General features: G+C 52.0%; 12 protein-coding genes across 16 annotated transcripts; 7 read left to right on the plus strand and 5 right to left on the minus strand.

Annotated features, from left to right (window-relative positions):
• Window positions 1-756: 756 nt before the first annotated feature.
• Window positions 757-78,832, plus strand: LOC122380102 (nuclear receptor corepressor 2-like). The gene is made up of 17 exons (XM_043362920.1): window positions 757-917; window positions 49,889-50,129; window positions 58,081-58,248; window positions 58,961-58,965; window positions 61,003-61,315; window positions 64,401-64,568; window positions 65,079-65,186; window positions 65,898-65,945; window positions 66,322-66,579; window positions 66,782-66,943; window positions 67,208-67,881; window positions 69,275-69,378; window positions 72,500-72,677; window positions 73,169-73,290; window positions 73,825-74,090; window positions 74,420-74,848; window positions 75,074-78,832. Exons 1-17 carry the CDS (start codon window positions 757-759, stop codon window positions 78,257-78,259), a joined length of 6,591 nt encoding a protein of 2,196 aa, XP_043218855.1. The 3' UTR covers window positions 78,260-78,832.
• An 11,240-nt stretch (window positions 78,833-90,072) lies between these two features.
• On the plus strand, window positions 90,073-117,175 carry LOC122380109. Of its 2 annotated transcripts, none has more exons than XM_043362928.1 (7): window positions 90,073-90,201; window positions 108,298-108,400; window positions 109,040-111,539; window positions 111,817-111,888; window positions 112,176-112,334; window positions 112,616-114,357; window positions 116,763-117,175. In XM_043362928.1, the coding sequence occupies exons 1-6, from the start codon at window positions 90,189-90,191 to the stop codon at window positions 113,798-113,800; spliced, it is 4,032 nt and encodes a 1,343-aa protein (XP_043218863.1). In that variant the 5' UTR covers window positions 90,073-90,188; the 3' UTR covers window positions 113,801-114,357; window positions 116,763-117,175. The 2 variants fall into 2 exon arrangements, with proteins under 2 accessions (XP_043218863.1, XP_043218864.1); XM_043362929.1 differs by having other exon boundaries at window positions 111,823-111,888.
• Window positions 117,176-117,564: 389 nt separating this feature from the next.
• LOC122380110 (programmed cell death protein 4-like) lies at window positions 117,565-128,147 on the minus strand. 3 transcript variants are annotated; one of them, XM_043362931.1, is made up of 9 exons: window positions 127,983-128,147; window positions 127,065-127,330; window positions 126,338-126,489; window positions 125,877-125,987; window positions 121,868-121,985; window positions 121,180-121,339; window positions 119,888-120,058; window positions 119,284-119,586; window positions 117,565-118,900 (listed from the first exon to the last, which is right to left on the minus strand). In XM_043362931.1, the coding sequence occupies exons 2-9, from the start codon at window positions 127,297-127,299 to the stop codon at window positions 118,822-118,824; spliced, it is 1,329 nt and encodes a 442-aa protein (XP_043218866.1). In that variant the 5' UTR covers window positions 127,300-127,330; window positions 127,983-128,147; the 3' UTR covers window positions 117,565-118,821. The 3 variants fall into 3 exon arrangements, with proteins under 3 accessions (XP_043218866.1, XP_043218865.1, XP_043218867.1); XM_043362930.1 differs by having other exon boundaries at window positions 127,659-128,098; XM_043362932.1 differs by lacking the exon at window positions 127,983-128,147 and adding an exon at window positions 127,936-127,975.
• Window positions 128,148-128,447: 300 nt separating this feature from the next.
• Window positions 128,448-149,298, plus strand: LOC122380103 (cytoplasmic aconitate hydratase-like). Its single transcript, XM_043362921.1, has 16 exons — window positions 128,448-128,856; window positions 129,162-129,260; window positions 136,000-136,166; window positions 137,663-137,808; window positions 138,541-139,086; window positions 139,960-140,029; window positions 140,249-140,572; window positions 140,778-140,949; window positions 145,063-145,280; window positions 146,104-146,263; window positions 146,519-146,739; window positions 147,041-147,197; window positions 147,707-147,835; window positions 148,093-148,199; window positions 148,486-148,622; window positions 148,884-149,298. Exons 1-16 carry the CDS (start codon window positions 128,844-128,846, stop codon window positions 149,296-149,298), a joined length of 3,081 nt encoding a protein of 1,026 aa, XP_043218856.1. The 5' UTR covers window positions 128,448-128,843.
• A 107-nt stretch (window positions 149,299-149,405) lies between these two features.
• Window positions 149,406-149,745, minus strand: LOC122380105 (putative uncharacterized protein DDB_G0271982; the record flags this gene model as incomplete). The annotated part of the gene is made up of 2 exons (XM_043362922.1): window positions 149,406-149,465; window positions 149,686-149,745. Coding segments are annotated over 2 exons (120 nt in total), but the record flags the coding sequence as incomplete, so codon positions are not given.
• Window positions 149,746-149,974: 229 nt separating this feature from the next.
• Window positions 149,975-151,846, plus strand: LOC122380112 (aconitate hydratase, cytoplasmic-like). Its single transcript, XM_043362935.1, has 2 exons — window positions 149,975-150,156; window positions 150,370-151,846. The coding sequence occupies exons 1-2, from the start codon at window positions 150,031-150,033 to the stop codon at window positions 150,478-150,480; spliced, it is 237 nt and encodes a 78-aa protein (XP_043218870.1). The 5' UTR covers window positions 149,975-150,030; the 3' UTR covers window positions 150,481-151,846.
• Window positions 151,847-152,372: 526 nt separating this feature from the next.
• Window positions 152,373-162,640, minus strand: LOC122380111 (protein piccolo-like). Its single transcript, XM_043362933.1, has 3 exons — window positions 162,252-162,640; window positions 161,524-161,789; window positions 152,373-161,120 (listed from the first exon to the last, which is right to left on the minus strand). Exons 1-3 carry the CDS (start codon window positions 162,372-162,374, stop codon window positions 152,801-152,803), a joined length of 8,709 nt encoding a protein of 2,902 aa, XP_043218868.1. The 5' UTR covers window positions 162,375-162,640; the 3' UTR covers window positions 152,373-152,800.
• A 26,543-nt stretch (window positions 162,641-189,183) lies between these two features.
• LOC122380116 (A disintegrin and metalloproteinase with thrombospondin motifs 4-like) lies at window positions 189,184-190,999 on the plus strand. The gene has a single exon (XM_043362940.1). The coding sequence runs from the start codon at window positions 189,218-189,220 to the stop codon at window positions 190,589-190,591; it is 1,374 nt and encodes a 457-aa protein (XP_043218875.1). The 5' UTR covers window positions 189,184-189,217; the 3' UTR covers window positions 190,592-190,999.
• Window positions 191,000-206,826: 15,827 nt separating this feature from the next.
• LOC122380114 (A disintegrin and metalloproteinase with thrombospondin motifs 18-like) lies at window positions 206,827-229,762 on the minus strand. Of its 2 annotated transcripts, XM_043362938.1 has the most exons (2): window positions 229,643-229,762; window positions 206,827-209,069 (listed from the first exon to the last, which is right to left on the minus strand). In XM_043362938.1, exons 1-2 carry the CDS (start codon window positions 229,697-229,699, stop codon window positions 207,366-207,368), a joined length of 1,761 nt encoding a protein of 586 aa, XP_043218873.1. In that variant the 5' UTR covers window positions 229,700-229,762; the 3' UTR covers window positions 206,827-207,365. The 2 variants fall into 2 exon arrangements, with proteins under 2 accessions (XP_043218873.1, XP_043218872.1); XM_043362937.1 differs by lacking the exon at window positions 206,827-209,069 and having other exon boundaries at window positions 227,376-229,762.
• A 6,554-nt stretch (window positions 229,763-236,316) lies between these two features.
• LOC122380115 (A disintegrin and metalloproteinase with thrombospondin motifs 18-like) lies at window positions 236,317-238,542 on the minus strand. Its single transcript, XM_043362939.1, has one exon. It carries the CDS (start codon window positions 238,404-238,406, stop codon window positions 236,643-236,645), a length of 1,764 nt encoding a protein of 587 aa, XP_043218874.1. The 5' UTR covers window positions 238,407-238,542; the 3' UTR covers window positions 236,317-236,642.
• Window positions 238,543-266,266: 27,724 nt separating this feature from the next.
• LOC122380117 lies at window positions 266,267-267,823 on the plus strand. The gene is made up of 3 exons (XM_043362941.1): window positions 266,267-266,502; window positions 267,251-267,464; window positions 267,687-267,823. Exons 1-3 carry the CDS (start codon window positions 266,409-266,411, stop codon window positions 267,742-267,744), a joined length of 366 nt encoding a protein of 121 aa, XP_043218876.1. The 5' UTR covers window positions 266,267-266,408; the 3' UTR covers window positions 267,745-267,823.
• Window positions 267,693-271,790, plus strand: LOC122380113 (A disintegrin and metalloproteinase with thrombospondin motifs 18-like). Its single transcript, XM_043362936.1, has 2 exons — window positions 267,693-267,866; window positions 267,999-271,790. The coding sequence occupies exon 2, from the start codon at window positions 269,611-269,613 to the stop codon at window positions 271,372-271,374; it is 1,764 nt and encodes a 587-aa protein (XP_043218871.1). The 5' UTR covers window positions 267,693-267,866; window positions 267,999-269,610; the 3' UTR covers window positions 271,375-271,790.
• Window positions 271,791-283,927: the final 12,137 nt, after the last annotated feature.

Raw genomic sequence — 283,927 nt, forward strand, 5'->3', positions numbered from 1 at the left:
GGATGCAACGCAATTTCGACTCCGGATAGATAAGCCTGCCCAATGAAATTCGTCCCTCGGCAATCCAGATTTAGGACACATCCTATGATTCATGTTCATTCATGCCTCACCCCTCGTTCCGTTTGTTTGCCCACATCCTATCGTATCAGTATGAACTGCGCCCGTCATTTTTGCCTCCTGCTGCGCACATTGGAGACAAAACTATCACAGATTTCAACGACCCTGCTTACACCAGACTTGTTTACACTACCAGACAACTCCCGCGGACGACATCAGTCCTGTCATCGGAGACCCCGAGCACCCCCTCTCGCCCCCTTCCCCGGGGGCTGGTGAGACCACGTGTGCGTTGCCGGAGGAACGGCGGCGGGCGGCGCCACCGACCGGCCGGCCGGGCCGCCGACTGGCGCGGTGGCGGCGCCCAGCCGAGGCCGCCGAGCTCAGCACGTGATCGACAGCGGCCGCAGCGACACGGTACGCGGCTGCACGGCGCGCAACGCGCTACCTCCACCCATCACCCGGCCGGCCTGCCCGAGACACCGGCGGACGGCCGCGCAGACCGGTGGTGTCCTGCAGCGCCGCAGACTTTGGTGACGTTCGGCGGTGGTAAGTGACATTTAGTGACGCCTGGAAGTGGTGTGACTCATGTGATTGGTGAAAGCCGGCGCGGTGCCGCTCCTGACACTTGTGACGGTAATTTGGTGGTTTCTGTGAAGCCGTTGGGTTTGGTGACTGGGTGGTGCCGCTGGTGACGGCGCGATGGTGCGTCGCGGTGACGCGGCGCGCGGGTACAGCGCCGCCTCGCCGAGCCTGTGGCAGCAGCAGCAGCAGGAGGTGGCTGCCGCTGCGCACCTGGCGCAGCCCACCTACCTGCCCATGGAGTACTCCATGGTGCGACCGGCGCTCTACGCCTCTCACAGGTGAGCAGGCAGCAGCACGGCCCGCGACACGGGGACATGACCCGCGACACGGGATACACGGCCCGCGACACGGGGAGCAGGCGGGTTAGAAGCGTCCTGGCCCATTGCTGCCGAGTCTGTCACCTGTCGGAACCTGTTTGGGACCGTCCAGGACCGTCCGGAACCGCCCGGAAGGACCTGAGATGGCCGGGCTCGGTCCCGTGTCCCGGGCGACTCGGTCGGGCGTCTCGGGCAACTCGGCCGCACCCGGACCTGGGATCAGGTTCGCGGCTCACCCAAACGGAAACCCTATCGCGGTAACGGGACCCGAACCCGATTCCGGGCGAGTGTTGTGGTGATTCTTCCGCCCCGCCCCCTCCCCCCCCCCCCCCGAGGGGCGCCATGCCCGTCAGGCCAGACGACGGGGTGGGGACTGGGGGCCGGGGTTTCTGGTAGCGGATGGAATTTCACACGCTCCGGCGTCTGGGAAAAATATTCTTCCATCAGGTTTCCCAGACATACCATCCTATCCCATCTTCATACCTACTAGTAAAAATATGTGACGCTTCCCTTTATGACATTTATTTAAAAATGGACATTGGCAAGGAAGTGGCTTTCTGGCTAAAGAGAGGCTGGATCAATATTAGGTATACAAGGCTCAAGGTAATACAAATAATCGAACAGGTTAAATGCCATTTCGGTGGTTTTGCTTCTCTGTATTGGAGAAGGCGCACGATATGCACAAAATTGCACAGGCATCACCGATTGTGCTTGTATGCCATTTGGTGCCATTTTGTGCCATTTTGCTATATAAATTCAGAACGGTGTTAACACTTCGCATTCAGTCGTATCGATAATCGTGCTTCAAAGTTCATTCCTTTTACCTACGCAAGAAACGTCTCTGCAATGCGGCGTATACTTTACTTCTGGGTATAATCCAATATATTCCCCGAAGCAGCAGATTTATATTTTTTACATTAACGGCAGTACCTATATTACTTAACATGAACAAGTTATAGTTATCGTATTACTTTTCCTTTAAATGATGACGTAGTCAAAAGCGTAAGAATGAAATACTTTTTAAGTTAAGCCGATTGCAACTGATTGAAATGTATTCCAACGTTTCCAAAACAGTAGCACTTTCTTCAGCTCATGTAAAGCATGAAGGCTATCAAACGCTCGGCGAAAGTCATCTTTTTAACCCATCTTATAGCGTGCTTATGTGCATACATATAGGGAAGCCGCTAAAAGACAATATGTAGGTATGCACATTGTATATTTTTAAATTATCCGCATATGTAGCGTGATATCATCAGAAGCCTTCAGTATGGAATAGTTTTTGGCGGTTCTGTCGTTTCTGACTGAAGAGATCAATAATAGTTATATTGTTGATTTACATATTTTGATGAGCCTGTTTGCCTATGCGGTCTCATCAGAAGTCACAGGCGTGGCTGGTACGGTACAGGTGATCTAATTAACTACAGCATGGTTAACCAGTTTTGTGGCTGGCTTCGTCCAGTTGCCACCGGACTGGTTACTGGTGATGATTACATCTGACCGACGCGGTCCCGAGTGATAAGTTCTAAACAATAAGCAGTGATCGTCGAACCAATTTCACACTGTTTTCATCTGCTATAGCATTGGCAAACGTCGTGCATGCACGCTCAGCCAGGTCTGTCGGTCTGTGACCCATGAATATTGCTGCTGCTGCTGCCGCTGCCGTCCATGGAGCAGTGCGGCTGAGGTTCAGGCGGTGGCCAGCCAGCCGGCCGGACTCCGAGATCGCCGTGTCTCGGGGTGCAGGCGAGGGCGGCTGTGAGGCGGGACAGCGGCCCATGGTATCAGACAACAGTCCGTCCAGACCATCACAGTGCCGGCGCGCCAGATAGTCACGGCTCCTGCAGCCAGCCTTGGCGCCATTTCCATGTGCCAAGGTCAAAAGTACGCGCCATCCAGCCCGCTGTTGTTGTGTGACCGCCTGCTCTGAGGCCGTTATCAGTCACCTTATGCTGTGTCCTCACACAACAGGATCTCCTCTGAATAACTTGGCGCTGATGCACACACTGACCCGAACGGTCTGTTCCTTAGTCGGCTGCCTTATCGCTCCAGTTGTCGGAACGCCATTTGTCCCATTGTATTTATTCATGTATAGCTTTCGTGCAGGAAGGTCACGGAAGCCATTTATAAACATGACTCATTTGTGGTCGGACAGTTTCGCATTCGCTCCCGAGTGAATAGCACACGGACGAAGGCCACAACCGCTCGACCTTCAAAGTTCCAGTGACGATGACTGGACAATTTTACCGTCTCAACCCGCGGACACAAGCTTTCAGATTCATTATGAGAGCGCCTATTCTCGACTCATTAGCGGTAAAAAGTCGCACATCTTGCTCATTGCCGTGCGCAGTGCCCATTATTTCCCGGCCAGCAGTTTGTTTTGATCAGCAGCACTTCCGTCGTTCGTCCGCTGATCTCCCACTCCTGTGCCGCCGTCTCCAGAAGTGGCCGTATCTCCGACACTGACACATCGGTCCCAGGATTACACTGGTATACAGCCGCGCCAGCCACGGGCAATTGCTAGCAACAGACTCGCGTCTCGGCGGGCGGAGGAAGCGCCCAATCGAACACGGCACGGCCTTGGCGCTGATCAAATCAATGTCGGCGCGGTGATGCAACGGATTCAATTACAGCCAGCAGAAGTGACATTTCCGTCCGGGACTTCTGGGTACGGCCGAGCTCGGTCAGACTTGCAGGGCACGTCGCTCGGATGGCGCGGTGTTATTAACTTGTCAACGGATTGCGCAATAACAGTAGCCGTGTCTGAAAGTTGTGCAAGATAACAAAGCTGTGTTGTCGTGCAAAATGAAAATAATCGGCGCTGACGTTGATTCCGAGAATGGCAATATAATGTTTGCTGGCATGTTGAGTCTACACAGAACTTTGGACCATTCAAAGATAAGAGCGGCACACGAATGGCGTCTGTGGCACCCATTTACCCTTTCCTGCACTGCGCTCACTCAAGGGAGCACCACATTCATTTCGTCGGATATTGTCCTGCCTAAAATTATGACTCTTCTACGACAGTCACAACATTGGAGCTAGTCCAAATGAGTTGCAGATGATGTGATTAAGGCTGGATGTTATGCCGAGAGGCTAGAAATACTAGGACCTAAATTGCATGTCACTGGCATCCTTTAGAGCCAACCCAACTCTGGGCCTTGTGAAGGTACGATTTATTTTCGCCGCTGTCAGCCTGTGACGCATCTCTGTCAGCTTTGAGGTCGGGGCTGTTTTATTTGCGTCTCCGACAACCCCCATAAATTTGCGAGGGTCCTGTTAGATGACGTCAGACTGATAATCAGTGTTCGCCACGGGCCGAAAAATCCTAGTCCAGCCCAGCCCAGGCCCATGGGTTAACAGCCCGGCCCAGCCGGAGCCCATTCATGGTAAAAGCGTCAAAGCCCAGCCCGGCCCAGCCCGTCAAAAATGAATGGGTTAAAAATTATTGACACCACACAGCTACCCAAAGGTAGCAAAGGAACAATATTGTGCGAGCCGCATGCACAATGCACATTGCATGCGTGCTTTATGGACTTGTTTTTGAGTCTTGCACGGTAGTAAGTTATGTAGTTATAGTTTTTGTCTCAGTTGCGAACCCCTGACTCCACTTAACAGTTCCTTGCCCAGCCCATCCACAGCCCATCAATCCTTCATATTTGAGGGCCCAGCCCAGCCCGTAGCCCAGCCCAGCCCATGGCCCATTGGGCTGGCCCAGCCCATGGCGAACACTGCTGATAATGCGGGGTCGATGCTGGTCCTCGTGAGATTTATGTGGCTCGCGCGAGCTGGGACGACTCGGTGCGCGGCGCGGCTCGGCGCTACAGCGGTCGATGTAATGGCGAAATTGCTCGTGACACGGTGTAATTGAGACAATTAGGTATGAAGCGGACCGACGTGATATGTTTTGAAGTTGGTGCCTGGTGAAAGCTGTCATAAACTATTCTAGCACAGTCGTCTTGCCAATAGACCGAACATATCTAGCACATTAGTTGTTAAATACCTAGATAATGGGTAAACTAAACGACACAGGCATGAGGCGAATGAAGTACAAACAGGTATTCAGCAATAACTACATAACGAAAGTCTGCCTGCTCGAAATGATTTGCCAATTACTGCTGGAGCATTTCTCACAGGGAAAAATGGTAGCATGTTCGTTGAAGAGACATACTGGACATACTGGACTTTTTAACACTATGGAGAGGTCAGGCTAACGCTCTTAACCCGGCCGGGCCCGGGGGGTAATCCCAACCACCGCAGCCCGGGGGGGGGCGTTTTTCGCCCCCCCCCCCTGTCTAACTCCGTAAATAAGGGAGCTACGGAAACAAAAGCGATACCAAACGAAAGGTCCTTACGAGACGATTCTAAAGCACCTAAAATTTTTGACCTCAGGTCAATTTTCAAGGTCAGAGGTCAAGGTCAAAGGCAAAAACCGGCACATGTGTAGTGATCTCAAAGTAAGCCTTCTAGAGGACGGCAGGCTGTGTCAAACCGGCAAAATTGGGTGTCAAACGAAAGAAGAGAATCTGAGGATTCCGAAAATGTGCTTAAAATTAAAGGTCAAGGTCAAGGTCACGCTCAAAATTGACCTCAAACTTGGCACTTTTTCGCACATCTTGCGTGCTAGCTTCCAAGATGTTTTGAAATGTTTTGAGGCTTATCAGTTCCCTATTTGTGGTTCATCCTACGATACAAGGCTGCTCAAAGGTCAAGGTCACAGAAGAGTATCCCTGCTAGAGGCTATTTCACTGATTCAAGTTAGTAATAATAGATAAGACAATTTTGCCGTCCAGAAGCTCTAAATGAAGGCTTAGAGGAAAATAGATGCCAGATTCGTGATCAGCGGGTAAACATCCATCATAAATGACCTCTCATGTGTCAAGGTCAACCAGAGGTCATTCGAGGTCACATGAGGTCAACATAAAACTTGACCTTTTCCGAACAAAATATACATCATTCGACGCGGCTTGACAAGGCGAATGCGATGGTACCATTGCCGTAGCTCTAGGACCGTTTTTGTCGAAGTTATTTGCGAAAAACTAAAACCACATTTCGGGGTCGTTGACCTGACCTCTGACCTCAGGTCACCAAAACTATTTTTCTATTTTTCTCTAGGTTAAACGCTACACAACCGTGCTCGTAATTTGTCTTTATCTCTAAAACTCTATTTTTAGCAGCTATTTGAAGTTTGCGTCTGTGACGCCGAAATTTGCCGTGCAGGGGTCTAGAAAAATTGACCTTGTGACGTCATCAATGGGGCTAGGTCCAAATTTGTTACTTCAGAAGATGTCAAATTGATGGGAGAAAAGGTACTGAAAGTTTCGCTTTCCTATCCCTAAGCGTTCGGGAGCTATCGCAAATATTCGCCAGGGGGGGGGGGCGAAAAACGCCCCCCCCCCCCGGGCCCGCGAGGCGTGAGTTGGTATATTTTGAATTTTGATGCTAGAATATATTGAAGCATAAAAAGGACACCCGGCTGACCCACCGGCTGGCAGTGGCGGATCCTGGGGGGGGTCCACGGGGTCATGACCCCCCCCAAAAGGTCTGAGAGGGTCATTTGACCCCCCCCAAAAGCCGAAGACTTAAATGCGGTATAGACGCCGTCTTGCATGCTCAAAATCACCTGCCAAACACTTCTGAGTCAAACACCTTTGTTTTTCTGGATCGTGTTGCGTGAAAAGGCGTATTGAAGGCCAGAATCTTACTCGTTTTTGTCTCAACCGTGCGAGCACCAGGGGATGATCCAGGAAAACTCCAAGGGGATGGTCATGAATTTAATTCGTGGTGCCCCTACCTATACGCAAAATTAAAAACTCAACGGATTTCGGCCACTTAATTTTGGTGATGTCCTATTTCCTTTTTTTTGTTTGTTTTATTTTTAGTGCCCCTGGGCCCTGGCAGGTCAAAATCACGTCGGAGGCGAAAGAAATTCACGGGAATCCCAAAAATCACGTCAGGGCATTCAGGGCCAGCTCTGACCAGCCTGACAGCTAGGGCCCTTCTTACTTCCTGGGGCCTCCTGTGAATAACCGCTAGTGTCTGTGTCTGACCGCTAGGGCCCCTCTGACTCCTCAGTAGGTAGGAGGCCCTCTGTAGAAAGGAGGCCCTCAGTAGAGAGGAGACCCCCCTGTAGAGAGGAGGCCCCTTTAGAGAGGAGGCCCTCTGTAGAAAGGAGACCATCTGTAGAGAGGAGGCCCTGTGTAGGGAGGAGGCCCTCTGTGGAAAGGAGACCGCCTGAATGCAGAAGGCCCTCTGAAGAGAGGAGACCCGCTGTAGAGAGGAGGCCCTCTGAAGAAAGGAGGCCCTCTGTAGAGAAGGGGCCCTCTGAAGAGAGGAGGCCCTTTGCAGAGATGAGGTCCTCTGGCTCTTTGAAGAGAGAGGCCCTCTGTACCTAAAGGAGGCATTCTGTAGTTAAGAGGCCCTGTGAAAAGAGGAGGCCCGCAGTAGAGATCGGTGGTCCTCTGTAGAGAGGAGGCCCCATCTGTGTTTTGACAAATGTTTTTGCAAATTTTTCGCGGCGCTTCGCGCCGCCGATTCATGTACATACGTACAGGTCAATACGAAATCGTGACTGTAATTACATAAACCAACCGTGTCAAATTGAATCAGAATTCATATGTGTACTGTGAAGGAACTCCGGCTTGTACTGTTATGCTAAAAGAGTGGTAAAATTTGTGTTTTGGAGCTGTGTTTTGACACATTCTTTTGCAAATTTTCTCGGCGCTTCGCGCCGCCGATTCATACACCAACCAATAAGAGAGATCGTGACATAACACTGACCGTGTCAAATTGAATCGGAATTCATATGTGTACTGTGAAGTAACTCCGGCTTGTACTAGCATGCTAAAAGGGTTGTAATATTTGTGTTTTAGAGCTGTGTTTTGACAACTTTTTTGTATTTTTTTTGCGGCGCTTCGCGCCGCCGATTCATACACAGGTCAATAAGAGAGATCGTGACTGTATGCTACTAATGCATTAGGCTAAAAGTGAGGTAACTATATCTACTTCTGGGTTTTTAAGTCGGTCGATCCGACCCCCCCCCCCCCCAGTAAAAAATATGTGGCGACGCTCCTGTATAGGTGGGTTTCACTAACTAAAACTACTGAGCCGAGTGACTTACGATAAAACTTCATCTTAGAAACGACGAAGATCAAATGTCATTTGATCTCGACATACTCGCTCCCTACCCCCCCCCCCCGGTCGTCAGAATTCATTCATCAGACCTGGCATGTCGGCCGACTGGTGACCCCCCCCAAAACGAACCCCTAGATCCGCCCTTGCCGGCTGGCGGCTGCGCGAGATTCCATGATGCGTGACTATTTACACACTATTTATAGCCTCTCAAATGTTCTGCGACCTTAATAATGCACCGCCATTTATTGGCATTTTGCAGCTTGCTGTTGATAACCATATTCAGCCTGTAAATCTCTTCATAGCACCGCTTATCCGGCAGTTTTCTCCTTGAATCAGCAGCTGGCTCCCCTATTGGCCTATAACGCTCGGATCTCCATTGTTTGATGGGAAGGGGAAGGCAGACGACGGACAATTTTGACCGCTATAGGAGCTGGTCGCTTATCTGCGATGCCCTTTGCTAGCGACGGGGAGGACGACTCACACGGGTGCGAGTGATCCGGATGGCCTGGGACGCTGTCCTAGAACAGGCGTATCCGTGCTGCTCAGTGCTTGCGGCCGCTGAGCGGCGTCGGCCGAGACAATTCACAATAGCGCATCTGTCTGCCAGCTGTTATCAAACCTGGGATGTAAGTAACGAGCAAAAGTCAAAGATGAGCTGTTACCGTATTCCTACTCAACGTAAAAAGTCACCCCGCCTGCGTTATTACTTTCTGCAGGGACATCTACTTTTGCAAAATACATGTCTACTTTTCTGCACTGGATTAACGTCCCTAGTTCTTATCTGTAAAGCGAAGTCTTATCATATCAGTAAGAATTGACACCATTTCATTCAGCATCGCATAGGCATTCATGGCCGAGTTTTTATGCAATCAGATACCAGCGTTAGTTCTTATCACGGGTGTTGTGTTTTTATCAGCGGCGACGACCTACCGTAACGGTGGCACTCGTTACGGTATCGGGTGTGCGGCCTGCGCAGACCGAGGGACGGGCTCAGTCGTGTGTCCCGCTCGTCTCGTCATCCGCCGCGCATATTTCCGTGAATAGCCGAGCCAGTCTGAGCTTCCGTCGCCCGCGCCGGCTCTGCTGAGTCACTATTTTTCAACCGCGCCGGCCGCAGTAAACAATCCCCGGAACGCATTTACTGTCTGCAGTTCTGGGAATTGCCACTCAGACAGATCAGCACTGCTGGCATTGAAACTAGAAAAGAAAAACAACCCTCGTTTCACCATCGATCAAAATCTCCAGATCGGTCTTAGCGAGGCACTGGCCGGAGGCGCAGTTCCCTCCGAGGCCGGGGTCGGTCGGCGCTGTGACCTGTTGTGTTTGGCCCGACCCCGCGGCCGGCTGTCCGCAGGCGGCGACCCGCCGCGGGGCCGGGTCCCGTGGTCGGCCGCGCCGGTCGTATTTCGCGCTGATGGCCGGTGCGCGTCTCCTCCGGCAGAAATAGCCTCGTCGGACGACAAACACGCGCGCCTTCCGGGTGCCGCGGGGGCCGACCGCGCTCCCCCGGGGGACGGGGGGGGGGGGGCGGCTGGCGACCGGTGATAAGTCCGCCACGACGCCTCTGCCCAGCGGCCGTGGCCCCCATTTCAATTTGGCGCAGTGGGCCGGCCTCGAATCGGGCACCTGCCAGCCCCTCCGCGACCACCCCATCCGTCCCCTCCCCGGCCCGGCGCGGCGGTCGGTGCCCTCTGGGTGACGTCACAGCGCAGAGGGGCGCCGCCTGCCCGTCAGCGGGGGCGGCGGGCGGTGTTTGCGCCCGCGGCCCCGCGGTAGCACAGACGGAGACAGGCGGCGCCCGGGGGCGGTCGTCCCAGCGAGTAGAAGGAATCGGGGGACCATCAAAGCGTCCAAAACCGCAGCATCCAAGGTACGCAACATCCAAAACCGCAGCGTCCAAAGTACGCAACGTCCAAAATACGTCCAAAATCGGGTATATAGGGAGCATTCACAACGTCCAAAACCGAAACATCCAAAACCGCAACATCCAAAACGTATCATCCAAAAACGCAACATCCAAGGACGCATCATCCAAAGTACGCAACATCCAAAGTACGCAACATCCAAAGTACGCAACATCCAAAACCGTTAGGTTAGGATAGGTTAGGCTAGGTTAGGTTAGGTTAGGTTTTCTTATCCCCGGTAGGCATAAATCAGTAGGTTAGGTTAGGTTAGGTTAGGTTAGGTTAGGTTAGGTTGGGTTTCCTTATCCCCGGTAGGCAAAAATCAGTAGGTTAGGTTAGGTTAGGTTAGGTTGGGTTAGGGATAGGCAAAAATCAGTAGGTTAGGTTAGGTTAGGTTAGGTTAGGTTAGGTTAGGTTGGTTTTGGATGTTGCGTGCCTTGGATGTCGTGGTCTTGGACGTTGTGGTTTTGGAGATTACGTACTTTGGATGTTGCGTTTTTGGATGTTTCGGTTTTGGACTTTGTGAATGCCCCCTATAAACCCGATTTTGGACGTATTTTGGACGTTGCGTACTTTGGACGCTGCGGTTTTGGATGTTGCGTACTTTGGATGCTGCGGTTCTGGACGCTTTGATACGGACCCAAGGAATCTTGGTCCCAGCCCCGGTACAGGGAGTTTGAGTTCCGAGAGCGCAGAGCCGCTCGCCATTCCGTGCCGTGGCCCGTTTTGCGGTCGGGTGCGGTTGTCTGGGTCAAGTAGTGGCTATTTTCAGTAGGCGCGCCCATCTGTCTCTCTTATGACCGTGTCGGCGATAACGCTCTCTCGCTCTCTCCCTCGTCCCCTCTGCCGCGGCGAATCGATGCCGTGATGGGCCGGCGGTCCCCGCGGGCGGCGGCGCCATGACCGGTCTGAACGGAATGCCGGAGCGGCTCTGGGCCGCGCGCATATTTCTCCGAACGGCCGACCTTGAGAGGAGGGCGGGCCGGAGAGGGGACGGGCCCGGATTACTCCCCAGGGAACGGGGTAGCGAGGATCACAGGGGAGCGGTCCGTAACCCGACACCGAACCCAGCTGGTGCAGGAATGTCGCCGAAAACAGGCCGTCCGTCATACGAGAAGGATGGGGCACAGCGGCCTCTTTGGCAATACTTGACGCTGAAATTCCGAGTAATTCAGCAAATTATTACATTTGCTGATTTATTCTATAAATTTTATAATTGTGCGATGCTTCTTTTGCCTTACGTTGTGTTCTGAGTAAAAGAACTCGATCATATTATATTTAATATTTATTTCAAATTGTCAAAGATTGATCGACGGTCATTCATCGGACACTGGGAAGTAGGTAATTGCGCAAAGCTGCTCTGTCAACTAATATTTTACAATACTGTACTGTTTCGTGTTTAACGATTGCCTATTTACAACTGCACTGCATATTTTAGCTTCTCTCATCCGGTGAATAAATTCGTCTGTATTGTCATGTATTGTTTCCTTGATCTAAACATAAATGGTGCACATTGAACCAGTGTCGTTTTTTATTCCGTTGTCATTCATTGACCTTGTAAAATATTCCACGTAGGATATGTCATTCTGCCGCGTTTTGCTGGAACATTTTTATTATGTCGACATCGTTCATGATATTGCCTTGCTAAACATTCAGTGTATCCCTATAGGCTGTTTCCAACGACGGTTTGCGCAGTTGAAGCGTCGCCGCAGGCTTCGAGAATCCATTTGAGCGGCAGCTCTGTGAGTGTTCAGGGCGGACCGTTTTGGCGAAAGTGGGTCCGCGCGGCGCCCCGGTGCCGGCTGAGTCAGCGTCGGCCATCTGTGGGCCACCTGTGGCCGCGCGCCGTCCCCGCTCCTCACTCCACCGCGCCTCCACCGAGCGGCGGCGCAGCGGCGGGTTCACGGCCGAGCCGCCAGCCGGAACCGGCCGCCGGCCGCACCTCCTCACTGCCGCCGGGGCCAAGGCCAGGCCAGGCCGCCCCGAACCACGCCGGGCCTGCAGCCGAGCACCGCCCGGCCCGGCCACTACACAAATAAACCCGCCCGGCCGCGGCCATGTTTTTGCTGTGGCGACTGGGCAGAGGCCACGAGGCTGAGGGAAGAGCGAGGAGCTGGAACGTGACTGCTCGGCGCGTGTAGCGCTTCTTATCCGTCCGCCTCCGCTGCGTGTGTTGTGCTTTTCCTAGTTCCGAGAACGTAACAGCGCGCTCATTTGTTCCCTCGTTACTACGGATGTTTCTAAATATATCTAACTCCTTGTTCAGCAGAAAAGGTGGAACAAAGCAAGCGAGCGTCAGCGCCCACTGTTCGTTTGCGTCAGTAACTTGCGTAGTGTTCCTGAATCCTGCATAATCCATATGCTTGCACTCGCATTTCATATGCCGACATGAACGGAAACATAAGGCGAATATTGAGTTTGGAGAAGGTAATGTGCTATGTTATAATTGCTATACCAATTGCTCGATCGCCCAAACTGGCGGTGGTCCGATATGTGGTGGGAGCTAGTCATGGGTCATGTCATGGGTCCTCTTTAACTCCTGCCTCCGCCCAGAGGGAGAGTCGTTTCACCCAAGGGAGGTCAGCCTCTATCCCCGAGATGCAGCAGCTCCTACCAGAGGACAGCGGTACATACGTTACGACGCCCCAGATAAGGCATGCGTCTCCGCCCCGTTTGACGCATCGCTGCCGCCATTGGCGTCTCCCAGCAGAGCCGTTTTCTATAGGATGCAGGCGTTGGTTGCCGCTTCCCTGCACGTCTCCGAGCTGCCGCGGCACAGGACGGTGTTCGCATGGCGCCGCCAGCTCTCACCAGACATAGGTACAGAGCTGCTGGTAGCTCCCGATACTTATATATGTACCCGCTGCTAGCTCATCAATACTTGCTGTTAGCTCCCCACCACACCCACTGACACTATTAGTTTCCCTGGCGGAAGGCGGGACACCCAATCCTTCTGTAAGGAGAGAGTGTAAATGAGGTAGGGAGGGACTATCGCTCTCCCTTGCTGTGAAGGGATAAGGGAGCGTTTCAATTGTGAAGGGAGGAAGGGGCACCCTGTTTCTCTGGAGATGGTGTGAGCAGGGCCCGTGGGAGCCGGGAGGAACACTAGCGGGCAGTGGGAGTGGGTAGACCGGAGGGAGGGAGAGAGTGGGAGGGAGAGAGGGAGGAGGCCGTCGGCCGCCGTGGGAGGAGCCTGCGGGCGCGCTCCGGGCTCCGCCGAGACGTCGTATTGATTGGACGCCGGCAGCAGCGGCGGCGGCAGCCCGTGCGCCGCCGAGGCCGAACGGCACGGCTGCCGGCGCCAGATGAAAAACTGGCGGAAACGTGCCACTCGATATGGGCAGCTCAGCAATTATAGCAACGCGATTAGAGTACGCTACCTGTATTGTATTTCTTAGAGGTAACTATTTGAGCCGAGCTGCTAGTCCAAAGGTCATTGTGCGCAGTAAAAAAGCTCTAAAAAAACTGCACCCGGGCACATAATGCCCGAGTTTGTTTGCGCCACATGCGGTGTTACTCCGTGCTGGGCTAGGACTGGGATTGATCGAGAGGACGCCTATATATAGGCACTTGTGTGGCCGGAACCGATACCTGCAGCTGATGTTTATAACGTCGGCTGACCTTTACATTTTGCAGCCAATAATGTTTACATATCCAATAAGACGCATTTTATACCTCAGCTGCCAATTTTGATCATAAAATAACAGTTCTACAGCACCACACTTTGCATAGAAGACTGTCGTCCGCTGCCTACCATCTAATACAATTGCTTTTTATGAACTCTGCCACAGGAACTTTGTATCATCTGATCAGTGACCATGCACTCCGCTGGGCTGGGGGCGGCGGCCGACTGCGCCGGGACAATGTCCCTTTCCAGCTGAGCTCGTTTGACGCTGCAGCCACGCCCAGTGGTCAGTCGAAGCCCGGCTCTGTCGGCGCCCATTCCGGGCCGGTCCGACCAGCCATTTTGAGCGACTGGTCGCCGCCGCGCGCTGGTCGCGCAGCAGCAGCCATCTTCGCCCGTCGGCCGGTCGCACTGTCGGCGGTCGGAGCTATAGAGTGGTTCACTGTCCAACTGGAGACCCGACACTGTCCACGCACTGTCTACGCACTGTGCAACAGAGCCGACACTGTCCACGTACTGTCCAGATATATAGTTAGACCCGACGCTGTCCACTGTCGGTAGAGTCTCTGGCTGGGTTTGCTGGGCCCAGATAGATACGCTGGCCAAAGTATATACAACTGGTTAGCTGCTGGTTTAAACGGTAGACCCAGCTGGTTCTAAAGCTGAAAGTTGGCCGTTGGTCCGTCTGCCACGCGGTCATATTGCAGGACGAGAGGAGGGCCGCCATCTTTTTGTGGACGATCGACGACCGACGATCGATGGGAGTCCAGCTGGCAGCTGAACATGATGACTGATATCTGATGTCACAAAACTGCAGCGGGACGACGAGACGGGGTATCTGCGCTATATGTAAACGCAGTTCTTTTGATGTCACCGGACCTCTTTGTCCCCCGCACCTGCATCATTCCGATCCAGATTAGAACACATACCTACATGCGCAAAATTTGAATGATTTTACGACATAACGATGTGTAAGCTTCAAAACAACAGCCTCGAGCCGCGAGTGTTTGTGTCTCACGTCGAGTGCGAAGCCACCATAACGGCACTTCAGTAGGTAATAGGCATCCCTATCAGCGTTCTCTGCGCAGAGCGATGTCAGCATGGGTGGGTATAGGACGGTGTGCCTCTTCAGAGCGATTTCGAAACCGTCTGCCCTGTCAGCCCCGCTATCGGTGAATGCCACCCCTCGCACCGGGGGAGGGGCATCTTCTTGGATTACTAGGACGATTACGGGATATAGATAGTACCTACAGGAGATAGAGGCATCATTGGGGGTCTTGAGTAATGATCTAGGAATGATGAAATCCAAGTTCATCTGTTCCTGCGATTTGCAAGCATCGCAGTATAGGCTCTAGTCGGACAAATAAGTCAAGCTGCAGCGATTGTAATGATGTAACATTTTTTGAGCATGATGATTACCAATAAAAAATGTTAGAATTTATCTTTTCTTTATCAGAGAAAATAATCGAAATGTCCAAAAGAAGTTTTTGAGCCTGATTCTTCTTCGGTGGAATCAAGATCAAATTTCGATTAGTTTTTCCGATATTATGACCAGACCATACGGTCAATGCTCATCTTTAAAGATGCAACGATCTCTATGAGGATACATGGATGCATGGGAGAACTTGTTACGGAAGTGGATAGAAAGTTCTTTTCACTGAAATGCACTGGAAATAGGCATACCTATGTGTTTGTCTTTCCCGCTAAACGTTAAAAATACAAATTTTCACCATAAAGGTATGCAGTAAAGTTTGCGATAGATGCGATTATCTCACTGCGTAGAGTAAACGTCGGCTTTAAACGCGCGTAACGCTTTAAACGTCGAGATTATCAGCTATATTTGCAAGCTAAATACTATCAAGAAAATAGGTAATTGTTCTCATGTCTATGGCCTGGCAATTATATTCAATATCGTCTATCGGGTGAGTTCAATATTGAATGATATGCAAATGAAATTCAAGTACACATTTTCCAAGTTCTACTTTATATTCTGAATCATCCGCAGTTTCCCGTTCTCGTCACACTCATTTAATTAACACTTGTGGGTCAAGAGTCTCGTCCCAGTAAAACTTGCTGTTGCCTTTAGTTTTGAGCAGTTCTCTGAAGGGTGACATGACCTCAGACTGGGCAAACGCGTAGGAGACTTGGTTAACCAGCCCGAACCAGCTTCTGACTCCTGTGAGGTTGGATGGCGTCGGAAAGTTACGGATGGCGTCGAGAAGCCGTCCCGCTGGTTTGTACCCGTCAGCAGTGACTGTGAAACCAGCGAAGTCAACGGTGTCCGCCCCGAAAGAGAATTTAGAAGGGTTGAACACGACGCCGTGTTCCCCACAGAGCGTGATGTAGTGCACGGTGTGCCAAAAGGCCTCCTCCAGTGATCCGTCCCAGAGCAAAGAGTCGTCGACACACCTTCTAAGACGCTCCGTCCCTGCAGTGATGTCATCCATGCGGCGTGTATAGCCGTCACCGGAGGCGTGAAATCCCTGAGGTGCGCGCTTGTAGCGATACCTTCCCCACTCAGTTATGAAGGTTGTCGCTTCTCTCGCGTTCTCGGCCAGTGATAGGCTATGGTAGCCATTCCATGCGTCCAGGGTAGTCTTCTTTGTCCCGGGTGGCACGCTAGCGACGAGATTGAAGGGACTGGGCGTATGGTGAGTCTCTCGGAGGGTGGCCTCGTTCACCCGCTGGAGGTCTACTGTCCGACGAGGAGAGCCATCCTTTTTCGCTGCGACCACCATCCTCGAACACCACTCAGCGTGTCGGGGTTCCCTGTGGCACCGGCTCAATTATGCCAAGACGTACGTCTTGGTCCAGACCGGCCTTTACCTGTCTTTTCCAGTGGTGGGGGACTGGAATGGGCGTATGAACAGCCGTCGGTGTTGCATCGGCCTTGAACTGGATATCTAGTGGTGTGCCCGTCATCTCCTGGAGTGGCTGGTGCTCGCAGGTATTGAATGCGCTGCTGGCAAAATGGTCTCTGATCCAGTGCTCTAACTTCTCCCTGTTTTCCTCGACGGCTGGAAGCGGCATCTTCTCCGGGATCGCGGGCACTGGTGACCTCTTCAGACACCCACAGGGCGCTGTGTGGGTCTGTGCTTTGTTGACCTCATCTGGGTCTGTGCGCTGGGACGTAACCTTAGATCCGTCCGGTCCGTTTTCGGGCAAAGGGAAGTGTTCCGGCACGACTCCCAGGTCTCTGAGGGCCCTTTCAGATAAATAGAGGCCGTGCGTGTTGCGCGAGATGTACACTACTTGTCTAGTGACTCGTCCTTTGGCCTCAATCCTCAGCAGAAGTGAGCCTATCACCTCCAATCGTGTGCCCGTTACGCCAATGATGCGGTGTGAGGTCTTCAGGAGAAGGTGTTCCGGACAGCGCAGGAGTTTCAAAATCTCCATCCCCCCAGAGCAGGTCATGGCTCCAGTGTCAGCGCACGCTGTGGCGCGCACGCCGTGGTCGACTTTACTGCGCTCGATCCCTGTGAGACGCTTCCCGAATCTGGAATGGGCTTCCTGCATGATGGTGAGCGTGACTGGAAGTTCTGGATGGCGTTTTGGCTGGCAAGTCGTGAACTGACCATCTTTCCACTCCATGTGAGACACTGATTGTGCACTGCTTTGGGAGACTGTAGATCTGGCAGTAGTGCTAGACGGCAGGGCGCTGGCTGACTGAGCCGGTCCGGAGACGTTAGCGTGCGCTGATATCTCATCCATACCGTCTCCGAACGCGTCCAGGGACGACTCAGCGCTTGCACTCACTGGCTGGGCAGCCCGACATGCACGAGCGAAGTGATTTCGCTTCTGACAATTTGTGCAAGTCTTACCACGTGCTGGGCAGGATGAGTGCTGGTACTTGTTGCCGGACGTCCTGTGCCGCCCTCCGCACCAGCGACACGGACTGAGCTCCTCCTGGCTGTCAGCATTGGGCGGCTTGTCAGGTTTGTGTCGCTGCTGTTGATATGCAGAGCGATGAGCCGCCGCAATATCTGGTGCTGCCTGTCTGCTGGTCGGCAACACGCCCGTCTGAAGCTGCTTCTCGCTATCGTCGGCAGCCTGCATCGTGAGAAGGGCCTGGAATTTCTGTGCGAATGTCGGATACCGATCGGCTGCCGACAGAATTTGGCTTTGATGCTCTGGGTTGTAAAGACCGACAACCATCTGCGTCTGTAGCACGTCCTCCTCGTAACTGATCGGGCCGGGCTCGGTGCTTTCTGCGTGAGGTCTATGCGCAGTTACTGAGAAGTCGCAGAGAGCGGCTTTGGAACGTAGCCGCGCTACGAAATGCGTGATATCCTCACCTTGGGCCTGTCGAAGTGCGTGGAACTGGCTCCGATGAACCGCAGTATGCAGGCCACGAACTGCCACCGCCTTTATCTGAGAGAGAAGATCGGCCTCATTCGACTGACTTAGAGTGGTTCCTCGCAAGTGGAACAACTGTCTTTCCAACTCCGGGCTGCATGCCGATAGGAGCTCGTGTCTGATGGCTTCCTCTCTAACAAGTCCAGCGACTGTCTTGTATCTTTCCCATTGAAAGAGAAACAATCTCCAGTCTTCGTCACTGGCATCCAAGGCTACCGTCGGGCGGCATGCCCGTGGTGTTGCTGTCGAGTTTTCTCTCGTCAGGAGAGCACGAAACTGCAGTTCGGTGAGAGTAATTAGAACAGGATTCTGTGTGTTTTGTGGTGGGTTCATTTCATTTTCTTCCACCGACCGCGCCATGAATGATATGCAAATGAAATTCAAGTACACATTTTCCAAGTTCTACTTTATATTCTGAATCATCCGCAGTTTCCCGTTCTCGTCACACTCATTTAATTAACACTTGTGCACACGCGATTTTGTTATGCATGTTCTCCCGACATGCTGATTGTTAATAACAACCACGAGAGAGTTGGTGAGGATCCTTCAAATATTAAGTTACCATGAGTTCTCGTCTCCTTCGTGGCAATGCTGTCACATCGCTCAACCGGCATTCGGTTCCAACAACATGTCATGGACGCTTCTGATTCCGCTCAGAGTCTGCTCTAGTAGTCCAAGTGCATTGATTATGCGCCTCCAGCCATTGCTATCCACGAGGTCAAAACAGATTATCAACACAATTACTATATAGGCTGAGTGCTCAGTGTCCGCCGAACATCGCTGTCTTCCACAGCATAATCGCGACCTTTGTCAGTTAAGTTGCCTGGCAACTTTTCTTTGTTGGTCGTGCTCTGTGTTCACCGTACGTGATTACGGACAAATTATTTAAAGAAATAATTTAAAGTTCTTCCAAGGGCGTGCGAAATTGGACAATCGACCGCAGCCTTGAGGCCCAAGTGGCCACTCTGTTGGGGTGAGGGCGGTACTGGGGCTTCTGTGGCGGATCATGACCGGCCTCTCTGACCTTGCCGTGGTCGGGTCACACTCCCGTTACCCGCCGCCCCGCCCTCACCCGCCGGGGGCCGCCGGCCGGCCGACGACCAACTCGCTAACAGCACACGTGTCCGCTGGCAGCGGTCCAATTTCTCCGAGGGCGCCGCGGGCGGGAGGCGTGGCCACCGCGGACGCCCCGCCCCGCCCCGTCCCGCGGGCAGAACCAAGCCGCTCAGAACGGTTTCACTTGGGATCTGGGGCCGATTCGAGATGGCGCACTAGGAAGCTAGTAGGACTAGGCGACCAAGTGACACTTGAATGTAGTGACACTAAGCGGTATTTTACACCAATCGGCTAGTGGCTCAGCGCGAACCGAAATCGCATAGTGACGCTTGAAATCAAGTGTCACTAGGGCCTTAGTGCGCCAACGCGAATCGGTCCCTGACGAGCCATCCGCGCGGGCCCCGCTCAGACCAGGCCGCTCTGAAACGTGCTATCTGCCGCAAAAGCCGCGTTTCGGGGCTCCGACTGCCATGAGTTGGCTCCTGCGGCGCTCGGTACGATTGTCATATGTCGCGTAAGACTTCTCGGAATGTCGGATCGTTCATGTGACATATGATGGCCCTCCATGCTGCGTGGTCGTCACTTCAAAGTGCATATGGGTGGTGGAGGCCGCCCTTGACATTTAATAGAAGCGATATTATTGGATGACTCTCGCATATAAGACGTCCCGACACGTTGCCAGACTGGCACGGAGAGCTAAGAGCAGCTGCAGCAAGTCGAGTTAGACAGCCAATCTATAGTAAGCATCAATGTGAAAATGAATGAATGTGTTGATGGGGACCTAGGTATCTTGGGAAGAAAGAACATTTGCGCCATGCGTTTTTTTATTTTAAATCGCTGATCGTTTGAGCTCTATGTAATAAAATTTGTTCTAAATATGTTAATTAATTGCTTTTTTGTATTAAAATTAAAGATAAGAGTAAATTAATAAGTTGCGAAATAAAAGCAATTGACTTTTGCTTTAAGGATTCAGCATTTTTTATTTTTTGAAAATTTTGGATTGGTCGTCACTTTGTTAGGCATTGCCGTTTTTCATATAGATCGCGTCAATAATGCTCGATTTGTTGTTTACCTTACCAAAAGTACATATGTCAATGTAGGTTGCTAGGAAATTGAAACGTGTCTAGTGCCCACTGATAACGACTACAGTTGATTTTTTTGTTATATCAAAGTCCTTTACGACGTTCGATATTTATAGAAGGCTCACAAGTTCGCGTGAGGACATGAGGATGGACACCTCTTGAACCTCTTTAACCATCTGTTTTGTCGTCGCTTGTACAGTGGCGCGGGCACCGGGGGGGGGGGGGCTAGCGGGGGCTGAGTCCCTCCAGCTTTTCGGCTGGGGGGGGGGGAGGCTCGTAATGTATTTGAGCCCCCCCCAGCTGGGGGGGGCTCGATCCCCCCCCAGCTGGAGGAATCGAAATCGGAATCAGCTGAGACGGAATACCTCACTTTTTTTGCCTATATTTTCGTTTTTTTTTTTCGTTGAAAAGGCCAAGGTCTGAAAAATAAGTGGCCTAAAACCGCGGTGAGAAAACTAGATTTGGGGGTACCCTAGGTTGATCTCTATTATGGCTCAGCCCCTGCCACCCCCCCCCCCCCCAAGTCTGGAAGAAATTCCCGCGCCACTGCGTTTGTATCGCAACACACGATACTTATGGATATTCTGGGTTGAATTCTTTCACTGCACCTGACAGTGCAGGAATAGCCATAAATACACCTGCACCGAACGATGCGAGCTGGAAAACCTACGAGTCCGCAAGATCGGAGCTGGTTTTCAGCATGTCCAATGTCCATCGCACTAGCTGCCACGCCACAGAGGCCGCCGCATATTTATGGTCGGTTGCGTGCGCTCTGTTGTGCATGGGACTGGGCCAGTTTCGCCGTAATGCCGTGAGTGGTGCATTCCTGCAGCTCGGGGCAGCGACGGAGGCGCGGCGCCGGCCCGGCTATCGGGGCCATCAGTGGGCAGCTGCGGCGCCGCTGCTGTTGCCCCTCCCCCCCCCCTCCCCCTGCTCAGACGGCCGGCATCGTTAGCTATCGATTAGCCGGCTGCATGTCTGTCTGTCAGAACCTGCACCCCGGGGCCGGGCACCGAGCCATGTGCGGCGGCACTCGAACCAGGAACCGGTCTTGGCGCGCCACAAAAACCGCCTGGGCTGCGGCGCGGGGCTTTCCACCCGGGCGGCGAACAGGTGGGACCAGTTCTCGCCGGCCGCCCGCGGGCTCGGCCGCCGGCGGGGACAGCCTGGGCTGACGGCACACCGTCTTATCGACACGAGACTCATTATCAGGCCCGATCCAGGTGGTGAGACGAGACATGATGGCATTAATGTCGAAAGTAAACCTTTCCCGACATTATAGTCTGTTTTGTTGTCCAATTTGAAGGTAGGGGCTTGATCATAGGTCTAAAACCGCCAGCTGGCATGATTGAGGAAGGATGTTTAATTTAGTTCATTTAATAGTTGATAGTTTTCAACGACCAACAAGGTTAACTTAAACTGTCTACGCGGGAATTTTGTTAGCCCGTGCCCCGTTGCGGGGGCGGCAAATTTGGCGCCTCTCGTATTTCTGCAATATCTTATTGAATTAGAAAAGCTGTGCTTTCCTATTTTTGCTGCATGAAACTTTGAGTAGGTACCCTTTTATGCATCAATTGCACTTTTCTCTGAAAATTGTAACACAATCCGTTTATAAGTTGTTTTTACCTTATGCCGTTTTATTGACGTCAATTCACGCAATTTTTGGTCTAAAAACTCCAAAACATTGGAGCTTCTAAAATCTTAAGTCTTAATGGAAACAAAGCACTCCTAGCAAATAGTTTGTAAATGATATTGTACATAAGTTCATTGAATGGCTATCTCGACCTCCTGAAAATTTTGGTTTTGACCCAGCTTCTTTCAAAAACCTGGCCTTGACTGAAGCAATTAAGCATAACGTGCACTTATTTTTGCCCCCAAACATCGAAAGCATGTAAGAAACGTGAATCCTGAGCATATTCAGTCCAACTTTTTTATTGATTGTTTCGGATCTTTTGGACAAGCTGACGTTTCGATAACGTCAGGCAAACACATTTTTCAAAAATGAAAATACATATATGCAGTACGCTTAACGTAACTGCAGCAAGCGATTTTTCTATGTTTAACACTTGCCTTACTTTTGCGATTTACGTACCATCCCGTTGGTGATACTTAATGATTAGCAAAAAGGCCTAGGGAAATTATTAATTAGCGTTTCATGACGCCATGTGGCACGACTGCCAATTAATGTTGTATCGTTCGTCTCCAGAATTTTATTACATTTTTAGGTTTATGTCATCGCAAAAAAAACTATGTCTTTTAATTGTATACTTCTAAAAATAATGATTTACCTTTTTCGGTTGTATATCATCGTTCTGAATTAGGATAAGCAGTGGTAGGTAATATCCGCGAGTAGGTAGAACAAAGACGTTTAAAAGATTTTTCTACCTACGAGCGGTTTAATAATTTTTATCCCGTACCGCCGATATGTTTCGGACGCTTAAAGGTAAAAAATACATTTTATATACATAATATAACATAATTCAGACTAGACGAAATGTCTACTAGACGTTTACAGTTTGTGAATCGTCTGTTTAACAAATCAGTTAAACGACATCTGATAATTTTCTTTCTTTGCACGTGAAGCAATAGTAAACACTGTCTATAACGGTGCGGGATAATGCACTTGTAGGTACTTACCTCACTGCATTTTATCTTTTGCATACTCGCGATTTCGTCTACCATGAATCGTTTTTCTTTCCCAAATTCCACGTGGCACGTCACGTTCACTTTATCTTGCCATATACCTATACCTACATAGATTTGTGAATTAAAATCATTTAAACTGCTCACCAGACACGAACACGTCTTGTTGGTCATTGTTGCTCTGCTTAGTCTGTGCGCCTCAGAATCACAAACAATGATTGTCTTGTATAGTTATACAATTTACCATAAGCAATTTACTTTTGATTTAAACTAGTCGTTGCAAATGAAGAAAGTATAAAGAAGAAAAAGCGATGCAAAGTAAAGACCGCAGAACAAAAACAGCGGATAAGCTTCATTTTCCAGTAATTTATCAAATTAGACGGAAACCGAAGCGACGCCGCTCGTTCGACTCAGGTTCTGATGCAACCGGCTGCTGATTGGAATAGGTGGCTGCTGGGTAGTGGGTAATCTCCCGACCGGCGACTGCGGAGCTGGAAAAACTGCCGGCAGCGGCTCGGTCGTCCCGTCCCGCCGGACACCGCCTTCGACCGTCGGAGCGGCGACGGCGGCCGGCACGTGGCGCAGTTGGTCGGCTGGTCGGCGGGGCCCCGACCGCGCCGGGGCCCCGCGGCGTCCCGGGCCCCGGCAGCGCGCGGGGCCCGGCCGGCGCCGCCGCGCTGCAGCCGATCAATAGGCCGGCGCGGCGTGACGTCACTGTGCCCGCGGCGGCCGACCGCGTCTCCCGACATTCCGTGCCGCGTCCCGCCCGGCGGCGGCTGAACTTGGTACCAAAAACACGGCGCCGCCAGCGCGGTCACGCCACGCGGCGCCATGGCGGCCGCTGACGTGGCGCCGCGCGGCCGGCCCAAGAAGGCGCCCGCGCTAACGGACGCCCTCCTCGGCGCCGCGCTGCCCTGAGGACCGGCCACCTTTGGAATATCTGTGCCCAGGATCTGTCCGTCTTTGGTTGGTTCTATCCTTTGTGTATCTAGTCACGTTGCAATTTCTTTAGCCTTTCTTGTTTTCATTTGGTCAAGGATTCTGACATAAATTATGCATGTATCCGAGTAATGGATCTATGGCTATGATCTCAGTGGATCCCTAAAAGATCCCTGAAACATAACTTTGTGAGAAGTGCTCCTCGAGGATTTCGGTGTCGACAAAAAAAATGAAGTTTCGATGAGCTCACTGGATCTCTAAACAACAAATACCTAGGTTTATGATCCCAGTGGATCTTTCTACGAATAAGAAAGCTGGATACACGATCCAATGGGATCTAAGATCAAGATCCCTGGATCATATCCCAGATCCATCTTTCGGATCCATGCACACGTCTGATCAAGAGCATATTCAAAATTCAAATATTGCCGGAGTTTCATCTTCAATCATATGGTTAAACTTTAATGAATCTAAGAATATTTCATTTGAAGGAAATTGCATTCTGTAGGTGTATCACTTATTTTGAAGCTTTCTTAAATGTTTTTTTTTTGTTCAATAGGTTTGCCTGATGACAAAAAAAAAAAACGGAAGTTAATCGCGGAATATTCAACACCCTATTGCTCTTTTTGCGTCGCTAGATTTATTGTGGAGCATTTAGTTTTTATTAAAATCGAATTGTTCCTTGAGCTTAAAAACTCGAATACTCAGGCAGCTTTTGCCAAATTGTCAGGGAACTCAGATTTGTTTTTCAATAGAAAAACACAATTCTAAAGAATAGTGTTTTAACTATTGACAACAAACCTTCGGTTATGATCCGAAAGCTCGTCAAAAATTTTAGACCGCGTAAGGCAACAAGTGAAATTCTAAAGTCATCGGATGAGGCGATGCTTTCTTTCTATTTGAAAAAAAAATATCATAGCGCGGTCAACGAGAAGTATTATATTCTCCGGAAAAAAATCAGGTATAGAGCATGTCATCGTTAAATACAGACTATAGTACCTAGACGTAACTTGCTGAAGAGTTATGCCCTAGGAGACCTTATAAAAAAGATCGATAAAATAGAAGTTATTATAGTCTGGCTGTGGCAAACCTAAGAAAGAATGGATTTAAAGTACTGCGGTCATTGATGCATGTGCATTTATAGGTTGTGAGAGCATATTTTATTTTCTCTCACAACTTTTCACGCAACTTTCTCCAAGTGATACATTTCAAGTGCTTAAAATACATACAAAGTGATTCAGGTGCTTTAATTCCGTTCTTTCTTAGGTTTACCAGACTATAGTTAAGTATACGCAAATGTTTGATAAGCATTATGAGACCTTAACTAAAAGTTATAAAAATGTTCGTTTTTTTAAGTTCGACTCTCACTGTAATCGTCTCTTTGAACACAGCACGAGAATTGCTAGCTGAATTACTGATAAAACTGGCTGGGGCACACTGATTTCACAGGCGATTAATTGTACTCAATTTTTTTTCTTCCTGCCTCTTATTTTCCAGACTCTTAGCTCGCATTTGCTTTTACATACAACCCCACAGGAAAAGACGTCTTGACAGAAATTATAGCTGAACAGAGGCCTCTTGCACCAAACTACCTAGCTAGGTAAAATCGAAAAACCGGTTTCAGAATAAGCTAATCTAAAGGTGGTAAATTTGTTTGCAATAGCCCAATACATAATCCTACATGTGCTTGCTTAATTTTGCACGCAAATTGTTACATTTGAGACTTGGACTAGGTATACGATGCAAAATAATCCAAGCATTGGTGCAAGAGGATTTTGGTGCAAGAGGCCTCTGATCAATAGATCGCACGGCGTTTAACAGAACAGTATATTAGGTATATCGGTGTTAAAAACTTATTTGGAAAATATTATTCATGTCTCCAGTACAATGTGCGCTAACCAGTTTTCTAAGTAATTCAGCTAGCAATTCTCGTGCTATGTTCAAAAAGATGTTTACAGTGAGGGTCGAACTTAGAAAAAAAAAACGAACTATAGCTACTATAGACCTGAAATATAGTTTCTTTATAATAGACGAAAAATAAACGCTTTAATATGTTTATTAGTACACGGTTGATGTATTTTGTCATGCGTTGTGAACGCTGCATCCTTAAAAGAATTAGGAGTAGCTCTGTTTTAGACAAATATTTTTTTTTGCGACACTTTAATAATGCATACTGCATAGCATACAAACATTAAACACCAACAGACAAAAAAGGAAACTCAATAACACCACAACATTTTTAAGGCTGTGGCGGTACGAAATAAAGCGTCTAAATTAAACCACTCGTTGGTAAAAGATAATCTCAAAAATGTCGAATTGCTACGCAGGACAATATAAGTAGCAATGTCACAGCTACTTGCTCGCTACAATGCCATCACAGCTACAGCTACAATGCCATCGAATTGCTCAATGCTAAATACTCAATGTTTTAATATGCATGTGTTTAACGCTCTTGCCCAGGCCTACACATTGACACAGATAACTCATCCTTCATCTAGAATAAGAATAGCTGCTAACAAAAATTAAGTTATTCAAACAATTCAAAACTAAGTGTGCAAACGTGCAACCCAATCGTCACAAACCAATCGCGCTTGTTCTTGATAGTCAGTTCGTGAATCAGTGATTTAGTAGTGGTAGTGACTGAGTCGGGAGTCCATTTAACATTACCCAATGTGACAAGGACTGCTCGCTAATAAATAGCATTAGCTTAAGGTATTTTAGAATGCTGTTATCTCTTTTGAGTGATTATTTATCATAACTTCCATGAATGGTGAATAAAACCCAAATATCTACCTCAAAATCATTTGGCTTTAATAACAAGCGAAAATGCTCGTTATGGGAACACTAGGTATGTCTTAGGAACCGTAAGTTTTTTTTTTAACAATAGTAAATTTTGTTTCATTTCTTGATAATATAATCATAAATAAGCATCATCATGTATTTAGCACCCACGTTCCGTGCCCAACCGCAATTTAGCCTCACTCATCGTTTCAGAAGCCAAGGACGTTAGTTGCCAGTTGAATCATTGATTTATACAAAAAGCTTGGTTATAGTTGTCTTTGGATTTTTCATCATATTTACGGAACTCATTCACGAAAATCCAGCATTTGGCATTTCCCAAGCTTGATGGAGCCCGCCTGAACAGCGCCACGTCCCTGCGCGCCGCGCGGCCCGGCCGCCCGCGTGTTCAATACAGTGCAGTGCCTTCTGCGCCAGAGCTGAGGAACCGACCCACACTGGGTTTTGTAATGGCTGCCAGGGATATGCGGGGTCGTCGCGTGAGCCCGCAGCCGTTTCATCTGGGTTTACTTCGCAGCGGGCGGACGTGCTGGACTGAGTGGAGGGACGTTCGCTGGATTATTGTGGTGTTTTTCTGTGCAGTGAGTAAGAAGGTGAATTAGTTCGATAGATAGTGTCATTGCCTGTATGAAACATAGTCAAATTCTGTTCTGGTGGTCGGTAAGCGTCAATGGCGTCGGCCTTTTCTGATTAGTTGTGTGGTACCGTTGGAGTGGACGAAACAAACAGCCGTAAGTTCAAGTTGATAAGGATTTCAAATTTCTACATCTCGCCATGCTTTTCTGAAATCGGTGAGCCTGGTTGATCCATGATGTTTTTTTTAAATTAATATCTGATCCTTTGGTCGTATTTCTTACGGAAATTATTCTCTCGCTTTGTGATGCCAAGTATTTGATACACTTATCCAGGTCATGCTTGCTTCACAATTTTCGTAAATACTTTTTCTTTGGAGGCTTTGACGTGTTTTTTTGGGGGACCATCAAAGCGTCCAAAACCGCAGCATCCAAAGTACGCAACATCCAAAACCGCAGCGTCCAAAGTACGCAACGTCCAAAATACGTCCAAAATCGGGTATATAGGGAGCATTCACAACGTCCAAAACCAAAACATCCAAAACCGCAACATCCAAAACGTATCATCCAAGGACGCATCATCCAAAGTACGCAACATCCAAAATACGCAACATCCAAAGTACGCAACATCCAAAGTACGCAACATCCAAAACCGTTTGGTTAGGTTAGGTTAGGCTAGGTTAGGTTAGGTTAGGTTTGGTTAGGTTTCCTTATCCCCGGTAGGCATAAATCAGTAGGTTAGGTTAGGTTAGGTTAGGTTAGGTTAGGTTAGGTTAGGTTTCCTTATCCCCGGTAGGCAAAAATCAGTAGGTTAGGTTAGGTTAGGTTAGGTTAGGTTAGGTTAGGGATTGGCAAAAATCAGTAGGTTAGGTTAGGTTAGGTTAGGTTATGTTAGGTTAGGTTAGGTTGGTTTTGGATGCTGCGTGCCTTGGATGTCGTGGTCTTGGACGTTGTGGTTTTGGAGGTTACGTACTTTGGATGTTACGTCTTTGGATGTTGCGTTTTTTGGATGATACGTTTTTGGACGTTGCGGTTTTGGATGTTTCGGTTTTGGACTTTGTGAATGCCCCCTATGAACCCGATTTTGGACGTATTTTGGACGTTGCGTACTTTGGACGCTGCGGTTTTGGATGTTGCGTACTTTGGGTGCTGCGGTTTTGGACGCTTTGATACGGACCCGTTTTTTTCTTCTGAGACTCAGGCGATTCTTAGTTCACCAGCGAGACGTTCGGGAAATTTGTATTGCCTTACGGTTTGTGGCGAGCAACCAAATATGCAAGTGAGACGAACTGTAAGTGTAAAATTTTCATGGGAGTCTTTTTATATAGGCCTGGTAGTGCCCGAGCCCTACCAATAATTTTGGTATTATTACATATAGCCTACAATTATAACATAGCCTATGACAACGACGCTGTGTTGGTGTGGTAAGAATAGATTCGGTATCGCAATCCCGTAAATATTCATCGGAGCCCTTCCAATAAATTTCAGTGAAAACCAAAAAGCTTATAAACTTACCTGCTGTTCACAGTTCACACAATTTCTTAAGCAACAGTCTGTTGAGAGTTGACTTGATTCACGTTACTACTGGGAAGTGGCTGCAGATCTGATCTCAAAGCAAACTGCAAACCGCTAATGTGTGCTGAAACGCCGCTTGATAGCGATACCTATTTGATATACCTATACCAAACACGCAGCACTAGGACAAGGACAAGGAAGACGATTTTTATGCATCCCACTGTCTGTAGGTGATAGGTAGCTCCAGTTCATCAAGTGGTTCATTTTTATTAGCTTGTCTGCACTATACCAGACAATACTCGTAAATACCTACATTATAAAATGAGAATCGTACTGGAAGATGATTTTTTTTTCAAACCTCAGGCTATTTTTTGGCCTAGGGCTAATACCAAGACGCACTTATAGAGATCTTATACATACAGGGTGATTTTTTTTAACTGTTAAAAAGTAAACGTCAATGGTGGTGCCTAAATCGAAAAATCGTGTGCAAAAAAGTAATGCACGTGATAGATAAATCTGGGACATTTTGCATGGTGTCATGATTTGTCCCTTTTAACCGAAGGCCTCGGACCCAATGGAGCCTGAAAATGTCCCACCAATCGGGCACGCATGGTCCACCGCCGTTCAGTAAGGAACGACACAAAATGATGATTTTGAAGCATTGAGGCAGTTCGAAGCATACGATCATCAAGTAGATATCTCAGAAAGACGTTAAATAATGCACGAACAAGCTTATAGTCATAAATAACCTTCAAACGGTCCATCTGGCGTATGTGCAGCCTCTGAAGAATCATTCTTCAGGGAGAAACAAAAACAGCGAATCAGACACCACCAGGGCCGCCAGTACCAAAATCCTCGACCTGCACTTTCAAGACTTCTAGTTTTTGGATCCAGGTATGGCAGATATAACAAGAAAACAGTGGAAATCTCTAGCAGAACTAAAATGGGTGATAGGAGCCTTTTCAGTCCGCCTAAAGGGTCTAGGAGTCCACGTTGCTGTTCAACACGTGCTCAGGCGGGCTGATTCGTGTCGGTGAGAGAGGGGGTAGCTTCAAGCACAAGTAAAATACACGATGGACGTTCCTTCACATCGTGTCTGCATGAAATCAAAATGTCCCAGAATGCTCGTCATGCTGGTATATAATTTTGCAATATATATTTGCATTTTAACGCCACTAAACCTCATTACTTTTTAACAAGTAAAAAAATCACCCTGTATATATAAGAACCCTATGGAATGGAAGGACTGATAAATGGTCGGAACAAGGCCTCGAATACACACCTTCGACTTGAAGCCTATCTATTGCGTTTGAACCTTTTTGCTAGCCGATTCCCACCCTTGCGCTTTTAACGTAATTTTGAAGTTTTGTAGTGTCAGGTCGGTTTTCCGAAAGGTGAAATTTTCTGTGAGACACTTAATATTGCGTCAGAAAAAGCTGTTGAAAGCACTCACAAGTCACACTGTGCGGCATGTTTTGTGAAAGCTCGCTTTTTCGACTCGTGTAATTGAATATATCGTTTTTTTTTCTTCAAAGGAGGTTAGCTACAAGTTCATTATCGAAGCTTCACATGAGTTTTGGCTTCAGCGTGTAGTCAATAATTTCTTGCCGGCCCAGCGTCCTACAATTAGATTTTGGTTGGGTGTGCCGAGCAAAAAAAAAAAAAGAAGATAAGAAAAAAGGAAGTAAATGCCTGTAATATTTCAAAAGCGGGTGTAACGTCATATTTAACGCCAATTTATACTACAGGATTTTGTATCAAGATCTTGCCAGGATCTGAAGCTTTTGCACTAACTTTCAACTCATCTGTAACCTGGGCCTGGCTATCAGAATGGACGAAGCATTTTTTGAAAGATGAATTGATATCACTTCTTATTTATTCCTTTTTAATGAGAAGATTTTCCCCATCAGGTGTGATTTTTTTTCAAATTCTGAAAGATATTGCACTGCTAAACGCTCAAATATTCTGTTGTAAATTGTGCTCGGTAAGTGCATGAATATTGAATGTGCAGTAGCGGCGGAACACCTTCAATCAGGGGGGGGGGGGCACTGCCGACTTTTGGTCCTATTCTTTCCATGCAACGCCCATAGGGGTAATGTAAAAATGTCAAAATGAAAGGGGGCACGGTGCCCCGGTGCCCTCCCCGTTCCGCCGCCTATGTGAATATGGTGTCTTATATTGTGAATATTGTGACCTAAACCAGTTTTAACAGCAAGAGATCGCAGACTACGGTCGTTTTGCTGCAAGTCATCCCCGAATTTTGCCAGCCAAGCGAAAAAAAAAACGCTAATGCGAAAAAGTATTAGCCAGCCTAGCAATTATCTTTTCAAACCATCGGTCATTTTGCTTGTGGTTAAATTTTGTTTTGGAAGACTTAGAGAAATAGATACGGGCAGCCGGCATTTTTTTTTCTGTTGGTAAAACTGGCCTCTTATCTCGATGTTAAATTTTCATCTGCCCGCTGAATACGGCGTAAGGGTATTAATTAATATTGGCATATTTTTATTTTTATTTTGTCCGAACCTTATGAATTGAAGGATTTACTTACAAGGACAGAGTCCCCGCTAAGCGAAGCTTGTTGCGTTGACTGCCCTCTACCCTCTGATCCCGCAATTCTGGTTCTATGACAGAATTTGGAGTCCAAAGTTAAACGTGCGCACATCTGAGTTGGGGAAACTACGAGGCGAAGATCCAAAAATGGATCGGTCAATAAATGGACAAATAACGGCATCGGATATGCACGGACAAGGTCTACAATTTTCAACAAGGTCATTTTCAGGTCAGGTCAATGATGACGTCACAGGGGGGTCAAAAAAGTCAAAATGGCGGCGCTAGATATGGAGTTTTTCTCGAATAAGTTTCGAATTAGTCAAGATAGGAACAAATTAAGGGCATCATCGTGATCCTCTCGTCAATCCGCATCGAATGATGTATGTTGACCTCGAAAGGTCAAGGTCAAAGGTTGACCTCAGGTCACGTGACCTCGAGGTCATCATGTATATCATTCGATGCGTCTTGACGAGCTGAACACCATGAGGCCATCCGCGCGGCTGTATCTTGTTCCTGTACGGAGTTATTGGCGAAAAACCTTTGGTGACCTTTGATGACGTCACATGACCTTACAGCTGCCCAACAGCAAAACAGACCTCAAAGTAGTGAAGTTTGATCGTATATGAAGTCATGTATGTTATATGGGACCATTCCGACCCGTTTTAGTGGTAAAAACCGTTTTAGTGGTTGATTTTCCCCCATTGACTTATAACGGGGAGGTCGAGAAATTGACCTGACCTTAGGTCACCGATATCAAAATTGCGAGATATACAAATTGTAGCTACTGATGACCTTATAACATCCTGCGACTTTCAAAGGCCTCCACATCTACACTAGCTCTGGCACGGTGACAGTTGTAAAAAAGTGACTTGAGGTTGGGTCATTCAAAGTGGCCTGGTGACCTGACCTTAAAAGTTAGGAGGTTCAAACTTGCACACCATGTGTAGAATTGATGAGAGAATTGTTGTACCGAATATCCGCCCCCGTAGGTGCGCGTGTTAACCCCCTCGCCCATGTAGGGGGGGGGGTTGGTGCAACCCCCCCCCCCTGAGGTTTTTCGGAACTAGTGCAAAAACGGCGGCGCGCAGCGCCGCCAAATTTTGGGTACCTTATGGGGCAAACCTTGCGCATCTTTTGATAAAAAAATTTGACCGGGTCATGTCAGGTCACGGAGTTATGACGTCACAAAGGGAACAGCCTCCGGCCGGATTTTCACAAACTGAGTGCCAACGCCCGAGGTTTCCTGCCGGTGGTACGGACATCGGTTGATGGATCGTGATGGAACTTCCCATGCATGTTGGGGCAAGTATTGACTATCATATGTTATAAGAAACTTGACCGGGTCAGGTCAGGTCACGGAGCTATGACGTCACAAGAGGAACAGCGTCCGGTACTATTTTTGAAAAGCGCCCGAACCACTATTTTGCTAATTCTTGTCACCTCAATGGGAATATGCAGCAATATTAGCTTCTATAGGGAGCAAATGGACCTCCCAAATCCAAAAATACAATCAGATTTCAAAAATTTAAATTTTGATTTTTCGAATTTCTGCCGCCGACTGTGACCTTGCCGACTTCCGGCGCTCCCAACGCGCCATTTTTAGAGCTAGGGAAACGAAATACATACCAAACGATAGAGAATTGATCAAGGAACACGATAGTGAAGGTTTCAAGTCGATATCTCCCACCGTTTTGCCGCAATCGCCGCGGAAAGTTGAAAAAGTCTATTTTTCCGAAAATTTGACCTTTGACCGGTCAAAAGTAGGTCAAATGTTGACCTAGGACCAAAAAATATACCACCAATCGCGAGATCTCGGCGAGAGCAATCCGTTGGTCTTTTCCGCTAAGCTCTACGACGCTCCGTTTTCAAACGCCAAGGGGGGGGGGGGGGTCGCACCAACCCCCCCCCCCCTGCATGGGCGAAGGTGGCAGATCGCCGTTTACGGGCGAGGGTTAAAAGATTTAATTCCATTACAATAAATAAAGATATTTAAATTGAAAATAATTATTTAACCACAATTGGAAAAACCATGTACAAAATAATAGAAATAATGACATTTTAAAACGATGGTGCTGCTTACATTTTTTGGCGCGTCTGTTTCAGTCCGCCATATTGGCAATCACTGTTTGACCTTGTACTGTAACTCTGCGATTTAGAGCCGCCAGTGCATCTTTCACCGATTGAGTGTAGGCCTTGTGTGGTTAAAAAACACTAATTTTTTCATTTGAATGCTAGGATGCGTGGAAAAGATGAAGTTTTCTGATTTGATGACCATATATGGTCATCGCCCCGCCCACTCCAGCCGTTGATTGGCTGATCCAATTTTAGTTTGGCGCCTGGTAGTATCCCCAACTGACATAGCCGCGCACGGCCGGTCCCCTCACTGAGTTCGCCTGGCTACGGCCTGCTACCAGCCGCAACCATACCTGTCAGGCCGCGCACGGCCGGCCCCCTCACTGAGTTCGCCTGGCTACGGCCTGCTACCAGCCGCAACCATACCTGTCAGGAGGCCCATTAACGTCAAGCGCCCGTCGCGCTTCGAACCTGGGCTGTTATAACCGGGAACGTGTCATGCTCTCACTACGCGGAATCCAACGCTCTACCGACGGAGCTACGGAACCGGCATGGTGCTAATGATATTTTTCTTCTCTTTCAGGTAAACTCATGCGTTAGCGGGCCACCAAAATGAGTGGACCACCCTATTATCCTCATGTGTACCGGTAAGTCTGGATGCAATTTTGCGACGGGTGATTCATTTGTCTCATTCGCGTCAACCTGCACTTCGAAGGGGGGGGGGGCACGTCCCATTATCACGAAAACTGAGAAAGCTAGAAAGACGCGGAAAAGCCTAATATATAGCTCGCTATAAGACCTTTAAGAACCATTCAGGTCATTTGAGCTGTATCTCCACGCCGCATGTGGAAAACTATGATATTAACCCTATTACTGGTGGGCTTTCTGGACTACGTTAACTGAGGGGGCCGATTCGCCCCCCCCCCCTGATATCTCGAAAACTAAATGTCTGATCTTAATGGGACAAACGCAATTCGATCGCTCTCATCGTGAACTTTCAGATTCGCTATAAAAAGAAAAAAAAAGTTCAAAATTGGGGGTCCTGGAAGCAAATTTTTTCGAAAAAATCGCGTTTTACACCTTATCACTAAAAATGCTATAACTTCTTTATTTTTGGACCAATTTTGATGAAACTTCAGGGGACCCCTCTTCATGAACTGGTCTATCATATATATTCCTGCATTTTTGATATTTCAAAAATCATAGGCGGATTCAATTCAGGTAACCTAACTTGGGATGATGTTTTGAGTTTTTGTCATGTCATGTCATGTGTCTTATGACATGATATGTCACCTAGCTATATCATGTAAAATATGCAACGTGAGCACAAAATACACGTTTTCGTTAAGCATAGGCGGACTCAGGCATGCTAAGACGGGGGGCAGTACATTGAGATTACGCCCCCCCCCTTTCTCAGGTACGGGGACCCGCAGTTGCTACTGTACAGCGACCCTGAGTAAATTGTCCCAGCACCCTCACAGGGAACAACGATAAGCTGTCAGAGGGCAAGCACAGAAAACCTCAGCTGCTCTTGTACAGTGTGTCTAAAAAGAATGTACCGTCGCCACTACGTGGCGCTGGTGTCGCGAGCCGGTAGTTGGCTGAATCCGCACCAGACCACACATTCCCAAGCGCTAGTGACAGCTGCGCAGCGGCCGGTAGTAGCGTAAGCCCGAACCTTCGTGACACGACCCCGGAGGGGGGAGGGAGGGGAGCGGGCGGGGCAGCGCGTGTAGGGAGGGGTGCTCCAGCAAGCTGGCAGTTGTCGCGGCCAAAGGTCAAGGGGTCACACACCAAGCGAACGGACGCTGATGTGGGTTCGTCGGGATCATGAACTTGTGTGTGGTAGGTGCGTCTTGCGATGCACGGGTGATACGCCAGGTCTAAGCCAAAGGATTCAGGGGAGAGCTGAAGAAAAACACCTGGTCAACTACGGCGAATAATAGTGCTGAAAAATGGAAAGTATGGGTCAATGCAAGCCTTCATGACTATAAACAACTTTCTGAGGACGCAAAGGCCAGCATTGAATAACGATATCCGGATCGAAATTAGCAATGATTTATAATTAAATGCCGAACTTATAGCGCTGCAAAACCCTCCTAGTAAATTGTCAAGTCGGATTATACCCACTTGAATTAAACTATCCTAAATAAAATTGTTAATTAACTTTCTAACACTGACGTTCTTTATCATACGATAAGTATGGGGTTAACCAAGATTCAGCATCTTCCGCGTTCAAACAATCACCTGTAAGGCTAGAACATGAATGGCCAGCTAAAAACATGGTCGGGATTTGATTAACCGGATTATAAGTCGATTTTTTTTTTTAGTCGGGATTTGATAAGTCGGATTTTTTTACGCCAACCGCATTTTTAAGTCAAGTCAGGTCACTGATCTATGACGTCATAAATGAGCAGTCCTAAAATGACCTGTGTGAAACTGTCCTAAACTGTCCTCAACATTTTAGGACTGTGTGCACAGTCCTAAAATGTTCCAACTTCGCAACACCCTCAGTGCAGAGCTTTCATAGGGAGATGAAACTTACAGGATCTTATAGTATGATCGAGAGGTCTCACAACTTGTATAAATGTATATCTCGGATTTTCTGAAGGGTCGCCTGAGATCAGGTCAGTCTCTTACCATTAAAAGTCAGGGGAATATGGAAATTGCTAGTTTGGTCCGGAAATGATATACAACTATCTCAAATTCTCAAGCACACGGAATCGTGATTTCATGCGCTCCTTGCAAGGTCTGATGCTTCAATTTTGCTTTGTTGATCTTGCGTGACGTCATTTATCACGTAACTAAGGCTATCAGTTTTTCGTCAATAACTCCCGATCAACTAAAGCTACCGAGTCGATAAAGCCACCAATGGACATGAAAAGACCTGCCGAATCGATTGATATGCAATATGACCTCCTTTGACCAGCTTCGTGACCTGACGGGCTGTGACCTGACCTTGACCCGAGGTTAACACCTTAACTCTCGCCGGTATTGGTGTTTTTCCAGCCGCAAACGTATAAGGGGGGGGGGGTCCGTTGGACCCCCCCCCTTGCCGTTTCGCCCCTGATCGAGCTAGAGCTTCGCGGAAAAAACGAGCGTGTTGGCCGTGACGAAAGGAAGTCGATGATACCCCATTTTAATTTCCTAGGTCATCGGTTGACTTTCCAGGTCAGGTCAATGACCCAAAAGTCGGGAAAATCGGGACCTGTTAGAAAGTCGTAAAGCGTGGCTGATATGGGGTTTTCGGGATGCTGATCACGAATATCATGTTAGTTTTGATCACAGATGATATCTTCATGCATTTAGGCCAGGTCGGGTCAGGTCAGGTCAGGTCAACCAGTAAGGGTATTTGTAGTAGGTGGCAAGTGGCAACCGCCTCTGACAGCTTCGCAACATGTTACGAGGGCACCAAAACTACTTCGTAAATGTTCATATGGCTGCTAAATTCGAATTCAGCTCCTAAAACTGGCCTAGAAACATGTAAAACTCGAAAAAGTGAACCGAGGTCATCAAAGGTCAATGACCTGACCTGACTTTCCGATGACCTTGACACCCACCCTAATGCATGGAAGCAACATCATATCCCATGTTTGAACGATTAAAACCACGAAAAGACTGCAAACGCGCCGCTAATGCGAGCCGACATACGCCGAATCGCGATTCCGGCCAAACATGGTCTCGAAAAGTAGGTCGCAGGTCAAAGATCATTAAGGTCAGGGTCATGACAATTTCAGGGTGGGTGTAAAATTGATTAACGTTTCGTCGCGATCGGCCGCTTTTTACGCGAGTTATTCGCGAAAAACAGAGGGAGGGGGTCCGTTCGACCCCCCCTCCTCTATACGGGTGAGGGTTAAGTTGATCTCACCCGAAGAAAAAGTATACCATTCGACACGCCTGAGCTAGACAAACACGATGCTGCTAAAATCGCGGATCTGCGATCATTTTTAGCGAAGTTATTTACCAAAAACCGAACCTGTGCCTTGGGCCACTTGACCTGACCTCCGAAGTCATCGGCTGACCCTGGTCCTTAAATCGGAGACCAATCGCTGCATTTCGTAACGACGCACACAATCGTTTTTTCGTGAGGCTCTAGCTCAATTAGGGGCGAATCGGCGAAGGGGGTTGTTTCCTCACTTCCGACCCCCAACGTCCCCTCGGTATTCAGAAAACCTGAAGGTCCGGTAAGGGTTAAAACGTTTCTCCTGAACGAGGAAGAAATGTAAAAGTCAAAGCTCTATAGACGTCCTGTGAAAGTGGCCATAATAATAAATTCGTTAGAAATAAGATGCTTTTTAAACGACTTCCTAATATAAAATCGGGTGCTGGGACCAATCTTATAAACGCTTTAGAATGGACAGGGCGTCACTGGCTAAAGTTTGGGTGCAGAAAACGGCTATTACCTAAATGCAAAATGGTTTTCATGCATTTCAGTCAATTGTATATTGTCGGTCCCAGTGGCCGAGCTAAAAAAAATCGGTAGTGTTTTGCATCTTTTACGCCCTAAGAAACTACACCATCTATCGAAGTGGGCGGGCTTATTTGAATGGGAGGGCGCATTATGCACGAATCGTGTGCTTTCGTTTATTTTGGACTGTATTTTACCACATCCACTGCTGGTATCACTATTAATATTATCTAATGCCGTGAATACGACAGCATTCCATTTATAAGATTGGGCCAATGGAGTCGCGCCCCGCGAGCTCGGTTTTCCGCTGGGCCGCTACAGGCCAGGAAGTCGGTCTTCGCCTGAGGGCAGGACAAAGGTCAGCGAGGGAGCGCGGGGTCAGCCAGGTATCGCCCAGTGCCGAGCGGATGCCGCTCCCTCCCCTCTCTTCCCCTCTTCTCCCCTCCCCACCTCGGAATAGATGGGGAGGGACCGAACTGCCAAACATGCGAGCGGTCAAGGCCGCTCGCGTGGCAGCGACCCTGGCGGCCGGGTGCCGCAACTGGGATTCAGCCAAGTTACGGATTCGCCTCCTGTGGGAGAGCCAAACCAGGGGACATACTTTTTAGATATACTGTACAGGGACCGGCAGTCGATATCAATGTTCGCGACTGTTACTGGACAGGACAGACGGCTAGAGTTGAGGTTCGTGTACAGTAGCAACTGCGGGTCCCCGTACCAGGGTCCGCCTATTGCAATATTTTCATTGTAGAATGACGTCACATAGTCTTTAGGTGCATACATATGACGGGGGTGCCACTGATCACCATTGCAAACCAAGTCGCTGCTTAGCGGCAAATGTCGGAACAGTCAAAGCTGGGCCAGAACTACCCCCGAGAAACTCGTCCTGGAGACGCCTCTGCGCAAGCTAGAAACTAAACAAATTGACAATGTGCCCAATGAATGGCAAAGAAAAGTCACCAAATTTCAAGCCCGTAGCTAGATTGGTTTTCCGTCGAAAGCAAAAAAACTACAGGTGGGGGCCGATTCGCCCCCCACCAGTAATAGGGTTAATGCATGCCTCCACTTAAATGCATACCTACACACATACATTTTTCGATCAGATCATTGCTGAGGTCACTGGATGTCACCAAGGGCAAAATTACCGCGTGAATGACAGCACGGTGTCACCCCCGGCCCTGGCTGCGCCAGGCTCACCGGTTATAACTTGCGAAATTAGGCATGACTTTTCCCCATCAATTTTACACATTGTGTGCAAGTTTGAACTTCCTACCTTTCAGGGTCAAGTCACCTCACCAGGTCACTTCGAATGATCCGACCTCAAATCACTTTTTTGCAACTTTGTCACCGTGTCAGAACTACAGTTGATGACGTCTTATGAAAGTTGCAGGATGTAATGAGGTCATTTGTAGCTACAATTTGTTTATCTCGGAATTTTGATATCGATGACCCAAGGTCAGGTCAATTTCTCCCCACTATATGTCAACGGAGAAAAATCAACTGCCTGATTTTTTTTTCACTGAAACGCGTCGGAAGGACCTAATATACCATGAATCACTTCATTTACGATCAACCTTGGGGCCTGTTTTTGCTCTTGGGCAACTGTAAGGTCACGTGACATTATTAACCCGCGCCGGGCCGGGGGAGGGTGTTTGAACACCCCCCCCCCCCACCCCTGCGGTTTTTCGCAGATCCGCGCCGCCGTTTTTGGCACACCTGTTCGGGCATCTTTTCCGCACATGTGCAAATTTCAGACCCAGGTCGTCTTAGGTCAGGTCACCAGGTCACGCCAAGTGACCTCACCTCAGAAAAAATAAGAATGCTCGTCATAGCTACACCGATTGATCGATTGTTTTGAAACTTTCAGCGATTGATTAGAGCAACATTATCTATAAAATTTATATCTCGCAATTTTAATATCGGTGACCTAAGGTCAGGTCAATTTTGCGACCTCTCCATTATAAGTCAATGGGAGAAAATCGAAAAGCGTCTGTGTTGCACGAACGCTATTCTAGACACTCTCAAACATCGAGATGTAGGTAAAATTGACACACTGAACCGGAAAATGGCAACTGTGACCCCTGGTTATGTCAGGTCACGTTACCCGATTGGTTACCCGAGGTCATCTCAGGTCACGAACATAATCTAACAGTTTTTCGCTAATAACTTCTGAAAGAGGCGTGCTAGAGCGCTGAAAATGCCTTAGATGTGTTCGGCTCGACGTTGCGGATCGACTGATATGCAACATGACCTTTTCCGGTCAGGTCATGACCTTGGCCTGAGGTCAAATTTTCAAGTTGACCCTTCAAGGTCAAATTATAGTTCATTCGACGCGTCTCGACGAGAGGAACACGATGCTGTCAAAAGTAATGTCATGGCTCTTTTGAGTCAAAAGTTATTGGCGAAAAAACGCTTTTCGTAAAAACGGCTATTTTTGGAGTTTTTGCCCTCTGGAGGCTAAACCGTTGACCTGAGGTCAAATCTGAGACCATTATTCAGAAAGGTCTGTAAAAGGGCTATCGAATGCGCTGTTCCGCCACGCTGTAGCTCTATCGGCTCCCGAGATAGCCGTTGGCAGTTTCCAAAATGTTGAAATAGTCAACATTTTACCTTTGGTGACCTCTGGTGACCTGACCTTTGACCTGACCAAAAAATGACTGAAGTGTTTTCGTCCTTATTTTGGACGTTCTTTCGATTGCCGCTTACCGCGTGTCGCTACGTGGCCCAGGAGCCGAGTTAGAAGGGGGGGGTATTCAGACACCCCCCCCCCCCGGCCCGGCGCGGAATCTCAGAGCACCGTGCGGGTTAAAGGTCACCCAAGGTTTTTTTTTGCTAATAACTCCTTACAGGAATGAGATACAGCAGCGCGGATGGTCTCATTGTATTCAGCTCATCAAGGTGCATCGAATGATTTACATAATGACCTTGAGGTCACGTGACCTGAGGTCAACCTTCGACCTTGACCGTTCGAGGTCAACATATTTATGTTTCGATGCGGATCGACGAGAGGATCACGATGGTACTATTAGTTTGTTCCTAGCTTGGCTAATTCGAAAGTTATTCGAGAAAAACTTCATAATACCTTGAAAATCAGCGAATGTTTTTCGATGAAATTTGGTAGATAGGGTAGGGTAGGGTAATTTGAACATATGTTTACGTCTTCTCCATCGTACCAAATTCCAGCTCAACCCCGGATGAAGGAAAACTGTTTCATTAGCGCAAATGTCACCTTGTTTCACCATACAAGCCTCATTTTTGGACGAGCCGAGCACACCTTGAATAGCATAGCCTTACTTCTCCACCAAGTCACGGTGTGTTCAAATTGCCCCACCGTGGGGTAATTTTGTTCAAATTGCCCCAACGTGGGGTAATTTGAACATACTGCCTTTGTGTGCCATACAAATGATAATGTCGCTAGCACAAATGCTGTTTGATCCATAAACAATAAACATTTAGGCAGAACAATTCTAAACATGCCTTCATTTGAAAAATCAACACAACAACAAGCATAGCAGTTGCAGAGTATCAAGATCTGCACGCCGCACACCGGTTAGCTGACAGAAGTCGCCTCTCTACAGTTCACAGAACGTCTATCATTTCCGTTTAATAAACTCTCCCAACCTTACTTAATCTGTTATGCCAAATCGAAACCTGGACATTCGGAGTTCCGATTTTGCCCAATGTCCAATTCGGAATTGGTTGGACAAAGGTGGCAGACTGGACAACATTGGACGATGGCTTACTACACTTCAGCATTTTTATGAAGTAATCGTGCATAGCATTGATTGCCGAATGGAAAGCTTATTTATGCTCTCAAGATAATGAACACTTTTCGGCTGGTAAAATTACAATATAAGCAACAATGCTTTCGTTTTTTTGTGTGTGGTTATATGAGCCAATGTTTGTTTGTTTTTCTGTTGATTAAGTTCATGATGAATTGGCTGGCTCTGACTGCCGCTCCTTGCCGCTGGACTGGGCCGTCGGCGCGGCGGTGCGCCGGCAGCCTGGCCGCTGGCCGGGGGGGTCTGACGGCTCTGTGGCCGGTCGGTTGGGCGGGGTCCCAGGCCGCCGACACGTCACGGCCCGCCGGACTGATGACGCCGTAACGCAGCGTGACCAGTCACGCCGCATTGTCCGCCCGTGTGTGTGTCTGTGTGCGGGCGTGGAATGCGGACGGGAAGGAATCGGTGTGGCTGGGCGAGGTGGACGGTCGAGGGTGCGATGGGCTTCATTGTATTCGTATGATGAAAAATATCCAGCTCTGTCTGAGTGGCATTTTAGCCAGGCACCGTCTTCGGACTTGGACCTCCTGCCTGGCGCACTTTGATGCTGATTGCACGCTCGTGCTAGGCCGCGACCGTATGCGGCCCTCGACTCCCTGTACGGCGCAGCGCGCGCCTGCGGCGGCGCCCTGCCTCTCCACCCAGCCAGCCATACCCCGATGTAGCGTGACGCAAGGATGAATGTGAGCCGTATAAGTGTGAGTCAGCTTCAGCGTCGAGCTGTGAACCGGTGACCCAGCGTTGGTCATAGCCGCCGGCATCTGATGCCGGCAGGGCCGAGTTACACCCTGCAAGTAGCTGGGCCGGGCATGACGTATGGGAGCATGATTGGCTGGTTATGATGTGAGATATATGACGTATGACAGCGCGATTGGTTGGTGATGATGTGAGATGTGTGTCTGCGAGCTGTGGATGTGCCAGGAGGGGGATTGTGAGTTTAGTTGGCTGGAAGGTGTAGAGGAGAGCAGAATAGATCTTCTTCTTGTGCTGGACGGTGACTTTTAAGTCAGTACGACAAGCTATTTCGGCCTTCTCGACTAAGTGTTGTGATTATGTCTGACGTAGAAGAGGGCAGTGGTGCACCGGTAGCTGGTACCAATACCATGGAACCAGAGTTTCCTGCGCCTGCATTCGATCTGCGGGCAATACCGGAGTTCGACGGCAGCGGTGACGTCGTCAGATGGCTGGAGCAGGCGACACAGCTGTGTGCCCTGCGTCGTGTGTCACTGGCCGCTGTCATACCCACACGCCTGAGGGACCAGGCGTACGAGGTGTGGGCCACCCTCTCCTCCACCGAGCAGCGGGATGCTGCAATCGTCCGCCAAAAACTGCATCGTGCATTTGCATTGGGACCCGACGCGGCTATGTATGAGCTGTATCACCGACGTCTACAACCGGGCGAGTCTGTGGATGCCTACCTGGGATCAGTCAAGCGGCTGATATCCCTCATAGGTTCAGTGTCCAACGAAGTGATGACGACGCACTTCCTGCAAGGTCTGCCGCCGGAGGTGCGGCTAACAGTACGTAACAGTGCTGGAGATGAAACTCTCTCCTTGGAGCGAGCCGTCGCCGTCGCTAGGTCAACGTTGGCGATGGCGGCCAGGGAGAGAGCGACTGCATCGGTGGCTGTCGTCCAGCCGCCGCCATCATATGTACAGCAGCAGCGGGGAGCCAGAGGGACGGGTCGCCGTCCACCACTGCGGTGTTGGACCTGTAACCAGGTAGGCCACATCGCCCGGCTCTGCCCAAACGGGCACGGCGACGGCGCTACATCAGCGCCACGGGCTCCGCCGTCGCCAGCTGCCGCAGTGACCCAAGAGCCCCCATCATCGACATCAATGTAAATGGGCGCAAGTGCCGAGCACTCGTCGACACAGGGTGCAGCGAGACAGTGGTGTGGAAGGGCATGGTGTCCTGCTGGGAGCGGAGTGACGCCAGCTTGGTCGCTGTCAACGACAGCCCGGTGCTGTGCTGTGGGCGGGCTGTGGTCAGCCTTGGAGTGCGCGGGGCGACAGTGAGTGTGCGGGCGGTCGTCGTACCGGCCCGGTTGCTGGGCGTAGACGTGTTGCTGGGCATGACCGGCATTGACGCCCTGCAGGGCGTGAGTGTAAGTGGAGGATCCGTTCGCTTCGGGAGCGACAACCCAGTTGCGAGCGTCGACACGGCTGCTGTGGTGCAGCGTGAGGCCCCGCCGGAGCGGGAGGTGTGTCGAGCGGTCGACACGGCTGCTGTGGTGCAGCGTGAGGCCCCGCCGGAGCGGGAGGTGTGTCGAGCGGTTGACACGGCTGCTGTGGTGCAGCGTGAGGTCCCGCCGGAGCGGGAGGTGTGTCGAGCGGTCGACACGGCTACTGTGGTGCAGCGTGAGGCCCCGCCGGAGCGGGAGGTGTGTCGTGCGGTCGACACGGCTGCTGTGGTGCAGCGTGAGGTCCCGCCGGAGCGGGAGGTGTGTCGAGCGGTCGACACGGAGCCGGAGCTAAGGATTGACGAGACTGACTTCACGGCTGTGTTCGATGATGTGTGGACAGTCCGTTGGAAATGGGCCGGTGGCGTGGCTCCGCCCCCGCTTGGAAACTCGATAGCTCAGTACGGTGTGCCGAGTTGTGCGCGTGAAAAATTCGATGCAGAGCTGGCGCTGTGGATTAGTGAGGGCTGGCTGCGCGAATACGATGAGACGATGTACGGTCCCGCACAGGGATTGATCCCGTTGATGGTGGTTACTCAGGCAGCGAAGGACAAGGTGCGGCCGGTGTTAGATTATCGGGAACTCAATCAACACCTGACACGTCACACAGCCGACGCTGACGTCTGCGTGGAAGAGCTGCGAAGGTGGCGACGTCACGGACGCCGGGTCGCTGTCCTGGATCTGAAGAAAGCTTTTCTTCAGCTTCGTGTGGACCCGGCCCTGTGGCCGTACCAGACAGTCATCGTGCAAGGGCGGCGGTACTGCCTGACCAGGGTCGGCTTTGGGCTCAGTATCGCGCCTCTGATCATGAAGGCTGTGGTCAGGAAGGTGCTCGCACAGAGCCCCGGGTTGGCAGAGGCAGTGCTGCCTTACGCCGATGATCTGCTGGTCAACGAAGCGGTGGTCTCGGCTGATGAGGTTGCCGAGCACTTCGCTCGATTCGGGCTCACATGCAAGCCGCCGGAGCGGGTCGCGACCGGTGCACGTATGCTGGGCCTTCGTGTCGCCGAGAGCGACGGGCCGGCACTCCAGTGGAGTAGGGACGGGAAGTCACCAACGCAGGCTCCACCCGTGCTAACGCGGCGATCTGTCTTCGCGTGGGCCGGCCAGCTGACATCTCATGTGCCGGTCGCAGGCTGGCTGCGGCCGGCCGCTGCATGGATGAAGCGGACTGCCAACCGCCTCAGCCCGGACTGGGACACTCCGATCGTCAGCGAGGAACTACAACGTGAGGTGGATGAGGTGTCACGGCGGTTTCGAGCATGTGACCCGGCACGCGGCCAGTGGTGTGTGACAGGGACGAGCGTCGTGGTGTGGACCGACGCCAGCTCCATCGCCCGCGGTGTCGTGCTCACTGACCCTGACACGGGCGCCATCATCGAGGACGCGTCCTGGCTGCGTGCCGAATCGGAGAGGGACGTGCACATCAATATCTCAGAACTGGATGCCGCTCTCAACGGTGTCAACCTGGCGGTAGCATGGGGCTTCCGTCGCCTGACGCTCCGGACAGACTCGGTGACGGTGCACCGCTGGCTGAGTGACGCGCTGTCGGGTAAGGCAAGGCTGCGAACCAAGGCGCAGTCCGAAATGCTTATCCGACGGCGCGTGGCTGTTTTCCGTCAGCTCGTCATCGAGTACGAACTGGAGGTCACTATCGAGCTGGTCGCGTCAGCGGTCAACCGTGCTGATGAGGTGACGCGGGTGCCCAACGCCTGGCTGCAGACTGCCGACCAGCCAACCACTGATTCGTCCAAAGCACAACCGGTGGCTGTCGCTGCCATCACAAGTGCCTCAGCGAGTGACATCCGCACCATCCACGAAAACATCGGTCACCAAGGAGTGAGGAGAACGTTGTGGTACGCCCGACGTGAGCTGGGGGTGAGGCGGGTGTCAAAACCAGCTGTGCGAGACGTGGTCAGACGATGCCAGACGTGTGCCTCGATTGACCCGGCGCCGGAGCGCTGGCCCGGTGGGTCACTCGGAACAGAACGCACGTGGGATCGCCTGGCCATGGATGTCACCCACGTGCACGGCCACCCATACCTGACGCTGGTGGACTGCGGGCCGTCGAGGTACGCCATATGGCGACGGCTTCGCCGGGCAGGAGCTCTGGAGATTGTGAGTGAGCTGGAGAACGTGTTTCTAGAGCGTGGAGCCCCGGCGGAAATACTCACGGACAATGCGACAGAGTTCCGTGGCCGGGTCATGTTAGCGTTCGCGGCTCGCTGGGACGTATCCATCCGGTTCCGCGCTGCCTACGAGCCCGGCGGGAACGGCATCGTCGAGCGCCATCATCGTACCATCAAAGTGATGGTGGCCCGGCAGTCCTGCTCCGTTGCTGAAGCAGTCCATCGATACAACGTGACACCGAAGGATGGCAGTGACCCGGCCACAGCTCCAATCAACGGGGTGCTTCGACACCCTGGCCGAGACGTTGACGTGACGCCCCGCAGAACCTCAGACGAGCCTAGTGACGCCCTGCCGCTGAAGAAACCCGGTGTATACCAGGTAGGGGACAAGGTGTGGGTTCGGCGGCGGGGCGACCGATGTTTTGTAAAGTCAGACGAGGGTATTGTGACAGGCGTCGTTTCGGCCCAGACAATCGAAGTCGATAATGTCCCACGACATGTGCGAAACCTCCGACATCGGTTGACCGTCCCTGAATGTCCGAGGCCAGGGGCTCTGCGAGCGCCAACGGTGGAGTGGTCTGATGACAGCGAGTGTGATGGCGTGTGTGTGTCGCCAGCTCCGAGTGATGTGACGGAGTCGGACACGCGGCCGCCCAGCGTCGCTCAGTCCCCGGACCCCGATCCACCGACCGGGTCCGATGTGTCCGCAGACGAGAGTGAAACGTTCGTGCCTGCGACGCTGCGGCGTGGTACGCGTGTTCGAAGAGAGCCGGAAAGATATGGCGATGGTGTGCCAGAGGATGTAGTTGATGCGTTGATTGAATGACATGTAACATGTAGAGTAATGTGGTTCTTCAGAACCAGGGGGTGATGTAGCGTGACGCAAGGATGAATGTGAGCCGTATAAGTGTGAGTCAGCTTCAGCGTCGAGCTGTGAACCGGTGACCCAGCGTTGGTCATAGCCGCCGGCATCTGATGCCGGCAGGGCCGAGTTACACCCTGCAAGTAGCTGGGCCGGGCATGACGTATGGGAGCATGATTGGCTGGTTATGATGTGAGATATATGACGTATGACAGCGCGATTGGTTGGTGATGATGTGAGATGTGTGTCTGCGAGCTGTGGATGTGCCAGGAGGGGGATTGTGAGTTTAGTTGGCTGGAAGGTGTAGAGGAGAGCAGAATAGATCTTCTTCTTGTGCTGGACGGTGACTTTTAAGTCAGTACGACACCCGACCCTAGTTTTCTGGCTCATTGCTCAGCCACTCCCGGTATGGAGAGACAATAACTTGTAGTGTAGTGTGCTATCAATCGCTGCGCACATGTTTATTGCCGTCCTGCTCTGGTGCAATGCACCTACTGGGTGATTGATTAGGTGGCATAGGCCCTTCTCAGTGGCAGTTCCGACTGGTAGACACTGGCGTTTGGGATGCACCTCCAACGTTAACGTTGTTGACTCAATTTCAAAACCTCGGGTGTGCTTGCTTAGAATATTGAACTCGATGAAATTCGGCGTTTCGGATTAATATCAACTGCGCCTTATATCAGTTAGGTGCCTGGCAATCATTTTTTAGGCCTGGCAGTGCTGCTGACGAACTCGTACTGGGCTGATGGGGAGCTGGGCTTCTTTTGAAATTTATCTGCATTTGCAGTCAAAAATTGGAACTAAGAGTATCACGATTTTCCTCTGAACGTTTTTGATTTAATTAAACTGTTCACATTACTTGACGCTGTAGTCTGAGTACCCCGGGGTTTTCAGGAAGCTTCGCTCACCGCTGCTTGTCTGCTGGCAGGGGCGTAGGCAGGGGGGGGGCCACTGGGCCATGGCCCCCCCCTTGGGCGCCGAAGGCGCCCTTTGCGATTGGAGGGCGCCGAAGGCGCCCTCCAATCGCAAATGCAATTGTGATATAATCGAATCGAAAAACAATCGCGACTGGAGGGCGCCCTCCAATTGCGAATGTGTTTACAGGGAAAATACGGATGGAGGGCGCCCTCGGAGGACGCCCATTCCAAATACGCCCTCCAAATACGGTTGGAGGGCTCCCTCGGGCGCCCTCCAACCACATTTGTAGGCTGTAGCTCTCTAAGCGTAACGGTGGTCGCCTATGTAAGCCGCTGTCCTGTAAATAAGCGCCCTCTCACCCGAAGGCGCCCTCCTGTAGGTCGCCACCCTGCTACACATTGCCGCCCTTCTGCTGATCGGCGTCCTCATAATTATTGGCGCTCTCCTACCTATTGAGCCCTCATGTGAAATTTTGAAGGCCGCCTTTCTCCCTTTTGGCACCCTCTTGTTCAGTGCCGCCCTCCTACCTATTGGTTCCCTAGTCCTTCCTGTTGAATGTTAATCGGGGCCCTTCTCCTATTGGCGCCCTCGTGTAGATCGCCGCCCTCCTAACCACTGGCACCAACCTGTTGATCACCGCCCTCCTATCCACTGGCACCTTCCTGTTGACCAGCGCCCTCCGCACAGACGCCCTCCTGTTCGTGTCATCCTCTTGAGCAAAGGCGCCCTCCTCACCATTGCCACCCCCATTTTAATCGTCACCCTTCCGCTCATTGGCGACTTCCAGTTGATGACCGCCCTCCCACCTATTGGCGACCTCTTGTTGATCGCCACCCTCCTATTGGTGCTCTCCTGTTCCTCGCCACCCTCTTACCTGGTGGCGCCCTCCTGTTGATTGTTGATCGGCGCCCTCCTACCTATTGGTGCCCTCCTGTTGATCGCTGCCCTTCTATCCATTGGCGCCCTCCTGCTGCTCGCCAACTTCCTACCTATCGGTGCCCTACTGTCGAAACTCGGGATGTTGATCGGGGCTCTTCTACCTATTAGTGCCCTCCTGTGGATCGCAGCCCTTCTACCTATTGGCAACATCCGTTGATCGCTGCCCTCCTATCATTTATTTACTCCTTTGGCATGTTTTTCAACTTAGTCGTTCTATTGCACATAGTTGATGTCTGGCCTGTGAAAACTGCCACAAATGAACGTGCATTCAGCACAATGAATGAAGTATCTATACCTACCAAAACTATCTACGCTCTACGATGCATAAAACACGTCTTTGGTCTTAACGGATTGATCCTACTTTACGTGCATCATGGCATCTATATGGATTACGATTAAGTATTGTCAACAGGTTCGGGCGCAACAGCAGGCATCTGAAGTTTCGGTGATTGAAACTGGTTATGTGGGTACACTGCATGCATCTGTGAGAAGGCTATGAAGGCTGGTCTGAGGTAATTTGGATGATGTTTACGCATCTCGCGCTCCGGTATCAATCCGATACGGTGATCTGGTGCGTAGATATGCCACCGCCAATAAACTTTTATACATCGACACCCATGAGCCAAGCTTTCTGTACAGTTTGTGTGGCAGCGGCCCGACCAAACCTTAGGTATTTTTTACACCTTCAAATTTGGTAAAAGAGCGAGAGGAGCTTTGAACAGTGATCGTATAAAAGGCGTGCCTAAAAAGCGGAGGAAAAGGTTGTTTTCAAAAATTTCGCGCGCCTTCGGCGCAGCATTTCAAGAACACTTGACCTTTTGTGACCTGGAGTATAATGAATACACACGATGCAAAATCAATGCAGCACGACCTATACGAGGTTACGCAAAAAAAAAACTGGTGGCATGGTAAAAAACGCCTCCCAACCCCCCAACCCCCACTGAGCGATTTTTTATCTCGCGACCGTATGGCGCCCTCCTTGGGTGAGGTGGCGCCCTCCAAACCCTTGGCCCCCCCCTTCGCGATTTTCTAAATACGCCGCTGTCTGCTGGTCACTCTGATGATTCTGTCCTGTCTGTTAGCGCGTCCGTGCCGGTGGTCTGACAGACTCTGGCAGCGACTCAGTGCCCTGCTGGCAGCCGTCACGTTCGTATATTTGTAGCTGACCGTCTGAGGGCTTTGTCTGCACGCCACATCTGACCGTGTTTGCGTATCTCACCGACTGTCACTCTCCGTGCCTGTATGTCTGACCACCTCGCTGTCCGTGTCCGTATATCGGACCGGTCCCGATCCGTCTCTGCGTCCGACCGTCCCCGATCCGTGTTTCTGTATCTGACCGTCCCTGATCCGTGTTTCTGTATCTGACCGTCCCCAATCCGTGTTTCTGTATCTGACCGTCCCCGATCCGTGTCTGTCCTTCTGACGGGTGTCTGTGTATCTGACGTGGTGTGTGTGTGTGCGCGGCAGGCCGGCCGGTCACGAGGCGTCTCCGTACCAGCCGGCGGCCAGCGCGGCCATCTCGCCGCCCATGTCGCAGGGCCGGCTGCCCTACTCGAGCGGCGCCAGCGGCGTCTACCACCCAGCCGGCGTGGTGGTGACCGCGCCCGGGCCGGCGCCCTCGCACCACGACGTGCGCTGGCAGCAGGCCGTGGCGGCCGCGGCCGCCGCCGCAGCAGCGCCGTCACCCTACTCGGTACGCAACACACCGGTGAGTGGGCGAATTGGCAGATCAGCAGTTCTTTGTTTTTAGCAAGTTTTGCAGGCCGATACAATCTGTGTGGTTGCGAATGTGTTATAATGCTACTGAACAGCGGTCGGGACCGGGATGTCTTTCGTGCGGTTTGGTATATTTGTTGCCCGTGTATAAATACGGCGCCGGTACTCAGTTACTATGTGGCGCGGCCATCGGTGCTGACGCATCACTCCATTGTTATCGCGGCATGTTATTAAATGTCGCCCGTGTAATGCAGCCCCAATCTGCGGGGACGCTTCCGCTGGGCGGGCCGGTGGCGCGGCTGATATAACTCGTGTGCCGCTGCAGCCGTGTCGGGTGACGTCAGCCCGTCCGCCGGCCCGTATGGGCCGTTTGTCTGTATCAGAGCGGCGGTCACTGGCCAGGGCCGGCCTGCCGCCGAGCGGCGCCCGCAGAACTCCGCCATTGACCTTCGGGATCGGAGGCGACCGTTTGACCCGTCCACAAACCGCCGTCCGCTGTATTCATGCAGATCCCCTGTTTGGTGCCCGTGTTTATGGCCGGCTCTTGTATTGTATTGTATTGTATTGTATTGACGATCAAGAGCAATCCACAATCGGCGTGGCGATTACACTCCGAGTCCGAGCTGGTTGAAGATAACACAAGAAATACCTATACAAGAAAACGCACACACTTACGGATACGAAAATGCACAACGCGAACGCCGAACACGCACATACTTGGTGTAACCCGCACGAAGCCGCGTTCATAACTATACACACATACATACTCGTTTGCCTTCCATAGTCCAAGAGTCATGAGGCTAGCTACTATGGCTACTCTGGCTAGGCTTAAGCTCCTTTTTAACAGCACGGGCAAATCTGGCTGGAGGCAACTGCGTTAGCTCGAGGGGGAGAGTATTTAGGAGCGCCGCGGCACGGTAGGCGAATCTACGTTTTCCGGTCTCTAGTCGGGGTCGCGGTAAGTGGTAGAGGTGGTCTTGGCGAGTAGACCTTGCTCGTGTATGGGAATTTTTGGAAAATAGGGTCGCAATCTCCTCGGGTTCACCTCTCTGAATGGCCTTGTGCGCCGTGATAAGGGTATGGTATTCAGCCATTGTTTTAGGTGCCATCCAGCCGAGTTGGTCCCGGAGATGGGAGACATGATCAAATTTACGGCGACCGAAAATGACTCTAGCGGCAAAGTTAAGAATTTTCTGAATGCGATCGAAGTTCTTTTGGCTACCATTACCGAATACGGAGAGACAGTACTGGATCCGTGACATGACGAGAGCCACCACTAGTGTCTTGGTGACACCGTCGGGGAGATAGTGGCGGACATGGGAGAGGCCAATTAGGAGACCCGTGCACCGGCGACTGAGCTCGGACACATGCGCGTCCCAGGACAGGGTGCCGTCGAAGATAACGCCCAGGTTGCCCACCTGCTTGCATGGCACTAGTTTGGTGTCGCGAAAAGAAACGGTGAAAGCAGGTATGCTTCTCAAATTTTGCCGACTGCCGAAAGCCATGTCGGGAGTGTCGTCTTTGTGTTTGTCGGGAGTGACGTCACCGCTGGCCCGCACTGAGCGGCTTTGTTGAGTCGTTCCGACAACTGACGAGTCTGCGTTCCCTGGCGCTGGATCCGGCATGTCCGTCATCTTACAGGGCGGTCCCATGGACCTCTGGATCGACTCCGCTCCAGACAGGGCATGGCTGCACTGGCAGCTTTTGCTATTGGGGTTCGTTTTCGAACGCCACGAATCGGAATAGGACGGACAAAAAAAAAGAATAGGACGGAAAATATCACTACTAACGGTCGGTGAAGAGAGAAATTCGCTCGGGGCAATTTGGCTCAATATGTAACTATTCGGATTCTCCGAATGGAAACGAATCAGCATATCAGTGCTGCCAATTAGCCGGGAAACGAAATTATCTGAGCCAATCGCGGGAGCAAATTGCATTTCCCGTGTTCGTTACTCGACTGTTGACTCGGCACACAGTAATATACAAGTGCCGTCTTCCTCCAGAGGTCACAGTTGTGCAGAATATCATATATCTGAGCAGCATCGACCCAAATAATGATTCTGTCCGTCTGCCGCCGCGACTGTGCAGCCGAGTCACGGCCGGCCGTCAGCGTTACCGTGACGTGACGTGTCGGTGCCCCATCGCGGGCGCCCGTTACGGTCGGCGGCGAGCCGCGCTTCCCGCACGCTGGGAGCCGCCGCGGCACCGTTCCGACCGACGCGTTTCCGTTCTCCGCCGGCCTGGGAGCGGGACGTCCGCGGGCACCCGGCTCACGGGCGGTTTCGAAACGCCGCCGCCGGCCAGCCGCCGCCGCCGGTCATGGAAGGGAGCCGTGGACGCAGCACGCCGCCGCCGTCCCTGCGTCGGACGGTCACGGTACCACCGGGGTCGGCCCGTGTGTGTGTGTGTGAGCCGGCGGAGCGCGGCGCTGTCCAGTTGCGGGACCTTCCCGCGGCGGTCGGTACAAAGCGGGACCACCACTGTGTGCGCCGCACGACGGCCGGTGACAATGGCGCCGGCCGCGACAGGTGGCCGCTCGTGCAGCCACTCTGCCCGCCGGGTCGGCGCCGCCAGCGACGGCCTGTCCCCGCCGCGCTGCCCCGCTCGCGGCTCCGCGTGGGAGCAGAGTGCGCTCGGCCGGCGCACAGTGGGCCGATATGCCATTCTAGCGCGACAGGGCCTGAATCTTCGAACGGAACGCTTGGTTTTTCGCGAGTAATTCGCGTAAAAAACGGCCGATCGCAACGAAACTTTCAGTACCCTCGCGATAACTACTTTTACAGCTAACCTGAAAATTTCAATTCCCTGACCTTAATGATCTTTGACCTGTGACCTTCTTTCGAGACCATGTTTGGCCGGAATCGCGATTCAGCGTATGTCGGCTCGCATTAGCCGCGGTTTTGCAGTCTTTTCTTGGTTTAAAGCTTTCAAACATGGGATATTATGTTGCTCCCATGCATTAGGGTGGGTGTTAAGATCACCAGAAGGTCAGGTAAGGTCATTGACCTTTGATGACCTTGGTTCACTTTTTCGAGTTTTACATGTTTCTAGGCTAGTTTTTTTAGCTGAATTCGAATCTAGCAACCATTTGAACATTTACTATGCAGCTTTGGTGCCTTCGTAACATGTTACAAAGCTGTCAGAGGTGGTTGCCACCTACTGCAAATACCCGGTAAAACTCTTACTAGTTGACCTGACCTGACCTGACCCGACCTGGCCTAAATGTATGAAGACATCATCTATGATCGTAAATAATATTATATTCGTGATCAGCACCCAAAAAAACTCATAGCAGCCACCCTTTACGACGTTCTAACAGGTCCCGATTTTCCCGACTTTTGGGTCATTGACCTGACCTGGAAGGTCAACCGATGACCTAGGACCTTACAATTGGGTATCATCAGCTTCCTCTTGTCACGGGCAACACGCTCGTCTTTTCCGCGAAGCTCTAGCTTGATCAGGAGCGAAACGGCGGGGGGTCCAACGGACCCCTTCTATACGTTCGCGGCTGGAAAAACACCACTAGGAGCGAGGGTTAAGCCAAATCTGAGGGCTTATTTCAGAAAGACCGCTAAAAGAGCAATTGAATGCACTTTTCCGCGACGATGTAGCTCTATTGGTCCCCGAGGTAAGAGCCGGTTTTCGATAATTGTCGATAAATGCAACATTTTACCTTTGATGACCTCTGGTGACGTGACCTTTGACCTGACCTAGAAATGACTAATTACTCCATCTGGAATTTCGGGCGCTCTTTCGAATGCCACTTACTACGTGTTGCTATGTGGCCCAAGAGACGAGTTAGAAGGGGAGTGTTCAATCAACACCTCCCGGCCCGGCGCGTTTGACGCCGAGCACCGGTCCGGCGCGGGTTGATGTTTGGCTGCTACATCCAAAGTCGCAAAAAGTCGCAAAAAATGACTGTTGGATCTTGTAGTGCAATGAATCATTGACATGTAGCGAGATTTTCGAAGCGGTACTCTGCGGTACTTTTTTTGAAAGTCTATTTGTGTGTGACATCAATTATGTGAAATTATATTTTCGTCTTTAAATCTTTGCGGTGCCAATACATCATAACCAAGTAAGAGTTCGCCATTTTGATGTGGTTATGTGTGTTCTGCAGACCCGGAGCTATCGTTTGATGTATATAAATGTGGAATTCCTCCTCAAATTGTGATTGTTTTCGTGGATCAAAGATACGTTGTCGAAGAGTGCGGGGGACGAGTTCGGTCCAAACGATTCCGAAGTTCGTGTTTAAGCTGAGTTTTCGCCATGAAATAGCAATTGTGTTGTAAAACAAAGACCACAGCAGTGTAGTATGATCATTTTTGAACAAATTGGTATAGGTTTCATTGTACATCCACAAAGTTCGATTTTTTGCCCATGTCGTGCTAGACCTGGCGGTCGGCCCTGTGTGCGGCGGCCCATCCATCCGTCCTCTGGCTTCGCACCGCTCTGGCGGTATCATTTGGTACCGCAGCCTTGGGTCGAGGCAAGGTCACCGGCTCGGTCCGGCTGGGCTCCTGACCGGGCGTGGCGCGGCGTGACTGTGACCTGCCCCGCTGCCGCGCCCCGCTGCACGCTCGTCCGCCCGTCCACTAACCAAAACAGCCCGTCCGGCCGGCCGGCCAGCGCCGCCAGTGTGGAACGGATGGCCGAGAGGGATGAGTGGGTTGTTTTGCATCAGGCGCTGTCTGTGCAAGAATGACTGGCAAAGACTTTGTTATTCACGACCGAGGGGCGTGCCAGTCGCGGACATAAAGCGCTGCCAACGGCCGGCGGAGCGTGGTTACTTGGAACGGAGATGATGGAGCATATGGCGCTGGAAAGTCGGCCGACTGCAGCGCCGGCCATGAATGCAGGGTGTGTGGGCGGCGACCGTGATCAGATATCGACATGGGAGGAAACCGTTCGCCGGCTGTGCGGCGGCTGGTGCGCAGACACATTCAGATTCGATGGGGCCGTCTGGTATTTTCCAACGCGGGAGCTTTCGTCGTGGGCGAAAGGTGGCTGAAAATCCATAGTAAATTCTGTCTTTGTGTTCCTATTTTCATCCACCGTCTTAGATGGGCGACAACCTCGAGGGAGTAATTTTCCGTTCTTTACTTTGATGTTTATCATTTTTGCCTTCGAAAGCAGAGTGAATACAGTAACCAGGAAAATAGATGTCTGACAAATATATCCTCCAACCAGTTATTTGCCCCGTTTTGCGGAGAAAACATCTCAATTATTTTAAGTGATGTACTCATATTTTTTTCCTTCCACAGGGTAGCTTTCATTTTAATATAATGGCTTTCAAGAAAGAGGTAAATTTCGGCATTTTTTCTCCATGTTGTTTTTGTATCCTGTATCGGCTCTGCTGCGTGGTTTCTATGACGATACGGGCTGTGTGTGAGTGGGTTGGAGCTGGCAGGCGGCCGTCGGCAGCTCGCGTCTGGGACAGGCCGGGTGCTGACGGAGAGACCGGAATAGGGGCCGAGTGGGGTCGGCTGGCCGACACCCGGCTGGCACCGTGCCCGCTGGCACTCGCTGCCGCCGGGCGGCTATTTCCGTGCCCCGGCCGGGGCGGGGGCGGGGGCGGCCCGGCCGGCCGGCGGCTGTTTTTATCGATCGCGCGGCTCGGCTCCGACCGCCCCGAGCGGGGCACGGGCCGCCGTTCGTCCGTCCGTCCGACCGACCGACCGACCGACCGACCGGACGGCCTAGGTCCCCTCCGGAGACAGACTTGGACGGCGCCGTCGGTCATCATACTTTTTAGGGGTGGGGAGCAGTTCTCTACGCGATGGATTACCAACCTGTTGGATCTGCCAAAATATCATGCTGAGGAAGCTATCGCATCGTTAGTGCGATCATATGTTATGTTAAACGCAAGGATTGGGCACTTGACACATTGTGGAAAGGGATAATATCTCCTCTTGACTTTGCGCATTAGACGAATTGTGCGTCGCTTTGCTTTTTCGCATGGAGCGTTTTTACCATTAGTGTATGTGGAAGGTTTTGCTACTTTAATCGTTTTTACATCGGTGAGCGTGCACCGACTCTGGTGAATTTTGGCTCCATGATACGGAAGTCTTAAGGCAATTGTTGGACCCGGCAAGTTAAACCATGCTTCATGGATCACGATATCTGTAGTTGATCAGCAATAGAATGGCCTTGAGCTTTGTGCGTGTTTATTTTCCTGAGTCAGCGGCCGGTTTTCGGACTGATCGAGCGCCGGCTGACTGCCGACCGTATCAGCAGCGCTCCGGTATGCCGGACCACGGCTCGTATTTTGGCATGCAAGGCCTCAAGGCCAGCGACGAGCCATTGTTCAGCCGGGACACGAGTGGCTGATGTGTCGCGCTGATAAAGGTTCACTGCTCGCGCCTAAAAATATGGCCGTCCTAAGCGGGGAAGTTTTTGTTGGCCCGTCTCCGACGGAGCGGTCCATATACGTGTCCGGCAGTGGCGGAGTGGAGGGCTGCTGGGCGGCAGCGGCAGAGGGGTGGGGTGCCGGCCGTTAGGGCGGCGGCGGCCACATTACGCCACTGTCTGGCGGAGACCCAGCCCGCCGGGTCGCCGCCGTCATCACTGATGGCCGTCTGACGTGGTGCGGGGTGCCGTGGCCGGCCGCCAGCCCGCCGCCGGGCGCGTGTGGGCACCACGCAGCAGCCGGTCCCTACCTCTCGCCGGGCGGTCCGGTCGGCCCGGGCTGCGGCGGCCTCGGGACCGCGTCCCACGCTGGCCGCCGGCACCGCCACTCATCCAAGGGCACCGCCACTAGCCGAGCGTTGACCGAGATCGGGCCCGCTTTGGGACGGCGCTAAACCGGCCGGCAACAGCTGTGTGAAGCCGTAAAATAATATATTCCCGGAGCATCTGCGTTCCATGATCGTAAAAGAGCTGAGCGGGGCCAGAGTTCAAGGCTCGAATCGACTCGTAAGCCGATGATGACGATAGCTGGAAGTGTGTGGGGGTGCGACAGGGGAGGGGAAGAGCGCCATTCCCCGCCATCCGGCCGCCTTCCGTCCCCTCCCCACCCGCTGACTCACGCTGTTCTGATTGCGGGACAAATCGTGAGAGTCCGTGAGAACCTGCGGTGTGTCATTACCTGCCTGTCACCTGCTCGCCGGTGGCGGCGGTGAAAACGGGCCGCAGCTCAGCGACCGCCGGCCGACCGGAACGCCGGCGCCTCACGCGTCATATCGCCGCCCGGGAGCGTTCCGGAACGAGTCCGCATGGCGAGTTCGCGCAACCTCATGGTGCCGCCCGAGCGCCGGTCACGTGGCGCGGGAGTGCGCGCGCGCGCGCGCTCGCGGCCCGGGTGGCGACAGCGAGCTCGGTATCTGGGTGACGTCAGACGGTGTCCGACGTGCTTTATGCAGCCCGATTATGCATGCTGAGAGTGTTTGAGCTGGGTTCGAACAAGCCGCGATCGGTGTCACCGAGAGCGGCTGAATAATGCCGCCGGCGGGGCTCGGCGACGGCGCCGAATCTCCGCGTGCTCTCTGCCTGCGCTCTGTTGTATTCGCTGTAGCTTCGAATAATACGATTGGAAAAGGATCTTTTTCTTTTGTTCCAAGGTGAAAAAGTGGCAACTATACGTGTAGGCACTAGGCAGCTGGAGGACATTTGCTTACGATGCCACCTGGAACTGCTTGTTTGTCCTTGGCGAGCTCTTGAGGCTCTGATAATCCCCATGTCTTTCGTTCAGTCATCGATCCTTCTTTTCTCACCTTCGCTGAGTCATTTATCCTGCTACTCTCACCCGTCACCTTATGCATTCTGCATCTGCATACCGTCCACCCACTGAGCAGTGAGCAGAGCAACTGTCTGCCGAGCTCTTCTCTGGGTCCCATGAGACGCCGGTTTACCCTGCCCTCTCTGTCCCAGTGTCACCCTGCCCGCTCCGCTCCCGTGCCGTGTCCCCTTGTAACCACGCCCTGTCTCCGTGCCGTGACTGCTAGGTTTGTCTGACCGTCTCGGCGCCCCTGCTCGGTCCGCAGATGCAGCTGGCGAGGCTGGACGGCGAGCGTGACCGGGTCGACCGGCTGGCCGTGCCCCGAATGCACCTGCACGACCCGCATGCCGCCGCTGCCGCCGAAATATACGAGCGCCAGCGGTACAAACACCTGGTGAGTGCCGCCGCCGAGCCGAGCTGTTCCCGGAACTGACAACACGCCCCGGGATACGGACACAGTGTGGAACCGCGCGCGGAGGGGGGGGGGGGCTCGGCCGACTCACCGGCGGGCCAGGACTGGGGCGATGTTTATAGGACGGCCAGCGCGGCGCGGAGCGGTGTTTGGGTTTGCCTCAAAGCGGAGCGGCGGCCGGAGAGCGACCGCCGGCGCCGCGGCTAGATAGCGGTGCAAACTGCAAGGCCAAGGGTCGGCACCGGGGAGGGGTGAGGTGAGTAGGGGTCAGTCGGTACTCGACAGTTCGGCATGGCCCACTGGCGAGCGGCTGCTTTATTTACCGCGGCCGTGGACTCTGCACTCAAACAGCGGCAGCGGCTGTCCGCTGTGACCCAGCGCGGCCGGTCGGGCCGTGAGATCGTACCACTGTGGCGCCACCGCCACGTCGACGCCGCCACGCGTCACGTCACGTGACTCGTGATGTCAGCGCTCGCCGCGCGGAGCCGGGGCGGCGTGGTGACCCGGGGTCGGCCGGCCGGCCGGTGGGGTTGTGGGCCGGGGTGCGGGGTGGCGCCGGGGCAGCGCGATTGATTTCCGATGCCGGGCCGCGGCGTGCGTGGCGGCGTCAGGTCGCGCTGGCCGTCGCCTGGACAGGTCGGTCGACGGCGACGCTCGATAACAGGTGACACGCCCCGCGCCCGGCCCTCCTCAGGAGGGGTGAGCAGCCCAACTGGCCATTATACGGAGAGCGGCGCACCGCCGCTGTGTCGCGATGGCAGCCGGGCGCCGGCCAAACACGGTCGGGTCGCCGCCCACCGCAATTTATTCATTGGTTTTCGGAAGATGGTGAGCGACGGGTTTGGGATGTCATACAGTTTGGAAAAATATCCCAACTAAGCAGGGATCTATTATTGCAGACACCAACAAGGCTATTTATATGTAGGTAACTTACGCAATGGTTCTTCGATGAAAAGCACAAATTGTTGGATATATTTGTAGTGGATATTTAGAAGTTCACGAAGACTGGCGCGGGTTTGCGATTTGGTACTCCGACATCTGGGCCCAAAAATCAGCCCCAGCCTGCGTATCGGCTCTGACCAGGGACTGGGACTTTGGGGCTAACTCAGGCGTGTTTCTCATGGATAACGTTAGCGTCTTATTGATGTCAACGTCTACTGTGGGAAGTTTTTTTTTTTGCTATCGACTTTTTCATTATAGCACTTCTTGATTTTTTTCGATTAGTGCAAGCAAACTGAAAAGCTGTAGAGCGCTAACGTTTCTGAACGTTCCATCCATTTGGCCAGTACATTTTCGGTGCACATCGTGTGCCGTATTATCTAGGCGTCTGGGGTGATGTGCTTGTTCAAGACATAGTGCTGCCTCCGTCGAGTGGCCGATGCCGTTGCCGTTCGGGTATAGGTGCGCCGCCGGGGGTCGACCGGTCCGGCCGGGGAGGGGAGGGGCGCTGCTGTTTATCGGAGAGTACGTGCCGTGTTGTGTACTTTGGAGCGCGGCTGGTCGTGCCGGCGGCGCCGCCGGCCGCCACGTCTGGCGTTACTCTAGCCGCGCCGCGCGGCACACGTGGCCCGGCACGGGTGGGACGTGGTCGGCCGCCGCGCCGTGGCAAAGTTGGTCCATGCGGCCGTTACCGTCTGCCGAAGTTGGTCGGTGATTGGGCGGGCCGCCGCGCCCGGTCTGATTGCCGCTGAGACGTGCCGCCCGCCGACCGCCTGCCGAGACTGATTGGTACGCCGCCGGCCGGCCGGCCTGTGGGCAGCGCTCAATGGCGCGCGGCCCTCGGGTCCAATGTACCGTATGGAGCTCACGCGCGCTCCCTGATGGCCCTCTGTCTGCCGGCCGCTGGCGTGGGTGCTGTTGTGACCGGGACCACGTTGGTGGTGTCTAAGACGCGTCACGCACGCTCCGTGGCGCTGCAACGCATGTAAAACAACGATAGAGGAGCCGTGCTCGTGTACCTTGACCATTAGCCAGTGATCGAAGTTTAATGCCCGTTATTTTTCGTCCACAGCAACAGCAGCAGCAGCAACAACAGCAAAAGCAACAGCAGCAGCAGCTCCAGGCACAGCAGCAGCAGCTGCAGGCGGCGGCGGCGGCGGCTCAGCAGCAGCAGGCGCAGCAGCTGCACCAGCAGGCACAGGCTCAGGCGCAGGCGCAGCGGCGCCGCGAGGAGGAGGAGGCGGCTGCGGCGGCGGCGGCGGCGCGGCGGCCGTCGGCGGGCGCGCCCCACCGGCGGCCCACGCTGCTGCCGCCGCCGGCCGCGCACGGCCACGGCCTCGAGTACCCGAAGCCGGCGCACCTGTCCGCCGCCAACCTGAGCAGCCAGCCGGCGGCGCTGCGGGCCGGGCCGGCCGACGACCGGCCGCCGCCGCCGCTCCGACACCCCGCCTTCAGGCACGTATGGCTGACAAAGCCCGATAGGGCAGCACACACGGCCGTGACTGAAGCCGGGCTGAATTGAATGGACAATGAGCAACGTCATCATCGATTTTGTGTTTCATGCTGCCTAGCTATTCGTCAGTAGAGTTAAACCCAGTTCTGTGGACGTAGTTTTCCACGGTTCGATAATGTTGTCCGTTGCGTTACACGTTTGCTGTGCTAGTTTCGCTTACATTCTTGTTGGATGTAATCTATTCGACCAGCGTGAGGTTTAGCTGCTGGCTATGATCATTCATGTTCATGCCTAGGTCTGTGTTCGCCGCCTCAGCCGCTGACGTGCTCCTCCTGTCTCCACAGGGGCTACGGGGAGCGGGACGTTGTGCCGCACCTGGCCGGCCTGCCGGGCGCGCCCTCCTCAGCGGCGGCAGCTGCTGCTGCGGCCGCGGCCGCCCACCACCCTCACCACCACCCGGCGGCGGCTGCCAAGCTGCGCCTGCTCGACCGCGACCGGGAGACGAAGCCGCCGCCGCAGCCGCCGCCTCCGCCCGAGGTGCGCGGCGGTGGCGGCGGCGGTCTGACGGTGTCGTCCGCCTCAGACGTCCGGCTGCCGCTGCACATCGTCACCAGCGGCGAGGCCGGCGCGCCGCACAGCATGGTCACCGCCCAGCGGGTCAGTGTCCCGAGCACCCCTCCCACTCACACACACACACAGACACACACACCCCTCACAGGGAGACAGACGACAGGCGGCGGGCGGGCGCAGCCGGGGAGGGATGCTGGAGTGGCTCGGCCGGCGTGCCACGTCATGCCGGTCACGCTCGGCCGGCCACGACCGGTTTCTCCGGGCGTCACGCGCCGCGCGCCGCGTCACGGTCTCGGGCCGCGGGTGTGGCCGTGCCCGTCATCCCTGGAGAGGCGTCTGTCATGGCTGAGGGGCGGCCGGCCCAGCCGCGGTACCGCACCAGCCCGTCCCGCTCCCCGGCGGGACGCGCCGCGGCGGGCTGGTTGTGCGCCGACTCGGCCGGTGCGGCGGCGTGGGCGGGGTGGGGTCGATAGCCGGCCGGATCGCGTATTGATGCTGTCCTGTCGCTGGCAGGTGGGGAATGATTCATGGCTCTGCGCAATGGATTACTGTGACGCACAATCCAGGAACAAAGCGACTGAGCGCTGCGATCCGTACTGATGGTATCGGCTCGGCGGCGCTCGCCTGCCGGTAATGACACTGAGTCGGCCGATCTGGTGTGCGCGGGCGATTCCGCAGAGCTTTGCGGCTATCGTGGTATGCCTGAAAATCCACAGATCAATGTGTTCCAGGGAGGGAGTGAAGGGCAGGGGTAACCGCAAACACGCACCGACTATTACGGGACATCTCGTCCGCTCACTGCAAGGGTCGTCGCGTCACTGCTGGGATTACCATAATGCAGCAGCGTATGCGGGACAGGACGGGGGCGGAGTGGTCACTGAGGTCAGTGAGCAGAGGCCCCCGGTGCGTCATGCGGCGTGTCAGAGGCGTGACGCGCAGGTGCCGCCGTGCCGCGGTATTACACTCCGGATGGGGACGGTGTCCGGTGGGTACCGGTGCACCGGAAGCCATCAGACGAGTGCCGGCCGGGGGCCCAGAGCCGGCCCCGGGTCTGAGCTGGAACCGCCGCTTTGACGGTGGCTCTGTTGTCAATCAGTGTGAGAGCCCCGGCCGGCGCGGCGCTGCAGAGGGGGCTCAGCGCTACCGCCCGGCGCCCCGGGCCGCGGGCTGTGACGGGCGGGGCGCAGTTGCCGGCTGCCGGGGTCACAACAGTCGGCCAATAGCGGCGATCAGCTCGGACAATGTCCGCTGCGCTGCCTGACTGCAAAGTGGCTCGGTCGCCCCCCCCCCCCTTCCTCCGCCGCCGCTGCTACGGACGACGCAACACCCCTCCCCCTCGGTCACCAGGCCTGCTTGTCCGCTCACACCGGCCATCTTCGGCGAATGTGACGCAACGGCGGGTTGTGCGCCGCGGAGTGTTGGATCTGCGTTCGCCTGCGGTCGGAGGCGGCTGCAGCGATGGTGACGTGGCACTGTTTTCCTCGCCGCGGCCGCCCCACTCGGCAGTCGGCAATCCATCCTGCCGCCGCGCCCGGCGCCGGACGCCGCCCGTCTGACCGGTGTACGGCGCGCCGCCTCCCGGGCAGAGTGGCCGCTGGAATGTCCTCCGCGGCCGAGCCGCTCTCCCTCTCCCTCTCTGTGTGCTGACGACTGGTAATCGGAGGCGGCCCCCGCGGCTGCTGACCGGGCCGGTTCTCAGGCCGGTGTTTGCAGCTGAGTCACCCGGCGCGGCTGCAGAGGCGGTTCGGTGAACCGGCCGTGGGGCAGGGCGCCGGCTGGGTCAGCACGCGCCGGGTCAGGGGTGGCGCCGGCGCGCCGCTGACGCCGACCCAGAGGCCACACCCGCCCGGCGACGGCTGACACGAGATCGGCCGGCTCGGATGTCCGCCGACACCAGCAGCTCGGCTCCGCAGTGTCGCCGTCCCAAGCCGGCCTTGGCGACCGGGCGCTGACGCGGTGTCACCGGACCGAGTCTCGGCCGCTCCGCTGTGGAGGGGGTGCCCCGCCCGGGGCCGTTACCTCCGTCTGCCGTATTGTTGCTGAGCGCGTCCGTCCGTTCGGCCGGCACGTGGGGCCGTTAGCACCTGGGGGCGGGCCACTCACAAACACCGGCACCAGACGGCCGTCAGACAGCTGGACCGGCAAAAACGCGCAAAAACCACAACCGGCTCTCCCGTGGCACTGGCGCTAAAAACCGCCCCGACAAAAAGCTGTTTATTCTGCCAATGTCAGCGTGGTCTCGGCGTGGGTAGCGCGCTGGCCCACTGACAAAGCAGGGGCGGGGCGCCGCCGGTCGCCCGGGACGGGTTTGTGGTCGACGCGGCGCGTCCATCGCCGGCCGGCCGACTGGCGGCGGGTGTACCGCCCTCCATTACACCACAGCGCCGCGGGCTAGCCGAGCAGCGCGGCAGCACGCGTGACTGGCACATGCTATATTGGGAGCGCCGCGGGTGAACTCAGAGGAAATGGAACGGGGCTGCCCATACTGCACGCGTCGATGACTGTACTCTCACCGATTCATTGATCTACCGATGTGCATCGGTTTACTCACAAATTGGCGAGTTTGAACGGCAGAATAAACAGTCTACCTAAACGTTAACGCTACTTTGAGCATTGTTGATCTGACCAGAAATGCGACTTTAGAAACGGAACCGGGCCCAGGAAGTTCTAACCTCATGCTGTAGCTCACACAACATATGACTAAAATATTTTCCGGGTAGTCTTGTACAATTATAGCAACAACGCAATACGTGTTGCCAGGTGTGTACATATGTGGCTGACACAGGGCTGTCCGGGGACGTGTCCTCCTTGGTCCGTCCTGCCGGTTACCAACGGATGAGCTCAGCGCCCGCCGAGACGACACCGACGGTGCTGACGGCCGGCTGCTGACGGCGGCTGATTCACCATCCGGTGCTCGGTCATCAGCGCCGGCCGATGCTGACCGCTCCGCGCCGCTCCCGTCAGCTCCTCGGGCAGACGCGGCGACTCGCGCCTCTCAGGTTTAGGGCATCACATACCTCTAGTGGCACATATCCCCCTGGCAACGAATCTCCAAATGCGGCTGTAGCAACTCGTCCGGCCAGCTCAGCAGACACGGTCGCTGGGCGGCTACACGTGTGACCGGTGACCGGCGGCCCCTCTGACCTGGCCTCCCGTCCCGTCCCGTCCACAGGAGTCGTACAACCCGCAGACGGAGGCTATCTCGCCGACGCTGCCGGCCGATGGGCTGGACGAGTCGCCGCTCCGCTCCACCAAGGACGAGCTACTCGGTCAGATCAGCACTATCGACAGGGAGATCATGAAGGCAGAGTCGCAGATCGCCAAACTCAAACGGAAACAGGTGAGAGCCGAAACGGTCTGCCCGTCCGGTCAGTAAGGTGGATGAGCCCGCACGGAGAGCAAGTGCGAGGAGTACAAGAAGTGTGTGTTTGTTTGAGGGGGGGGGGGGGCTACGAGCCATTGGGTATTTGTGTTGGATGTTTCTGCATGCTAGTAAGAAGTTTGTAAGCTTGTGGAGCTATATTTTCGTAAATTTGCGTACCTACTGGTAGTATAACGACCCTGAAGTTACACGGTATACCTAGGTTTGTTTTCAAAGTTGTGCTAAGTTCCTCTTTCTGGTAGTAGCAACTTTCAGCCACGATCTCGGGCTTATGTAATCTTTTATTAGTTTCTATTAATAGTTAATTGCGTGGTATAACGCGCCTACGATGCTGCTGGCAATGGGCCTGTGTGTTCCGACTGTTCTCAGCTTTTGCTTTGTTTTAATCCACCCACGATCCGTCCTCCTTGCCTTCACACGTGTACGAAGCTCGCGCTCACCGCCGCCCGTTTGTGTGTCTGTGTGCAGAGCGAGCTGGAGGACCAGGCGAGCAAACCGGACGGCCCCGCCGAGGACGAGGACGAGAAGGAGAACAAGAACCGCAGTCTGGCGCAGATCATCTACGCCGAGAACCGGGTCAGTCAGCACGGTGGCGGTGTACAGGCGGTAGACGCCGGGCGTTTCATCACTTTGCTGATCACGGCAGTAATGATCGTGGGTTGATGGCTTCTGCAGACTCCAGGCTGCATTGATTACCTTAGTCATATCATGGAACGCCCCAGCGAACCCGTCGGTGCCTGGCGCGGCGTTTATGATAAACATTCAAAGTCGACGTAAACTGGGCCATCGTTTGAGCTGACGAGAACATTCTTTGGGTTTCACGTGGTATTGGAATGCTGTTGCAATAAAATCTCGGCCACCGTGTTGGCGTGGAGCTCCAAAGGCCTGCAGCCGTCATCGCAGCTGCGCTATTGTGATATTGCATACCAGCTGTGCTTCTCTTGGAGCGTTAGCTGACGGAAACATATTGTAGTGAATGCCTTAAGTTTTAGCGTCAATACGGAGAAGTCCAGCTGGAATGATGCCATTGCTATAACTCATTCAGCAAAGGTCATCGGGTCAGTTTGTCCCGTCCGAGGCTGTGTTTTATCATGACCTCTGGGAGCGCGGCCCGGCTTGTTTTTGTTGGCCAGCGGGCTCATGGTCCATCGTGTTTCCCTTGGGCCGTGTTTGTGTTGCTATGAATAGTTTCTATCTTTGAGCAGATGCCGGCCATGCCCGTGTCCGTGTCCCCGCCCGGCCGCAATCGCGCCGCTCTGTTTTAACTGGCTCTGTGGTCCGTTACAGAAGAAGGCGCGGCTTGCCAAGGCGGACCTGGAGAAGCTTGGACCGCCGGTGAGTGCTCGCTCGGCTGCCGCCGTCGCGGCTGTTGACGCGGCTGCAGGTGGACGGGTTATGCAACCCGCCGCCGCTGCCAGATGGCTGCCAGATCTCGTCATTGGCTGGTTCCCGGCCAGCGTTACGGCCCCCGTTAATCTGGAGATCATCAGCAACTCATTGTTACAACAGTCACTGAAGCGTTCTTCTATCTCCATTGTAGGATGAATTTTTCCTTATAATGCTAAACAATGCTGATGAGAACTAGCCCATTGCTTCCACGTAAGAATAATGTGTTTGCGCCAGCTTCTTACCGCTGCGTCACTGCCGTTACCCCACGGTCCGCGGTGTCGCTGCCCGCCGGCTGACCGCGCTATCCTGCTGCCGTTCCCAGGCGCCGTCGGAGGAGCAGAGCTCGGACGGCGGCTCGGCGCGCCTGTTCACCTCCAGCCAGCCGCTCTACAACCAGCCGTCCGACACGGACATCTACCAGGCCAACCAGGCCGCCTTCAAGGCGCTCAAGCCGTCGCTGGTGTCGTACGTGCGCCGGCGGCGGCAGCGCCAGGAGAGTCGCGCCCGCGCCGTCGTCGACGCCTACACGGAGAAGATGACCGTCTGGATGCGGCAGATCGAGCGGTTGGAAAGCCTGCCGGTGAGCCAGGGCGTGGGAGGGGAGGAAGGGGAGGGCGTGTCGATTGAATGATGAGACTGATCCGTCTGGAAGGGACCCGCGAGGGACTCCCGTACAGTTTTCGTGTCAGAAATATTCGTACCCTGATGTGATCGTGAGCTTAGCTGGGCATTGCGGTTAGGCTCCGTGCTCTGACCGTTCCCCGTTACCCGGCGTTTCACAGAAAAATCGTCAGAAGGCGGCCAAGAACCGCGACTTCTACGAGAAGGTGTTTCCGGAGATCAAGAAGGCGCGGGAGGAGCGGGAGCGCTTCAACCGCGTCGGCCGGATGATCAAGTCGGACGCCGAGATGGAGGAGGTGATGGACGGCATTCAGGAGCAGGAGGTGAGCTGCGCGCGCCGCAGTCGTCTTCAGACCAGACGGATGGATGTTGATAGTTTGTTGTTATCGTCAACCATTGCGGAAGTTTTAAGGGACTACGAGTTGTTACGTTTGCCATTAGAAATGGCGATACCCGTGATCCATTGATCCATTTTCACGAAATCATCTGAACTCCAACGAAGTATGCCTCACGTAGTCCCCCAGTACAGTCCCGTCCAGTGGCATCGTTCCCCGTCGGCCCGGCTGACCACCTTGTCCGTGTTACAGAACGAGAAGCAGAAGATGAAGTCGCTGGCGGTGATCCCGCCGCCGCTGCTGGACGAGAGCCGGCGGAAGTACGTGTTCCACAGCACGGACGGCCTCATCCAGGACCCGATGGCCGTGCACAAGGAGGTGCCCAACTACAACGTGTGGACAGAGGCCGAGCGCGAGGCGTTCCGAGAGCGCTACATGCAGCACCCCAAGCTGTTCCACATGATCAGTGCGGCCATCGAGGGAAAGACCACCAGCGAGTGCGTCAACTACTACTACATGAGCAAGAAGCAGGAGAAATACAAGGAGCGGCTGAAGAAGGCGCGCACGCGCGGCAGGAACCGCGGCCTGCCCAAGCCGGCGGCGCCGCTGCCGCCCGTGGAGGTGATCGGTGCCAATGTGCAGGGTGTGACCACGCGCGGCTCGATGGCGGCGCTGCAGCAGCGCGAAAAGGCCGGCGGCGCGACGGCCGCGCCCGGCGCTGCCGTCAGCAGCATAGTGTCCGACTCTGTGCCAGACGAGAGTGCTCCCCCGGCGCCGGCGGCCGCGGCCGCTGCGGCGCCCTCAGAGAAGCCGACAGCCGCGGCGGCAGCGCCCACCCCGCCGCCGGTGTCCGTGCCGGCGTCGGCAGCGGCGGCGGCGGCGGCGCCACCTCCTGCGACCAACGCCACCGGCGACCAGACCACCAGGTGGGTGACGGCTGCCGTCCGTGCGCGGCGCGCGGCGCGCTGTTGTCGCGACCTTCCCGGGCCGGGGCCAAGGTCGTCGGACGGTGACCGGCCGGTCTTATCGGCCGCGTGGGAAAGCCTGTCCCGTTGCGGGCCGACTCCGTGCCGCGGCATTGAGGGGGCCGCTCGGCACCGGCCCCGGCCCGTCAGCGGTCTGACCCAGTCAGGCCGGACGTCACGGACCGGGTGTTCGTGACCGGGGCCGTCAGCCGCCGCCGACAGCCGCCGACAGCCGACAGTCCCGGGCTAATTAATGATATTAATAGCGCCACCGCCGCTACTGCTTGATGTGTCAAAGCAGCGGGATTCCCTGAATGTGCTAAAATCTGCGTGACCTTTGAAGGGAGCGAAGTGATTATCTGCCTCCTGGTCCATAAATAGCACGGCCATCATAGCGTTTCCCAGAATAATGGGGGAGGCTATTTGATTTTCTGCCTTTTTGATCGCGTTTGAGATACGAACATGAGAGCTGCTGTGCCCATATTGCTTTGCTTGAGTGTGCTTGTACCGCCACGCTACCTCAAAATGTTAATTTATGTTTTTGGGAGTAACTTGCAGGGCATCAGTCAAAGCCACTTGGCTATTACCCTTTTCATTTTCACTTGTGACTAACGACACTAAATTAGCGCCCTTTTTGGTAACGAATCTTCGTGACATGAGAAGAGAAGCCCATAGTAAAATGGTGTGCAAATAAGAATCACCAGTACCCTTTCGCTACCATAGCGCTTAACTTGCTTTTATTTATTCATATCATCATAGATAACATTAGAACTATAACTGTTCTGTTCTACTGTTTTCTGTTTTTCATTTATGGTACTCTTTCTGCTTAACATTCTCTGTCCCGAGTTTTTTTATTAACAGCTCGCTGTTATCGGAATTCACGCCCATTCAGGTTGTGGCGGCTGTGGCGGCTGTTTGCCCCACTACTCTGTGACAGCGCGCGATCTGGTCGTCGGCCGGTGTTACCGCGTCGTTTGGTGTGGCCGGCTGTGGCGCCGATACCGCTGCCGCCGTGTTGCTGGGTTAGTGACACGCCCGGCCGCCGGCGGCTGTATCCCGGCGGCCGCCCGTATCGGCCGCGAGGTCGCGTGCTGCCCGAATGGCGGCTATCTGATTACGGCTCCGATAGCCGGCGTCGGGTGGGCCGACGCCGCTGTCGGCCGGCCCGTTGAGCCCGGATCCTGTTGACTTCCTGCCCCCCCCCCCCCCTCCGGCGTGCCATGTGCCGTGATACGATCGCCGCCACTGCGGCCGCCGGCGCCGCGGCGGATGGGGGTCCGGCCGGGCGGTGTTTGGTGTGAGCGGGCGCTGTGACCGCCGGCTGCTGACAGGACCCGCTCCGTCCCTTCCACAGCAGCGCCAGCGAGACCAAGGCCGGCAAGAAGCGCGAGCGGCGAAAAGGCGAGGAAGAGAGGCGGAAGGCGGTGGTCAGCAGCGACGACGAGAACGAGAATACCGGTGAGTCGGGGTCGATATCGGCCGGGTGGAGGGGAGGGCGCAGGTGCTTGGCTCAGTTTAGTCAAGTGTTTCTACAGATAACACGATCGCATGCCATGAGATCATTTATTGAACGCTGCTCGAACCATGTGCTTCAAACACTAGGCCTTTTATACAGAATCGAGTGTTTCAGACATGATAAAACTGCATATTCTTGATCCTTCGGGTCAACACACTTTACTATTGCTCTTAGTGCGAACATCCCTAACCACGCGAGTGCTTCGATTAGATTACACTGTCCTATCGCACGTCCCTGAAACTGAGGTGCTCCGTCGCCGCGCTCGAGGTCCATCGGTCACGCTGCCGCTTGCGTCACTCGTCGCCGGCGGCGTTCTGCGTGGTAATCGGCTCGGTGTGCTGTCGTTTGCGATGTTTATGGACGAAGTAATAGCTGGGGAAGCGGGCGCCGCACGTCCTGCACGGAAAGGCGGCCGGCCCGGTGCCCGACGGCGCTCGTTTGTGCGCTCTGCTGACGCCAGTAGGGGGCTGGGAGGCGCGCACGCAGCGGAAATGCTGGTTTGGCACGCGCTGGAACCGCACTGGTCCGTCGCAGCAGGCGACGTTCAGGGGTGACGGTGGCGACGGCGGCGGGGAGGAGGTGGCCGATGGGGCCGGTCCCGGTGCCGCTGCCGCCGGTGATGACGCTGGTGATGACGGTGATTGAGGCGCCTCTGTGAGAGCTCGTGCCGTCGATCGGAGGTCGAGCGGCGCCGGTTCATTGTCGTCGGACGCTGCCGGTGCTGGCTGTGGTGCGGCGTCCTCTTCAGCCTGCCCGCGCTGTACCGACCGGCCGGCCTGGTCAGCGGCGGCCGGTCGGCGCAGCAGCTCGGTGACGATGTCTGGCCGTAGGGTCAGCGGCAGCCAGCCGGCGTGCAGGAGCAGCAGGGCGGCCGGCAGCGGGTCGCCGACGGCGCGCGGCAGCGGACGGCCGGCAGCCGCTGCTGAGAGCGCCAGGCGGTCCATGGTGCAGAGCGGCGCCGTCACTCACCGCCAAACGTCGGCACGAACTGACGGACGGCTCACCGGCGGGCCGCCGCCGGGACGTCTCCTGTCGGCCGCAAACGCTTTCAAAAGTAAACAGCCGCATCGAGCGCCGCCCTCCGGTGGTCCCCGCGGACGGCGCCGACGCTTTTTTCGATTAGAGCGCTGTCGGCCGTCCGCGCTCGTTGGGGATTCGTTTGCCTTGCGGCGGTGGCGAGTCTGTGTGTTGTTAGTGTGCTTTCTTTGATTAGTGCTGGGGCGATTATTGCCGTGGCCGGCGGCCGGCTGTGCGGCCGGAGCCGGCCGTTATTGGCGCCGCTCGCCACTGTCGGCCGCACCCGGTAAACACGGCTCTGTTTGCGCACCCACTCAATGGATGGGTGAGCGGCCGGCCGGCTGTATAGAGGATGCTGCGCTCCGCCGACACTCGGTCACACAGAGGACGTTCATACTGCCACTGTGAAGAATGGAGGGCGTGCAGGCGCGCCGCAGTCCACACTCAGTAATTGGATGGGCATTAGCTGGAAGTTCTATTGTGGCACGGTGCAATATGTATTATGTATCCAATAGAGGCATGTCCGGAATTACCAATTTCGTGGTGTATCATGCTGAGCACGGTAGTTAGGTTATCATACAGGGGCATGGTAGGTATTTTTGACACATCGACAAAGCGCAGTCAATACCGCACTTGTTCGTTCCTTGTGAGCTGTGCCGGAAATGTCCTAGGTTCTATCATCTATGGATGGGAGTGCTGAGCACTGAGCAGCTGTTCTGGGAGACGCACTACCACGGCCGGCCGTTTTTGTGGTGCGGTTTGACCGAAAGAACCACTCCTTGAAGAATCTTGGCCTCCGTGGTGATGCAGGCTGGACGCAGCTACTAGCTCTGCAGGATCTGCGCCCTGGCTCCCGCTACTCTGTGTAGTCAGTCGGCCCATCAGTGTAATTGGCTGTCCGGCGGCTGGGGCCACCCCACCTGCCGTTCATTTGTTGGGACAGGGCTCTCACCCAAGTGGAAGGATGTTTTGTTTGATGTACTTAAATATTTACAGTTTCAGTTGGGAATATGCCGTCCTGTCAACAGCCCTATTAGAAATGGCTCGCTGAGTGTTTTGTGTTTGGAGTTGTCTTTGAATCCCCAGGACAGCATTTCTCATAAATGAAGCCACTTTTTAAAAATGACTATGGGTTTTGTTCGTCATGTTGTCGAGTTTTTGTCATTAATGTGAGTGGTTGCACGAGGCCTGTGTTGTTTGCGAGTCGCCGCGGTCGTATAGGTTTCTGTCACCGTTTTGTTGCGCTGTTCCATGCTGTTGTCGCCCGATTCTGAAGTTGTAGGAACGCCTGGGCTACCTTGGCACCTAGGTCATATTTGTGTCAGCATCAGGTTCAAGTGAGGTTGTTTTTATCACCAAAATTAATCATATTTTCTTATTGTTCCTTTGATAAATTTCGATTAGACGGTTAATTCGATTTTATCATTGCACCTGTCAGCAACTCGCCAAAGCAAGCGGCCCACAGCAGCTGGCCTGTCAGAAATAGCTCGGAGCCATTGACCGGCCGGCGGGTTCATTGAGGGGCGGCGGCGTGGTGACAACCTGACTGGTCTGCGGCGCGGCGCCGGGGGCCCGCGGATCCAGCGCCTGGTGCCGGCGGGTCCGCGCCGCCGCTGCTGCCGACACCCGCGGACACGTGTGGGCCGGCGGCGGCGCCCGTTCTGCGGACTGGGGCCTGTCACCGGCTGTTGCGCAGTCCCGGCTCGGCGCGGACCCGCTGCGGGTTCACCGCGGGGGGCGGTGGCCGCCGGAGGTCATGGCCCACGCCCAGCCGCGCTCGGTTAGGTCGAACGTCGGACTCGGCTGTGCCATGGTGGCGGGGAGTGAGATCGGCCGGCGTCGGGCTCCGTACGGTGACTACCAGTGGCTGACGTGAGGTGACTACCGTACGCGCGCTGTCGTTCGGAACACAGAACGTCTTGACCTGCGTCCGCACTCCTTCCGGCCTGCCCCAGAATGTGTCCGTGCCTGACCTGGCCTGTGTTCTTGCACGCTCTGACCGTGACCCATGTCTGTCTGACCGTATCTGTGCTCTCCGCTCGGCAGGGAAGGGCGGCCCGCACCCGTGCGCCGTGTGCCAGGCGCAGCTGGAGCACTTTGGCCAGTCGCGGCCGCTGCCGGCCTCCCACGCGTCCATCTACGGCCTCTCGGAGCAGGGCGTGCCGGAACAGGCGCGCGTCTGCACCTCGTGCCGCTGCCGCTCCGTCAAACGGCGCTACTCGCAGTGAGTACACCGGCGTGACCTGTTCTGACCCCATCTGCTCAGACGGCTCTCGAACTGAACTGACGTGACCCCTCCGCTTAGAACTTAGGACAATAATGTTTGGATGATTATGATTAATTTTGTTATTTAACGTGCTTCAGTTATTTTCCAGATGTAGCTTCAACAATTTGGGTCATATTTACGGAAGGTTGTCTGTTTTGAAGTCAAATAGCTGCATTGGGTCTGGTCTGTCGCGTTGCTATAGGAACTGCCAATATGTCCGTCTATTGACCATGTTTACCCGGGGTGGCTCTGTGATTGCGTTCTCAGTATTGCTGAGACGTACGTCGTCTGCAAATGTCGTGACTTGTTTGGGTTGCTGAAGTCATGTTTACGCTGGGGATTCGCGAGGTATTGGTGTTGACATTTCGCCCGTATTTAGTCCAGTGGCATATGCGCTCCTGCTGCCCGTCTGACGGAATGCTCCCTCTCTCTCGCTCTGTTCGTTGCAGCGTCAAGTGTCCGATCCCCACGTGTCCGACGCCCAAGTTTCGCGTCAAGCGGCTGCGGCCGCTGCCGGCTCGCTGGACGGAGATCGCGCCCGAGACGAGGCAGGCCATCGCGCTCGAACTGCGTAAGTTGCGCATCCCTGGGCGATCGAGTATGGGGGTAGGGTGGGCTAGGTGAAAGGCAAGGGCTGGGTTCCGTCATGTTACTGTCTGGGTATGTGAGTTGTAAGTCGTGTCGGAGTCATTGCTGATCCATTGTGTCTGAGGTGCAATGTCTGGTGCAGTTTTGAGAAAGAGACATTCTGGGAAACACTGGACCATGTCAGCCCGATGGAAGGCTGGAAGAAATATTGTTTGTTGTTTGGATTTCCCGCTGATGTGAGTCGGTCATGTTGTTCGTTCCCTATGGTAGCTGTGTGCCGAGCCTGGTCCGTTGACAGCTGTTGTCTCAGTCTGACGTCACGTGCCTTTTTGTGGGGCGGTTTTCCGGCCGGACTGTGTGAACGGGCATCTGTGGGTTGGGCGTCTCGAGGCGGCCGTGCAGTGCGGCGCTGTGCTGTACGGTGATCCGTGTGGTACCGTGCCCTGTCCCCTCCCGCCTGCCCCCTTTGGCCGGCGACTCCGTGTCGGTACTGACCGGTGTCCCGCCGCTGCCGCAGAGATCACGCCCGAGGTGGTCAAGTGCTGTTCGGCGTGCCACAACCGGATCGCGCGCAAACTGACGCCGGGCGAGCCGGCCGAGGAGCCGTCCCAGTGGTCGGAGGCCGAGATCGAGCGGCTCCGGTCCGGCCTGCGCACACTCGGACCCGACTGGCAGCGGCTCGCCGAGACGGTCGGCGGCCGCAGCGCCAGCCAGTGCAAACGCTTCTACATCGACCACAAGCTCAAGCACAAGCTGGACGAGGTGATGGCCGAGTACAAGCGGGTGAGTGAGGCGCGGCGGGGATGGGTTGTGAAGAGGGTCCGGGTCTGGAGCGGACCTGTGGCTGACCTGTGGTGGCTGTTTGACCTTGAATGCCATAGATAGTCGTGTGCCGAATGGACGTGGGTCGGCCCGGCTGGTGTGTGGGTTCAATAATCGGCCACATTTACAAGCTAACGACGCTAAATGGGAAATTGATGGAAATGAGTCCGTGTGTCGGGCGCTGATGCGGTGTGGTTGATCGATCCGCGGGCCGTGTGGGCGGCGGCCGGCGGCGGTGGGGGCACGGCCAACTGACTGACTGACTGAGTGTGTGTCCCGCCCGCCCGCAGCTAACCGGCGACAAGGAGGGCCACGTGGTCGTCACGGACGAGGAGGAGTCGGGCAGCTCCACGTCGAGCGCCGACGACCCCGAGTCCCGGGCCGCCGCCGCCGCCGCCGCTGCCGCCGCCGGAGCGGCCACCAACTCCACGGGGGCCGTGCCGGCGCCGGCCGCCGCCGAGCCGGCCCAGCGCAAGGACAGCGAGTCGACGACGTCTGCGCCCTCGCCGTTCGCCCCGACCACCAACGGCACGCCGAACGGCGAGCTGCCGCCGGGCGGCGACGACCTGGTGCCGGCCGGCGCGTCGGCGGCCTCGCTGGCGGCGCGGCAGGCGCACCAGACGCCGAGTCCCGCCCCGCCGGCAGCCAGCGGCGCCGCCGGGAGCGTGCCGCCCACCGTGACAGTCAACAACAACGACAAGGGAGACAGCTCGGCGACGGTGAGTGACGGAACGTGGGTCCGCGATGAGGGAAGGATTGGAGGTTTGGTGCGGCTGCTTAGGTGCTTCATTTTTTCGCACTATGTCTTGATTGTAGCACTATCAATGTAACCAGTGCGAAATTACGCGCTTATTCAAATATTCATAGGTACTGCTGCATTTACGTTTCGGTCGAATGATTGACCCGTAACACGTCATTCTGACCCGGTGTCTCTCCTTCGCCAGGTATCGGCCGACGAGGCGACGAACGACGCAGACGACAAGGCCGAGCCCAAGTTCCTGGGGGCGCGCGCCGGCACGCCCGCCTCCACCATGTCTGTGTCGCCGCGGCCGACCCTGGCCAACTGCAACAAGGTGCTGATGGGCGACCTGATCGACGACACTATCAACATGTCGTTCCGCGGCCTGTGCAAGGACCGAGAGCTGGCCCAGGGACCCGGCGCCCTCTCGGCGCCCAGCCTGACCATCAAGAGCCTGCTGGGCGGCCAGGAACCGTGCGTGTCGCCGCTGGCCATGACGCGGCCGGCCGCCGTGCTCTCGCGCGCCGACAGCAACGAAGTGCAGGACCTCAGCGTGCGCAAACCGGCGGCGCCGCCGGCCTCCTCCAGCGCGCCGGTGGGTCTGAAACGGCCGCTGGAGCACCGGCCCGGCCAGTCGGGGCCGCCGCCGCCGCCGGCGCACCGGCCGGCCATGGTGCCGCGCGGCGTGCCCGACCCCCACCGGCTGGAACCTCCGCGCGACACCTACTACTCGCCGGACATGCGTATCCGCTCGCCGTCTCAGCCGCCCGTGTTCATGACGGACCCGCGCGCCGCGCTGGCGCCGCCGCCGCACGTGATGGCCGCGCCGCGACCGGCGTCACCGGCGCCGCGCGGCCTGCCGCCCAAGCCGGCCGGTCTGAAGCCGGCGCCGCCCCCGCTGACCAGCTCCCGGGCCGGCCCGCCGCCCGGGCCGCCGCCGGCGCACATGCCCGGACGGCCCGACCCGAAGACCAGCCCGATCTCGGTGCGCACCGGGTCCGGCTCCATCACCCAGGGCACGCCGCTGGCCAACATCCCGCACGTGGCGCCGTACGAGGGCCTGCTGCGCCCGATGGCGCCCCAGCAGCCGCCGCCGCACCAGACGGCCCAGAAGAAGGGCGGCAGCATCACACAGGGCACGCCGCTGCAGCCGGACCAGAAGCGCGCCGCGCCGCCCCAGCTCAAGGAGCACCCGACCACCGGCTACGACTCGCGCGGCGTGCTGGTGGTGGTGCAAGACGGCATGCGGCCCGGCGCCAGCTACGACGGCCGCGTGCCGCCCGAGCACTACAAGGCGGCGGCGCGCATGTCGCCCGGCGGCCACCCGGGCTACCCGCCGTACGCGCCGGGCGCCGTGTCGGCCGCCTACCACCACCACGCGGCGCAGCACCAGCAGGCCGCGCCGCGCCAGCCGGCGCCCTCGCCGCACGACCAGCTCTCCTCGCGGCATGTGCTGCTCAACGACTACATCACGTCACAGCAGATGATGGGCCGCCGGGACAGCCGCGGCGGGCCGCCAGAGGTCAAATCGGAGCCGCGCAGCACGCCCGGCCTGGACGGCCAGCCGCCGCCGCCGTCGCCGCAGCAGCAGTCGCTGTACTTCCCGCAGCCGCCGGCCGGCTACCCGCCCGTCTCCAGCTACATGCGGCACCAGGCGGCGGCGGCGGCGGCTGCCGCTGCGGCGCGCGACACGCCGCCGCCCCACCAGCAGCACCACCACGCGCCGCCGCCGCACCAGCCGCCGCCGCAGCGGCAGGGCGTCATCCAGCGGCCGACGGCCAGCCGGCCGCCCAGCAAGGCCGGGCCGTCCGTGCCGGCGCCGCACGACAGCTACCACAAGCCGTCGGCGGCCTCCCAGTACGGCCAGGACGTCAACTTCAGCACACTGGTGGACGTGGCCGTGGCCCAGAGCAGTCTGATGGTCCCCGGCCGCGAGGAGCAGCTGCAGCGCGAGATGGCCGCCCGCTACGGCCGGCCGCCGTCCTCCCACGAGCAGCAGCTGCGCGGCACGTACGCGCTCACCAAGGAGGCCATGGGACAGGCGCAGGCACAGGCGCTGCGCGGCGGCCGGCCGCTCGGAGAGGATAAGATCACCACCATGAGCCTGATCGACACCATTATCAACCGGTCGATTAACCAGGTGGAGAGCGGCGGCCAGCCGGTGTCCTCTGCGGCCGACCACCCTGCCGACCTGAGGGCCTCGCCGTACAAGGTGTCGCGCAGTCCCGCCGCCAAGGATGTGCTTCTGCTCGAGCAGCAGAACGACAAGCGCGCCAGCCCGCGCGGCCCGCCCATGGAGCCGCCGTCGTCGCACGAGGACTCGCGGCCGGCGCGCTCGACGCCGCTGTCGCTGGCCGTGTCCCGACCGGGCCCGCTGTACGCAGCGCCGGGCGGCCGGCCGCCGCAGCAGCCGTACCACTCGCTCGAGCCGCACGCCGCCCGCATGGCCATGCTGCAGATGCCGCGCTCCAGTGCCAGCTCGCTGAGCCCAATGGCGTACCAGGGCCGGCCGATGGCGCCGCCCGGCCACCGGCCACAGCACCTGTCGCCGGGCGGCGCCGGCGGCGGCCCGTCCGCCAGTCCTCAGATGCCATCCGCGCAGGACTACCCGTACCGCTACCGGAAGGCACTGCCGCCCCGCCAGCCGGAGCCGCCGCCGCAGTCGCCGGCCGAGGCGGAGCGGGCGCGCTACCGAGCCGAGGAGCGGCACATCATCCGAGTGGCGCAGAGCGGCTCGCCGGAGCGGGCCAACCACCGGCCGCCGGCCAGCCAGGGCTACCTGCCGCCGCCGCCGCCGCGCCGGGAGACGGTGACGCCGCCGGGGGGACCGGGCGACCGGCCCGACGGCATGGGCGACCCCTCCAAACTGTCGGCGGCGCAGCAGCAGGCGCTGTGGCTCCAACAGCAGCAGCAGCAGCAGCAGCAGCACCAGCGCCGCTCGGCCTACATGGAGCCCACCAGCCGGGCCAGCATCGCCAGCCCGCTCGACTACGTCAAGTACCGGATCGCCGAGGCTATGCGCACGCCGGACACGGCCGGCGGCGAGGGTGGCGAGCAGAAGGAGCGGCCGGCCTCGCGCGGCACCGTGCGCCCGCACAGCCCGCACACCACCTACGAGCCCGTGAAGCGCGCCCGGCTCACCCCGGACGCCGGGCCGCCCTCCGACGGCAAGCCACCGTCTGCCGAGCAGAAGGCGGCCGAACAGGCGGCGGAGCGGGCCGAGGCCGAGGCGGCCAGCGCCGAGCATCTGAAGCGGGCCATGGCAGCCGGCTACTACCCGTACCAGACGCCCAACGGCGGCCTGCCGCCCGGCTCCACGGCCGGCGACGGCGAGCGGGGTGGCCAGCACATCGGCAACTCGAGCTACCAGGACATCTCTGATGACGACTGAGAACCGACCGGACTGCGACGCGACGCTTATTACACACACACAAACACACCGACACACAGACACTCGCATACACACCCAGTCTTACAATCGGACCGTTACCGTACCGGTAGGAGTGGAGACAATACGCGGCGCCCGCGCGCCAGCCAGCTGTTGATGTATTACTGTGCGCGCGCCACCCAGCCGTTAAACTCTGGTCAGTCAGTCCCCGTCTGCTTTCATGTGATGTGATTGAGCAAACTGGCTGAGACTTGGCCACCCGTTTGTGTAGGGCTGTTGTAACGCTTTGTCGGTTGCATGTCCATGACTTTTGCTCACTGTGGCTTTCTCTTCATAGCCACGTTACCTTTTATATTAAGTCCATGTACAAAAGTGTGGCGCGTTGTATCCCCGATTATGTTATCACGTTGTTTTTCAAGTGATTCGCCGTGAATGGTGACGTTAGATTTAGAACTTGTGGCGAGGCGTGCTAGAGAGCCGTACTAAGGGTGGTAACTTAAACAACCTACTGTGGGCCGAAAGGCATCCGTGATCTCTTGTTATTACTGTTGAAATAAATTGTATGAAATGCTCGAACTTTATGCGTTTACGGTTGTGGCGAGCGCTTGGATACGGCGTAGGTTGGTCATGGGTGGCGCGGGCCTGGGTGTTATAACACACGAGTAGGGTTCGCACCGTCGTATATGAACAGTGGCAGTCACTGAAGGGGCAGGTATCACATTTCAGGAACCTGCGATCGCTCATTACCTCCGTACTGAGAATACGGGTGGGTTGTCTATCCGTATGCAGTATGCAGATCAAGTCAGCATTGACAGCAGACCAGATCGTTCACATGGCGGAGAACTTCAGCGGGGCACAATTGCCCTTAAGTAATAAGGTAGGTCATGCTCGGTGGTTGAGGCCAGGTAGCGTTTTAGGTCACGGCGACTTTCGTCTGATCGAGATCGTAGTTGATATCTGGACATGCCAATGTTTTGGAGTCACCCTCAACTATGGCTTTATGAGAAGTTGAGCTGTCCCTCCGTTCAGATGGGCTGCTCCTTCGTGAAAGTGCTCATTCCCTTTTCCCAATTGTTATTGACTCGGATTCCGATTGAGAAATACCCGGCGGAAAGGCTGATCCAGTCTATGCCCGAGGGACCAGCGATCAAGCATGCATCCTCCGAACAAACCCATCGCATCCTCCTTACTCTCCCTGTCCGGGCTGGCGGTCACCCCGCCCTGACAACGGGTGGATGAGGTTGGGTCCATACCAGGGCCGGGGCCCGTAAATCCTCCCCGGGGTGACCGTTTGGGAGGCGGGCGGACTGTGCCAGCGGGACAATCCGGTCCCACCGGGACGGTCTCGCTGTCGGTGTCCCGCACAACTCAGCCCAATGTCTACGGCTACGCCCTATCCTCCCACTCCATAGCTCTACAATGGTCTTTTCAGGCCGAAAGGGCCTCACTCCAAAGTCCCAACAAAACAAACAAGCCAGAGCGAGCATACCAAGGCTATAAAGCAAGGATAGAGACTGCAGCGACAGTGCTGAATGAGCAGTGAGCACCTCCAGAGGGCGCTGCAAACGGTAACGCTCAGTGTGTAGGGGTCTCTACTGAACAACTGAGGAGTGAGGACACTGCGCTGCTGGAAGGGTAGGTTGTTAGGTAGCGGCAGCATTGTCGAGTGCTATGGGACCTCCTCGGGTCTTGACCCATCACTCCCCAGCCGAAGGTGGAGGGGGGGGGGGGGATCACACCCCAGGCGGTTTTCTCGCGATCACTCGGAACGGGTTAACGATAAAGAGCTGAATGCTACTCACCTGACCTTTGAGGCAGCCAGATTTTGTGACACTAATCGTATTCTCAGGTCAGGTCACTAGCCTGTGACGTCACAAGTAAACTGCATTGTCCAAACATGTTGCAACTTTTCAGCCCCATCAGTGTAAGTGAATATTTCACAGGGAGATGAAGCTTACAGAATGCTGGTAGCTTCCGAGCCCTCACAATTTTAACTTGTATCCCATATTTTTTTTCGTCAGGGTCATTGCCATAGGCGGCGGAGCGGGGAGGGCACCGGGGCACCGTGCCCCCCTTTGATTTTGGCATTTTAACATTAGCCCTATGGGCGTTGCATGGAAAGAATGGGACCAAAAGTCGGCATTGCCCCCTCCCCCCTTAATTGAAGGTGTTCCGCCGCTACTGGTCATTGCATAGTGTATAAGTCATCGGATGCCTTTTGACACCGGGAACGATCGAAGACCAATTCAAGCACCATACACTTTTTGTTAGCTCTGATACTTGGATTTCGCATTGGAAACCTTACACGTCTGTGATGTTGCATGGGTCGTTTGAGGTCATCGAAGTTATTCGTTATTAACTCTCGCTCAAAATGAGCTAGCGAATCGGGAACATCAACAATGGACTCAGAACGACCTATTATGACCTCCTTTGACCTATTTCGTAGCCTGAACGGCCGTGACCTGACGCTGACCAAGGGTTTACACCGTAAGTTGACTTCTTCCTTAACGATAATTTGACCATTCAACGCGTCTGATCATGACGAACACGACGGTGCGAAAGTCGTTACTCTATGACCATTTTATCGGAGTAATTTACCAAAAACCATATATACACCCAACTTTGGGTCGTTAGCCTGATCTCACTGGTCAGTGGTTGACCTGCGACTGATAACTTAACCCTATTCCTGGCGGGGGGGGGGCCTCAGGAGCCCCCCCCTGAGGTTTTTTGGTTATTTCTCCCGAACGCTTTGAGCTAGGAAGCTCAAATTTTCTGACTTTTACTAAAAGGCTTTTACGCAACATTTCTGAAAATTTTGAGTTGATCTGATCTCAGGTCAGGTCACCAGAAGCGGTTTGGTGACCCTACCTCAGAAAAGTTTGCAATCACGCCAGAGCTAGAGTTTTTGACCGATCAATTTCTTCTCTTCAGGCTTTAGTTAGGGTACCAGTATGTGCAATTTGTATATCTCAGAATTTTCATATCTGTGACCTGAGGTCAGGCCAGACTCGTGACCTTTACATTGCAAGCCTATGGGAAAATATTGAAACGCCTCCTGCTTCGTGTAAACGAGTCAAAACCACCCAATTCTTTCAGTATTATGGAAGATTATCTCATCGGTGATGATCCTGGTGCCGCTGATTGACAGGGGCATCGGCAAAGGTCATCTGAGGTCATGTGACGTCATAAATCGTTTTTCTGTAAATAAATCACGACATGATGGTGCTAAAGACTTGTAAGTGGTACCAAACTGCTCGCCTGGTCAAGGCGCGTCGTTTGGTATGCAGCATGACCATACCCCACAACCTCATTGATGAATGACCTGACCTTGACCTCAGGTCAAATTTCAAATTGACCTGTGAAGGTCATCACATACTTATTTCGCATCGCCTCGGCGAGAGCAACAAAAAATGTATTGGTTTTATGTCTCTATGTTTCTTAGTTTAAAAGTTATATAGGTAACTAATTCCAAAACATTTTATCGTTGATGACCTCTGGTTACCTCAATATTGACCTGACCTGAAAATGTTGTATGTAAAAGTTGTAGATCTTTAAACGACCTATCGAACGCCGTTCGCCGTTTGTCGCTGCGATGTGTAGTTTTTGAGATCTGAAGGGGGGGCCGAATCGGCCCCCCCCCCGCCAGTTTCTTGTCCCGGCGGAGCCCGCCAGGAATAGAGTTAATGTTGCGTCTCGTTACGGCCAACGCACTCATTTTATTTTCCATGAAGCTGTATTTTGATTTAGGGCGAAACGACGAGAACATCCCCTCTCGGCTGGGCTTCCCTTTGAACACACAAGGGTTAGTTCTACCACGGGAGTTCAAAATGGGGCAGGTGCTGTTCTGAAGCTCACATCCCTCGTAGCATAAGACGCCTAAAGCCTAATGTCATAGTCGTTTTGTGAAGAGATGGAATGGACTGCCGGGGCCAGCTGTCGGGACATACCAGAATCAGAGGTCGTCAGCCCCGACGGAGGCAAGGTCGTCACCGGCGCGTCATCGGCTGAGCCGTCATCGAGCGTCACCACCGGGCGCCGTGTCGAGTCATCGGGAGGCGACTGGTGACCGCGCCAGATGCCGTGACGGCGCGGAACGGCATACAGTGGCGGGTCAGAGCCCCGCCACCGCCCGGGTCCGAATGGACGGCAGAGGTATGGTTTTTGACCTGAGAGTGGATCAACCACGGCGATGCTGAAGAGCCTGGCAGTGGTGGACAGGACTGGTGGATCTTGCAGCCAATTAGTTGATTTAGTTCAACACTCAACAGTGCGACTTTTATGCTCGTTTTCTGGATCCGTCTCGGCGCGTCCCTCCCCGGCTCATGCCTCTCGTCTTGCACGAGTTATTCAGCGGCGCGGTGCCGGTCACGGTCCATCGGCCGTGTGGTGGACGAGCTGCGGCTGCGGCGGCCCGCCACACAGTCAGCCACTGACGCTGCAGCGGCGTCTCGTCTGCGGCGGCACACTGTAGGCCGGCAGCCTGAAAAAGCGCTAGAAATTCCCCCAAACTGACTGTCCGCAATATGAACAAAATAGGTATCATTTAATCCCAAATTGATCGAAGAATACGATTCCGAAGCTAGTTTTGCCCTAAGGTCAAAATTGAGGTCGTCAGTTGTCACCAAACACAAGACAATTTAGACTCTCTATAGGCCACCACATTTACCGATTTTAATATGAACTTTAGGGGTAATTTATTAGTTGACCAATCGTCGTTTTGAACGAAATTTCCTGTCAGACTAGTTCAGGGCACTGTTGTTCACTGTGCCAACATCATTCTGACATATTGCATCGCTTTTCTGCAAGATAAGCTAGCTGTTTGCAAGCAGCTGCAAGACGTAATTTAAAATCATATCCAATTTTTTAATTAGACTTTTATAAGAACGTTATTTCGAGCGGCTAAAAATGAACATTTTATACTAGCCTCTAATTACTCATCTTTTGTTCCATATAGGTGCTTTGCTGCTTTTCCCTGCTACTTTTCGAGATATGTGCCAGTAAACCACATGATGTAGGGGCAATTGTCACCTCGCCGCTCTACTGAAGGCCCGGCGCTCTTTAAAACGCTGGAAGTTGTGAAAAACAAACGCTTATAATCTAAATAAAATATATATCCCTGAGCTCAGAATTGATCAACGCACACAATGCTATCAACATTTCTGGGCCAAACTCAAAAATTCAGTCATTATTAACCCCTAAACACAAGTCAGTGATAATCAACAACAACTTGTTCTTTAGTTAGACTTTTTGAGAAATGTTATTTCGAGCCGCTAAAAATGGCCATGCCATACAAACCATTAATCATCTTTCTGTCATGCCCTACTCGCAATTTTTGCTAATGCCTGCTACTCTTCGAGGTCACGTGACCTCACCATTAAAAGTGAATGGGGAAATAAGGAAACTGTTGTTTTTGCGCATGGAATGATTTCAAACTATCTCAAGCACACGGAATCGTGATTTCGTGCACTCCTTGCAAGATCCGATGCTTTACTTTTGCATTTTTGACCTTCCGTGACGTCATTTATGACGTCACACCGGTCATAGGAGTTTCTCGTCAATAACTCATGATCAAATTGAGCCAGCGACTCGGGAAAGCCACCAATGGACTCGGGAAGACCTCCCGGATCGAATGATATGCGATACGACCTCCTTCGATTAAGTTCGTGGCCTGATGGGCTCTGAACTGACCTTGACTCGAGGTCAGTACCTTAAGTTGACCTCACCCGAACAAAAAGTATACCATTCGACGCGCCTGAGCCAGGCGAACACGATGGTGCCAAAATCGCTGCTCTGCGGCCATTTTTTGCGAAATTATTTGCCAAAAACCAGACCCTACCTTGGGCTTTTTGACTTCACCTCAGAGGTTACCGGTTGACCTGGGACCTTAAAATCGGGTATCAATCGTTCCGCCTTGAAACGGCGCACACGCTTGTTTTTTCCGCGAGGCTCTAGCTCCATTAGGGGCGAAACAGCAAAAAGGGGTCGTACCAACCCTCCCCCCCTCGGCCGGCCGAGGGAATGGGGGGTCCGACAATAGGTCCGGCGAGGGTTAAGCAGCCCCACTTCGTTTTTAGCATGTTTGCTTGTCTGTCACTGAGATCAACAACTCAATCACAAATAATTTCTAGCACTTTTCCGGACCCCCGGCCCAGTGTGCGGCAGCGGCGGAGGTGTAACGGGCCCCTGCAGCGGCCGGCGCCGCCGAGCAGCTGCCGTCCGCGGCTCCTCCACGCTCCACTGACGAGCGCTTGACCTGGCCGCGCGGTGGTGGGCCGACCGCCGCCGACAGGGGCCCGCCGGCCGACCCATGCACCGCTCACGGGGACAGTCCAGGAGATGCACAAAGGGTGCAAGCAGACAACAGACGAGTTGTCACGACGAGAAGTGCAAATCGGTCCTCGACCGCCGTCACACATGTGCATACTGTCAAGTGTCAAGTCCAGTTACTCTGCATAAACATCATGTGACCTGAGTGACTAGCTCCTAACTGCAACTGCAACTGCATGATCTGAGTGCCTTTGGCCTATTCCATATTTGTTAGTAGCCATTCGTGAAAGTCCGAAATGCGAATGGCTCGTGGAGCGAGCATCATCACTGGTCACACCAGTGATTGATCGGGAAGGGCTCGGTATGTTATTTGGGGCGCCGACCGGTCGCCGTCCGCCCACGTCACCCGTCCAGGAATCGGCTGTGACACGGACTGCGTGTTAGACGAATAGGACGGCCTCGACTGGACTGGGAGGGAGACTGCGTGTTAGAGGAACAGGACGGCCTCGGCCCGGCTGATTCAGGGCGGTCCGACGGGAGCAGGTCAACAGCTGCAGCCCGGGGGCACTAGGAAAGGGAGGGCGGAAGGAGAGCATTGGAACGGACACAGAAGGTCACGGTGGGCCCCCCGGGCGGCTCCAGGTAGAAACAGAAGGCCCGCGGCCTCATTGTGCCCAGTCGGACACAGAAGGTCACGGTGAGCCCCCCGGGCGGCTCCAGGTAGAAACAGAAGGCCCGCGGCCTCATTGTGCCCAGTCGGACACAGAAGGTCACGGTGGGGCCCCCGGGCGGCTCCAGGTAGAAACAGAAGGCCCGCGGCCTCATTGTGCCCAGTCGGACACAGAAGGTCACGGTGGGGCCCCCGGGCGGCTCCAGGTAGAAACAGAAGGCCCGCGGCCTCATTGTGCCCAGTCGGACACAGAAGGTCACAGTGGGGCCCCCGGGCGGCTCCAGGTAGAAACAGAAGGCCCGCGGCCTCATTGTGCCCAGTCGGACACAGAAGGCCGCAGTGTGGCCGACCTGGCGACCCTGCACTTCCGGTCGCCAGCGCCGCCGGAACCAGTTCCGTCGGTTCGGTCAGCGCCGACCAGTCGGTCCGACCAGTCCGTCTGACCAGTCGGCCGCGCGGTCACCGACTTCAGCTGTGTATGCCGGGAGGGAGGGCTGCAACACCCACCCACGCTACCCGCCGGACCAACAGGTTCACCGCGCTTCCACACTGACGGCTCACTTCGCTCCCACACAGACGGTTCGCTTCGCTCCGGTACTGACGGTTCACTTCGCTCACACAGTGACTTGATTTAGCTCCTATAGTTTATTTCGCTCTCATTAAAGACGGTTCACTATAGGTAGGTAACTTACCTACTCTCATACATACGGCTCACGCTGCTTCCACTTCGCTCCGAAACTGACTGGTTCATTTCTCTTTGATACTGACGGCTCACTTCGCGCTCATACCGCGGGGATGACTGCATAGAATACCGTATAGGTTCGCTTCCCAACACTCCAAAAATAATTGTGCATATACGATATTTTACGTGAATGAGCGTAAATAAACGGTGTTCGCTTATTTTGCTTGGCTTTATTAACTTCTTGTCTACGAACTAACACCCAGTTTCTGACGAAGTCAATGTACAGGGTGTCCCATAATTACCCGGACATTGTTAATTAGCGTATAAAATAAGGCAAACATGATTGCGCTTTTTTCTTTTTACCGTCCTATATAGTCAACTAGGGTGGCTGTGAAATAGCACATGCAATAGATACGCTTGTTACAAGATCAGCCGACAATGATGGAAAATGCCAGCCATTGCTGGTCTCAGTTGTTTTACGGGTCTCCCGAAACTGGGTGTAGGCCTGTTTTCTTTGACCTCTTGCCGGAGGATAATACGATCATGTAAGATAAATTTGACATCAAAGTGTTCCCAGGCCATAAGGTATTATCCCCCAAAACAAAAATTTCTGCCTGCGCCACTTTTGCTGCGTTTTTTTTTTTTTACATCTGGAGTGGAGAAGCTCCATGTCTGAACATTGCGCAACCTTTGGCTTCCAACAGATTTGGTTTCCAAAACAAACCCGTTCATGGCCATTTGGTTCACGGCATCCAGTTTTCGCACTGGTAGAATATTACCGCAGTAGTACTCTGTGCTAACGGTTGTCTTTGGGCCATCATATCAAGCCCAATGAATGTACGTTGGCTCAAAATGTCTCACAATTTGATTTTCGACGGGTGCCTGGCCGTCTCTGCTGTTGGGGCGTTGTAGCCATCTGACGTTCACACAAGCCTTTTTCGGGCGGTTCAAATGACATAATACCTTCGTTAGACCACAAAGTGTGCCTCATTATACTGTTTTGTTGTATATGTTATGTTTTTGGGATGAATTGTAGTGATTTGCGCTGCTTTTCCCGTAGTTTTCGCATCTTTTTCTGGCGAAGGACCCCAAATCCCAAAATTTTGTCGAAGATAGTGGTGCAAAGTAGACTGATGTTTTGTAGATAATCCTGATCTATTGTTTATCTATAGAAAAAAAAATGTCCGGGTAATTCTGGGACACCCTGTACACAATGCTTGCGCCTCGATGCAATGTTTTTAATAATGTCTGAATAAGTTCTGACTTCTGGGCGTTCATTCTCAGTGACGCGGGTCGTAACTATGCATTGATTCACATGACCGGTAGGCGATATTAGGTACACGTCAGTCATGAGTGACTCAATGCTTGCATCCAGGTTCCCGCCTATTGCAAGTCGAACAATGAGTTTCTCGACTTGGTCGCGCTCCTGGTCTATTTACCATACGATGCTTCGCCACCTTACCAGCGAGAGTATAGGCCCCTGAAGCACGACAGGAAGGCATGTCAGAAGCGGACGACAGAACTGACGTTGAATCTATTTAGACGGTGACATGGGATGCCGAGGTGTCGCTGCTGATAAGTTGTTGGATGTTACAGATATAAAATACTGAATTCGGTCTTTGCTTAATGAAACCAATTAATGAACGTTTATCTTACCTCCGTTGCCGTCGGCGTCGGAGCAAATTACCGTCGGAGCCGTCGGCGTCGACTCGTTTTGTCACCTCTGCGTCTTCCTGTTCCTGCGGCCGTCACCTGACGTTGAACGGCGCCGATCGTGGCGCACCAGCTGGGCGGAAGCGGCGCACCATCTGTCGACGGCTGCGGCACGCCGGGATGGCCGCTCTCCGGCTCCTGGGATCGTACATCAGCGACGAAGCATGGATGTAGACGGACAGCCGGGAGGGGACCCGACCGGGCACAGCAAACATGCTCAATGTACATACATGTTTGATAGGTACAAGGACACAAATAAACAACACACACATACCTACATGTATGAATAAATGGGCTCATGCATGCCTACAAGTACCTACTGACAGTTTGAGACATTGTGACCGAGAGAAACACCGATGAAAAGGAGGCAACCAAAGCGGAAACTGGGATGAGAGTGACTTGACAATTAAACATTCGCCTTTGCTACGACAAACATTGAAGGAAAGCTCTCACAAGAACTGGGGCCAAGAACTGGGAACAAGAATTGTTAACCGGTCCCCATAGGCCATAAAAATGATGCTGCAACATTTATATAACTGTTCTTTGTCTCCGCACCAGCCAAATTACCATTATCATTCATCAATCGGTTACCGAATCGGGCGGACCGCTCTGCCCCTGTGTCTGCAGGTCCGGTAATGACCGCTGTGCACTAGGTCAGGTCAATGTCCCGGCGCCCGCCCGGTGACGTCAGCCAGCAGATCGCAGCGTCACCCACCAGTACATGTGATGTCACCAACTCACCAGTGTCGCAGACCGCAGTGACATCAGTACAAACAACTACGAAGACTTGATACCCTCTGCCGCCTCTCGGCACATGGAAAATTGAGGTCGTTCTGGGACCCGCTCCCAACCGGAGGTCCATAGGGGAAGGTGGGGTAAGACGGACCAGCTAAGGTTTGAGGCCGCATATCTTGCTACACTGCTCTCGTAATTCATATTATTTATAGTCTTCGGAATGCTCAATCCTTCCTCTGTTGATATGTGTAAAGACTAAATTTCAAATTAAAGACATCTAGGTGGTGGATGCTCTTAAAGAGGGACATGTCAAAAACTCAGACAAGAAAAAACGTGGGGTAAGACGGACCACCCAGCAGTGCCTGCTATCCGTTCATGTGTGTTACACTTCTGCTCTGTACTCTTTGTAAGAAAAAGTAACCAGAATGGTAAAATAACAAAATGAGCCTTTATTCTTTACTCATGTGTGATGGAAGTGCAGCTAAAAGCTGGGAACATGTGTGTTGATTGTCGTTTGACATGAATGCATGCTAACTGAGCACTTGCATGCATGGCTCACATGCAACAAAGACTCCTTCCTGAAAAATTAGCTTACTTAAACTTGTGTCAATGTTTTGGAAAAGAACTTTCCATATGCAGGGTACAATGGACCACCACAGAGTAAGATGGACCACAGTGGTCCGTCTTGCCCCAAATCTAAATTCTGTCATTATCATGACGTATATGTCAAATAGCCCAACATTGCAAAACCTTGCCTTTCTTAAAGTGTGACTATAACTAAGTTTATAACTTTGTTCTTCACAGTTAAGTGCAAAATAGAAACCAATCATGCAAGAAAGGCGCCGTAATTGAATCACCCGTAGACCTCTTATATTAGATCGGTTTGACGAAAAACAACATTTTTCTCAGTAACTCAAAAGCTATGCATCCTAGCAGCATGAGCTCAAGGTGGCCATTGTTACGAAGGAATACAAACATAGTGAGTGTATAAAGCAGTAGATACCAGCAGCGGTTCAGCCGGGAGGGCTGGTGGTCCGTCTTGCCCCGCTGGGCCGTCTTACCCCACCTTCCCCTACACCAAAAACATATGTACAAGGAAACTTGTAAAAGCCCTATAAGAACAGTGCAACAAATCGAAGAGACGAAAGACCTTTTTTACAGAGAGGAGACAAGTGGTCCGTTATCGAAGGGACTCCGAGGCCGTTTATGACCCCGCCCCGACTGTCCGTTTAGACCCCAGTATAGTCTGTTCAGACGTCCGTTTGTCCTTCTCGCCGTTCGTCTGCACAGTGGCGGCAGGTGACAGTCGCGATGACAGTGGAGAGGCCGCAGGTGACAGTGGGCAGGTCGCAGGTGACAGTGGACAGGCCGTGACAGTGAACAGGCTGTCGGTGACAGTGGACAGGTCGCGGGTGACAGTGAACAGGCTGTCGGTGACAGAAGGCAGGCCGCATGTGACAGTGGACAGGTCGCGGGTGACAGTGAACAGGCCGCATGTGATAGTGGACAGGCTGTCGGTGACATTGGACAGGCCGCAGGTGACAGTGGATAGGTCGCGGATGACAGTGGACAGGCCGCAGGTGACAGTGGGCAGGTCGCAGGTGACAGTGGACAGGCCGTGACACTGGACAGGCTGTCGATGACAGCATGGACAGGCCGCAGGTGACAGTGGACAGGCTGTCGGTGACACCGTTAGCGCCGCTCCGCCGGCTCCGCGCCACTCTGGTCAGCCACGCGCCAGTTGCCGCGCTACTCTCGTCAGCCTCGCGCCAGTCGCCGCCGCAGCCCGCGTCCGTGAGCACCGCGCCGCGCGCCGTGCCGGCCGCCGCCTCTCCCCTCAGCTGCCCCGAGAATACGGACCGGACATGGCTCTCACAGGTACGTCAGAGAGGCACTGCAACTGCATAGTGCACACTGTCTGCACCTAATCTAAGAATGAAGCCCAGCAAGGCACTGTTCACCGAAAGACATCACCATTCAAATTTCAAACGTGGCACGAGCTCGAGCGCAGTTATTCCCAGAGCCGTTTAACCAAATCACCGTTTTTATAGGAAGTGTCTCTTTAAACCATTAACTAGCATTTCAGTGGTTTGGTACATTACCAATGTCGGAACCAACTCATTTTTTTCATTATTTGTTGAATAGGTACTTGCAGTGCATCACATACTCGTTCAGTTCAGTTCAGTTCCATATATGTTAGTAAACACAGGAGAACACAGAAGCGGTTAAGGGGTGTGCAGACGACGAAGAATGAATCGTTCCCTCCCACCGCCGCTATTTGGTCCTGTTCGTCCTGACGTATATTATGACCTGCCCCGCTAGTTGTTTACTCTAGAGTTGAGTTCAAGCATTGCAAATTCGTCACAGCTCGGTGGCGTCCGACCGTTTAAGATGTTGGCCACCTTAAACGGTTTTTAATCATGAGAAAACCAAAAGGCGAAAGCACCCGTACGCTAACCAATTTCTTTCAATGGCTGCGGTAGGCGGTAGGCACGGGCGCCTGCATCCAATAAGAAATATCGTAAGCTGAGCTGCTCCGTGCCAATGAATCCCCGGCGGTCGTTCAATGTGTGTGAATTACGGAGGCGACTCGCCCCAAAGTCTCAATTACCATAGTTGAGTTCAGCTCATGAGCTGCAGACCTGCAGCCAGGGCAGATCTCGGCTATGGTTATTGTGCTGGGTAGTGTACGTTCTGCGGGACGTGCACTAGCCCTCCAAGCCCATATCATTGTCTGCAAATGGTTTAACACCCCCGAGTCCCGGAACGCGCGTTCCTTTCCATATCACTGCACCATCCGACTCCGAGTGAAACCCAGCCGTGGCCGTGGGCAGTAGGTCTGTTGGTTAATGTCCCACCGTTTAGCGATGATTGAGATGCACGGCGTGAGTACAAAGGATGATGAGCTGAGAGGGCGCGGATTCACAGACCGACTATTACAGTTAGAAATTGCCGAGTCTGCATGCAATAGTGATAGCCGAGAGGTGCCACGTCCCGGACGAGGTGTGCTTGAAAGCGAGATGTGGTTTAACGAGAGAGAGAACGACTTAAGCACAAAAGAATAGAGCCAGGATATCAAACCGGTAGGTGCCTCAAACATATTTCGTAGGTTGCCGCGTTTAACGCCTGTTCTGTATTTGAAATTAACATAACATTTAGATTCGATGACTTAAAAGTTAATTGACACAAGTTGCCTTCATAGATGAGAGCATTCTCATAAATGCACCCTGCCACTATCCGTTTAATCACTCTTATAGAGGCTTGGTGCGCTATACATAACTACCTACCTATCGGGCATATCAATGCGATTCTCAATCACTCTACGCATCGGTAATGGCCAGTGAACACCTACATTATTCTGCATACACTTACCTATTGGTTCCAATACTCCGTGAATATTTTACCGCTGGATGACATCGCCATCAGACACGGCCATATGCAGTTCGGCCACTAAATCCGGTGAGATAGATGTAATGACAACGTCTCAGCCGAGTGACCACCAGTCACATGACTGTGCGGCAGTGAACCACCTGAAGTTATGTGACTGCGCGGCGGGAGGCCAGGTCATTGGGTCAGCAGTGCGTGGAGCAGCATGTCGCACCTCGGCGGCCCTGTGGAGGTTTTCACTCACCGACCGGTTCGGCGGCCTTTCGCCTGGCTCAGCAGGACACAAACCGAACTGGGTCCACCGCCAGGCGGGGTCACGGCTGAGGAGGCTGATGGAGATCGTTTTGTCTGTTTCTAGCTTCGCTGACCATTCCGCGTCCCGACCATTTAACTCCGACCCTCCGGGCCGGCGGCAGGTCTCCCGTGGTGTGCTGGGCCCCATTACTCTCGGCACAATGCCCGAAATTGTGTCACCGCCCGGACGCCGGCAGCGCGAGAAATGCGCGAGACGGCGGCACCTCTCGCGAGTCACGTGTAAAACTCTGCCGGGTGTCCTCACATCGTTTATCAGGCCCGGCCTGTGCTCCAGTGCTGCTTTATGCTTACACCTCATCCAGCCCATGGCAACCGCACTGACTATCGAGTATCGACCATAGATAACAATATTTGATCGGTTGACGGTTGATCGGTTATACACACAATCTGTTTAAGGTACGCACAATACCTAATAACGTCATGACTTAAAAACGTAATTGGTAGGATGGTGTTCTACAGTTTTGCTGGTTTGAAACGTTATTTTGGGATTGCTATTTAATTATGACTTAAAGTAGGTATGAATGATGACCATGTGCTAATGCATAAAAACGGCCGAATAACAAAATCCAATATTGTTGTTGCTTTCCAAAAGCAAAACACAATTTCTAAAACAAAACGTTTTGTTTTCCGGCCATTTTTAGACGATGAGCACAAGGTTATCATTAGGTTTTCGTAATCAGAATGGCAGGTATACTTACGGTCTTATAAAACAATAAACTAACACAACGATGACAAGTCCGAAGTCGAATCATGGACCATCGGAGGCCGAATTCACCAGATAACCCGTTTCGATTCTCGACCGGACCGTAACTGCCCCGTGCCGAATTCGGAACTCCAGGGTCACCGACCCGCAGGAAATGACTGGATAATCTCGACAACAAATGCAGCAATGGCAGTATCGAAAGGAGCGCCTGGGACCGGTCACGCAACACTGAGCTCAAGAATCGTCTGACAATTGTTAAATGACGGTGCGCCTGAACTGCACGATCTTGAACATGCACATATTCACTCACCTCTGTGTAAAGTGTGAGTAAAGCTTAGCAATGTCACACACACTTGACCGTCCTTATATTGGTCCTGAGTCTTCAACCGATAAATAATTCGTAAGTCAGAGCTTTTAAAGGGACCCTCCCACCTTAACATTAGATTTGAGTTGAGATAGCCAAAATGGGGTCCCTGGCTCACAAATCACAATTGCCGGTTTCGGCACTCACAACATTGAGAAATGCCTTAAAGGGACAGTATCATCGAAAAAAAAATCAATGTATGGAGCTGATTTTTTTTTTACTAGCATTTCTTATTTTTCTGAATCAGAAAAACATAGTTTGAGGACCGAACTCGGTGAAAAATATTTTTTCATGAGCGAGTCATTTTCATGAGCGAACCACCACTACAAGCATGGCCGCCACTTTGGAAGCCTGCGAAATTACTACAGAACTATTCGAAATTACTACAGACAGCTATTCGAAGAACAGACACTTCGCCGGTACCCACTCTGGACAAAATTATCACATCTGAAAGAGAAGTTCTGCAAATTCTAAATTCCCTAGACGCAAACAAATCTACCGGCCCAGACAACATCCCTGTGAAACTTTTAAAATTAACTGCCATCTTAATTGCATCCCCTTTGTCGAAACTATTCAACAAATCACTAGCGCTAGGCATTTACCCTTCCAAATTCAAAGAGGCCAACATCAAACCAATATTTAAAAACAAAGGCTCCCCATCTGAGCCCACAAACTACCGCCCCATAAGTCTTCTTTCTTCGTTGTCCAAAGTTTTTGAAAAAATAGTCCACAAACACATATATGCACATCTTTCCCACCATAACCTCTTGACAGATAAACAGAGTGGGTATCGGCGAGGCCATAGCGCAGAACAACAATTATTATACTTGACACATAATTTATACAAAGCATTGGACTCAGAAAGCGATTTTACTGCTATTTACCTGGACATTTCAAAATACTTTGACAAAATTTGGCACGAGGGACTTTTGTACAAATGTAGACATGAATTTGGCATCACTGACTCACTTTACGACTGGCTAAAATCTTACTTGTCTGATAGACGACAGCGAGTTCAGATCGGCGATACCTTTTCAAAAACAGAAATTATCAACGCCGGATGCCCACAGGGTTCGGTTTTGGGTCCTCTTTTAGCCCTCATTTACCTCGATAACCTCTCTACTAGAACACAAAACGACATTTTATTTTTCGCAGACGACGTATCGCTTTATGCATCCCATACAAAACAAAATTTGAACACAACACAGACGTCATTACAAAATGATCTCAATGAAATACAAAAATACGGTAAAGAATGGGCGATTACTTTTAACGTAAGCAAAACAATACAACAGACATTTTCACGCAGCCCACAAAACACACCACCTGCTCTTACATTTGGGGACGACATAATACCCATTCACGAAAACCACGCTCATCTGGGAATGACATTTTCAAAGGACTTGCGGTTTCATCAGCACCTTTTTGTTGTTGTTGTTTGCAGACGACCGTCGTCTGTCTTCGTCGACGACTGTCGTCTGCCTTCGTCGGCGACCGCCGTCTGCCTCGGCGACCGTCGTCTGTCTCGTCGGCGGCCGTCGTCTGTCTCGTCGGCGATCGTCGGCCGCTTCGTCGACGACCGTCTCCTGTTACGTCGGCGGCCGTCTGCTGTCTCGTCGACGACCGTCGTCTGTCTTCGTCGACGACCGTCGTCTGTCTTCGTCGACGACCGTCGTCTGTCTTCGTCGACGACCGTCGTCTGTCTTCGTCGACGGCTGTCGTCTGTCTTCGTCGACGGCTGTCGTCTGTCTTCGTCGACGACCGTACCGTCGCCCGCTTCGTCGACAGTTGTCGCCGCTTCATCGGCGACCGTCTCCTGCGTCGACGATCGTCGGCGGCCGTCGTCTGCCTTCGTCGGCGGCCGTTGTCTACCTCGTCTGTCTTCGTCGACGACCGTCGTCTGTCTTCGTCGACGACCGTCGTCTGTCTTCGTCGACGACTGTCGTCTGTCTTCGTCGACGACCGTCGTCTGTCTACGTCGACGACCGTCGTCTGCCTTCGTCGGCGGCCGCCGTCTGCCTTCGTCGGCGACCGTCTCCTGTTACGTCGGCGGCCGTCTGTTGTCTCGTCGACGACCGTCGTCTGCCTTCGTCGACGACCGTCGTCTGTCTTCGTCGACGACCGTCGTCTGTCTTCGTCGACGGCCGTCGTCTGTCTTCGTCGACGACTGTTGTCTGCCTTCGTCGGCGACCGTCGTCTGCCTCGGCGACCGTCGTCTGTCTCGTCAGCGGCCGTCGTCTGTCTCGTCGGCGATCGTCGGCCGCTTCGTCGACGACCGTCTCCTGTTACGTCGGCGGCCGTCTGCTGTCTCGTCGACGACCGTCGTCTGTCTTCGTCGACGACCGTCGTCTGTCTTCGTCGACGACCGTCGTCTGTCTTCGTCGACGACCGTCGTCTGTCTTCGTCGACGACCGTCGTCTGTCTTCGTCGGCGACCGTGGTCTGTCTTCGTCGACGGCCGTCGTCTGTCTTCGTCGACGGCCGCCGCCTGTCTTCGTCGGCGACTGTCGTCGGGGGCCGCCGTCTGCCTCGGCGGCCGTCGTCTGCTTTCGTCGGCGACTGTCGTCTGTCTTCGTCGACGGCTGTCGTCTGTCTTCGTCGACGACCGTCGTCTGCCTTCGTCGGTGGCCGCCGTCTGCCTCGTCGACCGTCGTCTGTCTCGTCAGCGGTCGTCGTCTGTCTCGTCGGCGATCGTCGGGCGCTTCGTCGACGACCGTCTCCTGTTACGTCGGCGGCCGTCTTCTGTCTCGTCGACGATCGTCGTCTGCTTCGTCGACCGTGACCCGCCTGGCTGCATCGTCGCTGACTGCTAACCCGTCCGCTGGTCCATCGACTGCTGCCTACTAACGGGGCTGCTCTCTGACACCATGTCTTCATCGGATTCTGAGACCTCGCAACGTCCGGAGTTTGGGAGAAACTATGTTCGCCGGCTGGAGATGCAGCTGGAAGATGCAACTCGGCGGATCGGCGAGCTGACTGCGGTGATCAGAGATCGTGGTGGCTCCACTGTGACAAATTCGTCAGGCCCAACCAATCCGCCTGACGATAACGTGGCGCCGCCGCCAATAACGACCGGTTCGGAACGTGAACCGCTCCAACATCAGCCGGTAGCGACCGGAACGGCACCAGAAGCGCATCAACCGGGACCAGTTCCGGTGCTGCATCTTCTTCAACATACGCACAGTCTTCCCTCTTTTGCACTTGGAGGTGCGGTTAGCTTACATGAGTACCTACAACGGTTCGAGGAGCACTGCCAAACGGCTTATGCAGGCAGTCTCGATCATGCCTTGCCACTACTGAAAACGCTTCTGACTGGTGAAGTGGCCGACATCTTCAACGCATGCGGTGGGACGGAGACACCCTACGCCCGTCTGAAGCTGCGAATGCTCCGCTGGGTTGAAAGACAAGATGCTTCTGGACATCAGACTGCAAAGCAAAGATTCGACGGCTGCAAAAGAGTTCAGAATGAGTCTCTACCCCTCTTTGCTCTGCGACTGTCATCTCTGTTTGAAGACGCATACCCAGCCGCTGATGTGCAGACTTCGAAGCTACTTCGGGATCGTCTACTTGACAACCTGACTCCTCAAGCTGCAGATCATCTGAAGAAGCAAGAGCGTTACAACAAGGAAATCCACGGCATCACGCTCAAATGGGACAACTTCATCACGATTCTCCAATGCGAATGCTTCGAGGATGTCAACTCCTCACTTTTCTTCTCCCGGGAGACGCCCCCTGCACATCTTGGTTCTCGCGCGCGGAGCTCGAGGAGCAGGGACTCCAAGTCCACGCCATCTGCCAAGCCGGGAGCAGTTCAGCGTGGAACTCATCACACAGCGACGTGCAAGGCCTGCCACAAGGACTCACGACTGCAGGATGAGAGCGATTCTTCGGAATCTGATGGCGATCGCCTCGCTGTAGACCGACGGGTTCAGAGAGACGAAAGAAGAAGAAGAAGAACACGAAGAGACACAAGCCCAGGGGAGAGGAATCGTGACGAAGGAAGCAAAGAAGGAACATTGAAGACATGCAAGTTCTGCCACCGCCGTGGCCACGTCGCAAGCAACTGTTGGCGGAAGAACGACCTCTGCTTTTGATGTGGCCAGTCCGGACACTACATCCGCGATTGTCGCTCTGGACGTAGCCAAGAGAGGTATCCACGCCACGAACACTCGTCCTACCCGCCTGAGGTAGACTCAGGAGCTTCGGTGAAAAGAACGCGCAGCACACCGGTGTTTGAACCTTGTCTGGACAACTCAACAGATCAGATGCAGGCCCAAGACCCGGACTTCGAAGATCAGCACAGGAGTCGTTCCAGGGACGTTTGTGCTGCCCAACCATCAGCCAAACCCCGTCAGACTCAGCGTCACCTATCGGGAAACTAGGAAGTCACTCGGACGTCTCGGGGCCGCCAGTGACTGCACACAGCCCTGCATCTGAAGCAAGTCCCATGCCGGACAAAGAAGCTGGAGCAAACCTCAATGCAAGCAAAGAAGCTGAAACAGAAACAGAACCAGGCTTCAAAACTAGCGAAGAACTGCTTCCTCTAACCGCTGATCTGCTGCGTTCGAATGAGATCTTCACATCCGCCGTGTCTGCTGAGCCGATCTTCCGCTCCAGAGTTCAAGTCGGTTCGCAAGAAGCCACAGCCATCCTAGATAGTGGAGCTGATCGGTCTCTGATCGGGAGTCATCTCGTTGCGCAGAGTGACATCACGCCCTGCACCCAAGCTGTACATGCGATTGGAAGACGGGTGTTGCATCCCCTTGGGAAAGCGACAGTTCAAGTGACCATGCATGGAATCCAGATCAAGATAATCGATTGTCTCGTTCTTGATCAACATGAAACTCCCATCGACCTGATCATCGGAAGAGACTCTATGGAGAGATATGGACTAAGCCTGGACATCAAGACCAGATCTGTTTCAGGGCGTCGAAGCAATGGATCAAGCTGGAAAGTTTATCTGCCATCCAGTCTGCAAGACTCCTGCGTTCACTTCGAGACAGCCATCCCGTGCTACTCTGCCCAAGACATGCAGATCGGCTCAGGTTCAGCTGCGGAACTCCGGTGCAGTCTCGGACAGCAGTCTGCCTGTGGCATCTGCAAAGACAGTGCAAGACAGCTGGTCTTCACCGGCGGCGAAAACGAATCTTCGGCTCTGGATTTTGTCGCTGGTATACTTGATCCAGAGCACCCACGCATCCTGGTGAACAACAGAGGCCACACGACTGTATCCATTCGAAAGGGCTCAGCCGTTGGCTATGCAGACTCAGCGGCAGACAGTTTACTGGATTTTGAACAACCGAAGGTCGTGTTCGCTTCATCGATCGCGGAAGACGGCAGCGCAGTTCCGGCAGCATCCGAGATACCAGGCCTCACCGCGGATCAACAAAGCGCAGTGGAAGACCTGTTCAGACGTCATGCGGCGGTCTTCATGCGATCCGAAACGGACACACTGCACTCATCGATGACTGCTCATCGTATTGTGCTAACAGAAGATACACCGATCTTCATCCGACCCAGGAAGCTCTCCCCACCAGTGGCAGAAGAAGTGGAACGACAATGTCTCGACCTCGAACGACTTGGCATCATCGAGCGCTGCGACTCGGCATGGAGCGCGCCAGTCGTTCCAGTCCGCAAGAAGGATGGCACGCTGCGTCTGTGCGTGGACTACCGGCGACTGAATCAGAGGACCGTCACGTCACGCTTCCCCATGCCGGATGTATCGGACTCTGTGTTCGCAGCACACCGCAGCATGGTCTGGTTCAGCGGTCTCGACATCGCCAAGGCCTATTACCACCTGCCGATAGAGGAGTCTTCAAGGGACTACACAGCATTCAGCACCCCCAGAGGACACTGGAGGTTCAAGCGACTGGCATTCGGACTGAAAAACGCTCCAGCGCAGTTCCAGCGGGAGATGCAGGCCATTCTGCACGGGTTCTCCAGGCAGAACCTGATCATTTACCTCGACGATCTGCTGCTCATGGAAACATCGTTTGAACGCCACCTCCAGCTTGTTGACGACGTCCTATCGGCCCTGGAATCACAAGGGATCAAACTGAATGGCAACAAGTGCACCTGGTTCCAGCCTGAAGTGAAGTTCTTGGGTCATGTGATCAGCTCCAGCGGGTTGAGGAAGTCGCCAGAGTACCTGGAAAAGGTTTCCCAGCTCGAACGCCCGAAGACTGTACATCAATTACGTCAGTTCCTGGGTATCGTCAACTATCAACGCAAGTTTGTGCGGAACTGCTCTGTCATGGCAAAACCACTCTCGGAACTGACTGGATTGCCCCCGAAGACGGAGCTGAACTGGAACAAAGAGATGGACAACGCTTTCATGCAGCTGAAGGAAGCTTTGAAAGAGGAAATAACCCTCTCCTTCCCTGACTACAGCAAGGACGCCCGTCCGCTCTCTCTATGGGTAGATGCATCATCCGCTGGTGCTGGAGCCTGTCTCACCCAAGAGCAAAATGGGAAGACGAGGTACATCGGATTCGCGTCAACAACGTTCACAAAAGCCCAGCGCAACTACTCTGCAACTGGAAGAGAGCTCGCCGCTCTACGATGGGGTGTGAAGGTCTTCCACGCCTTCGTGGGCGCCGTGAGGTTCCGAATCTACACAGACCACCAAGCTCTCTTGTATCTACATAACATGCGTCTAGTCAACAGTCGTCTGGCACGTACCGTGGAAGAGCTGGCAGACTATGACTTCGAGATCTGCTACGTTCCTGGAAGCTTGAACTCAGCAGCGGACTTTTTCTCCAGAACGCTGCTCCAAGACGCTGAGGTCGAGTCGCCTCCGCATGGCCCTGATCTGCCCTCTGGTCTCTCTCACTGGTACAAACCGGAGGGAGGTGGCGATACCATGGTGGAGTGCCTGCAGTACTGGATTCGTGCCCATCGTCATCGTGACATCAGCAACGCCTCACTACGTCAAGAGCTACTGGATGAAGTGGTTCGGACACCCAGCAAGTACGACATCAAGTTAGACAAGCACTCCCGTCAAGACCTGAGGCTGATGCGGCTGCCGGGGCAACTGATGGCTATAGACATGCTGTCCGTGTTTGCGTCCCGGTACAACGTGCGGATCATCGTCCATTTCGGCTCACAGAATCCGTTGGTGTTCCGGAGACGTGGAAAGGAAGACGCACAAGATGATCCGGATACAGTCCACCTGCAATGCCTGGCTGGAGTACACTTCAATCTTCTGCAGGAGACGCCCGAGTTCGCAGGAGATGGTACTGTCCTCCTGGCGCAGGTTGAAGAGGACTATCGTGATGAGGTAACAAGCGAGCCACCACCACCAGAAGACATCGAGAAGGACGTACTCAATGGAAAAGAAGCACTCCCACAGTGTCAGAATCATCGAGTGACGCAGTGCACCGTCGTTGTGCGTTGCAACACCGTTCGAGTCTGTGCTCTGCTTGACACTGGTGCGGCGGTGGGCTTGATCAGCGCGGCTGCTCTTCAAAGGATCATCGCGGAGGACCCAGCACTGGAAGTTCGACGCACGAGCGTTTCCATCCAAGGCCTGTGTGGTAACACCAGCTGTGCAGAGTACGTCGACGTTGATGTCGCCATCTCACCTGGCAGAGAAGTCAGGGTTCCTCTGCTCGTCGATCGTGACGAGTCATTCGGTCACTGCATCCTGCTCGGTGCCAACTTCCTGAAAGCCGCTGGCGTTGTAATCGACTTCGGAAAGCGCCAAGTAAACTGCGGGGAGCACGTTCAGCCGATGTCCATTGCGAGCGACTGTCAGAAATGCCAAGACGTGAGGTGCGCAGCAGTGTCATCAGTCCCAACGTTGGACACTGTTCAAGAACACCAGCAGCGTCAACAGATCCTGCGTTCATTGATCCACCACGTCCAGAAAGGCACCGAGCACAAGAATCTTCCGTCAACTTTGACACGCTACCGCAAGTTTATCAGGAAGATGAAGATCACTCATGGTGTCCTGATGTACGAACATCCCAAACACGGGCCCGTGTCTGTAGTCAACAAAGACTGGCTCATCGACCTGGCTGTCGTCACTCATCTCCAGATGGCCCACATCGGACGCGACAAGCTCTGTGATCTGCTCTCAAAACAGGTGTTTTGTCCCGGAATGACTAAGGTCGTTGCCGACATCGTTTACTGCTGTAAAAGCTGTCAGCTATACAAAACAACTGCCCAAACGAAGGCACCTCCTACGCACAAGATTGAATGTGTTGAGCCATTCGAACTGGTTGCTGCCGATGTTCTTCTGTTCCCACGTACCAGCAGAGGTTTCATCGGCTGCCTGGTGGTCATAGACCACTGTTCGAAGTGGTCAATGGCGATTCCAATCCGCCGAAAGACGTCAGCTGCTGTTGCAACCGCTTTCGAACACCACGCTCTGGTGGCTCTCTTACGCAAGCCGAAGCGAGTGCTGACTGACAATGGTCCAGAGTTCTGCGGACCGGAGTTCGAGAAGGTGCTGGTCAACTGGGGGATCAATCACGTCTACTCCACTCCCCTCCGGCCTGAGGGTAACGGGGCAGTTGAGCGCTGTAACCGCTCCCTAAGTCAAGCCCTGCGTCTCCTGTCAGACTCCGCTGCCGACTGGGATGGACAGCTGGCCCGCGCCCTGGTCACCTACAATACTACTCGGCACTCTGAGCTAAAAGAATCTCCTGCCGAGTTCCTGCTCCAGCGCAAGCACGGTGGCGTCAGTGGCCCCATCGTGTCCTCGGAAATACAGAACTCCTGGAAGCCTGGTCACCCGGAATTCGCCCCATTTAGGGTCGGCGAACTTGTCAAGAAAGAAGCCCACCACCCAGGGAACATGCTCGTCAACAAGTTCCAGCGCCGCTACGATGGCCCGTTCGTTGTAACACGGGTCAACAACAACGGCGTTACTTACATCGTCAAGTCGGAAGACGGACAAGAGAAGCGAGTCCATCACTCACAGCTGCGTCCGTGGAAGAAGCCGCCGGCCTACCTGCTGCGATCGGGCCGCTGCATGCAGGATCTGATCTCCGTGGCTCCTGACCCTTCGCTGCAGGAGACGTCTGCGGTCGATTCGGCTGAGCGGTCACAGGACGCATCTCGGATGTCGCCGCCTCCGCCGCTGGAGTCACCTCGGCCGGGTGCTGGCGCGGTGGCCGAGGCGTCGCCGGTGGCGTCTACAACGCCTCCGCCGCCTTCCTCTTCTGCTGGAATACACTCGTCTCGCCTCATGACTGACGCGGCGACGGGTACCTCGCCGGTGGCGTCTGCGGCACCTCCGCCGCCTTCCTCTTCGGCTGGACCACACTCGTCCCGCCTCATGACTGATGCGGCGACGGGTACCTCGCCGGTGGCGTCTGCAGCGCCTCCGCCGCCTTCCTCTTCGGCTGGACTACACTCATCCCGCCTCATGACTGATGCGGCGACGGGTACCTCGCCGGTGGCGACTCGAGTATCCGCGCAGCAGACGTCACCCGGTCTGCGTGGAGCCCTTAAGGTGCGGTTTGATGTTCCCTCGTTGCGCCGTTCCCAGCGCGCGCGTCGTCCGCCGGTGAGATTTGCGGACTATGTGATGGATTAACGAGCCGGCATTTATTTCCTTCTAAATACTGTACTGTTGTCGTCTTTCGTGTGTGCACATTCCTATTTCTATATATTTCGCCGTGCAGTGGTGTGGAGGGGGGTGATGATACAGGTGAAGCTTCGTACACCACTGCGCGGCGTTGTGTTGTGTTGTGACGGTTACGGCGCGTCTGTGCTGTGGCGCGTGGCCCCGGTCCCGGCACCTCGCCGCGCCGCTGGCTGAGCCGGTCAGTTGCCGGCGGTCCCTGGCTCCGCCTCTGCGTGGGACTGGCTCGGCTCCGGTGACCGGGCGGCCGGCCGTTGGCGGCCATCCTCCCCGGTCCGCGGCGCTGGCCGCGCCTTTGCGCGAGCCGGACGCGCCGCCTGGGGCGCCGTTGCCGTGGCTGTGCCGGACGCGGGGTGGGCGCATTGTTGGACCGTGGAGTTGGTGAGAGCAGGTTGTGCGTGTGCATTGTCCGTGGTGGAATACAGCAAGAAGACATTCGGTGGAGTTTCGGACTGGCAGCGGCGAAACGAGAATCAAATGTTGAACGCCAACAACAGAGCGGCTCGGCTTGTGACTGGCACTTTATTTAGAACACCAACTGACAAATTGTTAAAAGACCTAGGATGGAACAAGTTAAAAACAAGAAGAGAGATGCACAAAATAACACTATATCATACACTCAATAGCCACATGCAAAAAACTCCCAACTACATCAAATCAATCATACCGGACACCCGCTCACAAAGAACAGGAAGGACCCTGCGAAATCACAGGAACCATACACTCCAACCACATCGCACCACATCCTATCAGTCATCGTTTTTCCTATCAACTGCCAAACTATGGAACCACCTCCCAGAATCATTAAGATCCTTGCCCCATACATCCTTCAAAAAAGAAATTAACCAGCGACTAGGGATGCCCAAACCCCCAAACTACTACAAAATTGGCTCAAAAACTGGAAATATTCTTCATACCCGACTAAGAACTGAAATGTCTTGTCTAAATTCTCATCGTTTTCAAATCAACAAAGCAGATTCGCCTGAATGTTCTTGCGGCCACTTCAAGGAAGATGTCCGCCACTACGTAATATTCTGTCGAAATTATGATGCCCAAAGGAAAACACTATTTGATAACGCTTCTCGTATACTGGGAGAAAATTTTGCAAATTACTCACCCGACCAAAAATTGAACATTTTTATCCACGGAGATCGCTTGAGAAGCGAGGGCAGTCGAAAAATGGCTTACGCCTTTCAAAAGTTTTTGACAAAAACAAATAGATTTTCGTAGTAACAAATAAATTCATTCAAAGTTTTTAAAATTTGCAATCCCGAGAGCTGAGCGGCTGATGGAACACCAAAATTTACCGCTCATGAGCGACTGGTCAGCGGCGGCGGCGGTTGTTTCACATGTTTTATTTTTGTTCCAGAGTGGTGCCTCGAGTTAAGCGATTGCGCTTTTGCACCACTCTGCTATCACTTTTATGTTGCTACATTGTGCCATATGTTTCATTGATCATGCTTTATTTCTCGTGTATCTTTTGTTCCTTAATAAACGTTTTGTGTGTGTGTGTGTGTGTGTGTGTGTGTGAACTGGCGCAGATAATACATTATTGACGCTACGCTTACGCGGCCGCTCTTCTGAATTCTGATTGAGTTGACGTTAGGGAAAGGCAGCATTAAGTATTGCCCAGAAGATATCACGTGACAAGCTGAAGGAATTCCTTCAAGCTGAAGGAATTCCTTTGTTGAGCCGCTAGAATCCGAAGGAAACAGCGGAAATTGCCTACGACTATTTAATGAATTTAACGGCGATGAATAAGTGCGAAAAACGTTTTGGCTTTATAAAATTTAATGAAATGACCAGGGTAAAAGTTTTATTACTGGCGGTCAATTCAAAACGGCGCAAACATTTAAACAGTGAAGACAGTGAAGCACGATTCAAAGTGTAGTACACCTTTCGTACTTTGAGCGGCGATAGCGGGATAACGGTGTGGAGCTTCGAGGATCGGTCTTCAGTTCCCGGACCAGAAAGGTGGGGCCTATGCAATGTCAAATTTCATCAAAATGGTGATAGGTACTGTCCCTTTAAATCGGAAATATTGAATTTCAAAATTGCAGCATTTTGATTCAGAGGGGCTAATGCATAGGAATACCCCTCTGAATGCGTGACGTCAGCGCAGATATCTAACGATTTTTCAATGTTTGACTAAAACGTTTTGTAGCACGCAGTGGTATATGCTGCTTTGCGCGCAACAAGTGCCGCACTTTCAGCTGCCAAACTATTGCTTCCAAATAAAGTCGCTAGGAACAGCGGAAGTAAAAGTCTAATATCTTGAAAACCGGTGAATATTTTTCGGTGAAATTTGGTAGATATTCGTTTTCGCTCTTTCTGAACCGAGCGACCTCACTTTCATGCCAATTCATAAACTTTTTTGAAGGTGGGAGGGTCCCTTTAACGCATTTCCAATAACGACAACGTTTTAGAAGCGTTGAAGAAAACTAAGTATATCTCATAATCAAGCAATGGAGGCTTTGCTATAGCCGTAGTTTTATCATCCCACATGAAAAAGTTATGCGTATATCTAACCGCGAGAAAATAGAGCAACTTGATATTTTTACGTATGAGCGGTTTATTTATGTTTCATTCTGTACCGTACCTAGTTCCTGAGCATGTAGCCGATTAACTATACTTACCTCGCCTTTTTAATAAATTATGTTTCGTTACGAGTGTAAGGCTTTGCAGTCTCAATGTCCAAATATAATTTGTGCGTCTCGCAACACCTATAAATAATGTAACTTTCAGTTGATGGAATAATTATTCATTTCTATAGGCATAGATCGAATGGGTGGAATTATTATTCATCAATACACCTTTTTGCACTCAAAATAGGCATCTTTTCATTCAATTTCGGCGAATTGCATTCAATTTTAGCGATCTCTCTATTCGAAGCAAATGAGAGATCGCTAAAATTGAATGCAATTCGCCGAAATTGAATGAAAAGATGCCTATTTTGAGTGCAAAAAGGTGTAATTGAAACCGCTTTAATGACGCCTAACACATTGCTGAACGTCTATTAGACGTTCAAACATCTTGTGCTCGTTAGGGGAGAGTGGGGTGGGTTGTATCAGTTTTTACTCCGAGACCCATAACCTCGTAACTATCCGTGATAAACTCATTATTTCCATACTATCTCCTTCCTTGATTCTTCTGCTTTTTTGTGCAAAGTAACTTTTCCGCTACCTCTACCAGTTTTTCTTCTACGGTCTGCCGAATAGAACAATGTTTTTGATACAACTTGCCCCATGGCTTGGGTGAGTTGTATCACATGGTGGCCGGTGGGGTAATTTGTATCACTAGGTATTTCACGTTTCAGGGAGTGTGCTTGCTACTGGTTTTGAACATAACAACAACATTAAATGGGGTTAATACAATGTATATGCTCAAAGGCTTCACTTTTATTAGACCAAACTTAGGTCAATGCAATCCGAACGAAACATCGAAACGAACGAAACATCAACAGACTAGATGCAAAAGTGGCCCGTTAAGAGCAAAAAAGCCAACACATTGTGCCGAAATGGAACGAGTATTGACTAGCTACCTACAAACGAGAGACAGGGCTTAGCTTTCGCGATCAAAAGCAACATACCCATACATACATACATGTTACAACATACCCCACCCGGCTCTGATACAACATGTACCTCGCCGCCATCTTGGAAAAAACATCCTCGTGCTCAAAAACAGCGGACAGCTGGAGAAATCCATTTTCACTAACGCAGCCTTAGAACCTACCCTCACCACCGCTACGGAGATCTTTCAAATTCGTGCACATCTAAATGCCCAAAACACACATTTTCTTGCAACTCATTTTTTTAGAATGACATTAAAAAAACATAAAATCGGCTCTCACCTCGAGACGCGTCCACCCAGCCACACGACAGAACAGGGAAAGATGGCGCCCGGAAAACCTCGTCGGCTGGTCGTGTCACGAGCGCTATCTATTGGATAAGTTTGGCACAATTCGCCCTGATACAACTTGGACATGATACAACTCTCCCCGCTCTCCCCTAAACATAATTCTTAAAGGGACAGTATCACCATTTTGATGAAATTTGACATTGCATAGGCCCCACCTTTCTGGTCCGGGAACTGAAGACCGATCCTCGAAGCTCCACACCGTTATCCCGCTATCGCCGCTCAAAGTACGAAAGGTGTACCACACTTTGAATCGTGCTTCACTATCTTCACTGTTTAAATGTTTGCGCCGTTTTGAATTGACCGCCAGTAATAAAACTTTTACCCTGGTCATTTCATCAAATTTTATAAAGCCAAAACGTTTTTCGCACTTATTCATCACCGTTAAATTCATTAAATAGTCGTAGGCAATTTCCGCTGTTTCCTTCGGATTCTAGCGGCTCAACAAAGGAATTCCTCCAGCTTGAATCACAATCTCCCTCCAATGTATGACGTTTATCACGTGATTGTCACGTGATATTTTCTCCCATTGTCAATTGTCACGTCCAATTGTCACTCCCTCCAATTGTCACGTTATATTTTTATAGGCAATACCTAATGCTACCTCTCCCTAAGGACAACTCAATCAGAAGAACGACCGCGTAAGCGTAGCGTCAATAATGTATTATCTGCGCCAGTTCTGTAGTAATTTTGCATGCTTCCAAACTGGTGGCCATGCTTGTATAGTGGTGGTTCGCTCATGAAAATGAATCATGAAAATGAAATGTGGTTGCAATATTTTTCACCGAGTTCGGTCCTCAAACTATGTTTTTCTGATTCAGAAAAATAAGAAATGCTAGTAAAAAAAAAATCAGCTCCATACATTGATTTTTTTTTTGATGATACTGTCCCTTTAAGCATCACTCGATACTTTTCATTTATGGCACGCAATAGTAACAAATTTTGATAGACCCTTCATATAACGTGAATAATGAACACGGCCTTTGGTTCGTGACGATTTGTCAATAATTCAGCCACATGATAGAACCAAAGAAGCAAATTGTACCTAAGTGCGGTCATCAATTGTAAGTGCGGTCATCAATGAGTTAAACCCATGATTGCAACTATGTACAAACCACGTACAAACGTCTAACTATATCGTCAAATTATATAAATATATATTATTATATAATTGATTATTATTATATAACTGCATTATATTATTATGTAAACGTCTACCTTGTGTAAAATGTCTACTGCACTTGAAACAACCTATTGCACGTCTGGAGTCGTTGAGCCAGTCCGCATGTACTCGTAGCAAAGGGAATCAAACGTTCGACCTCAATGCGTATTAAACCTGAAAAAACCTATTACACTATTCGAATAAGGGTAACACTTATTTTTGTTTTAGGTACTTGGAGGATACTGGCTAGCTATAACGGTAATATACCTAATTGCAAGACGACAGGCACATTGCGTCGGCATGGGTACACAAATTGGACCGTTTCTTTGATGGAACATTTCTTTTTATAACGCCGAACATCCCGACCGTTACAACGTTTAGATTTGCTCTAACGAACCATGATTCCTCTTTCGTGGCAAACGGCGCTATAAACAGATTTGGTTGGCATGTTGTCGCGAATGGGGCTTGTGCTGCTTCCCGTACCGCGGATTCGAGCCCGCACCTGAGCTGAATGTGTCCCGTGCTGTGTTGCAGCGTCGTCAGTGGTGCTGGCGCTGGTGCTGGCGCTGGTGCTGGTGGCTGGGTCTGAGAGCAGGACCCCCCTCCGCAGCCGACGAGTCGCGCCCCATGCCGACAGGTGAGCCCAACCCACTCCCGTGACACTTCCACTGTCCTCTCGAGAACCAGTGGGGTGCTCTACAAGCGAGGGAAAGTGTTATAAAGGTTTTAGAAAACTGACATTGCTAAAGAACAGACTACCTTCCTGGCTACCTACCTACTTTTTTGTGATCAACAATAGGTAAAACAGTTAGGTATTACAACTAACCCACAAAGGTACCTAATACAAAATATCATCCAATTGTTACTTCCGTCCCCATTCGAACATGTCACAGCCTGCTGACCTGCACACCGCCCTGTGCTGAGTACGGCCGAAATCAGTCCGATCTGGGCCACCTCCCGCCGGGATGGGACCGTTCGCGGCGTGAGGTGGCGCGCCGTTTTTGCCGCGTCATCAGCGGCTCGCACGTGCGCGCCAGCCGGCTAGTTGTCGCCGCCGCGCTGTGGGTGCGAGCAGGTGACCTGGTCGGGTGGCACGTTTTGGGGCGGTCGGTCTCAAAACGTGCTCAGCTGACTGGTCGGTTATATAAGAAAGCCGGCCTGCGGGGTAGCCTGCCGAATAGCAGTGCATACCAAACGCGTAGCCGTAACAACTATGCTAAGTTTGTAAACACCTCTGACATTTCTGTCCTCATCCGCGCGGTCTGTCTCGTTGCAGGCCGGCGGGGCGGAGCTCGGACGTGGCGGAGCCGCCGCCGCTGTTCCGCTACTACGTGCTGGACCGACGCGGGGCCGTGGAGCGGACCTTCCTCTCGCCGCAGCCGCTGTCGGGCCCGCCGCCAGCAGCCGGGCCTCTGCCCCAGATGGACAGCGTGGTGGCCACCATCGGCACTATCGTCAACGCAGAGGTGGCCTCGATGGGCGGCCGGGACCAGAGCACCGTGGCGCCGCGGGTCGTTAGCTACCAAGCGGAGGAAGTGGAAAAGGTGGCGCCACAGTCACCGGAAGACAGTGAGGAGGCGCCACAGTTGCCGACAGGCGGTGAGACGGAATATTGGCCCCAGATCGACAGTGCGGTAACCGACAGAGAGTCTATGTTCAACTCTGAACAGGAGTTAGTTGAAGTGGAAGATTTTAGTGAAAATGATCAGCAGGTGAGCAGTGACGCGGGCGATGAAAGCTATGCTGAGCCTGAATCGATCGAAACACCGTCAGTGCTGCCCCCTACCGCACAAGAGACACACCACACTCGGCCGAGTGTGCCTTACATCTCCCCGTCGGTGATGTCGTCAGTTCTGACTCCGGAGGAGATCGAGCTGCTCTCTCAGCTGAATGTGGCGCTGCTCTCAGACCCCGAGGTTGCCATGACGACCGAGGTGCCGCTGGGTGAAGTCGCCTACATGCAAACAGAACGGACCACACCGTCCAAAGTTCACTACTTCGTACCTGCGTCGCCGACCCCTCACGGCGAACAGAGCGACTCGCAGTTCGGCCCAATACCGACAGAGGCGCTAGAGGGTCGCGTGAGCAGCCAAGGAGAGCCTATCTCGGCGATTGACGAGGATCCGACCCCGCCGCGGCGCCGGCCGTCCCACAGAGCGCCGGTGCGGTCCCCGACGATGGACGGTATCACGGGCGGCGGCCTGCGTCCGTACACAGCCGAGGAGCTGGCCGCCCTGGAGGCCGCCTACCTGGAGGAGGAGGAGGCGGAGGAGCCGCTGCCGCTGCACCCGGTGGTGGACAGCGTGTTCTCGCCGTACCTCTCCCACTCGATCGCCTCCCGGTTCATCCCGGACGCCATCGGAGCCGGCCATGGCCACGGAATGGCTCACAGTGCGGGGTCCGGAGCGACTGGGGGACAGGGACAGGAAGAGAGAGTTCCTCCCGGTCACGAGACCCGGCCCCTGATCGTGAACAGAGAGACCATCAGTGCCGATCAGATCAAGGCCATGGAGAACTTGGTGGAACTTCTGTCAACTCCCGTCAAGTCGCAGGAGACGACCTCAACCATCGACACAGCTCCAGTGACAGCTCAGCAGAGCGCTTCTGAGACCGTCGACGCCAGCGGAGCCGTTCCTTCCGACATACAGTCCAGCGAGCAGACGAGTCTGGAGGAGGACGACCTGCTCATGGTGCTTGGTGAGGCAGCCAGCAAAGGAGGGAGTGTCGGGTCCAAAACGGCACCCGCAGCGACACCCTCAGCGAAACCGACAGCACCTGCAGCGTCTCCTGTGTCGGGCGGCGCTGCGGACACTGAGCTGGAGGACGGCAGCGGGTCCGGCGCCGAGCCGCCCGCCGTGCGACCCACCTTCACCCTGTCCAGTCTGTTCCGACCCGGAGCGCTGGGAGCCGGGGGATTCCTCTCCTTCTCCGGCGAGGTCGGCTCGTCAGAGGACGGCTCCGGTGAGGCTCCTGACGAGGACGAGGCGGTCTCAGAGCTTCCTCATATTCTGCTGGATACGGAGGAGGACCTCTCCTCGCGGGTGCGGCCGCTGACCGTGGGCTATGAGCAGACGCCGGAGCTGAACTTCAGCAACGAAATCCAGCATCACGAAGGTCACCATGATGAGCACTTTGAGGCCGAACATAGGCAAGATCACGACGAAGGAGATCACAAAGTGCACGATCCAAGCTACTACATCAGTGCCGAGAATAAGAAGCATCATGAGCATCACCACGAAGGCGCCGATCACGAGTCCCACTCCGGCGACCACGCGCAAGGTCACGGCGACCACGAGGGTCACCATCAGGGTCATAAAGGTCATCATGGAGATCACGGAGATCACCACGGAGACCACAAAGAACACCACGGCGATCATCACGGTAACCACGGCGCCGGAAACGGTATAGGTGGCGCCACCTTACGGTCGCCGCCAGAGGGCAGCCTGGGTCTGGAAGACACCCTTCTGGACGTGGACCAGAGCACCGACACGTTTGTGGAAAACATGAACCGACTCGGGCTGTCGCTCTACCGCCGCCTGGCGCCCGACTACCCCAAACAGAACATGGTGTTCTCGCCGCTGGGTGTGAGCAGCAGTCTGGCGCAGCTGTTCCTCGGGGCGCGCGGCGACACGGCCGACCAACTGGACCGGCTGCTGCAGCTGGACACCATGACCAGCTTCAACCCGCACGTGGGCTTCTTCAAGTTCCTTCGCTACATGAACCAGGCCGGCGAGCACGCCCAGTCGGCCGTCTGTAACGCTCTGCTTACACATACGGTGGGTAACCGAAAACGGGTCACGGGTAGAGTCCAGCTCCGCGTCCTCGTATTTTATTCGGTGCACAGCTGACATCATTTAGGTGTCCATTTTCGACATTGCTTGACTGAACCCCATAATTAGCAACGCGCATGGTGTAAAACATGTGGGTTTTATATGAGACTTTTATATGTGACTTAAAATATGTAAGTTTTATTCAATGTTACATCTAACTAAATGAACGTAGTTATTAAAATATCTAATAACCATCTTAAAATGTCGTTTTTTGTTGTCGCAGGAGCAGGGTGACATGTTCAGCGGCTACGAATTCTTGCTGTCGCGCTTCTACCAGCCAGTCATCGACAAAAATGTGAGTACCGTGAATGTGTATAGGTACTGCCTACCATCCTACCCCGGTACTTAGTTTCATGGCCGGGCAATGTTCGTCACGTGCACTGGCATGCAGTATTGCTTCATCACAAAGTATTTGCTCCACTGAACGAGGGTCGATTAGTTCACATGAGATCAGATGATTTCTGACTGATTAAAAGCAGTACCGGTAAGGTGACCGTCTCTCCTCTCTGTCTTCAAGCTATCCCGGCCATGCCGATCTGAGACTTCTCCGTTAACATGACCGTATGTGACCCCTTTAACCAGGCGGACCTGAAGTCGGCTCCGGGAACGGCCATCCAGAAAAGCATCAACAGCTGCGTCAGCAAATCGACCGGCGGCCTGGTCAGCGACTTCATCCGGCGTCCCGAGAGCCTGCCGCCCGTGGAGCCCTCTCTGGTCACCGCCTCCGGCACCTTCTTCAACGTGAGCTATGGCGGGATTACTCTTTAAGTATGTCTTCTTTGAATTAATATAAATTGGTAAAACAAAAAGTGGCAATTTAATATTAAAACCACCTATGTTGAGTAAAATGTCATTAAAAGCGAAGTGGGCATTTAAATCAATGATATTTTCACTGATAAGTGATAATTTAAACGGAGAGCGTAATAATGCTCTTATTTCACTATGCTTATCGGAAGGCTAGCATGTCACCACATAGGACCACCGAAAGTCTCCCTGAGGCGATGTGCTGTCTCCGCCTGCAGGCGACGCTGGCGCCCTCTCTGGACGTCCGGCTGGTGGACACGACGTTCCTGCGCTTCCCGTCGGCGCTGCGGCGTGTGCTGGCCACGGCCGGTGTGCGCGTGCGCGGCTCCCTGCCGGCCGGCTACAGCGCGGAGCTGGACTGCACGGTGGCCGCGCTGCCCTACTCGGACGGACAGCTGCAGCTGGTGCTGCTGCTGCCCGGCACCGCCGGACGATTCAACGCCGACGGCCTCTCGCAGCTGGAGTCGCGCCTGTCGCCGGCCGCCTGGCACCGCCTGATGCGCTCCGCCACCCCCCAGCAGCTGGAGGTCACCGTGCCCATCATATCACACCGGACCGAGGCCGAGCTGCGCCCGCTGCTCGGTCAGCTCGGGGTGCGCGCCGCGCTGACCGAGGGCAGCGCCGACTTCTCCGGTGTGAACGGGCTCAGAGATCTGCGGCTGGGCGGCGTGCTGCAGGCGACAGAGTTCCACCTCGGGGACGGCAGTGTGCTGCACGCAGGACACGCCGGACATGGAGACCATGGCGGACACGGGGACCATGGTGGGCACGGGGACCATGGCGGACATGGCGGACACGGGGACCATGGTGGACACGCCGGACATGGGGACCATGGTGGACATGGGGACCATGGTGGACACGGGGACCATGGTGGACACGGGGACCATGATGGACATGGGGACCATGGAACCCACGGGGACCACGGGGACCACGGAACTCACGGGGGCCATGGAACCCACGGGGACCACGGGGACCACGGAACTCACGGGGGCCATGGAGCCCACGGGGACCACGGAGCTCACGGGGACCATGGAGACCACGGAACTCACGGTGATCACGCGGCGCACAACGATCATGCAAACCATGCGGACCACGACGGACAAAGTCACGCGAACCGCCTGGACCACGGCGCACACGGCGCGGGCTCGGAGGACGACCTGGAGTTCCCCACGCTGCCGTCGCCGCTGTTCTCGGACCGCGCGGGCCGCTCGCGGTGGGCCGTGGGCCCCGAGCAGCTGCCCTGGGAGCAGCACGGCGCCCGGCCCGCGCAGCAGCCCCTGCCGCCCGGTACCCCTCTCGTCAGGGTCAACTTCGAGCGGGCGTTCCTGTACGCAGTACGCCACGAGGCCACGGGGGCGATCCTCCTCATGGGGCGATACTTGGACCCACACAGTTTTGCATGAAGGCATGGCCCGTGTGGTCAAGTCAGGTCAGAGGTCATGTTAGGTCAGCAGTATCTACGCGGTCTGGTCAGGTCAGAGGCTGGGTCACGTCAGGTTTCAGTCTGAATGGGTCGACACAGCATTAGTTCTGAAAGACAATGAATCCGTCCAGATGGCGGTGCAGGGTCCGATGGACCTGACATCTGATGGGCTGCAACAAAGCCAGACTCTCCCACATTAGGCGTCCGGACCAATTGCACGGTCTCACGGTCTGGGACGGTTCCGAACTCGGGACACACGAGCGGCTGCCTTTCTGCCCCTGAAACATCAAAAAATGTTTCACCGAGTTAATTCCCTGTGAATCAGAGGAAAAAGGACGACTGAGCATCGCCATCTTGCGGCCAACAGAAGCTAGAACGGCCAACGTCAAAACCCGCGCCCGGGATCGGAATGCAAGAGCACATCAACAGACTAAAAGCTGCAGCACCCTTCCACACAGCCTGTCGTACCTTCGTCATTGTTTCACTGGGATCCATTAGTTGGTTATGTGGCGTGATGATGCAATTTTCATGTGGTCGTATCCGAAGGTTGGGACTTTTCAATTAGACAATCACTATTCTTTAGAATTGTGATTTTCTATTGAAAATCCCAACCTGAGCTACCTCTCTAGGGGGGTGTTTAGCGTTTCTGCCGCGATTTTGGTCATTTTGATCCCCGCGAAAACGGCTCGATAGATTTTCTTGCCATTTTCAGCGTTTGGTCCCGTATCGGGGAGCTACCAGCTGGCATCGGTCGCTTGAAATATAATTAACCCGTTTTGGGGTAATCGGCACGTGCATTTTCCCATAGGGTTAACATGGGGAAAAATTTAAAATGCGATTTGCGCAAAAACTCCACGTTAGAAATGAATTATATTTTTAGGGTCGAATCTCGGGCCGGGACCCCACCTCATGATGGTAATTATTTAAAATATAATTAACAAAATTTTGGGTAATCGTTAAGGACAGTTACCCCATGCTGAGCCTATGGCGATTTCAAAAAATTATTTTCAAATCGATTTTGCAAAAAAATTCCACGTTAGATTTTGAAAAAGTTCCAATATGTTCTGCCCCGGGGTGTCGGCTACCACATGGTATGGGTCAGATATGGGGCGATTGAAAAGCACGTGCCACGTGCAAACGTGTTTGATGGGGTAACCTCCGGGAAAATCCGACATTGGCCAACTGGGGGTCCTATGGCTCCGAAACCACTCCACCTAGCGACACCAAATCAGTGCAGCCGGTGAGCAGATGAGTCCAGCTGGTCGCACCAGTGGTCACGTGGCGCACGTGCTATTGCACGTGCCGTGGCACGGGGTCAATTTTTGTTCTTAAATACACCAACATTGTGAAATGCAAGGAATGGGGGAAATAGCCGTCAGGCCGTCAGTTTTTATGATAGAGTCGATCTGAATACGGGTATAGACACAGAATGAACGGTGCTAGAAAACTGCTATCTCGGATTTTTTGTAAAATGAGAAATTAAAAATTCTAGGGAAATTATATATTAGAAAGGTGAAATTTCCCTAAATTTTCTCGTTTTTCGAGTTTAGCCGTCCACTGTTCATCAACGGTGACACCGGCCGGGATAATCTTTTACATGCTGATGGCTACGTCGATGGGTCATTACGTGGCGTGAACGGTGAAGCTGTCACAGGTCCGGCACGTGCCACGTGGCCACGTGTTTGAGTCGAGTACCTCCCAGATTATCGTGTATAAGCCAACTTGTGGCCTTATAGCACGAAAACAGCAGCAGTCAGGAAGCCTGAAATGGAACAATCGGTGAGGGGACAAGCCCTGCTTGCACGACCGGTGGTCACGTGGCACACGTGCAAATCTGGGCACCTCCGCTGCGGAGATATTTTATAGTGAAATATTCAAATGTACATAACTTTGTAAGTTTAAGTCCGATTGGGCTAAAATTTGGTGGGTGGATGAATTGTTAACCGACATGAACGAATGCGCCATGTTTGTTGCAGTGCGCCACGTTTGTCTCAAAGCGCCATTTTTGCCGCAAATCGCAGAATGTGCGTAACTTTGTCGAACATGGGACGATTAGGGTGCGCTTTGATTGAGGGATTGCTGCTTAAACGGCAGATATGAATGCACCACACTTGCCGCAAGGCGCCATATTTGTCTTAATGCGTCAGTGTTTGCGTTTTGCCTACGGCGGGCGTTTTTTTTGCGGCGGTGTTTGCGTTTTTTCGGTGTTTGCATTTGACGGCGGGCGGCCGTTTTTGCGTTTTTGGCGGTGTTTGCGTTTGGCGGCGGGCGGCCGTTTTTTGCGGCGTTTTGCGGTTGGCGGCGGGCGTGCGTGCGTTGCGGGCGTTTTTTGCGGCGGTGTTTGCGTTTTTTGCGGTTTTTGTGTTTGACGGCGGGCGGGCGGGCGATGCGGGTATTTTTGCTGTTTGCGTTTGGCGGCGGGCGGCCGTTTTAGCGGCGGTTTGAGGCGGGCGGCCGTTTTTTTTTGCGGCATTTTGCGGTTTGCGGCGGGCGGCCGTTTTGTGGTTTGCGGCGGGCGGCCGTTTTTTTACGGCGTTCGTTATTTGCGGTTAGCGGCGGGCGGCGGGCGGTCGTTTTTTTTTGTGGCGTTTGGCGGTTTGCGGCGGGCGGCCGTTTTTTGCGGCGTTTTGCGGTTCGCGGCGTGCGGCCGTTTTTTGCGGCGTTTCGCGGTTGGCGGCAGGCGATGCGGGCGTTTTTTTGCGGCGGCGGTGTTTGCGTTCTGCGGCGGACGCGCGTTTTTTGCGGCATTTTGTGCGTTTTTTTCTGCGGTTTTCGGCGGGCGGGCGATTTTTTTGGTTTTTTTGCGACATTTGCGTTGGCGTTTTGGGCGTGCGTTTTGCGCGTTTTGCGGTGTTTGCGTTTTGCGGCGGGCGGGCGGTTTTTCACAATTAAAGTCCCAACCTTCGGATCCGCAGTGCTGTTCGATAAGCGCTGCCCGGGCCTATTTGACGGACCTGTTCACCAGACTGCAGTTATACCCTGAGTCGAGGGGGGCTCCGGTATGACTGTCGTCCGTTCAGATGTTACATTTTTGTTATGATGGTAATGTGCGTTTGTTTATTGTTATTTGATGCTATAAAGTATGAGATATGTTAGCTACGAGAATGAACCGACGAACAAGACATACAACAACGTAAGAAGCATCGCTTCACTGGGCGAAATATGGGCATGTTGTCGATGATTTTAAGTTACAAACACTGTCAGTGAAGGCCGAAACACCGACCAGTTGGAATTAAAGTATCTGGCCTAGGAGGCATGTTTGAATTTTAATAGCTGGCACGTCAAGGTGAATTAATGTTGAAAGCGCTGTTTTGTACATTGTTGTTGCTAATCAATACACATTATTTGTAAGAATGACCTTCGATTATCGTCATCTGTCGGTAACGCATCGTCATGCTATAGGATCCGGCAACACCCGATGTAAATCTATATCAGTGCAGCGTTCAGCCACTGTTGCAGTGACCAACAGCGACACATCGATTCCGATTGATTTGTCAGAGGCAGACATCAGCCTCGGAACAGCATACCAATGCAATAGAAGCCCCAGCCCCCCCCCCCCTCCGCGATAGTGAGAGCAGCAACAGCAGCGCCCCCCGCGTTCAGTGACCGATAGACCGAGCACCGGCCTGCGCAAATTTCACGATTGACCATCCTGCAGCGGAAGTCGATAGTCCTTCGGTACCAGTTCCGGCCTAAACGGCCTCACGGTCGATCCGCCTCCCGTTCCCCTAGTGAAAGAGCGGAGGTGGCTCCATGTGTATTTGGCAATATACAGCAATATCCAAACGCGCACCGCACACACACGCACACCGGCAAACGGCCCCAAAAGGAGGACAGAGGGCGAGACAGGCACACCAGTCGATGCCGGCTGAGTAGCACTCGTTGAACTCGTTGCACCGTGATGAGAACGCTAGCCTCTTACAGACCGATATTGGTTCATTATGACTCAACTGTCAACTGTGTTGCATTTCAATGACTCGCGCAGCTTTAACACACCGTTCTTTCAGGCCTGTACAATCACATCATTCATTGCACTCAGGTGTAACTGTGAGGTAACGCCCGGAGATCGGTCCACCAGGAGCCGTTTACCCCTCATAGTGACAGACGAATATACCTTAGAAACCACCGCTAACTGAAAAAGCACTCCTCGCCAGACAATCACACCGAAGCAAGAAAAAGGCAGAAAAGGCAGCGCCGCTCTAAGAAAACCCAGCTGTGGGAAAGCAGCAGTCTTAATACTAAGCTATCAGCGCTTCGGGGCTGAACTAACGAGACAGAAGTGCGCCTCTATAACGGGCAACCACGCCAATCCCAGCCCCCAAACGCCCAACCAACTGATTCAGGGTTCCTCTTTCAAACAAGGTTTTGTACTTCCTTAGCCGAACACAAAACTGAGACCGCCCTATGCAATGGTGACGCACCGAGAGCAGCGCTCGCGACGCCCGCTCACACCCCGTACCTCCTCACCGCGCGGCACGCTCCACTTACACCTGTCCACCGCGCGGAACGCGGAACACCCCCTGCGCCGACCCGCGCCAGATAAACGCGCCCAGGAAAAGCAGACCCAAAACGCCGCGACACCCGCATCCAAGACAGCCACCAAACACGCACACACGCATCAACCATGAGCCGCGGGTGCGCGCACAACGAAACCCTCGCACCCGAACAACACTTCAAAAATATACAAAACGCACGTCTTCAGCCGCCGGCGATTTCAGCGAGTCCTCTGTTCCGCGGCGTACACGGCTGGCGGCGCGGGGCCTGAGCGCCCGTGCCACCGCCGCCGGGTCGGGTCGGGTCGGTCTGACGTCGGTCCGGGGTCGGCCAGGGTCGGGACGGGGAGCGGTCGGTCTCAGAGCCGGACCCGGGGTACCCAGGACACCCCACTGCACCCAGGGTACCCCGCTGGACCCAGGATACCCCGCTCGACCCGGGGTTCACCCTGGGTACCCAATGGTGGACCCGGGGCACCCCGTGGTACTCAGCTGCACCGGGTACTGCTCAGAGCTGCAGCGGCACCACGTCACTGCGGTCCTTGATCCGACCACCGTCACCCTCGGAGACGAACCGTTTACGTCCCCTGCGCGGGCAGACGGAGAGGAGCACAGGTCAGACGGGCCGAGAACCTCACCAGAGCCGGCAGCAGGGCGCCGGACCAAGCGGGTCAGCGACTCTGACGGCTCTAAGATTGTGGGAGTGCCGGTGTTCAAACTCGAAAAACCAAGGGACAATTCAGCGCTCACCAGTAAAAAAGTAGTTTAGCAAAGAGCTGAGAAGTACAAACTGTACTCCAATATCTACCAAACATTAAAGCTTATGATGGGCATTCAAATCGATAAAACAATAACACACTCATACCATCGTACCCAAAAGTCCCAGCAAAAACACGCCAAGCATAACACACTAGAGCTGGGCAGTGGGCAGCCTATGGATCTGTTCCCAGACCGCCGTCCGTTGACTGACCTGAGCGGCATCTTGCGGACTGTGTCTGGTGAGATGATCTCGTTCTGGGCGGCCAGCATCACCAGGCTCTCCAGCAGGGCGTAGGCGTTCGGCACGTCCAGCTGGATGTCGGCGATGTTCTCGAAGACGCGCTGGAAGCCCTCGTCCATCTGGTTGATGCTGATGACGCCAGCCTCGGAGAGGACGCGCAGCAGGCGCGACAGCTCCGAGATGGACTTGTCGTCCGAGCGCTCGATGGCCATCGTCACCGCCTCGTAGGCCAGCTCGTGGTGGAAGTGCGGCACCTCCAGCTCACGGACACACCTGAGACGACACACACACACACAGACGGCAGGGCGTTAGCCACGGGGGACGGGGGCGGCACATAGTCAGCCATGGGAACGGCACGGCGTTAGACACGGAGACAGCACGGCGATAGCCAGCAGCCACAGAGACACTATGGGGCCTCATCACCAATGCACCGTAGTTATTGATGGAACTATGCTCCTGGCTGTTTCCATTAGCTCCGATATCACAAATGTTCGACGAACGACCTGGTTTCCAAGGTCTGCAGTCAGCCTAATACCCACCACCAGCCAGGCCCCCTCTCTCGGGGTGCACCAACCTGATGGCCTCCTCGGAGTCGCCGGACGTCAGGAACTCCTTGAGCAGCATGGTCATCTGCTTGACGAGCAGTCGTACGGGCCGGCGCGGTCCGCCGACGCCCCAGACGGTGTCCAGCCGCATCATACCGCCCTTCATGTTCATCAGGTGCTCGGCGCGGTCCAGCGCCTGACTGAGAACGGGGCGGATATAGCGTCAGTCTGGGTCTCAGGGGGGGATGGGGGGATGGGGGACACACAGCGTCAGTCCAGGGTCTCAGTGGGGGGCGAAACAACATCCAATGAACAATATAGCGCCAACTTCAGAAGGAAACCAATAGTCGATACAATTAATGACATTTAAAAAAAAAACACTTAAAGAAATAGGATCAACCAGCCCAGTCTATGTTTCACCAAGCAATTATACCGTGAAACCGTGTTGCAACCGGAAACGACAGATGTTGCAGTGTAATTATGTGGATGACATGAGGCGATCACGCGGCAGATTATCCGCTGCGGATTCATGCCGGCGGGCGGCTCTATAGGTCATCAGTCGGCCAGTCCGTCAGTCAGTGCGACGCCGCAGAGTTGACCGTTACGCTGCCAGCGGCGGCACCGAGCGACCTTGGCCACTCGCACGTCAGGGGACGGACTGCGCCATGCGACACGGTATCGGCCTTCGGAACTAGTTCATACTGCGCGAGTCCCAGCCACAGCCCGGGCGCCGACAGAAGGGCGGCGTCACGAAATCCGAGCCAAACAAACTGCGTCGTGACGGGCGCTCAGGGAGGTTTGTGGAATATGATGGCATGGGTGACAGAGTAGGCAGATTGAGCTGTTTCAAGTGTGAATAAATTTGGCTGTTTGTGTTCATTCATGATATACACAAACAGAAGCTATTTTTAGCTCGTTCAAACTGCTAAGACCGCACCGAGGTGCGAAAATAAACACTCGGTGGACAGTCACTGTCAGTATCACAGGGCTACCGATCAGACCACTACCGCTCCTGTGACGCCGCCAAAACCAACTGGTCAGGTATTCACGCTGACGAAACCTGGGCCAACAGATCCAGACCGCCGCTGGCGCCCGTCTCGCGAAATCACCGACCTATTCGCCACCGGCTTCCGCCATGACACACTTCCCGCAGATGCTTTGACCAGCCAGCACCAGCACTTTAATAGGTAAGGCGCAAGCTCTCTAAAACAGTCCTCCAAGATCTCCACTTTTGACGTTCAGCACCCAGCCTCCCACATTCCCACTCCCAGACGAGCCCCGCCCCTCCCCTCCCCTCCAGCTACGCCGAGCCCCGACTCACACGGCCAGTCGGCACTCGACCTTGCCCTTGTGGCTGGTGAGGAACTTGGGCGGCAGGCAGTCGTCGGCGATAGCACGCGCCAGGAAGTTACCCAGGATGACGGGCGCCTCGGGACAGTCCAGCACCAGGTCCGGCAGGGAGGCCAGCAGCGTCTCGAAACCTGGACGGTACAGGGGAGAGGTCAGTGGGGCCGTGCAAAAAATACAGCTAGGTGACGTATATCGAATACTGTAACACTTGGGCGAGAAACAAAGTCAGGACGACTTCCAAACGACAGGCGCCGGAAGGGCACAGACGTCGGTCTCGGCCAGGCGGTGATGAACGCTGCAGTGCAGCCCTCGTCAAACTGCGTGGCCAGTGGGTATTTACTAGGTAATATATACTCGTTACCCACCTCTGGTGATGTCTGTCTGGGTCAGACACTCCTGGTACAGTACCCACCTCTGGTGATGTCTGTCTGGGTCAGACACTCCTGGTACAGTACCCACCTCTGGTGATGTCTGTCTGGGTCAGACACTCCTGGTACAGGTACAGTACCCACCTCTGGTGATGTCTGTCTGGGTCAGACACTCCTGGTACAGTACCCACCTCTGGTGATGTCTGTCTGGGTCAGACACTCCTGGTACAGTACCCACCTCTAGTGATGTCTGTCTGGGTCAGACACTCCTGGTACAGGTACAGTACCCACCTCTGGTGATGTCTGTCTGGGTCAGACACTCCTGGTACAGGTCGGAGAGCAGGATGGACGTCATCTCCCGGTGGGACGACTTGTGGTCCATGGCCACCTCGATCATCGTCACCACTACCTGAAACGGACAGGGGGCGGCTGCTAAAAAACACGCACTGGCTAACGAAACACACCAACAAACAACGAAACAGTCTATCGGCTACACTACACAACACAACACAACACAACACAACGCTACACAAACAACACAACACACCGCCACTGCAGCTATTAGCTGTGACAGACTATACATTGATAACAAACAACGCATGCAAACGTAGGTATCAATTCTAACTGAGGAATGCCTCGCTACCGGCTGTTTGGGAACAGACTTGACCATCATCAGTCCGCAGGGCGACCGGACAAACAATGAATTATCACTACTTTTGACGCGGTCTTGACAAAAAGTGGGTCGCTTCTATCAAAGTCCTCAATAAGCATGCAGTCACGACTCACAAGGCCGTCGCACGCGTCTCGTTCGGCGTAAGATCAACGTTTAAACGACACATTTTCAAGCTTGTTATGACCAAGCGGAGTACCGCCATCCGCCTATGCCGTGCAGTGTGCACTAACAAAGCCGACCTATCGTCCCATCACTCTATCTGGTCAATCGCTCGGCATAGTTGGAACCTGAAGAAGCCAAACAGGTAACTGGACTGCCGGGGAGCCGGTTGTGAGAGCACAGTGTGGTCCTACGGACGGTCTGCGGTCGGCGGCAGCGGCCATCCCTCAGCGTACGGAGGTCAATGAGCGGGTGCTGGCAGAGCATAATGTATGTCGGCCCGCTAAACATCCGTCTCAGCATACCTGTCCGGTCGGAACTCAAAGCCGGATTAGACGGTCGGACCAGGGAGCTTGCACAACTAAAGCTGTTTAGGGCGACTTTGAACCTTGAGAATGAAAATCACCATAAACATTTGTACCCCATTAATGTCAGCAACGTTCTAGCCGCAGTTCTGAGAAATATTTCCGAAATTTCGAAGACGAAAAATCCACACACAAATCTCAACTATACACCATTGAAACCATTGAAACCATTGTAAACCATTGAAACATCCGGCCCTCCTAATGCACCTGCGGCAGTGACCACCGGTAGTCTGGTGGCAGCGCGTAATGCCACCCGACAGCCGACCGGCCCCCAGCCGTGACATTTCCCGTACGTTCGCAATGCACGGCGATACCCGAGAGACACGCGGCCCGAGTGGCGCCGCCGCAACAGGCCCACTTCATAAAACAGCACACCGCATAAATGTACGCACGGTCACTGAACTCACAGTGGCGAAAACGGGACCGTGCAACCGCATCGGGAACTTTCGGGCCGCGAGCCGTGCGAAATAGCTAACTGCCTGCATTGCGACATCACGTCGCCGACCAGGCCGGCGTAGATTTCCCTCCCCAGGTTCGCTGGCGCCGCCCCGCCGGCTGGAGTGCCACCCGCCCCTCCCCCCTGCAGGCCGGCCGGCGCCGCCCGCGCGTCTGCGTCTCCCGCGGCCAGCCAAGGTCAGCCGACCTGTCCCAGTCAGCTGATACCGAGCTCACCACGGCGGCCGTTTCGGCACGCCCCCCGACATGAGGACGTCTCGGGTCGTGTCGCGGAACGAGACGCAACAACTCCCCCTCCCTCCCCTCACGCGCACGTGCAGCCGCCGCGCACTGTCTCTGGAACCGCCTGGAGCCGCTCCGCTGCGCCGCGTCAGTGCACCGCTCAGTGCACGGTCCCGCCTGGAGCGGCGGCCAACGCACGGTGGTCGGCCAAGCAACAGACGGCGGCCAACACACGCTATACCACCAAACAACAGGCGGTGGCCAACGCACTCTGGTCGGCCCAGCGACAGGCGGAGACGGCAGAGGCGGCGGCCCCGCGGCACGCGTCGCTGCAGTCCGCCGGCACAATCAGTGACCGGCATGCTCGGAATCGCAGACCGGAAGGCAGGCGAGTCCGGCCCGCCCAAAATGCGGCTCCAGGCAGTGTAAGCCACAGATCAACGCGTCGTTAGAGGCTTCATGTTACGAGTTATTAGAGGTGTATACAGCAACATAGCGAATTTCAGCTGCACAGCTAACGCAGCCGCCCGCAATAGTTGTAAAACGGTTACAAACAGGAACGTGCTGATTCAGTCTTGTGGCGCGGAATAGTTTCAGGTCAATAGACGGTGCACATTTACCCTGTGCGCTACTCCGCGTTAGCCCGCGATACGCCTGTCCGACTCAGACCGGAGCGCACCACCGTTCATTTTCCGTCGGCCCGGCCCGCCCAGTGACCGGCCCCGGTCGGCGGGCGCTGATCGATTCAGTCCGCCGCGCCGGCAGCGCTGCAGGGGCGACATTGAAGCACCGCGCGGAATGGCCGCCACTCTACGGACAACTGCACAGCGAAACCGGACACAGAACCTACAAACATGGCGGGCCAGCCGCCCGACGGCGAATTTAGATCCGCCCGACAGGTTCGGTCAGGTTTGTTGTCGGTGCGCAGTTGCGACATCCCCGCAGCTGGCGGGGAGTTTCGGCGAGCGTGTGCTCCGCTCCGTCGCAGCGTCGCCGGACAACGGGCATCATTCCACGAGTAAACAAACATTCCACTGGCGGCCGGGCACCTCAGAGGACCGCCAGCAGTGGCCGAGCTCCGGCAGGACCGCGTGCGCGGCCGTCAGGCGAGGGACCGCACGCCGGCAGCATAACAGGCTGCACGGCGGTATATGGCACGGTCCGCGCCCTTGAATGGGCTCGGCAGGGTTGGAACGAAAACAACGGCACGACGGTCGGCGGCAGTGGAGCCACCAGCATACCAACTGACCAGGTGCTGACCGGAATCCGAAATTGAGTCGTACATAGGATTCTATGGGATGGCTCCTAGTATGCTACCACTGCGTAAATAATCGTAGGTATCATAGCCATCGCCCAGTCCCATGTCACTGGTTGAAATGCCGAAAATTCCTCATGGATGATAGATAATAGTGACAGTGTAGCTCAGGTGGTGCAATGTCAGCATGCCAGGCCCATGAAACTCCGTAGAATGCATTCACGCCAAGCCAACAAAGGTCTACCAAGCAGCAATAATCCCGCCGACAAACGACTAACAGGACAGAGCCACAGCTCACTGTGGGTGGTTCCCCCGACTTCAGTTGGGTCGGTGACGCGGCTCACACCAGCGCCGCGGCCAAGGAAACGTCCGTTTCAGCTTCGGTTACCCACGCCATCGATAACCGATCGCCACTGTCACTTTCACAATATTCGAATATCACCGGTTATTTGTTCAAAACAAATTATTCCAGCGAGTCTCCTTCGATAAGTAGTTTTGGAGACCGTTCTGCTCAGCAACCGCGCGTGGTGCAATAATGCTGCTATGGTTCCCCACTGACATACGTTGGAGAGCGTTTGCGTATTATATGCAAAGAGGTGTATAAATCAAACCACCAGATACATTTCTACAAGAGATAACGAACGGACACCATATGGAGTGGCAATACGAGCAAAATTAAAAACACACACACTTCTTACATGGTTCAAAACCAGACAACAATCGGTAAAATCAAGACAAAAAGAAAACGGCAAAAAGGAAGATTCAGTCGTGCCCTGAATCACTTCCCGATATTTATGTAATCTCATTCAAGCTTTCCTATCAATGTAATAACGTCATAACAAGCACCCGTCTCTGGCAATGTTTGCATCATCACCCTTCCATTGTTCTAATTTACAGGCCTAGCGGCGCATCGAGTTCTACCGTTATTTTCGTTTTCCACCGTTTGACACATAAATCATGAATAATTCATGCCTAACTACGGAAGGATGATTTTCCTTGACACGGAAAAGCAGCAAAATGGACAACGCTGCAAAATCGGCGTTTCCATAAAGTAAATAATAGTCTATTATATCAGTATCTATCAGAAGAGAACCGAAGTCGCGACGGATTTTCACACGTCTTTCAAAACAAATACGCAGGGGTGGTGCCGCTGAGGATCTGGGTACTCACCAGGTACCGCAGGTGCATGTTGATGCTGTCCCAGTGGTCGGTCAGGCTGCCGTCCACCTCGCCTGTGTCGCCGTGCTCGAAATACTCGCACACCAGACCCTCGGTCATCTTCTGCTCGACACAGGCGATATGGAACCGGCGTCAACACCGATACTACGATATAAACATTCATACAGTAGAATTTATACAGGCCTTTAGATCCTCGTAATCATCGGGTAGGAGTTAAAGGGCAAATTACGCTATTAATGGCGAATAACCGTTCTTAGATGTTGACCTAAAAAAGAACATAATACAATGTAAACAAAAACACGATTCATCTGACCATCTCGCGACAGTGAGTTGCCGTCGATTAAATTAACAATATAATCATTTCGGACAATTAATTCAATCTGTCACCCTGTCCGGTCTCGCCGCGCCCCGTCCGAGTGCCGCGGGTGCTGCCGGCGGGGCGGCGGACCCACCTTGATCTCGTCCTCGGTCAGCTCGACGGCCACCTGCTCAAGCTGCACGTCGTCCATCGAGTCAGAGTCGTAGTTGGGGTCGCCCGAGTCGATCTCGGCCGCGTCCAGCTCGGCGCCCGGCTTGCCCCAGACGCCCTTCCCGCCGGCACCGCCTGAAAACGGCCACAGACGGGAACAGGGCTCAGCCTCACACGGCTCGGACTCCACAGGACTGGAGGACTTTGTGACAGACATGGGGTGACAAGTCAGCTGTCATAGTGGCTGTATTTAGTGCAATTTGGTGGAATGGATGTGATTTCATCCAGCTCTAACCAAGGCACTTTGTCTAAATATTCACCAATACAAAGGAAACATGTGCATTGCATGCCACCCTTGCCAATCAAATCACTATCTGCATCTGTTGATTTATGCTGTGATTCTGAGGAGGTATGGTGATATAGCATAAGCCATATAGCCCCATATACTGTTATTATTATATCAGAGTTACTTGAGGCATTCCATCCAGTCTGTTTGACAAAAATCTACTCCTGGAACTGTAAAAGGCCAAAATGTGACTGGATACCTGCAATCCTCAGCATAGCATTGCTTTCACTTCCATGAGTGTTGGTGGTGGCAAGGTAGGATCAAGACACTGAAATGAAGACCCCCTGACATCAGACCAGGTTGTTCCTGTTTCCTTACACTAAACTTGGGTAAAAAGTTGCAGGATAGCTGAAAAATCACTCACCTTTCTTTGGGAGGCCTCTTCCCATGCCAGCCCTAGATCTCCTGCTGTTTTTAGAGAACTTTGAGGGTACCCTTGTTGGCTGAGGCTCCGAAATAGACACAGAGCGGGTTCTCTTGGATTTTCCCTTTCCATGAGCCAGCTGCTCCTGCACTGACTTGCTTTCATCAATCTGAAGATCATCAGCTGATGCTGATGCTTTGGGCGAGTCCCCAGCCTGGGCAGGCTCAGTCTCCATCTTCGGCTACTCTTATGTGCTTGTGGCAGACCTAAAAAGTAAATGAGCATGTCTATAATTTTCTGAAATAAAGTGAACAGCCATACACAAAACCTGTTGTAAATTTTGGTGCACAAACTAGGCCAATACAACTAGGGGCTATTCAGAAGAACAGGTTATAACAAGATCACTGAATCAATTGTAGGTACATTCTTCCATTTATCCTGGTGCACTCAGCAAAATTGTGATAATTAATGGTCCCTCTACGTTCCTGTCTCATTTGACAGTTGTGTTTACTGCAGATGCATATCTTTTCATTACATTAGTAATGACACAAAAACAATCTAGACAAATGGGTCAAATCAATGATGATAGCTTACCTACAAGCCCTTTTCCCAATTCAAATTCACCAGGGCTAGTGGAGCTGGAAAAAGGCACCCCGTACGAAGATTGAAGATTCGATAACTTCACTTTGACTTGACTTCAAAACAAAACAAGACTGAAGACTGGCGAGACCGAATCAGTGACCCACAATACGCCTTGACCCGTAACTTGTACGGCTCAGGCTCAGATGCAAAGCGATATTTAGCTTAGTCCAAACCAAAGACACGACCAAGAAGATAAAAATTCAGAATAATCAAGCAACTCCTCAACCACCGCAACGCCACCAAGACCCTTCCCACGCCAGATTCTCTGCGCATTACCTCCGCAGATGTTGCGAAATACTTTGTTGTTGTCTAGTTGGCATGTGTTATTGTGAAATACCACTCAGCTGATGACATGCCTTCCTACTCCATAAAACCTTTAATAAGGAAATTCAAGTAATAGGCACAAAAAGTGTTGCGAATGCTTACAAAAAAACGCTTAAAATATACCTTACTAGCACTTATTCTGGAAAATATAAGAAAAACTATCAGTGACGAATATATGTATTTCGCATTCTTCTCTTTTTCTTTTAAACAATAAAATAAATGGTGGCGTAAAACATAACAAAGTACCAAAGATGTTTTAAAAACAAGGGTTAAAAACCAAAGAAACAGAGAAAAACAATTAAATTCAGCTTTCAATATGACCTTGAAACAACAGCCAGCTGACAAAAATGAAAGAAATGAAGAACAAAGCAAATTTCATTTAGATGCGCCACAGTTGTATGCAGTTAGTGAGCTCCATACAGCTGATCTTTTGTAATTTCTGCCTAGCGAATTGTAAATCTATTGTTGCGTTGGAGAGGAATCGGGGGGTTGTAGGAGGTAGGAGGTGGCTCGTCTTCCTCGGTCGTTCCGTTCGATCGGCCCGTGAGAAACCGGAAGTTCAACTTGTTGTTCAGATACACTGTGGTTTGATCCAGGTCGCTCGATTATCGGGTGATGAATTAACGTGAAGTGTTTCATAGACACAGTGTCTCATAACAATAAAGCACCGACGAATGTTTCGACTGCATCAACACGTGTGCCATTCAGCTACTAAATAATGCAGTCATTCTTTGGAATGTGAACATACTCTTCTGAAGTGATATCTGCAGTCTGCACCCTGTTAAAGCTGCATATTTCACAAATTACTTGGACATGGAGAACTTGAGTAAGTATGATTGTCATGTCTCACAATCTGAATCTAAATCAATTACCTACCTATCTATTGATCTTGCTATCATTACTGTGTTATTTGGCATGACTGGGAAATATGTGCTTAGCAGTTCTTATGTAGGAAAAGAAGCAGACTGTGAAGTGTGTGCCATAAACCAAAACTGTTCAAAGCTGAGTATGAAAATACATGGCTTGGGCTGTTAAACATTTACATAAATACCTACCTATCAATTTTCAGGTGATGCATGCATCAGTATATCATATGAATAGTTGCATACCTTTCACCATGACAATTTGCAGGTGCACCTCACCCATACCAGCACCTGGAGCGGGAGCTGGTTGTGGACGGTGCCACCTTCAGGTACTTCGACTTGGCTGGCCTCAATGACCCACGATGTGGTAAGTCCCTGCTGGGCAGGGAATGAGGAAAAAAGTTGCTGATCAGAGTAGTGCTGCTGCGTTTAGTTTATATTATTTAGTTAGCACTTATACCATTCCTTTTCTATCATTAACTCAGAATACCTCATCAGCAAATGCTTACCTAAATGAAGCATTACATTGATATTATTTGGATAAGGCACATCCATTATAATTTTGTTAAGCCTACTTCATTGGTGGAGGACATTTATGGAGCTTATCTGTTTACTCAACTACCAATCTAATGGCTTGTTTGGAGGGTTGCGCTGTTTCAGTTGGTCTGGCCCAACCATCATCTGACCTCACACTGGTGACTGGCCCTCTACCCCACTAGCAGATGGTGTGGGTTGGCTGGCTCGGCTGGTTCCACCCCAGTTTGGCCCCTTGGGCGCTCGCTGTCTGCTTCCGACCGGTGCGACGCCACCGAGGCGATCTGAGCGGGTTATCGTATCGGTCGGTCCTCCGGCTCCAGGGGCGCGGTCTACGACACCGCGGCCGCCGCTGAACCTTGGTCATGGCTCGTGCTGGCGGAATGGGTCGGACCAAGAGCATGGGCGAGCGTGGCCGGGCTCTGGTCGAAACGGGATTATGGGTTGTGCCTTATCGCTGTATGGATCTTGACGCTGCTGCAGTCTGCTGTTATAAGTTTTAAAAAATGTTGATTGTGAAATATTTTACTTGTCGTTCTCTTCACAAGAGCTGGTTATTACTTATTGGTTATGCTGGCGTCTCAGGAGTTGATGCTCTGCCAAGTACCAATTTGATACGATTTACGGCGATTTTCAACCCTATCGGTACTTTGTTACTGAAGAAGATCAAGGAGTTTTGACTACCTACTTCTGCAACAACAATAAATAATACGAAGCTAAAATTCGTAGCTTGAGATGCCATACATTTCCTTGACTTGCATAGAGTTGAGGCGGCTGCTTCACTGGCCAACTCAATTTGGCATCAGATATGGTGTGGTTTCATCCGTTGCTGGTAGCCGGTAGGCACATTCTCGTTCGTGACTTTCTGGTGTCTGGTGGTGTGATCGTTTCTCCCTGCACCCCATTGTGGTTGCGCTGCCTGGACCGTCTCTGTGCAGAGCTCTCTGTTGCTACCACCGCTCCAGTTGTGTGCCGCCAGCCGTGTCTCAGACGGAGGCATTGGAGTGACTTCAGTCAGGATCCTGTTGGACGAAGCATTTTTAGCGGCTACCGATACCCCGAGTGGTTTCAGTTACCATAGAACCCCCTTTGTAGCTCCACACAGGAGGTAAACGATCGGCAAATGCACCGTGACATCACTTCATCGGTAGTGAGGTCAGTGACCTTCGCCAGAACTCCGAGAGCGGCCGATGTTTGAGTGCCGTGGTCAGATGGGCGTGGGCACAACCGACAGCACGAGGGTGAAGTCTGCTAGGCGACAGACGATATTTAGTGAAATGAAATCTCGTGGTACCTATTCATTGTATTCTGTGATATAACTAAACAAATGAATAAACTTCACGTTTTTTTCATACCCATGCTTATCGATCACTGAAGCTGGCTGGGTCGATTTTATATTTGTGTGTCCGCTGTTATTACCAGTTGAGAGCTGAGCGCGCCAGCTCTGTGCGTGTGGCCCGGTTCGGGAACTGAGGTGGGGCGCTCAGCCTGGGGAGTAAGGGCGCGTGCGAGGAGCTGAGGCTATCGTCCCGGCTACCTGGGGAGGGGAGAGGTCCTGTCGGGTGGACGGTCCCAGCGACACTATCAGACCCCCTGTCGTTATGTAAGGACCGGTCCGGCGGACCCCCCCCCCCCCCCCCGGTCCCCTGTCGTGGGGACAGATATCAATCCGTAACAACGCTGTTTGAGTGGAAGGGGACAACACGATTAGGAGCTCCGTGAGAGGAGGGTAGGATAGCTCAGCGATTTGGTGGCCATGAAAAGTCACAGGTATGAATTGAAGCTCCTGGATTATTTCCGCCTGGCGCCTCGTTTTCCTGTGGTCCGTTATCTGTCAAAAGAAACACACATTCACAGACGTTTCAACCCCTCTAGGACACAGCCATTTATGGACCATAAAAGATTGTAGTCTCCGACTGCGGTGCTGCCGGGTGACACTGTCGTGTTTGTGGGCGTACGGCTGCTGATTGATGCTGTTGCCACCAACGCCAAAACCGCTCCGAGCCTCTTGCCTCGGCCGTGGGACGCGCTGTTGCGCGCGCTGGACCACACGGTGGTGGGACGGCTCGGGGTCGGGCTGGCTAGGGACGTCGTTCACATGCATTCCTCCTGATCTGGGCGCAAAATGACCTCCCAGTCGGCGCGCCCCTAACCCCCAACAAACAACCATTCCTCCTGATCGGTGCAAACCATGATATTGCGTGGTAGCCACGGTAGCGCTGTTAACCCGCGCCCTGCTGGGGGGAGGGGAGTGTTTGAACACCCCCCTTGTGGTTTTTCGCGAATATCTCAAAAACGGCGGCGCTCCGCGCCGCCGTTTTTGGTACACCTTATCATACATCAATTCTACACATGTTGCGAAAATTTCAGACCAAGGTCATTCAAGGTCAGGTCACCAGGTCACTTGAAGTGACCTCACCTCATAAAAACTTTCAATGTCTGTCATAGCTACACCGAGTGACCGATCGGTTTGAAACTTTCAGCGATTGCTAAGAGCAATAGCATGTACAAAATGTATATCTCAGAATTTTGATATCGATGACCTAAGGTCAGGTCAATTTTGCGACCTCCCCATTATAAGTCAATGGGAGAAAATTGAAATGCGCCTCTTTTGGATGAAAGACATTATAAACACTCCCAAACACCGAATTACAAGTGGTTTAGACACACTGAACTTGAAAATGGTGTCCGTGACCCTTGTTTATGCCCTGAGGTCATCTTAGGTCACGAATGGTATCTAACAGTTTTTCGCAAATAACTTTTGATAGAGGCATGCTAGAGCGATGAAAACGCCTTAGATGCGTTCAGCTCGACGATACGGATCGACTGATATGCAACATGACCCTTCCCGGTCAGGTCATGACCTTGACCTGAGGTCAAATTTTCAAGTTGACCTTTCAAGGTCAAGTTATAGTTCATTCGATGCGTCTTGACGAGATGAACACGATGCCGGTAAAAGTAAGCTCGTACAAGGCTTGGGTCAAAAGTTATTGCAGAAAAACTGTTTTAGAAAAAATCGGCTATTTTTGCAGTTTTTGCCCCCTGCAGGCAAAACCGTTGACGTTAGGTCAAATCTGAGAGAATTACTCAGAAAGGGCGTTAATAGGGCTATCGAATGCGCTTTTCCGCGGCGCTGTAGCTTTATTGGTTCCCGAGTTATGCGTCGGCTTCTTGGAAATTTTCGACATTCGACCTGGAAATCGGCGAAATTTTGCCTTCAATGACCTCTGGTGACCTGACCTTTGACCTGACCAAAAAATTGACTGAAGTGATTTCGTCATTATTTTTTACGCTCTTTCGAACGCCGCCTTCCGCGTATCGCTACGTGGCCCAGGAGCCGAGTTACAAGGGGGGGGGGGTGTTCAAACACCCCCCCCCCCCAGCAGGGCGTGGAAATCCAGGACCCCCAGCAGGGCGCGGGTTAATTTGGTGGATTCCCGGCCCAGTGCGTGCTGTTTAGTTTGGTTAGGAGGAGACTGGAGTAAAGATGGTGCGGCGTCGGGCGTAGTTGTCTGTTTCTGGCCCCATTGCGTCAGGGTCCGACCCTGGCGGCTGGCTGGATGGTGGGAGGGGAGTCGGACGGTGGTCGCCTGCCGCCGGGGGTGGCCCCCGACTTCCGGCCCTCGGCATTACCCACCCTGCCCGTCCCGCGGTCACTGTCACTGTCTGCGGAACATCGACCGCTAGTTGTGGGTGGGCTGGATAATACCGACGCCATAATCAGTTTCCTTATCGATATTTCATGGTTTTAATTCGTCTCTCATCGGCCTCTAAATAGTGTGCCTTTTGACGCCTGGTCGGCATGTCACATCAATTAGTTGGCACCTGAGCGAATGCGCCGTATCTGCTGCCCGCACCTGTGTCGACTTTGTCAGCTGGGCCGCCGGACTACCTGATGGCTCGCGGAAAATGACATTAATGACCCCTGACGAGAAGGGCGCCAGGCATTCATGCCGGACTGTTCTACGCCTTATATAATATCAGGCAGATTTAGTACCGAAAACGTTATATTTGTTAAATTAGTAATGGGACATAGATTGCCGCACATTTCCGTTGTAAACTACCGCTGCCTGAAGTTCTGACATGCAGTGCTTTGCGGCTTAGTCTCATTGGCGGTGTCGCCAGTCCTCTTTAGTATAGCCTGCCTTTATCCATGCGCGAATCATACTGGAGAACCTGAGTGCGTCAGCTTTCAGAAGAATCCAAACAAATCATCATTGCATATTGCGTAATATTTGTAGGTACCTTTGTTGTATCTGTTGGTATCCAGTACGGATGTCCTCGGCGTGTGCGTATTGTGCTCGGTGCTTTGTGTATGGGCCATGGGGCCACCGCCACGTCGATGGTTAATTTTCCGTAACTCGCCTGTCATAGGAACATTGGCGGGCAGTATGAGCTTCCAGTGTCGACGGAAGTGTGCGTGTACAACATTGCCGTACTTTGGCTAGCGCTGTTGTCGTTTTGGACGTCCCGCCCCGGAGTTGTGATAGCAGCTGGCTGCGATCGAACTGTTATTCTTCACTCTGTTTCGCCTGCTGTTACTTTCGGCGTCTCTCGGCCCTCAACTCAAGCCAGGCTCGGCTAAGCAGTGATCATGAATAGGAAGAAACGAGACATTTGCACGTAGTCATCAATTTTCTAGGTCCAAGGAAAGAATGATCTACGGTGAACCAGTCCAGACGCCTGCCCCGCTCCAGCACAGGTCACAACGGAGGCCGTGCGGTAAAGTGTTGACCACACCTGCCACTCGTTTTGTCACTGCTAGCAGGTCGAGAGGAGGGGCGTGCCGCTGCCTGTATTGTATAGCGCCCCATCGTGAGCTGGCCGCTGCATCGGTAGTGCATATTCGCAGCGAGTAGGACAACGCCTGGGCATGATCTGTGTGAGCTCATGGCTCTTGTTGGCTTCGATTTGATGCATTCATCACAACACAGTAACTCTTTTCTTTTTTCAATAATTCAACAGCCTCATTCGTTCTCAGTTCGTGGTGTTCATTACACGCGCCCGCTCGAAGACCAGTGACGCTCCTGACTACGTCTTATCAGGACAGCAGCAAAAACTTATCTGTGCCACGCTTATCTCGAATACCATGCCGGTAAAAAAGTATCCTTGACGTTTTGACCATGTTCTCCGATGCGACAGACTGAGTGCGTCACGCGACTGAACTCTGTCAATGCTATCAGCCATTGTGCGGCCACGGTGCGGCGCTCCTGGCATCTCCCCCTCCCCAGCTCAGGGGTCTGGTCTGGACCGTGTGATCTGCGCCGTCGAGTTGCCGGGACCTCGTCCTTCGGCCTTCTCCCCTCACCGCACCTTGCCGTGCCGCCGGGTCAGTCCATGAGACGGTCGGACCGGGAATGTACCGACGCTATCGAGTCTTCAGCATACTTCTGACAGCGGCCGGCGTCATAGAGCGGACAGACGGCGGCGGTACGCCTCGATTTCTACGACATGGAGAATGTTTATGAATTGGTCAGGTCAGCATTCCGCAGGGCCATGTTTGAGTATGACGGATGAGGCGTTCGTGTGCTCCGGCGAGCGCTCTGGCTCCGTAGTTTGTTGGCTCGATGTGTATGAGAGGGGCCGGCGGTTGCGTCAGCCTCCCGGTGGCGGTCGGACCGCCGGCGGCTGTTTTTATGCCGGTGCGCCGCCGAGTGCCGACTGCCTCGGCTCTGCCCCCGCTCGGGCCGGCCGCCGGCACAGCTGGAGCTCGGTAGGAGGGGGGGGGGGGAGGTCATGGCACGAACAGCTGACCCCGGGACGGGGTACGGGCCCCTGATGTGACATGACCGGGATGTGAATGGGCTATGAGGTGATGGCAATATTCATAACTCGGTTGTACTGAATACACCAAACATACCATGCATAATGATTATTGCAACTTTTAATGTTGTCACGCCGAACAACAAACCACACTACCCTGCCTTCCAAATACTCCCGGCCATTGAGTTAGCTACTTCTACGAGCGGCTAGTTCATGTGCTTTGCATGGGTTGTAAACTTCTGCAAAAATGCGACTTCCCCTAAACGTCCGTGTCGCCTTCGGCGGCGGTATCAGTACCTATGCAAGACTGACAGTTTCCTTGGCGTGAGGGGGTAGTTACTGGTTACTGGTTATACAATGTGCAGCGACGTGCCATTCCGTGCGGAGGATCTGTGCCATGCCACTGACACGTCAATGGCTCCCCAGGATGGATTACCATGGGCCTGTCAGTTGTTGCCATGTGACCGAGTCCTGTTACGGTGCTCCCGACCTGTCGTTTGTGCCTCCGCAGTTACACCACTGTTTTGTAATGCGCATGTTAAAAGACGGCTACGATGGACCAGTCAGCAGCAGCTTGAGTCTGCAGCGGGCGCGGCAACGAGGCCGACCGCTGACCGCAGTGCTGTGTTTCGGTGCGGCTCTGTCCTGTGCTGACCGTTTGAGTCTGCAGCGGGCGCGGCAACGAGTCCGACCGCTGACCGCAGTGCTGTGTTTCAGTGCGGCTGCGGTGATCCGCCCTCCGCTGACCGCCGTTTCTCGATGTGTGAGCGGCTGTCGCTCCCTGACCGCCGTGTCCCGCTGTGTTTCAGAGCGGCTGCCGTTCTCTGTGCGCGTGCTGCTGGAGGCGGCGGTGCGCTGCTGTGACGGCGTCCAGCTGCAGCGAGCCGATGTGGAGGCACTGCTCGACTGGCGCCGGCTCACCGACGCCGGCCAGCCCGTCCACGTGCCCTTCAAACCGGGACGCGTCATACTGCAGGTCAGACGCCGGGAGCAGAGCGTAGACAACAGACATGAACCGGTACTGGTCCAGATCCGACCCGCTTTGACCCGATCCGATTAGCCAGGTTCAATGCTTGTGTTCTGGACTGACCCGGTTCGATATGATTGAACCTCACCTGACCCAGTCGACATGGCCCTATCTGCCGTGGGCAATTTGCACAAAATCCAGTGTCCCGAAAAAGTCAATGCTAAGTTTAACAGTGTTTAAGTTTGGGGCCCATTTTGGGAGCGGTCTGTATGACTGTTTGCCGCCCCCCCCCCCCCCCCACGCTATCTGTTGTTGTGTGCCAGTGGACATTGATACTCGAGTGTGACGGGCCCCAGAGCACTCCACGGTACCACGGCGTCTCGGCGCCCGTAAGGGGCGGCACGGGACCGGCCGCCTGTCTCTGACTGGGGCTGTCTCTGACTGGGGCTGACTCTGACTGGGGCTGTCTCTGACTGGGGCTGTCTCTGACTGGGGCTGTCTCTGACTGGGGCTGTCTCTGACTGGGGCATGTGCCGAGGCAGATCCGCTGCTGCGAGACGGGTGGCGAGTCGGCCCGGGGCAAGACGCACTGTCGAATCGCTTCAGTATGGGCAAAGGCGTGTAGCGAAATATGGAAACCCGTTCCTATTGCCATTTTGCCTGCTAGTACTTTTTTGCATATTAAGTATGTACTATTCTCGAACATCTGTCGAGCTCTCATGTACTATACCAATGCCTACATATTTTCATGGCATTTGGTACCCGTCATGCTGGTGCTCGGCTCCAGTATGACCTCTTTATTTAACACTGTGTCTGCTGAATATCATGCCATCGGCTGTGTCCGCCCAGATTGGCACCCAGTGCACATACGTCACCGGCTGTACCATAAACAAGTCGTGCCCGCCCGGTCCCCCTCCAGGCCGGTGTGTGCTAATGACCTGCCGACGTCACCGCAGGAGACTCTGTCTCGGGTGCCGGGGAGGAGTTGCAGACTGTTTGTGCTATCGGCGCGGGCGCTGACAGGGAACATGTGCAACCAGAGTGTCCACCTCCCTGAGAGCAGTGTTAGCCATTAGCTGGGGCGGCGATGAAGTGATGTGAATTCCGAGAATGGATAATGTAGTCGGCCATGCTTCAGGGTTTTCTAGAGCTGAGGATTTGCCTGGGAGTGTCGTTCGTTACTCATGAAGGGAAGCGTGTGACGTGGGAGGTAAGGGGTTTCCTTGCAAATGAGAGTTGCATTTTCATGACTTTGAATGAGAAGCAGAAGCGTCTGACTGTCAAATGGAGATTTCGTGTCGTTCCTTTACACCCAATATCACAATGTGGGATATTAGCACGTGCGGAAGTGCTGGACATCCACTGCGGAGCTGCATGCCAGCCCTCACAAAACGCTCCCTGCCGTTATTGAATGTACACCATAGTTAACCTCCTCCTCCCTCCCCTCTGTACCGTGACATCGCCCCCACCTCTGTACCGTGACCCCGCCTCTACCCTGCCTCCAGGACTTCACGGGCGTGCCGGCCGTGGTGGACCTGGCCGCCATGCGGGAGGCGGTCCGCGACCTGGGTGGCGACCCGGCCCGGGTCGGACCCATCTGCCCGGCAGACCTGGTCATCGACCACTCGGTCCAGGTCGACTTCTCACGGGCGTAAGTACCGGGGGAGAGGGGGGGGGGGCTAACTTCTTTTCTCACGGGCGTACGTGCGGGGGGAGGGAGTAGGCTATAAAGTAATAACGGGCTATAGTACCGGGAGACAGATGAAGTTCTGAGTTGGACGCAGCGAATTGGTTCGATAATGGGCCTTCCGAAGGATTGCGACGGAACTTCTTTTTACCGCAAAGTGCACTTCCTGGTTAGGTATATCAGCGATGTGGTGTATATTTTCTAACCGTTTGTAGAGTGAGTGTTGTTTGTACGCTGTATCAGACTGTCGTTATAAACCGTGCGGTACCGTTCAATGTCATGTCGTGAGCTGCTGAACTTGTATCGTGTCTATTTAGTACGACTTTAGAGCCTGCCGGCATCTGGTTGGTCCTGTCCTGCACCACCGTCCGCCGGCACACCGGTGCATGTGCACCGATCACGCGACCACGGCCTGACATTGAGACAACTCGGGCGGCCCGGCTACTCAGCCGCGTCACTTTATTGTTTCGCGCACAGTCTGTTTGTTGATTGGGCCTCCCTGTCAGCTGGGTTTTCTGTTTGTTGGTTGGACGTGGCGAGAGGTGTATCAAATGGGAGCCGTCCCCGCCGGGTTCGGGTTTCCAACCTCTCCCCCCCCCCCCCCAGTTGACCGAATATGTGGCGAAATGTCGTGGTATTTATGCGGTAACTCAGTGTGAAGACGGATCATATGACGGTACCTGTGTTCTGTTTCAGCGTGGGTCAGCCGACCCCTGGCCGCGCCACCCCGGCCCCCTCCTCCGGCACCAGCGGCCGGCCCGTGCACGACATCGAGGGTGGTGCCGGCTCGGGTCGGTCGGCGTTCGCGCGCCGCGCGCAGGCCCGTGTCAGGAAGCCGGTGCGCGCCTCCTCTGCCACTGCCTCCTCCCCGTCCGCCGGTGCGCCGGCCGCGCCTCCTCCTGAGGCCGCCCCGGCCGCGGCACCGGAGCCGGCAACGGCAGCAGACCCCGCGCCGGCGGAGCCCCGGCCGGGCGCCTACCGTCCGCCGCACCGCCGGCAGCCGCCCGCGGCCGGCGCCGAGCCGCCGCCTCCCTCACTGCGGCCACCGCCGTACCGGCCGCCCCAGAGGCGGGCGGCGGCGGCCACCGGCGGCGCGGGCGACAAGGAGAAGGAGTGCTCCAGCAGGAGGGACGGCCGGTGCGCCTGTAAAAAGGTGGACCAGCTGCAGCTGCCCGCCTGCGGCGTGCCGGCCGCGCCCATCAAAGACGAGATCTGCCCCTTCCACGAGGAGGAGTCGGCTTTGTGAGTATGAGAGGGACTCCAGGGAACCGAGCATGAGAATGCGAATTGACGAACGCAGGGCTGCAACAGATGGGCAGCAATTCGCAATGGCTGCCTGCTGTATACATATATTCTACTGCCCAGTGTTTAGGTACGGCTCTCGCGAGATTAAGCGGTAGGATTTGCACTTTTACATTTCTGATTATATCTCAGAAACTAATCGATCTACGATGAAGCCATTTTGCACGATGATGGCCGGCTTGTGAACCAACAAGTCGATCGCATCTTCAACACTTAAAAGCTTAAGACGACGAAGATATAGCCTGAAGTACACTAAATTTTCTAGGTGCAAAACCTACCGCTAAAACCCTCGAGACGTCCACCTTCCTAGTGCCACGTTCAACATCGCTGTACGGCGACTGCAGCTGTCGCCATTTCTCCCTCCCCAAAGCGATGCTAAAAGCCATCGATCGGCATCCATTGCATAGGCTGACTTTTGCAGCATTGCGCAATCTGGCATCTGAGATGCTTTCGTGACATGGCGCCTGTCATTGGTATGTTTCTGATACTGCAGTCGAGTAACTGCAATGCATCGACGGTTATTGGGGCGCATGGCAACAGCAGGATGCCTGCTCGCTTCTAGCAACCGTTGTGGAGTTTGGTCCCTTTGCAATCTCAAGGTAACAGTATCAGTCACGTATTTAGGACGATATTGCAAAGCTGGCTGAGTGGACGCCGAGTGCTCTGAGCCATATCTCGAGTATACGAGCGCTTCGTAGCGTCCTCCCTCCGTGGTGTTCTACTTTTTTTGCGGTTCGTTCCGTTTCGATTTCACTGCATTGCCTTTGTCAAACCCATGCCGTGTTAACGATGTAACCCGACATTCTTTTTCAGCTCTGAGGCTTTAAGGAAGAACCAGGAGCTGGAATTCGACCGCAATAGTGAACGATTCCAGTTCTTGAAGGTAAGCCGTTGGGTTGAGCTACTGCGCTTATTGTATCCGCTCGTTATTCTTCATATTACTAAACGAGTACAGATTATCTATGAATCGGATAATAAGTCCGTTATTTGTTGAATATGTACTGGAAATTAGCTGAACATCTTTTATTGAGTGAAATTATAATATATGTGAAGAACTCGAATTACTTGCCAAGCCTGACGCCTTCCCCCCGCTCTCCGGCAGTGGGGCTCCCGGGCGTTCGCCAACATGCGCGTGGTGCCTCCGGGCTCCGGTATCGTGCACCAAGTGAACCTCGAGTACCTGGCGCGCGTCGTGTTCGACACGGACGGCCTGCTGCGGCCCGACTCTCTGGTCGGCACCGACAGCCACACGACCATGATCAACGGCCTGGGCGTGCTGGGCTGGGGCGTGGGCGGCCTGGAGGCCGAGGCTGCCCTGCTCGGCCAGCCAGTCACCCTGCGGCTGGCAGAGGTGGTCGGCTACAGGATCACCGGCCAGGTCAACCCGCTGGCCACCGCCACAGACATCGTGCTCACCATCACCAAGGTGGGCGGCGAGCGAGGAGTTTTATTGGTCGGATGAGAATTGGAGGTTGATTTGTGGGAGTGTGAGACTGTTGGACGATGTGACTTGCAAGCCGTTGCGTTCATGGAATGCTTGTGAGGCATTGGTGACAGCTGTACCTATGTACAGAGTTACCTTTATTTATTGCAGCTGTGTGAACGCTGTCCCTCCCGCTCTTTTCCGTCAGCATCTGCGCCAGGTGGGCGTGGCCGGCAAGTTTGTCGAGTTTTTCGGCCCCGGCGTGAGTCAGCTGTCGATCGCCGACCGGGCCACCATCTCGAACATGTGTCCAGAGTACGGCGCGACCGTCGGCTTCTTCCCGGTGGACGAGCGCAGCCTCGACTACCTGGTGCAGACCGGTGAGTACCGGCGGACGGGTGGACCGGAGTGGCGGGAAACACACGCTCAGGGGGAGGGGAGGGGATATCGTGGCACTGGGTTCGTTGGAACGCCGAAGCGATTGGCTCCGAGTTGATCTTGAGAAGAATGCAGGGCCTATTTTAACATGTTAACTGGGGTGGCAAAACCCACCCCAGTGGTGCGGTTTTCCACCCCAGTCGTCTAATTTTGCCACCCCAGTGAAAAACAGCCCAAAAGTCTGCCCACAGATATTAGCTGCCGACAATCCCGGAGGCCACACATTCTTGGGGCGCAACTCAGCTTGACAGGGGGAAAAGGGCTCACTGAGGCGCCACCACCACCAATGGGGTGCCCTCTCACTACTGGGGGTGCCCTGCCGCAACTGTGGCGCCCTACTTTGATTGGGACACACTACCGGCAACGGGGTACCCTACCACGACTGAAGAGCCCTATCAACATTGGGGCGCCCAGATACGATTGGGGCGCCAACCACCTTTGGACGTCCTATCAGAAATGGGACGCCGTACCACTACTGGGGCGTCGTAACACTACTATGACGTTCCACTGGTGCACCATACCGCCACGAGGCGCCCTACCACCACTGGGGCGCCCACCACTACTTGGGCTCCCTACCACTACTCAGGCGCCCTGCTACAAGGGTGGCGCCCTGTCACTACTGGGGCGCCCCTCAGGGACGCCATACCGCTACTGGATCGTCCTACAGAGTGTTACTTTTAAAGGGGGAAAGGGGAAATTTCCCCCTTCGAAAATTACGCTCCCCCTTTCAAATTGTGTCAGAATGGCTAGGAAGGGAAGGGGGAATTTCCCCCTGTCAAAATTATTTTTGAGACCATTTTCAATTAATTCGCTATTCAGATTCTATAGTCATCGTTATTCAGATTCTAGCAGGGCATATTTTAACAAATTTTTACTGCGTCCCAAAGTTGAGCAGAGGGCACGTCAGGGGCGCGGGAACTACTTTCCGACTGGGGGGCACACCATAGTAGAGATCAACCTAGGGTACCCCCAAATCTAGTTTTCTCACCGGTTTTAGGCCACTTATTTTTCACCCCTCGGCTTTTTCAACAAAAAAAGAAAACATTTGCAAAAAAAGTGTGGTATTCCGTCTCAAAGCTGTGGGGGCACCACCCCCACGGCCCCAGAGTTGGGGGGGCAAGTTGCCCCCACTGCCCCCCGGCTCCCGCGCCTATGGGGCACGTGCTACGACTAAGGGCACAGGGCAAGGAACAGAGTAGGGCACTGAGGAAAGCAGAAAGTAGGGCACGGCAGGTTACAGGGCATGGCACAGGACATTTTAGAGGGAAGGGTACAGGTCAGGGTAGACAGGAGGGCATAGGTCAGGGAACCGGACAGGGCACAGGGCAGGGACGCAGTGGGTCAAATCAGCAGGGGCTACGTCCCAAGGCGAGGGGGCTGCGTCCCAAAATGGGACGCAGTAAGTGCCTTAAAATATGCCCTGGATTCTAGTCATAAATCAACGTTGCTGGCGCTAAGATATTATCAATGAGTGTGGGCAGTGGCACCGCCAGGGCGGAACTTGGAATATCCGGAACTCCAGATTTGACCCGATACCGATCGGATGGTCGGTGAGACCGTCTCTTGTGTTGTCTCTTCGCACTCACTCAGGGGTGGATCCAGGAAAACTCCAAGGGGAGGGTCGTGAATCGAAGTGGTGCCCCTACCTATACCCAAAATTAAAAACTCAACGGTTTTCGGCCACTTAATTTTGGTGGTGCCCTAAGTTCATTTTTTTTTGGGGGGGGGGCTGTGGACTGTGGTGTCCCTGTTAGGCCGCAGGTGCCTCTGACAGGTTCGCTAGGTTCCTCTGACGTGGTGCCGCTAGGGAAGGAACGTGGTGCCCCTGACAAGTCAGACGTGCCAAATACAGGCCTGTGGTGTCCCTGACAGGCCCATGGTGCCCCTGCGAGACCGGTGGTGTCCCTGCTAGGCCGGTGGTGCCCCTGCTAGGCCGGTAATGCCACTGCTAAGCCGCCGGTGCCCCTGGTAGGCCTGTGGTGCCACTGCTAAGCCGCCGGTGCCCCTGGGCCCTGACAGGACTGTGGTGCCACTGACAAGCCTGGAGTGTCCCCGACAGGCACGTGGTGCCCCTGACAGGCCTGTGGTGCCTCTGGAAGGGCTGTGGTGCCCCTGGGCTCTGACAAGTCTGAGGTGCCCCTGACAGGCCCGTGGTGCCCCTGATAGGCCCGTGGTGCTCTTGCTACACAGGCCTGTGGTGCCCCTGGCAGGCCTGTGGTGCCCCTGGTGCGCCTGGTGCCCCTGGGCCCAGACAGGACTGTGGTTCCCCTGACAGAACTGTGGTGTCCCTGACAAGCCTGAAGTGTCCCCCGACAGGCCCGTGGTGCCCCTGCGAGGCCGGTGGTGCCCCAGGCAGGTCTCTGGTGCCCCTGACAGGCCCGTGGTTGGTGCCCCTGCTAGGCCTGTGGTGCCCCTGTCAGGCTTGTGGTGTCTCTGATAGGCCGGTAGTGCCCCTGGCAGACCTTTGGTGCCCCCGGGCCCCAGCGGGTTCAAGACCCATGCGACCCCCCCCCCCCCCCTTGGATCCGTCACTGCACTCACTGACATCAGTACAGGCGTCGGCTAGAAACCGTCGGGGGACGGGGGTCATGACTTCCCCGAATTTTATTCCATCTCTCAACTTTTCCTGTAAAAGTAACCCTGGTGCTACTACTATTAAGGCGCCTTACCACAACTGAGGCGATATGTCGGTACGGCCTACGGGTATCAACGGTGCATCAATGACAAATAGCAATATACAAATTACAACAGTGGCGGCAGAACACCTTCACCTTCTGGCGACGGGGCACCGCCGACTTTTGGTCGCATTCTTTCCATGGAACGCCAAAAGGGCTAATGTTAAAATGCCAAAATCAAAGGGGGGCACGGTGCCCCGGTGCCCCCCCCCCCGTTCCGCCGCCTATTAATTACAACACTGGTCACCAATGCATCTTTCTTGGCATTACAGAACCATAAGCGCTTCAAAATCTGGAGAGCGTCTCGGGGCAGTGACGTGGCGAGATATTTAGATTTATCTACAATCAACAATGGGGTGAAGTTGTTTGGAAGTGAAGTTGGAAGTTGGGGGGGGGGGGGCGCCCACACAAGAGACAGGGGCGCCACCACTGCCTGGCCACCCCAGTCCAATTGTCTTAAAATAGGCCCTGGAAGAATGGTTAAACAAATGACAGATAAAACTAGCTTTACCAGTTAAGCCGCGTTCTGTTTGCGGAATGCTAATGCCTCTTAGCTGTGAAAACAACGCCCGTAAGGAGGAGTTGACATCACGTTTGGTTTCTGCTCCGATAAGCCGGTATCGCTCTCCGATGACCCAGGTGTGTCCGGTATGGCGTGCGGCCGGCGTCGCTCGGTGCCACGCGGCCGATAAGACAGGCTGGTGGGCCGGCGTGGTTTCTGACCGCCGACGGGCGCGGTGTGTACGAACCGCGCTCGTCACTAGACATTAAGTTCAGCTTCTCATCTTCATTGAGAATAACTACATGTTTTTTCAGAAAGGTCGGCCGCTCACGTGTCTTTTCCAGGACTTTGTCTGGCTGTCAATCCCAATATGGCTAGGCACACAGATCTGACGGACCCGTCTGCCTTTTACGGTGTACTTTCTCTGCTCCCCTTTGGAGTCAAACCATGTCTGCATGGAAATTGAGCAAAACTTGCAGCACGATTCCACTGGCTTTGGTGGAACACTTGACATGATGAAGATTGAGGCCTCCAGGCTCTGAGCTGATCTTGAAGGGCGGTGAACAAATAAGAGAAGCAGCTATATCAATGGTGCAGTGCTCTCGTGTCTGCGCTACAGTCCCGTACCTGTAACCACCCGACCCCTCCCGTCCCGGCATCCCTCCTCAGAACTAGTCTCTCTGTCTGACCCGCCTCTGATCTCCATGCTATTCCCCTTTGTGGGCCGAGATGCCGACCTTGTGGCGGTGACGCGCCCCGTCCCCGCCTCTGAACCCCTGTCTGCCCGGCTCCCAGGCCGTGTCGCCGGCCGTATGGCGGTAATTCGCTCCTCCCCCGTCACCGACGCCGGCTCTGACCCCTCCCCCCTCTGTTCACAGGTCGGGACGCGGGCCGCGTGGCGGTGATGCGCGCCTACCTGTCGGCGGCCGGTCTGCTGCGCGACTACTCGGCTGCCGACCAGGACCCTGCGTTCTCGCAGGTGGTCGAGCTCGACCTGGCCACCGTGGTGCCGTCGGTCAGTGGGCCCAAGCGGCCGCACGACCGGGTGGCCGCCAGCCAGCTGAGGAACGACTTCATCCGGTGTCTGTCGGCCGAGGTGAGGCGGGCCGTGAGGGACGACTTTATCAGGTGTCTGTCGGCCGAGGTGAGGCGGGCCGTGAGGGACGACTTTATCAGGTGTCTGTCGGCCGAGGTGAGGCGGGCCGTGAGGGACGACTTTATCAGGTGTCTGTCGGCCGAGGTGAGGCGGGCCGTGAGGGACGACTTTATCAGGTGTCTGTCGGCCGAGGTGAGGCGGGCCGTGAGGGACGACTTTATCAGGTGTCTGTCGGCCGAGGTGAGGCGGGCCGTGAGGGACGACTTTATCAGGTGTCTGTCGGCCGAGGTGAGGCGGGCCGTGAGGGACGACTTTATCAGGTGTCTGTCGGCCGAGGTGAGGCGGGCCGTGAGGGACGACTTTATCAGGTGTCTGTCGGCCGAGGTGAGGCGGGCCGGAGGCTGGAGGAGGGGAGGTCGGAGACGGGGGACGAGACTGACAGATGGATGCGCAATGGGCGATGGGTGGCCGCATTGTGAGATTTGCTGGAGGCTGCTTGGTAGATATGTTATTTTGATAGTTATCTATAAAATCACAGTTGCATCCGAAGTTACATTTAAGTTGAAATTGGATCAGATTCAAAGTGTCCAATACCCGAAGCACGTTCTATCAGACAGATTGACCGAACTACTGCATTGGGCTGCAGTTTGCCGATGGTTCAGCTGCAGTCATGATACTGGGCCGGATGCCTGCCTCTGACAGTATCTGAATATGGTGACCGACTATTTCTGTTAGCGCTCGGCTGCGCTCTGAGGTACCGGACCGTGCCCATGGTCTGTCGAGTCTACCCCGACTGACTCCCACCCCGCCCCGCGTCCGTCAGGTGGGCTACAAGGGTTTCGGCGTGCCCGCGGAGCGGCTGGAGGCGCGATGCGACATTCAGTTCGAGGGCGCCACCTACAGTCTGGGCCACGGTTCGGTGGTGATCGCCGCCATCACTTCCTGCACCAACACCAGCAATCCGAGCGTCATGTTGGGGGCAGGTGAGAGATTAGCGACACCATCACCATCATCAATAATACCACCAACTAATAACATCGCCTGGTAGTAAGAAGTAAGCACCATTCCAGTTGGACAACCCGAGGCATCTTCAAGTGCCTTTCCATTTTTTGATTTCGAATACAGGAAGTTCACTTAGTTTGACGGTAGTTAGGGTTCAGTACCCTACAGGGTCCTCCTAGCGTGTCTTACACCCTACCGGCGCGGCCCGCTCACCCCTCCCTCTCTCGTTACGCCAGGTATCCTGGCCAAGAAGGCGGTGGAGCGCGGCCTCTCGGTGCCGCCCTGGATCAAGACGTCGCTCTCGCCGGGCTCCGGCGTGGTCACCCACTACCTGCAGGACAGCGGCGTGCTGCCGTTCCTGCAGCGGCTCGGCTTTGGTATCGTCGGCTACGGGTGTATGACCTGTATCGGCAACAGCGGGCCGCTGCCCCGACCCGTGGTGGACGCCATTGAGCAGGTACGGCCGGGTGCGCAGCGTGTAGTGCAGGGCGGATTGGTCGGTCATCGGTTGTTTCTGCTGATGCTGTTCGCGTTTGCTTCCCTTTTGAGTAATAACGAGATCGTTCGTGCTTGTATCGATCCGGTACCCAGGTTTGATGCAAATTAGATATACTTTAGCGACGGTGGGGACAGTTTATGGCGACGTTTCGCTAGTTGACGTGTGTTTCGCCATCAACCATGCTCCATATCTCTCGGCAGTCCGTCCCGCTGGCTCTCCGCTCGTCTCACCCCACACACACGCCTCCGTACACCCACAGTGTAACCTGGTCTGCTGCGGCGTGCTCTCCGGTAACCGCAACTTCGAGGGCCGCGTCCACCCGCACGTGCGGGCCAACTACCTGGCCTCGCCGCCGCTGGTCATCGCCTACGCGCTGGCCGGCCGCGTCGACATCGACTTCGAGACGACGCCCATCGGTGGGGATCGGGGTGGGAGCCGGGGAGAAGCCAGGGCGTTAGCTGATGGCATAGTGAAAGCGGCAGGATGGTGACCGTTTGGTGTTATTTTTTTGTGTTGGTGTTTTATTATTTATGATGACAGATGTGAGCGTTTACGAGCTCTCTTAGAACGGCCCTCGGTTCACCACAAGCACAAACGGCCTTTAGGCCAGTTCCTAAGCTTCTACCGCTCAGTGATGACGGCGGTGTCCACTGACGGCGGTGTCCGCTGACGGCTCTGTGTCCGCTGACGGCGGCGTCCACTGACGGCTGTGTCCGCTGACGACTGTGTCCTGAGACGGTCTGCCTACTAACTCGACTTTAGATATGGGAAAGATCTTAGCAGACTTTTCACGCATTTTCGTCCGAAATTGAGCAAATCTACTTTGTGTTTCACCATTCGATTTGAATTCTAAACAACTCAAGTTTCAGCGCTGTTTAGTTTTTATTATTACTGCTCTCGACTTTGCTGTGTGCCCGCGCCCCAGGCACCTCCCCCGACGGAGAGCCGGTATATCTGCGCGACATCTGGCCCACACGGGAGGAGATCCATCAGCTCGAGTCCAAGTCGGTCATACCGGCCATCTTCGCCGACGTCTACTCGAAAATCACCAAAGGTATGATGACAGGCTCATGTTTGTTTTGAAATCACGTCATTGTGGTTGAATATTCCATGGGATGATGGCGTCGATGTGTCTTTTTCACGAGACGTTTGATGTATGAATTATTTTGCGGTTCGAGTACCGCTGCTGTATAACATCACAAGTGGGATGAGTGCTGCATAAATTATGGCTATGGCACGGCTGATTCATCTATCGTGCGGTGGTGTGTTCGTTGAAAGTCAGCTGACCCCTGGCTGTTCCCATCTGGGCAGGTAACGCCAGCTGGAACGCGCTGGAGGTGCCCGACTCGGCCACCTTCCAGTGGAGCGACCGGTCCACCTACATCCAGATGCCCACCTTCCTCCAGGGCATGACGCGGGTGAGAGACGGCGCAGAACTGTCCTGGCGCTGCCAAATGCCGTGTCGTGTGTCGGAATAAAATGTCAAATGTCACCTTGAGTGGCTACTGTGAGAACCGTCGGCGAATGACAAAAGTCAAAACGTGACAGTGACAAAAGCAATTCAATAGCAATACAAAAGTTGATCGTATTACGTTCATCTGCCTTACCCACCTTCCTCTTGTGAAGGCGTTAGCCTGTTGCACCCCGCTAGTTTTGCCTCCGCCGGACATCCTTAGTGACTCCTTACCGTTACCCTCTGTACAGGATCCGCCGGCGGGGCGGGGCATTGAGGCGGCGCGCGCTCTGCTGGTGCTCGGTGACGCCGTCACCACCGACCACATTTCACCAGCGGGCAGCATCGCACGCACCAGCCCGGCCGCCCGCTACCTCATCGAGATGGGGTGAGTGAGAGGGTCCGCCTACTAAATCGGCTTTAGATATGGGAAAGATCTTAGCAGACTTTTCACGCATTTTCGTCCGAAATTTAGCAAATCTACTTTGTGTTTCACCATTCGATTTGAAACCTAAACAACTCAAGTTTCAGCGCTGTTTAGTTTTTATTATTACTGCTCTCGACTTTGCTGTTGTCGTGTCGATCCTCTTTGATTGAAAGCGTTTTGTCATAGGCATCAACTCGTTCCTAACCGCTCCGCCTCTGTCAGTCTGACGCCGCGCCAGTTCAACTCGTACGGCTCTCGGCGCGGTAACGAGGCGGTCATGGTGCGCGGCACGTTCGCCCACATCCGACTGGCCAACGGGCTGCTGGCGGCGCCGGGGCCGCGCACCGTCCACCTGCCGTCCGGCGCCGTCCTGGACGTGTTCGACGCCGCCCAGCGCTACCGGCGCGACGGCACGCCGCTCATAGTGCTGGCCGGAGCCGAGTACGGCTGCGGCAGCTCCCGCGACTGGGCCGCCAAAGGACCCGCACTGCTGGTGAGTCGGGAGGGGACGGCTGTGGGAGACCCGCCGGGACTGGGCCGCCAAGAGACCCACTGCTGTTCAGTCTGGATGGAGGGAGGGAAGGAACGGGTGCCCCAGAGGCTGTTCAGCCTGGCCCGGGGAAGGGAACCGTCCTGACTTGTCATTCCATCCGTTCGCTAACTCTCTCTCTCTCTCTCTCTCTCTCTCTCTCTCTCTCTCTCTCTCTCTCTCTCTCTCTCTCTCTCTCTCTCTCTCTCTCTCTCTCTCTCTCTCTCTCTCTCTCTCTCTCTCTCTCTCTCTCTCTCTCTCTCCTCTCTCTCTCTCCTCTCATCTCTCTCTCTCTCTCTCTCTCTATCTCTCTCTCTCTCTCTCTCTTCTCCTATCTCGCTCTCCTCTCCTCTCTCTCTCCTCTTACTACTCTCTCTCTCTCTCCTCCTGCTATCTCTATCCCCCTCTGCTCTCTCCTCTCCTCTCTCTCCTCTCCTCTCTCCTCTCTCTAGCCCCTCCTCTCTCCTTCTCTCTCTCCTCTCTCTCTCTCCTCTCTCTCTCTCTATCTCTCTCTCTCTCTCTCTCTCTCTCCCTCTCTTCTCTCTCCCTCCTCTCTCTTTCTCCTCTCTCTCTATCTCTCTGCTCTATCTCTCTCCCTCTTCTCTCTCTCTCTCTCTCTCTCTCTCTCTCTCTCTCTCTCTCTTCTCTCTCTCTCTTCTCTCTCTCTCTCTCTCTATCTCTCTCTCTCTCTCTCTCGTCGCTCGCTCTGCTTTCGCTCGCTCGCTCGCTCGCTCGCTCGCTAGGTATCCGCCGTATGACCGTCCTGTCTCTCCGCAAGGGCGTGGCGGGCGGTGTGCGCGGTGTCGTTTGACCGCGTGCAACCGCAGTAAACCTGGCAGCATGGCGTGCTGCCGCTGCAGTTCCTGCCCCGGACAGTCGGCCAAACCGCTGGGACTCGGCGGACGCGAGACCTTCAGTATGGCACTGCCGAGCGACCTGGCGCCGCGGTCCACAGTCACAGTCACGGTGAGATGTGACAATCGAACCACTTTGCCCCCTGTTCAGAAATGGTGACATTTATACTCAACCGTCAAAGTGTCAGTCATACCCTAGAACTGCGCCACCGTTCCCAGTGTCGGATATCGCCCACCCTTTGCCTCCGCCTCTCACCGCCTTCTCAATGTTTCCCGCCACCACACACTCTACAGCTACCTCTAACCCTCGTCCCTCCGCCGGCAGACGGACGACGGCCGCAGTTTCCCGATGACGGCCCGACTGGAGACGCAGACGGAGATCTCCTGGTACCGGCACGGCGGCCTCCTCAGGTACATGGTGCGCCAGCTGCTCTGACGAGCCGCGCGCCGCTAGGTCGCGCTCTACACACGTCACAGGCAGGCCCGTGACAAAGTGTGACGCTCCGTGACACACTGTGACGCCCGTGACGCTGGTGATGACGTGTAACGTTTGGTGACGCGCTGACGTCGTCCGCCGCCATCAGCAGTTGGCGGCGGATTAGTTCCAACAGCTGCAGAGGCGGGCACATCCCGTCCGTCTTCCCTCCGCCAGCGGTTAGGGAGGGTTATGACCACACCAAACTCTCAGAGACAGGGAACAGAGGGCGCTGGCTTGACATGGAGTGAGATCGGGGCGCGATGCGGGGCGGGCCAGGACGTATGAGGGAGTTGTCACTATGCACACGGTCATTGCCGAGTTGAGAGGTTGGGCGGGACCCGGATGGCCAGTGACCAGTGGACGCGTAAGACGAGACACCGGCGGTTACGATAGAGGTGACTCTGGTACGGGGAAAGATTGGCGACAGTACGAGGGGAAAATTAATGGAAAGGAGAGGGAAAAATTGGGTGGAGAGCCAGACAAGATTGACGGTAGGGTGAGTGGGAGATTGACGGCGGGAGGAGGAGAAGATTGGCACCGGGAAGAGTCGTCAGTGGACACGCCAGTGCTTCAGCGGCTAGGGCTGCTGTCCCCTGCTGACGTGCAGGCATACGATACCATCCAGGCAGAGCGAGTATTACTGCGTGAACTGTGAACATGTCCTGGACCTCTCAGCTGCGCTCATAGCAGGCCGCGGATTTCACCAGGGACCAGTACGGGCGCCAGCCGGTCCGACACATCAGTATCAGACTTGTGTGAGTGTATGTGCTTGTGTGTGAACGTGTCGCTAGTGTGTTTTGCGAGGATGTAAACGCGATTTTGTGCCATCGATGAGAGATAATTAGTTTGGCGAGTGTCGTTGGGCCAAGGCGGAAGGTATTTTGTCCGGTCTTGTGCGAAGTGAAGGAGCTGGCCTCGAGTTTTGTCCCTATGTTGCGTCACCCAGTGTATCCGTGTACTTATGTGGTGAAGTCTTCTGCAGTTGTTAAGTTTTTGACCGATGCCTTTGATGCTGCCGCGTTTGATTTGTATCCTATTGCTCGGTGCCTTTCATTGTACCGGGCGCGCTCGAGGAGCGCTGTACCGGCTGCTGCCACTGGACAGGTGCTGTATCCGAAATGTGACCGTGGTGAGCTGCCTGTGGTGTCGGCGTTCTGTCGGATTGGGAGCCGTCGGTTGCGGCCGGTCCTGATTCGCGGGCGACGGGCCGTGCTCTGCGCCGGACCGAGTGTATCAGTTGGCGTCTGAGCGCACGGCGCCGTAGCTGCCCCGCTCTCTACGTGTGCGCCTGTGTGTCTGGTAGAATATATTGGTGACTGCTGCACTGCATTAGTATCCGTGGTGGCTGGTCGGATGATGCTTGAATCATTGTCGAGTCTCCGAGGCACTCAGACTGAAGCATCGCACTGCCAGCTCGAGAGCTGATATCGTTCTCTCTTTCCCACTACCGATAACAGATTTTGTGCTTGTACCGAGTACTGGCTGTTGGCCGTGTGCATCATCGCACTATCTACGGTATACCTGTCTCGCCAACAGTTACCCTTCCCGAATCAAAGGGCTGACTCCCAAACCAAGCCTATGTTGAGTCAACGGGAGCCAGGATATTTAGTCTAGGGTCACCTGGCGCCAGTCAAGTGTTGACCTAAGCCGCCCGATTGGCCGTGTTTGAAAAGGGGCCAGCAGTTCAAACTCAGTGTTTGGTCATGGCGGCTGTGATATGATTTCGAACGCCGACGCCGGCCTGCGACCACACAATCTCGGCTGGGACACACAGACGTGAACGCCGACCGCTGACGGGCCAATGGTTCCTCGACGGGTCGGGGATCCCCAAGGATCCCCCAAAGAGCGTTTTACTTATGAATCATGTATTACAAATAAAGCATCATAGGAAAAGGCTGCAGTTCTCTGTAGAGCCTGGATTACGTACGAACAAGCTTTGTGATCTATTGTGCTGACATACAAGAACTATATTTGTGTAATAATCACATGACTGGCATAGTTATAAAGCTGATTTAAATCAATTGACAGGACCACCTAGAAAACCACTTAGAACATACAGTGCGCTCGAGTACACAGTTCCCTCGCCATCCGCCGCCCCTGCCTTATTCTGTCAGAGCCTACGGTAAAAGAAGCCGCAACATCACTCACAGCTCAGCGAATCACATCACAATCTTATCGTAATCACGTCGTACAGGCAGCAGCACATTCTCTGCACTTGGCTACTGCACTGCACGTCCACCACGAAACAAGTTACCAAACGAAGCTCGCCGCGCTGCGACTAGAGGGACGTCACGGTCGACGTCACCGGTGCCGGCATTCCCGAGGCGTCAGTGAACACGTCGTCGTTCTGGGGGTCGACCTCTGTGCCGACCGATCCGTCCAGGCTCCCGGTCCTGGCCGCCGCCAGCTCCGGGCCGCCCAGCTCCCCGGCGGACTCGCGCTGCGTGAACGACGTCTCGTTGGCCGTCTCGTAGGCGGAGGGACTGGAGTGGCCCGACCTCTGGGACGCGCTGCGCTGGCGCGGGGGCGGCCCGGCCGCACTGGTGGCTCGGGGCTCGGCGTTCCGTGCGTCTGCGACCTCGTCGTCCGTTGTGCAGGGCCAGCTGATCAGGTCGGGCGGGCTGGGCGTCGTGTCGCGAGAACTTCCAGCCGCGTGGGGCTGGTGCCGAGTCCCTGGAGAAGCATGCGGAGGACCGTCACGTCTATTCTCCCTCGCCGGTGGCGCCTCAGTGTTTGGGGCTGATGGAGACTCTTTGCTACTCTTGTTTGTCCCCGGTGCTTGGGCACCGTTTCGAACTTGTGCAGGAGTCTTTTGTTCATGGGACAGCTTCCGCGCCGGAATTTCAGGGATGGCCGGCGATCCCCTGCGCAGGCCGCCGGCGGGAAGGCTCCGTCTCTGGCTGACGCCTCGCTGAAGCGGCGTTGGCGAGGGTGTGCCGCTCGGGGGCTGAGAGGCGCGCTGCGCCACTGGCGGCGGTGAGGGCCGCAGGCGAACGGACAGGGAGGTGACCGCGCCTCCGCCGTCCCCGCTGCCAAGTCTGGTGAACGGCGAGTGGGTCGAACGTCTTCTGAGCGTCACCGGCGAGCCTTCCCCGTCATCCGCCTGCTGCGCGGCCGCTGGCAGCTCTCCCCGCTGTGTCATCTCGAAGCGTCGGACCTTATCGCGCACGCTGCCCGGCCTGTCGGTGCGACTGAATGGCTCCGGGGCCGACTGCTGCTCGGGTGACCGGGGGCTCTCCGCTGCTGAGCGCTCCAGCTCGCGCACCCTCTGCCGGATGCTGCCGGGCCGGCCGGTGCGGCTTAGCACGGACGACGGAGACGAAGGCGGCGTGGTCGGAGAGTCGAGAGCACGTTGCCCCACCGCGGGACGCTCCTCGCGAGCCCTGGCCACCAGGATGTCCGGGTCCAGTGGGAGCGGCCGCAGACGGGCACGGTCGGGCGCTGCTCTGGCGGCGGGGGCGCTGTGTTGGCCCGGCGATAGGTCGATGGTCTGTGCTACCACGGAAGGCTTGGGACTGGTTGTCGGTGTTTGCGAGGACGGTTGAATGGTAGAATCTGTCCGTGCCGATGCCGGGGATTGATGTTTCAAAGCAGACCTCAGATTCGGTTCGCTCTTTGGTATAACAGTGTGACCTTCCTCTGTTGAGGACCGGTTCTTCACTTTCGGAGAGCTCGGCGGAGAGCTTGTGTCCGGCTCCAGTTCCGGATGACGCGCAAGGTGCGCCGCCCTGCAGGCGAAGAACTCATCCTCCATCGACATTCTTCTGGTGCCCCGGGACGGCGGCGCGGCGGCCGGCGGCGGGCCGGAAACTGGTGATGGGGGTGGACTCACCGGCCCCTCCGAGTCGCTCCCCGGCGGCGCCATCTTCACCTCGTTGTTGTGGTGACCTCCGTTATGTAACGCCAGCTGAGCGCGCATCTCGAAAAACTCCTTGTCCATCGACAGACGGCCGCTGCGCCGACGGAACGCGGCCCTGGCCGCCGTCCGGTCAGCGACCGGTGGCTTTGATTGCGATTGGCTGGTACCTCCTTCCTTTCCGATAGCTCCTGACATCGGGACGTGGTTTGCGCTATTACCCGCCGGTACTGGTGGCTGGCCACTTCTTTGAGTTTCCGCCGATTGTTGTGAGGGTTGACCCTCTGTGGCGTGCCCTCCTGCGCGCCCATTGTGCAGCTGCAACTGGCTCTTCATGGCAAAGTACTCGGCGTCCATTGAGAGAGGACGAGACTTACGACGAGTGCTCGCCAGGCTACCCGGGCGCTTGGTAACGTTTTTCTGGCCAGTTTGTTCCGAAGGAGAAGCTTCTGTGGAGCCCCTAATTTGTGCTTCTTGCGTCTGCGTATATTCCGAGGCGTTCCCAGCAGGCGCCTCAGAGGCGGTGTGAAGGTTTTGTGTACTTCGGCCAGGGCTGTCAGCTGCTGGTGTAGCATGCACGGACGATAATCCTGCGTTGGCCTCGGACAGCTTTCGCTTCATGTCGTGGTACTCTTTGTCCATGGACAATTTCCTGGATCGGCGACGCTGGATAAACTTGCCAAACCTCTGGTGCTGTTTGTCTTCGATCGATTGGTGCTGAAGATCGGACTCTGGTTGTGGACACTCCCCCGTCACCAATGGCACATACTCGCTCCCAGGTATACCTGAGGCTAGATCATCCATTGCACTCACGCCTGAGCCTGCGACAGCTTCTTTTTCTTCTGCCACTAAAAGGCTCGAACTTGCCTGGTCATCTTTATTTGTCGCTGGACCTCTCTCTGCTACTCCAACTGTGTCTGCTTTCTCTTCGCTGGTGTCTGTCGTCGTTGCAGCTACCGCATTGCCTTCAAGTACTACAACGGCGCTGTCAGCCGTCACCATCTGAAGCCCTGGTGCTGGTAGGTCGCCAGCCTCTGTAACGACACACTCAGAAGATGCTGAACAGTTTGATACAACCTGTGACTCCTCGTGTGAGTCCTTCACAGGCGTAAATATACCATGCGCCGCTGGTAGGTGATGTGGTTCTGGAGGCGGTGACAGAGGTAGAGGTGGCGGTGTCCTGTAATCATCATGGTTGTCGTCTTCCCGCACAATCCGATGGTGTGTTGGTGGATTCGTCGTTGTTGCACACTGCTGCTGCTGAGCCGCGTTGCTGTCATCACGTTTAAGATGCATGTGTTCAAGTTTTTCTTGAGCGGATTGATGGATTATCTTTCCCTTGTCATCCAAAGTGCGACCTGAGATCTGTTCAGCGGATGCCACTGTTTCAGGATTCCAACTTGGGTTAACTGGGGTGTCGTAGTGTTCTTGTGTTTGCTCGGTATCTTGAGTCACCAGGGGGAACTTGATGAAGATCTCTTGGAGTCGGGGGTTCGTGGCATCTTCCTGGGCTCCATCTATTGGTATGTGCAGGGAGGATCGATATGTGGCTGACGTGTTCTCGCTTTCTAATCCGCTTTCCGATTCGGACTCTCCTTGTTCACATTGTTCCTTCGCAGTCAAGTTAGTGATGTTTTCATCTGCCTCGGATGAGCTCTCCCTTTGGGGCGCTTCGCCTGCGGAATCGAACGTTCCGATATTTTGAAGGTTAGTGGGTGGTTGTGGCTGCTCGGGGGAGGAGTCAGACGGACAGGATTTTTCGGTAGATGACTCCCTAGCGGCGGAGCGAGCCTCTAATCGTTTCCGTCGGCTGCTGAGGTCCTCTTCCAGAACCGGATATGGCTCTTCCACGGGAGAACGGTGGAGGTGGCCTATATGTGCCGACATCGGCCGGATGGCACTGTTCGGAGCGAGAAGACTTAAGGGTTTGAAGGCCTCACGTCGAGAATGTTGGCTGGCTGGCCTGGTTTGCGGGGCCGCTGATGTGGTGCTATTCGTCCTCTCGCTGACTGATGGATGATCTGACGTTGCTTGTTTGCCATTTACAGATGTTGCGACTGGAGCACGGACAGACGGATCGACACCAGCCACAAAACTGTCGGCGACAGGAACGCCATCCGATCCAGGTCTGCTCTTTGTTTTGGTGTCGTGTTTGTCTGGAGGGGCTCCCGCAGGCGAAGCTGACAACTGAAGCTTTTTCACCTCGGTCTCTACCATGGGCTGCTCACGTGGCACGCGAATGGCTGGCGGCTGCGTCGTGTTTGGCTCGGCGACCACATTGATGACGATCCTTCCCGGCACTGTCAGCGTCCTCTCTGAGGAGGGCAGGGTGACGCTGGAAGAGAACAGTGGCGTCTTTGGTAGATTTACCTCACCTTGCGAAGATGGTGTCTCAGCAGTGGCATCAAGGCGAAGTGTCAAAAGCTGTTCGCCTGTTGTCGGGGACTTGAACTGGAACATTTCGGCTAAGAACTCGTTGGGTATTGTTTTGGGTGCTGGCGTATCGACAATGGGACATTGCGGTGAACTGAGCTTCCCGGTCTCTTGGGAATTGATGTCAAAAGGGCTGAGCCTGGTCTGATTTTGTTTCGAAAGTGCGGTATTTGGACTTCTCGGTAGAGGCAGGTGGTCCAACTCACGTTTCTCCTCCGTCCCTTCATTTTCCGACGACCTTTTGGCTTTAATGTCCGTGTCGAGTATGTCTTTGTCGGCTTGCTCTGCGAAACAGCTCTCTCCGCTTTGTTCCCGGCGTGTTTCAGAAACAGGACCATCCAGCACAGCGTTGCGATCGTTTGTGGCTTTCCTCCCCTTTCGTGCCTTTTTCGATGCCACTTTCAGCTCCTCTAATGCCTTTTTGGCTGACAGCATTTCATTCTCTATCTCACGCTCCATCCATTCAATCAGCTGCACCTGCAGGGTCTCTTGTTCTTCAACTAGCACTTCTTGTAGGCATTGGTCCATCACCCAGGCAGCGGCATCGTCCCGCAGACCAAGCTCAGCGATTGTCTGAGGCTCACCTTCACTGTGTGGAAGCTCGTCCGTCGAAAGAACTGCTTCCTGACTCTCAAGCTTTTCATGTTGGCCCCGAGCTGACGATTCCGTAGGTGACTTGGCTTGCTCGTTGCGCGGGACTCTACGACTGGATGAGCTGCCAGTGTGTGATGAGCGCTCCTCAGACGTAGTCGTGTCGGTCGAAGACGGCCGCTTTACCCACCAGGCGGTCTCAGCCTTTTCTAGAGATCTTAGCAGTTTTTCCTCTGTGGTCTCTCGGCTGCGCAAAAAGGCATGACGCTGCTCCGTTGCGGAGGCCGACGGAGCAGATGTCGAATTGGAAGAAGTTGGTGTGATGCGACCAGGTCGTGTCGGCAAAGGTGATGTGGAAGGCAGAGGCTCGAGCTGAGATCGCGTCCAACGGAGGTCTTTAGTCGTTGGCTGAGCGCGACGGTCGAATTCGTCCTGACGCGTACGATCCTGTTGAAGCCAGTCAGCAATACTTTTTCGTTCCTTCCACTGGGTGAGCCGGTCGATTTCTGCGGGAGAGGCTGGGGGCTGATTAGGCTCTGTGTTGTTGTTACCGGTGGGTGAACCATCGGCCGTGTCTTTATCGCTGCTGGTAGAAGATGGCACCAGGGTTTCCTCAGAACCAGCAGCGGACTGCTGCCTGAAGGGTCCCTCTTCGACTCGCCTCGGGTTTGGCTGGGGAACAGCATAGTCATCATACTCGGAGCTGTGCAGCGTCTCAGCTGACTGCTTCTTCCTGGGAGGCGGCACAGGCGCACCATTGTTGGAACGAGGGTACTGACCAGTCGGAAGTTGAGCCACTGGCTCAGAAAGCCGGCTCGGTAGGGTGTGTGCGCGGTCTGGTGGACGAGACCGCCGACGTGAAGCCAGACTCTCTGTTTCCTCTTTGGGCAGGATCAAAGCAGCATAAGGATTCTTTCTCCCCGGCTGGCTCAATTGCTGAGGACCATGACGAGACTCAGACTGTCTGGGAAGAGTCTCTCGCCTTGTGGTGGAGCGCTTGACTGGGAGACTCGGCGGATTACCTGCCGTTTCCCGAGACATGGTCGGGAAAGAGCTGATGCTGGCTGGACGTTCCGAACGTTTGGGCGGGTAGGTGAACATATTAGCCAATCGACGACGGCCCTCGGGAGTCTGCAACGCCGAGTATTCGCTAGCTGATAGCGAACTGTCTTGCTGGGAGCTCAGGCTGTCGTTGCCCGGTGATCTCGCCCTCCCTTGCCCGCCATGCATTGCATACGGTCTACCGTCCGGACCTAGCGAAAACTGAGGGGTCCCAGACCGACCGACTGAGGACTGTTGATGTGGTGGTAAGGACCGAAGTGTGCTCTGGGATGAGGCGTAAATGGGCTCACGTTGTGCAGTGCGCGGGGTGTTCCTCGGTGTTGACTTGTCTTGCTCGCTCGTAGGGACGTCGGGGTACGTGCTTCCATTCGGGCTTTGTGGAGACCGCAAACTAGGGAAGTTACTTTCCAAGGATCTTGGCAATGGTGCAGGCTTTCGATTGGCCTGGGGCTTCCCTGTTCGTAGTGGCACGGGTTCTCCACCAGCCAATGGAGCCCGAGCTCTTCCTGCAGAAGGGTGGTTGCTGCCCAGTCGTAGACTGGCGGAACGTCGGAATGGTTCCAACGACTGAACTGACCGACTGGCGGGATCGACCTCAAGGGTCCTACGCCTGCTAACTCGCCGTTGAGGTCGTGCTTGATTCGACTGAGGATGCTGCAGTGGGGCTTGCTCTATTGACATCACTTTTGTCTCCTGGGGGTCCAGCTCTCTTGCCTCTTTCGTCGTGCGGTCCGCCTCCCTCGCGGCCGCTCTAGCTGCTGCTGGGTTCTCGTATAACTCTGCTTCCCTTGCTAGCCTAATCGCGCGCTCCTCCTCTCTGGCCGCCTCTCTTGCCGCCGCCGGGTTCTCGTAAAGTGGCGAATCGCGTGATGGCTGGAACCCGCGGCTCTCGGATCTGGAGCGCCGGGTCGCCGGCATTGAACCGGTGCGGACGATCTGGGCCGGAGGCGCGCGGCGCGGTCGCCGAGCGCTCTGTGTTCGGCTTGGGTGATGGGTAGGGTGCAGTGTCGACTCCTGGTTTGGGGAAGGGCTGGACTGTACCATGGCAGGTGGACGTCGATCCGAGCCGGCCTGTCGCCGCATGCTTCCATGGGTGACCTTAGCATCTCCCTCATATGCTGGACTCCGCACATGGCGCTCATAGAGCCCGGGACCTCGGTGGGCAGGCGACTGAGCCGCACCGCGAGCAACCGCTCCCGCCCTCGCCAACGCCGCTGTTTCTTCGGCAGCCTGAAGGTTTTCCCAGTCGTGCTGACTAGCGAGCCTCTTACGAACTCCTTCCCGGTCACGGCACCACTCGAGGAAGCGGATCATCTCATCGCCGCTAGAGGCTAGTCTTCGCTCAGGTCGGAATTTGTGCGGTACGGCAGCATTTAGTTGACGCGAGAAGTTTGTCATCAGGAGTGTGCCGAAGGTGGTGACTTCTGGTAAGGTCGGTACTCGAAGCTGAGGATCGAGAACGTCTTTCTGTCTTGCTCGGGCCGCGTACGCAAGTCTCTCGGCTTGTAGGTAGGTTTGAATTCGGAACTTCTCCTTGTCCATCTCTCTATCCCAGTGCATAGAGCCGCTGCCGCGCAGGGCGGACAGCGCCGTTCCAGCTGGCGGCAACAAGGTCGCCCAGCGACTGTGACTAGTTACTATCATCGAGTGCGGTACCGGCGCCAGGAGGACCTCGGCCATTTCGAGGACGGCGAACAGCCCGAGTCGGTCGGTGGCGTCGGCGGTGAACACGCGCTCGAAGCGCAGGTCCGCGAGCAGCTCGTCCAGCTTGGATAGCGAGGAGAACTGCACCAGCCGCACGCTGAGCTGGCCGGCGATAGCGCGCGCCTCGGCGGCCTCGGCGCCGTCCTCGGCCAGCATCCGACATCCCTCGAGCGGGTCGGCGTCGGCGCCCAGCGCACGCTGCACCTCGGCGCGGTCCCAGTCGGCGAGCGGGCCGGCCGGCACCGGCGCCGGAGCCAGCACCGTGTCCGCTCCGGCGGCGTGCTCCAGCCACGCCGGCGGGTTGGAGCCCAGCCGCAGGTCCGAGAAGGCCTCGCGGTGCCGCGACTCCCGCGGGTTCAGCGCCAGCAGGGTGACGTTGGCACAGTCGGCGGCCGCGCGTCGCTGGCGGTCCCCTATCAGCGTGCCGTGACCGAGCAGGAAGTCTCTGGCGGAGCGCTGCTGTCCCTCGGGCAGCGCCCCCAGGTAGCGCTCCAGTTTGGCGGCGGTCTCCGGCTCGGCCATGGCGGCGTCTCGGCAGCGCTCCATGCGCGCCAGACAGCCGGCGTCCTGCATGGCGTGCAGCCAGGCGCGCCACACCTCCTGCCAGTGGGAGAGCGCGGCGCGGCCGATTCGCACCCAGGGTACCAGCTGCAGCAGCTGGGTGTAGGTGGCCGTCACCAGCTGCTCCAGCGCCGCCTGCAGCAAGCGCGCGTGCTCGGCGCTTAGTCGTAGCGAGTACATCACCTGGACGATGGCCTCCGGTCTGGCTTCGCGCGCCAGCAGGTAGAGCAGCAGGTAGGCGCGCGCCAGCTGGTGGCCGCTGTCGGAGGCCAGCGTGGCCAGCAGCGGGCGCCGGCTCTCCGACACCTCCGCCGCCGTGCGCAGCAGGTGCGGCAGCTGCGCCGACAGCTGCAGCACCTGGCACGGCTCCTCGCCACGCTGGTCCGTGTTCCTACCGGCGACAGCGGACAGCGGACGCGGACGATTAGATAGGCGTGTTGGTGAGAACGAAATCAAGTGCTGATAGTTTGACGGACGTGGTCCGTGCTGATATGATCGCTCTGCCTGTCGCGGAAGGCTTTATCGCTGCCACTCGTTACTGCCTTTCGTATTTATCATTTTAGTAACTATTAGTCCCAACAACAAAGGTACTCGTGGGTATAGATTAGAGGTCAAGCAAAGGGGTCATTTTTGCGCTGAAGCCTGAAAAATTGAATGACCGAGTTGCGCAATGACCGACGCAATGCCTAAAAAGACCGAAGATGGAAGGAACATTGTGAAAAAGTCACTCGTGCTACAACAGAACTTTTGAGCTAGATCGCACACCGGTTATCCTGCCAGCGTCAGCGGCCCACCTGAGCAGGTTGAGGGCGTGCACGCCGTCGCCGAAGTAGACTGGCAGTCGGAAGGGCTCGGCGTCGTGGCTGAGCCGGTTGGCCAGGCGCAGCACGGCGTCGCGGCCGGCCAGGCAGGCGGGCAGGTGGCGCCGGCCGTCCAGCTCGCCGCACTCTCGGCTGCAGTAGCCGGCCAGGTGGCAGCGGGCGCAGCGCGACAGCTCGCGCGACATGCGGCCGCAGTAGGCGCACGGCAACTCGGTGCTGGCCGCCTCGTCACACTCGCTCTGTCGGCGCACAGACGGACATACCCGCAGGGTGACACGGCCGCACAGAAAACCTCAGTGAACTGTCCTGACAATCTCCGAAATGATGCGTGTTCTGTAACAGAGCACGCAGGCTACTTCCATGTACCTTCCTACCTTCCTTCCATGTATAAGTGCAGCGACGAGACGTGACTGCTCCTGAGAAGGCTGATGTCACCAATTTCACTTGCGCATTCTACATCAGTCACAGCAAGATTCCATGAGTAGTTTCAACATCAGAGCTATCAGCGGGCCATCTATCAGTTTGAGACGTGAGACACTGACCTGCAACACAGTCCTGTATTAAATGAAATCCTGTTATTATGTGAAACACACCCAGCCTCTGAGTTACTGGAAGGGATGGACGAAGCTGCACTGGTTCTGTGCATCGGCTCACTGCAGGTTAAGGCAACAACAACAAGGACAGCAGCAGCAGCAACTCACCAGGTGCGAGGCTCGGTCGTCTTGGAGACAGGTGTTGGAGCAGTAGAGCGCCAGATGGCACATGGGACACATGCCCTGCGCCGGCTCCCCGCAGCGCCAGCAGCATCCCGGCTCCGAGTCCATGGTGGCGAGCCACGCCCCGTCACCGTCACCGCCTCCTACCCCGGCACACTGCTCTGAGCGCCGTCACGGCACGGCCACTCCGTCCATTTCAATCGGGTCGGCTCCTCCCCTCCAGCCGCTCTTCTCTCGCCTCACCGCTGATGTTGTCCCTTCAATCAGGTATCACTGTCTGCCACAGCCTCAGCCACTGTCTCTGTCGGATCGGTAGCTCCGTCACTCGCTGGGCGCGGCAGCTCCGTCACTCGTGGGGCGCGGCCGCCTGTGTCGCCGTTTCGGCGCTCCGCAGTACGCGGCGTCCACCGATAGCAGGGCGCCACCCTTGATAACAGCGCTATCAAGCAACGTAACGGTTCAAAGGCCCAGATATCGGAGCCTGCCGGCCGGGCGAGCAGCTACGGATTGGTCTCACTCGAAAGAAGAAGTGGTTTAGCATGAATTATTTCGCTCAAAACGAGGCTTTGGATGCAGATACTGAGCTGGCTTCAACGGAAAAGGCTTTCCGATGTTATCGATGAATTTGATTGTTATGAAGAGTGGAGGAGTTAATTCACATGCCCCAAAATTGAGTTTCTAGCATTGCATGTTTTGCCCACTTTGCTGCAATTATGTACATACTTTTTAAGAGCATTTTCTATCTTCAATTAGCTATTTACACTTACGATTTGACTTGTAAAGTTAAAATCTTAATGGATTCGGGGTACTATTGGCCAAAGAAAATATGAAAGTACGTCTACTTTAATGGGACCACTCACACTGGATTAGATACCTACTTGCTTGGTGATGGCGTTCGTGGCATTGTGTGAGTCACATTTGGCAGTAGATGTAACTGGTCACAAACGAAATGTGTGCTCAACGTTCAGCTTGTATGCATGACCAGACGTCATTAGCGACAGGGGAAAGTAGGTAGAAAGTATTCCTGAATAAACAACGATTTTGTTATTGCTGCTATGGAAATAGCTCTTCTGTCAGACACAGACATGTCACTTGAATAGTAAAGACATGTAGGCAACTAACGTGAAGTGCCAACGGTATGAACTGACAAACGATGTCCAACACCGTTATGTAAGGTTGCTGGTAATGTAACCCAACTGATAAAACCAATAATCTCCGCTTACCACCCATATGTCGTGTTTCGTGGTTCCAGGTGGATGGCTTGCGGTAAACGGTAAAAAATAAGAAACGAGAATATAATGAAGCTCTAATGAAAATGCACCTCAAATGATATTCAGCGAAAGTCCGTTATCATCGGCCATCATTCGGAAGCAACCCTTACCATCTTCACGCTCCCTCATCATGCATGTCAATGGTGCTCGCATGGTTGATGGTCCGTGGCTTCCCCAAAAATGTGTATGTCTGTTGATATTCGTAAACAGTTTCCATGGATGTCCTTGCCAGCCAGACGCTGAACTGGACTGGAGGCGGCGGCCGAAGCCGGCACCAGCAGTCAGCACTGCGTTTCTTAGGAATGACCCGAAGATACCGTAGAAATTCGTACAGCTTTCAACGAAACAATTATTTGATGAGATTGACATTTGATTCGCACATTAAGCTTGATGGATCGCAAGGCGGGCTCGGTGGTTAGCCTAAATGGGTGTGCGGTGTGCCCCTCACCTACTTATGTGTCTTATGGTAGTACCGACAGACATGCAAGAGAAATGCGAGTTATGAAATAATTATTAGGAATAAGTTCTTGAACTGCAATAGTGCACCTTACATAATTACATATTTTTTTATTTAAAAACAGCATTATCAATCTTTTAAGCGAAACGGTACCACATTCAATCTGAGACTCGCCCTGCTTATCGGCACAGAGCTGTCCAAAATGCCCTCCTCACGGCGCCGAGCCCTCGCCGCTCGTTCCCAGCGGCTCAGGGGCGCAGCATCACGCCCGATTGTGCCGGGACGGGCGGGGGCGCGCCCTGGACCGCCACAGACCGGCGCCGGCTCCGCTGGCACCGACCGTCGGCCACGGAGATCTGGCGGCACCGCTGCACGAACGGCCCGCTCGCCTCCCCACCCTCGAACTCACGCCGGATTACCGCGCGGTTTGATGTCGGCCGCCGCGCGTGCAGCGGAGCTCTTCGGCCCGTGCAGAACGGAGTGATTGAGTCCCAGACTTTCAGCAAGATCGGCTCAGCAGCTGCTCAGCATCACCGGCTCAGCAGCGGTTCAGCATCAACGGCTCAGCAGCGAGGTCTTTGATGCGGCAGAATCACTCAGCAGCGGCGGCTCAGGAGCGGCTCAGCAGCTCGACGTCGGCTCAGCGGTGGCATCTCTGAGGTAGCCGGTAGCGACTCAACATCAGCTCAGCAGCGGCAGCTCGGGTCGGCTCAGCGGCGGCAGGTCGGAGGCAGGGACTCGGCGGGAGTGGCCCGGAGTCCGGAGACGGGGACTCGGCCCCGTCGGCAGCCGTGTCTGCGGTGGACCCGCCGGGAGCTGATGACAGCTATGAGGACTTGCGGTCTCTGATCCCTGTGAGAATATGCAGGAGGCTGCGTGGCCTCGCCACTGTGTGAGCTGGGAGAGCCGGCATGCTCTGCGGATATTGTCGTTTCTAAGGAAACAAACCGACTCAATCGTGAAATCGCATGTAACTAGGTACTTGCATGACACAGCGGTCAGTTTAAGTGGATTTCGTGGACCATTAGCATTATCCCGCCCCGCACTGATCGTGATTTGTCAGTCCATTTCTGCGTTCTGCAGAAAACTGTTAAATGGGCGTCATCAAAAGCCTTTTTCAGGCGAAGCCATGAACCCTTTGGACTCCCCAACTCCCAGGCTGTACTCTAACTCATTACTGTATGACTACCTGTATGAAGTACTATACCAGTATAACGCCTTATGGGGCGACTAACGGAGCGAGCGAGAGGGTGGGCCTTGCACGTGCGAAATTGCGAGGGGGTACCTCCAACTGACTTGTGTACGGCACCCTACTAACCGGTCTCTAGCGATTTGCCAAATTTGAGCACAATCGGCCCAGCCGTTCTCGAGATCTGGGAGCGGCACCCTGCACGTGCGCACGTGCAAAATGGGTCCCGACTGGCTTTTGCACGGCACCCTACTAACCGGTCCCTAACTGTGTACCAAATTTGAGCGCAATCGGTCCAGCCGTTCTCGAGATCTGGAAACGACCCCTGCACGTGCGCACGTGCAGCAGCACCCCAACTCTGGCACATGGATATGCAGTGCCTAGTGGGTGCCTACCTACATGCCAACTTTCAGCGCAATCGGCCAAGTAGTTACCGAAATATTGCAACAATTGCAAAACTGACACCTCTTCGTTTTGCACGTGGCACGTGCATAAGGGGTCACTCACATGCATCGGGAATAGTCCAATACTTGGTAGAAGGAATGAAGCTACCCTATAAAAATTACCGCGTGTAAATCGGTCAAGTGGTTGCTGAGATATAAGCCTCGCAAAAGCGTCCGCACGGCCGGCCGGCCGGCCGGCCGGCCGCTCATACTAAGAAATTTCCGTTATTCTACGTAAGACTCCGCTCGCTTCGCTCGCTCCGTAATGATACATATTCATATTTATTTCTTATTTAAAAAGCTCAAAGCATTGAGAATCTCTCCACAACAAATTTATTAGAGCTCCAGCACGCGGCTCGAAGCACGGATTGGTTACGGAGCGAGCGAAGCGAGCGTAGTCTTTCCTTAGATTAACGGAAATTTCTGAGTATGAGCGGCCGGCCGGCCGGCCGTACGGACGCTTTTGCGAGGCTTATATCTCAGCAACCACTTGACCGATTTACACGCGGTAATTTTTGTAGGGTAGCTTCATTCCTTCTACCAAGTATTGGACTATTCCCGATGCATGTGGGTGACCCCTTATGCACGTGCCACGTGCAAAACGAAGAGGTGTCAGTTTTGTAATTGTTGCAATATCTCGGTAACTACTTGGCCGATTGCGCTGAAAGTTGGCATTTAGGTACTAGGTAGGCACCCACTAGGCAATGCGTATCCATGTGCCAGAGTTGGGGTGCACCCCAGCAGCATGCTGCTGCACATGCGCACGTGCAGGGGTCGTTTCCAGATCTCGAGAACGGCTGGACCGATGGCGCTCAGATTTGGTACACAGTTAGGGACCAGTTAGTAGGGTGCCGTGCAAAAGTCAGTCGGGACCCATTTTGCACGTGCGCACGTGCGCGTGCCGCTTCCAGATCTCGAGAACGGCTGGGCCGATTGTGCTAAAATTTGGCACATCGCTAGAGACCGGTTAGTAGGGTGCCGTGCACAAGTCAGTAGGAGGTACCCCCTCGCAAGTTCGCACGTGCAAGGCCCACCCTCTCGCTCGCTCCGTTAGTCGCCCCAAAAGGCGTTATACTGGTAAACTATAAACGACACAGTTAATAACATTGATGAATGAATGAACAAGCTAAAACCCTTTTTTATTTCGGAAGCCTGTCAAAATGCCACAGTGCAGTAATAGTACATAACACGCATTTTTTACAACAGACTAATAATAATAGTTCAAAATAAATCATCACTACCTCATGCCCGTTTCAGCGGCTGTGCAGTTATTCAGCTGGACTGGTTTCGTTAATCGTTATTTATGGTACATTCGACTAGACTGAAACACTAATTGACGTCCTTTCTAGAAAACTGTCAGATTTCATAAGTATGTTGATCACTATCATTGCAAAAGAACAACTTTACCGAATGGAACAGTGGGAAATTCGATTTGTAGGCAATTGGTGATAATCGTTATTACCTCTTTATCAGTGACTTCAAATAAATAACTAGACAGCGCTCAACTCACGTTTTGCAAAATTGTATTGGTACATCCAGAACATTCTGTAAATATACCTATAATATACAGGTGTGGCCTGTGGGCATACAAATCAGCCAGGGAAATGACCTTAATGAAAGTCAATGCCAGCAAAATACTAAAACGGGTTGATAACACTACCCTGTTATTTGTTATTGTGTGTATGGTTTTACCCTTAAATTCACCATTTTATCTCTGATTTGAAATCAGTTTTTAAGAGCAAAGGAAAAAGTCGTAAACAAATATATTTATTTATATTTGTATATAGTATATAGTACATTAAGTGAAACACATGTAGCCATAAACGGTTTTTGATCCCAATAATCCAAATAATCGATTAGTTCTCTTCTGGATATCGCTGAAGTTCCCAATGTAGCTGCTAATAATACGTAAGTCTCAGACCCGCTAGCTGTCAATGATAATTCATGGATCATACTGTAGTGTGGCGTGCCACTGTTGCCGACATCAGACGGGTGCCAGTCCGGCTGCTACACAGCTGCAGACTGTGCCAGAGAGGGCGAGCGACCGCTCCCAGACGCTGCAAATGACTCCAATCATGTTTGAGCTTTCAGCATCAATCAACATTATGGCATTCCAAAATAATCTGACGCTTTAGATCATGTCAGGTCCGGGACAGTAGAATCACCTCGCAACAAACACCGCATTTTTGTCCAAACCACAGCTGCATTGTGTAAATATAGAAGCATCCAATTCCACACCATATGGCACGCCAAGGTGTCATATGGCACCCATGGCACCTAAGTACTTAAGTAGGTAGTAGATAGGTACCACTAGTGCCATACAGGAATTTTTTCACAACACATGTAGGCAATTTTGCCGAGTAGGGGAAGCCGGGGGAAGCCCGGGCGCGGGGAAAGCCCGGCCACCCCGTTTCCGGCTAAATTATTCACAATAAAATGCTCAACTGTTTGTCCTTTCAGCGTGGCAACTAAGGTAACGCCAGCAAAAAAGTTAAGGCTAACAAAAATTGCATATTGTTAAAGTTATAGCGCAAAAATGATATTTTAAGGGTTTTTAGCTAAAAAGTGAGATATGTTGCACTGTTAATGTTATACCATACAGTACTAATATTTATACGAATGTTATGTAAGGACCGTTTAAGTGTTTGTAGTGAGGGGTGACGAGGCAGACTGGCTTAAGTATGACATTTTTTTTCGAATATCGCTGTTCTAAAATACAAATTAGCACATTGGGGTAACCCCGGGCGAGTGGCCAAGCATACCCCCAACCGAGAGCAATGCCACTAAACCACTATTTTCCATGATATAATTGGTACTGAGCAGGTTTGGTTTACACCTAGATCAAAGATAAATTTCGAAAATAAACATGTCATCATAGACAAAGCCAGTCATGTCACTTAAGGTCAACTAGGGTCAAACTACGTTTTTGCAGATAACGCGACAGACAATGAAGCTAGAGCTTCAAAAATGGTGTCGTTGTGTTCTTCTTCATCAGCCGAGTCGAATGATATGCAATATGATACATTAAGGTAAAAAGAAAAATAAATTTTAAGGAATTTTGAAATACACATTTTCTGTCAATTTTGTATCACGATTTTCATCGACCTGTACTGTATATGTGGTAGACGCTAGCTAAAATACCAGTAGTAACATAAACTCTAAGATGTCCAGAGCTTATCAGTACCTTAATATTTCACTTTCCGTAAATATTTGGAAGACACATAATGGTTTCATCAACTCGTTGTAAAGCGCTGGGGAGGTGGCCGGCGTTACCCCTATGCCGGGCTTACCCCAGAAAAATCAACACTTTTTTAAAACTCGATTTTCTCAACCTTATACTTATTCCACGAAACCGAATTTTTGGGAAAACACGGCCAATGAACTTAGCTAGCTAACAGGATATCAACATTTTATACAGCACGTATGATATGTAATAAAAATGAAAAAGAGCTTACTATGCCGGGCTTCCCCCGGCTTCCCCTACGGTAGCATGATTCTCGTTGATAGTCTCATGAATGTGCACGCTGAAATACAAATACTCCCACCTTAAAAAAGTTAATGAATTGGCATAAAAGTGATGTATGTAGATAGGTACATCAAGAACAAAAAGAGCAAAAAGAGCGTGGTTCAAAAAGAGCAAAAGTGAATACCTACCTATGTACCAAATTTCAACAAAAAAATATTCACCGGTTTGAGATACCTATTAGACTTTAACTTTTGTCCAGAATTGGAGCCGGAGGATCAAAAGCATGCTAGCATGCTTAAGCTTCCAAATGACGTCATGCTGGCATGACGTCATTTGGAAGCAACACTTTGGTATCTTAAAAGTGCGGCAGATGTTGCGCGCAAGGCAGTATATACCACCACAGCAACAATTGTCATTTACTAAGGTTTTGGTAGTAATATTTAAAAATCGCAAGATCTGCGCCAAGACGCTACAAAGTCTAAGGGGGCATTCAAATACATTAGTCCCTTAAAATCCGAAAACTGCAGACTTTGAAATTAAATATCTCCGAATTAAAGCATTTTTCGATGTGAGTGCCCGAACCGGCAATTGCAAACTAGAGACCCCAATTTGGTTATCTCAACTCAAAACGAAAAAAGGTGAGATGTTTACTTTAATGGTGTTAGAACAATATGGAACAATATAGAACAGTCTGTACCTCGACATCACACTGACATGCATGCGTTTTTTAAATGCAGTCAGTTTATTTCCCAATCGCAGCCCTAGAGCAAACTCCAGTCTTAGTCGTTTAGGTGAAATCAGGAATATGTCAACAATTGCAGTTAATACCGTGAAATCACGCCGTGACGGAAAACTAGGAAAAAAGACTGACTCAGCAGCTTGCTAGAATGACCGCCGTGACATTATGGCTGCCTGAGATCACCAGGCAATGCCTCTTAAACGCAGCAACATAAACAGTTGTGGTACATCAACACACGAGAGCCGTTGGCAGGCGGCTGCACAAAAATGCATTTTGCACCGTTATCTCTGGCAGTGGCCGGCCTGCGCTGACAGCACCTGGACCGGACGACCAGTTGGGAGGTCCAGCTCCAATGGTGGGCAACAATGCGAGTCACCTCGGCTGACGGCGTCCCACCGGCCGGTGATGTCGCAGCCGTGACGGCCATATATCACAGCGCAAAGCTGACGCCGCGGCGGCAAAAATGGCGCAGCCGTCCCAGCCCGTACGTTTCAGCGCCGCCTCCTCATAGCGCAGTAAATGGAGGCGGCGACTTGATGAAGGTATAGCTACCAAAACTGTATGCCACCGGCACCGGCGGATCCAGAAAGGCGGCCTTGGACGCTCCGGGGCATACCTCTAGAAACTTTTTGAGAAATTTCTCGGATTTCGATTCCTTACGCACTGCTGAGTAATTTAAAACAATATTTTCCTAAAGAACTTGTTTTATTTACTTTTATTCTCGAAAAAACAGCAAAATTTTGCCGATTTCAGGCGCTGCGGGGGGGGGGGGCATTGGATCCGCCAGTGCTACATGCATTATCAATATCGCTGCGGATCCTATGAAACTATTCAGTCGGGATCAGCGATGCGAAGCCGGAGCCGCCGGAGCCGGCACATTTTGCCCAGGGCCGGAGCCGTGAAACTATATAGCCCGGAGCCGGAGCCGGAGCCGTCAAAGAAGGGGGCGACTCCGGATTTTTTTTAAGAGGAAAAAAGTTGATTGACCTAGTTCGGTCTGACAGTACAAGGCAGTAAGACATGTGGTACGTTATGGGCCACCACGTGAATGAAAAAAGCTTATCCTAAGTGTCCCACAGTACGCAATCAACATCCTGTCTGCTCCTCCCTCCCCTCGTCTACTGCATCCCCATAACCTAAGGACCCGTCATCAGGTGATGGCCATTGTTTTGAAGCCAGTGCAGTGGACTGCGACTTCCACACGTAGGTATTTAATTGATCGCATATAGGGAATGTATGTACGTACTGAGTCGGAGCCGGAGCCGGAGCCGATTTTTTCTCCGGAGCCGGAGCCGGAGCCGTCTGAAATTTCCACGGCTCCGCATCACTGGTCTGGATAGTAGGGGAGAGTGGGGTAAGATGCCCACTGCCCAGGGTGCAGGAAAGACGCCCCACCCCCTCTAGCGGCGAAACAAAGAATCGAACCTGGAAATTAATGTTCTTAGCGTAAAGCGGAAGCCTGCCTTGTTAACTGCATAAAAATTTGCGAAGCTCAGTTGGGCAACGGCTGGCTGGTGATTGCATGTTTTTTATCTGCTGCTTTCAAAACATATTTTGGTGTCACAACATTGTAAATATCAAAGAAGGTAGATAATTTTTGCGTCCCTTGCTATAGTCGTGATACATTAACATGCGTGTGCTGTGTCCCAAACAGTTTGTTTCAGGGTGTAGTTTTATGGCTAACAAATTGTACTGATTTAATGTTACTTCGGTACCTTGGGGTAAGATGCCCGCTGTCCTGATGGGGAAAGACGCCCCCTAAATCCGTAGGCTGTCCTTCAAGCAGCCCGTCAAATCATTTAGGTATTACATATGTACTTGTGATGAGAGACAAAAGCCGATCTGGGACTATTGAGAGTCCAGTACGGTCGGGTGCTCCCCATGCCGGTCTCTCGGCCCACACAGCGACTTTTTGGGCGGCATCTGACTCTGAGAGCCCTCACGACGGCCTCTGTGGGCCCCATTATTGGCTCCAGGGCCTCTCACGACATCCTTTGAGGGCTCCCACGTCGTTGACTCCACGGGCCGCGCTGGCATCTGAGGTCCCCACGATGGGCTCGAGGACCCTCAAGCATCATAAAGACCTATAAGGGCCCCACAGTGGTCTCCGAACGCCACCACGGAGGCTTGTTTGGCCGCGCTGGATTATGATGGCCCTAACGATGACCACTGAAGCCCCTTACGACTACTTTTGAGGGCCCTTACGATGATGTTTGGTGTCTACTGCAGGCTCGACGGGACTACTGATTCGTTCAGGCGATTCACGTGCCCATTTATGTCACTTATAGTGCAGGGGGGCATCTTCCCCAACGCCAGGGGGCGTCTTTCCCACCCTGTGGGGTCAGATGCCCCCTTTCACTTCTTCAGGAAAATGCTTAATAGCAAAAAAAGGTATCATATTTCAGGCACGAAAGTGTGATATTTTTGGAGAGAAATGATGTCGGCTTCCGTTGAAACTCCAAGTTCTTGCTTTCCTATCGTCATTTTCGAATATTATATGACATAGCAAACCCTGGGCATCTTTCCCCACTCTCCCCTAGCTTTGATAACATTCCAACAAGGGAGACACATACCTACTTTGGTCTATTTCAGTCCTGTCTGACTATTGTGCTGTGCACTGCCACCATCGAGTCAAAAGTCACATCCTACAGGAACCTGTTCCCGGCTCCATGCCCCGTTGCCGCTCATGCCATCGCCAGTGGTCGCGGTTCGCCCAGATTTGGCACTGGAAATGACGCACTGCGTGCTGAAAGGACTGCGTCCCAGGCAGCAGACCATTGGCATTGTAGCGGTATCCCCAGCTGACAGCATGTATTTGAGAGCCGCCGGACTGGGAACGGCGGCTCTCAAATACATGCGGTCGCGTTGGCTGTACCTACGACTTCCTGACATCCGCACAACTGATCGCACTAAGCATTCCATTCGTTAATGCTTAATCGTAAAAAACAGTGATACTCAAGAAATCGTGTGGTAGCATGTAGTGAGCGTATTGGCCTTGGCTGCCGCCACTGGATGGACTTGGCATTCCGCTCGCGGAAGTCAGTCATTGCTGCATATTTTGCACAAATCCCGCTGGCAATGTCCGGCGCCGGTGGGCGGGCTTCACATATTCATTCCACCGCTGCCGCCGCTGCACCTATACGGCGCACCGTACCCTGTACCGCACCGCCAGACAGGGGCGGATCCAGAAAATCTCCAAGGGAGGGGCCATTAGAAACCAGGAGGCCCCCCCCATAATCCCACCTGTTGGAGGCCCCATCTTCCCACTTGTTGGGCCCCCCCCCCAAAAAAAAACTGCGTCTATTGAGCTTATCTAGCTGTTCAGGCAACATCTCAACATCTGTGCAGGCTTGGAGGCCCTCTGTGCAGGTTAGGAGGCCCTGTAAAAGTGGTCATCTCTGTGAGTATAAGAGACCTCCAAGTTATGAAAAGCTTTACCAATCTTCTAACAAAGAAGTCTTCTCAGCTAGTCTTCTAAGAAATAACTAAGTGGGTAGGTTAAAAAAAAACTCATCGGATTTCGGCCACTTTATTTTCAGGAGGCCCTCTTTTCAGCTTTTTAACTTTTTAACTTTTTATTTTATTTTTGAAAAAAATCGGCCAAGGGGGGGGGGCCATGGCCCCCATGCCCCCCCCCCCTTGTATCCGCGCCTGCCGTTGGATATCAAGTGCGCTGCTCATCATATACCGATGACGATGCCGTTTTGTGGTGCCAAGCCAGCTAGAACCTCTTTGTCACACTATCCGATCAGTTTTTTGCTGCTGAGGTCATTTCAGGTCAAGTTAGGTCAAGGTCAATGATATGTGTTTGTATGTCTGTGTGTGTCTGTTTTCGTGCTGATGTGTGCACCGATTGTTTATGTGTCCATATTACATGAGATCATGAAATGAGAAGGTTTTACTTAAAATACAGTCAAAGAAACTTCACGAAAAGTAAATTCAGCTTGCCCAAAACGCAATGATTTTAGATGACCTAGGTTAATGACCATGACCCTGACCTTGACATCTGTACATCGTCGAACAACATGTTCCATGTTAGGTGGGAGGTAAGACTGGCAAAAAAGGCCGAAATCAAGGTGTAAAAGCTCACAAGACCCATAGCCAACGTTAGATATTAGGTATTTGTCATTTGGGTCATTACATGACCTGAAGGACAAGGTCACATCTCCGAAACCAAAATCCACAGAAATTTGAAATTTTCAGTGGACATCATGAAAGGATAGAGGAGCAGCTATACGAAAAATCAGGCTTCTAGCTTAAAAATGTTGAGTGCACAGCAGAAAAACTACCTGGGGGGGGGGTGTGCCCCCCATGTGCGGGCGAGGGTTAACACGCGCCCCGCTGGGGGGGGGGGCAGAATCTGCCCCCTCCCGTTTTTCGCCAATAACTTCTAAACGCGCTATGCCAGCGACGTCAAACTTTTAGTTTTTATCATACATCAAATTGACACGTTCCCTGAAAATTTGAGCGAAATCCGCCGGAATTTTTTTGAGAAAATGACGTTTTAGTGACGTCATGTTCGCAATTTTCGCCTCAAAAACGGCAAAATTTCAAACGCCGCTAACGTCTTCATTTTTAAAAGAATCAAGACTTAACAAAAAAGTTGATACGTGATTCTACTTTGTCTATCAAATGGCTATCTCGGTTTTTGAAAATTTTGGATTTTGGCCTTTTTTTTCTTAAAAAAACTGACTTTGGCAAAATAATTATAAATCCAAAATTTTGAGTGTATCGAAAAAAACCGGAATATATATCAGAGAACTGGTCTATTTGCACCTACATACCAATTTTTAGAAGAATCGGCTCAAAAATGTGGGAGTTATTCAAAATTTTATGACGTCACGACATACAAAATTTTCGAAAAATGAATTTTTGGAAGTTCTAGACCTCGTACGGAAACAAAAATCGCACCATTCGATTCGCCGTGATAAACTGCATCAGTTAGACACCTCGTTAGGCCTTAACAACCAACTTCAAAATTTGACCTCACTTGACCTGACCTTGACCTGACCTCGACCTGAAATTCATCCAGATGTGGTCCATATCACTTAATAAAATGACCCATAAAACATGTGTCGCACATGCCCTTTTCTATATTTCGTTTTTGGTGACCTGACCTGACCTTGACCTTGACCTTTGCATGATATTGTATGCAACGAATATTGTCTTGGTAGCCTAAGTACACGTTTTGGGCAATCAGTCTCAGTCCATTCTTCGGCAACTACGGTGCAAGGCCGATACTGTAGAAACTTGCATTTTGTACCCTTGACCTGACCTTGACCTACTTAAGCAAAAAAATTTGGGCTCTTAAGATCCGTCTTGTTGAAAGCTTTCGATTTCCGTTTTCCCCGTCTTTCTACGACCATCGGTTCGGAAGTTAGACAGGGGGGCAGAATCTGCCCCCCCCCCCCCAGCAGGGCGTGTATGGCCCAGCCCAGCGGGGCGCGGGTTAAGGTAGTAATCGTGATATACCAGAGTAAGCCAGAGTTTGTTTAGCATCAGTACAACTGCAGGTTATTTACATTTACCAAGTCGATGAACATAACGTCAAGAGCAAACATGTGGATACGAGAGCAGATAGTGTTGATAATGGCGGGATAAGGGGCGAAGAAAATAATTCGTAATGTTACATGCTGGGCCTCAGTTAGGAAGCACAGAGCACCTGCACCGTAGCTGGACGACATGGGATCCCATACGGGCGTCACTTTCCGAAATTTATTGGTAGGGCTCTAATGGTTAATTTTAGGGTACCAAAGCCATCTTACCATACAGCGCCAAAGGCCTAATGTTAAAATTACGAAATTATTGGTCGGGCTCGGGCCCTACCAAGCTTATACAAAACGGTACCCATGTGCACCCGTGTGTGGCCGAGTGGGGCAATCCACATTCAACATGTATAGATGGGTCAACATTCAGCATGCTGTCCGCTCTCCCGGCCCAGGTAGTGGGAGATTCACGGACAGAGACCGTGGGAGAGACCCACTGTACGTGACCGTGCCGGCCGGCCTTGAGTAAGTAGTACCTGTACAAACGCATCTCACATGTAATGTGCAGGTGCCGGATATACACATGCAGCGGTGCAGGGAGTGTCGTAGGAACGCCGTGTGCCTAGTTGCCAGACCGTAAAGTGTGCATACATACCTACATACAGTGAGCACCGCGTAAGGCGCCTCACATGCCCGGGGATGAAATGGAAGAACTAAGAGCATTGTCTGGAGCGCCTCATGTTATGGCAGTGCATGGCGTGCACTGTATGCACATTGCAGACACTCGTACATTTGTGCGGAGTGTCGCATGGATGGATGTCTGGCGACCAACGGTGACCCAAAATAGCAACATTTTTTAGTTTGACCTGACCTGGAAGGTCAATGACTGACCTGAGAAGATAAAACTGGGTATCATTGGATTCATCTCTTCCCAAAGAATCTTTTTGGTCTTTAACGCGAAGCTCTATCTCCAACAGGAACGAAATGGCGCGGGGGGTGGCAACCTCTCCCCCTCCATGTGCGTTCTAGGATGGGAAAATGGCATGTGCGGGTGAGGGTTAAGAAACTCTCATTGGAGCTGGAGTTTACAAGGTGACAATCTGAGGCAGTTTTTAAGGTGTATTGTATCCATTCCACAAAGTTGATTAGAAAATCGCAAAACTGCAGAAATGCCTGCTGAAAGTTGAAACTTAGCAATTGTGAAATATTCATTATTAAAGTGCATGACAAACACTAATCGTGCCTGGTATTTTTAGGAACTCTTCGCTAATCCTTCCATCAGCTCGGTATTGTTGTCAGCATAAGTGGTAATCAAAGACATACCGATGGAGGGAGTGCCTAACCACTAATAATAGATAACAATCGTATCTGCCTAATCCTGTCTGGCACAAACTCTGTCAATGAACTGGTGAATTCCAGTCACCTGACCTTCATTTCAGTTCCGCCTGAAATTGCACGATGAAGACCTCACAAGAACTTAAACCTCCATTCTAAAGCCTCCCCGAGAGGTGAACAATGTTATACGTCAAGATTACTTTACTAATGGTTATACGTAACCGCAACATGGAGAAAAGTGGCAAAATAAAGGGGATCTGTCTCACCAGCCAGCGACACACTTTGCGATTTTGGTCGCGGGTCAGTATGTTTTGTGCTAGCGCGTCAAATCAATGTCGGTGGGTGTAACAGTTGTTCAGAGCAGAGTGCGAGTAAAGCAAACAACTTTCTGAATGACTCGGTGACATCGGTGAGTCACTATCAATGATTTGATCGCTTCTTGGGCCCGAGAGGCTTACAATGGCATGGCACATGAAGCCGGGTTGACGACCAGATTTTGTGAACGTCGTTCTGTCAGCTGCCTTAGACAAGTTCATTAGCGTTTCATGCGATCATTTCCTTGCATTTTGATGCCAAAACCTGTTGCAGTCAACCAGTAAGCTACGCTATATAGCGACAGCAATCAAATTGCTATTCTGTTAACGTTCACAATCATAAACGTCGCTGCGTGTTCTGTGAAGAATTTAATTACGTCCTTACATGTTTGTGTTTTTCTTTAATTTCTTATTTTACGTCTACAGATTCATTATTTTCATTAATTAAATGAATCCCACAGTAAAATCGAAATGGATATTTCCAAAACCATTAGAAAAAATGTCGCTAATTGCTTCCATCTATCGATTTAATTGAATGCCTACTATAGCTAGAATTAACTAAACATATATTCAGGCTTCAGCAAACAGTATTTTGTATCATTGTTTGTCAATTCGCTGTGAAAGATGTCCCTATTAAAAATGCGCGTTGTTCGCAATAGCTGTGGCGCGCATCTCGGCGGCTGTTGGAGCCGGGGTGGCGGTGACCCGACCCGGGGCACTGGGGGTCATGAGAACAGTGACCAGTGCTCTTCTCAGCACGGTCAGACGCGGGGCAGACGCGGTCAGACGCGGGGCAGACGCTGTTGGAGGCGGGACGGCGCCGCGGGATGATCTGACCGGCCCGTCACCTCCGGACGGCGCCGCGGGATGATCTGACCGGCCCGTCACCTCCGGACGGGCGGCCACTGATTTACCGCGACACAGAGCACCGGGAAAACACCGCTCCTGTGACACACTCGACGGCCCGGCCTGCGCCTCGCGCCCTCGTCAGGCATGGCGTGCGCCCTAAAACTATTCTTCATTGACATCCCGTCAACTTTCTATGTGATATCGAGTGACGTGTTTATACATTTTCGGTAATGGAAAGTTCAGTGCCCTTTATTTCTTCCATACAACTCACCCGAACACATTTCATGAGGTTGTTAGCACTTCTCTAATCCTACTAATTAATCTACTGGATTCTTTGTCAAAACATGGTAGACATTAACATGATTCTGAGAATACAACATCCCATCGCGGGCACAAGTAATTACCAAAACTGGAGGGGAAACGACCATTGCATGCGAGTCCAAGACGGTCTGAAGAGTGAAGGAGACACTTTCTGCCTGTCCAAGCTCCTCTAGGAGCTCTTAGCCCGGTGCTGGGAGGGGGCGTTTTAAGGCCCTCAGGTTTTTCGCGAATATTTCAAAAACGGCAGCGCGCAGCTCCGCCCTTTTTAGTACACTTGTTGTAAGTCTTTTCTGCACATGTTGTGAAAAGTTCAGACCCGGGTCGTTCAAGGTCAGGTCACCAGGTCACGTCAAGTGACCTTACCCAAGAAAGGGTTCGAAGGCCCGCTGTAGCTACACCGACGGAACGATCCTTTTGAAACTTTCAGCATTTGATAGGAGTAACAGTATGTATAATATCGTCATCTCAGAATTGTGATGTCTATGAACTAAGGTCAGGTCAATTTTGCGACCTCTCGATTACAAGCCAATGGGAGACAATTGAAATGCGTCTCTTTTGGACGAATGTCGTTCTTAACACTCTCAAACATCGGTTTCTAGGTAAAAATGATACACTGAATCGGAAAATGGCACCCGTGACCCTTATGTGTGTCCCTGAGGTCACCTCAGGTCATGAAAGGTCACCAGCAATTTTTGGACTTTATTTTTTGATAGAGACGTGCTAGAGCGGTGAAAACACGTCAGATGTGTTCAGCTTGACGGTACGGATCGACTGATATGTAGCATGGCCCTTTCCGGTCAGTTAATGACCTTGACCTGAGGTCAAATTTTCAAAATGACCTTTTAAGGTCAACTAATAGTTCATTCGACGCGTCTCAACGAGAGGAACACGATGGTGACGAAAATAGAGTCGTGGCTTTCTTGAGTCAAAAGCTATTACCGAATAAATATTTTTCGTAAAAACTGCTATAGTTAGTGTTTGCCCTCTGGACTCTAGAGGCCTGAGGTCAAATCTGAGAACAATATTCAGAAAGGCCCGTGAAAGAGCTATCGAATGCGTTTTTCCGCGGCGCTGTAGCTCTATTGGTTCCCGAGCTATGTGTCTGGTGTTTCGCAAATAAAAAAAAACTTTGATAACCTCTGTTGACTTTACCTTTGACGTGACCTAAAAAATGACCGAAGTATTTCCGTAAATATTTTTTTACTCTCTTTCGAATGCCGCTTACCGCGTGTCGCTACGTGGCCCAGGAGCCGTGTTAGACGGGGGAGGGTGAAAACGCCCACTCCCGTCGGGAAAACTCAGACCACCAGCACGGCGCGAGTCCAGGCTCAGCTCTGCCGTGTGCTCCGTGCAGAGCGAGGGGAGGGGAGGAACTCAGCGTCAACAGGAGCTGGCAGCTCCGACCCGCGCGCTACAGCCACGTCAGCAACCGGTAATGAGGGAGTGGGGCTGGCGGTGGGGACCTCTGTGACTGGGTCACTCGGGTGGAGGATAACTCCGTGACTGGGTCACTCCGGCGGAGGATAACTCCGTCACTGGGTCACTCGGGCGGAGGATAGCTCCGTGACATCACTCGGGCGGAGGATAGCTCCGTGACATCACTCCGGCGGAGGATAACTCCGTGACTGGGTCACTCGGGCGGAGGATAACTCCGTGACTGGATCACTCGGAGGGAGACCTCCATGCCTTTCGCCTAGCCTGCAGTCACTCCGCTTCATGTGGACGGACATGCCTTTATCGGCCAGTGGCCACCCATGGATTTTTTTACAATGCTTTCAGAGACATTAGACATCAGAGGGATCAGTACAACTAGCCTGAAGCTATATCAGTACATTAAAGACATTGAATCCGATATACCTACATATGAAAAATCTGTAGATCAGCCGATGCATTGGAAATGAATCCGACTTGAACCACCACGCATCAACCAAAGTTGGGCACGTTCTCGATTAAACAGATGCGTCCCTGTAGAGTGTAGGTCAAGCCGTTTAAAGAGCGCTGCAGAGGCACACCGGATCTCCCCATGTGACCTTCCCCCCGTCTGTTCGGCTATGCCCGCGCGGCGGCATTTCAATGCTGCTGACGGGGCTAATATTCAACCCTCCAATGTCAAACACAAGGAAGCGGACGGACGATGCTTAGTTGCATCTTTTTCTTGCACATGTTGTAAAGGTGCATTACAGTGTCCGCCCCTTAGCGGTGTTTCTTCCGGCCAAATGTCGACAAACGATGCGTCTACAATGGACATGGCTTAGCCATGTTCATCGCTGCCGCTAGTAATGAACAGTCAAGGCACGTCGCGCTCAATGACAAAGGCATAGCTGCAGCGTCCCCGGCGCAGCGGCTGGGGCTCGGCCGCTCTCCCACCACCGCGCCAGACGATCCTTATCGGATGACGACCAGTCGGTACAGCAGGGGGTGTGCCGCTGCATGGAAATACGCACCACGCACCACTGCACCGGCGCATGAGACGCACCGTGGACGAACTCTAAGGTGCAGGCTGAGGTCCGATCCATGGGCCACTCTGCTACCCGGCACTGTCCGACCGTCTCATGGCACAGTTGGATCCATGGGCGGCGTTCCCGAGCCTCCGCCCGGTTGGATCCATAGACATTGGATCCGTGGACGTTGCCGCGGCCCGTCGCAGGCTGGTCCATGGACGCTGCTGCGGCCAGGCCCTTATCTCCGCGCCGTAAATCACCTGTTGGCGAGGCTGGTGATGGGACGGAAAGTAGCGGCACTGGTCGCTGCAGCCCGGCGGGTTCGGACGCCGGCCGGTCGGCCAGCGCCGTGTGTGAACTGCCCAAACGACTGGGCGCGGCTCAACGACTGTGAGCTCAGCACTGAGAGTGAAATGAGGGATGTATGATAGCTGAACGACGCAGGAAAATGTGGCGCGTAGATTAGCATCCCTGAGCCTCCTGCAGAAAGCGCGCACCTACCAAACATACCGATCGAAGACGGTTGCCACCGAGACCACTGAAATGTCGATTAATAAACAACTTCCGCATTACACCTGAGATAGTTGTTTTCAATATTATTTATTGAGCAAAGTAAAGTGTTTGAAATTATTATCATAAGTGGGTAGGTACACCTATCGCTTGAGTAAGGTGTCATCGAGTGAATGCCGATCTACAAATATGCTTTTTCACGGAAAGACTTCCACACAAGGAAGATTTACCAGCTCAGACTAAAGGTCGGCGGCCTAACGGAGGAAGGCCGTTTGACTCTTAAAGCCTTCTGGATCCTTCCAAAAATGAGGAAAAATTCCAAGGACGGACAGACTAACGATCTAGTTACAATATCAGGATACAAATAAATATCACAATCTTCCATCGCACTCGATATAATCATTTATTGCTCAACATATTCGCCACATCGGATTTAGAGCCGTTTCTTACTTCTGCAGTTGCCTGACGTCTATAAATGTTAACAAACCAATACAGCTCAGGCCTACATCTTTTATCACAAGGGACGCAGTTTCTAGCTCTTTATCAGGAAAAGAGCCAGGAGACTGCAAGCAATCATCATGTCAAATGGAGAAGAAAAGAACACAAAACAACTACATCTTAACACGGCGCATCATGGGTCACAGGAACAAAATGAAGGCCTGCCTATTCAGATGGAAAGCGACAGATTGCTCATGTCTCAGTGGGTGTGACTTGAGTTCGCTGTTGTCACATTGTCATTGAGAGGAAATGCAGCGAATTGTGTGACCGAGCGTTTAATGGTCCGATATAAGCAACCATAACGGAAAGAGGCAGAGACCAACGGTCCGCGTGACCTGGAAATCAGATGTGCATGGTGGCCAGTTACCTGCCTTCTTATCGCTGTCATCCAGCGTGCATTGTAACAACATGCATATCCTTTAAAATTTTAACGTAAAGCATTTCAGACGTGTCAACGTGTATACTATAAGACAAAGACATCGGTGTCATGCAGTGTTCCCCGCATAGGAAAAAACCCTGTCACAGGTTTAGATCCAGGGCAAGCGTAAGGCAAACTAACAGCAACTAGCTGCGATCTGATGTGTACAAGGCAACTTCATAGCTTTCATCAATGGAATTCAATAAGATGGTATTTGATAACACCTCGGTTTTTATCTGAACGTTTATCATAGCTGTCGATTGGCTAACATGGCTATGGGGTCACACTCACAATGACTCAGTCCGTTCCCATGGGTAACAGATTCACATCTAGACTAGCCGATGCACGGCTGATCCGGATTACATCGCACAGTTTATGCTATTATCAAACAGTGCTCCAGCGGCTCAGATTAGATGACAGTAGATGGTAGAGGCTCATGGAGTCGGGACAATGATTTCAGTTCGTGCTTTACCCGGTGAAGGTTGCCGGACATCGCTGTCTCCGAAATGAACTGCAAGTTTTGCCGGGTTCCGGCTATGAAATATCGATGTTTAATTTATCCGTGCATAGTTGAGCGTCTTTGGTGGCACACCGATGCAGTGACGCCCACCGCACACCATACAAGGAGCGGTGCCACGGAGATGACATAACGGTGCAGTGGACGGCTGGCCGCATCGACGGCCGCCCAGACCGACTCCCCAGTCCCCAGCGGCGCGGCCGTTTCAGAACAGAAACCCCCATTCAATGGTTGGATAAACCACACTGTGATTTTCTCTAATATTTTCGGCCAAAGTCTGACTCAATACTTGTCTTGAATCAGGTGTCGTTCATTGATACAAAAATCACCTCACAATTTCGTGGACACTGGACATACAAGCTAATAAGTGACTTGTTTCATAAGGCCTGCAGCGAGTGCTAATCTGAGACAGCGATCATCAGCTATGCAGAGTGCGAGGTGCGGTCATGCGCCCCACCCTGTGTGCAGCGGTAGTGCGTGCTGCGTCACCCGTCCCCGTGCAGACTGGCTGTGCCGGTGTGGCGTTCCACGGACGGTGTGCGGTCGGCCGTCCCCACCGCAAACGGCCCGGCCCGGCCGCGCCGGTCCCCGCCGGCAGGGCGCGCCCGTCCTCCCGGATTCACTGGCGGACCTATCAATGCTCCTGCATACGTGTGTCGTGCTGATGCAGCTGAACGAGCTGTCTGCGGATTCACAGACAGCTCAGAGATTGAGCGCAGCAGATATTGTGCATTTAGAAAACGGGGTGCGGCCACAGAGAATTGCTTCCTGGATTGTCACCACTCAATCATCATCCTTGAAGAGCATCAAAGAAGAAATAGGTACTCTTACAGACAACACTGACAGAGGTCGGACATAAGTGAGACGGCAGCGGGCTCAATGATTCAAAGACGGCCAAACCGTCACCCGGTGGCCGACATACGGTTTCAACTGACCCGACCGCCAGAAGTTGATTAGAATGGAGCTGCAGTTGGAGGCACACCGCACGGCCACTGCGGGCGAGGTGAGACTCGACTCGGGCGGGGAGACATGGTGAAGGGACGATGGTGAAAATGACATCCATGTCTGTCCAGTCAAAGACAAGTACGGTAAGACTCAAATTTAATATTAGGATCAGTAATAAATAGGTATTAATTTTCCTGTGGTGAATTTTAAGCAAATTGGCAGTTTCGTTTCGGAACCTATGTATAATTGATTATACATTGCCATTTAAATGTGCTATTTGCTATTTGAGCCGTATTTGCTAACAAATACGGCTCAGTGCATGAAAAAGTGTCGAACACGAAATATCGCACATATACCTATTCTTTTCCCTTTCTTTTGTCAATTATACAATGAGCGGCGAGCCAAAGGTTATTACTTGCTTATTTTTCAATCGTATTTGCTAACAGTTTTAGCCTTCAGATTGGCTGGCCTTCAATGGCTCAGTGCTCAGGACAATGCAAAAAAGGTGACAAGTTCTGATCCATATGAATAGGACTTCTATCGTCAGGCCTCCTTCAAAATACGAGTAGAGTCAAAGCAGCTTTGTCTCTATTTTGAAGGAGGCTTTGTCCTTTTAATAATGAGGGTTATTCAGCTTTGTCTCCGGAACAAGAGTTAACGAACGGCGTAATTACTTTACACAGTTTGACTACATAAAAAGTTCCCAAAAATGTAATCATCAGCGACGAAAGAAATGGTGAAAAATCACCCTCTCAAGCCTTCATCACCAACTGCGCTTCGTGAGGTAAACCGGTGTGCATGAGACCTGAGTCGCTAGCGCCGCAGTCCATCTCCTTTTCGGGTCATTAGAACCTGGGCGCACTGCCTCTGAGCCGACATGAGATGCAGCTATGCACCAAAAATCTGCCTGCTGCCGCCTAAACCTCACGTGTCGGCCGTTTGGCCGGCCCGGCCGTCTGAGACGGTGGATTAGGGTCCGGGTGCCATGGGGCCGGGGGCGGAGGTCTGTCTGTCTGTCTGTCTGTCTGTCTGTGACCCCTCCCTCCCTGCCCGCCCACCGGCGGTCACCGCAGCCTGACCGGTGCCGGGGAGTGGCTACTGGTTATCGGCTAACCAGTTACTCACGTGCAACCGATGCGCGTGCCTCAGCGACGGTCCCATGGTCCATGCAGGCATAGGTACGCGGTACCGCAGATGTGTCGTACGCCGACCCCACGAGCCGCGGTCACCTCAAAACTTTGGCAACAATTAGTGTGGAATTGAAATCTCGAGCCGCCCAACAGATTGCACTAATGGCAACATTGGGGAAATGCGTTTTCAGCCACACTGGTATTCGGAATTCATGCATTGAGCAATTGGTATGCGAGAGCCGGTTGTTAGGATTTGCGTGACAGCGTGCAATAAGTAAAGGCTGTGGAAAAAAATCCCCAAAATAATGTCACATACAAAGTCCAGAGTTGAAAGTGTAGAAACGTTCCATAGAACCGTTCGTTCGAAGGCGTGCCGTTCCATAACAAATGCATTGATAGCAATCAATGGAAACTAGTTGTTTCATCACGTATATTTCACATATGAATATTGAATATGTGTGAGTGAATAGTAAATTTCATGCATCAATCATAACATGAAGATTGAAGACCATATTTCTAAAGTTGAAAATTTATACGCACTGCTGCAAGGATTTGATCATTCCCAATATTTTCTTGACCATGGAGAAGCTGCTAAAAACAAACTGTTCAGTGTCCAATTGCTTGGAGCCATAATACTTGACGACAATACAAGCATGGGATAAACATTACACGTAGGTGTATAACGTTTCATATCAATAAAACGACGTCGAGAGCTTTTTGTCTGATATAGTGTGCACATAGTTATTTGTCCTTTACACCGTCTACCGGCTTACATGTTGATAATAGGCAGCGGATTTATGATGTCATTTTGAAGCGAGCTCTGCTTAGCGCGTTGCACTCGGGTTTGCAGCCGGTAAAAAGAATAGAAATGCGCGACATAGGCTCGAATACTGTGAGTTTAAGCATGAACGACATACTTAGTGTTCCTGTTTGTATCTATACGTTGATACTTCTACTTATATGTCCTTGTCCATATATGCAAAAGTAATATAGGTATATTAGCCGTTTTCACGACGGGCTATCTGGCGAATGCACCTAAATTGACAAAATCTGCATCAAATCTCTTTTACAATAAATATTTTCATATCGCAAAAAAAAATTCAGTGTTTTAATAAACAAAAATAATGTCTTATAATTTGACAAATGAGGTCTACAAGGGGACATCAAAAAGTTCTGATCATCGCACAGACGTTATAGAAAGATTTTAATCATTTTTTGCCGATATTATATTTTATCCTTAAGAACAATGGTCATGCAAAAGAAAATCCTGAAAAGTTTTCTCATGTATGGAAAGACTTTGAAATGAAAAGATGAGCAATGGGCCCAATGAGGACCGAACCGTCAACGAACTATTGCATTAAAAAGGGTATCACACTGAGGGTACCCTTTTAGAAAGTGATAATAGTTTATGACGAAGAAAGTCCACACTTACCGTTAGTAGAAAAATAACTTTCAAATTGGTTGCATGGCTCTTGCAGGGAAGTCAAGAACTGTGTGACTTCCAATGGCTGACAAGGTGGTGACTGTGAAGAAAGTGGGGGACCTCATCCTTGCATATCGTCGTGTGACCTTTCAAATGATAATACATTAGAATGGTCTTAATGCTGGCAGTGCTTGAAAATATTACCAGCGAAGAACCTCAACTACAAACGATAAGGGGTCAGCCCGCTTAGAAGCTCGTGTGTTTATTTTGTTCAAGAGCAAAGTGCGGCTTGGCCTTTAAAAGCGAAAACTAGGCCTTTTTGGGAAATTGAAGAGATCTTCGATTGTTTGGTGAGTTTTCACGAATGCTGGGCGTACGTGCATGATGCAGAGGCAAAAGAGATAAGCAAGAAGTTGAAATACAGCACATTCGCCCTTCTTAAAGGTGAAGATACAGAAGCCGATATAGACGGTCAATGTTGGCAGTGTTCTGGGTCCGGCGTAAGATAGTTATTGCCGACTGTATTGATGAGGGTCGGAATGTAGCAAGTGTTCTGGGTCCGGCGTAAGATAGTCATTGCCGACTGTATTGATGAGGGTCGGAATGTAGTCAGTGTTCTGGGTCTGGCGTAATATAGTCATTGCCGACTGTATTGTTGAGGGTCGGATAATAACAAGCACGCACTACTGCACACTTTTGAAGAGCCTGCGAGATGCTTTCGAGTAAAATCGCTGCAAAAAGGCGAATACAGATGTTCTTCTCCTCGCCGACACGATCTGAGCTGCGATTGAAGGAACAGCATGTTGTGGGCATTAAATCTTATTGCATCTAACAAAGTCATCTGACCTGGTATTAAAGGGACCCTCCCACCTTAACATTAGATTTGAGTTGAGATAGCCAAAATGGGGTCCCTGGCTCACAATTACCGGTTTCGGCACTCACAACATCGAGAAATGTCTTAAATCGGAAATATTGAATTTCAAAATTGCAGCATTTTGATTCAGAGGGGCTAATGCATAGGAATACCCCTCTGAATGTGTGACGTCAGCGCAGATATCTAACGATTTTTAAATGTTTGACTAAAAGGTTTTGTAGCACGCGGTGGTATATTGATATGTTGCTTTGCGCGCAACGAGTGCCGCACTTTCAGCTGCCAAACTATTGCTTCCAAATAAAGTCGCTAGGAACAGCGGAGATCCCAAAAAGTAAACAAAAGTAAAAGTCTAATATCTTGAAAACCGGTGAATATTTTTCGGTGAAATTTGGTAGATATTCGTTTTCGCTCTTTCTGAACCGAGCGACATCACTTTCATGCCAATTCATAAACTTTTTTGAAGGTGGGAGGGTCCCTTTAAGTGACGCTGAATTGTTCCGGGAGATGAAGAATCCACAGCATGGCAGGTGAATGAGTGACAGAAATGACGTCACTGATGAGGTGGAACAATGATTTACCGGGCAGTGGGAAGGGTTCTATATACTATGGCGGCCTGTGGCAGCTCAAGAAACGATGGAATAAATTTGTTATCGTGTTTGGTGACTTGTGGAGGAGTAATACTAATGAACGTAATGTAAAAATCAAATTTCTGTCATATCTATGTAGTTCACGGTGATGATCATAACTTTTCGATGCCCCCTCCAGCCTCCTATAAGCATCTGTCCAACCCAAACTCACAACTTTCAGGAAACAAAATGAACCTAATTTGACCAAATCTGCACCAAATCTGCACCTAATTTGCATCAAATGTGTACCAGATGACCGTCGTGAAAAAGGCTATTGTCTGTAAGATGACACATGCAAAGCGATTGAATGCCTATTGTTCAGTGAAGAACAAGCTTCGTAGGTACGAAAACCCGATGTGCAGTGTGCACTGGTCACTGGGCGTGTTACCACACACGAATCAGCCATGAAAACCTTCCTTCCATATATGGCCAGGTATGTAAGTACTTACCGCCGTTTAAGATTACTTTTCTGGTAGCCGCCGCTCCATTTTCCCGGGATCTTCGTATCAGCCGGCTGATGTCCAGGACTGAGATTACATGTGGACGGCTCTGTGAGAGGGATACACTCACAATAACGCTGGCGGCTTTCGCCGAATGAGAGCTCGCGCTGTCACGGCTGTTAGTAATTAGTCTGACGTAAATAAGCTGAAAGTGAACTTATAAGTAACCGAGGGTTTTAGCTGAATATTAGTTTACACATTAGTCGTTAGAATTGTGTTTTCTATTGAAAATCAAATCCTGAGTTTCCCGACAATTTAATCACGTTAATTTGTGTACCTACCTTGACCTTGCTGAATATAGGTACCTAATTAGGTAACAACAGCAAGGTGCATGCCAAAGGTCACCGTTTCGGTTTCTTATTCCAGACCATACAGGAATAAAATTCCTCTTATGCTAAACTTCACACACAATGCTTTTGACTGCTCAATAACTGATGCAATTTACATGTCCTAAAAAGTACCAACTTTTTGCACTGCATATGAACTGCATGAGAATATTAACTCTGCTCCATTTCACGTTCCGTTCCTTTGAAGAAGAGAATCATGAATAAATATATCAATGAGAGTAAGCTCGGGAACATGGTCATGAGAGCACGCACGCGCCGTACTCCCAGTGAGTTGGTAGCACCGAGAGAAGCTGCAGATGACGTCACGGTGCAGCAGCCGGCCATTGGACGGCGGCACACACCAGGGCCGGTACTTATACCGCATCAGGTGGGCGCGCTCCGGAGTCGCCCGCAGCCGCCGCCGGACCAGCACACCCTGCCGGCCGCGGACACTTTCACCCGAGTGTGCCGCAGATTTTCACCGAAATGGCGCACACTCTACTCTCAACCCTGGCGCTGCTCAGCTGTGCTGCGGCCCTCCAGGCGTCCTCTGCGGACGAGCTGGCCACGGCCGCCTCACACACAGCTCCGCGGCACACGCTGCATCTCCACCTCTCCGTGGACGAGCTGCGCCACGTGTTCGCCGTCGAACGCCACGAGGACGTGCCAGAGTACGACCTCTTCCACGTGAGCTCCAGACGAAAGCGCAGCCTCAACGGCCGGCACCGGCGCAGCGTTCACGTGCAAGCGTTCGGTGACCAGATCGACCTGGACCTGGAGATGAACCGCGAGATCGACAACCGTATCCGGCTCTTCTACGCCGACGGCGCCGGCCACGACATCAACATCGAGCGCGTCGAGGGCGACACGGACATGTACGTGGGCGAGCCGTACCAGGACGTGAGTCGCGAGGCGGCGCTGCTGGTCAACCACGCCGACGACGACACGCTGCAGCTGAACGGCGTGGTGTCCGATCTGGTGATCGCGCCGGCACCGAGGCGCGTGTACCACCACTACCCGTCGTCCCATGACGACGACGCGCTGCTGGCTGACGACCAGGAACCGCTGGACGGGTCCGAGAGCCACGACAGCACGGCCCGGCTGCGCCAGCGCCGCTCGACACCGCCGGTCACACGAGGGCTGCACGTCATCTACAAGCGCGCCGCCTCGCCGTCGTCGGCCACCGGCTCGGCTCCCATCGACCACGAAGACTCGCTGCTGGTAGAGAAGGAGCCGGCAGCCAGTGACACCTCTCCTGGCTCCAGAAAGTCTCACCGGTTAAAGCGTGACACAAATGACCTGTACCCCGAAATCCTGATCATTGTTGATTACGAGACCTACACAGCCCACAACTTTGAAGCAAAAGCCGTCAAACGGTATTTAATGAGCTTCATGAACGCAGTTGACCTTCGCTATAAATCAGTAAACCAGCCTTCTATCACTGTTAAGGTGGCTGGCATTGTTATCAGCAAAAGTAAGGAGGCAACTCCTTACCTGGAGAAAAACATGATAGGCGGGAAGGCTCTGAACGCCATCGATGCCCTGGCATCCATTGGTCGCTATCTCTACAAAGAGAAGCGGCTGCCCAGTTACGACGTTGCCATGGTGATAACGAAGCGCGACATGTGCACCCGTAACGGCGCATGGGGTTCCTGTAACAAAATAACCGCTGGGTACGCGTACGTTGGAGGAGGATGCAGCGTCAGCAGGTACTTCCGCAAGATCAACTCTGTGGCTCTGGTCGAGGACTCTAGTGGCTTCTCCGGCATCATCGTCGCCGCACATGAGCTTGGACATCTTCTTGGAGCCGTGCACGATGGCTCGCCGCCGGCAGCGTACCTGGGCGGGCCAGGGGCCAGCTCCTGTCCCTGGAAGGACGGCTACATCATGTCGGACCTGCGGCGGGACCAAAGGGGTCTCCAGTGGTCCGTCTGCAGTCTTAACCAGTTTACCCACTTCGCCAGTGATGAGCGATCACGCTGCATGCACAACTATCCGTCAGAGCGAGCGGATTTACCGGCAGACAGGCCTCTGCCCGGCAAGCTGATGACCGTGGACGCGCAGTGCAAGCGGGACCGCGGCTCGAGCGCCTGCTTCAAGGACCAGCGCGTGTGCGCCGAGCTGTACTGCTTCGAGCCGTCCAGCGGCTACTGCGTGTCGTACCGGCCGGCGGCAGAGGGCTCCGCCTGCGGCCGCGGCCTGCACTGTATCAACGGCCAGTGCGTGGCCGACAGCTTCTACTACTAGCTGTCGCTGCTGCTGCTGCTGCTGCTGCGGTTGTTACGTGCAGGCTGGCCCGCGGGCGGGTGCAGCAACCTCTCAGGTACCTGGTACATTGCTTGTTGGTGCGGTGCGGTCGCCGCTGGCGGTACACACTGGTTCCATGTCGCCCCACCGGTCGGTCGGTCGGACGTCGGTACTCGCTGGTCGGCACCGATGGCGCTCACAGTCACACCTCGCTCATCCTGCGATCACTTGTTAGTTGTTGCATCTCATCGACGACGCTTCATCCATGCTTATTACGTTCTGGGCACAGCTGGTCTGTATTCACTTGATGATACTCTTTCTTTTATCTTGTGTGTTGATAACATGACATTTATATTGATATGTAATGTAATATATGCAAGGATTGGATGAATAAAGGTACAAATGGTGTAAATTCTAAGCGAGTCTTTAGCTATGAGTGCGACGCCTCCAACAAGCATTTTGCTGGTGTCACTGAATGATAGCTATTTAATATTTTGGCACCTGTATCTGCCTACGGTTCTTACGCGAACAATGTCTATGGACTACGCACTATGGCTTATAGTAGAGGAGAGTGGGGAAAGATGCCCAGGGTTTTGCAATGTCATTACGAGCGAGCGAGCGCAGCGAGCGAGCGAGTTCATACTGAATTAAAGGTAGTGTGCCACCTTTGAAAGATTTCCCATTTTATTTTTCCTAGGATAAGAAGCTTTTGTTTTTACCTAATATCGCAAAAAAATCAAAAATGGGCCTGGAATAGTGCCTTTTTCGCCTAAAAGTTTATCGGTTTTTCGATATGTATAACAACTGTAGTGGGCTGACCTGCAAACAGGCGTCGGCAACAATCGCGAATGCAGCGCACATGTGACAATAAGCAAAGGTCATTATAGAGTTACGACGTACGGGAATGAGTTATCAGCTGTCTAATCGTAGACAACACAATGTCGAGCCTTAACCCTCGCATGTGTGCGGCGTTTGCCAGCTTCTAATGTGTAGGGGGGGGGGGGGTCGGTTGGACCCCCCCCTTGCCGTTTGGCCCCTGATCAAGCTAGAGCTTCGCGGAAAAAACGAGCGTGTTGCCCGTGACGAGAGGAAGCCGATGATACCCAATTTTAAGGTCCTAGGTCATTGGTTGACCTTCCAGGTCAGGTCAATGACCCAAAGTCGGGAAAATCGGGACCTGTTAGAAAGTCGTAAAGTGTGGCTGCTAAGGGTTTTTTCGGGGTGCTGATCACGAATATCGTGTTAGTTTTGATCACAGATGATGTCTTGAAGCATTTAGACCAGGTCGGGTCAGGTCAGGTCAGGTCAACCAGTAGGCGTCGTGACGGGTATTCGTAGTACGTGTCAACCGCCTCTGACAGCTTCGTAACATGTTACGAAGTCACCAAAACTACTTCGTAAATGTTCAAATGGTTGCTAAATTCGAATTCAGCTCCAAAAACTAGCCTAGAAACATGTAAAACTCGAAAAAGTGACCCGAGGTCACCCGAGGTCACCAAAGGTCAATGACCTGACCTGACCTTCAGGTGACCTTGACACACACGGGAGTAACATCAAATCACATGTTTGAACGTTTGAAACCACGAAAAGCTTGCAAACACGCGGCTAGTGCGAGCCGACATACGCGAAATCGCAATTCCGGCCAAACATGGTCTCGGAAAAGAGGTCACAGGTCAAAGGTCATTTGGGTCAGGGTCATGAAATTTTCAGGGTAGGTGTACAATTGATCAATGCGAGGGTACTAAAAGTTTCGTCGCGATCGGCCGCTTTTTACGCGAGTTATTCGCGAAAAACCATGGGGGGGTCCATCCGACCCCCCCCCTACACATGCGAGGGTTAAACTGTAAGCCTGTATCGGTATTGTTTCTTTTATTTGGCTGTCGAACATTATTTATGGTTTGAAATATGATTTTATGTAAAATAATTGATATGAAAAAGCCGTCTCTTAACCCTCGCCCCGTTGGGGGGGGGGGCATTTTGGCCCCCCCCCCTGTGATTTTTCCTGAATAGCAAGAAAACGGCGGCGCGCAGCGCCGCCAAATTTTCAGTACCTTTCCGGGCATCAATTTGACACCTTCACACCAAATTTCAAGTCTTAGGTCACCTTAGGTCAGGAGTTATTGAGGTCAAACTGAGGTCATGTTCGAGCAAAAATGAGTAAAAAACATGCAATCTTGAAACGCTCACCAAATCTACAGTTATCAAGCAATTTCAAAGTTCTTTATATGGTCTAATAGACAAAAAGCGGCGCTACAAAACTGCTATCTCGGATTTTCAAAATTTTGGGTTTTTGACCCAAAAAATTTCAAAAAATTGATTTTTTTAGAAAAACTAAAAAAAAATCCAAAATTTTTCCGAATTTCGAAAAAACCGGAATATATGTGATAGTCCCTGCGCTCTTCTATATACATACCAAATTTCAGATCGATATCTCGTTTTTTGGCCAAGTTATAGCGAAAAAACTGTTCAAAAATGATGACGTCAAATTTTTGAACTCAATTTTTAGCGATTCTAGACCTCGTACGGCAAAACAAAGACCACCATTGAACTCCCCGTGACGAGCTGCATCGATTCGATACCCATTTTATGCAAAAATATCAACTTTGAAATTTGACCTTATTTGACCTGACCTTGACCTGACCTTGACCTGACCTTGACCGAAACGTGACCTAAGCTGGCCCCAAAGGCTGCCTGACCCACATAATCGCATTTGTCATGTAAAATGGACCATAAAACATGTATCACACGACACTTTCATATTGTGACCCCCCAGTGACCTGACCTCAGTGACCTGACCTGGTATCAGTGACCTCAACTAGCAAAATATGTGTTTGAAGAACATTTCCCCATCGATGATTTTCAATGAAATGCATTTTACTCGATTTTACAACGCATTTCTTGAAATGCCTGTCAACGGTGAAAATTGGACCTTTGACCTGACCTGTGACGTCATCGGTTTGACCTAGGTCAATAAAATTGGGTCACAAGGTAGTTCCCTGATAGGGCTATCCAACACCGTTTGCCGCTTGTCGCTACGTTGCGTGGTTCTCGAGATCTTAGGGGGGGGGCCAAAATGGCCCCCCCCAACGGGGCGCGTTGCTCGGCAGAGCCCAACGGGGCGCGGGTTAAGTTATGACCCCATTTCACCACACGCAAGTGGCAGAAATGACAATGATCAGCTGACGCATTTTTCTTGGCCGAAGTCAGAGCGCGCGGCCCGACGCACCACCACCGCACCACAAAGTATGAGCAGAAGCCGCGCCCAAAGCCAGGGCCCCGGTAACGTGAGGTAGCCGAGTCGGGGCAGCGTGCGCTGACCCAAGCCGGGGCCGCAGCTTTGGGCGCGGTCTACCGCATCCCCGCGGGCAGCCCCGGGCTATCACATGACACCGGGAGGACGCGCGGCCCCGGCTTGGGTCAGCGCACGCTGCCCCGACTCGGCTACCTCACGTTGCCGGGGCCCTGGCTTTGGGCGCGGTCTACCGCACCACCTAACAGGCGTGTTCGAAACCGCAGGAGATGATGATGAACGGGTTTATCGAAACTTGATTGGATGAGCATATCGGTAATAGCGATTTCAGTGTGTGCATTTATTGTTCATAGTGGTGTGAAATGTGGTTGGGGTACGACCGACAACCCGTCGGGGCGAATTTCGCACTGGGGTACTCAAAATTTGAAGAATTTAAGACGTTTCCATAGTTTTGAAGGTATGGATAAGTTCTAAAAATCCGGTTCTCCTTATCTGGGCCATTAACTCCATACGGTCCAGGAAAGCTGGCACACTACATTTAAGGGAAAATCCTGAGTATGAGCGGCCGGCCGTGGGGACGCTTTTCAAAAGCTATTATCTTAGGAACGGGACATCCGATTGACAAGCGGTCTTCTTTACTGAATGTCACTGTGGTGTGATGGCCACCATGCGTTCTTGCCCACCAACGCACGTGGCGCGTGATAAAGTTGGACATTTTTTAAGAACCCCCAAAATTGCAACTTCAATAACGGCACAACGGTTGGGCCGCAGTGGCGGCGGAAGGTATTCTAGGATAGGGGTGCAAACGATATTGAAGCGCCCCTTCCCGCTGGGCGCCCCTTACCATATATGTACACGGTTGCAGTAACACAAACAGTGAAGAGACGTTTGACAATGTGTTGTACCTGTTAACACGTTCAGAATTACAGTTTTTATGTAACGAGAAATAGTTAGGTACATTCCATAGCGTAAATGTAACCTTCATAATGTTCGTTTAGAAACAATCTCATCACCATATCATAAGATTCTCCGAATAAGGCATATCGAATAGAGTTCCACGGTTCCAATACCTTCGTGTGGACTAGTGAATAAGGCGCCGAATCCATAACATTAACTCGGTGACAGAGAATTGCAGGCCGATAAGCAGCATGCCGCCTGGGCTGCACTGCATTATTGCATTCAGTGGTGTCATCAATAATGTACTGTTATTACAGTAGCGAAATTATTCCTAATGAAACATCATTCGGCGCTTAAAAAAAACACACTCATTTAAATTGCGTTTAAGTTGCATCCGTCCTCCCGGCAAGTTGGTTAGAGATGCGAAATTTCGATCGTTAGAACCCGATTTCTAATCGCTCCGACGCGACGCAATGATACCCGAGACTCTATGCCGAGACTAAGAGACTTCTAGTTACTGCTAACGTGAAGTGAATAGGCTGAGGTTTATGGTGGGAGTAGCAGGTTTGTGACGCCCCAGTGAAATAAATGCCGCCTTTCAACACCGATAGGAGCCCGAAATGAATGAATACAGGCAATCAACGCTGGTAGGTGTCCCAGCGAAATGAATGCATCTTTTACCACCCAGAGGTGCCCCCATTTCAAACTAATACGACGGCGACGCCTCCACACCGATAGGGGCCCATCCCAGGGGAATGGAATAAATGCCGCCCCCTCATTGCCGGGCGCCCCAGGAGAATGAATGTTACACATCAACACCAATATGCCTCCCAGTGAAATGAATAATGAATGTCGCCTTTCAACGCCGGTAGGCGCCCCAGACACCAGTGGATTTACTGCCGCCTTAAAACACCGATAGACACCTCAGTGAAGCGAATCCCGGCCTATACCACCGATAAGCGCCCCGGATGAATAAATACCACCCGTCAACGCCGATAGGCGCCTCAGTGAAATTAATGCCGCCCCATTCTCCGATAGGCGCCCCAGGTGATACATGTCGCCCATCAACACCAACGGGCGCCCCATTGAAATGAATACCGCCCTTCAACACTGGCAGACGCCCCAGTGGAATGAATGCCGCCCCACAATGCCGATGGCCGTCCCTGCACTGAAAAATCAGTTTCGCCCCTATACAGGCGCCCATAGAAGTTTGCAGAGTGCTATTCCTGGTCATAATCATCTCCCCAGTAAAAAAGGCAAAATACGCCCTAGCACTAGGGGTGTAACCGCCCATACGGACAGTGCAATTTTACAGGCCCCAATCTCGGACCTCCCTTAACATTCATACAGGGTGATTCATAGCCGTGTGACCGAAAATAAATGAAAACTACAGGAAATGCATTCGTGTTATATGCCATTGCCAAGTACCATATTAACCCGCGCGGGGCTGGGGGGTAAATTTTACCCCCCCTCGCGAATTTTTGCGATATCTCAAAAACGGCGGAGCGCAGCGCCGCCAAACTTTCAGTACCTTTTCTTACATCAATTTGACACATTCCCTGAAAATTTGAGCGAAATCCGTCGGAAAATTTTTGAGAAATTGACGTTTTAGTGACGTCATGTTCGTCATTTTCGCCTCAAAAACGGCAAAAGTTCAAACGCCGCTAACATCTTCATTTTTAAAGGAATCAAGACGTAACAAAAAAGGTTATACGTAATTTTACTTTGTCTATCAAATGGCTATCTCGGTTTTTTGAAAATTTTGGATTTTGGCCTAATCTTTTTCAAAAAACTGACTTTTTTGGGAAAATCATTATAAAATCCAAAACTTTGAGTCTATCAAAAAAACCGGAATATATGTCAGAGAAGTGGTCTATGTGCACCTACATACCAAATTTTAGAAGAATCGGTTCAAAAATGTGGGAGTTATTTAAAATTTTATGACGTCACGACACACAAATTTTTTGAAAAATGACGTTTTTGGAAGTTCTAGACCTCGTACGGAAACAAAAATAGCACCATTCGATTCGCCGTGAAAAACTGCATCAGATAGACACCTTTTTAGGCCTTAACAACCAACTTCAAAATTTGACCTCACTTGACCTGACCTTGACCTGACCTCGACCTGAAATTCATCCAGAGGTGGTCCATATCACTTATTGAGTGTGCCTATTGAATTCTATGAGTAAAATGACCCATAAAACATGTGTCGCACATGCCCTTTTCTATATTTTGTTTTTTGGTGACCTGACCTGACCTGACCTGACCTTGACCTTGACCTCTGAATGATATTGTATGCAACGAATATTGTCTTGATAGCCTAAGAACACGTTTTGGGCGATCAGTCTCAGTCCATGACTCCATTCTTCGGCAACTACGGTGCAAGGCCGATACTGTAGAAACTTGCAATTTGTACCCTTGACCTGACCTTGACCTTGACCTCAAACTTTAAATTAAGTACATGTTTTTAGTAGTTCGTGATGAGAGCTTTCGATTGGCGTTTGAATTTTCCAAATCGGACCGTTAGTTCGGGAGATAACAGGGGGGGGGGGGGTAAAATTTACCCCCCCCCCCAGCCCCGCGCGTTCGGCTGGAGACCCCAGCCCCGCGCGGGTTAAACAGCCAAATCTAAAGTTTTGATCCATGTATAGCATCAGTGACAAATACTTTTCCTTCGACTCTCACACTTCTTTTAGACAAGATGTTCAAAATGGCCACCTCGGCGACGGATGCACTCCAGCGCCAGAGCCTACATAAAGTTGGCGATGGCGCGGACGCACAACATTTCTAAGGAAATAGAACCAAAGCAGCTTCCAATGGCATCCTTCAGCCCCAAAATATCCTGGGGACTCTCCTCATAGACCTCGGACTTTGCATAGCCCCAGAGGAAGAATTCCACGACGCTGAGCTCTGGCGAGTGTGGCGCCCACCTGACCTCAGCGCTCTTTGAAATCAACTTTCCGGGGTTCGCTTACAAATTTTTTTGTGTGCCGTGTTTATCATTGAACCGTGCCCTCTGCTTTGAATTGATTAACAATTCTATCGGAATTGGTATCTTCTTTGGAGTTTCCCTTGGGTGAAAGCCCTTAGACGTGCAGAAACATCTTTGTGTTTGCTTGACGGACTGCGTTAACCTATAGGTACAAATAACACATTTTTTCTTTTTGCTGCGGTGTGTACAATGTACATCTTGAGCGATACACGCAGACCCAAGCGCAGACCAGACCAACATAGAACAAAACTTCATAAAATTTCTTGCTAGCACGTGAAGTTTCACGAGGAAATATGCAATCCTCTTCTCAAGAGAGATCAACTAAATAGGTGACATGGCTATGAATCACTCTGTATGTTGTAAACGGCAAACCGCCCCCGATAAATGTTTCACAAACTAATTTCCTCTCGCATATCGGCCATCAGGCGCCCCTTTTTGTCGCATGGAGCCTACAACGCTATAAGCCCTCATATGTTCGTGTTGGCGTTCGGAGGCTATCGCCTTCAAAGACGTCTCCATAGATGTTTCTTTCGTCCCACACACAGGCGCCCCTCTTTCGCATGCATGGGAGCCCCTCTTCCGCATGGCGCGCTTCTCGAGTGGCTGCGCCCTCCTATAGCCTTTATCGCCTGGCAAGATTATATTCGACAGGGTCGGCAGCATCTGCCTTTGTTTCAGATAAGGATGCCCTCCACTCTTCAGCATATCAAAAGATACTTTTCCCACGTCATTGCCACCCTCTTCGTGTCACAAGTGCCTTTATCAGTTGCGGTGTCGCACTGCTCAGCTTTATGGCTGCCGTACCTCTTAACTTCCTGCCTCCTCTACAGATTTTCGAGGCGCCCCTTTCCATAGCTTTAGGGTGCAGCTGCCCCCCTTGCCCCCCTGCTTCCGCCGCCACTGTAATGGGCCGATTGAATTGAAACTCGGTACACAGTTAGGTCTCCATCAGATAATTCATCTGCATGTGTTACGGTTGGGGTGCTACTGCACGTGCACACGTGCAGGGGGCGTTTCCAGATCTCGAGAACGGCTGGGCCGATTGCGCTCAAATTTGGTACAGGGTTGGGGACCGGTTAGTAGGGTGCCGTGCAAAAACATTTTGGACCCCGTTTGCACGTGCGCACGTGCAGAATGCCGCTTCCAGATCTCAGGAACGGCTGGGCCGATTGCGTTCAAATTTGGCACACCGCTAGCGACCGGTTAGAAGGGTGTTTTGCGCAAGCCCGTTGGAAGTACCCTCACGCCCTTCCGCACGTGCAGGGCTCACTATCTCGCTCGCTCGTTCTTCGCCCAAAAGGCGTTATTCTATGGTTTTACTGGTATATTATTCGAAAATGACAATCGGAAAGCAAAAACTTGGAGTTTCAACGAAGCCGACATCATTTTCTCCAAAAAATATCGCACTTTCGTGCCTGAAATATGATAACTTTTTTTGCTATTAAGCATTTTCCTGAAGAAGTGAAAGGGAGCATCTTACCCCAGAGGGTGGGAAAGACGCCCCCTGGCGTTGGGGAAGATGCCCCCTGCTCTATAAGTGACATAAATGGGCACGTGGATTGCCTGAAGGAATCAGTAGTCCCTTCGAGCCTGCGGTAGACACTAAACGCTATCATAAGGGCTCTAAAAAGTCGTCGTGAGGGGCTTCAGAGGTCATCGTGAGGGCCATCATGTCCAGCGCGGCCAAACGAGCCTCCGTGGTGGCGTTCGGAGACCGTCGTGGGGCCCTTATAGGTCTTTATGATGCTTGAGGGCCCTCAAGCCGCCCATCGTGGGGACCTTTCCTTTCCTACATCAACTTGGCGTGTTCCCTGAAAATTTGAGCGAAATCCGTCGGATGAAAATGACGTTTTAGTGACGTCATGTCACGCCATTTTTGCTTCAAAACTAAAAAAAAACTTGAAACGCGTCGAACATCTTCAGTTTTCATTGAAGACCCAAGCATAATTTATTGCCCTCGCGGCTACGCCTCGGGCGATTATAGGTACTCGTCGAGGTTTTCACCGAGGGCTACAGTAGCGTCACAAAAAGCAATTTTTTTTCTTTCTTGTAGCCCCTACCCCATACAGTGTTTATTTTAATACATGGCCCGATACAACTTGCTAATAAATGCTGCTAAACATCTCGCCACTGCACTGAGAAGAAAATTGAAAAAAAGATTAAAACGCGCTAAATCACCCGTTGTCATGGTGGCATTGATAATATCAGCTAATCCCTCTGGAGGAAATCAAAGGTGAAAATTGCTGTCAACAGTCAATATTATTATTACTATCACAATTCACACACCCAGTTTGCATACGAGCCATGTAATCATAACCATTATTCCCTGATTTGGTTCCCGAGTCCCATATTGCCCCATTGCATCGATCAATTTAAGTACCACTACAGTACCACTACAGGCTACAGCCGATATGGTGATATACATACAAATATGCACCTACAGACCCTGTATGTAGGTATCTTCACACCCAGCAGTATCGGCCCCAGCCATGTATGCAGGACGTGGCGGCTGATTTTATCGATAGGCTTCCTGGTCCTGGCATGACTTTCTGCTGCCGGGCTTGAGCCGTTTCCGCATGATCGTGATTCGTATTTCGTGACATTGGAAGGACTAGAGATTGTAAAATATTTTACACTTGCCAATGACTGATGACATTCATAGATAAGAAATTACGAGTATGTAGGGGAGAGCGGGGTCAAATGTAACACGGGGTAATTGTAACAGTGTTAATAATTTATAAACTTACCAATAAAACCAGTAAAACGCCTTTTGGGCGAAGAACGAGCGAGCGAGATAGTGAGCCCTGCACGTGCGCAAGGGCGAGAGGGTACTTCCAACGGGCTTGTGCAAAGCACCCTTCTAGCCGGTCGCTAGCGGTGTGCCAAATTTGAACGCAATCGGCCCAGCCGTTCCTGAGATCTGGAAGCGGCATTCTGCACGTGCGCACGTGCAAACAGGGTCCAAACTGACTTTTGCACGGCACCCTACTAACCGGTCCCCAACCGTGTACCAAATTTGAGCGCAATCGGCCCAGTCGTTCTCGAGATCTGGAAACGCCCCCTGCACGTGCGCACGTGCAGTAGCACCCTAACCGCAACACATGGGAATGCATTGCCTGGTGGTTGCCTACCTGTATGCCAAGTTTCAGCGAAATCGCCCAAGTAATTACCGAGTTACTGAAATGGGAACAAATTTGGCAACTCTTATTGTTGTATTTTGCACGTGCACTGGGGGTCACTCACATAGATCAAGAGTATCCGAGCTTTGGAAGAAGGGATGCAGCTACCCTATAAAATTTACCGCAAGTCAATCGTTCAAGCCGCGGCTGAGATATGGGCCTCTCAAAATCACTACTATTGCAAAACTGCTTGAACACCCTTGACTTTTCACGTGGCACGTGCCACGACGGTCACTGAGATGTATCAAAAGTAGTCAATTACGGGGTAGAAGGGATGGGGCTACCCAGCAAAAAAGACCGCAGGCCAATCGGTCCAGCGGTTGCTGAGATATAAGCCTCTCAAAAGCGTTACAGGCCGGGCCGGGCCGGGCCGGGCCGGGCCGGGCCGGGCCGCTCATACTGAGATTTTTCCGTTATATTGAAATGACTTCGCTTCGCTCGCTGCGCTCGCTCGCTCGTAATGACCTGATGTTAAGACCGAAAATGCATAATTCTATACTGCCTTTCCCAACGGAGTTTGAAGCGAAAGTGCCGGGTATGTCGATGGCTGTGCACACTGCACAGTAATGTGTTTTTGAGAGCATTTTGCAAATGTTTATACCGTTATATTTGATTAGCTCATTCTCGCCATTAAAAAGATATCGACTTCAGACTTTGTGTAAGCGTTGGTAGACTTGTTGTCCATAAATTGAAAGTATTAAATGCTGTACCTACATGCAACATCTTTTTGCGCCAGTTTCGTCTAAAATATGTCAAGGCGCGACGGGGACAATTGTAACATAACATAACATGTTATGTTATGCTACATAACATAACATAACATTTTTGCAGGGGTCAAACGTAACAGGTTATAGGTCAGTGTCCATTATGTCAAAGTCGTCAAATTTTCAAGGGAGATGAGACATTGCTAGAATAGAATTAATGTAAGTTTTGTCGCAATCGGCAGCTTTTTACGTGATTTATTTGCGAAAAACCAAGGGAGAGGAGGTTCATCCAACCCCCAGGTATAAGTGCGAGGTTTTAAGCCTTTTTCCTGAGAAGAACCGTGGGGCATTCCACGATAGATCGTACCAGGCCCGTCACCCTCATCTCTCAGATTTTAATGAAAATCGGTCCCAGGGGTAATCATAGGCCCCAAAGACGCCTGGCAAAATATCAGACTTCTCAGATCAAAACTTTTTGAGTTATATTGCATTGCATTTTTTTAACTTCGGTATGTAACGGTGAGTTTGATGGCCTATAACTCAAGAACGGGTTAAGCAACCAACAAAAAGTAAACAACACTAAGCTTGCGATGAATCAAAAATTAATATTATTATTTAAAAATTCCAAAGAAAAAAATTCATTGTTGAGCAAAAACCTTAATCTTTTTTCATTTGCCTTTAGGGACCAAAATTTTTCACATTTTTATTTTTTTCAAAATAAACTTCATGTCATTGCAAATCGACATGCAAAAAATTAGAAAGGTGTTCTTTCTATAAGTTCCTCATTTTCCCGCAAACAAAATGGGTTTCGGAGGGGTTGATACGACCCCAGCACGCCGTTTCGCTTCTAATAGAGCTAGAGCCTCGCGGAAAAGACGAGCGTGTGTGCCGTTACAAGTCGCAGCGATTGGTACCCGATTTTAAGGTCTCAGGTCAACCGGTAGCGTCTGAGGTCAGGTCACGTGACTGAAGTTACGGGTTCGGTTTTTAGTAAATAACTTCGCAAAAAATGGCCACAGAGCCGCGATTTTGGCATCATTGTGTTCGCCTAGCTCAGGTGCATCGAATGGTATACTTTTTGCTAGGGTGAGGTCAACTTAAGTAATTGACGTCGGGTCAAGGTCAGGTCAGAGCCCCTCAGGTCACGAAGCTGGGCAAAGGGTATCATATGGCATATCATTCGATTCGGAAGGTCTTCCCGAGTCCATTGGTGGCTTTCACGACTCTCTAGCTCCATTTGATCGGGAGTTATTGACGAAAACCTCGTACGACCCTAGTAACGTCATAAATGACGTCACGCAAGGTTAACAATGCAAAAGTAAAGCATTGGACTTTGTAAGGAGTGCATGAAATCACGATACCATGTACGTGGGATAGTTTTAGATCATTCTCGGCGCCAAAATAACAGTTTTTATATTTTCCCATTGATTTATAACAGTGATGTCACGTGACCGACCTGACCTCATGTAACCTTGAAAAATTCCCAGATATACAAGTTGTAAGACCTCTGGAGGACACCATGTATGCGTCCTGTAACTTTCATCTCGGACAGCTATGGTCATTGGCGTCCAAATCCAAGTCAGAACCAAACAGCCATTTTCACTCTCGCGCTTATAGGAAAGAGGGTTGGATGAACCCTCTTTTCACTTTTTTCAGATGACTCAGAGTTAAATTGAAATTTCAGTAACCCGTGATGTCACTAGGCAGCTTTACCACGCCATTTATAAGCTCCCCTCCCGAAATCACTATTCGAAACCGTTATCGTGACGTAAAATAAATACATTTATAGAAAGAACACCTTCCTAATTTTTTGCATAGTTCTTAACAATGAGCCACATATTTTTTTTAAAGAAATAAAAATTCAAAAAAATTTGGTCCCAAAGTCCAAAAAATACAAATGAAAGAAAACTCGATATGTCATATATCAAAAATAGCATATTTTTCGAAATTTCAAAAATACACATTAATCTCTGTTTCATTGCAAGTTCAATGTTATATAACATTTGGCATTTGAATAATCCGTCTTAGAGTTACAGGCCGCCAAACTTAGCGCTACAAAGCAAGATCCAAAAAATGTTATACACCATAACTCAAAAAATACTTATCTGATAAGCCTGAAATTGTTACAGGTGGATTCAGAGCCCCTGATTACCCCTGAGACCAATTCTCGTCAAATTCCGAGAGATGAGGGTGTCAAATTGGAAAAAAGTGGTACGATCTATCGTGGAATGCCCCCCTACCAAGTCTGGGAAGATGAGCAAGTGTTCAATACTTTTGTTAAATCAAAGTTTTGGAAAAATTGTGTTGCTGTAGCCTGTAAGTTAACATGTTACAATTGTCCCCGGGTGGTGTTACTTTTGACCCCGTATCTGGGGTGAATTGTAACAGCTGAATTGACTTTTTCAGACAACAATTTTGACCCGAAAAAGAAGTTTTTTTTCGGAAGTGTTTTAACTGCATTTTAAAGGCAAAACATCGTAGTTTCTGAAAATAAAAGAAAGAGCTTAAACGTTTTTGCACCAGATGATAAAAATTAAAATACAAAAATTGTTACAAATGACCCCGTTCTCCCCTACATGCCTGTTAACTTTGATATCACGTGGGTTTGCATAGGAACATAATTCTTCTTTACAGCAGCGTTCGTGAGTAATAATGCTGCATCCCTTTGGCCTCCTAAGGTAAGGGTAGGTAATATGCACATGTCTTGCCGTGCCATTTAAGGCAAATCTCTCAGCAACTTCCTTCTCAGCGGGCGTGGAGCGCGCGTCAATCCCAGTTCCACTTAAAAAGAGTCGGATTCCACCAGCTTTCCGGTCACGGGTGTTTTGATTGGATTGGATGTGGACGGTGCTTAGCGCGCCGCAGGGCCTCGGCTAAGGAATTTTGACTACTGGGGCAAATCGTCATAGTGTGTTGGCGGCTGACGCCCTGCTGGGGGGGGGGGGAGGTGTTTGAACACTTGCGGTTTTTCCTGCGGATTTTCGCGGATATCTCAAAAACGGCGGCGCTCCATCATCCATCAATTCTACACGTGTTGTGAAAATTTCAGACCAAGGTCATTCAATATCAGGTCACCAGGTCACTTAAAGTGTCCTCATCTCATAAAATGTTTCAATGTATGCCGTAGCTACACCGAGTGACCGATCGCTTTAAAACTTTCAGCGATTGATAAGGGCAACAGCATGTACAAAATTTATATCTCGGAATTTTCATTTCGGTGACCTAAGGCCAGCTCAATTTTGCGACCTCTATTATAAGTCAATGGGAGAAAATTCAAAACCACATCTTTTGGACGAAAGTTATTCTAAACACAATAAAACATTGTATGTACGTGACTTTGACACACTGAACATGAAAATAGCACCCGTGACCCTTGTTTATGCCCCTGAGGTCATCTCAGTTCACGAATGGTATCTAACAGTTCTTCGCGATTCGCGAATAACTTTTGAAAGAGGCGTGCTAGAGCGATGAAAATGCCTGTGCTTGGCTCGACGATGCAGATCGACTAATATGCAACATGACAATTTCCGGTCAGACCATGACCTTGACCTGAGGTCGAATTTTCAAGTTGACCTCCAAGGTCAAATTGCAGTTAATTTGATGTGTCTTGACGAGAGGAACACGATGTCGGTAAAAGAAAGCTCGTGCAAGGCATGAGTCAAAAGTTATTGCAGAAAAACTTCCCGAAAAAAATCGTCTATTTTGGTAGTTTTTGCCCCTTGCAGGCAAAATCGTTGACGTTAGGTCAAATCTAAGAGGAATAACCAGAAAGCATGCTAATATGGCTATCAAATGCGCTTTTCCGCGGTGCTGTAGCTCTAATTGGTTCCCGAGTTATGCGTCGGCATCTTGTAAACTGTCGATATTTGACCTGAAAATCGGCGAAATTTGGCCTGCACCATGACCTGACCTTTGACCTGACCAAAAAAGAGACCGAAGTTATTTCGTCATTATTTTTGACGCTCTTTCGAACGAAGATGGATTATGGGGTGCAAAAAGATATGTTTGCGCCAATGCACGCCTATGTTTTTGGATGGAAATTGAGGGTGCAGCTGCACACCGTGCACTCCCTCTTCCGCCACCCCTGATTTCTTGCCACAAACGTCTTCAACCGCTCCCGAATGAAAGAATGTACGTTAATATTAATATATTCTCAATTTGTGGAGGTTGGGCAAAGCCTGACCACTACTGGGGCAATCCTGGACTCTACTGGGGCATTTGCCCCAGTAGTTAACATGTTAGCCGAGGCCCTGGCGCGCCGGATTACAGTTGCGTTTTGAGCCGGGCCGACTCTCAGCGCGGCGGGCCAGCCCCTTTCCCCGACGCGTGGTGCCATCCTCAGAGGGTCGGCCGGCAGCCGGAGACTGTTCGCCACCTAGTGGCAGGCTCACGTTACTATGCTGCAAGTTATGACCACCAGGGTTCGCAGCTGGGTTTCCATGACTGGTGTTGTGTTTATGTATGGAACTGCAGTCCCCACTAGCTCCTGGTATTGGCAGCGCCCGTGGCCCGCAGGTCCGACACAGCAGCACCCAGCTCGTCTCCGATCACCGCAGATCGGCTATCGTTCCGAGGAGCCTCCTTCCAGACCAGCACCCGGCCGGGGGTGAATACGGGGACACTGCGGGGTGGGTTTCGCGCAGGTCCTGACATAGGTATTCACTATTCCGTGAAGTGCCCGGACGGGCTCGACCCGGCGAACATTTGCCGAGCCGGCGCCGCGATGTCCATCAGTCGAACGCTCCTTTCCGCCAGTTCCGACACGATGGTAGATGATATCGGAGGGACCCGGCTAGGCGAGATGATGCTATCACGCTTGGTATCTAGTATGTTATGCAGAGAAGTCCCAGTCATGACGGTTGCAGAATATTAATCGCATACTTTTCAGGCGAAAATTTGGGAAACGGAGCGCCCTTTGTTAAACTATAACGTCCTAATTTGTTCGTCGAACTAGAAGAAACGAATCGCTGGAACGATACATTAAATTATAAGAGCGATAACCCAACGAATCATTGTGTTGCGTGCTAAAAAAGAATCCAGTGTAAACGGAGAGTGTCAAAGTTAACGAGATGCGTTGAATCATCTTAGACGAACAAATTCACTTTTTTAGATAATCTCTCTGTTTGCTTCGAGTACGTTCAATGCTAAACCGTTTATACCTATGCCTACTCTTGGATGGTTGTCGTTTGAACCAATGCTGAAAACATGCAAGCTCTTCATTCTAGCCACATTTATTCATAGCACATTAGTCGTCCTGGCATTGATGTGATGAGTGCGAAACATTCTATTTGAAAGACTCTATAGACAGTGACGTTGAATTGAAACGAATACACAAAACCAGTTGCATCTGGCACCAAGTATTGCATAAGCAGCTCCACAACACTTCGCAATTTAGTAGCATGCAACTCGATAATGACGAAATTCGTGCTCACGCTACTAAGCTGAAATGTACCATGTTTGAAGGAATTCCTACAAACCGATGCAAAATGCATGGGAGATCATGTACATGTATACACAAAAACAAATCATTTCTCAGCAAACCTAGCCCTATCAGATGGCACATCAGAATGTCTATCTCGATGATGGCAGTGTTGGAATGAGCATGTAAGAGCAACTACATGACACGAATCACAGAAAACAACCGTGGTACTAATCTCATGGTTAATGGAAAGGTGTGTCAGGTACCTGAGAGTTGGCTGCACCCGCCCGCGGGCCAGCCTGCACGTAACAACCGCAGCGGCAGCGGCGACAGCTAATAGTAGAAGCTGTCGGCCACGCACTGACCGTTGATACAGTGCAGGCCGCGGCCGCAGGCGGAGCCCTCTGCCGCCGGCCGGTACGACACGCAGTAGCCGCTGGACGGCTCGAAGCAGTACAGTTCGGCGCACACGCGCTGGTCCTTGAAACAGGCGCTCGAGCCGCGGTCCCGCTTGCACTGCGCGTCCACGCTTAGGAGCTTCCCAGGCAGTGCAGTGCCTGACTTCAAATGTCCTGACTTTGACGGATAGTTGTGCATGCATCGAGACCGTTCATCACTGGCGAAGTGAGCGAACTGATTGAGGCTACAGACGGACCACTGGAGACCCCTGTGATCGCGGCGCAGGTCCGACATGATATAGCCGTCCCTCCAGGGACAGGAGCTGGCCCCTGGCCCGCCCAGGTACGCTGCCGGCGGCGAGCCATCGTGCACGGCTCCCAGCAGATGTCCGATCTCGTGCGCGGCCACGATGATGCCGGAGAAACCAGTCGAGTCCTCCACCAGAGCCACCGAGTTGATCTTGTGGAAGTACCTGCTGATGCTGCACCCGCCTCCCACGTAGGCGTACCCGGCGGTGATCTTGTTGCAGAGTCCCCACGGGCCGCTGGGCGTGCACATGTCGCGCTTGGTCAACACCATGGCCAGGTCGTAGCTCGGCAGCCGCTTCTCCGTGTACAGGTACTGGCCGATCGACTCGAGGGCAGCGATCGCACTCAGCGCCTTCCCGCCGATCATGTGCTTCTCCAAGTAGGGCGTAGCGCTCTTGGTCTTGCTGATGACAATGCCAGCCACCTTGAGAGTGATGGAAGGATACCTTACCGATTTATAACGCAGGTCCACGGCGTTCATGAAGCTCATCAAATAGCGCTTGACAGCCTTCGCTTGAAAGTTGTGCGCAGCATAAGTTTCGTAGTCAACGATCAGTAACACCTCTGGGTAAAGATCAGAGGTGTCGCGTTTTTGGCGACTAGAAGACTTAGTAATAGGATCAGAATCGCTGGCCGCCGGCTCTTTCTCCACCAGCAGCGAGTCTTCGTGGTCGATAGGAGCCGAGCCGGTGGCCGACGACGGCGAGGCGGCGCGCTTGTAGATGACGTGCAGTCCTCGTGTGACCGGCGGTGTCGAGCGGCGCTGGCGCAGCCGGGCCGTGCTGTCGTGGCTCTTGGACCCGTCCAGCGGCTCCTGGTCGTCAGCCAGCAGCGCGTCGTCGTCATGGGACGACGGGTAGTGGTGGTGCACGCGCCTCGGTGCCGGCGCGATCACCAGGTCGGACACCACGCCGTTCAGCTGCAGCGTGTCGTCGTCGGCGTGGTTGACCAGCAGCGCCGCCTCGCGACTCACGTCCTGGTACGGCTCGCCCACGTACATGTCCGTGTCGCCCTCGACGCGCTCGATGTTGATGTCGTTGTCGGCGCCGTCGGCGTAGAAGAGCCGGATGTGGTTGTCGATCTCGCGGTTCATCTCCAGGTCCAGGTCGATCTGGTCACCGAACGCTTGCACGTGAACGCTGCGCCGGTGCCGGCCGTTGAGGCTGCGCTTTCGTCTGGAGCTCACGTGGAAGAGGTCGTACTCTGGCACGTCCTCGTGGCGCTCGACGGCGAACACGTGGCGCAGCTCGTCCACGGAGAGGTGGAGATGCAACGTGTGCCGCGGAGCTGTGTGTGAGGCGGCCGTGGCCAGCTCGTCCGCAGAGGACGCCTGGAGGGCTGCACTCACCCATAAGCACACTAAAACTTGCAATAGAATGCACGCCATTTTGCACGGAAAATCTGCGAGGCACTCTGGCGGCGGAGACGGCCGGCTCGTCTCGCCTGTCAGCTGGGACCCGAGCCCCGTGGTGTCGGAGGACGATTTACCGGCGCGCTCGGCCGGCCCGCTATATGTAGGAACTGCGGCCACCCGTGAGAGCGGCACTGCCCAATGGCGGCCGCTGCGCCGGCCTGACGTCACCGCTCACGGTCGCACACCAGGAGCGCAGTCGGGACCCACATCGGCCCGTTCGAGAACCGACACGCTACGCCAAGTATTCCCCTAAGGCGGTGGGTGTTCAAAAGACGATTTCTCTTGGCAACGCAGCCGCGTATGATCGTCTAAAGGCCGCCCCACACTGGAACTCGCATGCCGCATGCGGGTTGCGAGTTTTCGGGTTTTCGGGTTTCTTCAAGATCAAATAATACAATTTAAGCTGAGTGACCTACAATACCATCTAACAAGCGAGTCTGCATGTTTTTAGCTTGCGAGCGACCTTGCATCGCATTCCAAAAGTTGATTTTGAGTCAACTTTCGATTTTCCTCGCTGCGAGGTCTGCGAATTCTGCGAGGTTTGCGGGTTTTTCGTTGGAGTCGAATTTTATTTCGTTGCGCTGGTATTGCGACCATATGTAATTTTCTGAAGGTGTACCGGCTTCACTGCATTCATGAAGTTACCATAAGGGAACGGTCTAATCACTCTATGAATTAGTGTTATGCCCGCAAACTCAAAACCCGCAAAGTGGGGCGGCCTTAAGTCTGCTGTGTATTTTACTCGTAGGTATACCCAAACATGTGAGTAGGCATTTATTATTTGAAACAATACTTTCAACCAGTATAACGCCTTTTGGGGCCCCAACTCCGGCACATGGATATGCATTGCCTAGTGGGTGCCTACCTGCATGCCAACTTTCAGCGCAATCGGCCTAGTAGTTACCGATATATTGCAACAATTACAAAAGTGACACCTCTTCTTTTTGCACGTGGCACGTGCATAAGGGGTCACCCACATGCATCGGGAATAGTCCAATACTTGGTAGAAGGAATGAAGCTACCCTACAAAAAGTACCGCATGTAAATCGGTCAGGTGGTTGCTGAGATATAAGCGTCGCAGAATCGTGACCACGGCCGGCCGGCCGGCCGGCCGCTCATACTCAGAAATTTCCGTTATTCTACGTAAGACTCCGCTCGCTTCGCTCGCTCCGTAATAACAGTGCACTTACCATTGGACCAGTTCATTCAAAAAGAGTCCTCTTACATTAAGTTTCTTATTTTCAAAAGCAGAATTTTTGCAAAGTCATAATCGTGGAGCAATATCTTTTAACATAGGCCAACCTAGCAGTATATTGATATTCGCGAATCTGCTGCTGGTAGACCGACGTTCGCCTTTTCTGAATATGCTGGTATAGGCATGAAATAAAAGTTAACCGACAATCAGCCCAGACCAAGTTTATCTCTTTTCAGCTTAAATACGGTCCAAATTTTGATAGAATATGCCAAAAACACTTCATTTTACCGGTCACCCCAAGGCGAGAACCAAACCACGATTAAAGCCTTCATCTTGTTTTTTTTTTTAGCTCAATGTGGGCTGAAAATGGCTAAAATGAGTCTGGGCTTCATGTGGGTCAACTTTACTTTAATGCAAGTGGTAAAATATTCGGGGAACGGCAATTTTCTATCTACCAGCAGCAGCTAAGCGGATGGCAATATGCTTCTACTAGTAGATTGACCGACGTGAATATCTGAAGCTGGAGCGTCAGTGTTCGTTTGGTTTCTTGGAAAAAATGAGCAATACATGTAGGCAAACAAACATAAATTAATAGAATCGAATGGCCAGGAGCAACGCAATTTAAACACAAAACAAAAGCAACCGACCTATAGTGTTCCAATTTCGAACAAAAAAAAGGGGACTGATGCCACTCTCTGACTTTTGTCTGCAATCGCTCGGAAGCGTTGGCGATAGAGTTGAAACTGGGCACATCTGACCTTTGAGTAAATCAAGCCAGAACTTGTGACGCTTAACTGGAACTTAGGTCAAGTCAGGCCACTAACGTAACTCGCGCACCGACGGGTTGGCGCAACCGACTTGCTCCAAAAGACGGTATATAACTTTTGAAAATACCCATCTCCAATTTTAGTGTTTTTTGGACTAGAATTTTGCTAGGAATCCAATGGTGTGGTCCCCGAGATCTGAAACATTTCCATTTTGGATATAGCACCTATTTTTTGAAAAATAAATATTCGTCAGGCATAATAGTCAAATAAATTGAAAATATAATGAGTTAATTTTTGTCTAACAACACTAGAATGTGTCGAACATGAATTAGAGATATATTTTAGCTGAGATGATACTATATCTGCACAAACATGTACATGAACTAGTACATACACTAACCCTCATCGGCCGAGAAGGGGTGGGGTGGGTGCCGCCTCATAGGGGTTTTCGCGATAGCTCAAAACACGCCTAGGGTAGACAGCTGAAACTTGGCATACCTAATCTTTTTTTTCAAGCTGGATCGTTTGACACCAACCGCGTTTTCAGGGCAGGTCAGGTCACTGACCTATGACGTCATAAATGAGCCTCTGCGAGGTCCTCAGATGTTGCAAATTTGCAACGCCCTCAGTGCCAGTCGCCAGAGGAAGTTTCATGCAGGAAGATGAAAGTTACAGGGCGTATAGTATCCTTCAGAAGTCTCACAACTTGTATATCTCGGATTTAACCTTAACACACAAATAATATCACTATATATGATAATATGTAATATAATAATACCACAAATACCACCACATCAAAATGTTTGTACGCTTACAAATATCACACAATATATCGTATTAAATATCAAACTGAATGAGTAAACAAAAGGCAACAGAGGCATAGTGGTATGCATATGCCTGTGTCTTTGTGCACGCATGCATGTGTGCTGCCTGATATGTGTACATTTGATGTATGTCACAAGTTTAAGCAATATTGGGTACATATAATCGGAGTATATTGATGCTTATGTAGAAATCACTACGTATATTTGCTCTTATTGTATTTGGATACACCGATGCTACTGGTGTACCCATATCTGTAATGAAAATAACCCTACTCTTTATAATTTACAAAACCTTACTGATACAAATGACACTTATTGTTCATCAATTCGTGTGAAAGTGATTAGTGATTACTCATTCCAAACACCAAATGCTAGTGATTTCAACTTCAAAGTTTTTTTTTCAAATACTACTTGTAGTAGTTAATGCCATTAAATATTGTTAGTGAAGCTGATTCGCATAGGCTGTATCAGAAAAGAATCAATCCCTTTCATGGCATTGGAAATAACTTTGACCCAGAAACTCAAAGAAAGTTTGAGAACATTATCACTGAATGTAAATACTATACCATTAGTGTTGATGATTCAAGACCTGATAATTCTGACACTGTATTTTCTGACAAACTCTCAGTTATACATTTAAACGTGAGATCCATTCTCAATAATGAGAAGTTTGAGTCCTTCCAAACATTTCTACACTCAGCTGGTGTAAAATGGGATATAATATGTGTGTCCGAAACCTGGCTCAATAGTGATATTGAAAACATGCGAACCATACCTGGTTATTCTGCTTTCTTTGAAAGCAGGATAGGAAAAACTGGTGGAGGAGTGGCCATTTATGTTTGTAACAGTCGCATAAGTTCATGTACTAGAATCCAAATGAACGTTTTGGAAGGCACGGAATCATTATTTGTAAAATGCGAACTACCTGGTACAAAGATAATCATAGCTCAAATTTACAGACCACCTGATGTGAATCAGGCTATATTCATTGATTTCCTGGATACAGTGTTAGAATCACTCTCAAGAACTCAAACTCGCTGTACATGCCTTGTCACTGGTGACTTCAACTTTGACCTTTTTGAAATTGACAATGATGAATCTACTCGTGAATTCTTTAATATCTTTACATCGTATGGATTTCTACCTTCAATATGCATGACAACGAGAGAGGGAGATAAAAAATGTTCCCTGCTCGACAACATATATTGTAACAATATAGATAATGCCAACAGCGCTGGCATCATTTATGATGACCTTTCAGATCATTTTCTCATTTACCTGACACTCAACATTCATGCATCAGAAAAACAGAAACAAAGGAAAGAAATACGATCTTTTGACTATAGGAAGATCATTGATTTTAAATCATACCTCCAGACTACATTACGAGACTTCACCAATATAACAGATCCAGACACAGCTTGTGAAACCCTTTTAGAAGCATATACAACAGGGATAGATAGGTATAGTGTTACCTATAGACCCACAAGAAAAAATACCCCCATCAAGCCATGGATTAGTCCAGGTATTCTAGCTTCCATTAATAGAAAAAACATACTATTTCTACAAAAGAACAAACATCCAAGTCGAGAAAATATAGCAATATACAACAAGTATAGAAATACCCTTAACAACATTTTAAGGGAAGCAAAAAAGATGTACATAAAAAGCCAGCTTCAAAATGCAGACCTTAAAAAAACTTGGGATATTCTAAGGGACCTGACCAAAGGACCATCTGCCAGGTCAGACCTGCCAAACACCTTCCATACTTCTGATGGAAATGTTGAAGGACCACAGCAAATTGCTGATGGGTTCAATACCTTCTTTACAAATGTTGGAAAAGAATTAAGAAATAAAATACATCATAATGATGTAGATCCCTTGCAATATATACCCCAATTTACGGGTAACAACTTGAACTCATTACCCCTTACCAATGATGAAGAAATAACAGGTATAGTCAATAACATGAATATGGTAGGTGGAGGGCATGATAAACTAAATACAAAAATATTTAGAGCCACCTATTCCTCCATCATGTTAGAAATTGTTCATTTTATGAATCTTTGTCTGCAGGAAAGCACTTTTCCTAAGCTTTTGAAACTTGCCATTGTGAAGCCAATTCTTAAGACTGGTAATAAACAGCAGTTTAATAACTATCGGCCAATATCACTTCTACCTGTTATTTCCAAATTATTGGAAAAGCTTTTACACAAACGACTGGATGATCACTTAACAACAAACAGCATACTTAATATAAATCAATTTGGATTTAGGAAAGGTATGGGCACACACATGCCCATATCACTCATCCAGGAAAGGATTACAAATGCATTTGAAGCAAATAATATTGTGTGCGGACTCTATTTGGATATTCGGAAAGCATTTGACACAGTTAATATTAATGTTTTATTAAACAAAATCAAATGTTATGGAATCAAAAGTAAAGCATATGATATGATAGTATCATACTTGAGTGATCGATCCCAATGTGTACAGATTAACGGTGTCAGATCAAACACATTGCCAATTGATATGGGAGTCCCTCAGGGATCTATTCTGGGGCCTCTTCTGTTTATCCTTTATATAAATGATTTTCCAAACATAAGCAAGGAGTTCAATGCATATTTGTATGCAGATGATACCGCAGCCTTTATGGAATGTAAAGATATAGCAAAATTACAAGATACTGTGGACACAATTATGCCCAAAATATCAGAATGGTTTTCTGCTAACCAACTCTCGATAAATACTGATAAAACTTCTTATCAGATATATTCAAACAAAAGAGATAGACAAGAAATAAGGTTGAAACTAAATGGAGTAGAGATAAAAGCTCTAAAAGTGTAAAATACCTTGGAATGTTTATTGATGGCGATTTTAAGTGGAATACTCATATCAATAAGCTATACACTACATTGTGTAGAAATGTTGGTATCATTACCAAAGTGAGGTACTTTTTAAACACTGAACACTTATTATTACTCTACAATTCTCTATTTTTGTCATATGTCAATTATTGTTGCTATATATATAGCAATACTTTTACTTCAACTCTATCCAAAATTGAAAAAATTCAAAAGAGAGTTGTCAGAATTATAGATGGGCAGCCAATGATGGCTCATACGGATCCAATTTTCAAAAAACTAAAACTCCTTAAAATTAAGGATGTGGCACATCAGCAAATGATACTTATCCTGCATAGAAAAATATGCAACAATCTACCACATGGATTCGACCAAGTGTTTAGATTTCATCCTTCACTCAGAAACATTCGTAATGTAAAACACTTCGAAGAAATATTCACTTTCAAAAAATATAAAACTCATACTTTGTCATGGACAGGTCCTAGAGTGTGGAACAATGTCATGACCTCGATCTTTCCTCACGTTCAGTCTGTGCCATTTGCCAAAAGCACAATAAAAAAGCTAGTTAAAAATCATTATATCAATCAATACTGATTAATTTAGCTTGATACATCTTATAATTCAAAGATAGGTACTTCAACCATAGGTACACTACCAAACGCTGATATGCCTGTATGTGACAGTTGTATGTGTAATGTGTATGTATGCTTGTGTAGGCATACATAGGTGTATGTATCCGTCCGGTATATGTGTAATATGCAGTATGTGTATTTTACTCATTTTTAGTGTTTTGCTAAATGTCACCCTGCCTGCCCGGGCACTTGGAGCGCCCGACAACAAGCCTTGCTTCGTGGGGTGCTCCGAGTGTCTGGGCTAACGGACCCTCATGCATGCCTAGACCAGAGTATTATGATGATGATCTTGCCTTTGATGAGAGAACCCCCTAACCAACCTTCCCCAGCGATTATGCCTTTTTCTCGTATTGGATGCTGTGTATGAATGTTACGAATGTGAGCGAGTGAATGAGGATGGGCTTTCAGTAGAGGGCAGTCACCACTGTTTACAGTGTCGACTACTTTGCTTCTTATTCATTCATATTAACCATGGACTCTCTCTTTACTGCTTTTTTATGTTTCTTTCATTTCCTAGCTGGGAGTGCCGCGACCTGAAATTTTAAGTTATTCTGGTGTTAACGTAAGGTTCTGTGTGTCGCTGGGATAGAGGGAGGGGGCACTCCTGGTCACCTGATCATGGGTGGCGGCTTAGAAAAAAAACACGCGCACTGCAGGGGGGTTGTTTTCACCCCCCTGTGGCTTTTCGCAAATCGCGAGAAAACGGCGGCGCGTAGCGCCGCCAAATTTTGCATACCTATTCTCCCAACTTTTGCACACCTTGAGTAAAAATTTTGACCCCAGGTGACCTATGGTCAGGTCACCAGGTCAGGTCAAGTGACCCTACCTCGAAACGTAAATTTCGAAGTTTCCAATCCCACCAAGCCCACAGTTGTTGAGGTATGATCTTGAAACCCACAGGAAATAGTAAAGTCATCACGAGCTACAACTTGTATAATTCGGAATTTTTATATCGATGACCTAAGGTCAGGTCATTTTTGCGACCGGCCCATTATAAGTCAATGGGAGAAATTTCAACTTACTCTGAATGCCATCCTATGACTTCAATACGCTCAGGATCATAGTATTACAGGTCTCTGTTGGTGATTTCACCGAAACATATCACTTATGACCTTTGGAAGGTGATCTCCAGGTCATCTTAGGTCACCTGAGGTCACCAGCGGGTTTTCTTCAATAACTTGAGATTGAATAGAGATAGAGACTCCGTTCGACGTTTATCGTGTTTTTCTGGTCAATGCGGATCGAATGATATGCAACATGACCTATTTCGGTCAGGTCATGACCTTGACCTGAGGTCAAATTTTCAACTTGACCTTTCGAGGTCATATTATATATCATTCGATGCGCCTTGACGAGCTAAGAACGATGGCGTTCGAATCGATCCTCTGTCTTGTGTGCAAGACAAGTTATTCAAGAAAAACTACCGCGAAATTCCTGTTGTGAAAATCGTAACATTTTGTCTTCGATGACCTCTGGTGACCTCGTTTTTGACCTGAGACAAAAATGACCTAGTATTTCCTCTAAATAACATCTCCACCTATCTAACGCCGTTTACCGTTTGTCGCTACGTTGCGCCGTTTTCGAGATCTCAGGGGGGTTGTTTTCAACCCCCCCCTGCAGTTCGTGTTCGGCTCAGACCCGCTGCAGTGCGCGTGTTAATGTCACATGAGGTCAGGTCGGTCACGTGACCTCACCATTATAAGTCAATGGGGGAAATATGAAAACTGTTATTTTGGCGCCGGAAATGATCTAAATTCTAAATTTTAGAATCTAAAACTATCCCAAGCACATGGAATCGTGGTTTCATGATCGGACTTTACAAGGAAAGCATGAAACCACGATTTCATGTGCTTGGGACAGTTTTAGATCATTTCCAGCGCCAAAATTACAGTCTTCATATTTCCCCCATTGACTTTTAATGGTGAGCTCACGTAACCGAACTGACCTCATGTGACCTTTGGGAAAAATCAGAGATATACAAGTTGTGAGACCTCTGGAGGATACTACGTCCTGTAAGTTTCATCTTCCTGTGAAAGTTCCTCTGGCAGACTGGCACTGAGGGCGTTGCAAAGTTGCAACATCTGAGGACCTCACAGAGGCTCATTTATGACGTCATAGGTCAGTGACCTGACTTGACCTGAAAGGGTGATTGGTGTCAAAAGATTCAGCTTGAATAAAAGTTTAGGTATACCAAGTTTCAGCTGTCTATCCTCAGCGTGTTTTGAGCTATCGCGAAAAACCCTATGAGGTGGCACCAGCCCCACCCCTTCTCGGCCGGCGAGGGTTCAAACCCGCGCCCCGCTGGAGGGGGGGGGGGGGCAGAATCTGCCCTCCCTCCCGTTTTTCGCCAATAACTTCTAAACGCGTTACGCCAGCGACGTCAAACTTTCAGTACCTTATCATACATCAATTTGACACGTTCCCTGAAAATTTGAGCGAAATCCGTCGGAAATTTTTGAGAAATTGACGTTTTAGTGACGTCATGTTCGCCATTTTCGCCTCAAAAACGGCAAAATTTCAAACGACGCTAACATCTTCATTTTTAAAGGAATCAAGACGTAAAAAAAAAGGTTATACGTGATTCTACTTTGTCTATCAAATAGCTATCTCGGTTTTTTGAAAATTTTGGATTTTGGCCCAATTTCTTTTTCTTCAAAAAACTGACTTTTTTGGGGAAATAATTATAAAATCCAAAATTTTGAGTGTATCGAAAAAACCGGAATATATGTCATGGAACTGGTCTATTTGCACCTTCATACCAATTTTTAGAAGAATCTGTTCAAAAATGTGGGAGTTATTAACGTTAGGCGGCACGGGCGGACATCGATAGCAGCGCCTCTATCGGTCACTAGGGAAAGCTGGGCTGTAGGCGACGAAATACCGGCTGAGTTGTCACAAGTTAAATTGGTTTATAGACATCCGTCTTGTGAAAAAGTTGAACTTTTGCCTTCAAAATTTCTACAGGCAATTTTAGAAGTGCCTTCACATAGATTACAAAACCGTTTAAATTATTTTATTCACTTCAAGCCTTCCCTATTGTTCTTGATGATGCGGGAACTATTTGTAATTAGTGTTTCTAGCTTAGTAAAAGAACATATTGTGCAAACGATGAAAAAAGCATAAATGGAAGATTTTAAATGCAATTTTCTGTAACAAATAATGGTAAATTCTCTACACATCAAGGAAAAGGTGCATGCTAACTGATAATTTAAAGTTCTTGGGGCCAGTTGGTTTCTTCTTTTCTTACGTCGCCCCAATGGCCGCGAATACACTTGTGATAACGCCTATCGAAATTTTAAGATGTCACGGCACACAAAATTTTCGAAAAATGATTTTTTTGGAAGTTGTAGACCTCGTACGGAAACAAAAATAGCACCATTGGATTCGCCGTGACAAACTGCATCAGATAGACACCTTTTTAGGCCTTAACAACCAACTTCAAAAGTTGACCTCACTTGACCTGACCTTGACCTGACCTCGACCTGAAATTCATCCAAAGGTAGTCCATATCACTTATTGAGCGTGCCTATTGAATTCTATGAGCAAAATGACCCATAAAACATGTGTCGCACATGCCCTTTTCTATATTTTGTTTTTGGTGACCTGACCTGACCTGACCTGACCTTGACCTTGACCTTTGAATGACATTGTATGCAACGAATATTGTCTTGGTAGTCTAAGAACACGTTTTGGGCAATCAGTCTCAGTCCACTCTTTGGCAACTACGGTGCAAGGCCGATACTGTAGAAACTTGCATTTTGTACCCTTGACCTGACCTTGACCTGACCTCTGACCTACTTAAGCAAAAAAAGTGGCTCTTAAGATCCGCCTTGTTAAGAGCTTTCGATTGCCGTTTTCCCCGTCTTTCTACGACCATCGGTTCGGAAGTTAGACAGGGGGGGGGGGTGGGCAGAATCTGCCCCCCCCAGCAGGGCGCGTATGGCTGAATAGCCCAGCGGGACGCGGGTTAATGTACTAGTTTATGTACATGTATGAGCAGATATAGTATCATCGCAGATAAAATATATCACTACTTTCTGTTCGACACATTCTTATGTTGTTACAAATATTCACTCATTATATTTTCAATTTATTTGACTTTTATGCATGACAAATATTTACTTTCCAAAAAATAGGTGCTATCTCCAAAATGGAAATTTTTCAGATTTCGGGGACCACACCATCGGATTCCTCGCAAAATGTTGGTTCAGAAAATACTTATATTGGAGATGGGTATATTCAAAAGTTATTTGCCGTCTGTTGGGGCAATGTGGACGGGGGGAGGGCGGTTGACCGCCCCCCCCCCCCACATCTTAGATCTCGAAAACGAAGCAAGATAGCGAGAAGCGGTAAACGGCATGGGGTACGCACGGAAGGTCTTCAATTTTTACTAGGGTCATTTTCAGGTCAGGTCAAAGATGACGTCACAGGGGCCAACAAAGTCAAAATGGCGGCGCTAGAAATGAAGATAGTTTTTCTCGAAAAACTTTCGAAGTAGCCAAGCTAGGAGCAAACTAATGACCGTGATCCTCATTGTCAATCCGCATCGAATCGACCACCCTTGTGGCGCAGTTGGCAAGTGCGTTCACGTTTGGTGTGGGAGGTCCTTAGATCAAAGCTGACCTCTGGCAGCGTTTTCCTCGGCCGGCTCCTACCCAGGAGATGGCAGTAACTGGGGAGTGTTCGCTCGTTCGTGGGGATTACCGCTGTGCCAGCCAGCGCCCCCGACCGCAGGTACACGGGCCTGATCCGCCATTAAACAGATCCTTCGGTCCGGTGACATGTCGCGAGGGCACGGCCTCGCTTCATGTCCCGGAGCAGCCCTCTGACCTGCCGGGCCCGAGAAATCGGGATAGCCCCAGCGTGCGCACCAGTGCGGTGCCACCTGGGGTGCGTGACAGGAAGCGTGCGGTCAAGGCTGTCCCGCGTAGCGGGTGCCGAAAAAAGTTCGTACCACTGCCGTGTATATAGTGTACATACTAACCCAGTATGAATGTGTGCTACTAACGACAAAAGCCCGGGTCGGGCACAAAAAAAAATCCGCATCGAATCATATATGAACTGACCTCGAAAGGTCAAGGTCAAAGACTGAAGTCAGGTCACGTGACCTTAACCCGCGCCCCATAGGGGGGAGCCGAACCCCCCCCCGTCCTTTTCCGTCGATAGCTCCCAAACGGCTGGAGATATCACCACCAAAATTTCAGGACCCCCCCGGGCATCAATTTAACACATTGTGACCCAATTTTCTTTCCAGAGGCTATGATAGGTTGGGCAAAAATGACGTCAGATTGACGTCATGTTCTGCCATTTTCGACCGAAAAAAGACCCTCGCGAGAAGAGCTGTCAGGCCTACAGCTTTGAAGATAAAGAAAAATGATCAGACATGAAAGGTGTAGAATTGACAGGGCTACAAAACTGCTATCTCGGATTTTTGATTCTTTTTAGTTTTGACCCCCCAAAATGAAAAAAAACATTTTTTGGATATATAAGCAAAAAAAAAATGAGTTTCGAAAAAACGAAATGTATATGATAGTACCAACCGTCTTCTATCTACATACCAAATTTCAGATCGATATCTCGTTTTTGGCGAAGTTATAGCGAAAAAAAAAACTGTTTAAAAAAATGATATCAAATTTTTAAGCTCAATTTTTGGCAATTCTAGAGCACGTAGGGCAAAACAAAGACCACCATTAGACTCCTCGTGACGAGCTGCATCGAATCGATACCCATTTTAAGCAAAATATCAACTTTGAAATTTGACCTAATTTGACCTGACCTTCACCAAAACGTGACCTAAGCTGACCCCAAAGGCTGCCTGACCCACATAATCGCATTTGTCATGTAGAATGGACCATAAAACATGTATCACACGACACTTTCATATTGTGACCCCCAGTGACCTGACCTCTGTGACCTGACCTGGTATCAGTGACCTCGGATAGCAAAGTATGTGTTTGACGAACAGTGTACCATCGATGGTTTTCAATAACCTACCAATTTACTCGATTTTACAACACATTTCTTGAAATGCCTGTGAACGGTGAAAATCCGACCTTTGACCTGACCTGTGACGTCATCGGTTTGACCTAGGTCAATGAAAATTGGTCACAAGGTAGTTCCCCGGTAAGGCTATCGAACGCCGTTTGAATGTTGAAAATCGGCCGGTAAATTTCCGAGATGTTAGGGGGGGGCGAAACGGCCCACCCCCTACGGGTGGTAGGGTCCGCCGATAGTCCTACGGGGCGCGGGTTAAGGTCGTCATCATGTATATCATTCCATGCGCCTTGACAAGCTGAGCACAATGAGACCATCGGCGCCACTGTATCGTATTCCTGTAAGGAGTTATTAGCAAAAAACCTTTGGTGACGCTTGATGACGTCACATGACCTTACAGCCGCCCAAGGGCAAAACAGGCCTCAAGGTAGTCGAAATTGATGATCGTATCTGAGTTTATTTATGGTACTAGGTCGTTCAATAAGTAAGGTAAAATCACATTTATTTCAGCTCACTTTGGATGTAACGACATGAAACTTACAACATATGTTCATTGCAATTTCGTCTACAAAATGGCTATAAGCATTTGCTAGCAGGTTTCATCGGCCAGCCACCCCAGCTTTCGGAACTCACACCTACTTCCAATCACCGTTCAGGCGCACGTGCTTATCTCAACACTCCACCAAGCATTGAAAACGCGCTGGAAAAACTCCTTATTGATGTTTTTACCATGTCTTTTTATTTTCTTGATTGCCACATCCAAGTTATTCCCAGAAACAGAACGTCTTCGGCGATCGGAACATATTGAAGTGGGACGGCGCCAGATCAGGGCTGTACTCAAGCATTCCTGAGGCCTCTTGCACCAAAATCCTCTTGCACAAATGCTTGGATTATTTTGCATCATATACCCAATCTAAGACTCAAATGTGACAATTCGCATGTAAAATTTACCAAGCACCTGTAGGATTATGTATTGGGCTATTGCAAACAAATTTTCCACCGTTTGATTAGCTTATTCTGAAACCGGTTTTTCGATTTTACCTAGCTAGGTAGTTTGGTGCAAGAGGCCTCTGAACTGACGAAGCAAAGCCGCTCCCACGCTGATGCCTAGTCGGGCGTCCTTCTGTTGTTGAGTGAGCTCTTTCGGTTTCCATCTCAAGCGAACCTTGTAAATATCTAACGTAGGTATCTAATGATGTCTGGAACTGATTCGACATAACACTTCATTCCTTAAATGAAGTCAGTCACGCGGATGCTTTGGGTCTCCATCATGTATTGTGATGGGTCTCCATCATGTATATCTCCATCATCATGTATGTATTGTGCCAGATCCATGTAGTGGCCTGTAAGCACAGGTCTGTCTGTCTTAGAAGTTTGTTTCTTACACTGCCGTAATGTTGTTTAAATCGTGCCCACTGCCCACCACTAAGCATTGCTAATGGCCATAGCGTCATCAGGGTACAATTTGCTGCCGACGCCGCACGGTAGGCGATCGGGCCGGTCTAGCCTCGCGAAACCTCAAAGACACTTTTTTCCGAAAATTGGAAAACAACGCATACTAGTCGACAGAAAATTCATCAAAGATTACGATTAGTGCATTTGCATCGCTCAGGAGACATTTTTTCGTAGACAAAAGTATCGTTAAAGACAGCGTTCCGTAACACTTCATAAGCGGGATAATCACAGCCGATTTTTACGCTCTTTGAATATTTTGCGGAACGATGAAATTGCTAGGTGTTGAGCATCCATTTTGCATGGAAAGTGAAATTTAGATGTTTAGACGATTCCGCCATAGAAAGTAAGTAGACAAAATCAGTTCAAAATGTCTTATAATTAGGTTAACTTTTTATATTTTTCTACCACTGAACATTACGTTCACTGAATTAACCAAGCCCAGTAAAAAAAGTTTTAAGAGGATGAACTGAAAATAATGCTGTATCGCATGCACTAAGACACTATCTATTAGGGGAGCCAGTGAAAATTTGCAGCCACTTGCAGCCCTGGCATCCAGACACTTTTTTCTTCTAAGGGTTGGCCGTGGCTTGGTGCACTTGAGCACAAGTGGTAAATGCCCCAACGGGTGTTTTCGCGATAGCTCAAAACACCCAGACAATAGAGAGCTGCAACTTGGCATACCTGACCTTTGATGCACGCTGGATCTTGTGACACCAACCGCACTTTCAAGTCAGGTCAGGTCACTGACCTATGACGTCATAAATGAACCTCTGCACAATCCTCAGATGTCGCAACCTTGCAACGCTCTCAGTGCCAGAGTAACTTTCACAGGGAGGTGAGAATTGCAGGACTTATTGTCCTTTAGAGGTCTTACAACTTTTATATCTCAGATTTTTCCTAAATGTCACATAGAGTCAGGTTGGTCACGTGACCTCACCTATAAGTCAATGGGGAAATATGAAAACTGTTATTTTGGCGCCAGGAATGATATTCAATTGTCTCAAGTACATGGAATCGTTACTTCATACACTCCTTGCAAGATCTGATGCTGCATTTTTGCATTGTTGACCTTGCATGACGTCATTTATGACGTCACTAGGGTCATACGAGTTTTTCGTCAATAACTCCCGATCAAATTAGGCTAGAGAGTCGACAAGGTCACCAATGGACTCCGAAAGACTTGCCGAATCGAATGATATGCGATATGACCTCCTTCAACCAGCTTCGTGATTTGAAGACCTCTGACCTGACCTTGACTCGACACCTTACGGTCAACGCCTTACGGTGGCCTCACCTGAACAAAAAGTATACCATTCGACGCGCCTGAGCAAGGCGAACACGACGATGTCAAAATCGTGGTTCTGCGGCCATTTTTTGCGAAGTTATTCACCAAAAACCAAACCCGCTGCTTGGGTCACGTTATGAAATGGGGCCTTGCCGGGCGAGATTTACGCTGTTTCATGATATGTATAAATTGGTAGGGCATAATCGTTTGAATAAAAAGCTGGTTTGGAAGCAATTTTCTACGGAGGTACACACCATTTAAATGTCCTACCCAGCTCATATCGTCATAAATTTCGACCTACCCTCAAAAGTATTCATGCGTTATTCGAGCGGCAATTAGGCAAATTGCAAGCTCGCCACAGAGCACAAATCCTAAAAGAAATAGTCCTTATTTAAAACATATGCTCACTGCATATTCAAGAAGGTTGCCCCTAAATATTGTGGTTTTAGCTTCAAAGACATGGATGTTATGAATGCCGATAGGTTTCGCGAGGCAACACCGGCCGGATCGCCCACTGTGCGCCGGTTTAAAATGAATTCGAGGCTCACCTGACAAAACGGCATTTATCAAACGGAACGGTGCTGCATCAATGTTTCCATACCGACAGTGTTCGGACAATATTCTAAACTCTTAAAAACGGTTGGGTACGTTTTGTAGCAAATTTTTCGTAGATTCAGATGACATATTTTATTTTGCTTAACTTGTTAAGGTTAATGAGCTATAGCACATTTTACCTTACTTATTGAACGACCTAGTATATTGGGCCGTTCTGACGCGTTTTAGTGAAAAAAAAAACAGGGAGTTGATTTCTTCCCCCATTGACCTATAATGGGGAGGTCAAGAAATTGACCTGACCTTTGGTCATCGATACCAAAATTCCGAGATATACAAATTGTAGCTACTGATGACTTCGTTACATCCTACGACTTTCAAAGGCCTCCGACATCTACTGTAGCCCTGACACGGTGAAACAGTTGCAAAGAAGTGATTTGAGGTCGGGTCATTCGAAGTGACCTGGTGACCTAACTTTGAAAGGTAGGAGGTTCAAACTTGCACACCATGTGTAACATTGACGAAGGAAAAGTCATCCTAAATTTCGCGGCGCAAAAACCTCAGGGGGGGGGCGGTTAACACCCCCCCCCCCTCCGTCGCGTCGGTGCGCGGGGTAAGACCACGGAATATAGGTATAGTCTACGACAGTCTGCGAAATATTTAGTCTGTCGTAGACTATATTTATTCCGTGGTAAGACGTCATGCGTAAACAGCTGTATGGTTTTGAAAAGTCGCAACATTACAACGCCCTTTGTGCTGGGGAGATCTTTCGCAGGGAGATCATTAGTGATAAATGAAACTAGCTTACAGCAAGTATTGTCCTCCCTAGCGCACACAATTTACCTTTCAGATAGATAATAGGTATAGGAATTTTGGATTTTTCATTAAGTCCATCTTAGGTCCGCTTAGTCACGTGACCTCTCCATTATAATCCATTACGGGAAATATATAGGAAGTGCTGTGTTAGCTTAACGCCTGGAATGATTTATTGTTCTTTCTTAAGCATATATAATCGGGAATTCAAGCGCTCCTCGCAACGCCCGTTGCATGGACTGCAGATGGAATTGTTATTGCGACAGCATTCATGTCATAGGAGTTGATTTATATGGTTCGTAAATAAAACTTTTATGCTGTAGGTACCCCGAAAAGAACGACTTTTCGCAAAAGTTGACCTTGACCTTTGCCCTCGATCGGCAATTTCTCGGCTGCAACGCGTTCCTTGTGTCACGTCACGTGTTTTGGTGCCATCTTGAGCCCGGTCAGTTGGTAAATAGCCTGGCACTCTATAAGTTCTTGTATCCACAGGGGGTTCTTGACCCGTAGAGCCCAAAGTATTTGACCTAGGGTAAAACGAAGGGTATTTTCGGAACCAGCATGTCTCGATCTTTCAGTTTACATAGTATCGTGCAGCTTCGAAATCGACGCTGTAGTTATACAAATACGAACACGACGCTGACTTATTGGACATTAATTGTCATTCCTATACCTAATGCTCCTATTATTTCGAATGCAAGTGTACAGGGTGTCCGGAAAGTCATGGCGCTTTTCAATTTTTCGCAAACAAATACGGCTGGTTCATATATATTTAACAACTGGATGAAACAATGATCGGGGACAACAAGAGACATCCTTCCGCCAACTGTTCACTCGATATAGCCGCCGTCGGCGGCGACGACGGCCTCGACGCGGGGGCGGAAGCCCTTGCATGTCTTGACGATGTATGCCGCCTCCAGACCCTCCCACGCTGCCACGATGCGAGCCTTCAGCGACTCCAGGTTGGGATGAGAGGTAGCCTGGACCTCATCCTGCAAGACGCTCCACACGCTGTAATCGAGAGGTTTGAGGTCGGGGGACTGAGGCGGCCACATCTTCTTTTGCCAGAAGTGGTCTGGCCCGCCCAGCTCCTCTGTCAGCTTGGCTTGGACGGCGGCAGCGTTGTGGGCGGGCGCTCCGTCCTGTTGAAACACGAAGTTGCCCTCCGGGTAAGTCGCCTTGATCCACGGGATGACGTGCCTGTCCAGGAGCTCCTCGTAGACCAGCCTGTTGATCTTTTCGTTGGCATCAACGAAGATGATGGGACATTTCTGCCCGTCCGATCCGATGACCCCCAGGACCATCACCTTCTGCGGGTGCTTGTTGACTGGGTTGAACCGAATCCGGGGATCCACTTCGTCAACAGGCTTGTCGGACAAGTAGCGAGAGTTCCTTCGGTTGATCTGAGCGTCGACGTGGAACAGCTTCTCATCGGAAAAGATCCGAACGAAGCTGGAGGTCACTGGACTCTTTAAGAAGTTCAAGAGCAACTTGCTTTTCTCCAGACGGCGAAGACGCGTGACCTCGGTTAGACGCGGCCTGTTCTGGATCACCCTGGACTTCATCCCCAAATCTTGGTGAATCAGTTCGTGCATGGATGACTTCGGAAAGCCGAACTTCTTTGCCAGTTTTCTGATCGGCTGCCGCGGATTCTCTTCGATTGCCGCTGACACGGCAGCCACGTTCTTGGCAGTTCTGACCGACCGGGGCCTTCCCGATCTGGGGGCATCTTCTAAAGAATCCCCACGTCGGATCTTGGCTTTCACCCGCTGAACCGTTCGCCGAGAAATGCCACATCGTGCTGCGACTTGCGCCTCGGTCATGCCGGACCCGGCCGCCGCGCGCAGACAGCCAGCGACAAGTTGCCTCTTCGTCTGTTTTTCCATGACTGAACGCAATTTCAAGGTCAAATTTACACGGCCCACGGCTGACCGGTCAGTGAGGGGTCACGCCTGCGGTGATTGGCTGATCGTCCACCAATCACAGCGCTCATTAGACGGCATATAAGAGAAGCGCCAGGACTTTCCGGACACCCTGTATTTAGAACTGAACGATATAAAATAATTGAAATCAACGTATCAAGTTTAAATAGTACCTCTTTTCCCACACATACAACAATAAGTCAGAACACCTAAAAGGCTCTTTCGAAAAGCTGTTCAACCGTGGTGACTGCGTATGCACATGCCTATCAATTGTACATAGAACTCTAACATCCGATCACAATAGGTATAAGTGGTAGGCTTGAAACAGCCACCTTAAGGCTGTAGAGCCAAGCATGTAACACACGCATTACCATTGTCTGGTAATGAAAAAATAAGACACATCAGGTACCTGAGAGATGGCTGCACCCGCCCGCTGGCCAGCCTGCACGTAAAAACCGCAGCGGCAGCAGCGGCAGCTAGTAGTAGAAGCTGTCGGCCACGCACTGACCGTTGATACAGTGCAGGCCGCGGCCGCAGGCGGAGCCCTCTGCCGCCGGCCGGTACGACACGCAGTAGCCGCTGGACGGCTCGAAGCAGTACAGCTCGGCGCACACGCGGTGATCCTTGAAGCAGGCGCTCGAGCCGCGGTCCCGCTTGCACTGCGCGTCCACGGTCATCAGCTTGCCGGGCAGCTTCTTGGCCGACGGCAGGCTGGCCGGTTTCTTGGCGTGGTTGTGCATGCACTTTGAACGCTTGTCGTTGGCGAAGTGGGCGAACTGATTAAGACTGCACACCGACCACTTGAGGCCCTTGTGGTCGCGCCGCATGTCGGACATGATGTAGCCGTCCTTCCAGGGACAGGAGCGGGCTCCCGGCCCGCCCAGGTACGCTGCCGGCGGCGAGCCATCGTGCACGGCTCCCAGCAGATGTCCGATCTCGTGCGCAGCCACAATGATGCCGGAGAAACCAGTCGAGTCCTCCACAAGAGCCACCGAGTTCACCTTCTTATGGTAGCTGCTGATGCTGCAACCACCGCCGACATATGCGTAGCCAGCCGTCACTTTGTTGCAGGTGCCTCTGCCGTTTCTGCGCGTGCACATGTCACGCTTCGTGATGACAACGGCAGCATCGTAAGTGGGAAGACGCTTCTCCTTAAACAAGTACTTTCCGATGGAATCAAGAGCACCAACGGCTTCAAGAGCTTTGCCATTGACCATGTGCTTCTCCAGATACGGGGTGGCTTCCTTGGATTTGCTGATAACGATGCCGGCCACCTTGATGGTGATGGACGGCTGCTCGGCAGACTTGTAGCGCAGGTCAACAGCGTTCATGAAGGTCATCATGTAACGTTTCACGGCCTTGGCATCAAAGTTGTGCGCCTCGTATGTCTGATAGTCGACTATCAGTAGCACCTCTGGGTAAAGCGACGGCGTGCTGCGCTTGTTGCGGCTGGGCGACTCGTCCGTCAAAGAGTCTTCACTGGCTGCCGGCTCCTTCTCCACCAGCAGCGAAGAATCTTCGTGGTCGATGGGAGCCGAGCCGGTGGATGAAGACGGCGAGGCGGCGCGCTTGTAGATGACGTGCAGTCCTCGTGTGACCGGCGGTGTCGAGCGGCGCTGGCGCAGCCGGGTCGTGCTGTCGTGGCTCTCGGACCCGTCCAGCGGTTCCTGGTCGTCAGCCAGCAGCGCGTCGTCGTCATGGGACGACGGGTAGTGGTGGTGCACGCGCCTCGGTGCCGGCGCGATCACCAGGTCGGACACCACGCCGTTCAGCTGCAGCGTGTCGTCGTCGGCGTGGTTGACCAGCAGCGCCGCCTCGCGACTCACGTCCTGGTACGGCTCGCCCACGTACATGTCCGTGTCGCCCTCGACACGCTCGATGTTGATGTCGCTGTCGGCGCCGTCGGCGTAGAAGAGCCGGATGTGGTTGTCGATCTCGCGGTTCATCTCCAGGTCCAGGTCAATCTGGTCACCGAACGCTTGCACGTGAACGCTGCGCCGGTGCCGGCCGTTGAGGCTGCGCTTTCGTCTGGAGCTCACGTGGAAGAGGTCGTATTCTGGCACGTCCTCGTGGCGTTCGACGGCGAACACGTGGCGCAGCTCGTCCACGGAGAGGTGGAGATGCAGCGTGTGCCGCGGAGCTGTGTGTGAGGCGGCCGTGGCCAGCTCGTCCGCAGAGGACGCCTGGAGGGCCGCAGCACAGCTCAGCAGCGCCAGGGTTGAGGACAGAGTGTGCGCCATTTCGGTGAAAATCTGCGACACACTCGTTCCCAGTCGGAGAAGGACCTGGGCCCTGTGGAGTCGGTGTGCGACTTGCCAATCTTGCCGCAGTTCGATCCACTATATGTATGTTGGCGAGCGAGACCCGTCGTCCAATGGCGAGCTCCGAATGGTGTGACGTCATTCAACTCGCTCCCGCGCGCAGATTTACAGCGTCATCATGCAGCGCGCACGGCGCAACACGTGTGCGTCTCCCGACAGGTGGGCCGGCTACTGCTCCAAACCGGTCACGATGAGCGATGTGGCAACTTGATGGGATTTACAATCGTATCGCGAGCTGTAATTTGCGTTAACTTAAATTCCAAATATTTATCCATCGTAAGATATGCCTGTCAGGGACTTTGGGATAACACATGGTGCATCTTCCATTATAGGGATCATCTATAGTATTTCATTTCCATGGAATCCACGCTGATTATTTCAGTTACTTTTTCATATTTTTCAAGTCACTTTTTACAAATAATACCTAATCTGGGTTACAGCAAGCCAATTTATAACGGGGATTTCTTTGGCAAAATACTGTAGCGGGCTACATCTTATTAGGGCTGCGGAGTCGGAGTCGGAGTCGGAGTCGGAGTCGGTCGGAGTCGACAGTTGTGACCGGAGTCGGAGTCGGAGTCGATTTTAGAAACCCGAGCCGGAGTCGGAGTCGGAGTCACCGAAAATCTGTCGACTCCGCAGCCCTGCTAGGTCTGCGGAGTCGGAGTCGGGAGTTGGAGTCGGTCGGAGTCGACAATTCTGCCCGGAGTCGGAGTCGGAGTCGGAGCTGGTTTTGAAAGCTGGAGTCGGAGTCGGAGTCGGAGTCGCCGAAAATCCATCGACTCCGCAGCCCTGCCCGGAGTCGGAGTCGGAGTCGGAGTTGGTTTTTGAAAGCCGGAGTCGGAGTCGGAGTCGGAGTCGCCGTAAATCCATCGACTCCGCAGCCCTGGGATCTTATATCTTATATACATATGACTATATCTTATATACACCTATGCCATGTCTTCATAAAGACTTGAATATTCACAATTTAACATGCCTTTCCTTACGATTCACGAAAGCGTTTTCTGATTGGTCGAGGTTGACCTCTGTTGTGACGTCATAGGCCATCATCCACTCAGGTGACTATCCACATGCCAGATCTATCATATACATCATATCATCCAGACTCATTTTGGAAACTTAGATTTCATTTTTATGACCGACTTCTCGTCATTGTAAATTGGACTGATTTGGACTGATTTGACCTTTTTTGACCTCCCTGCATGGACGCGGAAACCGTGGGGGCAATGGGGGCACGCTGCCCCCACAACTTGAAGGCTGTGGAGGCGACGCCCCCACAGCCGGGCCGTGCTGTCGTGGCTCTCAGACCCGTCCAGCGGCTCCTGATTGTCAGCCAGCAGCGCGTCGTCGTCGTTGGACGACGGGTAGTGGTGGTGCACGCGCCTCGGTGCCGGTGCGATCACCAGGTCGGACACCACGCTGATGCAACCGGTCGCTACTCCCTCAGAAATCTTTTGCGCGTGGCACGTGCGTTTCAATTTTCGTCTATTGGACACTTTTTACGCCATCACGAATGGCGGAAAAACGAGCCAAGAGGTGGTTTTCTTCTAGGCATTTTATTGCAAACACGTTTAGGTACACGCCAGTGTGCGCCGTACACCCGTCAGAACCTCGGAACGTTTCTTTGCACGAGGTCAAAGTTGGAATTTTGCTGTGTCCCATGTTAAGTGAATGGACACTTTTGCAGAGATATTTTCATTCGCGCATTGTACAAAATTATGTGTCACGATTTCGTCCAAACTTTCATATGTTGCTGAGAAGAGAACATAGTATATACTGTTGTGCTTCGTTAAGCTGTGCAAAATCGTTTTTCTTTTAAAGCTTGCTTAAAAATAACAATTTTTAACATGGAAAGTCAATGGGAGCGTCTTTGTTGCGTAATAACTTTTTACGATGCAGTTATATAAAAGTGAAAAGTTAATATAATATACAAATTTCAATGCTCTTTCCAACGATGTATAGAACGTCACTGCACGATGTGCCGTTTTCAGAGAAGTTGTAAAAAAGCAGGGCTCGACTGTGACTTGAACTCAACCACATTAGAGCATACGAACAGGTGACGGGGATACCTCCCGTGCGCGGATGCGACACTGATTATTGCTGAATATTAGCAGTCGGTCGCCGTGGAGGCGCCTTTGCAAAGCTTATATCTCCACAACTGCTTGACCGATTCACTCGCTGTCTTTTGTGTGGGATAGCTTCTTCCTTTCTTACACGTAGTGTGCTATTCTCGATGCGTATGGGTGACCCCTAATGTACCCGACCCCCACCAGACACGATTTGGTAGCACTGTAAAGTGTAATGACGTCAGCTGGGCGTGAAGTTTTCCCTTCACCATTGAGTTTACACAAAAAACTGGTCAAAGTTTGAGCCAGGATATACTAGTCTAAAAATGCCAAAAACGATGAAATTTTGGCATCAATAGATTCAGCGTTTCATCGTGTGTCTCAAACCGTCCATCATTTGGCCTCAAAGGAGGTAAAAAGTGTTCAAAATCGAAGTTGAAAAGATGCTATCTGAGCACAGAATCTGGTAGCAGTCACGTGACTTGCTATAAGCAGTTTATCGATAATTTACTAATATAATTTTCAATATGCTGCTTCAAACAACATAAATGATACGTTTTGAGATTTTACTACTTTAATTAAGGTCAAAACATCGCAAAACACAAAAGTTATTACAATAGTCACGTGGGTGTCGGGAAATGTCACAGGTGCGTCAGATTTGTGACTGGGGCTTTACTTTCAAACATCGGGTCTACCCGTTTCTTATAGGTATCTTGAATGTACCTACGTGCCACGTGCAATTTGCAAAACGAAGAGGTGTCAATTCGGTAACAAGTCTAATGACTCTTTAGTTAGTTTGCCGATTGCGCTGATACTTGGCATGGATATCAGCGCAATCGGCAATCGGATAACATCTCCACCCCGACGGCGTGGAGAGAATTGAGGAAGTATGTAGTTAGGGGATGGTTGTACCTACCCATACAAACCTCAGGTGGTTCCCCTCTCTGACAAGCATCGATTTGACCGGGTCTCCTTCTGTTATAGTGGCTCCTGAAGAAACCAGACAGCCTTAAAGAAAATTCATGTACTGGCCAGACGAAAAGTGGTTTCATCTTGAGCAAGCCCAAACAAGCAGAACGAGCGGTACTGGTCACCAGTGAATCCCTGGACCCTACGTCAGCGTCGAGTGCCGCGAACAGGGAGGCCAGAAAGTGTTGGACGGCCATAGTAAAGGGTCGGGTGATCGTGCACTGGTTTCCCAACAACTAGTCCTTATTTCTTTAAGAAAAATTATTGAAGTATTGTGCTATTTTTACTGTAGCTTCTTTAAAATATGATTTTTACACATTTCTGTAAGTAAAAACGCCTTTTTTAGCAAGAGAGAAGCAGTACTGGCAGCACCTATGGAAAGTAGTAAGCACTTTGTACTTCTCTTTTAAAAAAAGTTGCATTGTGTGCCGCTTTTGTTACAAATAATGACGCTTGTTTTTGTTTATCGGCAAATGGATTTGCCATGGGTTCGGCATCTGGAAAATAGGGATAATTTTCCGGAATCAATGGGATCATTCGGGGTTTTAGGCTGACACCGTGAAAAACGGACATCCAACGAGTAAAAGAGCCATCACTGAAGCAAAAACAATATAAAAAATGACTTATTGCATCCAAGATTACTTTTACAGGAAAAGTCGAGAGGGGGAATAAAGTTCGGGGCAAGGGCGGATCCAGAGGCATCTGAAGGGGGGCCCAATGCTATTAGGTTTCGGTTAGGATGGCGGCTGCAGAACCTTACCTACCCCCAAATCCTACTCACTCCCCGGATTCTGGCCACTTTATATTGTAAGGTGGCAAAAAAATTAATTAGCTAAAAATATACGTAGATACCTACCTTGGCGGTAAGGGGCGGGGGAGGTCCCAACTTGACTGCGCCCTTGCGAATGTCAATCAGTAGTACCTATCAACCTATTACCCTGGCGAAACATCAAGTAGCGCCTTTCTAAAAAGAGAGAGGTAACACGTGACTATTCTTGCTAGGCCAAGACCGATTGAAGGACCCTGGTTCGAAGGAAGACCCTTGGTTCAGAGAGGTCATGACCCCCGTCCCCCGCCGGTTTCTACGCCGACGCCTGTAGCGATATGTCAGTGATTGCGAAGAGACGGAAAAGGCAAGACAAGAGACGGTCCCACCGACCATCCGATCGGTATCGGGTCAAATCTGGAGTTCCCGCTGCACTGAACGTAAAATGGTTGGATGGAACCTCAAATTGAAAATTATCTAAGCGCCAGCAACGTTGATTGATGACTAGAGTCTGATCAAACGATGATTATAGAATCTGAGTAGTGAATTGATTGAAAATGGGCTCAAAAATAAATTTGAAAGGGGGAATTCCCCCTTCCCTCCCTAGCCCTTCACGCACAATTTGAAAGGGGGAGCGGAATTTTCGAAAGGGGGAAATTCCCCTTTCCCCCTTTAAAAGTTACCCTGATTGCATCGATAGTCCCTGCAATACCAAATTATTGCCGGTGATCTCGGATAATTATCCCTCATTTTCCAGATGTCGAACGCACGCTTGATCACCCCTTGCAATGCTAAAGGGCTTATCATTAAATAAATAACAGCAAGCGACAAGAGTATTCATATATAACAGCAATATAGCCTATATAACAGCAATGGCATGCGCCAGAAACGAGGTGAAATTTTCTATCGTGACTACGAAATTCATTATGCCAGACCCACAGCTTCAATAAAAAATGCAAGTATCTCTATTTCCAAAACAGCTCAGGTTTGCAGAACTATGTCATTAAAAGTTTAATGATAGTATTGACTATTGCATTTGTTTTCAGTAGGAATGCTGCGGAAGTGCTGTATCCATCTTCAATTATTGTGCAGTCGGCGGAACCGATTCAAAATCGAGTCGCTCATCGCTGCTACTAAAATAGCCGCGTATGGCAGGACATTCTTAACCTTGCGGTGGGGGGGGGCATTTTTTGCCCCCCTTTAGTTTTTTCAATATATCTCGAGAACCGCTGCGCTGATAGTCACCAAACTTTCAGTACCCTCCCGGGAGCAACTAGCGCACATGGTGACCAATAATTTTTTTTTCCAAAGGCTATGATAGGTTGGCCGCTAATGACGTCAGAGTGACGTCATTTTTGCCATTTTCGACCCAAAAAAAGCTTTCGCGGGAAGAGCTGTCAGGCCTACAGCTTTAGAGATACAGAAAAATGTTTCAGACATAAAAGGTGTGGAATTAAAAGGGCTACAAAACTGCTATTTCGGTTTTCGAATTTTTTGGATTTTGATCCCCAAAAATAAAAAATAGATTTTTTGAATATAATAGCCAAAAAATCCAAAAAGTTTTTTGAATTTAAAAAAAAACGGAATATATGTGATATTCCCTACCGCCTTCTATCGACATACCAAATTTGAGATCGATACCTCTTTTTTTGGCCAAGTTATAGCGAAAAAAACTGTTCAAAATTGATGACGTCAAATTTTCAAACTCAATTTTCAGCAATTCTAGACCTCGTACCGCAAAACAAAGACCACCATTAGACTCCCCGTGACGAGCTGCATCGAATCGATACCCATTTTATGCAAAAATATCAACTTTGAAATTTGACCTTTTTTGACCTAACCTTGACCTGACCTCCACCAGAAAGTGACCTAAACCGTACCTGATGGTCTTATAACCAACACCATTGAGTTGGAAATGAAAAACTGGCCATAAAACATGCATCGCATAACCTTAGTAAAGTTGGGCTCATGTGGTGACCCAGACCCTTGGTGACCTTTGGTGACCTGACCTCTGACCTGACCTGGTATGACCAGTGACCTCTATTAGCAACATATGTACTAGACAACTGACGCCTTATCGCTGATTTTCGACAACATGCGTTTTACTCGGTGTTATAGCGCTTTCCCTAGAAGCCCCGTGAACGGTGAAACATTTTATCTTTGACCTGACCTGTGACGTTATCGGTGACCCCGAGGTCAATGAAACTTGGTTTCCCTCAACAAATTTGACAGGGCTATCGAACGCCGTTTGAATTTTCCGGATCCGTCCAGTAGTTTCGGAGATACGGGGGGGGGGGGCAAAAATAAAAATGCCCCCCCCCCCCCACCGCGCGGAAGGTGGCTGGTAGGCCCACCGCCTGCCGGGTTAAAATCTTAAAAAGGAAAATAATTGCGTAAACTTAGGCATAAAAGACTTCCTAACAATGAACATCTTTTGTAAGCACTTTAGACGACTGGTAAGTAACTAGACGTGATGAAGATCAAAGGTCAGGAATACGCTCCCTTCAGAGAATTTCATTTAGGCAAAAAGTGATGTAAGTACTTGTTCAACGGTCATTTTCAGCGTTCCCCGCTTAGGTGACTTCAAGATGAGTTATTGGCGATAAGTTACTGATTGAAGTAGAAGGGATTTAATTTACATTATATTTTGTTGCGTTTTATCAGAAAATGGTCCTAACTCAGATTTTGTAGAAAAGGGTCACATACTATCTTTAAGGTAAAAATAAATACACTTGTTACTATATTCGACTTTTTATTAAGACAATTCGAATAGAACATCAACAACATGACACTAAGAAGCATTCACACACATACCTACAAATAAGTACGCAGCACCGACGTAGGACGGAAATAGCGCGCTTCACAGAGATCAGAGACCTTCACTCGGCAGTGGCAGCCACCGCCTACTGGCATCGTCCTAGCCGACGTGGTACAAGCCAGCCGCCCCGTCCATCTAAACAGTGCAAAATAACAACAGCGCCAGGTACCTGAGAGGTGGCTGGACCCGCCCGCGGGCCAGCCTGCACGTAATAAGCAGCAGCAGCAGCAGCAGCAGCGGCAGCTAGTAGTAGAAGCTGTCGGCCACGCACTGGCCGTTGATACAGTGCAGGCCGCGGCCGCAGGCGGAGCCCTCTGCCGCCGGCCGGTACGACACGCAGTAGCCGCTGGACGGCTCGAAGCAGTACAGCTCGGCGCACACGCGCTGGTCCTTGAAGCAGGCGCTCGAGCCGCGGTCCCGCTTGCACTGCGCGTCCACGGTCATCAGCTTACCGGGCAGCTTCTTGGCCGACGGCAGGCTGGCCGGTTTCTTGGCGTGGTTGTGCATGCACTTTGAACGCTTGTCGTTGGCGAAGTGGGCGAACTGATTGAGACTGCACACGGACCACTTGAGGCCCTTGTGGTCGCGCCGCATGTCGGACATGATGTAGCCGTCCTTCCAGGGACAGGAGCGGGCTCCCGGCCCGCCCAGGTACGCTGCCGGCGGTGAGCCATCGTGCACGGCTCCCAGCAGATGTCCGATCTCGTGCGCGGCCACGATGATGCCGGAGAAACCAGTCGAGTCCTCCACCAGAGCTACCGAGTTCACCTTCTTATGGTAGCTGCTGATGCTGCAACCACCGCCGACATATGCGTAGCCAGCCGTCACTTTGTTGCAGGTGCCTCTGCCGTTTCTGCGCGTGCACATGTCACGCTTCGTGATGACAACGGCAGCATCGTAAGTGGGCAGACGCTTCTCCTTAAACAAGTACTTTCCGATGGAATCAAGAGCACCAACGGCTTCAAGAGCTTTGCCATTGACCATGTGCTTCTCCAGATACGGGGTGGCTTCCTTGGATTTGCTGATGACGATGCCGGCCACCTTGATGGTGATGGACGGTTGCTCGGCAGACTTGTAACGCAGATCAACAGCATTCATGAAGGTCATCATGTAACGTTTCACGGCCTTGGCATCAAAGTTGTGCGCCTCGTAGGTCTGGTAGTCGACAATCAGTAGCACCTCTGGGTAAAGTGACGGCGTGCTGCGCTTGTTGCGGCTGGGCGACTCGTCCGTCAAAGAGTCTTCACTGGCTGCCGGCTCCTTCTCCACCAGCAGCGAAGAATCTTCGTGGTCGATGGGAGCTGAGCCAGTGGATGACGACGGCGAGGCGGCGCGCTTGTAGATGACGTGCAGTCCTCGTGTGACCGGCGGTGTCGAGCGGCGCTGGCGCAGCCGGGCCGTGCTGTCGTGGCTCTCGGACCCGTCCAGCGGCTCCTGGTCATCAGCCAGCAGCTCGTCGTCGTCATGGGACGACGGGTAGTGGTGGTGCACGCGCCTCGGTGCCGGCGCGATCACCAGGTCGGACACCACGCCGTTCAGCTGCAGCGTGTCGTCGTCGGCGTGGTTGACCAGCAGCGCCGCCTCGCGACTCACGTCCTGGTACGGCTCGCCCACGTACATGTCCGTGTCGCCCTCGACGCGCTCGATGTTGATGTCGCTGTCGGCGCCGTCGGCGTAGAAGAGCCGGATGTGGTTGTCGATCTCGCGGTTCATCTCCAGGTCCAGGTCAATCTGGTCGCCGAACGCTTGCACGTGAACGCTGCGCCGGTGCCGGCCGTTGAGGCTGCGCTTTCGTCTGGAGCTCACGTGGAAGAGGTCGTACTCTGGCACGTCCTCGTGGCGCTCGACGGCGAACACGTGGCGCAGCTCGTCCACGGAGAGGTGAAGATGCAGCGTGTGCCGCGGAGCTGTGTGTGAGGCGGCCGTGGCCAGCTCGTCCGCAGAGGACGCCTGGAGGGCCGCAGCACAGCTCAGCAGTGCCACAATATATAGCAGAGAGAACTCCATTTTAAGCTTTATTTTGTGCACCTTGAGTGTGCAAAATTTAGCTAGTTGTTTTTGACTAGGGTGACGAGCCAAAGCGTCTCCCTAGTTTGCAGAGGACCGGAGCCCAGTGGAGTCGGTGTGCGACTTGCTCACTCTGCCGGCAGATGCGCTATATGTACGCTGGCGGGTGCGGATCGCCGTCCAATAACGGGCGTGGAAAGGGGTGACGTCACACAGCGCAGCGCGCTCCGTACAACCGATTTACGACATCATCAGCGAGCGCGGCGCGGCACGTGTGCGTTCCCAGCAGAGTGACCGCGGGCAGGGCTGGGAACCAAATGGCTCAAAGATCGGACATTTCCAGAGGACAGTTCCAGAGCATTCGCAACGCTTGCCCTTTTCGTTGCACATGGCATGACATTAATTAATTATCACTTAATTACATTTAGATATGCATTTGATTTGTGAGAGGCAACTTACTCGGTAAGTTCTGAAATAATATCTAAGAGCAGTCACCAATATCATGAAAATGCATAAAACGTGGTTTTCTCCTACTCTATATGTTCATAATGAGACAATTTTCGATAGCCTGTTCAATTAAAACTCCAGGGATTATCAGTACGGAGCAATAGGTAGTTAGTTTGCCATGACACACGGCCTAGCATGCGAAAAGATTGAGCGTGAGACGGAAAGGTCATAAGACATCCATTTATTTTTTGTATTCCTTTGAATGCAGTTCAGAAAACGTCCATACACAAAGTAAGAGTGCAACACTGCAGAAATGTGTAGCATAATTCACTGTTGTGGGAAGACATTGTCATTTAATGGTTATACATAGCTATGATAGTAGCCTGCCTTTAAGCCAACTGTTGGAGATATGGATTATAAACCATCAGTATCAATGCGGCAGTTTCGCACAACGACCACTTCCCGTTTTTTTTTTTTTTTGGTCGATCACCGCCGGTCACTGGCATCTGAATTTCGCCCCGGTCAACGGCAGGTCAGGCTGGGCATCGGGAAATTTATTGTCGTCGTTACAAGGATGTGAAACCTGTTGGTGACACGGTCCTCAATCAGCGTCACGTCTCTGTGCGCGCGCTTCAGTGCCCGACTGGCCCGGCGTTAATGACGGTTGCCGGTGGGAGCGCGGCAGATACCCATGGGTATCGGGAAGCAGTAGCTACATGCATGTAGCTACTGCTTCCCGATACCCCGCGAGGACACGGTGCTAGTGACGGAAGCCGGTGGGAGGGGCGCGGAAGGTACTCACTCACGACCCTGCTCGTACGTACCCCGAGAGAACAACCTACGGAAACGGGAGAGGCCAGAATCCTTTATGGAAACGGTCACACAGCTCGTGATAACCGGATGTCGTATCATCTTACCCATATATCCGGCTTTGAACATCTGTAGCTTGGATCTTTTTTAGCTTCAAGCTTTGTTTTAACACGGCAATCGTTATCTTTAGCTTACCGATTGCCTATTTGAGACAGTCGCAATTTGCGTGCATTTTTACCGGTCTGACAGAAGGCCGATAATGTTCCGAACTGAAGGACACAAAGCGGGGCGTACGTTACTTGAGCCATGGGGGGGGGGTACTAAATTTAATCTCAACTGGAGGTGTGGTTAAAGGGAATTACCTGGAACTTACCTGGAATTACCTGGAACTACCTGGTTCACTTACCTGGAATTAGTTTTTTAGTTTAATGGATTGATGATTTTTTTAAAGCTAAAAGCGATCAAAAAATAGCATAAAACCTTTTCATAAAAAGGATTATTTTCTATATTTTAATAGATATAGAAAGAACTATATTCTATATAAAATAATGTTTGACGCGGAAGCTTATTACGACAATCATATAGCGTAGTTCAAACCTACGCATGCTGCATTGGCTGTAAGCAGCATGCTTATTAGCTGACGAAGACGTGGCTGCATTCCTCAGTAAGACACCACATTCCTGAGTAAGACACTTTTCGGAACGAGAAATGGAATATCTTTGCCTAGGGTGGTCGTTGGGCCGTAAAAGTTTCTGATTTGTGGTAGTCTCAGCTCAAGCTAACTGCTATTCCAGTTCAAAACCCCATATTTAAAGTTGACTATTTCCTTTAAGCTAACCAAGAAGCCTATGGGGCAGATAAATATCTATCCAATACGACCACTGAATACCAATCTAAGTTTCATGAAAATGGTAGCCGTTTTCACGACGGCAATCTGGTACACAGTTGGTGCACATCTCGTACAGATTAGGTGCAGATTTGGTCAAATCAGGTTCAATGTGTCTCTTAGCAGCTATCAGGTAGGGTTGCACTTATTGCTTATATGCCTGCTTGGTCATAATCATATTATCAGAGAGCATCATCGATTAAAACACTGAAATAAATTCATAAAATAAAGATATTTGCTGTTAAAGAAATTAGGTGCAGATTTGGTCAAATCAGGTGCATTCGCCGGATAGCCCGTCGTGAAAACGGCTAACACTACGTCGGTAGGAGAGGCTCCGCCGCTCCTGTTCCCTCGAGAAGCGCCTATTGCAGAGGAGTCACTTTCACAACAATTCTCGTTGTCAGTTCACATAACGCAGCGCACTCTAAAAACCCGTGACTCAGCAAATGGATCGGCTCAGTCGAAGATCGTCGTTGTGGCTCTACAAAGAAGTCATCGAGCACAAATACCCTGTGGGATGGCTCGGCGGCGCCGATACTGCCGTCATCTCTTCCGGGCGGGGGCGGCGGGGGTAGGTGTGGCACAAAAACGGCGCAGCAGCCGGCGTCGGCTGCGTAGTGGCCGGGCCACCGCCGGCCGCAGGGCCGCGCTGACGTGACCCGGCCGTCAGTAACGAGCTCGTCTTGACGCCGGCGATGACGGCGGCGGCGCCGTCATCCGAGAGTTCGCAGACGCACCGCCGCCCCACACGCAACTTCACATGGTTTACTGCGCGCTCCTTGGGATGTGTCAGAGTGGCCTAGAGGGCGGAATGCCCGAGGTATCGAGGAGAACAGAACGCACGCGCTTCACACATGCCGTTTCTTGGGCTTACTGCGCCTTCCCTGAGATGTGTCAGAGTGGTGGACAGTCCGAGGCAACGTGACGTTCAACTGCAGCCCTGTCGACGTGACCAGCTCTGTGATTATTGCCGAGGTCGGGGCGGATTTAGTTCGAGGAGGTTTTGGTGGCCACAGTTGAACTCTTCAAGTCTCCAGCCCAGGACTGACGACTGGGGATGCGCTCGGTCACTCTGTGGTGACACTGATCCGAGCTTGACCGAGGCCTGGCGGGGGTGGGTCGGCGTTCACTGCCCTCCCTATACCGTGCGGGCTGACAGGGTCCGTTGTCCAGCACAGCGGCGGCTGATGAAACGGGTCACTACGCAGATAGCTGGCCGCTGGCCACACGCGTGTGTGTAGGCACACTGGCCGCCACTCAATTTCCTCGCTCCTTTGCCGCTCGGTTTTCAGAAACTCGCTTGGGTATGATATCATGATCTTCCAATCGAAGCCATGAAGACTCCTTTATATCTGGCCTGTTTTGATTTCGGTCATCTGACGAGTGGCTTAGGTTCTACTGCAGATGGTAGCTGTTACATGAAATATTAAGTATGCACAGGAAGTCGGTCGGCTGGCCGACTTGCCGGCCGCCTATCAGCTCATCTCCGCCGGAACGGGAGTGACTGCTGGAACAGCCCCGAGTCGCCGGTTCGCGTGCGACACTTCCCGCGGACATCTGAGGCCGCCGCCGGGACAGGGAAACAAAGCTGCGAGCGCGCCGCCGGCGACTGCGGTCAGCCCCTCCGCGCCGTCACTGACGGGAGTTCCGGTCTCGGCAGCCGAGCTGGTGCACCTGACCGCCTATCCTGAATATCAAGTCGGGTTGGTGCCACCTTAACCGCAACTGGAACAGTCACGCCCGGTGATATCTGCTTACTGCCGCCGGAACAAAGCTACAGCAGCTTGGATATGTGATAGAGTGGATCGCTGACTGCTCACCGCTGAGGGTTACAGTCAAATAGTAGGGGAGAGCGGGGCCAGTTGAACCACTTTTTATATATTGACATGCACAGCGAGATCTAGTTGTCATATCGAAAAATGCACAATGCCATGAAAAAATATGCTCTTTTGGCTTTATTGTAAGATATGTAAAATTATGTTTCAAACATATTTTGCTGCCAAACGCATGCTTATAAAACAGCTCTACGCCCGTTTCAAATGACCCCGATGCGAGGGTCAATTGAACCAGCCCATGGGGTCAATTGCACCTATCCTTAACAATGGGATGTTTTCCTCTTTAAGGCCACTTTCTTAAGGAGATATTTTGTCCGGTTTACTTTTCCAAATGCTACATTCAATAGGTCGTTGGAAAGCTAAAAGTGCAAAGTTCCTCATAATAGGTGACATAAAGTACATAGACTATGGTAAAATGGGCGGATGAGAAAAATGAGAAATATCTCAGGCTATAGTGTGCTTTCAAGCAAAAGGCTGGAGAAAAAGGGGTCAAAAATTGAGCTCTATTAAACTACTATTTCAGTTTAAAAGCTCATTTCAAAGGTGGACTATTTCCTTTAATGTTTACAGCCCCTGAACAATAACCATTGCAAAGGTCACCGGGGTCCATTGAAACGGCCTGTGGCCCTGTTTCAACTGACCCTCAGAGAAGCGTTTCAATTGACCCCATCCGCTCCCGCCATCTCGCACGCGCCGTAAAGCACATGTCAAACGAGCTGGAGGGACGGCATCATGCTGAATGAAGGGCCAAATAAGGTGTTATTCCGGAGGCAGGAGTTCTTCTTTCAGCAAACAAAGGTATATGAGATATCACAAAATATTCATAAGAACGATTTCTCCCAAACGCCCCTCAAAAACACAAAAACAAGTGTCAAATCAAAATTACCGTCCGTTTGCCGCCCAAACGCCGTTGACAAAGGAAGTGGTCGAGCGCGGATGCGCAGTGGTGTCGGCAACGCCATATGTTGCATACTGTTGAAAATAAAGCCATGTTTCATCTGACCCCGTGTTTCAACTGGCCCCGCTCTCCCCTACCTATGTAGAGGCCAAATCATTGAGATGACAGCAACGACAGCATTTATCTCCAGCCACGAACCCGACATGTCTAAGCTCTGTTTTGGACATTTGACAACACTTACAGAAATCCTACAGAAAAGACGGCATTGCCAATATTGATCACATCCGATTAGCACTTGCAACATCTGCGAGTCTTGCGATAAAGAAGCTCTTAAATCTCTTCCTCCTTGACATCTTGCTACGTTAAAAAGACATACAGAAAATCCATCGGATTCCTAAAACAAGTTTCGGATGTTTTTCTGGGTCGAGAAACGCGCTTCCTAGTTCCTGCGTTAAATCGGCCGTCTGGTTCGGTATGCCCGTAAGTCACGCACTCTCGATGTGAAAGACCGACAGCAGGGCCCAGCCCTGGCTGAATGACGTCCACGTATTATCCTCTGCCACCTCCCTGCTATCCTGACCGACACTGTCCGCCTGGTCAGTGCATACGCGGACGGTTCAGACGGCGAGCCGCCTCGCCCCACCGTTAACCACCCCGACTGACGGCCAAAAATTGCACCAGCGGAGCTGTCTCACTGCCCTCGGGGCGAAAAGGAGCCGTCGGCCCGACGCGACGGGCGCGAAATCAAACAGTCGATCAGTATGTAACGACCCAGGTCAAGATAAAAAGAGAAGAAGAAAAAATGACGGAACGAAACAGAAACCATCTGCAATTTTTATTTGCCACATTCACTACTAAATCATTAACTTCGTTTTTCAATTAAACATGTGCCTAATTAAATGTGTGTGCCCACTGCCGATCATGAAGTCTGCGAGATGTGGCGGAAATCTAAGCATTCTTGATGTTTATTACGAGCGAGCGAGCGCAGCGAGCGAAGCGAAGTCTTTTCAATATAACGGAAAAATCTCAGTATGAGCGGCCCGGCCCGGCCCGGCCCGGCCCGGCCCGGCCTGTAACGCTTTTGAGAGGCTTATATCTCAGCAACCGCTGGACCGAATGGCCTGCGGTCTTTTTTGCTGGGTAGCCCCATCCCTTCTACCCCGTAATTGACTACTTTTGATACATCTCAGTGACCGCCGTGGCACGTGCCACGCAGTGACGTACCCAAGGGGGGGGGGCCACGGGGGCCAAGGCCCCCCCCCCCCCTGAGCGCCGAAGGCGCTCAGGGGGCCCCTCAGGCCCCAGGATATTTTTTTAAACACTGGATAAAACGTCTTTTACTCGGAAGAAAAATTGATATTTAAGTTTCATTTATGTGCCCTGGGTACCCGAGGGGCCCCTGCAGTCATCCAAGGGCCCCCAGTTTCCTGGGCCCCTGGTCGCCTAGGGGGCCTCTGGTAGCCGGGGGCCTGGTCTCATGGGGGCCCTGGTCGCATGGGGGCCTCTGGTCGCATGAGGCCCCTGATCGACTGGGGGCCCCTAGTTGCCTAGGGGGCCCTGATAGCCCTGGGCCTGGTCGTATGGGCCCTTGATAGTTTGTGGCCCCTAGTCGCCTAGGGGGCCTTAGTCGCATGGGGGGCCTCTGGTTGCATGATATTGAGGCCCCTGATCGCCTGGGGGTACCTAGTCGCCCAGGGGGCCCCTGGTAGCCGGGGGGCCTGGTCGCATGGGGGCCCCTGGTTGCCTGGGGCCCCCGGTCGCCCCTAGTCGCCTGGGGGACCCTGGTCGCCTTGGGCCCCTGGTAGCCTGGGATCCCCTGGTCGCCTGGGGGCCCCTGATCGCCTGAGGGCCGCTGGTCACCTAGAGGGCCCCTGGTCGCCTGGGGGCCCCTGGTAGCCGGGGGCCTGGTCGCATGGGGCCCTCTGGTCGCATGGGGGCCCCCTGGTCGCCTGGGGGCCCCTGATCGCTTTAGGGACCTGATCGCATTGGCCCTTGGTCGCCTGGAGGGCCCTGGTCGCCTGGGGCAGTGGGGCCCCTAGTCATCTGGAGGACCTGGTCGCCTGGGAACCCCTGGTCGACTGGGGGCCCCTGGTCGTCTGAAAGTACGCTTATCACCTGATTGATCCCAAATCATCTGAGTGGCTACTGCCCAGTAAACATGCCGACGTCGGCCCGACATCGGCTGGACGTCGGATATGCCCGCATGTTCCGACGTCCAGCCGAAGTCCAGCCGACGTCGAGCCGACGTCGGGCCGAGGTCGTTTGCCAAGGTTGACGAGATCGTTTGTCGTTGGACCGACGGGGTCGACGTCGGCATGTTTATTGGGACAAAGCGCCAAAAATATCAACCGGCGGCGGGATTCGAGCCCCCCAGTCGCCGACGTCGGCATGTTTACTGGGACAACACGCCAAAAGCATCAGCCGGCGATGGGATTCGAACCCCGTGTCATTTGAACGCGAGGTTGGTGCGCTAACCACTACACCACGCAGCCAGACAGCAAAGTTAGTTTGTTTTGTTGGGTTATGCCCTTTCGGTCTGACAAGACCATTTCAGAGCCGGAAGGATGATAGGATGGAGACATTGGTCTTCTTGGCGAGCACCCTGGGTCCAGTTCATAAAGAGTCCCTGGTCCCATTGCTGTTACGTGACACTTATTGGAAAGGGCGACCCCACAATGGATTCATATAGCCACTCTTACACACCTGCACCAACGTTTCCCAAAGTGTACCTTTGATAAGTGGCACTTTGGCAAAGTGACACTTGCCGACTGGCCTTTCTATATGAACTGGGCCCGGCCCTGGTGAGTTGCCGGGGCTGAGCCTGACCAAAGGATAGGCCGAGCAGCCCCCAAGCACTCACCGCACCCGGATACGGGCGAGCTCGGCTTACGGGCAATCCCAAATGGGATAAAGTTTCCCGTCCAGTCCGGATCAGGGGGTTGCGGCGTGGAGGAAGATTTGAGTTTCCTGAGGATATTTTGAATACAGAAGCTCTTTATGAAACATGAAACATGTATTTTATATTATTTTAACGGTCAAAACAGCGGCCGATGTCGGTCCGACGTCGCCCCGACGTCGGCCCGACGTCGGCTGGACCTAAGCAATTGATCTCGGTCCGACGTCGGCCCGACGTCGGCTGGACCTCGGCTGGACGTCGGAACATGCGAGCATATCCGACATCCAGCCGACGTCGTGCCGAGGTTGGACCGACGTCGGGCCGACGTCGGCATGCCGATGCCGCGTTGCCGACGTCACCCCGACGTCGGCCGACGTCGGGCCGACGTCGGCATGTTTACTGGGTGGCTACTGGATATAAGTAGTGACTGGAGTAGGCACTCATCTGAAGGAGCCAATATCTTTCACGGTGCCGGAGATATCACAGAAAAACAAAAAGGCTAAACTGAATACCCCCCAACCTTGGCCCCAAAGGCGTCATTGGCTAACACAGGGATGTGGGTCGATTTGCAATCGCATTTCCTCCTAAGTCCTATTCCTCCAATTAATACAGAGTGTCCCAGAATTACACAAACATTTATTTTCTGGCTAAAACTACAATTGCGCTCGATTGCTAGTGAAACATATAATAGCCGCGTTTACATAGGGCTAGTTGCCAGATAGTGGAATTCCGATGAGACATTTATTCCCCACTATTATATTATATACCTACATATCCGGAATTGGAGGATGTTCAGTAATTGAGGCGCTCGCTCATAAAATGCTGTGCGTTTCATGCACACTCCTCAAGCAAAAATATTTTTACTTTCCAATTTTCCACATTTTCTCAAGGCTTAGACCGTTACAGAGACCGTTTTAATTGACTTTGATGAAGTTGAACGCGAGAAATCACAACCAAATGCTACATTAGGTTGTAAAGAACTGAATTGCGTTTTCCCACACACGTGGCGTTTTCTCACCTACGTCTGCAGGAGAGAGCGGACCCACTATGCCCCCCCCCCCCCCACCATCGAAAGGTTCTTCATGACTCCCGGGGGCCCCCGGGGAACCTAGGGGCCCTATACACTGTGGGGGGCCCCTTCGAAAGAAGGTGGCCCCCTCCTGGGCGAAATCCTGGGTACGTGCCTGGTGCCACGTGAAAAGTCAAGGGTGTTCAAGCAGTTTTGCAAAAGTAATGATTTTGAGAGGCCCATATCTCAGCAGCGGCTCGAGCGATTGTCTTGCGGTCATTTTTATAGGGTAGCTGCATCCCTTCTACCAAAGGTCGGATACTCTTCATCTATGTGAGTGACCCCCACTGCACGTGCAAAATACAACAATAAGAGGTGCTAAATTTGTTCCCATTTCAGTAACTCGGTAATTACTGGGGTGATTTCGCTGAAACTTGGCATACAGGTAGGCACCCACCAGGCAATGCATTCCCATGTGTTGCGGTTAGGGTGCTACTGCACGTGCGCACGTGCAGGGGGCGTTTCCAGATCTCGAGAACGGCTGGGCCAATCGCGCTCAAATTTGGTACACGGTTGGGGACCGGTTAATAAGGTGCCGTGCAAAAGTCATTTTGGACCCCGTTTGCACGTGCGCACGTGCAGAATGCCGCTTCCAGATCTCAGGAACGGATGGGCCGATTGCGTTCAAATTTGGTACACCGCTGGCGACCGGTTAGAAGGGTGCTTTGCACAAGCCCGTTGGAAGTACCCTCTCGCCCTTCTGCACGTGCAGGGCTCACTATCTCGCTCGCTCGTGCTTCGCCCAAAAGGCGTTTTACTGGTATTTAGCCCTCGCATGTGTAGGGGGCGGGGGTCGGATGGACCCCCCCCCTGGTTTTTCGCGAATAACTCGCGTAAAAAGCGGCCGATCGCAACGAAACTTTCAGTACCCTCGAGTTGATCAATTTTACACCTACTCAAAAAATGTCATGACCCTGACCCAAGTGAACTTTGACCTGTGACCTATTTCTCGAACCCATGTTTGGCCGGAATCGCGATTCGGCGTATGTCGGCTCACATAAGCCGCGCGTTTGCAAGCTTCTCGTGGTTTCAAACGTTCAAACATGTGATTTGATGTTGCTCCCATGCATTTGGGTGGATGTCAAGGTCACCTGAAGGTCAGGTCAGGTCACTGACCTTTGGTGACCTCGGTTCACTTTTTCGAGCTTTACATGTTTCTAGGCTAGTTTTTGGAGCTGAATTCGAATTAAGAAACTATTTGAACATTTACGAAGTAGTTTTGGTGCATTCGTAACATGTTACGAAGCTGCCAGAGGCGGTTGACACGTACTACGAATACCCGTCACGACCCCTACTGGTCGACCTGACCTGACCTGACCCGACCTGGTCTAAATGCTTAAAGACGTCATCTGTGATCAAAACTAACACGATATTCGTGATGAGCACCCCGAAAACCCCCCAACAGCCACACTTTACGACTTTCTAACAGGTCCCGATTTTCCCGACTTTGGGTCATTGACCTGACCTGGAAGGTCAACCAATGACCTAGGACCTTAAAATTGGGTATCATCGGCTTCCTTTCGTCACGGGCAACACGCTCGTTTTTCCGCGAAGCTCTGTCTCAATCAGCGGCAAACGGCAGGGGAGGGTCCAACGGCCCCCCCCCCCTACACATTAGAAGCTGGCAAACGTCGCACACATGCGAGGTTATAATGTTTTGATGATTTGATGATGTTTAGATGTTAAGATGCATTCACATTTCATAAAAAATCGATCGTGATATAGGCTAAGCTTTTGTCTATTTTCCCGTGTTTCCTATACCTTGTATCACGCTAACTCCAGAGTTCTATAGCCTTGCTAACTCCATCCAAGCTGGATTTAAGCCATACCAGCAGCGCCCACCGACCCATCAACGACAGCCGATTTTGCAGCCACCTCCGCCAAATATGTTGATGATCCAATAACGCACGTGCAGCTCTCTTTCGCGGAGCGTGGTAGCATGCAGATTTTCGCAGATGTGTGGCGATCCGAAGGTAATGCGACTTGTGGCAGGCGGAGCATTTGTGACGTTTGTAGAAGGAAAAATGTTCGAAAGCCGTTGTGGGAAGTGCCGTGGGATTAGGCGCAGCGGTTCTCACGAAGTTCGTAAATGTTTGTATTGGATCGTAAATGACGTCATTGACTGCTGGTCCGGTCGGGGAATGACCTACACCACACGTTTACGCAACGTTAAGCTGTTTCAGGTATGGGGGCCGTCGGCCTCAGAGAGGTGATGTGCTACATACGAGTATAGGTACTTACCACACAGATGGTGTCTCTGGGACCAGTCGGGTCGGCCCGGTCCAGACAAAATTAGCTGAGAGGATTAATGAGTTGTCGAAAATTGACAGCTGCTGCTGACATTCCAACAAACATTAGTGATATAATATTAGCCTGCACAAAACATACTCGGCTTTTAAAAGGCACTGAATGGGACTGGGGATATAAAACAAGAAGGTGGCTAAAGAGAGTGGAAGGTGGCCTGGTGGCTAAAATAAGATCTCGCGACGCTTTGATCAGGAACCTAGCACAGAGCTGTTTGACGATGTTTTGACGGCATTTAGTCTCGTTACCGGCACCAGATACTCACAACTTCTGATAAAACTATTAATAAAGTCAGTGAACTGCTTGGCAAAACACAACCATGTCCAACAGCAGGTTCCAACTACATACTTCCGATTAACCTGCTATCACCAAATGATATAACTATATCCAGACATGATCAACATTGCTGGTCAGTCATGGAAGAGAGAAAGGTCGTCTAGAGTTCTTATTGTTTGTTTGTTTGCTTGCTTGCTTGCTTGCTTGCTTGCTTGTTGTGTGTTAGGGGCGCGCCGACTGCGAGGTCATTTTGCGCCCAGCCGTCTAGAGTTCATGAACAGCCTGAGATGACATCCATTTTTACCTTTCACAAAAAGTTTTATTGAAAGTTGACAATTGCACCTATTAGGTACCAAGCGCATTCTGAAAATGTAACCACTAGTCACTACTGATTTTTTAACCCTCGCCCTGGCAGGGCATTTTTCATAACACGGCCTGGCAGGGGGGGTTGATGCGACCCCCCTCGCGATTGGCTCCTATGGCACCTAGAAACACCAAATTTGCTAGGTAGGTGGGCCCCCAGGAGTTCTCGCCCCTGTGCAAATTTGGTTGCTCTAGGTCAATATTTAGGGGGATTTTGGGGGGTATAAATGTAAAAATTTCGCTATAAACCAGGTCAAAAGTTTTTCGCTTATAACTTTTGATCTAATTAAGATAGAGAAAAAAGAAAAGCACCAGTGAACTCAGCACGTCAAGGCGCGTCGTATGATATACTTTTGTTTGCTTGAGTGTACTTAAAGTTTTTTTCTGAATTTTTAAGTAAACTTTTAATAACTAATTAAGTTAATAACTTAATTATTAATAATAATTAACCAAATTGCATCAGATCGCATATCATTCGATTCGGCTGATCACCAGGAACACACTGACACCATTTTTAAGCTCTAGCGTCATTATGTGCCAAGTTATTGGCAAAAACGTCATTTGACCTCAGTTGACCTCATTTGGCCTGACCCATGGATAAGTACACCAAACAAAGAAGCAACAAGTGACCTGCTGTTAATTACTATTGTTTCAAAGCACAAAAATGATGGAACGAAGCGGGTATCTCCAGTATTTTCCGAATTTAGTATTTTCCCATAGGCTTAACATTACGACGTAGTGACCTCTATCTGACCTCAGGTCAGTGACATAAAAAACCCGAACTATATGTTATACAACTCGGTGAACTTAGCACATCCTGAAAGTTTGAAGGAAATCAGTCAAAAACTGTGAGTTGGACAGGTGCAAAAAGACAATTTAAATTTGACCATGACCTTGTACAGGTTTTTCTGACCTGGTGACCTGACCCAAGGTCACCCGGACTTGAAATTTTCAGGTCATATGTAAAAAGGTTGCCCCATAGGCTGTGCCAAATTTGGCGGCGCTGCGCGCCGCCGTTTTTACGCTATCTTCGAAAAACCTTAGGGGGTTGCATCAAACCCTCCCCCTGCCAGGGCGAGGGTTAAATTGAAGGGCGGAGTTTTCATTCGATAAAACGAAGACATATGTGAAGGAGACAGCTAATAAAAAGAGAGCGTTTCGGCCCACCACTCGTCCGGAGCCAATAGAAGAATCTCTCAGCTAGAAGTACTATCGACGACCGTTTGTCGCCTGCGAGTAACTAAAGACAATTCAGCGATTTGACGATGTCATGCCTGGCTAAATTCCTCTCACCGGGAGAGATCTGGCGAGCGATGGGGATTGGGGAGCTCGTAACACAATTGAGGATACTTCACACGGACACGGAGGGGACAGTTCTGTGCAGTCAGCCCTCTCCCCGCCCTGCTCAGCGCTCCTGCCCGTACCGCTCTCTCCTCTCACCTCACACTGACATCACATCACCCCTGCACGCAGAGCTGTTCATCTAGACGTTATCATGAGTGACGGCCGGGGAGACATTCACCCCAACGTCCCCTGTTTCCGCCCAGAGACACTGAATGGAAGGCCTTGGCTCGGTGTGAGCGGTGCAGATCCGCGCTAGGCTCCATGACGAAGACGGACGGAGCACAGGTGTCACCCCCGGCCACCTGATAAGGACCTATCGTCCCTTTTGTGGCTAGCATATCCTCTGCACAGAGAAAATGCCGTGTGACTGATCAGGCCTCGCTGAAAGCAGGCACTACCTCAGGATAAAAGGCGACTTTGGAGATATGAGTATTTGACCGTCTTAACCGTCTTGGCCACGAGTACGGAAAGCCGCTGGGTGCACAACGCCGCAATAGGCACGTAAAAAAAAAACATCCCAAGGCGGCTGTCTTGTCAGAGGCTGTTAGCCGCAGTAAGCCGGAACAATCCTTCATCCGGCACTATATGATGGATCATTTCAGTAGATCTGTCAGCTGCTGCATCGAACAGTAGGAACTAGGAGAAGAGCAGAACTCGTGGCGTCAGACACGCACTCTGGCCGCGCGGCCCCTCAGAGGGACAGTGGAGAGGGGTGATCTGTCTCGCAGTGACTCAGGCTGGGTACCGCTGCGGCTCTCTGCAGACCACGTGCGACACCGGTCGGCGGCACACGCGTCCGCGGGACGGCCGCGCAGCGTCTGACTGCGCCGTGACGGACGGGATGGGCGCGATCTGTCACGCCGCACTGGCCCGGCTGTCAATGTGACGGCCGGCGGAGCAAACGCCGCCCGATGCCGGGATAATCCGCGCCGCGACGCACGCACGCGCAGCTCCGCACGGGGTCAAGGCCCGCACACGTGCGCGCGTGCACTGGACGTGGAAGCTCGGTGAAGACGTATGCGGGGATTAATGCCACCGAGGCCGATGTTTGTATTGGAAATTGTTCGACCGGTATCCTGATATTGACGTCAAACGAGCAGCAGATGACGCTTTGCAGGGAAAATCCTTTAATCGAATATGCAATATCACGGAAGTCTGCTACAAAAATGCAGATATATTAATATGGCTAGATAATACATAATTAAAATAGGTACGTGGGCAAAAAGCAAAATACTTTCATGAGGCACTTACAAAGCTCGTGAAAAGTGTTTGACTGAGAAATTGGCCATCGATGCCTATTTACCTACCCTCATATGTAGTCCTGCCCATGGAAAGGGAGCAGATTATTTAACCGGCGCCCCACTGGGGGGGGGGGCTATTCATAGCCCCCCTCCCGTTTTTCTGCAACAACTTCTAAACCGCTTGAGGTATCGCCGCCAAACTTTCAGTACCTTCGGCTGCATGAATTTGACACCTAGTGTCAAACTTTGAGCTTCATATCTATCATAGGTCGGCCGGAAATGAGGTCAGAGTGACGTTATGTTCGGCCGATTTCGACGCAAAACATTAAACCACGGGAATCGCTCCCAAGAGCTCAGTTTTTGAGCCAGATCCAATTTCTTTGCATGAGAGGACTCAGAATGGGCTGCGCTATCAAACTGCTAGCTCGAATTTTCAAAATTGTGAAAATTCTGAAAATTATATACATTAAAATTCAAAATTTGTATTGTTATCCTTTTTCAATTTTTTTTACCTTTCGAAAAAAACGAAATACATATGATAGAACATATGCTTATGACTTACTCTAGCGCGTTTTAGCCAGATATCTTCAAAAATAGCCAAGTTATACGCATTATAGCAACAATTTCACAATTTTAAAATTTTTCAAATAAAATTTTCTGTACGAATTTGACATCGTACACCAATATAAGTAGCACCATCGTGTTCCTGAGCTCAAAATGCATCTGATTGACATTTTCTGTTGTTGAAAAATTTCAACATTGAAATTTGACTTTTTTGACCTGAAAATGACCTGACCTCAGCTACCTATATTCAGATGAAAATGACCTCAAATGACACAGGCGACACCGAATTTGAAATTTATGGCCTAAATGGACCATACAAAATGTGTCACGTGACCGACTTATGACATAAGATTTCCGTGACCTATGATGACCTGACCCTGACCTGAAAATCAAAGTACAATTTTCGTACCCTTAGGGTATCTAAAGCATCTGTTCATGAGTGTGTAAACCAAAAATCAGTCTGATCTGGCTTGTAAGACGGCAGCCAGAGCCCAAAAAGTGAAAAAGCCAAATATCGATAATTTTTACTTTGACCTGACCTGTGACGTCATCGGTGACCTCGAGGTCAATGAAATTAGGCTTCGCTCGACAGTTTTTCCGGGGCTATCAGATGCCGTTTGAATTTTGACGATCGGCCAAGTAGTTTCGGAGTTAGGAGGGGGGGGGGGGTATGAAGAATAGCCCCCCCCCCCCCGTGTGGCGTGTTATACACAGACCCCAGTGGGGCACGGGTTAATTCAAGATGGTTTAGTTTCAGATACGATTAATTGTCATTAGTGTGTGTATTCTTTTAAGGTGCCATTGAAGTGTCATACCAACAGGAAATAAAGCTGTAGCGCCTGTAGCTACAACCTTACGAATAAAAAAAAAAATGTTGTTTTCCGGGACTATTGCACTGAATCAGCTCGATATATCTACAAAACATAACATCTCACTGAACTAAGGTGGTCGGGGAGACGAGGGTGGAAAACTTTCGATCCTGCTAATTTCAAGTGGTGACATAACTAAATGGATACCTACTTCTAATTACGACTACCCTCCTCAGTAATACTCATCTCCCAGTAATGGACAACACTCAGTCATAAAAAATAGGCCTCAGTTTGCTGACAAAAGGTCACCTGCCAAGTGTTGACCATGTGGACGCGAGCATCCAACATTTCGCCATTAAATTCGAAAATCCAGCCCATTCTGGTATGTATTTACAGCGCAAGTGAACATAAAAATCAGACCAATCTGGTAAGGCTGCAATCTGGTATCATCAGGACCTTGTCCCACCGACACCGGACAACTGAGCTCGACAATTTAGATGTGACAGGGCAGCCAGTGGGAGGGTTGTAGCCAGCAGCGACAGTCTGTCACTCAAACACTTGACCAATAACATTCCACAGTCTTGATGACGTCACGGACTGTCCAACAGACCAACTGATTCAACATTGCAAACTCATCAAGTTGCACGTTGATGATAAGCGGACAGCCTGAAACTCGCAGCTATTTGATGAGCTGGAGTAAAAGAAAATGATCCTCACAATGAAAACAAACACTTCGAGGAATCGGTCGCGGAAACAATGCGGGGCACGTCTCAAGATCGTCCCATCCTACCATCCCCCCCCCCCCTAAAAAAGAGCGCAGCAGGTACTGACCTCCGACAAGTGACGTGTGACTCACCCTGCACAAGAGACAATAACCGGTCCCTGTCGTCCGAGTCCCACACAGGTGCGCCTCCCAGTCCCTCCCGCGGACTTCCCTCACTACCGGGTGTGACATATACGCACTGTGCACACGGAACAGGCCGCACCGCCCACACAATGCACCCGTGCACAAAAATCTGCACTGCGCACGCGGCGATCCGTCATATCATGCCGCTGAGGCACGCGCGCACTGCGGAAGTGGCGCCCGCCTGCCGTCAACAGCAATGGCGTCAACATCGGCGGTGTCAACAGCGGCGCCGCGGCGGCCGGCACGCGCGTCATACCGTGCCGGAACAGGGCCCAGGGACGGCGCACGAGCGCCAGAGGACCGGCCGCCGAAAAACCCTCCCCCGTCTGAGGAGCGGCTCGCACCTCGCGCGCCGTCAGGACACCGTGCAGGAAGTGCCGTTTTTGGCCGCGCCAGAAGGACCGGCGGAGGTCGCCAGCTCAGTGTGTGCGATGGAGAGAGCTGCAAGGCGCCCGGCGCTCGAGCGCGATGGGCCCGTCGGGTTTTGTCCGTTGAGCGGTCACTAGATAAATACAAAGGAACGGGCGCGATAGGCGGAAGGAGGACGATGCATGTCTGACGGCAGCGGCGACTTATTGCACAATATCACACCCAACAATGCTCTCAACAATGCGCTGTGTGTTGTAGTTTAACAAAGTATCCTTGTTCAGAAGGCGGGGGGGGGGGGATCCAATCACCTTAGGTCCAAAAAGCGCGCCACAACTTATAACTTATCATTACTTTCCTTAAGACCACAATCCCCGTTCATTTGGAAGGCGTTATCGGGCCTTGGGTTGAAGAGCATAAGTCACAGGTAGACTGCGATGGATAAATATTATATTCACTCCCACCCTCTTGCTGTGACGATGATAGTCTTAGGGTCTCATGTTGAAACCGAACAACGTAGAAATTTTGTTTAAAGGTTTGGATATAAGAACAGCTTTGCGTTCGAAGCAAACATCGCTCGGCTTGGGAGACACCGGTTATTAACTCTTCATTAAGTGCCTAATAAGCTGCCAACATAACAATCGCGAATCTGTTAACAATCTAGAATCACAGCACCAAATGCATGTAAGTGCACGAGTCCAACTCTGATTAAAGTAGTGCGGGGCCTGCGCGCGTATAGTCCGTATATAGTGAGATCGGGGAAGGCCTAATCGTCGTGCGCCAATCAAGGTCAACTGGCTCCAAGTTCGCCGCGTTCCTATCAAGGATAGTGAAGTTTGCGTGAGCGCCGTTTATAGCCGTTGCCGCCTTTTGCGTTTGCACATTGTAATGAGAAATTGAAGATGATGGACTGCAACATGATGAAGCGCTCATTCCACGATAAATTTACGCTGCTCATCCACATTACAGCGATAGGCGAATGATTGCTGCTTGCAGAATGCCTCGCTAGTCGCTGTCATTGCGACTGCACCGATCAAGTTCGTGCACATAATTCAATACTTACTGTTTTCCCGTCTTGGGAAGATGCCTACATCTAAAGATAATGTAAAATGGCTGACTATGTATTGGCACTGCGATCTTTATAGCAACATCAACCAAAGAGCATTGTTTACACCTGCCCTGACCATACATAGGTAGGTACTTATACCTATACTGCTGCAGCGGCTATTCATTTTCAGGTGCCGAGGGACAGCCTGTTCTCTCCTTTGTACCTAATTGACTTATCCGAAAAAATTGAGTCCAAAATTGATAAAAATAAAACAGTTTTCCGCAGCATGATTGGATAAGTCAATAGGCACAACAAATACGGCTACCTACTTGGAACCGTAACCATTGCTAATAGTGCGAATATAGTGCGTTTCTGTTATTTTTTGCTCAAAGTTTTTAGTTTTGACAAAAGGGAGTTATTCAACAGCAGTTACTTACCCTGCAATTTCGAAGTTCGACATTGCAGAGCAGCCGCGAGTGAAAAGGAAAGCATGCCGCATGCTTTCCTTTTCACTCCTGCATGTCGGAGAAGAGAATCTGCCCACGTAAGCAGAGCACACTGGACAGTGCTCAGGCAAAATGCAGACTCAACAATCAATAAGCGAGAGAAAAATAGAAACAGCGAACGAAGACTGTGCTGCAGAGCGATAAAGGTAATGGCAATAGGTATTTCTTTGTTTGGCGAGGCCGAGGGTCACTCATGTGATAGAGTTGTTCATGACGATCGTACAACACGTGCTATTTTCACCGGGAAAATAGGGCCAGACTCGGTGTGCAGGACCATCCCGCGGCCGATTTACATAGCGGCCACGCGGGGCTGGGAAACACGGGCGGTCCGAACGAGGAACATTCCACCGGCTCGCCCTGGCGACGAGGATAAACTCAGCCGAGCTCCCCGACCCGTGTCGTATATCAGTCTGCCATCTCCGTCCCCAGGCAGTGGAGGTAGAGGAACGTCGGATTTACTGTGAAAGCTATCCAGGGACGGTCGTCGCTACAAAATGCCGTATCGTTCGATATTCACAATGTTAATATGACGGGTGGATCATAGTAGTGTAAGTAAAATATTTTGGGATTAAGAGGCATTATTGCATATATATAATATACAGTAATACGCTCTCGCTCCCCTGTCCTCTTTCGGTGGGCAGTGTCGGACGATCGGCAGGAAAGCCCGGCCTGCCCAACGGCGTTTACAGTGCCCGCCTGAGTGTGTGTGATGATCGATGAGTGCCGTCCGCTGGCCGTCAACCTGTCCGGCCGTGATCTCGCCACTTGACCTCCGTCCGATACGCACCGCGGCGGCGCCAGGGGAGGTCGGCACCGACTAATGCCTCCTCAGATGGTCAGACACCCACCAAAGCGCCCTCCAATGGTCGTGGGACCCTTCCGGCGCCGCCTGACCCGTCATCAGCCACTGAGCCCCTCGCGTGCAGCCGAGCGCATATTTGCACTGCCCTCCTCCCCTGTCCGTCTCTGCAGCCGCCGCGCCGCCCCACCAACCCGCTGCACACGGAGCAGCCTTGAAGGGGAGAATATCGGAAGCCAGCTGCAAACGCGTGCCCGGCATTGGAGACCTTTGGTGGCCCCATTTGACCCTGGTGCGGTCAAGTTCAGTTGTAAAACAAACCAGCACCCTTACGCTCGTGTGCCCGTGTTTCGGCGCCGGCGACATTGAGGTCCCGTTGCTCGCCTGTCTCAAACGTGCTACTGTCGGTGCACGTGCGATTGTGCAACACATCAGTGGTATATGTTACCGATGAACGCTAGGCGGCCCTCCCGTGGGCCGGGGCGGTGCACCCCGCAGACCGGCCGGCCGCCGCGATACTCCGCTTAATGAGTCGTTAATTGTGCCGATACGAGCGGGGCAGGCGGATGGGGAGGCTGCACACGAGGCGCGGCGCACACGCGCGGCTCAGGTGACTAAGGTCGCGCCCGTGTCGCGCGCGCAGCCCCCACGCAGCGGGCGCCGTCTTTACGGCTGTCACCTTCGCATCACTGGGTGTGCGTGCAGCTGAGCTCGCGGGTCCCGTTGGCCGGCGCTGGAGGTGATCGCGGCCCGGAGAATGGGATGAGCGGATTTCTGCACAATCCCGCCCCGGAGGACCGGCAGCCGGCGGAGTCCGCCCGGCTGCCGGGGGGCGGCCAATGGGTGCCAATGACCGCGGCGGAGTGTGGACTGTGCGTGCCGCCGCGGGCCCGTGCGTGAAGGCCACCCGGCCCGCTCTGAGAGACATGACCGCACAATGGGTGGCCAATGGGGAGAGAGTTTTAGGGTGAATACCTAAATGAGCCCGCGCCAGCTGCGCTCTGGGCAGTAAATCATAGTGTTATTAAGTGCTGATGTGCGTAATATGCGTGATCGTCCTCCAATGTAGAATGAGGAGGCGGACTTACGACCACTTGAACGGCTGTATCCCGCTAACGCATGGACCTCACACAGCTAGCATTCACCCACTCTCTTGTCTCCAATTCTTCCTCATAGAAATATGATGGAACTTCGACTTGACTAAGAAACTGGATTGACAAGCTATGAGCTTTCTCAACAGACTCGCAAAAGACTATCGCAAATTTCGTAGTTGCCACTCGAAGACAGAGCAGGTTAGGTGCGCCGCCAATGCGCCTACAACAGCGGAGTAGTATGATGCCACGCTACAGTAGCCGGAAAGAGACTGGATGCGCCATTAGAACGGGCTCTGCGAGGTCGGCCTCGTCGACTACTGTCTGGCTGAACAGGACAAAACCAGCTAGTCTGACGGCGGCCGCCTCAGCCGCCCATCCGGCTACGTGCTTCCACGCCGCGCCGCAACACAACACCCGACCCAGGTATGCACGATACAAAGCCCGGCTATGAGCGATGCGCCGGCCGCCGTCAGGCTCGATGACGGCATGACGTCATCCCGTGCGCCTCGCCCGCTCCTCCGAGACTGCGAGAGAGCCGTTCCGAGAGAGGCGCGGGCCGCAGCGGAGTAACGAATGACGCCGCGGGCCCGCCGAACGGTGACCCGGGCCACTCCGATATACCGGGAACTCGCTCACACTACTGGGACCTGCGGCCGAACAGAGGCGCCGCCGCTCCGCCCCACCAGCCCCTGCCGCTCCACAGCACCGCGTGCCGGCACTCCATCGCGGCACAACGCTTCCATTCGACCTATTAAAGGCTTCGGCGCTAAGTGCTCGTGACGTCACCGGTAGCTCGAAGCGGTGCGCACTGTCCGAGACGGCATCTCTCTCTGGAAACAATGGCGATCGGCCGCGGAGGAGCCGCCCGCCGCTATTGTTATGACCGGTATTTACGCTCGTAAACACGTGACGCGTCTTCAAGGCCGGTTCTGGACATGGGCGTTCCGTGTACTACTGCCGATAGAGTGGCGCACTCGGAGAACTGGCCGGCGTCGGCGAGATCCGAGGAGGCACAGCTCTCCGCGGGAGGTGGCGTAATCCGTGCTTTATGTTATTTTTCATTGAACTGCAGCCTGGGCTATCGTTACACACTTACATAACCCGTAGCATTACCATGGTATCAACACAGGGAGGGTGATGCCGAATTCATCAGCATACAGCACGAGCTTCGCTCATCAATTCATGAAAATTGACCCTTTTAAGCGGTAAGGAAAGAATTTGCAGCAGCAGAGTACAAAGGAGATCATGAAATGACAGACACGAAATTGTAATAAAGTCGAAGATGAAGTAACTTGCAGAGGGTGCGCTGAAATAGGCGGACGCTAAACATGCTTCACGAATGGAATCTCGATAGGAATTTAAAAAAAAAAAAACTTCGGTTCTTCGGCATTTTAGTTAAAACTTAGTACAGAGAGAAAAAACTCAGTTCCGTGCTATGAAACACTATACCCATAGTTAGGTTACCGAAAGGTATAGGTAGCTAGATATGTATATGGGCACTGGGCAGCATTAACATTTTCTTACAAGTAACTAAATGCCTCTATCAAACTCCTATGTACATATATGTAAAGACTCACATCAATACATGTAGAAACCAAGTCTGTCATTAACGTGCATTAAAATGCACAAAAAAACATTACGTCCTGCCCATAAACATAGGCGGCGGAACGGGGGGGGGGGGCACCGTGCCCCCTTTGATTTTGGCATTTTAACATTAGCCCTATGGGCGTTGCATGGAAAGAATGGGACCAAAAGTCGGCAGTGCCACCCCCCCCCCCTTAATTGAAGGTGTCCCGCCGCCACTGCATAGAACTCCCATTCATGGACAGCTGAACAATCCGAACGTGTGCACCAGCACTTGAGACACAGCGGTGTGACAGCAGGTCTGTTACCGGCACCGCCGGCGTCTCTCCCCAACAGCTCTGTTTGTTACAGGATCTGATATAACGTTTACTACACACTTTTATGAGCGCGTAGGGAAAAGAACCTCACATGACAACGGTACAACATCACCTAACATGGGTTTTGCACAGAAGATACCTACACATTTTTTCCAGAACAGTATCTCGTTTGCGGTTCCACCTACTGACCGGGAAAATTACTGAGTAATTCTCACTGCCCTTATTCCTGCTGGAGGTCTCTAACGGTAGACACAATGACTGCAATATCCTGCATAATCACTATCAGCCAAACGGAAACTTGTGTTTTACCTGACAATGTTTTCCTACTCGACATGGCAGAAGAGGTGAAGATACATTGCATGTTACTGCACCCATTGAGTTGTTGGACACACCATGGCGTCTGAATCTCAATAGGCACAGCGATCCAATAACCCAACCATAATCCACTTCACAGCACGAATCAGTTTTTCTTAAACGGCTCCGAAGTCTCAAACGAACAGCAAGACCACATTGCTGAAATATAACAGAGCAGCGGGTCCGCACTACTCGTCCGAACACCACGCGCTGCGTGCGGCCACCTCGGACAGCTCGCTGTCATGATCAGTCCCCTGCCCCACCCGGGAGCCGCACGTGTCTGTCGTGTCTCGCACGTGTCTGGTGGGCACCGCGGCGGTCTGCACCGTCTGCAGTCTGCAGCGGGCCCGCCGGAAGCTGGTCTGGTCGGCCGGCGCGGTGCAGGAGCGCGCCGGGCCGAGCCGACTGCAGCCGTATACCGTCCCGTCCCGTTCCGTTCCGTCCATTGTGGTGGTCGCCGTGGGCGCTGGCCGGTCGGAGGCAGGTGAGGTGGCGTTTCCGGCCCGGTTTCCGGAGCACTATGCCTGAGAGGGCCGCCGCCGACCAGCCCGATCGGTCTCAGTGCGGCGGAGAGAGGAAGCTGCGGTCACAGGGCGCACGCGGGCGGCCGCACAATGACCTCGGGGCAGGCGACCCTCCGACCCCCGCTGGGGTCAGGTGACTGCTTTGTTATGGGAGCTTGCTGGGTAGAAATCCGCCGCGAAGTTCAAGGATTTCTTATTTTGGCAGTGGCTTTCAAATGTTACACTTATCCACAACACGTCAGTCTACCCCCCAAAATGCAAGTAATGCTCTGATCTGACTGCTCATACGATTGTTAGAATCTTGTGACATGCCCATGAGCGGTGCAATGCCGTGATGCGATTACTCGCACCAGTTCCTGTTCAGATTAGATTACATTCTTTGTGCCGTAAAATTGTGGCCAAAGTGCTGAACATACCCCCTCCGGGATTTAGCCAACAGCCTAGTGGATGAGAATAGGGACTTAAAGTTTTCACAAGATTCGCTCCGCGGGCCTCCGCGTATTTTGCAAAAGTTTTTGATGTTTCCAAATACCAAATTTCGTCGTCGGCCCGGTCAGTGAAATCTATCGGAACATTTTACTTCACATGACTTAGCGTCTTAATTAATGACTTGACGCATAAATTTCTGAATAAGTACCGGCATATGTAGAAAGGTGCAGAGGCCTATGCTTAAAGTGATTTAAGGAGACCCCTCATTCTAAACAATAAATAGGATATATGCTGTCCGAATTCCGAATTGAGCAGTGGCAAATTATCTCTGATGAGGTCCGGGCTCGCTCACTGGGCAGCGGCTGTTTATTTACCGAGGAGAGGAAAACTCGTGGGGAAAGGTCGGAGCTGCTTCTTCCCGGTCGGCTCGGCGGCGCCGGACCGGACCGGACCGGAGCGGACCGCTCGGTCGCCGCCGGCGCTCAGCGGCACTGCAGGCAGAGCGCCGTGGGAACCGTCTGTGACCGAAAAACGCCGGCGCCAGGCCGCGGTACTCCCCCGTCTCAGAGCAGGCGCGTGGGGAGGAGAATAGCGCAGCACGACTTCATTTTACCGCTATAGGCTTATATTTCAATTTCAATCGTACAAAGAATGAAAGGACGGTAAATAGCGACGATAACTTGCGCTTCTCATGCTGAGAAGTGATGCCCCAGGGCCCAGATCATTGATAAATCGAAACCAAACCCTCGGCAACTCCATGCCTTACGATCAAGTGCACCAATCTCGTACTGATTTAAAAAGAAAAAGGTGTCTTAGAACTAATGACCCTGTTATCACTTAACACTAGATTTGACGCTTATTTTTACGTGACGCAACGATGGTTTGTTGACAGTATGAGCAGGTTTTCGCCGCCTGCCGACAGCTAACGGGCGTCAGTGGACCTGTCCCGGTCGGCCGGTGCAGTCTCTCGGTCCGGACATTCCCGGCTCGGAGAGAGCCGAGCGGAGAGCCGAGCGGTCCCAGAACTGCCCTCGGGGTGACCGGGGCGGCGGCGGCGAGCGGGCGCCCGCACCGGCCCCTCCTGCGACTGGGAGGGGCGCGGCCGGCACCTGTGCCAACCGGGCATGGCTGCGGTCGGTGATTCGGAAATCGCCGAACGGTGCCACTTATCACCGCCACCCGACCACTGACCCGAGAACACTTTGTACTCCGCACAGAGCTGAGCCGCCAGCGGTGTCCATCGGTCTGAAATTAGCAAGACATCTTCTGGTCCCAGTCACAACGGGACGCACCCATAAAACTTCAAGAGCTCTGCGTAGTAAATGACGCCTATAGATTACGTCATAAGCTGACGCTGTTTGAAATTCACCAGCGGTCCATGGTGATTGGTGATCCAATATGTGGGCCGGCGGGTCTGCACTGGCCGGCGGCGGGCCCAGGTGCGTCTGCAGCCGCGCCGGGACACTCCCCGTCTGCACGCACTGCTCACACCCAGTGCCGGCGGCCGTTCCCAGCCGCCGCTGACGGCTCGTTAACGCAGCGGCGCCCGGTTCGTTGACCGCCGGTCTGCAGCGGCCGTCTGGGAGCGGGGCACGCACATTGCGCGCCGGTGCCGCCGCGCTGTCTGGCACGGCCGGCGGGCCCCTCAGGCGCCGCCGGAATGGACGGCCATGCGCACCCGACTGCGGCCAGAGTCGGCACTGCCGGAGCGGCGCGGCGGGGCGCCGGGCGGGGCTCAGACGCGACCAGTGCAGCTAGAGGGCCACTGAACAGCGCGTGGTGGCGCAACCGAATATAGGCTACCGGTCGGTATGCTGAACTTCCAGACCAATGTCTCCTCCTAATTCCTATCATCCTTCCAGCTCTGAAATGGTTTTGTCAAAATTCAGACCGAAAAGGCCTTACCCAATAAAACAAACAAGCTGAACTTCATTATATCTTGCACTTTATCATGCGTATAAGGTACCCATGATGGTACCCATGATTTGGTGGCCTTATTCACAACGTTATCCACACTCCACAGTTGCAAAGTAAAAAGTAAAAACGTATTTCATTGGAACAGGAAGACTCTTAGGACCTGGGTGCATGGGACGGCTGTTCAGTATTCAAGCTACATTGACTCTTATTTTGGAGAGACACGTCTGTTTCCGTGACGAAATAATATTTTTTATTTATCCTTGATTTCTATCCGGATATTGAGGGTCCAATTCTGCCGACCAATCCCTGCGTCACATATAGCGGTTGCTAAAGTCACGCATTCACTGATAACTGATAGCCAGCGCACCGATAGTTTCATGGCAGTGACGCAGGAAGGCGTGCTATCTACAGTTGAGTGGAGCGCCGCCCCGGACCGGCGCACGACAGTTATATCTCCCCTCTGCATCGTCTCATCAGCGCTCCATATCGCCTCTGCATCGTCTCATCAGCGCTATGAACTGCGACTTGTGAGACTGACGTGAGACCGGTGTTAGACACCCGGCTCATGGACTGAACATATAAAAAACAGCACCAAGATCAAGGGCATCACACTTATCAGCGGCATTGTCATGGCCAGTCGTCTAACAGGACTGCACCTCTCCTCTTTCTTGGCAGGGGTTACTGCACCTTGGTTACCGGAGCATGGCTGATTACTCATCATGCAGCAGGTTGTTCAGCGTTATCAATGCAGGGGAGGGGCTGCTACATTGCATACCATGCTCCAGTTTCTGGGGGTCTGTTCCTCTGCAGTTCATTGTACATGCACCGTTCAGCGGGTAGCAGGAATGTTTCCCGTGTCCGCCGGGGGCGCGGGCCAGCTCTCCGCTCGCCGTTTTCCTCTCAGCGCAGTGGCGAGGGACGTCTGCCCGCGGCTTCTAACCCTTGTCGTTAGGCTTTGTCAGCTCGGCAGCTGCACGGCAACAGGTATGTCAGACAGAGGAACCATTCCCGCAATTTGTGCAAACTTCTGGTACACGAGCTTTCCTCCTGGGTTTCCGTTGCACGGTGCCTTCAGCGACCTCACTGACAGTCACGTGATGCATGATTCCGCTAGGTTTGGGCATGTATGAATTCCAGGGGCTGGGGAGAAATGCGGCCAGCCATCACGGCTGTTTAATATAAATTAAAAGCTTTATTCCGAAGGCGATTAGCTGGATCTTCCAGTTGCCCGGCTATAGAAGGTGAGAGTTTGCCCCAAGTTATCGCCTGAGCCAACCAAACTGGATCTCAGCATGCGATCCAGCAGTCACTCATGAAACAGCAATACTTGAGATGATTTGATGCACTTTTATGAATAGGTGATGAATAGTTGTGATGAAAAGCTGCTTGAGTTTATCTCCTATTGATAGTACCATTAAAAATTAAATTTATATTGTCGCGCAGCTATTATTATGAACATATAGGTACGGCCAAGGCCATATATAGGGGTACGGCCCTCCAGCAAAAGAGTGGTTGGTTAGCCTATGTGCTTTTGGTGTAATAACTTTGAATGACAGAGACACTCCTGTAAAATGACTCAATAGAAAGAGAAGAGGGTTCGTGCACACACTTCTGCAATGGTTTTCAACAGCCATTAGACGTATTCATCAATGCAGATCGCTTATTGTGATGTTGGCAACCAACCACTAAATACCTGGAGGGCCGTACCTACTAATTGTCAGTCGGCAGGCAAGACGTGCCTGAGCTAACCAGTCTATAAGGAAGACACTCATAAGCCAAATGTCCCATCAGCCGTTTATCTAACAAAGAATCTACAGAATATCGCGCGCTCGATAACAAAAACCCTGCTAAATCACACAAATTCGGCATGCCGCACCTGAAGGCATGTAGGTACTCTCGGAGAGCTGTCACCTGACTCACTAATGAGGGGTGCGAATGTACTGGCTTATCAGAGCTCTTGCGTAACGTCAGACAATAAAAATCCCACGTCAAATTTTCTTCGTCACGGTATCATGCCTAAAAGCTTCAAGGAACAACACAAGATGAAAGCCACACCCGTCTCAGCCGACTACCCAACAAACGTTGCCCGCTCATCCCCACCCAGCCCTCCCGACACGTGAGCGGAGATCATGGGTGTGACCTGCGCCCGCTGTTGCAATCTGCAGGGTCACTCACAATCAGAGTCCCAGTCGCCAATCGTATTGTCACCGCTGCGTCACGGGTATCGGCGGCAGTGGCGGCCGACCCCGCTATCGGGCCGCCCGATAATGGCCGTCGCTCGCCGAGATAGCCGGTCGGGCCGCCCCTCCGGCGCGCTGGGACAGAGGAGCTGCCCGCGGAGCGCGCCGGAGCCGTGAGCGAGCCGTGAGCGAGCCGTGAGCGAGCCGTGAGCGCGGGCTCTGCCGAGGGAGCGGCATGGCCAGCTCCAGTATGGAGCAGGGCGGCGGGCCTCCGCCCGTCATGACACCGGCTTGGTCCGATGTGGATCTGGACGGTGAGTCAGCCGACGGTGAGTTTGAGGACTCAGTGAGTGAGTCAGTGAGTGAGTGAGTGAGAGTGTGAGTGAGTCAGCCGACGGTGAGTTCGAGGAGTGAGTGAGTGAGTGAGTGAGTCTGTGCGTGAGTTAGAAGTCAGTTTGCGTGAGTGAGTGAGTGGGTGAGTGAGTGAGTGAGTGAATTAATGAGTCTGTGCGTGAGTTTGATGAGTCAGTTTGCGTGAGTTAGTGAGTGTGTGAGTGAGTGAGTGAGTGAGTGAGTGAGTGAGTGAGTGAGTGAGTGAGTGAGTGAGTGAGTGAGTGAGTGAGTGAGTGAGTGAGTGAGTGAGTGAGTGAGTGCGTGCGTGCGTGCGTGCGTGCGTGTGTAAGTAAGTGAGGGAGTGCGTGAGTGCATGAGTTGATACGTGGGCGAGTCATTGGATGAGTGAGGGGGAACTCGGTTAGCATAGGTATATGCTAAGTCAGTAAGGACGATGAGTTAGTGTATGAGTGAGTGGATGAGTGAATTATCTTTGATGGATGGAGACTAGGAGTACTTACGGTGAGTAGTGAAGTGCGTGATGAAGCTTTTGAGTGAACGAGCGAGCCGATGGAGTAGTGGAAAGGCGGCTCCGGCTGGGCGTTTGGTGGTTGGATGGACTGTGGACAAGTGCAGTCGTGAACGAGTACCTACTGTAGGTGAAGAGTGAGTGTGTGATTGGATAAAAGAGTCTCTGACCCTCTCCGCCCCTCGGCCTGACCGCTGTCGCTGTGTCTGCGGCAGTGACCACGCCGCCGGCGGCGCTGTACTCGCTGACCCGGTGGCAGGCCGACCTGCAGGGCGCGCTGCGGCCCGGCCGCTGGCTGCCCGGCCTGCGCACGCCGCACATGTTCGAGGAGACGTGGCGGGCCGGCTCCACGCCCAGCGTGTGCCTGCTGGCGCTGGTCCGCGCCGCCAAACAGCTCCGCGCCGGCGTCAAGTGCCAAGTGAAAACCGTGTGAGTCGGTGGACGGCGGCGGTACCGGGCAGGGGGTCTGAGTTTACCAGAGCTTATCGTGAACATTGGTCGTTAAAACAGCTCCTTCCGCAGGAAACCATGACACAGCTGCTTCACACTCAACGTAACTGCACTTGTACATACCTACCCTGTATACCAAATGTGTCCCGAGTCGGGTCGGTAACCCGCGCACCCCGCCGGTGTGCCCGCCCCTGCGGTCAGATGTCGGAGTGGTCGAGCCAGGCGCGGGCGACGCTGCACTTTTTCACGGCCTCGCTGAGCTGGCTGGACGTGGTGGACGTGGACTTTGTCTCCGTGGACGGCTCCACCATTATCACGCTGCGCTCCTTCTCCTCGGGCCTGCTGCCCGTCAGCCTGCCGCTGGCGCCTCTCCTCAACGCGGTGAGACGCCGGATGAAATAATGAAATTCCTGATTTTTCGGATTGGGGAACATAAATTTACACAGCCCGCACCAAAGAAAAAGCACATGCTAATGCACCTTGCCCATGCATAACCCAATTCTGTCTTTTCAGTGCCTGTTCTTCTTCCCGTTTTACGATTTCGACCAGAACCGGTGCTGGATCGGCGCGTTGAAGCAGGTGTTTGACCTGGAGATCACCCTGATGCGCCAGTACCGGCCCTGCTAGTGACCAGTGACCGGCGCTGGGTGCGGCGGCCGGCGGACGGCCATGTGTGGCCGGTGATAGCAGCCGTCCCCGTCCCTCTGGGTGGACGAGGACCCCGGCGGTGGACCGGAGCCGGGCCTGTCTGCGGGTCAGTAATGCGGTCTCTGCGCCGGGTCCATAATCGGCGCTGGATGGGGCCGGACGACCGAGGGGGCGGCGGTGTTCCCAGGCACCATTATTCCGGCTGATGTGATGCAGGGGGTGTGTATGTAGATAAGGCGTGTTTGTGTATTAGGATGCTGTGATGCCGGCACCGGAAATGCGTGTATGTTAGAGACAGCTGCAAAATAGTGTATTCCTTGGTTAAGCTGAACTGTGTGAGGTGACTTTAGCAGTGCTGTGATTGTGGCGCAACTTATCATCGACAGAAACAGTGTCGTGATTTTTACCTGCCGTTACAAACCAGTTGTATCGGTTGTGTACCTGCATGTGGTTTATCTTCCTACATGTATTATCTATTGATCATTATTTCAATGAAAGTACCCATTTCCACCTGAATAACATGTGTTATCAGAAGTGCTATACAAAGTCCACGTATCATGTATAGGTACCTATTACATATGCATCAATAATAAACGCGTTATAACTAAAAGCTCAGCACCAGTTCAGTTCTTTGGCTAAACTAAAATACTCAATAACGTTCGATACGAGTGACAAGCAGCACCTGGGAAAGGAATAACAAAGAGGAGAGCAAAAGTTTTCAACGGACTCCGATATAAAACATGTTTCTCTTAAAATAAGCACCTATGCAAATAAAAGGCCTCGCTGGACCTTGGGTACAATAAGAATATCGCTTAAGGACATTGACACTGAATGGCGAACAAATCATTTTAACATTAGTAAAGAACACTATATTTACAAAGCCAAGTGCAGCTGTAGGTAGATATATAGGTACGATTTATATAGGCATGCATGGTTTGAGAGGGAAGGAGAAGGGCATTAAACCGCCAAAATGTGAATGATGCATATAATCTTATAAATCAAAATCAAATCGAATCAGCGTCCTGCGCAAAACCCTGACACGTCTCACTGAAAGAACATCACCTTCGCCAACGTTTAGAATCACCGTCCCAGGTGAGAAACATATCATCCATTTTCAACTCAGGGAGCGTCAAGTGTAATCAAAACACCCGGCCAGTGTCTGCCGAGTTGGTTTGTCGACTTCCCGTCTACGCACGGGGAGCGGCGCCACGGGACGCACTCTCGCGCCAGTGATCCGTTCTTCTGTCGAGCAGCGCACACGTGCCGCGCGCGGCGCCCGCTGATGACGTCGTCAATCAGGGCTGCGGGGCGCGCCAGGTGACGTCACACCGCGCGGCGACCGCCATTGGGCGGTTCCTCTCGAACGCAAACGTACATATAGCGCAACATAGGGAAGTGTTGGCAAGTCGCACACCGACTCCACAGGGCCCAGGTCCTTCTCCGACTGGGAACGAGTGTGCCGCAGATTTTCACCGAAATGGCGCACACTCTGTCCTCAACCCTGGCGCTGCTGAGCTGTTTTGGGGCCCTCCAGGCGTCCTCTGCGGACGAGCTGGCCACGGCCGCCTCACACACAGCCCCGCGGCACACGCTGCATCTCCACCTCTCCGTGGACGAGCTGCGCCACGTGTTCGCCGTCGAGCGCCACGAGGACGTGCCAGAGTACGACCTCTTCCACGTGAGCTCCAGACGAAAGCGCAGCCTCAACGGTCGGCACCGGCGCAGCGTTCACGTGCAAGCGTTCGGTGACCAGATCGACCTGGACCTGGAGATGAACCGCGAGATCGATAACCGCATCCGGCTCTTCTACGCCGACGGCGCCGGCAGCGACATCAACATCGAGCGCGTCGAGGGCGACACGGACATGTACGTGGGCGAGCCGTACCAGGACATAAGTCGCGAGGCGGCGCTGCTGGTCAACCACGCCGACGACGACACGCTGCAGCTGAACGGCGTGGTGTCCGACCTGGTGATCGCGCCGGCACCGAGGCACGTGCACCACCACTACCCGTCGTCCCATGACGACGACGCGCTGCTGGCTGACGACCAGGAGCCGCTGGACGAGTCCGAGAGCCACGAGAGCACGGCCCGGCTACGCCAGCGCCGCTCGACACCGCCGGTCACACGAGGACTGCACGTCATCTACAAGCGCGCCGCCTCGCCGTCGTCGTCCACCGGCTCGGCTCCCATCGACCACGAAGATTCTTCGCTGCTGGTGGAGAAGGAGCCGGCAGCCAGTGAAGACTCTGTGACGGACGAGTCGCCCAGCCGCAACAAGCGCAGCACGCCGTCACTCTACCCAGAGGTGCTACTGATAGTCGACTATCAGACATACGAGGCGCACAACTTTGATGCCAAGGCCGTGAAACGCTACATGATGACCTTCATGAACGCTGTTGATTTGCGCTACAAGTCTGCCGAGCAGCCGTCCATCACCATCAAGGTGGCCGGCATCGTCATCAGCAAATCCAAGGAAGCCACCCCATATCTGGAGAAGCACATGGTAACAAGCACAGATCTGGACGCCGTCAACGCTCTCTCTTCCATCGGCAAGTACTTGTTCAACGAAAAGCGGTTCCCCACCTACGATGCTGCCATGGTTATAACGAAACGTGACATGTGCACGCGCAGAAACGGCAGAGGCACCTGCAACAAAGTGACGGCTGGCTACGCATACGTCGGCGGTGGTTGCAGCATCAGCAACTACCACAAAAAGATCAACTCGGTGGCTCTGGTAGAGGATTCGACTGGTTTCTCCGGCATCATCGTGGCCGCGCACGAGATCGGACATCTGCTGGGAGCCGTGCACGATGGCTCACCGCCGGCAGCGTACCTGGGCGGGCCGGGAGCCCGCTCTTGTCCCTGGAAGGACGGCTACATCATGTCCGACATGCGGCGCGACCACAAGGGCCTCAAGTGGTCGGTGTGCAGTCTCAATCAGTTCGCCCACTTCGCCAACGACAAGCGTTCAAAGTGCATGCACAACCACGCCAAGAAACCGGCCAGCCTGCCGTCGGCCAAGAAGCTGCCCGGCAAGCTGATGACCGTGGACGCGCAGTGCAAGCGGGACCGCGGCTCGAGCGCTTGCTTCAAGGACCACCGCGTGTGCGCTGAGCTGTACTGCTTCGAGCCGTCCAGCGGCTACTGCGTGTCGTACCGGCCGGCGGCAGAGGGCTCCGCCTGCGGCCGCGGCCTGCACTGTATCAACGGCCAGTGCGTGGCCGACAGCTTCTACTACTAGCTGCCGCTGCTGCTGCTGCTGCTGCTGCTGCTGCTTGTTACGTGCAGGCTGGCCCGCGGGCGGGTCCAGCCAACTCTCAGGTACCTGACACAACTAATTTGTTGTTTTCATCGTTACCTGGTGACTGGAACTATAAGGTCATACGGTGTATTTACAATGCTGCCAAGTATTACCAGATATTTTCTACCGAATAGTTTCAATAAGCACATGTTCATAAGCATGTGTGAAACATTTACTTATTAACAGGATCTCATAAATGCGCATAAATGTTTATGTTGAATTCAGTAGCAACTTGTGATAGACGCATGTGTGCGAGTTTCAGCTGACATGTTTGAATGCATTGTTGATGTATGTTTGAATTGATATATAGTTGATCTTTTTTAAATAAACATGTACACATATAGTATAACAAGTTCTTTGAACTTTGTAGAGTAGTTAGCACTCGGCCTACTTGACCTAACCTTAGGTCACCAATATTACATTTCTGAGATAAGCGCTATTCGACATTGACGAAGATGATGGGACATTTTTGTTCATCAGACCCCCGCACTTTCTTCGATTGCCGCGCTGAAATGCTCCTCCGTTCTAGGCAGTTTTGGCATACCGCGGTCGTACCAGCCTGAGGATATTTTCTAAGGAATCCCCGAGTCGGAATAAACCTTTACCTGCTTAACCATTCATCGAAAAACGCCACATTGCGCTACAACTCGCGCCTCGTTCAAGTCGCACCCGGCCGCCGCGCGCAGGCATTCAGCGACAAGGCGCATCTTTGTCCATTTACCCATCACTGAACACGATTCCAGGGTCATATTTACACGACCTCTAGCTGAGCGGTCAACGAGGGGTCATGTCTGGTGATTGGCTGAATGTCCAATAATCACAGCGCGCGTTAGACGGCGTCCAAAAGAGGCGCCAGGACTTTCCGGACACCCTGTAATAGCAAGTATTGTAAGTTTTCCTGAGGTAAGGTCATTTGACCTTGAATGACCTGACCTGATGACCTGACCTTGAACGCTTTCCAGGCCCACAAGCAGCACGACGCCGGTCACGAGACAGAATGTAGCCAGAAAAATCACCCTCGCCATCTGCTTAAGAACTTATCGGTGTCGGGACGCGTGTGGGGCGCCGCTTAGCCCATGGGGGTGCACTTTGACGTGATGGGGGTGCATTTTCAGGGGATCCATATAGAAAGTTACACCGCTGACCCTCGCCCTGGCAGGGGGGGGTCGATGGAACCCCCCCTAAGGTTTTTCGAAGATAGCGTAAAAACGGCGGCGCACAGCGCCGCCAAATTTGGCACAGCCTATGGGGCAGCCTTTTTACGTATGGCCTGAAAATGTCAGGTCCGGGTGACCTTGGTTCAGGTCACCAGGTCAGAAAAACCGGTACAAGGTCATGGTCAAATTTCAATTTTCTTTATGCACCTGTCCAACTCACAGTTTTGGACTGATTTCCTTCAAACTTTCAGGATGTGCTAAGTTCACCGAGTTGTATAACATATAGTTCGTTTTTTTTACATCACTGACCTGAGGTCAGTTAGAGGTCATTACGTCGTAATGTTAAGCCTTGGGGAAATATTCAATTCGGAAAATACTGGAGATATCCGCTTCGTTTCATCACTTTTGTGCTTTGAAACCTCAGTACTTAACATTATGTCACTCGGTGCTTCTTTGTTTGGTGTACTTATCCATGGTTCAGGTCAAATGAGGTCAACTGAGGTCAAATGACGTTTGTGCCAATAACTTGTCACATAATAAAGATACAGCTTTTAAAGTGGTATCATTATATTCCTCTTGAAGAGCCGAGTCGAATGATATGCAAAATTAAGCATTTCGACCATTCTTAAGACTTAAGTTGTGCTTAAGATGTGCTTAACTTTTTAAGTACAATTAAGCAATCAAAGAAGCATATCATTCGACGCGCCTTAAAGTGTTGAGTTCACTGGTGCTTTTCTTTTAGCTCTATCTTGATTAGATCAAAAGTTATAGGAAAAATCTTTTGACCTGTTTTTAGCGAAATTTTTACATTCATACCCCTCAAAACCCCCTAAATATTGACCAAGAGCAACCAAATTTGCACAAGGGAGAGAACTCCTGGGGGCCCACCTATCCACCAAATTTGGTGTTTCTAGGTGCCATAGGAGCCAATCGCGAGGGGGGTCGCATCACCTCCCCCCCTGCCAGGCCGGCCGTGTTATGAAAAATGCCCTGCCAGGGCGAGGATTAAGCCATATCGGTTGCAACTGAAGCTAAGCTACGCATAGCTACTTCTAAGGGCTGAATACCATATAAAGTAGGTAGGTAATTGGAAACCAGGGGAAGGAATCGCTAAGGCTGGACCGTCCCGAGTCCGAACCCGTCAAATTTTTCTCGACCTTAAGTGTAGTTGTAACGGCTAACAATATAACATATAAAGTAGGCATAAATGCAATACTCAATATGCGTTGTCATCAGTCATGTGTCATGCAACCTACCCACCATAAGACGCATGGACAAGGACATTGGCCAAGCATCACTGGCGGTCGGTTAGGTATCTGACGGCACATAAGTCAGCAAGCATAAGCTGTCACCTGCCGTCGAAACGGTGAACCAATGGTACGTCCCTTCACCGCTAGGGTCAACAAAGGTTCTCGTCGAAAATCCAAGCTGAGACGTTTTGAGCCACGTTGCAAGGCCTATATACCTACCTAGTACCTACATATACCTACTACATGAGACCATGGTGCACTCATTCAGCTTAATGAGATGCTCTAAACACGACTCGAAACACGACGGGGTGGGGGGGGGGGGGCAAAACCTGCCCCCTCCCGTGTTTCGCCAATAGCTTCTAAGCGCGCTAAGCTCGCGACGTCAAATTTTCAGTAGGTACCTACCTACCTTACCTTTACCATACATTGATATTTGATTTGACATGCTCCCGGAAAATTTCAACAAAATAGAAATCCATCGCAAACTCTGGGAGGAAATGGCGGTTTAGTTGCGTCATATCACGCCATTTCCGCTTGAAAAACTGCAAAACTTCAAACACTCCTAACATCTTCAGTTTTTTTTTTAAGGAATCGAGACGTAACAAAAATAATGTAGGTACGTGATTCTGCTTTGTCTTTCAAATGGCTATCTCGGTTTTTCGAGAATGTTGGAATGTGGCTTAAACTTTGTCCAAAATGATTTTTGGTGGAAAATCATTGTAAAGATAAATCCAAAAATTTGAGCTTGTCGAAAAACACGGAATAAATAATAATTGTTGGATAATTAGATTCTGTGAACCTACATTCTCATTTTTGAAGAATCGACTGAAAATGTAGCAGTAGGTACCTAGTTCATTCAACTTTTTATGACATCACGACACACCAACTTTAAAAAATAACATTTTGGAAGTTCTAGCCCTCATACAGGAACAAAAATGGCACCATTCGATTCGCCGTGAAAAACATGCAGCATATAGACACCTTTTGAGTTTTTACAGTCAACTTCAAAATTTGACCTCACTTGATCTGACCTTGACCTGACCTCGACCTGGTATTCATCCATGGATATGGTCCATATCACTAATTGAGTATGCCCATTGAATTATATGAATAAAATGACCAATGAAACTCTGTCGCACTTGTCCTCTCGTATATTTCATTTCATGGTGAACTGACCAGACCTAGACCTTGACCTTGACATCAGGCATGAGGAATGACATCGTTTGCAACGCATCTTATCTTGGTAGCCTAAAAACACGTTTTGGGCAATCAATCGCAGTCCCTTCTTCTCCAACTGCGCTCCAAAGCCGATAATGTAGAGACTTGCATTTTGCACCCTTGCCCTGACCTTGACCTGACCTCTGAGCTCTTAAGGCAAAACATATTGGCTCAAAAGATCCGTCCTGTTGAGAGGTGTCCATTGCCGTTTTCTCGTCTTTCTACGATCATCGGTTCGGAAGTAAGACGGGGGGGGGGGGCAGAATCTGCCCTCCCCCCCCAGCATGACGCGTATGGTGGAATAGCCCAGCGCGGCAAGGGTTAACAGCAGGGCAATGGGCCATGCCCCCCCCCCCCTTCTACCCATTGGCGCCCTCCTGCTGCTCGCCACCCTCCTACTCCTCTTACTGAACAGTCACTGTATGCATCTGTGAGAAGGCCATGAGGGCTGTTCTGGGGTAATTTGGATGAGAAGCCCGAGCAGGCTAATCAATCTCATGAGGAACAGTCCTGTTATGGTTTATATTTCCATGTTGCTGCCGCCTTCTCGTTGTGCGTTTGTGTATGTATGTATGTATGACGTATGTATTGTATTCATAAAAATCTCCACATCGTGGCTCTTCCGATTTCAGAGTCAGTACATTAGTTAAACACAGTGAACATGTTCATAAAACACGAAAAAATGATGGTTTAAAAATCACTATAAATTGCTAAAATGCGATAAAACTGAGCACATCTACTCCCCATGTCTCGCGATTCACCTCCGTGGGTGACACAGTAAACGACTCCTCCTGAGCTCGGCTGGCAGGCGGTTCCAGGCGGTGGTAGCCCGGCACATAAATGCACGGCGAGCGAGTTCTGTGCGCACGCGTGGCATTTGCAGCAGCATACTCTCCGATCAGTGGCGCAGCCAGGGGGGGGTCAGAGGGTCAGCTGACCCCCCCGAAATTTCTGTCAGGGGCCCGCTCTGGGATAGCGAAAAAGAGAGAGAGAGAGAGAGAGAGAGAGAGAGAGAGAGAGAGAGGGAGAGGGAGAGGGAGAGGGAGAGGGAGAGGGAGGGAGGGAGGGAGGGAGGAGAGAGGTCCTAATCTAATCGGACGAGCCCGTTTCGAGAAATGCCTACTGGGACACCACGGGTGAGGGTCCATGGGCCCCAGGTGCAAGGGGCCCGGGCCCCCGGGTGGATGGAGCCCGGGCCCCTGTGGATGGGCCCGGGCCCCGGGTGGATGGAGCCCGGCCCTCCGGGAGAACGAGGCCCGGGCCCCCGGGTGGATGGGGCCGGGCCCCCGGGAGAACGAGGCCCGGGCCCCGGGTGGATTGAGCCCGGGCCCCGGGTGGATGAAGCCCCGGGGCCCGGGCCCCCGGGTGGATTGGACCCGGGCCCCCGGAAGAACGGGGCCCGGGCCCCCGGGAGAACGGGGCCCGGGCCCGGGTGGACGGAGCCCGGACCCTGGTGGATGGGCCCGGGCCCGGGAGAACGGACCCGGGCCCCGGGTGGATGGAGCCCCGGGGCCCGGGCCCCCGGTTGGATTGGACCCGGGCCCCCGGTTGGATTGGACCCGGGCCCCGGGAGAACGGGACCCGGGCCCCCGGGAGAATGGGGCCCGGATTCCTGGGAGAACGGGGCGCGGGCCCCTGGTGGATGGGTCCCGGGCCCGGGAGAACGGGGCCCGGACCCCTCGGAGAACGGGACCCGGACCCCTCGGAGAACGGGACCCGGGCCCTCGGGTGGACGGGGCCCGGGCCCCCTGGTGGACGGGCCCCGAAGCCCGGGTGGATGGGGGTCCGGGCCCGTGTGGATGGGGCCCAGGCCCCGCGGGTGGATGGGGCCCGCTAGGGTGACCTGCTTGCTCCGCAACGGAGTATTTTTGATCGGTGAGCGTTTGGTTGGTCATGTCTCCGTGGGCTATGTATCCATTTCGGTCGATTGCTTTTTGACGGCTTAACATTTTGGTTTGGGAAAAATATCTATCGCATCGAGGTGCCCGTGTCAGATAAGTGTGCGTTCTGCTATAGAACATGTCAAGTGTATTTTATAACATAGGTTGACGTAGGTTATTGAAAAATGAAAGCCAGCGATTAATTGCCATGTAGATGTTTGAAACATTCCTATATTTTCAAGAATACCTACTGTTGCTCGTCTTGCAAAAGCGATGATTGGATCTTGGACAAAATTTAATGCTCTTTCCAACGATGCCATTTTCAATTGTCAAACGTACCAGGTTATGCAGCAAAACCCATGTATTTAAGCAAGTGACACATCATGGACAAATACTATGTTCTCCAGCAATTTGTTCCACCTTGTTTTTGATCAATTAGCTTTTCACATGTTTTCAAGGGAGGCGGTACATTTCTCTTGCCTATAGGTGTTACTTGAGTTCGCCCCGTCTGACGGTCACCCGAAAATAGTATAAGGTCCAAAATCCGTCTGAAACGTCAATCTTTTAAGCAAAAGTGCCTCACAGGTGCACGTGGTGCGTGCCATTTCCTGCATCGCACATCATTCGATAGCCCGTTCGATTCACTACACGATACTGTGTTCCCCGTGCCGATCGGGTCCACGGTTACCGAGATATTGCACGGGGACCGGACCCGTGTCGGGCAAATTTAGCCATTTTCCCCCGATTTTGCAAGCCGACTTATACATGTAAAGTCTATGACGCGAATTTGCACTTTTTAGGCACGCGCCATGTGCTCACCATCGGCCCGATGGAAATGAGACCCCTAAAAGACCCGTTGTCCATCCTTGTTCTATAAGTTGCGCAAATTTCACGCGCTAGGTGCAACGGTCTGCAAGCCTGTACCCCGCGCTAAGTAACACCATGGAGTGACACCATGCCGGGACCTCGGTAACAGACAGAATCTACGTCACCACATTACCACACCACAACAAACACGGCCCAAGGCAAAACATGTCCCATATGAGCGCGTTAAGATTTCTTGTGAGCGAATTCACGTAATGAAGAAGAATAATTGCACAATCTACTACAGCAGCCAATATATGACTTAGGACATGCACATGGGACTACAAAGTACATACATCATATCTTGTCCGACAGAAGCAGGCAACAGCTCCGTTTGCATATATGCTATGCATATTACGGAAGGGGTACATTTCGGCCTCGAAAGATAAGAATTCATACTTCACAGTACCTAACAGTACCTATATTTCTGTCGTGGTCAATGTGCGTGGAAATTGAACACGGGTGATTACCGAGCTATTGTTCTATCAAAACTTTCCGATTCAAACTCGCTCAGGCAGGGTTGTGCTTGACTCATGAGTCGAGTCAGAAATTTGACTCAACTCTGATTCAAATGAGTTAGATTTGAGTCGAGTCGGATAAAATGTTGAGCTGTTGAGTTGAGTCAGAGTTGAGTCGGACAAAAATATTAAGGTGTTGAGTTGAGTCAGAGTTGAGTCAGCAAAATAACTTTTGACATTGAGTTGAGTCAAAAACATTTAGGAACATGAGTCAGCTGACTCAACTTTCTAGAAACAATATAAAGTATAAGTTTTTCATTCCCCCCCCCCCCCCCCGCTAAACAACTCAGGCCTGGCCCTGCTGCCGGATTTTTTCACCCCCCTCCCCGCTCAACAACTTTTTTATCTGAGTCAATTTTGAGTCAACACACTTGACTCAACAAAAACAAATTGAGTCAAGTTTGAGTCAACTCATATTTTCATTGAGCCGCTTGAGTCATGAGTCGAGTCAAGGGAATAAATCAGCTCCTTGTTTGAGTCAGAGTTGAGTCAGGGCATTCTGAAGTTGAATGATGAGTCGAGTCGGCAAATTTTTTTGAGTCGAGCACAACCCTGCGCTCAGGGTTATCGTGCAAATAAAGGGGGCCCGCCCAGCAGAATGCGTATGAAATATGGAGAGATTCTGAAAAATGGGTCGGGGGCCCGCACACTAGGGGGCCCGCTTTGGAGGCGATGACCCCCCCGAAATGAAATCCTGGCTGCGCCACTGTCTCCGATCCCCGCGTGGTCCTTTCTGATACATCTGAACGGGACACAATCATCGTGCGGAGATGCTCAGGCGACTCAGGTGACCCCAGAATCCGACAAAGTGCCGCCAAGTCACATTTAGTAATCAGCTCATCAATTTTGAGCCATCCCAGTTCTTTTAAAGCGGGAGTAATATGCTGAGACCTCTTTAGTCCGGAGATGATCCTGGCACCAAAATTTAGAACTTTCTGGATCCTATACTTTTGAGTTTTGGTGCAGCCGCCCCAAACGGTCAGACAGTAAGTGATGTGGGGATAAACAAGCCCTTCGATGATAACTTTTTTGGTCTCGTGTGGTAGTCGGTGGCTCAGCTTTGCAAGTCCCACCAACATGCCATAACAGCGCCTGATGACGGCAGATATCTGGAGGTCCCAATTGAGATAAGAGTCCAAAGTTATGCCAAGAACCTTCACAGAAGGAGAAGGACTGATGAGCTGTTCCCCAAAATGAATTTTAAATGTTTCGTTGATTTCTAAGTGAATTCGCTTAGACTTCACGACCAAGAGATCTGTTTTTGAGGGATTAATTTTTAAACGATTTTGAGTAAACCAATTCAAAACAATTTTGAGCGTGTTCTCTACTCTAGTACGGAGGTCACCCACGTTGGCCGGAGCATCCGCATTGATAAACTGCGCGTCGTCGGCATACATGATGAGCTGTCCGTGGCGAATAAAAGAAGGTAAATCGTTGGTAAATAGTAAAAACAAGATCGGTCCCAAAGTACTCCCTTGGATCACGCCATGTGTCACCGCCACTGGCGGTGTTTACGCATCTCGCGCTCCGGTATCAATCCGATACGGTGGTCTGGTGCGTATGCCACCGCCAATAAACTTTTCTACATCGTCACCCATGGGCGAAGCTTCCTATACAGTTTGTGTGGCACCGGCCCCACCAAACCTTAGGCATTTCTACACCTTCAAATTTGGTAAAAGACCGAGAAGAGCTTTAAAGGGACCCTCCCACCTTAACATTAGATTTGAGTTGAGATAGCCAAAATGGGGTCCCTGGCTCACAATTACCGGTTTCGGCACTAACAACATCGAGAAATGCCTTAAATCGGAAATATTGAATTTCAAAATTGCAGCATTTTGATTCAGAGGGGCTAATGCATAGGAATACCCCTCTGAATGTGTGACGTCAGAGCAGATATCTAACGATTTTTAAATGTTTGACTAAAACGTTTTGTAGCACGCGGTGGTATATCCTGCTTTGCGCGCAACAAATGCCGCACTTTCAAATAAAGTCGCTAGGAACAGCGGAGATCCCAAAAAGTAAACAAAAGTACCTAAAAGTCTAATATCTTGAAAACCGGTGAATATTTTTCGATGAAATTTGGTAGATATTCATTTTTGCTCTTTCTGAACCGAGCGACATCACTTTCATGCCAATTCATTAACTTTTTTGAAGGTGGGAGGGTCCCTTTAACCCTCGCCCGTATAGGGGGGGTCGAACGGACCCCCCCCCCCCCATGGTTTTTTTGCGAATAACTCGCGTAAAAAGCGGCCGATCGCGACGAAACTTTCAGTACCCTCGCGTTCATCAATTTCACACCTACCCTGAAAATTTCATGACCCTGACCCAAATGACCTTTGACCTGTGACCAGACTTGTAAACGACTCTGAGTTGATTCGTGAATCGACTCAGAATCAAACCGTTTTTCGATGAGTTATGAGTTGATTCGAGTCACTTCATCGAGGAACTTGATGAGTCAGGAGTTGATTCGAATCAATTAAATTTAACATCATGAGTCATTTGATGAATCGATTCAAATTTTCAGACTCAAACAAAGAATCGACTAAAAAAAAATTTGAGTCGTTTACAAGTCACCATCAACACCCTAATAATCAATGCTAGATCACCCCCTCAGCTTTAGCCATCACTTAACTCCATATTTCAGACTTACAAGAGCCTCAGAGGCTCAGGCACAGGCGCCTAATGAGCCAAAAGCATTTGGCAGTTGGTAGGTACTTAGTCTTACCAAACCAAGTGCCTGCTACACTACCTAGGTACCTACATTTTACATGTCAGAAGTCAGAATTGACACCTGCGGCTGCCTCCCCTTCTCCCAGTCCCAATTTGGTCCCAATAATCAATCAACAGCATAAGAGTTTGGGCGTCTATAGAGTCAAATACGCCCAAACTACCTATCTACTATTATAAATCTTAAAAAGTCCGCCGCCGCCCACGCCCACGCCGCCGTCGGGGTTACTCCCAAAAAGGCTTATCGCGGCGCCGTCGATTGACGCAGGACGGTGAAATTTTGACGACTCGTGGGTCACGTCATTCAACAGGTCGTATTAAATTTTGGGCACGATGCGGCCGGGGGTGCGCCCGTGGCGCGTGCTCATGTGCGCCATAGGGTTAGCATTAGAATCGGCAAAAACAGGCCATTGCTCGGGAACGGTAAGGGCTACGGGGATGAAATTTTCACACCAAGTCGAGCGCGTGCACTCAATTGTCGTATTAAATTTTCGAGGGTGTGGGTTCAGCGGTGTGCACGTGATGGGGCCGCGACCGGCGCCGAGCAGAGGGCACGTGCTTAAGGCTCAGTTGTTCGCTTAGAAAACTGAGTGAAAAGCATCAGAGCCAACGAAGGCCGACACAAGGCACCGCTCGCCAAGGGGATTTGCCAGTAAATACAATTAATTTGTTTTTGCAATATCTCAGCCGTTTCTGGGCCGATTTAGCTGAAACTTGGACTGTCGGTGGTAGTGTAGTGTAGGGTAGGGTAGGGTAGGGTAGGGTAGGGGATTGTAGGGTAGGGTTGGGTAGGGGATTGTAGGGTAGGGTAGGGTAGGGTAGGGGATTGTAGGGGATTGTAGGGTAGGGTAGGGTAGGGTAGGGTAGGGTAGGGTAGGGTAGAGTTAGGTAGGGTAGGGTATGGTAGGGTAGGGTAAGGTAGGGTAGGGTAGGGTAGTGTAAGGGTAGGGTATGGTAGGGTAGGGTAGGGTAGTGTAAGGGTAGGGTAGGGTATGGTAGGGTAGGGTAGGGTAGGGTAGGTTAGTGTAGGAGTAGGGTAGGGTAGGGTAGGAGTAGGGTAGGGTAGGGTAGGGTAGGGTAGGGTAGGGTAGTGTAAGGGTAGGGTATGGTAGGGTAGGGTAGGGTAGGGTAGTGTAAGGGTAGGGTAGTGTAGGGTAGGGTAGGGTAGGGTAGGGTATGGTAGGGTAGGGTAGCGTAGGGTAGGGTAGGGTAGGGTAGGAGTAGGGTAGGGTAGGGTAAGGGTAGGGTAAGGTAGGGTGGGGTAGGGTAGGGTAGGGTAGGAGTAGGGTAGGGTAGGGTAGGGTAGGGTAGGGTAGGGTAGGGTAGGGTAGGGTAGGGTAGGTAGGGTAGGGTAAGGTAGGGTAGGGTAGGGTAGGTAGGGTAGGGTAGGTTAGTGGTAAGGTAGGGTAGGGTAGTGTAGTGTAGGGGTAGGGTAGGGTATGGTAGGGTAGGGTAGGGTAGGGTATGGTAGGGTAGGGTAGGGTAGGGTAGGGTAGGGTAGGGTAGTGTAGGGGTAGGGTAGGGTAGGGTAGGGTAGGGTAGGGTAGGGTAGGGTAGGGTAGGGTTGCATTGAGTAACATCCTAACTTACAAAGGGCTCGAACAACTCGCATGCATCACCATCATACTTTACAGTTCAATTAAAAGCAGTTACCAAGTTCTACACAAATAATACCAATAAAAATGCAACTTTCTTCACCCAAACTAATGCATCCGTTAATCATACATATCAAAATATACAGTTATCGCGTGAACCTGTACCTCTAGTCTACTATTATAAATCTTAAAAAGTCCGCCGCCGCCCACGCCCACGCCGCCGTCGGGGTTACTCCCAAAAAGGCTTATTGCGGCGCCGTCGATTGACGCAGGACGGTGAAATTTTGACGACTCGTGGGTCACGTCATTCAACAGGTCGTATTAAATTTTGGGCACGATGCGGCCGGGGGTGCGCCCGTGGCGCGTGCTCATGTGCGCCATAGGGTTAGCATTAGAATCGGCAAAAACAGGCCATTGCTCGGGAACGGTAAGGGCTACGGGGGTGAAATTTTCACACCAAGTCGAGCGCGTGCACTCAATTGTCGTATTAAATTTTCGAGGGTGTGGGTTCAGCGGTGTGCACGTGATGGGGCCGCGACCGGCGCCGAGCAGAGGGCACGTGCTTAAGGCTCAGTTGTTCGCTTAGAAAACTGAGTGAAAAGCATCAGAGCCAACGAAGGCCGACACAAGGCACCGCTCGCCAAGGGGATTTGCCAGTAAATACAATTAATTTGTTTTTGCAATATCTCAGCCGTTTCTGGGCCGATTTAGCTGAAACTTGGACTGTCGGTGGTAGTGTAGTGTAGGGTAGGGTAGGGTAGGGTAGGGTAGGGGATTGTAGGGTAGGGTTGGGTAGGGGATTGTAGGGTAGGGTAGGGTAGGGTAGGGGATTGTAGGGGATTGTAGGGTAGGGTAGGGTAGGGTAGGGTAGTGTAAGGGTAGGGTAGGGTATGGTAGGGTAGGGTAGGGTAGGGTAGGTTAGTGTAGGAGTAGGGTAGGGTAGGGTAGGAGTAGGGTAGGGTAGGGTAGGGTAGGGTAGGGTAGGGTAGTGTAAGGGTAGGGTATGGTAGGGTAGGATAGGGTAGGGTAGGGTAGTGTAAGGGTAGGGTAGTGTAGGGTAGGGTAGGTAGGGTAGGGTATGGTAGGGTAGGGTAGCGTAGGGTAGGGTAGGGTAGGGTAGGAGTAGGGTAGGGAGGTAAGGGTAGGGTAAGGTAGGGTGGGGTAGGTAGGGTAGGTGGAGTAGGGTAGGGTAGGGTAGGGTAGGGTAGTAGGTAGGGTAGGGTAGGTAGGGTAGGGTAGGTAGGTAGGGTAGGTAAGGTAGGGTAGGGTAGGGTAGGTAGGGTA

The sequence above is a fragment of the Amphibalanus amphitrite genome, unplaced genomic scaffold (genome assembly GCF_019059575.1).
Source record: "Amphibalanus amphitrite isolate SeventyFive unplaced genomic scaffold, NRLGWU_Aamphi_draft 000091F_arrow, whole genome shotgun sequence".
NCBI lineage: Eukaryota > Metazoa > Arthropoda > Thecostraca > Balanomorpha > Balanidae > Amphibalanus > Amphibalanus amphitrite.

What these genes read in the sequence shown, in the direction of transcription:
- LOC122380102 (XM_043362920.1), top strand. Translation starts at nt 757, where the DNA reads ATGGTGCGTCGCGGTGACGCGGCGCGCGGGTACAGCGCCGCCTCGCCG. An exon ending in GCATGGTCACCGCCCAGCGG is followed by an intron (nt 61,316 to 64,400) that starts GTCAGTGTCCCG and finishes TCCCGTCCACAG; the next exon opens with GAGTCGTACAACCCGCAGAC. An exon ending in TCATCTACGCCGAGAACCGG is followed by an intron (nt 65,187 to 65,897) that starts GTCAGTCAGCAC and finishes GGTCCGTTACAG; the next exon opens with AAGAAGGCGCGGCTTGCCAA.
- LOC122380110 (XM_043362931.1), bottom strand. Translation starts at nt 127,299, where the DNA reads ATGGAGACTGAGCCTGCCCAGGCTGGGGACTCGCCCAAAGCATCAGCA. An exon ending in CCAGACAGACATCACCAGAG is followed by an intron (nt 121,340 to 121,867) that starts GTGGGTACTGTA and finishes TGTACCGTCCAG; the next exon opens with GTTTCGAGACGCTGCTGGCC. An exon ending in GACTCCGAGGAGGCCATCAG is followed by an intron (nt 119,587 to 119,887) that starts GTTGGTGCACCC and finishes GTGTCGTCTCAG; the next exon opens with GTGTGTCCGTGAGCTGGAGG.
- LOC122380113 (XM_043362936.1), top strand. Translation starts at nt 269,611, where the DNA reads ATGGCGCACACTCTGTCCTCAACCCTGGCGCTGCTGAGCTGTTTTGGG.
- LOC122380116 (XM_043362940.1), top strand. Translation starts at nt 189,218, where the DNA reads ATGTACGTGGGCGAGCCGTACCAGGACGTGAGTCGCGAGGCGGCGCTG.
- LOC122380103 (XM_043362921.1), top strand. An exon ending in CCTCAATGACCCACGATGTG is followed by an intron (nt 129,261 to 135,999) that starts GTAAGTCCCTGC and finishes GCTGTGTTTCAG; the next exon opens with AGCGGCTGCCGTTCTCTGTG. An exon ending in CTTCGAGACGACGCCCATCG is followed by an intron (nt 147,198 to 147,706) that starts GTGGGGATCGGG and finishes CCCGCGCCCCAG; the next exon opens with GCACCTCCCCCGACGGAGAG.
- LOC122380111 (XM_043362933.1), bottom strand. Translation starts at nt 162,374, where the DNA reads ATGGACTCGGAGCCGGGATGCTGCTGGCGCTGCGGGGAGCCGGCGCAG. An exon ending in ACGACCGAGCCTCGCACCTG is followed by an intron (nt 161,790 to 162,251) that starts GTGAGTTGCTGC and finishes GTGCGCCGACAG; the next exon opens with AGCGAGTGTGACGAGGCGGC. An exon ending in CACGCCCTCAACCTGCTCAG is followed by an intron (nt 161,121 to 161,523) that starts GTGGGCCGCTGA and finishes TGTCGCCGGTAG; the next exon opens with GAACACGGACCAGCGTGGCG.
- LOC122380109 (XM_043362928.1), top strand. An exon ending in AGCCAGTCATCGACAAAAAT is followed by an intron (nt 111,889 to 112,175) that starts GTGAGTACCGTG and finishes CCCTTTAACCAG; the next exon opens with GCGGACCTGAAGTCGGCTCC. An exon ending in CCTCCGGCACCTTCTTCAAC is followed by an intron (nt 112,335 to 112,615) that starts GTGAGCTATGGC and finishes CTCCGCCTGCAG; the next exon opens with GCGACGCTGGCGCCCTCTCT.
- LOC122380115 (XM_043362939.1), bottom strand. Translation starts at nt 238,406, where the DNA reads ATGGAGTTCTCTCTGCTATATATTGTGGCACTGCTGAGCTGTGCTGCG.
- LOC122380114 (XM_043362937.1), bottom strand. Translation starts at nt 229,699, where the DNA reads ATGGCGCACACTCTGTCCTCAACCCTGGCGCTGCTGAGCTGTGCTGCG.
- LOC122380112 (XM_043362935.1), top strand. Translation starts at nt 150,031, where the DNA reads ATGGCGTGCTGCCGCTGCAGTTCCTGCCCCGGACAGTCGGCCAAACCG. An exon ending in GGTCCACAGTCACAGTCACG is followed by an intron (nt 150,157 to 150,369) that starts GTGAGATGTGAC and finishes CTCCGCCGGCAG; the next exon opens with ACGGACGACGGCCGCAGTTT.
- LOC122380117 (XM_043362941.1), top strand. Translation starts at nt 266,409, where the DNA reads ATGGCCAGCTCCAGTATGGAGCAGGGCGGCGGGCCTCCGCCCGTCATG. An exon ending in GGACGGTGAGTCAGCCGACG is followed by an intron (nt 266,503 to 267,250) that starts GTGAGTTTGAGG and finishes TGTCTGCGGCAG; the next exon opens with TGACCACGCCGCCGGCGGCG. An exon ending in AAGTGCCAAGTGAAAACCGT is followed by an intron (nt 267,465 to 267,686) that starts GTGAGTCGGTGG and finishes CCCTGCGGTCAG; the next exon opens with ATGTCGGAGTGGTCGAGCCA.